Genomic DNA, 216251 nt, shown 5'->3' on the forward strand with positions numbered 1-216251 from the left:
TTTGACATTATAGCTTCTTTTTGCAGGACAGCAGATAAATCAGTGCTTGAGAGAGGCAGATTTTTACTGTTAAGCAGTTCCAGCACACCAGGACTCCTGAGGCTGGTAAAGGGCTGGCCACCCTTTGGTTGTCTCAAACTGCCTGCCCCACTGACTCACTTCATGAACCTCTCACAGGGAAAGTGCTAATTCTTCAAAATTCCTGAATGCTGAAAAAAACCGTTTGATGCATTATGATTGTTAAGTGGCTGAGAAATTCCATTTAATTCAATCCCATCTGACAGCAAAAACCACTGTTATCAATGATACTGGGTTTCACTGATTTCTATCCTATTGTTAGTATTTATTTCCTTTCCTAGACAGGGACCCTTGTACCATGCTGTAGTTGTTGTGGAAAAGTGTAGCATTTGATCCAGTGCTGCCATAGACCCGTGGCATGCAGTGAGAGCAGTGCCCACCCACCCCCACCCCCACTCCGTGAGTTTTGTTTTTATCTCCATGGCTCTCCAGCATGCACTTTCCTGGCAAAGCCGTTTCATTAATACCAGTCAGCAGGAACTGCTGAGTGTGCAACACTTCAGAAGAGCTGTTTGCTTACTTGAGAAACTAAATGCAGATGTAGAAGCCTTGCCTTACCTTTAGAATTGTCAATAAGATGAAAGACCAGAGGATAGCATTTTTATGTAGTCAGTCATGGGGGATTTTGCATGTTTTCACATGTTGATCTGGTCAACACTGCAAGGATGAAGATCAGTTTCTTTAAAGATAGACAAGTATTTCTATAGAAGTAAGATTTCTATAAATTTTTAGAAGATATTTTCTTTTACTTACAGGATTAGGATGAGATTCTCATAGGCATCAAAAGCTCTCTACACCCATCAGTGTTAATGAAGTTAAACTCCAAATGCCACTTTCAAAAATGCTTGGGCACTTGTTGGCTTATCTCTCTGTTCACCTCTCAGCTTAGCCACAAGGACATATAATGCATAGCCATATGTTGATTAAACACATATTTTCCACTGCACACTATCTGGACATCATCCAGTTTCATCATAGAGACTATGTCCAGTTCAATCTGGTCTGCTATGTGACTAGCATTTCTTGAAGGTTAGCGTTAACTCTTACGAATTGCATTGTTGCAGGACTGCTGCCAGCCTGGCACTGGGGCTCACAGAGTAATCCAAGCAGGTGCACAAACATGTCACCCCGACCTTGCAGGCTGCACTGAGACTTTCAGGGTCAACAGCCAGGAAGGGACTTAAAGTTTGTCATGTATTAACTGCGTAACAACTGCATGTCCTCTTGCCAACCACACTTCTCAACCTCAACCGAGGCGTCTAGGATCCTCACAGGATATGTGGAGTGGCTCATGGAAATCATGTGAGCCACAACTCTAAGAATCTGTAAAAGCAGCAAGGGCTAAGGGAAGGGACTGCTGAGCTAAAGCAGTCCTAAGGGACACCCACCTGCCAAATTCTACTTTGCCTGGACATGGACAAGAAAGGAACAAATTTCCAGCCATAAGTAATTCCGTTTCGCATGGGTCTGAGCTGTCCAGGACTCAGGGGAATCTCACTTATCAGTGATAGATAGCTTTCAATGCTGGCAGAAGTAGCCTGAACCTTGTTCCCAGCTCTTCAGAGAGAGCAGGAGCTCTGGAAGGCTCCTTTTGAAAGACTGTGAAAGGATGGGGATCACATCGCTGATGTAGAGTAGATGTGGACCCTGGAGTGGACAAAATATTGATTTTTTCACTATTTCTCTGCAAAGGGAACAACTTGGCTAGAGGCTGAAGCCAGAGTATACTTTACAGGATTGACTGTAAAGTCAGGAGATAAAGACCACTCTGCAAAGCAGGGGAACAAACAAAGCTGACTATATAAGTGTGTCTTCAGTTTCTTCTGATAGCACCATTATACTGCATGTAAACTTTGGAGCAGGACCTTCTACAATTCTTGAAACATTACCCATATGTGGTAGTTTGGGCTAGGCCTTCCTTGGTGACCAGTTTGTAGCCAAGGAAGGGTCCAGATTTACCCAGTATTCCCTACGATTTTTACGTAAGCCAGACTATAAGAAGAAAGGAGGGAAAGCCTTCACTCTCTTTCCTTCCGGCGGCTTGGAGGTGCAGGTTCCCTGCTGTTGAGTCTGCCGTGTTGGGGAGCGAGGCCCGGTAAGGCCTTGTTGACCTTGGGAGACGGAGGTTGCCGGCGATCGTTCCAGGGCGACTCTCAGTTGTCCCAAGGAGAGTAGTGAGATATTTCTTTGCTAACTCTTTTAGTTGCTAGATATTGGACTACTAATTGGGATATATATATATTTTTTTTTTTTTTTATTTATTTTGGTTTTGTTCTTTTTCCCTTCCCCCTTCCCGTTCCCTTGTGAAATTGTATATATATTTCAATTGTATATAACTGTAACATAAGTGTAAGTATATTTTTATATATATATATTACTTTAACTGTCTCTCTCTCATTTTGGGTTTTCTTGGTTGTTTTTATCCCTCTTCTCCCTGAGGTCGGGGGGGGGAGGGGAGGGACTTCTTGTGGTAAGGTTTGGAGACTTGGCAGGGAGCCAGCTTCAAACCATATCACCATATTATCAATTATACAATGCGTATTTTGGTAGTTTCAGGTATGGAACTGAGAGAGAACTGTTACATCTAGGGCAGGAAAGGTGTTTCATCAGATCTTTCTCAGGAGCCAGAAGCTGGGTAACTGCTCTCTTAAACATGTCTGGAGTTTGGCCATGTGACCTCTAAAATGAAAGTACTTACCACGAACTGAAAGTTGGAGACTGTCAAAAATTAACAGCTGCTGTGGATTGGGTGTGCAGGAACATAGATCCAGTACATCAGTCAGTGGATGGCACACCTACCTAGGAAAAAATATCTAGAGTCAAGGGAAAGATGCTGTTAGAGAATTCAGTACATTTGGGCCAGTTTTTGAAAGCTGATCATACTTTAAAGAGGAAGCTTGGTAAAAACCATAACAGAGAGAAAGGAAGGGTTATTTATTGTCCACCTCTGTATTACATACAGTTTGTATTTTTCCTGTAATGGGGATTTTCTAAAACATGTAATTTTTACTAAATTTAGAGTGATCTCTATATCTTGGTGCAGAACAGGTGACTAGTCAATAAAGTCTGAGAAAAACTGAATTATATGGGAAAATTAAATATGACAGGAGTCAAAAAGGCATATAGTACTCTAAATGTACAATTTCACTGTATGTTTCTTTCTACTGTAGCAACCAGGGCACAAGGGCAGTACGAACATGTGGCCCTTTATTTGATCAAGGATAATAATCAACTAAGCCAAAAGGAAAGGAAGTAGATTTTCCTAGTTCAGCTGCTAATATAATCTTTTATGTGTTCCCAGTTGTGTAACCATTGCTCTGTGCAGCATTGTAACATAAACCCATTGTTAAATGGGAAAAAACTGTGTAAATAACAAAGAATCCAAATGTAGAGAAATGGTATTTGGTGTCACTTATTGTGCAATGACCACAATATTTTGCCTCCCCTATTTCAGATCCCAGCCCTGCTTTTGTCCTGTTTTGTCTGGTTGTGCCTTCATTGGCAGGCTCAAGTCCTTGTAAGAAGGGATTCTGCTGAGCCTGGTAGTTGCTGCAAATGTCTAATGACCATGGAAGCAGCATAGTTTTTAGTAGGATCTCCTGCTTTCCCGATCTTTCACCATCCCAGCAATGCTGATTACCTGAGGTCTAATCCTTAGCAATGATGCAGCATCTCTCTAGAGGATACAAATCCAGCAGTCCTTCCATTAAAGATATCTTGTCATCTTTGGTTGTGCAAGATACATCTCTTTTCCATCAGAGAAGTTTCATCTAATGGCTAATTAGACATGCATTGATCCTGGCTGACACAACTACTGACCTAGTCCTAGTCTTTTATTTCAACTCTTAGCTGAAGATAATGACTATATCAGTGAACTCTTATTAATTTCAATAATAAGCATAGATACATTAAGGTCTTAAATCCATAATTAGTTCAGATTCATTGCTTCACATTGGCTTGAACCTCAACCATAACTTCAGATTCCAGAAATGCCAGCATCAGAAGATTGATAATGTGGCCTCCATCACCTAAAACTTTAAATTAGTTTCACTCATTTCTTCTAGACCTGGCTTTAACCTAAATGGCTCATCTTCTTTAATTTTCAAATGTAAATTTCAAATCAATTTGAAGTCTACTCTTAAGACCAGACCTTGAAGGAATCATACCTAGATCATCTGGTCTGACAGTAAGTTTTGTATAAGTTCAACAATCCCTGCTAAATGCAGAAACAACTCACTTTTACCTGCTCCTGCCCAAGTAAATCTTAATTATAATTCTGACTACAATAGTAATCTATATTGTTCTCCCTGCATTCTGTTTTATCTAGAACTAAACATCGTTTGTGGATCCCTCTAAGCAGCAGCAGTAAGTCAAGCTTGATGGCCACTTCTACTTCTACTATTGTCTCATGGTTCCAGCTTCATGTTGACCCAGCTCCTGAAGTTAACCTTAATGCCAAAGCTAACTCAGGTTTAAGCTCCATCTTGAGTACATCACTAAGAAGAAAGCAAAGAACTTCCATGAATTAACTACATTAAGTTAAACACACCGTGCAGACCCTTCTGAAGTTATTTCACTGTGTTTTCACTACACATTTAAAGGTAAAGGCCAACTTTCTCACTAATTTTGAGTTTGGAGTAATATTCCTGTGGTCCTACTTACCTTCAGGGTCAAAGAACTGCACTTCTCTTGCAGCACAGATTCTGTGCTGCTAGGCATGGGCTCAAGGCACACGAGTAATTGTTTTTTCTCCAATATTGCTTCATCTTGGTCGATATAATTTGTATTAGAATCATTTTTACTTTAGAAGTGGAAGCTGATTTGACCCATTCATGCATCTCTTTTACCTTTCCTAGAACCCGTTCAAATTCATTAATATCAATAAATAGATCAAAGGGATTTAATTTTTCATCTTACTTTCTCAGAAAAAAAAGCAAACCACCTTTTTTTTCCCCCTTCGGCAATATTCATTTGACACTGATTGTACTCAACATGTACAATTTTTAATCGTGGATTTTCAGGCATTTACATATTAAAAGCAATGCATTCACGAAAATTGCAACTGAACTGAGTAGTACAAGACCACCAACAGTCAACTCCATTGATTCTGCATATTATTTACTGTAATGCTGTTGCACTACAAAAAGTAAAAATCTTCCCATGGGGTATTCACAAAAGCTATGAGTTATTTCATTTCCCACAGACAAAACTTATTGAATTCTTCAAACCATATATTTGATCAAACTAATGGGTCATAAAATGGAAATTTCTCATTTGGTTTTGCTAGTTACAATTATGATGGGCTTGGTTTGTTCTGCAGCACTGCGAGAGAATTCTCTCAACTGGTTATTTGAATATTAGAATATTTTTTATTGCTCCTTACTATTCATGATAAACTGTGATTTGCAACAGTGTGACACTTTATGCTACTTTCTATTCTGCAGCCTTCAGAAGAATCTGCCCATTTAATGACATATGACTGTTTCTTAATTCAGAAAATGTGCAGATACAGTAATTTATGGGGAAAAAAGAACCATGAAAAAAACCAAAAAGCCCCAATGCAAAATGTCTCACATGAAAAAAGAAAATGACTGGAAATTGTGCATATAAAACCCATATGAGAAATTAGGTATCATGAACAGTTCTTTTTATGTAGTGCCTAACAGACTAAGACCCTGTCTGCTAGTGATTGCCTACCTCCTCTAATTCTACATATTGCTCTCACATACATTCAACAGTCTGGAAGCTTAAAGTGATTATTTGTGCCATGCCACTTGTCAGCAGAGGGAACCAAGCACCTCAGGATAGTGACATACCCCTTATCCTAGTGGCATATTCCTTACCTTTGCACTCCCCTTCCCCATCTTATCTCACTTGGAATGGGAGGGATCTCCTCTCCTTTCAGGGACTATAGGGGTGACCTGCATAGATAGAGGACCTTTTATAGGACTCATTTTAGAAGAAAATATATCATGTTCTGAACAGTCATGAAGAAAGAACTCTTTTGCGCTACTTACTTCACTTGCTACAAAGCCTTGTCTAATAAATATTTTTTTTTAATAGTCTGTGTTACCACTACAAGTCATTGGGAATTTTTATAGAAACCAAAACTTTCTTACACCATTATGGCATTTTTGGTCACAGCATAAGTCTTCATCCTGGACTAGGAAGCAATTGAGTTGAAGCAATTCAGTTGAATTACTGAACAATGGTGTCTCGTTTCTACATAAATTTTTTCATATCAGGAATTATGCATGAGCTAGCCCAGTCAAAGTTTTTTATTATTTTCTGCTGCAGTCAGGCTTCTCATGATAGAAAATACTAAAGGAAGTTATACAGAATTAGAAAGAAAGTATCATCCATTTTCTTCCACCAAAAAATGCCTTACTCTCCAATTCCACAATATTCAGCATATATTCAATGTGCTGAATGGGAATATGGACATCAAATACCCTCAGAAGACTGGATTTAAATCCAAAACTAAATCTGCTGTTTGGACAACCAGATTAAAAAGTCAGACCTGTTATTTCATGAATGTGTAGCAAGTTTGTTTTGTGAGTGCATTCTCTGTCCTCTGTAATACCATTAACGAATATTCTTAACCTGGCTTCTCCAGCCGCATACATAAATGCTTGTTTGTGCACAGATTATCATGGCACTTGTAAAATATTTTTTTATTAAAATAGCTATCTAAAGGGTTGCAATATTTTTTAATAAATTTTATTACTTTTGTTTTCAGTTTATACAGTTGCATTAAACCCATCAAAATTGATGAACATATTTTTGTGGATTTCCATCAGCAGAAATTTTCACCTCATACCACAAGTAGTTCTGAAATCCCATGACATTTAGTGGTGTAGTTTTATTTCCTTCAGTTATTCAACTACAGTAGCAGGCTACTGAAATTAGTTAGCTTATGATATTTGCATGTTTTGTTGGTTTTATTTTAAGAGAAAGAGAAATAAAATACCCATAATAAGTTTTATTTATTTCCTGAGGACTTTCACTTACACAAGTAGGCACTAAACATTTGAAATAGACTTTCCAGAGCACAACAGTAAAAAACTTAAGAATTTGGCTTAGTTTCATTTAAAACTGTAAAAATTGACCTTGTAAACATTTCCATAGGAGGTAGGATACATACATTTGACAGTCTGTCAAATATGAGATAGTAAACAGTTACTCTGTGGTCCTAATAAATAATGAGCAACACAGGCATTAAATAAACCTTTTTATAAAAAAACCAAAACAAACAAACAAAAAAAAAAACAAACAAAAAAAAGAAAGAAAATATATAAGTGAAAGACTAAAATAACATTTTTAATAAATTAGGAATAGATGCAATAATTTCTTTACAACTTAGTTTTGTTTGCAAGAATCAGTGACTCTTTCTGCTTACCCTAAATTTCTGACTGAAAAGCTGTAATGGTGAGAACAATCCTGAGAGATTCACAAGCAGGACCCAATCTAAATATAGCTATTTTTTTATGTGTGGATGTCTGCTAATATCACTAAAATGGCTCCTCTAACACATATATGTAATACTTTTATATTCCACCAACTTGAAAGGCCTTGTCTTCATAGCTTTAATGTCTGGAGTTGGAAATTAGGCTTAAGGCACTGACATGTTTCTCCCAGTTAGGTTCCTCCAGCAGCTGCTCCCATGAAGACAGTGTTGATTGGTGGTAACGATGACACCATGTCTCTGCTTGGTGGGCCATGGACCTCCAGATTTTCCTGAGAAGGGAAGGGACCAGGTGTTCCATACATACATTGTGAAGAAGATGTGGTTTGTAAGTTTGAAGCTGCGGTGAAAAAAAAATTACCATCATTGCAAGTTTTCAGTCTATTGAATTTAACAGAAATTACAATCCATTTTCATTTGATGGAACTTCTTTTCTACCAGGCACATCATCTGAAGGATGGAAATTTCTGATCTTCTGTGCAAGGTTAACAGGTAAGTAGCGGGAAGATATAATCTTGTGGAGAAACAAACAGTGCCCTAGTTTATATCTTCCATGTAACCCTTTTTGGAATGTGAGATCAAACTCAGCTGCCATTTGTATAAGGCATATACCAAAACAAACCCTTTGCAGTCAGGTATTTATGCCTAAAATTCACTGTCAGTGGGAGCTTTGCCTAACACACTCAGTTGTTGAAGCACAGGATGGGGACTATACCACAGGAAGTATATACCTAGACACCTCTGACCCAGGGTTCATTTGATCTGTTTGACAGTGAGGATCCTTAAGAGACCTTAGAAAAGCCCAGTCTGTTATTAGTTCACTTAATAGTTAGAAACTGTTTTCTAAACCAGATTTTTCTGCAATTCAGGCCAGTCATTCCACTCCTCATGGACAGTGGATCATAGACCTCCTTATGGAAGCAAAGAGTTATTAAACCAATTGTCCTGCAATTTTAAGGAAAACACATCTTATGATAAATCTGAAGTAGTGAGCTATTTCATCTCTATATTGCATTTTATATCTTATATATGTGAGCTACAATTTAATACTCAACACTTGCTAGGATGCTATAAAGTTCATAGCTGTTCCTCAGTTGTTGGCTATACTTACGCATAGGAGTCCGGCAGACAATTGATGGTGAGGACTCTGTGTAGTATGAGCCCGTTTGTTTTCTTCCACTGTCATCCAAGATATTCAGTGGATCATGTATATCACTGTATGATGGCAGTGATCGAATGCTGCTTACACTGCTTATTACAGAAACATGCTGATCCACCATTGTTCCAAGTCTATGAGATTCTGGATAATTTATGCTGTTTCCATAATATCCTATTGAAAGAAGATTGAAAAAAAGACAAGTGAAACTACTGAGTAGGTTAGGAGCCTGTGATAACCTTGGACAAAAAGTACTTTAGAATAAGATTATTTATGTACACATACAGCCTAGTAACATTAGAAACATGTGCAATGATTGATTCAAAATAGAGGTGGTAACATGGAAACAAAAAGATGCTAAGGGTTCAGTCATGCCTTCAGCACAGAAAATTGCCCTTCCCTTCTAAATTCAGAATCAAACATAGCCTGCAACTGGTGGCTGTAAGAGACACCATGGGGAGCCCTATCCATAGTTCAGTGCTCCCTTTTGAAGCTCACAGCCAAGGAAGGTATATATGGAAAGAAAATCTGCAGGGTAATACGGACTTACTGCATATACAAATCCATATAAAAGTAACGTTTCCACTGTGTCTTTCCTCCAGCAGAGGGAGATGGAGGGCCAAAGTCCCAAACTATTGCTAATGCACATTTTTATACTTTGTTTCATCATCCTGACCCTGTGACTAGAATGGTCCATTACGCTGATCCCAGAGGTAAACTATCTTATGTCTACTCTGTTTCATAGTAGATGTTTTGGGGGCTTTTCAAGAGATCATTAAACGACAAGGCCATGCTGCTTTTGCGTCCTTTGTGCAAGACGTGGTGATGGTACAAAAAAGGAAGATTAGCATAGGCCAGCAGATGCATTTGAGGTCAAATTAGGATTCAACAGAGGAAAATAAATCCTTAAGTAGATTATTAAGCTGCTTTACACCTCTGTGTGTCATCAGAGAAGTGGAAAACAGGAATGTATAAATAAGAGTTGAACTGCATCTTTCATAGAAAAGTGGAGAAAAAGTATTTTACTCCATCAAGGAAAGAGAAACAGAAGGGAAAAAGAAAATATATATTAATACCATTGGAAGCATTAGCAGGATATGCTGCTCCTGGACATGTAGGCACTGAGTTGTTCAAGAAATTGAAACTCCCAGTATTCAGAAACTGCATATTGTGTGTGTCCTGAGACACGTTTGAGGGACCATAGCTGGAAGGGGATCTGGCATTGTATGGAGACACAGCACAACTGTTGCTGAAGTAGTCTCTGGAGAACTGCTGTTCACTGAAGGCATTGAATCGGCTGTGCTCTGCTCTGTGGTCGTAAGCTCCTGAAGTGGAATGGGCTTGTGTTCTGAACATAGCCTGGTAATTGGAATTGTTTCCGTAGTAATTCTGATTAGTTTGTGACAAAGTCTGATAAAGAGGTTCTGAGTAAGAAGAGCACTGTGAATGTGTCGATAACACGGGACCTACACTTGGAGGTCTCACAGCCATTGGCCCCTGGTTGATAACACTTCCTCGGCTGACCATGGCTGGTGAAATAGGTGGAGTCATGAGGTGGCCAGTGCTTTGAGACAGCTCCATTTGATCTGGAATAAATAAACATTAGCCATGATTAGCACCCATACTGCAGTACTGCTGTTAAGGCACTAACCCTCTAGCGAAGTGTACATTACTATTTGAAACTTTTACAAAAGATATACATTAGCCCCCACCTATACAACTCACAGCTTTTAATCCTTGGCTACAGGCTGTAAAGCTTTCCCCTTTCATTCTCCAGCTTGGAGACGCTACATTCAGTGGGAAACTCCAGCAGTTACAATCCTCTTGTGCTCCAGATGTTACTGTTCATTCTCTCCTCATAAGAAGCTCACCAAGCCAAGAGGTATAAGATAGTTTACCACTTTTCCAAGAGGAACTATTACTGGCAGGGTAATTACAATTGCTGACTTCTGTAAATCACAGAAGGTGAGCTCATGAAATGTTGTTTATAAGAGCTCTTTATAAATGCATGTGGTCATTGCCCCTTCTACAGCAACATGTTATGTGAACTGAAAGACTAACAAGCAAACTGGGAAGGAGAAGCTGGAAGAGTTGATACATACCTGTCAGCTGCATGTTCTCGCTGTCTCCAGTGGTGAAGGAGTTCAGACCGGAAGGTATGCTGCTGGGCTGGCTAGCCGACAAGGACACATAGGTTTGCTCTGCTAGACACTCATTCTTGACTGAAGTGTCACTGGGCAGAGGAGCAGCTTTGTTACGATTTGCTAGGAAGCAAGAGCTTGGTGATGCAGTGAAGGTGGCTTTGCTTGCATCTGAAGGAGTAAATCAAAGCTCCTGTTGGTTGTTATGTATGCTCATTGCACATAAATTTACTGCTAGCATATAGACAGCATATGAGCTGCCCAATTTGTTTGTATCTTTGGTTGATTATTCTAAAACCCTGTGAAGTCTGCATATTTTGCATGTAGGCAATGAATACAAATATTGCTCTAGTCTTGATCTTCCTGGTGAAAGTGTTGGTATCATTTTCCCTGACCATAGATCTATATCGCACAGTGTCAGCTCTTTACTGAAGCTGTCGTAGTGAAGGTATGAATCAGATTTATTCCCTTGAAGTAAATTTCAACAATGAAGCAAAGTAAATTGCACTAAGAGCGAATCAGGCTCAACACTTCATCCTAAAGAATTAACAATGGGAACTTTAGAACGCTCGAACTCTGTTTCATGTTGGTATCTAGAGAAAAGCATTTGTTATACTCAATAATTCTTTGGTTTTCTGCAGATTATTGATAAAGTCAGTTCTGTTATTCTGCAGTGGAAACCATGATTCTACCTTATGGTTTCCAGTATTTCACCTAAATACCCAAGGATAAGGCAACTGGCACATAGGACAGGTTTTTCTCTTGGAAGCTGAACTAAAAGAAGTGCAGCACCTACTGTCAGACAAAGTCTATGCAAGTTTCTTTCAACAAAGTGCAGATTTAGAGTTGATTGCTGGTGCTAATGTTAATAAAGAAAAATTCTGCAGAACTCAGTGAAGTTTCACTGTCTTTTTAAGGATTAACTTGGACCAGAACTTGATCCAAATCCATCTTCATTCTTTTGATAGCAAAGAACTTGGAGCATATAACTTCAAGTTGTCTAACTTGGAAGAAGTCTGATAGATGGAAAATGTTAAGGATACTGTTTTAAAATAATTTTATTTCTCTTTCACATACTAGTACTTCATCCAGATGATAAACAGGGCTCCAAACTTTTGTTCCAACATTGCAGGGATATTTGCATTTTGGTAACATTTCATACATTCCCAGTTCAAGATGTAATTACATATTAAGGCTTTGGAGAAAAACTGGATTAGGAATTCCTGCCCCTTCTGCTGCTTATACCTGTTTTCACATTTCAGCTCATGGCTCTTCGGATGTACCTACAAGTATATGTTGCTTTCAAGCAAATTTCAGTGATCCATTGTATTCACAGGCCCACAAAACACTACAAAGTGAACCATGCTGGGAAGGTGTGAATGAATTGCTGAGTGAATGGTCACAAACTTTTCAGGTGAATTTGACCATGTTGCATATAACTACAACTTCAGGAAAACAGAGTAAACTTGCTTCTGTTTAAAGTTAAACAAATACATCAATTTCTAAAAGTACAGAAGTATATGCAAAAGGACCAAGCTCTAGTTACCTAAATTCTTCATGTATTTGTCCAGTAGATTCTGGAGTTCTTGTTCTTTGTCATTGTTGAACTGTGTCTCCATGGCAAGCAGGATGTACTCATCTAGTAACATGCGGATCAAATGAAAAGAACCTTTTGGAAGAGAAAGAGAGAGAGTAACTGAGTTATCTTTGTGACCATCTCTCTCTATTCTACAAGAAGCCAGGGAAACAAACAAATAATTGTGGACTTTAAATGACCTGGCAAGACCAACAAGGAATAGTGCCTAAATTCTAGCTCTAATCTCTCTTTGCACTGGCCCACCTGGCTCAATTGTTTACTGTCCTGTAGGCTATTTGACCACTAATTACATCAAAGAAAAATACTGATGAAAGTGAGACATGCTTTAGACTTGAAGAGGGCACACAGTGGAGTAGATAAGGCCGAAGTCTGCTAGAATGCCTCTGCTCTATTTCTGTTTGTCTTGTGCTAAATAACCAGACAATAACTGGTGAAGTCTTTGACCTTATTTCAAGGATATATCACATTAAAAAGCGTGTGTCCCTAACAGCCATTTCAAATACCCTCTGAATTTTAAATAACAATGTACCTATGACTAAATTTAGGAAATTATGTACTAGAGTTAGTTTCACTTGTTCTACCATCTACCATTTTATGAAAGATTCTTCCTGAATGTTCCCAAAAATGTAAACATTTCTGAAGATGGATGTGTGAGCCTTAAATTTTAAAAGCCAGAAACGCTGTTGAATTGATAATCTGCTGATCCCGGAATTAAATGTGTGGTGACTGCCAAATTTCTCTTGCTTTTATTAAAACATATCATGCACAAATCTTCTACAAAACAGTAATTTTTTACCAAACTTGATCCACAGGTAAAACTAATGATTTAAATCTTCTGTCTCCTATACTGAGCTATGCAGTTACACTTCCATTGCCATATTAAAGCAAACAAAGCTTTTACCACTTAAATGACAAAGCAATATCAAACAGCAATTAAAAATGTTTTAAAAATGAACATGTGACACAGGTCACCACCAAAATATTGCTATAGCATTTAACATGAAATGTTAGTTTGAAAAACACATTACACAGCATTTGTGGCTTTGATCAAAGCATCTTTAGATTAGGACAGGTTCCTCTGTTCAGGAAAGCTGGTAAATACTGGCATATATGTACAAAATATGATTGTTTTATAATGATCAGGTACCAAAACTTGATGCGTTGTTTAGGGTTAGATTATGCATCACTCGAGCACCAAAAAAGCTCCATTTCAGAAGGAAGTCTTGAGCTCTCTTCTTTAAAGACCTCCCATTTTGCTTGCTTGCCTGAAAGAAAATAGTAAAATACTGTTAAATATGGTAACCTGCTTTCTGCACACAGGAGAGAAGAACTCAATATGTTTGAGAGTTCAAGGAGTCCTTGACTCAGGCTAATGTGGCAGAGTGAATCAAGTTGCTTGATTGACAGTATCTCCTTAATGTGTGTCCTAATGTGGTAAAAAAGAGCAAGATTCTCCCTTTTCAGTGCAGAGCTCGTAGAATGTCAATGTTTGATGAACAAACTGCTTACTGCTTGGGCCTTGATATGCCCTGAAGGTACATAGATTACCTCATATTCTAGTACTAAAGGTGCCAAGTTGTTCTATAAATATAAGGCAGAAAGAAAGAAAGAAACTCCCCCTCCTTTTGGCACTATGTTATTCCACATAAAGAGGGAATAGAAATTAGTCCTTGTACTTCAATTTAATCTGTATAATACTGGCCAGACTTTCTCTTACAGAATGGTATGTTTACTATCATGATGATCAAAGTGATGCTTTTAATATTGCTCATTTCATACTGTCACTTTGCTCTGGCAGTGATTTGTTCGTGTAGTAACATATGCCCTGTTACTTTCTCAAACACCAAGCAGAAAGAAGTTGTTGTGCGAGTTTGACAGTAGCCACATTTTAGCATGAACAGAAGGCAGACAGCAATGGAAGGATTGCATGTTCTGTCAATTATTAGCTTCTGCTTAGTTGACCTAGCTTCATATCAGAACTTGCTGGTATTTCTCCCCTTAACTACAGGAAAGCAATGGTAGGAACCTTACTTGTTAACTTTAATAATACAGAAGCACATAGTAGATGCTGAATGGAAAAGTGCTTCACCTTTTCTGCCTGACTTGTTTTATCAGAAATTTTCTTCTGAAATTGTGGAATGAATTTTAAACCATAATCATTCAGTTCTAAAATAAATTGAGATTGCTCAGCTTCAGTGGGAGTTTTTTGACTAGGGACTTGTGTGTAGATAGGACTTGCTTTGGCTATGCTGCCCTTAATCATCCAGAGCTCCTCATTGTGCTGTTCACATATGTCAGCAAATGTTAGGAAACTCAGAATACTTTAAAAAGAAAGAAACTGTCACTGTCTCCATTGAAATTTGGGAAAACAGGTAATAAAAGGAAAAATGGCATGCCCATGGTTTTCCTGTACATGGCAGTCACTCTTCTGCCAGTCGGTCAATGCTAACTGCACTGTCTCATCCTTTTACATCCACTCATATCAAGATGCCACCTAAAATGATGGATAAATTATTACATTTCCAGATAGAACAAATCTGATGAGGAGACCTGTGTTCAACTATTAGCAAGCAAAGTGTAACATCTTATTCTGCTAGTTTACAGTTATTAGAGTCACAAATTGGTTAGATATCTCATACTTGAGATATAACTCAGAACTCCTTTATTTTGTTCTGAGCTGTAGTATATTAATCCCTGTATAACTACATGCATATAAAATAGTCGTGATGATAATGCATCTTGTAAATTGGAGCCGGGCGGGGGAATCCCATCAAAACCATCAATTACTGTGTTAAGCACCTTACAATGCTACAAAACTGTATCTTTCATCCTGATATGTAGAAATCCTTCTGGAGGTTGGCTACTTCTGAATTCACCTGCTGCAGTAACCTATATCACATACAGTACCAAGCAAATGCCATGAAAGAAATAATTGCTTCTCTAAGGAATAACTTTTGCTCACCTTACTCACTGAGAAATACCTCTGTGATCCTGCATGCACACAGATTCTGGAAGGGTTTCTTTCATGTAAAGTTTATGAAAGTGTTGACTTTACTGTTTTAGTTACAGTATTTCTTAATTGGTCACACATGCAAGATTGTTCAACAGGCTCAACATGATTAATTAGATCTAACAGCACTGGAATCTTTCACACTTCCCTGTTACAGCAAGGAGATGGGGTAGAGATGAGAATCCCATGTGGGAAACCAATAGAACTGCATAAGGGTCTATGTAAGGAGTAAGGGGAGTAGGATTTGTTCTTGGGTCAGGCAGAACATTTGAAAGGTACCTTGATAACCCTTTGCTCAACCACAGTATCCAACCATTCAATAAATGATTCCACAGTGGCATTCTTCTTTAGAAGGTCCTTCAGTTCTTGGAACACTGTAATAGAGTCATCTACCATGTAAAAAGGAGAACATATCATTGCACACTATTCTGAACACAAGAAAAAGCCACTCACCAGCCATATGACAATATTGTAGCATGGAAAGGAAAAGCAAAGAATTAGAGCCATGAAGAAATAAGTAATTCCCCAGCAAAGCAAGCAGACACACATCCATCAGTCATATATATTTTAATTACTTAAGCATTATAATGACACGGGCTGTAAGACAATGAAGTTTTACAAGAAAATAAAACCAAAAGAAGATTATATTTTTCATTCCTTTTAAGATTCAACCTTGAAAACCTTTCTAATACTAAGTTTAATAGTAAAGTTTTATCTGTAATGTGGCAGATTTATAGTGTCTTAAGTTTCCCTTAAATCTTACAAGTTTCTCACTATGTTACGCAAAGTTAACTTCCTCAATTCCCATTTTCAAAAAAGTGCCTGAATGACCAGTTATTTCTCTTCTCCTTTTCTTTTTTAACCAGTGTAAAAGAAGACAAAGAATAAAATAAAAAACAACTACACAAAAAGTAGAGAATGGGCAACTCAAAAATGTGAATAGGATTATGAACCATTAAAGAGAACAAACATTCATTATCAACACATTGCTATTCCTTTCTGCTCTCCAAACTCTGATCAACATCACTCTTATGACAAAAGGTATCTTTTTAATGAAAAGGCTATATCTATTTTTCAACAACTGGTATGTATTTGAAAATTAACACCCTCAGAATTTATACTTCGCTCTGTTCTGTGTATGAAAATAGCTGCTGCACTAAAGAGAAAATAATTTATTTAAGATCAACTTGCATAAAAAAACCCCCTATTCATTAAAAAAAATTAAAATATTCATTACATTAAGCCATAATGACATGGAATTTTTGAGACATCTTTCAGGAATTGATCTGTGCTAATATCCACATTTAATTACATCAAAATTTCAAAAGAGATTTGGTTGCACTTAGCAACTGACATGTAAATTAATTTTTCAGCAACCATTTAAAGTCATCTAGCTGGGATGACTTCCCAGTACAAGCTTTCTTAAGCTACTGAAGTTAACAGTGTACTAGATTACAGAATGCAGTGTCTGTGTGTGCCTTGTCTCAGTCAGTCCAAGTAAAATAGTGTGGCATGGAATGAAATAGTGAATTGTAACGATACAAATGTATCACCATGGACTTACATTCACTGTAGACCTCCCCATCAGAGTCTGTGCTCCCCGAGACTGCAAGGAGTGCCTGAGAACCAATACTATTCAAATCAACTTTTTCAATATCTGACACCATGGAATTCACCACATGCTGATCAAACAGTGCTGGCCGAGCAATCTGCAAGAGAAAGCAAGGTAAAATGTGGCTGTGGTTTAGCCACATCAGGCAGCTAAGCACCACATGGCCACTCAGTCACTCCCCACCCTGTCACGGAATGGGGGAGAGAATTGAAAAAGTAAGAAAACTTGTGGGTTGAGGTAAAAACAGTTTAATAACTTTTAAAAAGAAAAAATAAAACCAATAACAATAATAATAAAAAGTAAACAAACAAACAAAACCAGAGAAAAATACAGTCCAAGACAGACAAGTGATGCAAATGAAGACAACTGCTCATCAACTGACTGATGCCCAGTCAACTGCCCAAGCAGTGGTCCCCTGCCAAACTTCCCCCTAGTTTTATTGCTGATCATGATGCCATATGATGTAGAAAGTCCCTATAGTTAGCTGGGATCAGCTGTCCCAGCTGTGTCCACTCCCACCAACATGTGCACCTCTAACCTACTCTCTGGCAGGGCAGTGTGAGAAGCCAAAAAGGCCTTGACTCTATGTAAACACTGCTCAGCAGTAGCTAAAACATCCCTGAATTATTGACAGTGTCCAGTACAAATCCAACATATAGACCCATACTAGCTACAATGAACAAAATTAACTGTATCCCAGCCAAAACCAGGACAGACTCACACCTGGGGATCACCTTAAGTTTAATTTTACTATCATGATTGGATTTTTTCACAGATCAGATAATGTTTCCCTTTCATCAGATTTCTAATGCTCTTCTAATGTGCCTTCCTATCAGATCATCTTCACAGTATCACCCACGTGCTACTTTTGTCTTAATATTTGTGAAAGAGAAAACCAAGTCAGGATGAATATATGGTGCATTTATAGTCATTCATGAGGACAACCACCTCAAAGCCCAAGCTGTTAGCAGTGAGCAATGCTCAAAAGGCATTGTATCCTTCTGTATAATCTATAAAACCATCACCTGGAGGTGACTCCTAGTTGCAGATACCTGCAGCCAGACAACACAGCCTTGGAGTCCCCAACTCCCTGTCACTCCCATGTTCCCTTTTTGCTCAAAACTCAAACAGAAATAAGCTCACTAAAGAACATCATGGACAAGACAGCAAACCTTTGCTAAGCAAGAAGATCATCTGAAATTTTCCAGTTTGGAACTAAACCAAATACACACGCATTCCACTTCATCATTTGATTGCCAAAAGTTGCAGTGACGGCTGTTCATTATAACCATGGTCTTTGCTCTCTTTTCTACTACAAAAATTGGAAGTTTTGGTCAGATCTATTTATGGTCACTTCCTTCTTTCATGGTTAAAAGTACAAGATGTAAGCCTTCCATGGCTGAAGGTCAACCTTGAAAAAATAATGCATTATATCTCATGGCCAGAAAGCTACACTGAATATAACTAACAAATTTTTGATGTATAGTCTTATTCTGTTTACCTGTGCTAGGTGTAAGAATGACGTCTGTCGTTTCAGGGAGGAAACAAATCTTCTTGCAATAGGCAATTTCTTATCTGTTAGGTTTTCTGGTAGATTTTCTAAAGAGGAAACAACCCATTGTTCCCAGTTTTTCGCAAAATTCCTTATATCTGCCAGTAAACTATAAAAAAAAAACCAAAACATGGTTTAGAGAATCACCAATAAAAATTGTCTTGCATTAGTTTAAATAATTGAGTTTCAATCTATGACTAACTTATCTATTAATTACTCCTCAGGTATTACCGAAAGGAAACAGGAAATGACCAATCATTTAGCTAAAACTGAAAATATATTGATCTGTACCTCCTCAAGAAAAATTGTAAGCCAATTGGGACATTAAAATACTGTGTAATATTTTAAGGTTGTCCTATAGGTGTCCTCAGAGCTGACAGTATTTTGTCATACATACTCTACTGTTCTAAAAATGAGTATAAATACTGTGAGGATATAGAATTACTGCTATTTACTTGGAATATGCCTAAAAGCCAGAATGTATTGTGATTATTGTCAAATACCTACCTTTCTGGCATTTCTTGCATTGTTGCAGGGATGAGTACATCTGTAAGAACCTTCAAAAATTTAACAGAAAATTATGTCAAGCTTCCACTGACCATTTATTCATTCATTCATGTCTGTCGTGCCTACTTAGATTGTAAAGTGATAAGTACAGAATTTTTTTACAGAATAAAGCCATTTAAGCTATTGGCCATATATTTATATACCTAGATTTTTCCAGTCACTATTACATAGGAACATATGAGATATTTATATACTGATAGCTCCCATTCTTAATGTATGTCAGCATACCGGTAAAACAAGAAGAAAAACAAGACATCCTATCTCACATGTCCTCCAGTAGGGAAATCAGCAGAAGTGAGGTGCATATACACTTCGGCTTTTCTAGCATCACCAAGTCTCTGTAAAGTAGATACCCAAGCATCTCCCAAGTCTTTGAGTGCTGTTGACTCTTCTTTCTGCCAAACTGGACATGGCAATGAAAGCATTCAGAGTTCAGCCATAGTACCCTGTAGCTAAGTATGGTGTGGAACTCTTTTTGCAAAAAATGTGCCATCTGGCATGGCCTTTGGGGAATGTTATTGTGGAGGGCAAAGTTGTTAGCCTATATCACAAAAATCTCTTTTCATTGTTAATGTAAATGGTTTGTTAACAATCCAATGTAATTCCTCTTTCCTTTTGTCACTGTGCTGTCAAGAACATCTAACATGATTATTAATAAGAAATAGTGAGAGACAAAGAAGAGGCACAATAGTAAATTTATGAACTTTTGAGAAACTCTGTCTTATTCAATTTATAACATTAAATCTTTATCATGAATAAAGTTAATATTGAATCTATTGAGACAGCACATTTAGAGCAGGAAAAATCTCATAAACTCAAAGTACAATGTAATCACTACAAGTAAATGAGGCTTAATGGCTCATCTCCTGGGTAGTAATTATGATTCTCAATGCTAATTACCTTTACTTCCGTGTGGTAACTAAAACACTACTTCTTACTTCACAGATTGGTATGCTTCTAAGAAATACATATTTTCATCATTTCTGGATTTTCCCCCATATTTTTGGACAGTAAAGAATGACAAATAGATTACAATAGGCATCAGGGCTAAACAGCCCCAAGTCTCTTGCTTTGACAGGTTGGTGTTTACTGTTATGCCAATAGTTATTTCTTCCCATAAATATGTGATATGAAATCTGTTAGAGAGACATCTGTATGACAATCCTTTTCTATTTCTATGACATATCCTATCAGAGGAGCTTAAAGTACTTTGCAGCTATTAAATAATGATCTGATCTGACTTTTGAAACGAAAAACTTAGGAAACTTTGGTGGCATTATTTATTTGTTTATTTTTATTTCCCCCCAGTGCACTATCATCTAATCCAGACCTTACAACACTCGTAAGTTTCACTTTGTTTCAACTATGTTTCAACTTTGTTTCATGTGATCATGCCATGAACTAGATCAAAGAACTCACATGGCTTAAAAGCTCTGCAGACAAGTATTACTTAAAAATTTTTTTTGAACCCAAACCAGTTCACAGGGGAGCAGCTTTTCCGGTACATCTAGCAGCACAGGAACAGATATGAAGTGCAGCAGGCAGGAGAGGCAGGAAGATTTTAACCCAGTATTGTTCCAGCTTCATAATATGAAACCATGGCCTGATATAACCTGTGAGTAGCAGACTGGCATGTGGAATCACCTCATCCATGTGCCACAGCCTCTCTTTGCTGGTAGAAATTACAGTACTCTTTTAAGTGAAAACAAGGCTTCCATTTTCATCCAGGATTACCTTAGTCAGCCTTTTCAGTGAAGCACATGAACATTTCTTTTAGCTACATTCAAGCAAGTAGGTCAGGATTTCATTGTTAGTGTGCTACCTGTGGTTACACAGCGAGTGTGCAGCAGAGCTGAGACTGGAGTTCAGCTCTTACATGTGCCCATTTTATTTCTTTATTTCAATGATTCCCTTGCCAATTTACACAGCAGAGGCAGAAAGCAGTCATGGCATCCTGTTATTGTATGTTTTTACAGATACAAAAGCTGTAATGTGGTTGATATTATCCATGTAGCTAAATGCTTAACTTACCTTATATAGTATTGAGTCACAGACACAGAAGATGTCAATGATGATGGGATTTTCAAGCAGGGGAAGAAGATGATCAGGCATTCCTTGCCAAAAATGTAATAAGAAATGTTGAATCTAAAGGAATAGACAGATTCATAGACATAAATAATGCTTTCTTGTTTCCCTGTGCATATATACCAAGAATATGTGTTCAAACAACCTTACCTCTTCGAAGTTCCCATTAATTGCATTGTCAAGGACACACTGACAGTGTGTTTTGTACATCATAATAAGAGTATCTACCTGTTTTGGAAGGAAGGAAGGAAGATAAAACTGAGTTTCTTAGCTCTCTCCTTTACCGCTATAGTGATCTAGGTTTCTGCTTTCTGTAGCTATTTAAACACACAATATAAACTATATTGCAATGCATATCCACAAGTAGGCAGACTGTATATCCAGAAGTGATGAGGAGGGCACTCATCTCTAGTTTTATCAACATTTTTAAGTCATTATTAGTCAAGCATTATTTAAGTCAAGCATTTATGTTGTTGTCAGAAATGTAGCATTTGAACATGTATACACTGTGAAAATGTAGGTATTAAAGTAAGGCAATAGTCAGATTATCCAGTCAGATGGTAAAGTAAATTCACCTTTCTGAAGCTAAGATTAATCCCAAAGAGCAGTGCAAGTTAATCATTAGGCTACTATAGGCGTCTATGAGTGTTCTGAAACATCATCTACTTGGACAAATGAGAAAATAGCTGCCAGTCATTTGGTCAAAGTTTAATCACTGCCTTACATGAACTGAACTTTAAAAAGCAGAACTCCCTTTCATCTCATCAGGCTACTTTATCTGAGTGGAGTGCTCTCTTATTCAAAAAAAAAAAAAAAGGCAGTATTTTTTAAAATTTGTAGCAAATTCTAAGACAAGAAATACACTAAACTATTTTAAGAAAAGAAAAATGCTATCAAAACAATTTTTTTGGTCCTGAATCACAGAAAAGTTGTCACAGCTTGTGAACTTCTCCAGCAAAACACTATCAGATTTAGCATGAACTTAGTACCATCTAATTGCCACAGATTTAGCATGCAGATTTCTTTGAAAGTAGAATCTTTCTGACTTTCAGATCTGCTACTGTAACTATGTATCTTTGAAAAACAATGGCAAAGTGTGAGATCTAAGAACATTTTAAAGAATTGTTTTTGAAAGGGGTTGATGGAAGTTTGAAGTTTAGGTAAGTTTTCTTCAGAAACATTAAATGCAGAAATTACCCATCTATTTTATTGCAGAATGCTACATTTATGGACTTTTCAGACATTTCAGGTGCAAGAAATTTCTAGGAGTTTAATGCAGGAGTCAAACCTCATGTATGGACTGTCTTCAACAGCGTGCCTAAGTATCTTAGGTTCAATAATCCTTGGTCAGATAAGGTGAAGGAGGGGAAAGATGGTAAGGAAAGAAAGCAGGAAATAAGAGAATTCGAAATGAGGAAAGAGTAGCAAGGAAGGAGAGCACAGGAGATACACTCAAATTCATCTCTCTTCCCAGTCTCCTACAACTCCACAAGTCTGTCCCCAGACAGTCAGGCACAATGCTGCTGATTAAAAAATGAAGGGGAAAAGAGCTGCAAATTTTTCTTCATCGTTGGAGCTGTAAAAATCAGTTTTGTTTACAGTGCTGTGTTGGGTTTGCAAGGAACCTCAAATGTTCTTCAGATTTAAATATTATGAGACTGTTATATATGGGAGAGATGTCAATTCACTGATGGAGGCTATAGCAACAGGTGGTGCACATTGCTGAGTACACCTGGGCTTTCTTTAGAAACTGTAATATTTTCAGCTAAGATGGCTCCTTTTGTTTAGCTTCTCACTACAGGAATCCTAGGCTTCACTACTTTCCTAGAAAAAAGCTTAAGAGGAAGGGCTCAAGACCAAAAAGCTTTAAAGCAACATATCTCAAAACAGTCACCATCATGACCTGCACTGGAGGCTAAATTGGAGAGTTCACAATGTCTATCAAAAGGTTTCTAGAACAGTTCAGGGATGTAGCAGCCTGTAATGTGACCAGAAACAACACAGACATAACACACGGGCAATGAGTCAAAGACATAAAACATGAGAGAGATACTTTTAACTGAAGAGTTATACTTAGGATACGCAATACTAAATATTGATTTGAGGAATGATTTTAGTAATTAAAAAAAGCCCCAGGTGTTCAGATTTTCGGTCTCTTTTCAAACAATGAAAGAGAGTAAAATTCATCTAATTATTTGTTGTGAATTATTTGTTCTGTTCTAATCAGAACAAAAAACTTACCTTAAATCCAAAGGTATTTGGAAAGAATACAACTCTCAGTTATTTGTTTGTTTTGCTCTCCCCGTCTTACATACCATCAGTTTGTAAAATACTGGGTCAGTTAATAGGTAAATAATTCAACCACCTTTCCAGTGGAAAGCCGGTTAATCGGTGTTAGTAAAGGTTTGCCCCCTCTATAAATCAGTCACCTCTATTTGATTATGGACATTTCTGGCTCTTTCATGTCAATACCTCAAAGGTTAAGATACGAAGAAACATTCTGTGGCAAATTTTTGATCTTAAAGTCGGAAAAGAAGCAGCTCACATTTTACCTTGTCTTTAGAAATGCACCCTTGAAGCAAAAGGTGTTGAGCACTTGGAAACTCTGGGAGGAGTGTTCCAGTTTTGGAACTCAGAGAATATTTACGAGTAAAACCACCCTGAAACAGAAAGGAAAAAACAGAAACAGCTAATATCGATACAACTGAAACCAACAAATCATGCTAAACTTGTATATTATCTCGTAAGTCTCTCTACATATCAGAATACTTGCATTCAGATAATCCTTCAAAAATATTGATGCTTATCGAGATCTGGATACCAGCTCAGGAAAGTTATTAAATATTTGTCTAGATTTAAACTCCATCAAACACACTTTTCAGAGTGAAGTAGCATTTGAGACACATTACTTCATGGAATTCTACAAGCTTTGAATTTAATCTATGTTTAAAAGCTAAAGTAAAATGCTACTCTTCTCTTCAGTGTGGACTGTGATCCTATGATTCAAGGAGACCCTAAATTTTATTTAATATGTATCTTTCTAGTGCAAGGATCTAGAGTAGTGGAGATATTACTGTTCTCCTCCGCTCTCTTCCTGCTCTGATAGCAGAGCCTTCATGATTTCAGCTATTTTACTATGCCAACTGTTATTTTAGTTTATCATAAAGTTTGGTAACAGTTTATGGTGTTATGGATGTGATGGTATATATGATCTGTGGATACTTCTGTACCATGTATTTATTATATAGCTTTCTGTGATTGTGGCAGACTTGACATGAAGTCCCAGTTTTACATCGCAGGAAGAATATTCCCATTCTCAGTAAAATATTCCCATTTAGTGTTTTCCACTTTACTGGAACATGGTCAATGTTGACCCGGACACAAGATAAATTCCTCCTGAATTATGCTAAATTCTGCTGATCTGAGAGTTTCTTTCTGTTCTTAGATTTCACATATTAAGTCTCCTTAGCTTGTGATATCTAAAATATTGTAGACGCATCTTGTTCTACTTACAGACTGAGAACAGATCTTGAGTACATCTTGTAGTAATATAGGGTAATTATGTTTATACTTATAATGCACACCTTATTAGGCCTATTAAGATCCTAAATGCTATAAATAAGGTGAAACCCTCATCCTCAAGAGAAGCAATACAATCTGTATTATGATTCTGTCCTTACTGACTGAACTGTACTTATTCTCACAGGATTGCATTCAAATCTAAAGACTGTTTGGCTGAAACCCTTTGTTCCATTTTAGCCTAACCAGTCCTTACATCAAGTCAGTGTACAGAGCCACAAGCTAGCCTTCTGCATATTCCTGTGGTAAATCCATTACCTCTGCTTAGATTCCCTCTGTCCTAATGGAAGAAATTTATGATCATGCAACAGGTTTTTGAATGGAACTTGAAGTGACCATTTCCTACCTCTTGGTCAGATTTTTCTAAAGTGGGAATAGTAGTTACAGAGTGCAACATACAGTGTAAAAGTGTGCCAAGGGGACTATATATCTATAAATGTTGACTCATTAATTGGAGGCCATTTTCAAGTGAAATTCTCTCAAATACTGAATTCAGAAAACTATAGCTGTAACTGACTTATTCAACATACATATAGCCCTATTTTTAGAGGGAGATGTGTCTGCCAAAACAGACAGCAAGAAACAGAAGCATACACTATGTAAATGAATTTTGTCTATGCTATCTACTATGTAAACACATATAAAGCTCTAAGTCAAAGAAACTGTAGAAATTTAGAAACCTTAGTACCTCTCTGTGTCAATACTCTTGGTGTTATAATCGTCTATCAATATAAGGAGGTTCTTTTGGGGTTTCTTTTATAACAGGAGTAGTCTTAGTGATTTTATTATGCAATTACCCATGAAATATATTAAAAGCTTTGATTAAAAGGGATTTGCTTATTTAAAAGAAGTAGTGATTGTGGTGGGAGGTTTAAAAGAAGATAGTATGCAATGTTTTTTACCTTGCTAATGGACTTATATATGACTGTGCCTCAGTTCTAGGCTTAATATTTTAACCTGCTGCCACTTGCCCTTTCAATTTAAGGCCATCTGTTTCTAATGGCCATTTAACATTAAGATAATGACAGTAATATTATCTGCCTAATTAACCATACAGACTCTAATGGTGCACTAACTGGTTTAGATAAAAGAATTTGCTGATATCTCCCCCTACAGAGAGAATACTAGAAAATGCGATAAAACATACCAGAAGTAAACAGTGTCCCTGGCACTCAATAAGTATTCATTCAAATGCCATTTACTCATTATATTTAGACAATCAGTGCTTCAACATCTTTTCAATGTCTTTATGTTCCTACTGGGAATTAGACCTTATGCAATCATTGTAAATCTTTCTGGAATACCTGATTGCATGTACTTTCAAGCAAATGAGTAAGGATATATCTATTACCTGTTCATATTAATGGAAAGTATGATGCCAAATTTTCCATAGGCTGAAATTACTGTAGTTCAGTTTTGACTATGAAAGACCTTTTTCTTTTAAGAACTGTCTGAATAATTTCAGACAACACAGAGATAGACAATCAAAAACTCATACTGATGTGCCTTTTCTCACATATCTCTACCACGTCATCTGTGAACATTTTTTCTGGGAGGACAAGGGAACTTTGGGGTAGAAAGAAGACAAATTTGTGGGACTTTGAATTACAAGGCAAACTGGGAATGCCACATCAGAGATGGAAGTAAATATGCATTCATTTATGCCAAGGGAACTAGATGTATTCCGTCCCAAAACTGAACAAATGAATGCTGCAGTAGTGCTTATGAATTTGTTGGGAATATCCCATGGCATAGCAGTATCTGTATTTGATAAGATAGCTGATTATCTGAACAGGGAAATTGCAGCAAATCTAATCTATCTGAACCTCACTAAAATGCTCGATGTGGTGTCACCATGGGAAATGATTACTTACACTGGTGAGAGTGGGGATTAGTAAAAGAATGTAAAAATGTTTAAGAAGCTGACTCCAGCTGAAAGGCTAACAAGTTGTGTTGACAGGTAAACTACTGGGTTGAAAAGGGATTGAAGGGAAGATTCTCAAAGTTCAAACTTGGGGCTGATCTCACTGAACATTTCATAGATTAAATTGGTTGACATGAGCTAATGAAATCATCAACAGAGGAAGACCAAGAGGTCATGTAGAAAGATCTGGATGGCTTTGAGATAATTGTAATAAAGGGGATGAAAATCAATAGAGCAAAACTACACTCTCAGGGACCAATAAGAATGTCTGCTATTAGCTAGGAGTTGCTTATCTGGAAATGAAAAAGGTGAAAGTCTTGCTGTGTATCAGTTGATCACAGAAGGCATATCTAGTCTAGTAAATTAAATGGTGTCAGGAAACATTCCCAGGCAATACTGGAACACTATTATTCAGAATGGTCTCTGGCATTCTTTTGGCCCATGCCAATTAGCGGCATCCCAAACACTTTCTGGTCATACTTCAACAGGTACTGCATGTTAGGGATGTTTCTCTGTGGCAATGTGGCTGAGATGTGCCTACGTTCTTTTGCAGGTTCAGGAGTTTAATAATATGGATGCAGGATATTCCATGCCAGCTGAACTCAGTGTCAAAGAAAAATACTAGGATCAACCCTTAACCTTTATTGCACAATAATACATAATTTTCTGGTATAAATATGACTGTAATGACAATGACTATACCATGGTATAGAGTTGTGAAAATGTAGACTACTTTGGGAGAACAAAAACCAATGAAATTGGATCCTGTTCTAGGGGTCAGCAGAAGGGATATTTCCAACAGAAATTGTAAATATGCCATTTACAAAGCTTTATGGTTTTTTTTTACTCCAAAGATACTCAAATCAGAACAAGTATGGTGAAAGGCCAAAAGGTTGATCAGAAATTACTAAAAGCTGTTGTTTGTTCCATCCAACAAGCAAAAGCAGCAAAAAGACATATCACAACACAATGCCACGAAGAGCAAAAAGTAAAGACAATCCTGATCAGAAGGCAAAAATTTCAGTTTATGAAAAAAAAAGCTTTCTATTTGGCTTCAAGTCAGACAAATGAGATTCTGAAAAAGTCCTCTGGCAAAGGTAATATATACAAAAAATTAAGTAAGAACTTGATCCTTTACTTAACATGGTCTATTATGAACATCTATGGTTATGGGGAGTTGGATTGCCATGGGAACCCTAGAAGGTGTCTTCCAATCTTATTTTTCTTTGAATATTTAGAGGAACAAATACTCAGCATCATCAAAAAAGATTATGCAGTCTAATGTGTAATGAAAAATACTGGTGCAATTTTAAAAGAAATTAATGTGAAGAAAATCACAGGTCAGTTCATATTTGGATTACAACAGAAGTAAAAGAAAACAGGCTACAGCACTTACCTCATTTTTTAGCTTACTTCCAGAAAACCTTTGAAAATAAACACATTCAGTTATTTTTTTTCCTAAGCAGAACATTTGTAGAGATGAGGTACATATAGGGGTATATATATATATATATATATATATAAAAATAATAGATCTGTTAGAAAAATTATCACATTTTTCCAGATGTAACTCTAGTAAAAGTCATGGTTTTTTCCTTAATTTCTTCCACTGATTTGCAAATGCCTGAGGATATCTGGAAACCTACTGATGCCTTATAAAACATGAAGCTTCAGACCATTGACTAAACAGTAAAGTATAAAACCCAGTTTCAGCTTTTTGTTTGGATCTTTGCAACTTCACAAACAGCAAAAGGATAGCATAGATGCAAGTCCATAAGATTTTTATGAGGAAATAAATACAGGTTTTGATAGATCTAAGTAAATTCAGAGCAGAAAAAGTATATATAGAATTTACAGTTCTTGGGAAAATTAGGAAATCATGGTGATTTCCTATTCTTTCTCACCACAGTACTATTTTGATAAAATTCATTTCTGAGATCAAAGACTTGTTAATGGGTAAAAATATGTTGCAGTATGGTGAATGTCCTACCCAGAGATTCTCAATGAAGTCATTGGACTATCAGACTACCCTTCCGTGCAGAAATCATAAAGCACGTTTTAAATTATAACTACTAAAGTAGAGAGAATGTGTAATAACAGCGATTCTAGTGGATCAGTATAATGATAAATGTTGTTTGACTATTTTTATTTCCTGTACCACTAGCTGCCAAATAATAAGATACTGTGGGCAACATGGAGTCTTATAATTATTAGGGGCAGTATTGTGGTTTCCTGCTGTTAAGATGCTCTGCTGGCAGGACAGAAAACCAGAGGCTGAGTAGTTGTGGAATTCCTCCTGCCTGGGACAAACACAGGTGCCTAACAATTCCCACCCCATGACGATCCAGCATATGTTACCTACAGCATTCCCTTGCCTGTTGATAGATAAGTATAAATGAAAGCACTACTCAGCTGATTTCAACATAGATCTAATTAACTTCCTAGCTAGATATATTTGTTATGGGCTCTGGATTTCTGCATGTTCAGCAAAATGTACACAGAATGTACAGTAAAAATGTGAGGCAGCACCTGCTAGCAGTGCTCTTCCGGAGCCTTAATTGCTAGCTAAAGCTACCCTTCATGCAGTGCTGTGGATACAAACCATTTTTGGTGTTAGGTGTGCTCCTTTCACTGTGCAAGGTTTGATATTTAGGAGAATCAGGAGGTCAAATTTACAATTTAAAGATTCAAGCACTGCAACCTTGCATTTAAGGACTATTGTACTCAGCTCAGTTACCTAAATATTAATACATGAATGTAAATTAAGTTTGAAATTGCAGTGTAGAGGTCTATATTTAGGCAACTAAATTGAAGCCCATTGTCCCATCTAATCTCTGGTCAAGCTGCCAGCTGACATGCAAACCTTGTGGTAAAGGCCTCCATATGTCTGTATTTGTGCATGGGCATGATGTGATCTGACATCATTATCAACCCATATATTTTTCCTGCCTATTTTTGACCCAGGAACCATTTTTATAGCTCACCTAGAAGAGATATCAGACAAAGGACAGATTTTATGGATCACTATATGTAGCAGCCAGCAACGGGGAGTTTCAACTATGAATCCCTGCACTGCCTGACTCTTTCCCTATCCAGAAGCTTGTTGTTAACCCCAGGGTACTGCCTTATTCTGTTCACACAGAAAAATCTAACCACAGTTGTGGTCCAGATGGTACAAAATGAGCATTTGAGCTTCTGTTCTAAATCAGCTAGGGAGGCAATTAGACTGCCAGAACCTGAAAATTCAACATCTCATATAGGGCAGCACAGGTCCTAACGCAAAGAAAATGTTCCTAGGTACTGTATCTCATGAGTATTCCTGAAAATCTTAGAGAGTATCTCTGCCATCTTTATGTGTGTGTATGCTGTCAGAAATCCAGCCATGGGGAACTTTGCACGACCTCGACTTTCTTTGCATTCAGTGCTGCTAGATTGTGCAAAGACAGAGCTTTACATGAACAGGCACTGCCTGACATAAAGCTGAGGAATAAGAGTTATTATATTCCCTTGAATGAAATTAACTGTCTTTTAGTCAATTAGATAAACAGTTTGTTTGAAATAATTCTGTATTATGAAAGAATAATACAGTGTGTACCAGCAACACCTCCGCAGCTCTGGATAAATACTGGATAAGGAAATAGCACATTTGAATCTATTACACCCTAAGTCCTGAAGTGGAGAGAGCCCTCCTTTTAAGCATCATTGGAAACATTACCCTCAATTTTTACAACTGTCCTATTGTTTGGAAAAGGTCTCTTTGAATATAACCTAAATCTGCCACCAGCTGAATTTTCTATGTGTGATTATAAACTCATTTATTCCTTTCCTTTCTTAGAGTCCCACTTATACAGGTATACTGCCACAGACAATGAAAGCCATCATTCAAGCCATATGTGAACAGAGACATTTGTTTTACGAACTATTAATCTTTGGCAAACCAACAGGCAGCTATCGTAAAGTATTGATCCTACTAGCTGTCCCTTAAATAAATATAATTAGAGCTTCCTGGGTTAGGTTTAAACTGATATTAGCCAGTCAAAGGACCTGTAAATATTAATCTATACAGACCCCTCCCTCCTGCCCCACAGGTGCCAGCTTCACACCATTCTCTAGACGTTTCATAATGGAAAGCTGTCCTGGGGAAAGAACTCACAGGGTGACACACAAGCAAACAAAATGAGACAAGTGCCCTGGAAATGGGATTTTTCTGCCTCATACAAACTTGAACAAATGCTCCTCTGTCATAAGTTGATGCAGCTCTACACTGACTGTGGTGGGGTCAGATTGGAAGACACTAGCAAAATATCTAAAACAACATCTTAAAACAAACACTGAGATAAGCAGCAATACTAGTTCTGGTAGAAACAAAAAGTAGAGTCCTACAAGTACCTTCTAAGGGAAGGTTAAAGTTAGACCTTCACTGACTAACTCTCAGAAGTTATGTTATTGTACCTGGTTAAGCCTTTTCCAGAATACACAGAATGGTAGTATGCGCTGCTTTCTTTAATGCCAATTCCATAATAGTGGTACCTGTGGAGAAAAAAAAAAAGAGGAGAGTTTATAAGTGACATGTCAAGTAAAGCAAGTGGTCTAATTGATTTTAAATGCTTTATGAAAACTTTTCTAAACTGTGTCTAACAATTCCTTCCACTGACATGGAATACAATCTGGTCTCATAGAAAACATTATTGTCATGATTTTATCAAAAATTCAAGGATAGGGTCTTCTTTAAATTTAAAATACTTTCTCTCTTACAAAAATGTAGCTGGAACAGAAAATACAGAAACATATTACATCTGTTTTCCCTAATATGCATTCTGTTTCATTTGACTTCATTTGTTGAAAGGGTGCTGGGTTTGATCTACCAGGTTTATTTTATCTGTCTTACCACTGCTTTATTTAGACAGTCTCTCAGAGTACTTCTCAGTTGAAAATAGCTTGTCGGTGTACCCTATAACTTAGTGTTCAGCCTCCTAGACTAAAAATGCTAACATGCTAACATTCACTCTTCTGTCGCGTTGTAGGCCGACTAATTCTGAATTATTTAGCCATTTAAGCAGTTCTTATTCACATTTGTCTCCCTTGCAGCTCTCCTGGAGATTACTGCTCCCAAATAGAGCTTGCAGAAGGAAACATGCCTTTTGCAGTGCTATGCCCAACACCTTAATTGAAGACAGCAAAGGTGCTAAAGAGGGGTGTTGGTGCTGAGAAAACTGGCTGTGCAGTGGATACTTACTGCTTTCCACTGACTCTGCTACAAAATAAGTGACCTTCTGGAGAAGGGCAGGGGAGCAAGCTGGGGGCAGCTCTTTCCTTACTGGTCATAGCAAAGTTTGCTTGAGTTCATCTGTCAAAGGTGATAGCCCCTGTCTTGTAGATTTAAAAACTGATTGTGTTAAATGAAATTTGTCTAAGAATGTTATGGATAGTGTACTCAGGTTCAACTGTTTTTTACTAAAATTAGCTTGAAAATGCTACAGCAGCTGGTTTAACCGAGCTACTTCGAAGTAACACTTGCAATTTGAGTACATTGTGTGTAAATCAAAATTAACTCAGAGGTACACTGCAACACATTGCACTGATTTCACTGAAACTTCTCAAAAGCTTGAAGAAATCATTCTTAAGACACAAAGACCCAGCAAATAGTTCATAAAACACATTAACAAAAGTGTTTATCTCATTTCTGCTGTTCCTGATGATGCTCATTAAAAAAAAAATCACAGTATTTTGTTTCTTCTTGCATGGGACTATCACAGGTAAGAACAAAATCCTCGAGTGCTTTATATTTACAAATCTGATTAAAGGCATTAGATGTAAATTATAGCTAAGAAAATATTCATTAGTATGATATATTTGCCTAGCCTAGGTGGCTTTGAAAATCTCAGCTGAAATATTCTGTTACTGGACAGTCTGTTGTGTGAGTTCAGGATTTTACAGCCAAAAACATGATGAAAAGTGCTGTTGTTAAACATCATCACTTTTAGTGTTTTCCTGAAACTGATGAGTCTACACAACACTGCTATATCACTGTGGCACCTGTCAACCCTTAGGAAAGCCAAAAGTTTCTCCCCTCTTTATTCACTTTTAGTTTTCTTGCCCTCATTTTTCTGAGGGATGATGATGTGATAAACTGACTATTTTTAAATACCTGTTAACATAAAAGCTCAGACATAGGACCATCTACTCATAACAGTTCTCTTTTTCTCTGTTAAAGTCAGGCTGATCAAACTGACACCTCAGCGTAGTTTAGGATGCCAATGGAACCTTTAATTAAATGTTACAGTACTAAATGGTTGTCCTCCAGCTCACATGTTGTGTCACCTATGTTGTGAGCTAAAGTCCTGAAGATTTTCATCCATCATTTTTGGTTTAGGAGTATTAAACTTACAGACTTGGGCTAAAGACCTGGATATGGAAATTCCTAATATTTGACAGAGTTCTGACACAAATGCATTTTTTCTTCTTTCACGAAAATTAAGTAATTTTAGATGTGACACAAGAGGTATTGAAAATATACATGTATGGGTTCTATGAAATAACAGCATTTACTTAGTCTTTACGTTGTAAAGGTTGTCCACTGAACAGAATGAAAAAAAAATAGAGCTGTGACCACTTCTTTAACAATGTTATCTGCACATTTTTCATTGGCAGTGTAAGCAAGCAGTTGCCTACATCTCCTTCCAGTAGCTTAAATCTCCCAGTTTCAATCACATGCCATTTTTTAAATTCTAAAAATAAAACTTTACACTTTCACCACAAATTTAACATTCCCTCCCTGGAGTGGTCCAGAGGCAAGGAAAATCATTACTTCCTTACAAAGTTAGGATTTAATATCTAGATTATTCAACATCTAATTCAATATTAATATATTTGGGTTAGAAACAGGAACTATCATGTGATTTAGATTCTCAGGTTTCCAGTGGGAGGCAATATACTTATTCGTGCTGGATTGCCCCAAAATATCAAAATTTATCACTGAAACATTTTGTTCTGTATAGATATTTTCCGTACATATTCTGTGTGTATTAAAGGCACAACACTTGTCATTCTGACTTTCTTCAGTGATTTCTATAGCTGAATTTTTAGTACTACAAAATACAGTTTTCTGGTCATGACACAGAAACAATTAAAAATAATATAATCTTACTGTTCACTCTCTGTCTGGCATACTTCATAGAGTAATAGGGTATGAAGATTATTATTCTCTTACAAGCCAAAGTCATTAATTGAATAGGTTATTTTGGGCTCGCTATTGAGAGTAGTATATCAAACCCAGACACACCGATAATATCTTTAACCTACATCTTCAAATGCCTTCTGTCTCTTTATGAGCATATTTTTATGTGTATGTACAGTTTATCTGTATTTTATTATTTATATTTCTATTGTATAATTAATAAAATTTAACAAGTCATCAAAAGGAAGTTACTTTCAATTTTTGAAACAAACATTTTATAAAACAAGTTGAACTGCTTTTCTCTTTTTATTTCAGTGGTTTGTTGTAACATATGTTCCTATGCTACTTGTAGTCCTGATTTTAGCATACACTGACACAAATGTAGCTGATAAGGAAATGATAGGCTTAAGCTGTTCAGGGACTTGCAATAACTTGTTATCACAGGGCCAGCTGCCATATCAGTTTTATTAACCCACTAAATCACTCCTAATAAATAAGATAATAGTTTTCAGACATGATGGATAAAAGCTAAGATTCATCATTGATCAAAGTCTACAAAGAAATTAAATTGTAACTTGAGCTCAAACAGTCTTCTGTGCTTATGGATTGAGCAGTTTGTACATTTTCCCAAATAGCTGCTTGTAATTCATGTACCATGAAGGTTATAACTGAGTTCTATCAGTTATCACAGTATGTTCAACATTACCTATGCAAAAAAGTGGATTCAGGACCTGCTGCACAGAGAACTGTTATTCATGAAATACTCATCTAAGAGAGCAGTTTGCAGTATTTATGGTACTGGGCCTTCTTTCACTGAGTGGGAATATAGAAAATTTCCTTTACGTTGAACAGTATAGAGTGATTGGCATAGGTATGAGAGATGAATGAACTTTGTTAACAAAATTGTGTCCAATGTGTTGTACTTCTTGGCCGAATATTTAAATGAGTGTTTTATTATTGACACTAAATGGGTTGTTGGATGTGAACACAGAGGAAAAGAGGCTCTGACTTGAATTCTAGGAATCATTAGACCCAGTTTTAAGTCTGTCCTTTGTCCAGTACTGGAGATGACTAGCGCTGCTTGGGATCACAGGAGGAGCTAACAATTGTGTATCTCACACCTTAAAACAGCAACTGGATTCCACACATTAGAGCAAGAGCTCTTTCTCAAATCCAATTCATGCTCATGAGAATGTTAGAGAGAGTTTGGCCTTGTTTCAGTATGGGAGAAAAACAATTTCTGTCACTTTCAAGATGATGGAAAAGGGAACTGATTTTCTTTGCTTTCTCCTGGTCACAGCCAGGCTCTATCAATAGGTTGCTGTGTATGCATGCAATGTCCAGTAAAGTACCTTTTTCCTGGGGAATTAACTTTTCTTTGCAATATAAGAACAATGATTCCATTGGAGGAGAATTGTCTCTTTCCTTTCATGCTTTTGCAGCATCTGACTCAGTAGAGTCCTGGACAATGATCAGAGTTCCTAGGCAATACCGCCAAATAAAACATCACTGTTAGGAATAGTTAGTACTAATACTGCTCCTACTAGTATTATATGGTAATAATGATAGCAATGATAGAAATAATACAATGTCACTGTACTATCATGCTTTAAAAAATATCATTTAACTGCTAGTAAGAACTCTCTTACCAGTCTCAGTAACCCAGAAACAGCTTATAACATTTAGAGTCTGTGTGACATGAAAACAGGGTGACTAGCAATTTCCCAAAACTGATGATCAGTCCTTTAACTTGCTTATCAATTTAATGGAAATACTTCTGTAAATGATATTTGTGTGACAAACTGCTACCTGGTGAAATTAGAAATTAATTTGCTCCTCAGTAAGTCTGTGGTTCTGAGGGGGATATGGTTCACAACACCAGATGTAGAAAAATAGATAGTCAGAGATCACTGAACTGATAGAGGGTAGGTTTAGATTAGATATTAGGAAGAAATTCTTTACTGTGAGGGTGGTGAAGCACTGGCACAGGTTGCTCAGAGCAGCTGTGGATGCCCCATCCCCGGAAGTGTTCAAAGCCAGTCTGGATGGGGCTTTGAGCAACCTGGTGTAGTGGAAGGTGTCCTGGCCTGTGGAGGAGGGTTGAAACTAGCTGGTATTTAAGGTCCCTTCCAACACAAACCATTCTACTATTCTATGCCTCTATGATTCTATGATTTATACTGCCACTTCTCTATGACTACTTGCTGTTGTATTCAGTTTCTGAACTGGAGATATTGTCATTTACGCCTTTTGTGAGGATCTTTTTAACACAGCAAGATCAATGTAAATGCATCTTAGTGGAAACGAGAATTGCAGGGGAAAAGTCTCTAACAAAAACTCTGATTAAAAAAATAAGGAGAAACAAGTGCCAGATGTTCAAACAAAACCAGCAGATGCCTCACCCCTTTGAGGAAATTGTTCAAGAACAGTTAATCCATATGATTTGGCACATAATACCAACAAGGTAAGTAGGGATATGGAATCTGCCGAAGAAACGTTGGGCATGAGTTATATCTATACTAACATTTTTAAATGTCTTAGAGAAAAGTGGAATATAGTGACACATGTCCCAAAACAATTGATTTTTGTAGCTAGATACCCCTTTTAAACATACTCATTTGCTTAATATAAGTTGAATTACTGTGCTTAAATTATGCAGACACATGATACATTTTGGAAGTTTAGCTACTGATTGGATATATATATAATGTATAATGAGAATGTGGGAGACTTTTTCCTGTATTATCTCATTCATTATAGTTTATAAGTTGTTCTCCAAATGTGTTGGATTATGAACCTGAGCAAAAATTCACCAAGACACTGATGAATTAGTAGGTTGTCAAACAGTACTGTACAGATTAGCAGCAAATGTCTATCTGTAAAGCTCTGTCTACATCATCTTATGCCTGCATCCATAGCTTAAGTTCACCACAGCAGACAATACAGAAATCCCTCTTTTCCCCAATAAAGAAGCTTTCTAATAGTTTCTCTCCTCAAAACCCCTCTATTCAGCACCTATAGTTCATCTACAAAAAAAGAAATTAACTTTAGTTCCAGTTTCCCTCTGTACAATGCAGACTGTGTACCATCTCCTAAAAAAGATCAATGGATTACAAATTTGTAACTCTGTGATAGAAACTATACAAGAACTGTCCTCTGTCAAAAAAAAAAAAAAAAGAAAAAAAAAGAAAAGAAAATAATAATGTTCTATACAGGCTTTGTTTCCTTTGGATTTTACTTTCATTAATGGTTATTTAAAATAAACACTTAAGGCATACTCAAGAAATAGAATGTCTTGGTAAAAATTTGGAATTTATATTCTTCCCCACTTTCCTTTTTTTCTGCAACGAAACCTAAAATCCACAAATGACATCTCACATGCATTCTTCAGCAAAACTAAGGTGGAATCAAGTAGCTATTTCTTATATTTGTAAGGCAGAAGAAAATCAAGTATAACATGTAACAACCCCAAGAATTATGAAAGTAAAAAATGTTTCTTTCAGATAATTCTAGTATATTGCAAAGCACTTAGGAAAACCAGTCTTGTAGGGTTTTTTACTTTTCAGTCTCTATTTGCTTTGAGTTTTGCTTATAAAGTGCTAAAAGACCTGAGTAACTTTGTCTTTCAAGGCTAAGTAGTTCAAAATTAAGAGTTTTCCCAAACATACAATGTCTGAGTTTCCTCTATTACTACTTTTATTCCAGTTTTCTATCTTATTCATTAGCAGAATGGATGTGAGGGAATACGTTTGTTGCCACTGTTCACAACAGTTTTACATAACATTGTTATGGACAAAAGCACAGTGCCAGAACCAGAACTAATAAACATTTCACCATAGGTGATATAGGATCATCTGTGACCTATTTCTACAACCCAATGTTCCACAGATCAAATATACAAATGAATTGGATTTATGAAATGACTGCATTATAGGCTGTGTGCTTAGTAGAGTTTTGTAAGATACCCACAACAAAGAGCAGACATATACCTTCTTCTCAATTTAAAACAACATTTTTTTGTAGTGTATTTAAGTGAATCCATATTGTTACATACAGAACACAATGGAAGTTTTTATGCTTGCAAAATGGAAATAAAATCTATTTATAGAAAGATGAGCAACTGTAAAAAAGATATATGTATTATATAATGCTTTTTATATCTAACATTTTGACATATATTTTCAACAAATGCAAGGATCTATAAATACGATAACAAGATTTAGAAACTTAGTTTGATTTTAGAAATTATACCCACAGCAATGTTTTTAAATTCAAACTTTCGAGTTTGAATTTAAGTGTCAGTTTAATGTACATGAAATTTATCACTTGCAGTGTATGATCTGAATAATTAGTATTTACGCCAATTAATATTTATTAAAGAGACATGGAAATACATGTAATTCCTAAAATGTGTTCTATAAGTGAATACACATAAGTGAATACACATAAGTGAATACACATAAGTGAATATAATTGTGCCTTACTTTGAATGGCCCCTTGTTCCAAGCCGCCTTGTGGTAAGGAGAGGGAATTTCTGGCGAATGGTCTAAAGAGAAAATAACTGTATTAATTTTTAACACTGGTATACTTTCTTAGTAATCTGCTCATAGAAAAATTGTAGTGTAAATATATGATCTAAGGTTGTTCATGAATAAATGTTTGTGACATATACGGTACAACATAAATGATTAAGCATGTTTCACACTTCAGGATTTCTTCCATGCTCATCCATCTTGCTGTGTATCTGCAGTCTTGCCACCTTTTCCCCCTTTCTGTTTTCAGTTTTACATTTTAAAATCTAGGCTTCTTCACCATGATCCTGTTTCGTTCAAGTTCCTAAAATGCAACTTTATCTTTTGCTTCAGAGATGTAAACAAAACCAGGGAAAATTCTGCCCTCTAGCTATTCTGTCTTCAAAGAGAAACAACTAGAAATACATTGATTTTTATTTGAAAAGTGTGGTCTGAAAAATTAATTCAGTACTAAAAGTAGATCCAATAGATACATCTAATAGGTCACTGTCAAAACAATGTTTAAATGAAAAGCTATTTTCTTTCTTATTTGTACTGAAACTGTGTAATGAAAATTAGACATACAATTTCTCAATATATCCAATTCAAGAGGAAAATATACGAAGCGAACATTTTATAAACTGGATTTTAAATCCATTATTATTATTCAATTAAATTAATGCAATTTGCTATGTATAAACCATTACTAGATCAGTAGTGTTTTAAAAAAGATGATCCTTGAAGCATTTTTGGTTTCCTGTTTCACTAAATACTCAGGATTTAATTTGGAGAGTTCATATATCCCTTTCATTAAATTATTTCAGGATTAATTGTAGGGAAGGGCAGAAATTGTGGAATCGACAATTTTTCATTCAGGAGCTCTTTGTGTTATTAATTTTTATTCCCCTTCTAGTATTGCTTCTAGTGTCACATCTCACTTTACATTGCCTTCAGTGTAATTATGTGTCTCCCATGTCCAATTTGTTTTTGCAGAAAGAACCTATCACTGTCATCAACAAAAAGGAAAAAAAAAGGCACTCAGAGAGGAAGCCTTTTTTTTTTTTTAAAGAATAACAATAAATAAAAGGTAATTTCAGCTTCTGTCTCCAAAAGGTGATGTTATGAAACCCCACTGAGACAGTGTATTTGTAGTTAGTCTGATTCCATGTACATTAGCAGTAGAAAACATGTGAATTTCAGAGGAATTTTGACATAAGTGTATTAAATTGTGATTCTGTCAAACGATTAATCTAAAAAATTATGAAGGCATTTACTTGTTACCTTCCCAAAAGTTGCAGCACAAGCAGGTTCCAGCTTCTCTTTTCTGCAGAAGTCCAAATAATGTGCATAAAGGATGCATCTTGGTAAACAAACTCCTTCACAAACAATGTAGTTTTCTTCCAGCCTGTGTAGAGAAAGAAACTGTCAGAGTAAGATGCAACATGCAGTTTCTCCTGATTGTATTTTCCATTTTTTGGTACTGCTGTCATTTTTTTGTTGTTCTTTTTTTAATTTTACTGAAGAATTCCATCACAGCACACAGATAAGTTTCATGGTGAACAACACAGAACTACAGACTGACTCCACACCTGGTGCTTAGGTTAGTTGCAGAATATGAAAAAACCTGGAGCCAGGTCCCTTTTCTTCATGAATGTCTTTCAATGTCTGGACTTTTTTGCTTTATATGAATGATTAAATTATCATCAACTAGGAGCCAGCCTTAGTCTGAAAATAAGAGCACTTACTAGACTATGAAAGACCTAGGTTTAAGTCTGTCCATTGAAAGGACTTAAGAGCAGGGATCTGGACTTGCATTTTCTGTCCCACTGTATCCTTAACACTTGAGCTAATGCCTCTTTTCTTCCTCCTTTTGGTTTCTAATTTCCACTCTGGACCTGAAAACTGCTTCTTGACCAAATCATACTGAAAAATCAGAGAACAGGCTTTTTCGAAGGAGGTGTATTTTTATGTAGTTTTCCAATAATTTACAGAATGCAAGTGTCAAGTAATGGTCATTAAAGTAAACTTCTAAAAACCTAAGTAAAAACCTGGCTGTCTTCACACGAATGGAACCCTTGGGTATTTCACTGCTGTCCTGTTGGCTTCTTTCTTTATCATTTTACATTATTCCCTACTCCTGGGATGATGTGCAAAAAAATTTATTTCTCAAATTACACAAATCTGTAAGAAAATACTGTATAGTAAACACTGCATACTGAATAATTTTGAACTGATTCACCAGACTTAACTCTTTACACATAGAACTCAGATGTAAACTAGACTAAGAAACTGAATAATTTAGATTAGTCTAATTTTTCAGTTAGAAGGAAAAAAAAAATCTTTATAGTCTGCATGTGCTAATTAAGTCCCCATTTAATTCAACAGCACTCCTCCCTAATTTCAAGTGCACTTTAATAGAAATGTTTATCAATTACTGTCTGCAGAATTTGACCTCTTATTTGGTTAACTTTTTTCCCCAGATAAAATGAAGCAAAGTTAGGGCTTCCATGGGTAGTAGAATAACATGTAAAAGAAATACATTAATAAGACAGTGAAAATCTGTCATATAGCCTTAAAGGATAATTAAAACAGCCATTCACATATGTAATCCTTGAATAGTGTTTCATTTCCACGTTTTGTTGATACATTTCATCCGCAGCCATGTACTGTGAGAATCCGACAGAGACTTCTGTTAGCTGACAAACCTCTGATAATTTAAAAAATCAGAAATTTGGGGATGTATGTACTTAGTCGTAGGAAAGGCTGATACGAAAAAAAATATAATTAATCGAAACAAACCCAACCCCCAAGCCAACTAACCAAACACCCCACAAATGACAAATATTTCTAAAATAACTGTGAGATGTCACCCTCTTTGCCGGATCAGCTGTTAGAGAAAGGTCCCTTTGAGTCTGACGGCTCGGTGCTGAAGCCGCGGGGTCCCCGCCGAGCGGCCGGGCCCGGGGCCAGAGCCGGCCCAGGGGCCGGGGCGGGCAGCGGGGGCCGGCCGCCGGGGCCCTACCATTGCAGGGTGAGCTGCGTCTGCTTCTTCTTGTCCTTCATGATCTGCGTGATGCTCTTCTTCGCAGACGGGCTCTGGTCGGCGGCTGTCAGCGCGCCGTCGCGAGGATCCGCATCCTCTTCTTCCGAGGAGAGGGCTTCGCTGCTGAGGTGTGTTTCTGAGAGCCAGGGCCGACAAGAAGAGAAACCCGAGGGCATCGTTACGGTCCGGCCACACGCCACCCCCTCCCGCCCGCCGCCCTGCCCGCCGCTGGCCGAGGGGACGGGCCCGGCAGCGCCCCCCGCCAGACCCCGAGCTCCTCGGCCCGGCTGCCGCACCCGCCCTGCCCGCGGGCTGCGCTGGGGACGCTGCCAGCACCCGCCTCTTACCTGCCTTGATGCCGGCGGGCAGCGCCGGCCCCGACAGCCCCTCCTGGGCGCAGGGCAGCAAGCCGCGCCCCAGCAGCCCCCCGTAGCACTCCTCCTGCCCGTCGGTGGGCACCGCCTGCTCGGCTGGGAGGTGCAGGAAGGCGTCCTCCTGCTCCGGCCCCTTGGCCATGCTCCTCACCGGGCCCTGCTCTGCCCCATGGGCGGCAGGAGGAGACGGGGCAGAGGGCGCGGTGGCGGCAGTGGCCTCAGGGCGCGGGGGGCGTCGGCTGCGGCATGGGCTGGGGCTCTGTCGCCTCGGCGGGACACGGTGTCAGCCGAGAAGCGACGCGAAAGGGAGGAGAGGCGATGCGGGGGCGGCGGCGGGGACAGGTGTGCCCTACGGCGCCTTCCAGGGAGGTTGCATCGCTCCCCTGCGGGCAGAGACGGCCGCGCCCGCAGAGGGGGCTCCGCCTTGGACGGGTTCCCGGAGGTGGCTGTCGGGAGGCAGCGGGGAGTTGTCTCCGTCTCTGCCTCACGCCTCACCTCCCGCCGCGGTGCTCAGTCAGGCCAGAAGGGGACAGGGCACGGCTGAAGGCCCGGGAGATTCAGGGGAGCCGGCTAGGAGCGGATCTGCTGGGGACTTAATGATTAACTCCTGTCGGCAGTGGCTCCTTCTTGTGCCAGGGAGCTCCGCCGCGACGGGGCCAAAGGGGGGCCTCGAGGCTCCCCTCATTCCTTCTGGGCAGAAGGCGGCCGCGGATGCTGTCCTCATCCTCCCCTCTGGAGGAGGGAGAGGGGTGACCGATGGGTGCTTTAGTCTGCGCAGCAGCCTCCCGACGGCCGCAAGACCAAGACGAGGGAAGCTGGTCGTTGGACCCTTCTGGGCTCTGTCTATCACTGTCAGTATTTCCTTAATTCCTAGTGTAGTTTTGTGGGTGATTGAACAAAACATCTTCAGTCTGTACAAAGTCAAATTCATATGGCAGACGTGTCTTTGCTTTGCTCCATTTCAGCATGCTGACTGAGAGATGGCAGGAGACAATCACAGAAAGATGGTCCCTGCTTTTTTCAGAGAGCAAAATTGTCAGTAGTATAGAAAATTAGTCTGATCACTGCAACATCCACTGTTTAAATATGTTCTCATTCAAGCAAAATCTTGAGTGTTGTGCTCCTCCAGATAAGGACTGGGAAATTTAGTACAGCTTGTGGTAGCAAGCAGCCCTGAAATATTGTATAGGATGAATTGAGAGGCATTCTTCTAGCCATCAAGTAGTGTTGGTCTGTCACAGACAAAAAACTTGTGAAGAGCTGTTCTGTCTTCTACTCTCCTCCAGTCTTCTGTTGCACTTCAAGTCATTGATCCCACAAGCACTACAAAGCAGCAGATTATGATCACTTCCACTCCTGCACAGATACATTTTCAGACCAGCTGTCAGCTGTCATCTATTACATCCATATTTAATAAAACCCCAGGTGTGCTCATATCTGCCAAAAGCCCAAAACCTCTTCATAAGTAATAAACAACGGACTTCAGAAATGAGGAAGGCATGTGAGAGGGTCCTAGAGACAAAGATGGCATTTAGCCGGAACTTTCTGCTGTTCTGCTTACACCTCTTCCCTTCACTGTGTAAAACATATTTCTTTCCTTGCTGGTCACTCTATTCAAACATGTCTTCACTGTTCCCATGTCTCTGTCTTACTTCATTAAGTGATGCTACATATGACTTTGTCCATACCTGCCTGTGTCAGTGCATCAATTCTTAGTGTAACTCACTGTAACAGTTCATCTTCTGGTCCCAATGGCTTTGTTTGAGGTTATGGTGAAACAGCATTTGACTCTCTGACTTTTCTGTGACTTTTCGCTGGCCTGAGCACTTCAGCATTTGGTCCACAAGTACCTATATTTCCATGGGATAATAAAACCTCTCAGCTACTAATTGTTGTGTTGAATCTTTTGTGAGCAAATCTCAATGCGATATTATCTTTTTGGTATTATGGAGCTAAATGTAACTTTTTGTTCCTTAAGAGCAGGATTCTCCTTTGCTATGATGCCAGAATACCCTCAGTGTCACTAATGAAGCCTAGCCATCATCACCACAGAGATTAATTGAGTGAGGGGTCCAGCCCAGGGGTCAACTAGGTTCCACCCTGGGACAACAGCTATTTGTAATCCTGCCGAAGGAAAAGAGGGACACCAAAAGCTATGGCAGTGGACAATCCTACCCACGTCTAAGCTCCCTGTTGCTGGAGTTAACAGTCGATCTAAATGTATGATTTCAGCCTTTGGAAGACAGAAAAGAGGGGGCAGGTATAGAATTGGGCTAGCTGGAGCCGTAAGTACTATGGACATTACAGCATTGCCAGTGCCTAGAAATTTTTATTATTATTTTTTGGGGTGTCCATTGAGAATTGTGATCCTAACGCATTGTTCATTACTGAGTAAAATCCAATTATGAAGTAGAATGGTCAAAACATACATCTACATCTCTTTGTTTCTTTATAGTTTTCCTCTTCAAGAATTGCAGAGAGAGAGAGAATGAGTGATTGATAGATAGATAGATAGATAGATAGATAGATAGATAGATAGATAGATAGATAGATAGATAGATTGATTGATTAGATAGATAGAATTGCCCGGAAATGGGGTAGATGCCCAATCCCCATCCCTGGAAACTTTCAAAGTCAGGCTGGATGGGGCAGGATTCTGAGCAACCTGATCTAGTTGAAGGTGTCCCTGCACATTGCAGGTGGGTTGGACTAGGTGAGCATTAAAGGTCCCTTCCAATCCAAACTAATTTATGGTTCAGTGATTTGTCCCTGAAGCATGTGATACCTCTTGCCTAACTCTGTCTCAGAGTAAGTTTTCTGTGTCTAATCTGTTCACCTTAGTCTCCCTTTATAGTCAGCGGAGAAGAAAAGGTATATCCCAGGGATAATTCATACCAGACACATTACCCAGTGGAACAAGCCATTTTCTCAACAAATTTGTTTCTCTTCCTTGTCTGTCCTGAGAGCCTAGAAAGCCTTGCTTAGTTTTAGGTGAATTTTGTAATGGTGTAATCCCACCAAAATTCAACAGATTCTGTTATACAGCCTGGAGTGAATAGACACATGTGCTTTGTAGCACAATAGAATTTTTTTTTCTAAAATATACATCTGAAATATCTTTTATATCAACACTCAAGTATTGCACCATTTCATCTTGTTTTTTCTTGTTGCCAACACAGCACATTAAAACAAAACGTTTTTAAACTTATTTGTATCAGTGTGACTTGCCAGTAACAACAATCTACTTGAGGGGTTCTCTGTTTTGAACCTCAAAATGTTTGGAAGGTAAATGAAGCAATAGAAGTTCAATTTGTTATTGATCTGTTCTCGTGTAACTGCATGATATTTACCTAAGTGTTGGAAACTGTTTCACCTCATATCCTCCCCAGAAAAATGAACTACACAGTGGTTTTTATAGGGTGTTGATGTCAGGACTATTTGGTAGGTTCTAACACCTATTTCTTTCCAAATATGCTGATAGTACAATAACAATAGAGTATGGTACATACCAGTACTCTACAAGGAAATAATAAAGTAATTTCTCATTATTGTCAGTGTTTGTCATTCTCTCTGCTTTGACATAGCATGAACGTATTTAGCTCTTTCTGAAGCTCCATTTCTGGTTTTCTGTAAAATTACAAGAAACAGTTTTAACCACCACCAATTCAAACAAGACAGCCTTCCCACTTATTTTCCACATCTCAGCGTTTACTTTTTGACAGTATTTTGGTTTTGAAAATTAAAAAAAGTTAGTGCATTAGCTAAAATCTCCTGCATTTCACACTGTCACTGGCAACATCTTCTGCAAGGGTATAACCAGGAATAGATATTTTTATCATACAGATTTCTTTAGATTAATATCTACTTATTAATTAAAGGGTCCATAATTTAGATTTGCTGTTTCCAATAGTAATTAAATCATTCTTCTTGATATAATAATTGTAATGATGGTTTCAGGTCATCACTCACTAATAAGGAAAAGTTCTTGGGTTTTGTGTTCTTATTGCAGCTTCTTTCTGAGCCCTTCTCAGTGTGCTTATACCTCAGCAACTTTTTATAAGTAATTTCTCTAAAGAATTTGTTTAGTTCTGGTCTCTCAAGTCACCGGTTTTGTGAATGCGACGAAATGAAACCTTAGAGAAAGCAAAGGGAAAGAAAGAGGAGGGCCCTCCAATTTTACCACTTTTCCATTGGATCTCTCTTCTACCACAGAGGAGGGTACTTGTTTCACCGGCTGCTACCACTCAGTGCTGTGGCTTCTCTGACACTTGTAGTAAAAAGAGATGGAGAGAGAGGTAAAAGTAGGGGGAGGGCATCAGGCATCAGGCAAGGACCCTTAACTGTGTGGCCAGGGATTTCTGCTCTCAGTGGGGAAGGGAAGGAGCATTTTTTGTTGCCCAGCTAGTCCTGTCTAGCAGTTAAAGCAGGGGAGTGCAATCTGCACTGGTGTCTTTTGACTTCAGCAAGCTCTGTGAAACCCCCTCCCAGTCTTGATGCTGTAAATCACAGAGATATGCTTGAACTTTTTCTGTGCAGCCGAGAGAGTAAAATGTTAATATTCAAAACCATGGAGCTACAGTCAGCATGAACTACCCGGGGGGACAACCATGGAGCTCTGTGTGGTACATATGCATGTGTTTATCTACACAAAAATACCACAAGGAAACAAATTGATTATCCAGAAGATGCTATTGCCCTCACATCTGACTACACTCACCTTCTTTCTATCAGTTCCCATTCTGCCTTATTAACAATTTCATAGCCTGCATTATAGCAACCCGAACTTTCTGAGTTTGTTTTCATAATGCTGAAAATCTTTTCCCAGCTTGGTACTGAAAAGGTCCACAAACCTTGGCTTGCCAATAACTTCACAAGCAATGTCAGATCTGTGAAAGCAGAGGCTTGTCTGACAAGTTAATTCAGCGTAGAAGCTTACGGTTTCCTTTGAAAGGAACAGTTACTGGCATCCAGTAGATGGTGATGTTTAATAATATATTTCCTGCTCTGTCTCCAGTTGATAAAGCCAAACATGTCTGTCTCTGCATTTAGGTATTTTGCTCATTGCCTATTCCTATGATCTTTAAATGAAAACCCTTTTTTTTTTTTATAAAGTGGACTGTTCTTTATTTCTTCTCAAAGAACAAACTTCAAAATATATAAACTATGTATTACACTAATCCCTTCACAGTTATCCACTCTATCCCTTACAAATACAGTGAGACTCTACACTCTGTAGGTAGTCTAGGTAAACTGTGTAGTTTGACCTTATGTAGCTACATGTAAGTAAAAATTTTCCACGCTTACTTCTCTTGCAAGTTATCTCAGGTTGCTTGTCTTGATATTGAAATGCCATTTTCCAGTATGTATTCTTTTTTTCTTTACCAAACTGGGAGAAAATGTTTGTATTCATATAAGTACATACTCCTACAAGCTTACAGACTGAATAGGCACTTCACTATTCATGTATTTGCACTGTGCTTTGGTGGGCAGCATCCAGGAAAAGAATAGTAAGGAGGCCTGCCAAGTTTTTCAGTGGGTAGCTATACAAACATCTCGCGTTTCTCTGTGAATGATGCAAGAATAGAGCTGAGCTTAGAGAATATGTTCACCCTTAAAGAAGTGGTTTTGAGAGTTTCTGCAGATACTCCAAGCAGCTCTATTAGCAGCACTTATTCTTGTATACCTAGCCTATCTGCAAACAACTGCTAAATAGGTGTTAACAGAAGCAAACCACTAAAGTCAAGGGACTATTCTCTTTATGCAAAGCTGAGGCCTAAGGGCTCTACCACCAGCTGGGTACAGCTCCCTTAATTGCTTCATTCACAGACAGCTCACCACTGCCAAAACCAGGTTGGTTTTCCCTTCTGTGTCTCTCTGTCCACCCTATTCCTGGCCACACACTCCCACTGCTAACATTGTGTCAGCTTCAGCACTTGTCACACACTTCTGTGTCAGTTTAATTCACTGAAATAACAAAAAACAAGAGTAGAAAAAAAAAATGAAGAGCTTTCTGACATTTTGGTGAATCAAATCACACAAGTGTGATCAGAGATAGAATATGGGTGGGATGGTATAACTGTGACTGAGGGAAAGAGAAGGAGGATGAAGTAGGATAGAGGAGGGAGAGAGTATGTGAGAATGAGACTCAAGTGGAGCAGAGCAAGATTTCCTCGCTTTTGTAGCAATAAAATCTACTGAATTGCCTCGAAAATCTTTTTTTTTTTTTCATTGAGATTGATTAGCCACAGTCTACACAAAGCCTCAGGGACAGACAGTGCCTTTACTTGGAAGTTGCTCAGGCCCTCAATTAACCTGGAAACAAGACCACGGTCCTGCCCCTTTGCATATTCCCATTTGTACCATATGCTCTGTGGTGAGATGAAGGAGTGAGGCTTTGAATGATAAGGGGATGAGGCTGTTTCCTGGATGGAGAGAGATTCCTGCACTTTCTATTCTCTGAGTTACAGTAATTTCAGCAAGAGTTTTCTAAGGTTAGGAACCAAGAGTTTGCTGTCACTGGTCCCTATTGTCACTGATAAAATGGTGCTTCCCAGTAATGGACACGTTATAGCCAATTAGTTTTAAATTTTGGGACAGAAGTAAAAAATTATGATTTTCTTTTGTATTATATATTTGGACAATATTTTAAAAGGCATTTAATAGGTACACTATACTTAATGACAGACAATGTAAAAGCAATTCAGTACCTGATCCAGAGGCAATAGGATCCTTCCCACTGACTTCAATGGGATCTTGATTAGGTCCTTATTTGCTAAGTAAACACTAGCATGTACACAGTCACAGAATACTGTACTCTAACTAAAATCACAAGTTCTTGCTGGTAACAGATTCTGGAGTCTGTTCTGGAGGAAAATGAAGTCGATTATCTGTGTCAGAGAAGTTATGTTGTTTACTGTCAAAGATCTGTCTTCAACCACAGTGTGGTCATGCTATTTCAGAGCTTCTGAGCATAAATACTGGCCAGAGACAAGATCCTTGGGATAGCTGGGATAGAGGACAGAAACCTAGTCATGCCCTGGTGAGGGCACAGTATGAAGCCTTGCATGATGCAGAGAATCTACATTGATAGGGGTTCCTTCATAAAGAGATACTAGATATGGTCAGTAATGGTCAGGTTCCTGGTGGTCAGGGTGCTTCCCAAAACACTGGCATTAAATAAGCAAGCTTGCCCATTTCCTACTCTGTTTAATACACCGAGCCAAAGATGGCTGAGTACCTCCTTAGCTCCAGTGAACCTGAGCTAGTCCTTTCCTTCACCTTGAACACCTTGAACACCACCTGTTCCACCTGCTACATGTTTTGAAAACATCAGAAAGGTCTTTGCTGTGTCTCTTATCAACAGATTAAGTGAACAGAACATTTGTGCAGGAATTAGCAGTACATCCCACTACAATATGAACCAACATGTGCATGGCATAATGAATGTTAATGGCACACTGAAATGATGGGTGGATTATTATGATGGCACTCAGTAAAGGGTGCTCTAAGAGGCAGTTTTTATTGCTTGCTTTTAGCATGTGTGATTTGCCCTTGGAAAAGTCACCTGCTCTGTCTGTAAAACAAAGTTAAGTAGTTCCCTGGGTTCAGTTAGCATTAAAATCTTTGAGGGGAAGAACTGTTTCTTTTTATGCATAGTGTGCTATAGAGGCTTACAGTCTCAAACTTCAGAAGCATTACAAGTGATAATACACTCTTATACATACTGGTGGTAAGACATGGGAACAGATTTCCCAGAGACGTTGTTGTGAATGCCCCATCCCTGGAATAGTTCAAGGCCAGGCTGGATGGTGCTCTAAACAACCTGGTCTTGTAGAAGTTGCCCCTGCCAATGGCAGGAGTTTTGGAACTAGATGATCTCTAAAGATCCCTTCCAACCCAAACAAAATATGGTTCAATGATGGTTCTATGGTATTTATAAAAAGGCCACTACTTAATTATCTTCCACAGAACAAAGAAGCCCTCAGTTTTTTCAGGTACAGTTTTTTCTTTGTAAGGGCTCTTTGTAAGATTCTCTCATAATACTTTTCATAGAATCATGGAACTATAGAACCATTAAGGTCGGAAAAGACCTCTAAGATCCTCAAGTCCAACCACTAACCTAACACTGACAGTTCCATCACTAAACCATGTCCCTAAGCACCACATCTACACATTTTTGAACACTTCTAGGGACAATGATACCACTACTTCCCTGAGCATCCTGTTGAATGCTTGACAACCCTTTCAGTGAAGAAATATTTCCTAATATCCAATCTAAACCTCCACTGGCACAACTTTCCTCGTCCTGTCACTTGTTACTTGAGAGAAAAGATTGATTCTCCCCCATCTACAGCCTCCTTTCCCGGTAGTTGTAGAGAGAGACAGTCTCCCCTGAGACTCCTTTTCTCCAGGCTAAACAACCCCGACTCCCTCAGCCACTCCTCATAAGACGCTTCAGTGCTCCAGAACCTTCACTAGCTTCATTACCCTTCTCTGGATTATTTTCATAGAATTATAGAATCATTAAGTTTGAAAAAGACCTCCAAGATCATCAAGTCCAACCTTTGACCAAATACCAGCACGCCCACTAAACCATATCATATTATTTCAATAGTCAGAGGAATCCACAAAGAAACTTTATTGATCACTTAATACATTCCTTCTATTTGGGCTGAAGAGTGATAGGACATGGTAACAAGGACAAGTCTTTGGTTTTTATCTATCTACCTTTTTAATTTTTCATAGATATATGCATATAAACTTGAAGAAAATAGACATGGATCTGTATGCTCATTTATCTAAATTCCAATTAAATGTCACTGCTACATTTCATTAAAAACAAGACACTTGGAATTACACTGTTTACAAATCAGAAATAACATAAATAAACCAGAATGAGTAACAGTTAGACCTAGAGAGAATAAGAAAGGTCTCATGGGAATGAAATTCCTGATGAGAAACTCTGGAGATTATGTCATTTTCAAAATATTTGTGTTGGATTAATGGGATTAAATAATTCTGACCTTAAAATTTGCTTTACATTTCTTTCATACTTGTATTAACATTTATTTTCTAATAATACAATGAATATGCTACATTGCCATGTATTAAAACTGCTATTAAAACTTCAAAGACCTTGGTACTTTCCAGATTACACTGTGTTTTGAATTTGGAGGTATGATTGGGGCATTTCTAAACGTTATAATCTCACACTGAATCTTGAGATCTGTCATGTTTCAGATCTGGAGGGTACAGATCAGTCTTGTATAGACAAAACATCTCTGCAGAATTAAGCTGTAAATTATTCTTGTGTAATTCAGAAAATAATTTAGTTTTCCGTTTCCTAATTTCTTATTAATGAGATAGGACAAGACATCTCTAGACATGGCATCTCTACAGAGACCTTTCTTACTGCCTCACTTAGAATCATGTTATTATGAATCATCTCTCATTAACCTACAGATATATTCACAGACTCTAATGTGAACCATCATCATCTACACTCATCTACCTACCATCAATATCACTATCACCATCATCATCATCATTATCATTATTATCATCATCATGTTTTTATTGTGCCTGGTTGATGATTTATGAATGCTCATACGTGGAAATAATGAGATTACCTTTTAAAATAAAATATTGTCTCAAGAACAACAAGAAAATATTTGCAACCTTTTAGTACATAAAGGGGACTTACAAGAAGGATGAAGAAAGACTTTAGCCAAGTCCTGTAGTGACAGGTCAAGGGGCAATGACTTTAAATTGAGAGGGTCAATACATTTTGTATATAAGGTAGACATTTTTTAGTATGAGAGAGGTGAGACAGTGAGACAGGTCACCCTGAGAAGTTGTCCCATCCCTGGAAGTGTTCAAGGCCAGGTTGGATGGGGCTCTGAGCAACCTGGTCTAGTGGAAGATGTCCTTGCTCATGGCAGAGGAGTTGAAACCAGATTGAACCATTCCATACCTCCAAGAAACTGCTGCCCACATGTGACTTCTTGGACAAATGAATATCAAAGAATTCTGTATCCACATAAGAACAGTAGTATCTACATTGAAATGCAGTATATATATTTCAAGGTATTTGAGGTAGAGAAAAGATTTGAACAAGATATTAGGTGCCACGCATATATGATTTTTCTTATCACTAGGAATGATGTGAAAACAGAGCTTCTCCAGTGTGTGGTGGGAATTTACATAAAGAAACTATGTGTGAAAAGAAGAAAACCATTCTGATTTAAAAACAAAACAAAAAATCAAGAAAAAATCCAAAGAAACATATGGGAAAACACTATATGCCTTAGACTAAAACTCCTGAAGTTTTTTTTTCTTGCTGCCCCTCTGGATAATAAAGATGATATAAAACACCTCTGCTGTTGAAAGAAGTGAAATCTTTAGACAAATATGTAGTACAAGGTTTTATGCTTATCCTCTCAGACTTCAAAATGGCTCCATCTAACAGAAAACACTGGTAGATATCTCTGTCTTTTAAACATAGGGACATTTAAATATACCTTTAGGAAAATACTAACTTTTTTTCATTTTCCAAATAAAACTTCCTTGCTTTTTCATGAAATCATGAAAATTCTGTCTGGCAGTGTGGCAATAACCATTTCATCTACACAGGTAACGAATTTTTCTCTTGAAAACATTTTCTTGGTTGATGCTCGTAAATTCTTGTTGTCTTTTGGATAGCTGCTGACGTAAATTGTTTCTTCTTCGAATTAATGAAGGTAATCATAGTTTTTCTACCACCCTCAGCATTCAGGGCTGAGAGATTGCAACGACAATCTTGAATCAATAAGTGTAAAACCTGAACTGAGTTAACTAAGGCATAAATTCTCTCTTCAGGAATCTTGTCCCTTACCTGCAGAGCTCCTTACAGCTGCATAAGGAGCTCCCAACAGCTTATAGCCTGTACAAACAAAGAGATTTAGGTTCTCAGAAACAGAGTTTCTCAAGACATGCTGAGCTCAGGACTGCCTACAGTAGTTTGTCCTGAGAGAACCCTCAGATCTCACTTGGGTCTTCTATAGTTTGGCATCCGTGGACACCTATACCTCCCTTATGAAAGAATCACACAATAGTTGAGGTTGGAAGGGAATTCTGGAAATCCTCTAATCCCATCCCAAGATATCTTTTGCTGTGTTAAATAACTCAGTGCTAAGGGAGAACATAAACAGCTATGATATGTGGTTTCAAGACAGTGACAAGATGCAGACTCATATGAAATCAGGGCAAGTGAAGACCAGTTCTTTTCCTGGTGTGCCATTCCAGATACTGTCAACCAGCACATTTGGGAGACACAGACTTGATTTCCTCCTCTATCTGAAGGGTCTTAAATCCATGTTTTCCAGAAGTGTTCTTGATAAAATACGCTGAGGGAGGGAAGCAAATGAATTCTCACTTGTTTTTATTCTGAAATTTGCATAGAGTAATTGAACATCTGGGCAAATATTTTCATGCTATCTTTTAGTGATTCATGCATTCCCTTAAAAGTAGGTTCAACCTGACTTTCAGTCCATGCTTTCAAAACATTTTCCGTATCTCTTATTGAAATTACAGTTTAATACTATCACTTCCGCTTTATCTCCAAAATAACTGAAGGAAAGTGCTCATATTTTTAAAGGAATTTATGTGGGACAAGCACTGCAAGATTTAAAAAAATCACTAAGTGCTATTTGCAAAAGAGATTTAATGAGAATAAACACAAGGTCACCAAGATGGCTGTGGCCATTTCACAAAATGACAGAATATGCTGTTGGAAGGGACTGACAAGGATCACTGAGTCCAACTCTAATCCCTGCACAGAACCATCCCCAAGAGTCAAGACTTGATGCTGTGACCATTTCCCTGGGGAGTCTGTTCCAGCCAACCTCTGGTTGAAGAACGTTCTTCTAATAGCCAGCCTAAACCTCCCCTGACACAACTTCAGGCCATTCCCTCAGGTCCTGTCACTGGTCAACACAGAGAAGAGATCAGTGTCTATCCCTCCTCTTCCCCTCACAAGGAAGTTGTAGACACTGTGAAGAGGTCTCCCCTCAGTCTCGTCTTCTTCAGGCTGAACAGAACAAGTGACCCCAGCTGATTTAGGTAGTTATCTGTCCCTTTAACAGCCTGTATTCAAAACTTACACACTCAGATCCTCCACAATCCATTCCTTTTGAGATGTCTAAAAATCGTAACCACTTATATTTCTAAATCCCTATAAACCAACTTCATACCTGCTTGCCATTAGCATTTTCATGTGAGTTATCTACAGCCTGACTTTCTTGCGTATAGGCATTTCCAAAACATGCCAAATATACTAGCCAATACACCCCCCGGTATTTCTGGTTATATGAGTCTCTGAGAAGGGTTCTTAATGCTCAGGCTAGAAGTACTTTCTCAAAAAAATTGTCAATGGCATTCCAGTGAGTAGAAGGCACTGGGAGAAGAAAGATTTGAGTCCTCTGCCTTATGTAGGAAAGATGTCACAATGGGATAGTCTTTGGCAGAAGGACTCCTGGCCTCCAGTCTCCCAGGAGAAAGCCTGAATACCTAAGCTAGAGGTTTTCTTTCCCTGTGGGTGACTCCTTCACTACAGTCTGAGACCAAATATTTGCACTGTCAACAGATGAATGACATTTTTGCTCTCTTGTTTTTTAATTAAGAAAGAAGGAAATGGAACAAAGGAGAGAAATAAAACCTGGTGAAAAATTCTGAAAACAGCATCTCAATAAGCTGGGTCATGCCTACTATGCTGGTTTTTATGAAAAATTGTCCTGCATCCAACCTATGCAACTGACTATCTTGGTTGGGTGGGAAAGGGGCAACCTTGCTGGATTATTTAAAAAAAAAAACAAACTGTTAATCATAGGTAAGTTCAGTTTTAGAATGGCTAAAAATATTTGTCATCCACATCAGAAAATTCAAATCCCCTTGATTTTTCATGTCAAAATTGTATTCAACCTGAAATTTAATATAAGTATATTAAAATATCGGAGAAAGAAGTTAAGTGAAAAAAATTTCTCTGATGTGAACTAAAAAAAAAATGTAGAAATTTCCCCTTTCACCACTCTGTTTTAATTTCTTTTATTCTACTATAGCATAAATAACAGAGGTACATTGAATACACACAACATAAACTATTAACTACAACACTTTCTGAAAAAAAAATTACTGTGAGGCTGCCCAGGATGGCCCTGACAAGTCCATGGAGCAGGTTGAAGGCACTGTCATAGCCCTCCTCTATGCAGACAATCCAGCATCTCAGTTTTTCACCAGAAGTATTCCAACATGGTCTTTTGCATCAGGGGAAATTCAACTTTCAGGGAACATCAAGAGGCACATTACAATATTGTGACCTGATGAAGAAAAACAGGATTCATCCTTCCCACCACGCAGCTCAGCTGACACCCTCTAGAGGACAAACCCAATGAACTTGAAAATCGAGTTAGTTTGTTTCCAAATTCCATTTCACTGTTGATGTGTTTTTAATTTTTATGTTTGTTTGGTTTTATAACATACCACACTTCAAAATAACAGGTATTTATCTTCCTAATTTTAATATTTAATATTAAGCTATACAGGATCCAAATAAACAGAAGAATTTTTAAAAGGTAATTGAAAATAAGTAATGAGATATCCACTGCTTTTTTCTCATTGTTTGAACTTCCTTAAAAGAAACTCAGTAAATCAAAATCATTGGGTTAAATACAATGGTTCTATTGATCTAGAAAGCTGGCAATGTTAACCAATATTTAATATTCTTAATGCAAATGATAGGATTTTATTTGAATGCTGCTGGGTTCTCCAAACAGGGCAATTGCCATTATGTCAGTGTAGGTCCTGTCTGAGTGAGGAGAGGTTACCTTACTCTTTTGAATAATGGTGAGAATATCCAAATTTCTTCTTTTCTTCCTTAACTATTGTGCATGCCTGGCAGAGGATTTAGCTGTCTGTTGTATGTTCGTTTGGAAACAGCACAATTAAAACCAGTTTAAAATAAAAAGTAATGAAAAATGTCTTTCTCCTTTAACAGTATATGACTGAATGGCCTTCAGAGAAAACGTATGCCTACTGGAATCTAAGCCATTAACTGCTCCATGAAAAACACCAACTATGACAAGAATTTCAGCCAAAATATTGGTGTTTGTTTCCTGCAGAGTATAGTCTCTCTTTGCTTGACCAAGCTATTGACAGTTGCAAAACTTCCCTGTGCACAAAAGCCATAACCTGTCCAAGTCTGTTTTCTAGACATGATGGTACTTCAAGAATCCTATGCTTGATTCTACCTGCCAGGAAATACTCCTATGCAGACAACTGTGAAAGTTTAGTGTTGTGTCAATTATATGTCACTATACTTGAAGCAAGGAACATTTTGTACTATACGTTTATCTCTATTGCATTTAAGTGCCAAAGAAAAAGGATATTTGCAAACAATTCCAGTCAATTCTGCAGTATTAGAGTGGGCTGAGCTATTTCAGTAAGACTTCTAAGTACTTCTCATCAATAGTAGTAATTATGAGATATAGATCTTGAAAACAAACAAAACCAATAAAATCCGAAAAAACTCTACACTATGACATAAACTTTATGTAGTTGAATTGGAAGCATACCTCATTTTGTGGTGTTTTTATAAATAACATGAAATTATGTACCAATTATATGTGATGTTTATTTTGGCAACTTCCACTTTCCAAAGTGACCAAGTAAAGGTTTTTTACTTGTAGGTAAAATCCTCTTCCATAGAAATTAATAGGTTTTTAGGGACCAGCCAGAGTAAAGTTCCTTTTCTGTTTCTAATCATAAATTATAACAAATCTGAATTTTCAAATGACCAGTACTATGTTTTCATTGAATCCTTAATCCTTAGTGTTAAGCCTTTAAAAGTTACATTTTATACAAAGGGCATGTGGCTGAATATTTCTTGCGGCTTGCTTAAGGAAATCGCTAGTTCCAGTCTTATGCTTTAGCTACATCTAAGTATACACAAGTTTTTATATACAAAGTTATATGCAAGGTAAAGGAAACACTAGAATATGTGGAACATGGATGCATTACATGGCTGGTAAAGAACAGGTAAATGAATATTGGCAAGTGAATGTCTCATAACTCAGAGCCAGAGTCTGACTACAGTTAACACTGCTATAAGTCAAGAGGAAAACTTTTGGAATAGCTGGAATTTTTGCAAGTCAGTGTAGAAGCAGCATAAACTAGTATCAACATCTGCCTATAAAAGTATGTGATCAGATACACTAAATAAAATGTAGGCAGCTGTTTACTGTATGCACTGACCCAGCAATGAGAATTCCGCATGGAAAGAAAGAAGGCAGATGAAAAAACCACAAACTTCTATAATAAAGAGGCCAAACGTTCACTTAACTAAGGATTAACATTTGCATTTGCAAGCAATATGTCCATTACATTTGCATTTACAAGAAATATCTCTGTTGCAAATGGATACTCTAACTACAAAGAGACTAGCAAGAAAACAAGCAAAATATAATAAATAATTTATATGGTGTGCATTATGCTTATCAGAAAGAGTACATAACAGACATCCCAGTTCTCTTTTTGCTTGCCAGGAAATAATCGTTGACACAAATTTTCTATGTAAAACCCAGCTTTTATACCATAATAGACAATAAACGCTATGACTGAGCCTGTTCTTTTCAGAGTGTTTTGGCATACTACCAAAAGAAACAAAATCTGAAGAAGCCATTTCAAGAAAACAGAGAAATAAACCAATGTCAAGATCAGAGAGGGATTATTGTCAGATCTGTGTCCCTTAGTGAGTTGGTATTGTTTATTAGCATAAGTCATGTTTCTGTCCTGAAGGGGTTCACTTTGGTGTTTATGGTTGGAGTTTATGAAAGCTGAGAGTCCAGCCTCTGCTTTTTTTTTCCTCAGTTCCCTCCTGGCACAGCGTCTGATTCCTGTGAATCTGAGGGGAATGGCGACAGTGAGAACAGCTACTTCCCATTTCTTGCACAGCACAGGAGCTGCTTTTTGTATGCTGGTGTCCTCAGTCAGAGGGGGAAGAAAGTAAAAACTAGGACTAATATTTCCCACTGTTCTGTGTTTATCACATTAACCAGCAGCAGACTCAGCCTGGCTTGTAAGTACAGAACCTGATCCAAAGCCCACTGAAGTCCCTTACATATGTGTGTGCATCACAACCATGACTATTAACTTAATCAAACAATTTTTACATAAAGATATTAAAACATATAGAAAAGTGTTGAGAGAAAGGCAGTCTTTTGGTAATTTGGGGTTGGGGTTTTCTTTTGGACCAGAGTCTGACCTAAAGCACACTGTGGCAGCAGGGTCTTTCCTCGGTAGTCTTTGGACCAAACCCTTAAAATATTTTCACAGTAGTATCACTACCATATTACATGATTGCTTCTTTGCACCCTGCACTCTGTTGGAAGGTATTCAAAACAAGTCCAGATTTATACCAAAACATTTGCCATGTGTTTCAGATAATGCATAATAAACTTTGAACACAACATAGCAGATTTAATGGCCAACATTTCCTTTTAAACTCTCTTATTTTTCTCCCTCCCACTTCACTCTCACATCCCTGCACCCTCACACTTTTTCTGACAGCATTGCTTTAGTACCTTCAATAAAATAGCCTCAGCCAGTGAAGCAAATACAATCACCTTATGAGGTGTGACTAACTTTGGGTGCAGACTTTGTCCTTTGCTGCTCTTTACAGATGACACAGGAGCCCTTGTTGGCCCTGCAGCTGGGAGTGAGCAAGTGAAACAGAAACATGGCATTTGTCAGCTTTTTGGTCCCCTGCTTTGTGATAGGCATTGATATTGCTTTCTCTTGCCAGAGTGCTGTCGACTTCGTGGGTGCCAGTTCTCCAGGAGACATCGTTATTGGAGGCTTGTTTGCAGTTCATAGCGAAATGCTGCATCCAGAAGATCCCATCAAGCCAGTAATTCAGAACTGTGCCGGGTGAGTAATACTGGGAATTACATATCTAGCAAAGAAGAGGCCACTGAAATTGGGCATGTAACTCTTACATTAAGGTGAACAAATTCTGGCCCTTTTTTACTTTTCTTAGTCCTTAAAAATACCTCGGACATCACACAAATTTCACATAAATTAATACAGGGTGATAAAGCATGGCCAAGTTACAGTAAAAGATACTGTGGCTGCCTGAGGAATGGAATGAGCATTTGATCCTATTTCAGTCTTCATAGATAATCTAGTACCTTGGAGGTTTGTGCTGAACAATCATTTAATTTCCATGGAAATGCTAATTTGCTATAGGAGTGAAGGACTCTGCTGTGCAGCTAACCATTTTTTGTTAAGAAGTTGAACCCACATGATTTGAACACAGGCAGAACACATTTTACCAAAACCCATAGTCAAGTGTGCCTCCCACCTCACAGGGCACCTACGATAGTACCTTGCAGACGGCATTGTAATTATTTTTATAATTACTGTAATTATTACTCTCTGAATTATAATCATGGTATTATGTTACATGATAGACTACATATAAACACCATGTGAGGAAGGTATTCAGGTTCAGAGTGTGCACCAGAATATTTATTTTGTTGGCTCCAAATCCTGCTGTGCTTGAAACATCCATTTTTCTGGAATGCATAAGAAGGAAACCTGGTGAAGAACTTCATTTTAAGTATAACAAAGCTTTCCTAAGCCCAGGAATCCCAAATATGCATTTTGTTTAATTTAAATACAGGTTCATATACTCAAATTTTATTTGAATTTTGCATGCATCTTAATCCCACATCTGAATCTAATAATCAGATAGACATGCAGGCATCCATTTGGATTTACAACAAAATATTGATAAAGTTGATAATTTTGTCAGTCTTCCCTTATTTGTCTACGGAGTCATAAATTGTCTCAGGTCCATCTGAAATTTAAGTTAGTTCACAAAATTTGTAAACTTTAGAAAAGTTTGCCTGGGAGTAGGGTTGGTTATATTACAGACATTTTTTGCTAGCAGAATTCTGATTAAGTATCTGTTCTAACATCCACTGGAGATGAGGGAAATAGCTGTACTAACTTTTGCAGGTCTAGGTAGGATTTTGGAAATATCAATGTAATCACTAGAGACTTCAATCTCTGAAATATTTCCTTCTACTCTGAAATATTTAGTACTTCCTTTTCTTTGCTTGAAGCATTTGGTGAAAGCAAATATGTTTTTTGAAAGGCTTACTGGACAGACGTAATAAATTGGAATTTTTTAACTGACATTGACAGATACTTCTCAAAGATATTACTTGTAAATTTTCATGTAGCATGAAAATTAAATTTTTAGTGCCCTTTTTTTCAGAAAAACACTTTTGTTTTTTCCCAGGTATATATTACGTTTTGTGTTCATTTTCCTTAATCTCCCATTAGGTGAGATAAAAATATATGGTTTCTAATCTTTTGTACACTAAAACCCAAGAAAATCACACAAAACTTACTACCAATAATTTCTTCTCAATAGTTGTCAAATTCTAAGGGACATGCTCAAAACTGACTTTGCTTCAGCCTTGTTTCCAGCAATGTTTTTCTAAAAAATACCTCCTGTGTTTCCTGACAGCTTTGAAATTCAAGTTTTCCTTCAGACACTTGCAATGATACATGCTATTGAAACAATCAACAATTCAACGCTGTTATCTGGAGTTACTCTGGGCTACGAGATATATGACACGTGTGCAGAAGTTACAAAAGCCATGGCATCTGCTCTGAGGTTTCTGTCAAAATTCAATTCTTCTGAGGATGCTGTAGAGTTCAAGTGTAACTACTCAAACTATATCCCGAGAATTAAGGCAGTCGTTGGAGCCAGCTACTCGGAGGTGTCGATGGCAGTTTCAAGGCTGTTGGCTTTGCAACTAATCCCACAGGTAGGTTTTAGGGAATTGAATTTTGAACAGTGGTTCAAATTTACCTGAGAATAAAGCTGCATTTCTGATCATAGGAATTGCAAAAGCCACGTGTTTACTACAGGGCAGGATTTGGCTCAATCTAAGGACATCAGGAGGGGTGGACTTCAGCTCCAAATGGAGGACTTGATTCACTTGCCAAAACAAAAGCAGTAAGGGATATTTTATATGCCTGAGGCACATGCATCCAAGTGCTCTTTCAGGGTGATGTTGGGCTCTTGTCAGCCTGGTGTTGCCATTAGTCAGTCCTGTTTGTGCCAGTTACTCCAATGTACCTTGGATGACATTCTAGGACTTTGGTCAGGCAGCAAAATTACAGCTGCCACGTCTAGTCTGGCAGGTGGTGAATGTGACAATACTCAATCTCAAACTGAAAAAAAAAAAAAAAAGAGGGACTAAGTCAAATCTAGACAGAAATCTGGGAATTCTTTTCTGCCCAAGAGAAATTAATTATTAGAGTCAGACAAAACTATGGATAGATTTACTCCTGTTACTCCTCAAGCAGTAGAAGAGAAAGAACACAACCATTTAGATCCACACAGTCATTCCAGAAGCGTTGTTCTTCATTTCTGACCTCTCTAGGAGTAGTACTGCCCCACACTTGTGCCTTGGCCAGTGCTTATGTTCCTGCTTTCACCATTGTAAAAGAGTAAGGGTCAAAGCTGGGACCAACATGAAAAAAGCAGATAACTTCCACACCATCCTGTCTTGCACTTTGGTTTTGTGAATTGATATAAATTAACTCTGCAAAGTAGCAACATAGTAACCAAACACTTGGAAAAGAGGTAAAATCTGAACCAAAGATAACTTCTAACTGAATCTTCTCCTCTGCAATGGTAGGAAGTAATTCTGACCTTCAACGCCACCACAGGAGCTATAGTAAGTACGAAAACTGAAGTGCCACACTTGAACATAACTAAAAGGCAAGTGGTATGAAACAAACCTGCATTAGGGCACAGATGGAAAACGGGACCCAGCAGATTTTTCTTATCAATAGCACCTGCGATCTTCTGACACCTGTAAGATTTGGTATCACCTCCAGTCAGGTGACTCTTATTTTGGAAAGCTCAGATTTATTTTTTAAGAACCATCAAGCAGTGTAGGGGGGAAAGTTCCATCAAACAAATAGAGAAGGATTAAAACTGGAAAGATTGGAATAGCAATGTTCAATTTATGTTTTTCTAGCTACATTCACCAGAAAAAGATAGTAAACATTTTGTACAAAAGAATTAGAGCATTCTGTACTATTTGTTAGTCTTTGTTTTTCTGGGAGGTTCTTCAAACAGATTTAATGATTCTTTTAAGATATATAATAATTAAATCTTGAAAAGAATATATGTATATGGATAAACCATACTAACACACTCAATGATAGAAAAATACTGCAATATATAAAAGTACTAGGAATTTGAATAGTAACTCAAAAAATAGTTAATGCTTCCAGTGTTTTAACTATTGTTTTGAATAGTATGCTGATAGTATCTGAACAGAGTAAACCAAAATCTTTATACCATCATAACTATATCCATTTTGAAAGGTTTTGTTCTCTGCCTTCACTGAATTATGCTGATAAGGACAAAAAAAAGTGGAACCGGTACTGGACACAAGTCTGAATCCTAAGAGCAGGGAGAGGGAACTTGTCCCATTTGGCTGTAGCTTGTTGATGCTCACTCACAGGAAGAAGGGAGGCTGGGTCAGGCTGGAAAAAAGAGCAATTGTGGCAGCTTTGAATCTCTTGGGGGAGACCAACTCTGTAACTGAATTGTTCGCTCTTCCTAGGTCAGTCCTGCATCATCAGCTGAAATCCTCAGTGACAAAATCAGGTTTCCTTCTTTCTTCAGGACTATCCCCAGTGATTTTCATCAGACAAGAGCAATGACCCGCTTGATCTGTGAATCTGGGTGGAACTGGATTGGAGTAATAGCCACTGATGATGACAATGGGCGGTTCGCTCTGGAGAGCTTTGGGGTCCAGGCCATGGTGAACAACGTTTGCATAGCTTTTAAAGAAATGCTGCCAGCCTATCTCTCTGACAGCACCTTTCACACCAAAGTTGATCATGCAATTGAGAAGATTGTCAAGGAAACAAGAGTAAATGTTATTGTGGTCTTTATGAGACAGTTCCATGTGCTCAAATTATTTAAGAAGGCAATTGAGAGGAACGTTAATAAAATCTGGATTGCAAGTGATAACTGGTCAGCTGCAGTCAAAATCAGTACAATTCCCAATATCAGACAGCTGGGAACCATTGTGGGATTTGGATTTAAAAGTGGAGATATGTCCTCATTCCAAAACTTTCTGAGAAATCTTCAGGAAAAGCCCACTAACAACAACAAGTTTTTACGTGAATATATTATGCTTTTGTCAGTTTGTGCAAACCTGGAATATCATGATTTTCAAACATGCATTTCAAACCAGTCCCAGGATGATCTACTGGAAGATGTTGAGAATAAACACCAGATCTGGAGAGATGATTTTTTGAAAGCTAACATTGAACCAGGATTTATCCAAAGTACTACACTTGCAGTCTATGCCATAGCTCATGCCATTAAAGGACAATGCAAAAACAGAAGCTGCAAGGATCCCTCTGCCTTCACTCCCTGGGAGGTAAGATGTTAATTCTTTCAGGTCTTATAATCTCTGCCTAACTTTCACCTAATTTTTTGCTCCCACATTCATGTATTTTCTAGCTCGGTCCTTTTACTAAATGACATTTTATTCCTCTTCCTACCAGAGCAGAAGTATCTAGCTGCTGCAGTGATAACTACACTCCAGTTTTGTCTCCCTTTTTTTGGCTTATGTGTTCTGCTGTAGATATAGATAGCTACTGGATGGTGGTAACTGCATAACCACCAACTCCTCCTTGATGAGTACAATAACAATGGCTGTAAATATGTGATTCCACAAGTGGAGAAGGGATCTTTAGCTTCTGGGTTTCATTAGCTACCCTAACACTTCCTCCATCACCTTCAAAGAGCACATAGAGTAGGCACCAGCTTGAATGAAGGCTCCATCCTGTAGGCTTCTCGACGGAACATCTTGCTAGCTACTCATGTAGGATAAAATAAAATGTGCAGTCACTCTACAGTTGACTTATCAGCTCTTCAGCTACTAGTAGTTGGTCCTGTTGCTGTAAACCACTATGTGTAATACACATCTATGAGTGCTTTTGAGAGATGGGGATACTGCTGGATAGGAACATTCACCAAAGAGTTCCAATTTTCCTCTCTCTCTCTCACCGTTGTATCTGTTTTGTTTTAATTCAAGTATTTTCCTCTATAATTAATTTCTACTTGAAACTGAAAATGCAACACATTTTCAGTTTCATCTTGATTTATACTGAATTGACTGGTTGGAAAATTAGACATAACCTTTAAGATAGGTGAGGTACTCATTATCACACTCAACTGGGTGGGAAAAGAAGAGGAAAAATCAGACAAGTAAACCTGACCTGACCTTTTACCCAAGAACCCGCTTAGGAGTATTCACTTTTACACACTTTTACTCAGAGGATTAAACAAATGTTAATTTAAAAGTCAAACAACCACTCTGACTTGCTCTGACCTCTTATCCTAGGTCAGGGCAGGTCAAACCAAGATAGGGGATTTGAAAAAAACCAACACCAACAAACCAACCAACCAACAACCCAGTAACAATTGGACTCTCACATGAATTTGTAAATGCAAATGAGACAAATTCAGGACTGTTCTGTAGGAATGCAACTTTATGGAGCTGTATTTACATCATTGTTAAGCCAAATCCCAAACCATCAAAATTAAAAATCCTTTTAAGTTGTTAAACACTTGTGAAGAAAACTGAAAGCAATAATTATTTTCCTTGTGTTGTTTTCATTACATACTTCTTCTACACTACATTTAAACTTTCTAGAAAGGGATATAAATATATAGATAAAGCTTAGGATCCAAATAATCCATATCACACATCTTTATATACAGAGAAACAATAGAGTGATTGGTGTTACAGACTTCACAAAAATAATCATCAGTTACATCAAAATATTGCTAAAAATAGAGCTTCCATCTGAAACTCTAGATATATTCAAAAAGCTCTGGTGTCCTCATATTGCTAGAGAAATTGGAAAAGTAAAGATGAGAAATATTAAAAGACAAGTCTGAGTATATAGTATAAAAAGAAATCCTATTCAGTTCCACACAACTATGCAGCATCCAAATTGAATGCACTACTGGTTAGAAACACACTGGTTCTTCATAAGTTATACGAACTCTCAAAAAAATTAGATTATACATGAAATAATGGCATATTATATACACCAGATGTGTTACACATATTTGACAAAACCTATTGAGGCAGTATACCTTTCAGCATGTTTGTTAAATGCTACGAATGTAACAAATGGATCCATGTAAGAGCATGACTTTCAAAAGCAGTTGAACCCAGCCTTTCACCAAAACATTAAATTTTTTCCTTGTCAGTTAATCCCTGTTGCCAAAAAGTCGTTAGGCCTGCAAAATAATAGAGCCTTTGTTTTGATTAAGAACCACAGTAGCAAATGGAAGTTGTTCGACGATATCCCTATGAATTGAGAGTGGGTTATATCTGCCTTAACCTGCTCTTTTCTATATTCACAGAGACCTTTTTGATCTGGCTGTTTGTGAGTAGGGAGGCAGAAATTTTACCCTGTTGAACAGAATGGATTGCAATATGAAGCTGGACAATTGCCTTATCAAGCATTCTCATTTTGGTATTTCCTATGACCTATCAAATATGGCCTTGCAGTTTATTGCCGTTGTGCCATTGATCTCTTCATCTGAGCAAACTGGCACATATTGTTCATTCAACAGTTCTGAGTCTCCCCTTGCCATACACAAATTCAGTCAGAGTCACATCTGAGAACAATGCTAGATATTTCCAGACATACTGGGGGAATTTACTCTGGAAGAAAGTGTTGCCCGGATTGCCTCTGATGACAGTAAAGTGATAGCAGGAGTACCACTCACCCTTGTTCTTTACAAAAAGGGGAGTGTCAAAGGACCATTAGCTCTTGCAAGCAAAAATATTTTTTCTCCTAACATTATACCAAAATTTCCATGGCTGCAAAAGAATACTAATCTGAGTATTTGTGCACACTGCATAGACTTAGGAAATTATTAATTTTTTATTAATAGATTTTTTAAGGTCAACAGGATTGTCTGTATATGTAATTCTGTAAACAGCTATAAAGATGAATTTAGATTTTAATACTTTTCTTAGTCCTAAAAGCATTTTTAACTTGATTTTACCATACAAATGTTAAATTACTCAGTTTGTCACACTGACATGATACTGATGTATGTTATCATTTCTTATACTTATGTGCAGCTCCTTGAAGAACTTAAAAAAGTTGTATTCATTGATGATGATAAAGAAGTCAAGTTTGACTCCAATGGAGATATGAGCACCAGTTATGATGTACTTCTTTGGAAAGAAATCGATGGCCGCATGGAAATCACCACTGTGGCAGAATATGATGCAGAGAAAGGTGACTTTATCTTTGAGGATGAAGAGAAAAAAAAAGATTTTCTAGATTTAAAGGTAATTTTTAATTTATTGACATAACGTGAAATTTGATTCATATGATTTCTTCTCCCTCTGGCATTTGCAACTGAATGTGTCAGCCAGAAATCTCTCTTGTAGTTTAATGTTCTCCTTTAAGAGTCAAGAATCCTTTTGGAGTATATTTGATCACTTTCATGCATCCTGAGATGCATATTAGCCTGTGAGCATCAATTTGAAATTTATTTATTTCTCTAGAATGCTCCTAGAAGGCTTCCTAAGATGAGAAGTTATGTCTGTCCTAGGGATGCCACTCAAGAATCTTGAAAAGGGATCTTAAAATAAGAAATGACTGTGTACAAAAAAAAACCGCTCTCTAATTAACCACAATTTTTTTTCCCTTTTTTTACATGAAGACTCATATCTATTGAGTTTATTGTTTAAAAAGAAAAGAAGATGCTTTGTTGTTTATTTGATCCTGTTAGAGCTGAGGTCATCACGGCTACATGAGTACGTGGTGCCATACATAGCCCCAGCACTGGTGTACACAGAACTAGTGTGTGGTCCTGGACAGTTCCAACTGGATAATCTGTTATCTGTGCATGGCTGGAGGTCTGAGTTCATGATGCAGCTCCCCACTAATTGGACAAGGAGAGACTGCTTTACCAAGTGGGTTGAATTCTAGTCTCAGCATGTGAACTCAGTTGAGGACAGAAAAAACCCTCAAATCTTGCCCCTCTTTGTGGTGCAAGCAAATGTTCAACGTAATTTTCAGATTCCCTTAAAATATGGATGATGCCAAAAAAACCCCAAAAAACAACAGTACAAATTGCAGCATTACTGGAGGTTTATATTAATGGTTTTTTTAGAGGATTTTATTTGTTTGTTTTTTATTCTTTGCACACTGCAGAAAGTTCAGTCAACATGTTCCCAGCACTGCAGGCCAGGCCAGGTGAAAAAGGTTACAGAAAGTCCACATACATGCTGCTATGAGTGTGTTTACTGCCCAGAAAACCATTACAGCAATCAAACAGGTAAAGAATTGTGATCCAAATAAAAGTTTATTTAGACATCAGTACAATTGTTCTGTTTGTATATAATGTGCCTTGACAACCTTGGGTTTAACTTTGGAAGGGGATTTAAATATTTGTTTATGATCAGTTTCCCATAAAACTTGCTATAAATGCTTCTTAGGAGACCAAACTTAAAGCAGTTAGATTGGCCAGATAACTAGCGTTATCCTTTGCTAGGATGGAAATTCTGGCTGATTTATCAGTGAGACTGACTCTCATTAAAATAGAGTCTTGCCTCCCTGTCTTTCCATAGTACACCCAGTCCAATAAGGAAGAATTTCTTTACTGTGAGGGTGGTGAGGCACTGGAACAGGTTGCCCAGAGAAGTTGTTGTGGATGCCCCCTCTTTGGAAGTGTTCAAGGGCAGGTTGGATGGAGCTACCTGATGTAGTGGAAGGTGTCCCTGCCTCTGGCAGGGGATGTTGTAACTAGATGGTCTTTTAAGGTCCCTTCCAACCCAAATTCTTCTATGAACCTATGCATCTATGAAGTTCAAGCGTTATGTATTTTGCTTACCAGAATTGTACAGTAATATTTTCTAGTATCAAATCTGATGTGTACTTTACCAGTGGTTCATTTATAGGTTTAAGCAAAAATTTTTAAAGGAGAAAATTAAATATGGAGGAGAGAGATGGAATTAAGAAAACTGTGGTACTTTATCCTTTTAATATCCTGAGAGCAGAAGGAAATTAAATTTTACCTTCTTATTCAATTAGCTGTGAAATGTCTCCATATCAGAGGACAAGAATTTCAAAGCAAAAGCACCTTTCAAATCATAAACTAAAGCAATGTTTCTTCTTGTTATTGTATTTCAAAAGCTATCTGTAATGAGCATGTTGGGGTGTTTTCTTGTCAAAATAGACAAACAAAAGAAAAATAGTTCAAATTTTTTGCAAGAGAATTGATTATTTATTGTTCAGGTTTTAGTAAAAGTTTGCCTGTCCAGAGTTCTGGTCGGGTCACATATTGCTAGTCAGTGATGACCAAGACAATTTTAGAACCCTGGTCATTCTCCCTGTCCTCTCCCTGTCCCTGGTTGCAGGAAACCCTTGCTCCCAGCTGGCAGACAGTTCTGTCAGTGCCACCGCAGCCATCGCAGCTCTGCAGCTCCTCCACCTGGACGGCGACAGCAGCAGTCAGATGCAGTCAGACACGTCTTTTCCTCTTAGTAGCCCTTCTTCCCACGTTGCTACTGTATCTCAAGGCCGATAAAACACTTCGCAGTTTATTTACTTTGGGTTCTTAAATTATCTTCCTTTTTTTCTGCTTCCAGATATGGATTACTGCTACCGATGTAACAACAAAACCTACTGGGCTCCCATCAACAGTACCACATGCTACAAAAAGACAGTCTATTTCCTCACCTGGACTGACTGGTTTGCTGTTTTCCTCCTCCTTCTGTCTGCTTTCGGAGTCGTGTTAGTTTTGTCAATTTGTGTAATATTTACTAAAAACTTGAACACACCAGTTGTAAAGGCATCTGGTGGTCTGACTGTCTGCTATATTATTCTCTTCAGTCACTTCTTAATTTTTTTGAGCACCATCTTCTTCATAGATGTACCCACAGAATTCAAATGTAAAACTAGGCAAGCACTCTTTGGCATAAGTTTTACACTCTGCATTTCATGTATTTTAATGAAGTCACTAAAAATTTTACTAGCCTTCAGCTTTGATCCCAAGCTTCAGAATTTCCTGAAATGCATGTATAAACCTATTCCCACTGTGGCCACCTGCACTGGAATTCAAGTTATCATTTGTACCTTCTGGCTAATATTTAGGACACCTTTTGTAACCCAAAATTTCTCAATCCCAAGAGCAATAATTCTGGAGTGCAATGAGGGGTCTATTGTAGCTTTTGGGATTATGCTGGGCTACATCGCCGCTCTAGCCTTTATTTGCTTCATATTTGCCTTTAAAGGTAGGAAATTGCCAGAGAACTACAATGAAGCTAAATTCATCACTTTTGGCATGCTAATTTACTTTATAGCATGGATTGTATTTATCCCTGTCTATGCAACTACATTTGGCAAATACTTGCCAGCAGTGGAAATCATCGTTGTTTTAATATCCAATTACGGAATCCTCTGCTGCACTTTTCTTCCAAAGTGCTATATCATCATTTACAAGCAAGAAACAAACACAAAATCTGCCTTTCTCAAAATGGTTTACACGTATTCCTCTAAAAGTGCAGGTAGCGTTACTGTTAGTCAGGTTTCTTTGGATTCAAAGTCTTCCAGCGTCCGAGCTCCTATCTCAGACTCGTGTAAAACTGACAAAAACTCTGTGAATGGAAACTGCCAGTTCCAAGTGCCAGGGCAGCCACTAATAAAAGGCAAGGTTCTTCCTAAAAATGGTGCCAGGAAAAGAGTCTCCAGCATATGACTGGCCAGTGGTCAAGTAGTGGAAGATAAAAAGCCATGAGAGCTATTTATCTCTCAGATCTCTTTCCTTTTGGCATCCCCAAGGAGAGCAGGACATGTGAAAACTCTTGTTCTCCTGTACTTAAGCAGTTATCCATTACCAGATCTGAAAGGCTTTCCTGGCCCTGAGAGTCCAGTCCTTGCTCCTGCAGGGTCCATGATGCGCAGTCCCCTGCGGGACCTGTGGGAACCTATTCTGCAATCTCCCTTCCTCAAGTGAGACAGAAGAATCACAAAAATATTATTTCTTACAGTCGCATAGGTGGGACCACATGAGTTTACTCCACTTCTTTTGCCTCTGATACACAATTCTTTAAGGAGCTATTCTTCTCATCTGGCCCCATTTCACAGATCAAAGAGAACCTTGTCCCAGCCTTTGTTTGCTAGGCTAAACAAGCCGAGTCCTTTAGTCTCCACTTTTAAGATAGGCTTTCCATTCTTCTGAACTTCCAAATGTAACCTTTTTCAGCTGGTATCAGCGAATCTCTTTTTTTTCCTCCCCAGAATTGCACACCTTATTCCAGATGAGTGCTGCAGTAACCTTTAAAGTTCCTTGTATTTATCAGGATGGTAATGAACTAGAGACAGGTCTATAAAAGAATTAAAGAATTTCTTGGGAGCTCTGTAGTTATACATATGTTCCTCTACATTTTTTCTCCATACTCAGAGGAAATACGCTGATTCATCTCGTGCACCTTCTCTGATGCATGAAGAGGGAGCCTACTGTGTTTGTCCCCAGATGTCCTCTTAGTTGAGAGTGTAAGGACAAAGTGTAATGTCAAAACTTAAAACCACTTATTGATTCCTCTCATTAGGATTAATAGTGTAATTACCAGTATCAGCATGAGTACATCCTGGGAATTTTGGGGGGTTGTATACTAGTTAAAAAAATCTGATTTTCAATAAGAACATGCCAATACACCATTACAGTACATAGAAATAGCACAAGATTGAACTGGTATGATCTGCATTGGATGAGTCTCTGCTCTGTAGCAACATGAGCACAGCTGTGCTGTGCCTTCTGCATGAGAGACAAAAGGCAAATTCAGAGAAGGAGGAACTCTTCTGTCAGGGTAATGGTACCACAGAGCTTTTTCAGATTCTAAACAGCAGAGCTACACTGTCAGTCCGGGACCAGGAAAAATACTTTTCCGTATTCTGGAAGCCTGAAACATATTTTAACTTCTGTGAAATGTTACTGTGAAATAATACTAAATTCCTTGAGTTTTGCCCATGCTTCTGTTTTGATTTAGAATAACTGGATGTTGTAGAAGAGCAAAATAAAAGCAGTAGATTTTGTGTTACGGAGGCATGTTGTACTATGGTTATGTAATTTATATCTATTTTTATAAAATTTTTATTTATATGTTGTAACCCTTATCCATATTTTTCTATTCATATTTTGTTAAAAATAAAAAATAAATCACATTTCAAAAATGGACATGGGCGATGAAATTATGACGCGTAGACTAGGTATGTACTGTGTATCTATGAAGACATTTTAAAGTAATTTGAATGGCAAGAGTGCAATTTACCTTCAGACTTGTGTAATTGCAAACATTCTGTTGCTGATTGGAGGAATGAAGTTTTATGCATATATGTTTACATGATGAATGCTGTTCATACATCAATTGTTGCAAATACTTTTCTGGATATGAAGTTATGTATAATAAGGTTACAATTACTGCAATTTGACTGCCAAAGCAGCAAGAAGTCTGTCCCTAAAAGAGAGAAGCAAAGCTTACATTGCATGACTGTCAGCAATCAGCTGGTTAGAAAAGTTAATTTGGCTCAAATGTCATGCCTGTATTTACTGTTTCCAAAAGCTTTGAGTATAGCATGTCTTGAATCTATATGAAAGGGAATGATTAAAGCCATATTGTTATTTCAAATTGAGTTTGCTTACTTAATTTCCTCACCTCTCCACATGATGATCTGTTTGGCCTTGAACAACAGCAATACACATACCTGTAAGGTGTTTCCACTGTAGATCTCAGTCTGCTTCTTAGAAACTTCCTTTAGGTTGAAAGTTGTGTGCAGTAGGGCATTCTTCCTACAGGACAATGAGGAAAGTGTCTAGAGGAACAGGTTCTGGTGACAGCAATGTGAAGGTCTCTACTGAGGTATCTTTAAGGAAAGACACCATATATGGTGGAATTTCAAAGGAGCCCTACCTACTGCATCTAATTCTTCAGCTACTCGGGTCTTGTGCAAAGCACAGTCAACAGCGGAGCTAAGACCATGTAACAGATTTGCTAGCCTGGCTTGGCAGAAAAAAGAGACACTATAGCAAGCTGTGTTACATGTTTTTAAATGTTTTGTCTGTAAGAAACAATTGATCATATGTAGGTAGAACATAAAGGGATTGTGCTATAGAGGATATGAAAAGGCTTAAAACAGGAGTTCGTTATGCTAAAGAAGCATTTGCGCACTTTCACCTGCCCGGAGCAGTAAGTATTCCACCAATGTAACTATTCCTGTTACCAGTCATGGGGACATGAAATGAGCCTGAAACAGATTTTCATCCCCAGAACACGGAACAGAATCACCTTCCAGAATCATAGCAAAGCCTCAGCATGATGCTCCCAGAGCCACAGCCCATAGGTCAGGTCATGTGGGGCCAAAGGGGTCAGCTCATTTTTTTTTGGCTCACAGCACACTCTCCTTGTTTACTTTGGAAAGATCCTAAAACTATGTCTCAAAACACTAACATCCCATGAGCACATTTTCTGTCTCTGAGAGCAATAGAGAGAACAAATGTCCCCAAATACACTGCTGTTCATAGAAAAATCAAATGTGAAAATGTTGTTAGTTGAAGTCAGCAGGAGGCAGTCCTGGACATAAACACTATTTAAGCTTTTTGGGTCTTATTCATTGTTAGTGATGCTAAATAATGCATTCTGAACCCACTATCATACAACACACAATACCTTCAGGGAGACTGAAGACCATGAAGGCCATTCAGTATTCAAGTCATCTTCTCCAGGGCATAGTTCCCTCAAGATTTCAGTCGCTCTGGATGTGGAAATGCCTTTCAGCTGCCCAGAATCTTTAGAGCGGTTCTTTGGCGAGAGCAGAAAATTACTTATGTGCGTTCCAGGCTTCCTCCCAGCAGCTCTGCTCATGGCCATTGAAACTACAGTGACTCTAAATGTGTGGTTTAACATCACAAGTAGCAGCTGATAGCAGTGTTTGGGATGCTGCTCATAATGTATGACACTGAGTAGCCCAATCCAGATGTGCTGACTCTTCCTGCCCTTGTCAGATGTGTCTCCAGGGACAAGGAGCATTCTTAACCCTATGTCATTCTCTTTGAGCAGGAAGAAGGCAAAGTATCACCCTCTAGGTCATTTCTATCAATGTGTATTCATCTCCTTGACAACATTCTGAAAAAGGGCAGAGCTGCTCAGGGAGTGTATGTGAGTGTGCAAAGAGGTGCATCTCTTCCTATTTGTTATTTTTAGAAGGACATGGGAAAGCTGGCATAGAGCTTTGATTCAGGGAGCTAGATGCTTCCATCTGGAGACTGTCTCATTAGCAAACAGAAATTTTGTTCTGAAATAGAATGTGGGAAGATTGATTTCTGAATTTATTTTTTTTTTAAGTTGGTATGAGTTAAATGGATTGGAATGGCTTTGATGTTTTACCAACAATAAGGATATGTTGTTACTTTAATGGTTTTGGAATAAAAACTGTACATGTATAGATAAGAAAACATCAGCATGGGACTACTTACTGAAAAGAAGGTACTTTTTTGAATATCTTTCCAGAGTGAAATGTTGTTCAAATGGCAGTTTAAAAAAAGTTCTAATATAAAGGATGCTAGAACTCACTTTGGCAAAACCAATTTCTGATTTCTTATACCCAACAATTTGCTTTCAGAAAAAGATGCTTACCTCTGGCTCTGCTGCTTAAAAAAAGATAGCTGGAGGTTTTGGCTGCAAACAGTTCAATACTCCTCATTCGTACTGTCATGCTGAGACAGGACTGTAGCTGTTGCTGGGCAGTGATTCTCCCCGGGGAGCAAGACTTCCTCTGTTCGTCAGCAGTCACTCTGGCTTTGGTTGATGCACATAAAATCTTACACTGTTTGATGCCTCAGACACAATTCTGTTGAGACACTGTCTTATACACTGTCACTGATATCATGATGGCATGGGCTGTTTCTTACTAAATATGTGTTCTATGCTGACAATCTTTTTGTTCAAGGATATGTTCATACTGAAATTTATTTTTTGTGTTTTTTTGTTTTGTTTTGCCTTAGGTTTTTTTTAACAAGGGCTTAATCTGACTAGGACATGAAAGGAAAACAGAAAAAAGGTTTTCAATTGAAGTAAATGGAAAAGTATATGATGAGAATCAGTATGTTCGAACCTTCTGAAAGCAGTAAAATGACAGAAACGGACCTTAAAGATCATAGAGTTCCAACCCTCCCCTGTCATGGGCATAGACACCTTCCACTAGACCAGGTTGCTCAATGCCCCATCCCATCTGACAAGGATGGGTCATCCACAACTTCTCTGGGCAACCTGTACCAGAGTCTCACCAACCTCACAGGAAAGAATTTCTTCCTAATCTAAACCTACTTTGTTTCAACTTAAATATCCCTTGCAATAGGGATATAGGCCCTTGTACAAAGCCTCTCTCCAGCTCTCTTGTAGGCTCCCTTTAGTTACTGGAAGGCTGCTCTAAGGTTTCCTTAGAACTTCTCCAGGCTGAACAACCCCAGCTCTCTCTACCTGTCTTCGTGGGAGAGGTACTCCAGCCCTCTGGTCATCTTTGTGACCCTTCTCTGGACTCACTCCAGCAGGCCCACATCCTAACACGAAGGTGAACTACTGTGGCTGTTTCTTTAGCCGAATTTTGACCTGAAAGCTGACCTTTCCACACTGGAGTTGCAGTGCGGCAGGTGAGCAGGATGACTTCTCCTGAGGACCGATCCCCGCCGTGTCGGCGGCAGTCCCGCCTTGCTTCGCGTCCGGGTGCGGCTGGAAGGGTCCGCGGGGCGGGGCGGGGCCGGGCGGGGCCGGGACCGGGATCGGGACCGGGGCCACTCCCGTCGAGGCAGAGGGGCCCGCCGCGGCAGAGGGTGCCGCTGATCCTCGCCGCCCTGGCCATGCTGCCGGCCCTTCTCCGCCCCGGGAGGCTGCTGTCCGCCGCGCCGCTCCGCCCGCCCTCCCCGCGGGGAGCCGCCGCCGGCGGGGAGCCCGCTCGGAGCCCGGGCACCTCCCGCGGTAAGGGGGGAGAGGAGCTGCGGGGGACCAGCTCCGCAGCAGCGCCCCGGGGCTGGCGGGGAGGTGTGCGGGCGGCTCGGGGCCGGGGCTGAGCGGGGCACAGCTTCCCGGTGGTGCGGCCCGCGAGTGGCACGGCAGGTCGGGTGCTTCCGAGTGTTCTCCTGCTGGCTTGGGTACCCACGCCTGCGGGCGGCGGGGGTTCGAACCAGACCCGCGGGAACACTTATTGTATGTGTGGGTGCTCCAGAAACCCCGTGGAGGTCACTCTGCGTAGGCGAGACCTGAAGGTCTAATACCTGGGATTGCTCTTCCAATGACCAGGACGGTCAGGGTTTTCCCCTTCCACCGTTGCTAGCAGACATCATTCACTCTTAGTGCACGGTTTGACGAAGTGTTTTTTTCCTAATCTTTAAGCTGAGCAGGCTCACAAGGTGGTTGCAAGTTACAAACCCTCCAAGTTTGACAAAAAAATCCTCCTCTGGACTGGTCGTTTCAAGACAGAAGAAGAGATTCCTCTGAGGATCCCGTAAGTACGCTGCCCTTGTCCAAGGGGAACATGGAGCTGAAGGGAAAGCAGTGGCGTGATTCTGATCTAAAGCTTTTCCACAGAGTTTAAAACAGTCGGTTTTTCAACACTGAAGACTTGGAAACAAATTAGAGGGCAAGAGAATTTCCTGTCCTGGTTAGAGGTTAAGATGAGAAAATGTTCCTTGCTGGAGTCCCCAGAGCCTGGGATGAGAACTGGATCCATCTGAGTAGACAGCCTTGGTTACATTTATGTACTGGCTTGTTTGTTTTGCTTATTCTTAATGTGCAATTGGAGAAGGATGTTATTGGTAAACAATAATTTCTGTTTATAGCTCTCATAAACAGTTATGAGGGAGCTGGCTGTTACTGAATGATTACATCCAAAATTATTATTATTATTATTATTATTATTATTATTATTATTATTATTATTATTATTATTATTATTATTATTATTGAATTTCAGGAAACTTACGGAAGTAAATTTCAAGAGAAACATTCCCCACCAAGGAAAACTGAGTACTTAACGTAGCCTTAACCTCCCATTCTTGTTGACCCACTGGACTAGATGATCTTTGAAGGTCCCTTCCCACCCAAGCCTGACTGTACGGTTCTTTGACTTGCTGAAAGTTAGCATCCCCCAAGGGAGTCAGCCACTAAACACATGAAACCCCTCTAATGCCAGTTACTGCCTTTTCTTAGGATGTTAATATGTTAGATGTCTCTCCAGGACACTACTTTTTATCATCACAGCACATCCCTGTCTTTGTTGACTTGTTGAGAATAAGCAGCATGCAGAGCTGTGTAAAACAGTTACATCCTCTGCCTGCTCCTGTTGGTTCCTGACAGTTTCGCTGTTGTTTGCTGAGCTGGACAGTGGCTTTCTGAATGGTCTAACCTCTCTTGCACTGTGTTAGTCTCACCATCTTCCCCTAGAGAAAGGTTCAGACAGGTCTCAGAAGCTGTAAATGCTATTCAAGTCATCAGGAAGTGTTTATAAAGACTCTTTGCATTTGCCAGTCCATAAACATACATGCACACAAATCACTCATTTCTGTGCCGTAGCTGGCCTAGCAAGTTCGTGTTACCACCTTGTGCTTTCTGGGTGAGCAAAGTCTTTTTACAACTGCAAGATCACAAGTATATACTAGAAGTAGCTAAAAGTGATACATTGAAGCTGAACTGTGACACTGTTTAACTGTTGTTTAAAAGAAAAAAGAATTGCAAGATGTTGCTCCCTGTGAACACAATCTAGCTGCTGAAGATAGTTTGTACTAAAGGACAAATCTGCAATCCTTAGTCAAGGTTGTTATGATTTGTTTGGGTTTTTCTAAAAACAGCTGTCACTGACTTCAGCAGAGATTTACCCAGAGTCTTGATTAAGGATTGAGTAGTAAAGGCCGTAATGTGCAATTAGGGAAGAAAATTGTAAGGTCTGTTTTCCTTAAAGCAGAGGAAGTGAAAATCTGCTTCAGAAGAGCTTCAATTAGTGCATTGTGAAATATGATTAGGCTAATATGCCACACTAATAACATTTATGGTTTTGCTTTTGTTGCAAAAAATGGATTATTGGATTAATAATTTTACGTGCTAGGTCTGATGTGTGGTCTGTTTTGAAGATGATTTTTACCATTGTACAAACCAGAAGCAGTTACTTAGAACTGTAGGTATTGTCAGTTATCTGCAAGAAACATAATGTGCTTATGTGTGCCTTGGCAACAAAGGGGGTAGTACAGCATTGCCACTCATAGGATTTGCCCTATTCCATTGCACTAAACCTCAGAGAGAACCACTGCAGCCCTCAGCCTTGGTACAGGCTTTCATGGGCAGAACTTCCACTGTAAAAACTCCGGCTCTGCCCAATCCCACCGCATTAACTTTTAAAGTAAAGCTAAAGGTGCTTTGGGGAAAGAGATCATTACATGATCTTTACTTAAAACAAAAAAATCAATTTGTATTTATATTCTTTATCTTACAAATATCATGGCTGGGCTTCGCGAATTTGGGAGGGGAAGATTTGGGAAGGTCTCTACCCACGTTTGTCACAAGCGCACTGGTGGCTAAAAAGGTCAATACGAGACAGGCACGTCTGGTTGCAAAAGGCACAGCAGAAAGACTCCTTAGGTGGTATATTCTGCAAGGCACAATTCTTTCTGCGTTGTCTTTTCTCCTCAAGAGTGATCCTGCGTGCTTTCTCAAAGGCATCAGCAGCATTATAGATGGTGTGTCTCCAGATCTCCCGATTGGAGGCCAGAGTAGACCAATTATGTTGATCAATATGGTCAAGGCCGAGATGCTGTTTCAGGGAGTCCTTTTATCTTTTCTTCGGGGCTCCTCTCTTGCAGCAGCCAGTGGCAAGTTCACCAAAAAGCAAGATCTTAGGGAGGCGGTGGTCCTTCATCCTTGAGCACAGCTGTGTTCTCAGCAGCATGGCCTCAATATTTGTGACTGCTGCTTGTTCTAGAACAGATGTATTGGTCACATAATCTGACCAGTGGATGCTTAGGATTGTATGAAGGCAGCATTGATGGAAGCGTTCTAGGAGACACAGGTGATGGTGGTAGATGACCCATGATTCAGATCCATATAAGAGAGTAGACAGCACAATGGCTCTGTAAACACTGATCTTTGTACTTTTCTTCAAGTGTTTATTTCACCAAACTCTTTTATGAAGCTTTCCGAAGGCACTGTATGCCTTTGCTAACCTGTTGTCTATCTCTCTGTTAATCTTACCATCTGAGGAGATGAGGCTGCCTAGGTAATTAAACTGCTGGACTGATTTGAGCACTGATTGGCCAATGGTGATATGGGGATGATGGAAGACATCCTGAGGTGCCGGTTGATAGAGAACTTCTGTCTTCTTTAAACTGACTTCCAGCCCAAAGAGCTCAGCAGCGTCTGCAAAGCAGGATGTTAAACGCTGCAGAGCTGCTTCTGTGTGGGTGACAAGGGTGGCATCATCAGCATAAAGCAGCTCCCAGATAAGATGGTTTAAGGTCTTAGTGTGGGCCTTCAGTTGCCTTAGGTTGAATAGGCTTCCATCAGTAGGATATCGAATGTAGATACTGTCCTGATCCTCAAGGTCTGCCATGGCCCTTTGGAGCATCATGCTAAAAAGATTGTGAATAGGGTTGGTGCAAGAACACAGCCTTGTTTCACACCACTAGTTACTAGAAAGGGCTCAGAAAGTGCATTTCCGTATCTGACTTGGCTGTGTTGATCCTCATGGAGTGAGATGATCATTTTGAGGAACTTGGGGGGACAACCTAAACGTTCCAAAATCTGCCATAGATCTTTCCTGCTCACAGTATCGAAAGCCTTGGTGAGATCAACAAAGGTTACATAGAGACCTTTGTTCTGTTCCCTACACATCTCTTGCAGTTGTCTGAGAACAAATACCATGTCTGTGGTACTCCTGTTGGCTCTGAAACCACATTGGCTTTCAGGTAGAATTCCTTCTGCTATAGCAGGTATTAGTCTGTTCAAAAGTATTCTTGCCAGGATTCTGCCAGCAATGGAGAGCAGAGTAATACCACAGTGATTTGAACAGTCTGATTTAATTGCTTTCTTCTTATATAAGGTGATGATGACTGCATCACGAAGGTCTGATGGTAGTTTACCTAGTTCCCAACAGCACACCACAAACTCGTGAAATTTAGCATGGAGTACAAGGACCCCATGTTTCCAGACTTCAGGTGGAATTCCATCAACCCCAGCTGCCTTGCCAATTTTCACCTGCTGTATGACCTTGAGGGTTTCTCCTAAAGTGGGGGCAGTATCCAATTCATACTTCACCAGTTGTTGTGTGATGGACTGAATGGCTGTGTCTTGGACTACACAGTTGGTACTGAAAAGGGTCTGAAAATGTTCAGACTATCAATTCAGAATGGAGGTTTTATCTGTCAGAAGTGTTTATCTGTCAGTGCTGAGTAGAGGACTTTGAGCTTGGTATGTAGGCCCGTATGCTGTTTTCAGGGCTTCATAGAATCCTCTGTGTTCACCTGTATCTGTGCATAATTGTGTTTTTTCAGCTAGATCGATCCACCACTTGTTCTGGATGTCACAGAGTTTCTGTTGGAGCTTGCTGCATGTAAGGCGAAAGGCTGTTTTTCTTACATGACAGGATGGCAGTGCAAGGTGTGCTTGGTGGGTTGTTCTCCCTCAACAATTCCTGGATCTCTTGATTGTTTTCATCGAACCAGTCCTTGTTCTTCTTGAGGGAGAACCCTAAGGTTTCTTCAGAGGATTACAGGATGCTATTTTTAATATGGTGCCAGAGTGTTACAGGAGAGGTATCTGTAGAATCTGTGCAATGGTTATCCAAGCCTACTTTGAAGATTAGCCTGGAATTTGTTTCTCACTGTAGCTGATTGGAGACTGTTAACTTGGAGTCTCCTCCTTGGGATATTGCCCCTTTTTGGTTTGAATTTAAGATTGAGGTTAAGTTTACAGCACACCAGTTGACGGCCTGTTTGGCATTCTGCGCTGGTCATCACGTGGGTGTGGTGGACATCGCGGACGTCTCTCTGTCACACCAAGACATAATCGATGAGGTGCCAATGTTTGGATCTGGGATGCATCCATGTTGTCTTCAGACTATTTTTCTGCTGAAAGATAGCATTAGTGATGGTGAGCTGTTGCTCCGCACAGAATTCTAGCAGAAGTCGACCATTATCGTTGCAGTTTCCAACACCGTGCTTACCTAATATTCCTTTCCAGGCTTCAAAGTTCTTTCCTACTCTGGTGTTGGAATCACCAAGGATAATGATCTTATCATCTGCAGGAACCTTCTGGGTAAGGTAGCGCAGGTCGGTGTAAAATTTATCTTTTTCAGCAGGGTCAGCTTGGAGAGTTGGGGCATACATACTTAAGAGGACAACGTGCTGCTTGTTGTGTAGTGGAAGGCGTAGGGAGATAATTCGGTCAGAATGACCTGTCGGCAGATTTTCAAGTTTAGGAACAATAGAGTTTTTGATCATGAAGCTGACTCCTGAGAAACGCTTTTTGGTTCTGGGCTTACCTGACCAAAAGAGTGTGTAACCAGCACCATGTTCTTTGAGGCTGCCTTCCTTGTGAAGGCAGACTTCGCTGAGAGCAGCAATGTCGATGTTGAGACATGACAGTTCATGGGCAATTAGGACAGAACGACGCTCAGGACGTCCACTATCCGCAGAATCGAGCATGGTTCTAATGTTCCAGCATGATAAAGTTAATTTGGGTACACCTTTGGAGGCAGGTGTATGTGCCTTTGTCTTTTGATCTTTGTGTGACTGCATTTGTAGAAGATGTCGATACAGGGCTTTGCAAATGTGGGTAAGGCCTTCGAGCCTGTGCAATGGATTTTTTAGGTGAGACACAGTATGCCCGCAACTGAACCCACCCTTTAATCCTAAAGTTCATCTGCCAGGGCCAAATGAGCTTGGATGGTGGCAGCAAGGTCCTCAGGATGTAGGTTTAGTTAGAGTGACCTTCTCTTAGATGGATGGCCTTACAGGGCTGATCAAGCTCCATCTGCCTGGGTTTAGAGTTGTCCTTCTCTTCTGTGTGTTCTGGGCTCCCCCTCTCATCTCCCACGATGGCACAGTCCGCACCAGCGAAGCTCCCCCTCTCTCGCTCCTTTCCGCACCTAGGGCTGGGCCCGAGTGCCCGGGGCCATCTGGGGCCGTGCCACGTGCACGTGTTCCGGGGCCGGCCGGGGCCGCGCCACCACACGCCCTTACAAATATGTATATATATAAAAAGAATACCCATGATGATTTATGAAAGGAAAATGGTGCACAGCCAGCATTATTATGAACATCTTAAAAACTCTACTCCCATGCAACTGTACATGTCTGACTTGGAAAAAGACTGAGCTGAAAGTTTTGGGACAATTTTCATGATTTCCTGTACTGCTGGTTCTGAGCAGTCTGCTCAGAGCAGAGGAGGGTGGAAATGGGAGCTGCACCAATGCAGGTTGCTGGGCCGTACATCTCTCTTGCAGCAACTACTGCCAAACAGAGGGCAGAAGTTCTCACTACTTCTGCCTTTGATGACCAGCAAAAATAATCATGTAGCTTGTTCTTGTTTAAGTGTACATTTCTGTGATAGTGATGTGGCTGACATCAGCTGCCCACTTTCTACAAGGCTGCTGCTTTAATAAAGAACTAAAACCTCTAACTCAGAGCAGTACAAACTCTGCTTTAATCCAATCCATGTATTTAATGTCCTTAGCCTACAGGACACCACCTAGACAGCTTAGATATGACAGTAATTGATTTCTAAAGTGAATTTTGAATAAAAGGAACTTGCTTTCATCCCATCAGGTTGACACCACATTTATTTCTGCATCTATTTAAAACAGATTAATCCCCTTAATTTTCACTATGTTTAAACAGAGCTTAAGGTACAATTTCTGGTGTATTCATTTAAATGCAAATATTTATTGCCTGAGCAATTTTTTCAGCTTAAAAATAAATAAATAAATAAATAAACAGCCTAAATCCATTAAATGTTGCTTTTCCATGGGAAATGGATTAGGGTCAGAAAATGAGTGGTGCATAACCAACCACAGCAAGCTGAAGATGCTTGTTTCAGAAGGTAATTATACTTTTATTTTTCAGTTGTGATGTTATGTGTGTGATGCTTTGAAGAACAGATACTTTACTGCTTTGTAATGATTCAATTCAACAATTTTAATTGCAGGCCAGAGATGCTAGACAAGGCAAGAAACAAAGCTCGAGTGAAAGCTTGTTACATCATGATTGGACTCTCAATTGTTGCCTGCTTTGCAGTGATTGCTTCAGCTAAAAAGGTGAGTATGGCCATGTAGCATACTTTCAAATTATGGAATTCTGCGAAAAGCAGACTAACCTAAACCAGGAGCAGCAGCTTACAGCTACCCAAGTTTTAGCTGACCTGGTCTCTGCCAGCTCCCAGTATGTAAGTAGTTGCTGTCCGTTCCTGAGGTTGGGTAGCTTTCCTGTGGGTGCATTGTTACTCCTACCACACTACTCTTCAGATGTTTTACTTCCACAGGCTGCTGCACGTCATGAGTCCTTAACAAGCTGGAACTTGGCAAAGAAAGCCAAGTGGCGGAAGGAGGCTGCGCTAGCCGCGGAGTCAAAAGCAAAGTAACTTCATATGAAATGCCAAATGCCCTTCCAGGAGCAAAATTAACTGTTGCTGAGAGCAATTAGCGAGTTTCATCCATACATGGACAATAGTATGCACACACTGGAGCCAATAAGGGCAGTTACAACATCACAAAAAGAAAGGGAGGGTCTCTTTTATTAGGGAGATATTTGGTGTACGTGTTGCATATAGTTAAAGTTAGTTAGAATGTTTTGCATATGCTTAAAAGCAGTAATTCATTTTAAAGGAGATGAGGTAGTTTTGTAAGAATATCAGGCATCTTTAGATAATGACAAAATACTTAAACCCACAAAGTTTTCTGTCTGGGACAGTGCCTAGTTTTTCAGCACACAAATCAGACAGTTTGAACTCACTTGCATCAATGCTGTATTCAAAACGGTATTTGCATTTCCTAGTTTAAGAAGCCACACTTATTGAACCACTAAATAAATACAATAAACATCTGTAAAATAGGTTTTATTGGTTTCTGCACGGTATTTGGAGATTTAACATTCCATAATATTGCATACTACTCATATGTGTTCTGTTACGGTAATGGGCCTTTGGCCTGGATTTAAAGATGCACTATTACTATCTGAAGTTAATATAGGTAATGTAGTTTCCACACATTATATGAAGACATTGTGTCATAAGTTGCTGAAATTTCTCATTCCAGATTTCAGAGAACTCTTAAGGTCACAGTTGAAGTTCACATATCCATTTTCACACTTATTACAAAAATCTTCAGTTGTACAATTTAATAAATTTAAACCAACTGAGAATTAACCACAGAGAAAAGACAATAGTGCATCTTTACTATTTTCTTAAAGATAGGTCCAACAATAAATAGTTTCCAGTTGCAAACTTGTTCTACAGCTAACATTTCTGTGCCAACATTACCACTATTTTCTGATTGCTGCTAGCAACAGTGTTCAAAGCAAATACTAGAAAATTAAAAAGCTGTATGAACCAGTCCTTGGACAAAAGTGCAATAATGAAAAAATTAGATATGATTCAGTGTAACAAGAGAAGGGAACTAATAAAAAAATCTTATGCTCTGCATAGTTGCATAGATTAGCTAGTTAGTATTCACATTTAAACGGAACAAATGGTACCCTTTTAATAAAACCAAAACCCTTTATTTTTAAATAGACTTTGTAAGTGATGGGGGACTTCAGATTCTGTATTAGATTGCAAACTTTAAGACACTTTCATATCACAATTTTATTTTGTTTTTCTCTCCATATCGGTTTCATCTGTTTAGGCAACATCATCACAATCATGCCCCTTCCTGCAAATGAGTAAAACAGAGTTGACTTTAAGTCATAATCTCTGATTTTATATTGTTCATTTATGTGCTTTTAACAAAGTATGAAGTAAACCCAGTGATAATATAGAAGAGGCCATCCTGTATATTTATCCTTTAAAGGATTTTCAGCATTATTTTTTAACAATTTTAGGGTAAACCAAATGTTGAGTTTAAATAATGACTTTCATTATCCAAAGTTCACCAATTTTAGTTCCCTTTTAAACTGTTCCATTTAAATGTATCAGAGGTATGAAATACAGTTTATCTAAATGTGTAAAGTGCAGTCACTAACTGTTCACACATATAGAATAATATATTCACACAACTGAAGACATTCCTTCAAAACAAATAGAATACTTTAAATGTCCCCTCTTTTCTTCATTTTCAAGTCTTTCAACCAAGACTTTCAGAGCTCAGATTTGGTTTAAATAAGAGAGGCTTATAAGAGAGGCTTTTTACAGGGTTCTTCAAATAAAAAGCAGGCACAGCTGGTTGTGATCAAAACAAGGTTGTGAGAAACAAAGAAATACCCTGTTACCTGAATAATTTTCTTACATTAGAACAATATTGAAATTCAGCATTTGCTACTAATCTTGGTAGATTTCCATGATTGTTACCCTGTACTTTGATAGATGGGGGATGAATGGGGAAGCATGTGAATGAAGGAAGGTTGGTGTATGAAAATCTAAAACTATGAGAGTAAAAAGGGCATAAGTACAATCACCTAACATTGTACGAAAATTTGGCAGCTGTACTCAGTATTATCACACTACTCAAAACTGTTGTATGCTGTACAAATCTAGGTTTAAAGTGTCATTTGCTAAAATATCTCATTATTCAGAGTTCATAAAGTAACAGCACTCCTATATACACTTCTTATACTTCTATCTTCCACTAAAAAGACTTCAAAGGGAGGTTTCTTCCCTCCCAGTTACATCTTAGTCAAAACTGACCATTAGTCTTAGAAAATCCACTTTAAGTCCCACATTCAATTACAATATAGAATATATTGCTGTAACAGCAAAGTGAAACATCTTAGAATCTTAACTTGCATGTAAAAAAAATTCTAAATATAAAATGGTACTGTAAATGATACCACCTTTAACCTGTATTTTTTCAGTGCATTAAAATATTGTTTAGTGATAAGCACAGTGCCATGGGTGAGTGATTTGAAGTTTAAACTGCAGCTTTTTATGAAGCATGAAATGCTCTCATATGTCAAGGATTTCACTTAACCCAGGAGTTTGATGTTAATACATTAATTACAGGTAACAAAAAATAGCAATACTTCAGAGATAACTCAAAGTATTAATTTCTCCAAACAATATATAGTACTAATACACCAGAAACACTACTTATATGCAAGTTGAAGCAGAGTATACATTTTTCTGTATTCAAAACTGTTAACATAAAATATCAGAATTCTATTTCTTTTAGTGTTTAACAGCAAACATGGTATATTGTAGAGCCTAAATATTTAGATGACAATAACTTCTAGTTAGTTTTGGTGTCCACATACTTAATGCTATTTACAGTACAACAAAAACTTTTCCTTCAATTGGAAAGGAGTGATTCACTATTCATTCTTCACTGCAGTATTTCTATTGTCTTAGCAAAAGAAAACTGAATTCGTTAACTTAACGAACAATTCAAGTGGCGGTAGCATATTTGGTCAAAAAACAACACCTACTGTCTAAACTTTTAAGAAGCTACTGTACTAGAAAGGCAAACAATGTTTCTCAAACTAAAGTGGTGTTACCACATTTTGACAGAAGACAGCTGTAAACCATCTGCTTGGTGACTTGTGCAAATCACCATCTCTGTCATTCATAATTGCAGCATTCTCGTGGTAACTACAGCAACTGCTTCCACTGCAAAGTACTGCAGTTGTGGCTGACTTGTAATGTCATTTAGCAGCTTTCATTACAGAGCCAACATCAAATGACCAGCAAGCTCTCTGCTGATTCCAATTTGAAAACTTCTGAAATAGTCTTCTTCCCACATAATTCAGAAAAAACTTTTTCATATATTCAGTATTATATCAGGTAATTAGCATTATATACGTATATCTATTATGTCTTTAAATACATTTTATAAATAAACTTCAACAGTGTGTTGTAAAGTAAGTAATGCATAAAAGTTTCACAATTTAAATAAATATTTTTCACATTCCAATTCAGCTTCTTACAAGCTCTTCTTTATTTCATGCCTTGGTTTTGAAGCAATGTTTCTGCTTCAATACAAGAGGTAGATTTGATAGAGACTGGGCAAGTCAAGCTTACTGCCAAAAATGCAACTGTCAGTAACTGTATTGCTGATATGAAGTTTGAGACTATATGAAAAATTCAGAACCACTACCTAAAATTCTACCAAGTCTTAGCTTAACAGTTCTTGTTAAATCACATTTAATGCTTTTAGACATGATTACTCACAGTTGTTTTCTGTACATAGGAGATAATGAAAAACACAAATACAAAACAGAGAACAGTTGTCTCTAACACAATATATGAAAGTGCATGAGCTGCTTCTTCATCTATTTCTGCAAAACATATTCAGCTTTTCCTCTAACTTTGGCCAGGAAGAAAAGACCTCTGAGAAAAAAAAAAAACCAACCAAAACCCAAACCGTACAAGTGTTTAGATTTTATGCTTGTATTCACTTCAGTAGTTTAGAGCTGGAAACCCTCCATCGGAGCCTCCTGCTGTTGAAACACAAACTGCTGCTGACTTTCATCCACCTGAGGTGCAATACTAGAGTCCTCTTCTTCAACACCGAAATAATGTTCTATAAGTTCGAAAGCCTTTTGGTAGATCTCTTGGTTTTCATGCCTCTGAAGAAATTCAATTTTATCAAGTCCTAAATTCAAAATAAAACATTTTCAAAAATCTAGTAGCTTAAATGAATGATGAATTCAAAGAGAAACAGCTTACAGCACGGTAGTTCTTAAAAAAAAAATGCAATCCCAAATCACCTCAATTAATTCAGTATCATTGATTGTTAATTTCCTAACCCATGTATTTCTACTTCAGTTTCTGCTGTCCAAATCAATTTTAAAACTATGCTAAAAGCATATCGGTTAAACTGGGGAGCAGGCTGTAGTATCTCCAAAGAAACATGCCATGCCTATAAAGAAATTGAATCTGTTTAGAATTAAGATAGCATAAAAATGTTTGCTATAACAATTTCTCATATGCCAGTTTCTTTTCTTTACTCTTTCAGTCTTCCCCAACTCTAAATTCTATCTCCAATCATGTAGTTGTCACTGGCACAGTCTGGTATATTTTTTCAAATGTAACTGGGAGATTTGAAGATATTATCTTTCCAAAGGTTTATCATATGCAAGCTAGAGGACGTAACCTCTCCTCTGTTGGCTGAATTAAATCTTTGGCCGTCAGTTAGGTTGATACAAAATTGCTGGTTAGCTATTTTAAATAATTCAGTTTTCACTTAAGTTGGATTAAGGCCAAGATAAAGGCCTAAGTTAAGAGGCTAAAGCAGTGAGGGTGATATAATAAACTGTTTTCCCTTCTTGAACTTATACTCTGCAGCTTCAGCAGCCTATGCCTAAGTGGTAAGGGAAAAAAGAGAACCCAGATATTCAACAGTTAAAATTATGAATGGACTCAAAATCTGGAACAGAAAAAATTCAATATAGTATTCAGTACTTATTCCTCTTAAACATTAAATTGCAAAGTTCTTCAACTATGCACTTGATTTTAGAAATAAAACTCTGTAACAGGCAATTCAGATTCAAAGACTGCTTTACAGAAAAGTCAGTACCATCTAATCAGATATAATGTGGTCAACTAGAACTGTTACTAGCAGTTTCTGAAATACAGATGTCTGCCAGTTTTGTTGGGTCAGAGCTACAAAAAAGATAACTCTCCATAAATAATGCCAATTTCATTATAAGCCAATTTTAACACTGATTTTGTTAAATCAAAAGCCTCCAGTCTTGGAATTCCACAAATTAGTTTTGATAGTCTGCCTTTAAAACATGGTTCAATTCAATAACTTTTAGAAGAAGAAGAAAATACTATCACAAGGAAAAACTTGCTCAGTTTTATGGTCTGAAGTTGATTTTGCTGTTACCGATATTTACTATGCTAAAAAGTGATCCAACTTTGGGAATCAGTAAAACAAACCCTGATCTTGCACCCCTGTTGGTAATGAAACTGTACTAGTCGGGACTATGTATTGACGCCTAAACAGAATAGGCCTACCTTGACAAGAGACTAAACATTTTCTAATGGAATTCAAGGGATAACTGATATGGGGAGCATGGAATGGGGTCATAGGGTTGGGGAATGTGTATAGTTACCATGCTTAGGGTAAGGGGTAAGGGTAAAGGAATACATGTTGCTGTTTTTTAAAATCTACTTCTGCTATATAACTACTTATAAAACTTATAAAAATTAGAAAAATCAAAAAACTAAAAGGACCTTAAGGCATCAGTATTAAAGTTATAAAAATTATATTTAGGAATGGCTGATAAACTTATGGAAAGAATGACTCCAATAGACTAGGACACCTGTGTTAAAATACTTCTGAGAATGTTTCTCTAGGGGGACATTTCATAAACTGACCACAGATAAAACACCCAGATGTTTTCTGTATTTAACCACTTTTCCCACCATGTTACATTACTTCATTTATGATATCTTATGTCTGCTTATGCTTGAAGTAATTCTTGTAATAAACTTACCTACAAATTTCAAAATTACTCACAATGGTTTTATTTTTACAGTTTGGAATAAAGAAGTTCAGGTATGTAGTTTTATAATAAGTATTTTCTTACCATATGCTTCCTCTATAAGAGCACAATAAGGATTAATGCCCATTCCATTTTGTTTAGACTCCTGTTCTCCAAGACGCAGAATGTTTTCAAGTCCATTTAAAGCCACCTGTACTATTTTTGAATCCATCACGGTGAGGAGGTCACAAAGAGGCTTGGTACAACCTAGTGCTACCAAATACCTTTGTAACAGAAGAAAAACAGAGGGAAAGGGAAAGAAGAACCGATAATCCAGCACGTTTATTCTGACATGCCAGTCTATTACTACTGGTACTTACTTTTGCTATAAAAAGTGGTTGAAACAAAAAAATTTCTAAAACATGCAACAACACAAAGATAAACTTAGCCTGAAATGGAATAAATATTACAATTTATCTTAATAAGAAAATTTAATGTGTGTATTCCTAACTGGAGTGTGGAATCCGCAGCCTTTTCAACTTCTTTTCACTTATGATCTTCAAATGGGTTTAACTGAATATAAAAGTTTTAGCTAAAAGTTCTTTTCTCAGGCAGTCAAAATTTTGTAGTAGTAAAAATATCAAGTAAACGTCTTAGATACACATAAGAACATTGGACAGTGCTCTGTGCTAACACAGTCCACACTAGAAGTCCATGAAAATCTCAGCATCACTTACAATAAAGGGAAGGACATAATTATAAAGAAAAAATAGTGGGATTCTGAGTATCTCATTCCCTTTTCCAATTTTGAACAAAATTGTGTATAAATTTCAGGAAGTCATAACCTGTGTCCCTGTTTCCAGTGTGTAAGTAAAATGAAGACAGCAATGTTTGCCTAAATACAGTTTATTTAGTAGTTTTAAATTTTCTGCAGTTAGACAGTAGTACCTTGAGGACATTAGAAGGGCTAAAAACTCACGACACTGATAATATAACTATTTTTGATGAGAAACTACTGTTATGGTATTTCATGTACATTTACTATGTGCAGAACAGTAAATGTTTGAAGATCCTGAATTAAAATTTTTAAAATGCTAAATATTAAGATTATAGAAGTGATCAAACTAAAAAACAAACAAAAAATACCAACACGCTTTCCTTACCTCTGATAATACTTAGTGGTTTATTTACATTTTAAACAAATGAACATGCACTTACTGCAACAGATCTCCCAAATATGCTGGAAGAGTTATCACACCACTTTCAGCTCTGGTTTCCAAATAATACAGTAATTTTGAATCAGTAATTGATAAGTTGATTTATAAGTGATGATTATGCTGACAGTATTCAGAGAAACCAGAGAGTATTTTATTCTGGCAATTCAAGTCCTATTTTTGCAGCATATAATACCTACTGACAGTAAAATTTTAACCAAACTCAGTTCTGAAAAAGGAGTTTAGATATCTGCTTTAAAATAATACTTATAGTGAGTTTAAAATACATGAAGAAGCCATTAAAATTCCTGAAGTCTCTCCACAAATACACAATCCCACTGCACAAGTTTTCTAAACGACCCACCCAAAGTTTTCCATTTCCAATCACTGAAACTGTTCATCAGCTGTTCCAGTTGTGTTTGGCAATGTAATATCAGCTCTGGAAGATAACCCTGTGAAAGCCTTAGGTTTAATAACACTGACACAAAGCAGTATTTGTCAATTTATTAAGTCTGCTGCATGTATTTCTCTCACTTTTCTGAATTTCTATGTTTAGTCCCTGCACAGCTTCAAGAATCAAGGCTATGGTTTTCTTGCTGTGATTGTCAAAATTCAAATCCAGAAATCCAAATGCCCTAGAGAAGATACTTAGGCAGAGAAAATAGTAACATGCACAAACTTACCTGATCTGTTCAGGGGTTCCTCCTGATGTTGCATTAGTTATGGCCCACGCTGCTTCTTTTCTGGTGCGAAATTCAGCTTTTTGAAGAATTTCAATCAGTATTGGAAAAATATTTGCATCTATAACAGCCTAAGAGATGAAATTGCAGTATTTTATGATAATTAAAAGAGATTGCAAAACACTAATAACCTTAAGTACAAGAGTTAGTGATGGTTGCTGATATAAAAGCAAAGAATATTTTGTTTGAAGGTGCCATACGAACTAGAAATGCTGAACTGAAATTCAGAACTATTCTGACATTGCACTGCAGCAGCCATCACAATATGTTCTTTTTCCATTTCTCTGTTTCTGGTGGACAGGACACTGCTTACTGGATTGGTTCATTTAAAAATCATAAAACACATCCTCGATTTTTGAACTGAAGATCAAGCCTTGGAACAAACTTTCATTTTAGCTTTGAGGTCTCCACAGAGAGACTATGTCTGTAATCAGAGACTTCATTACATATTTTAAGTTACATCAAGAAGTAACATTTTCATCTCTGATTGATGTAGAAGAGAAAAAAAATCATATTGAAATATGTCCCCCGATCCAGAATTCTCATTTGTATCCATTAGAACCTTTTTTTAGGTAGCTCCAGACACCTGGAACAATAGTCAGGATTTTAGTAATTTCCACAAAAATACAACTCAGCATTGATAAAATTACACAGGTTTTTTATCCAAAAAAAATGACCAACATTCCAAATCGGCCCACTTTTCACTGGACAAATTTATGCGAGATGTTTTGTTTCAACTTTTTAAAAATGTTTCTTATTACTTTAATACATATATTACAATGCAGAATAAAATTATAGAGAATGTAGCAGTAGACGATGCTCCCACAAGGAAAAATATAACTCTTCATATCAGATCTAAGAGAAGTATCTTTTCATTTGTTCTATAAGCATAAGTCAAATCCCTTTGAGAGAAATTTATCAGCTTCACTAGTACAAATCATGACAGCTATTTTTCTTTAAAACAGTATTTCAAAATTTAGAAGAAAATATTTAAGTTAGGTAAAATTATAGACACAACTAAAATAATGCAGAGTCAATGCAGTATCTACATAACTGTCCTCGTGAAGGAAAACAGGCGAAGTAGTAAAATGCAAACAAAACCAACCAACACATTCACATGCTTTACCTGAATCTGAGCTCTGTTTCCTGCAGTTATATTAGAAACGGTCCAGCACGCTTCTTTTCTGATGGATTCCTTGGGACTACTAAGCAAGTGCAAGAGACAGGGTAATGCAGAGCAGTTTAGAATCACCTAAAATAATTTGAGAATTGAAAATTGGGTTGCACAATATACATATATATATGAAAAAAAGAGTATTTCAGGGATGACTTCAAAAGATTTTGCAACATGTTTATATTATACAAAGTATGATAGACAACATCCTGCAAAATTTATGTGTTCAATGCTCAAGTGTGTGAACTGACAATCCAGCAATTTCAAAGAATCTGCTTTCTGTTAAGTTCAGACCAAAAGACTTAATAAGGTTGCTTAAGGCTAAAATATGAGTAACTCAAAATAACTGAGAAGTGTACTAGTAATTTGTAGTTATTTGTTGGTGGTCTTTTTAAGAGACAAAGGTTTTCTGTGTAATTTCTTAACTCTAGAAGAGAGGATTTTGCTCACAACTTATGTAATTAACTCTTTTCCTTATTTTGCTTTTACACTAATTCTGTCAGCATCTTGGACACCACTCTTTTTAAAGCATGACCTGATATTTTCTGCCTTGCTTCAAACTCAATTACTTTGCCTAAAATTAAAAAAAATAAATCTTTAGAACAAATTACATCAGTAAGACTACCGCATACAAATACATAGACAAATCGTGTATCACAATTGCTTACAAGTGAAAACTCTGACTGCCTTCAAAGACTGAAAAAAGGGGAACCATAATAACTAACTGAACCCCCAGTAAAGAGGGGAAAAAAAATGGGAAGCAACAGTCAAAGTACCATACAGGAACAAAGCAATCCACTATCTACAATGCTGTAAAAAAACCCCGTTCATTCTCGCATTAATTTAATGTTTAAAATAGTAGCCTAAATTGTCAAATTAACGATAGATTTCTACAGAGCCTCTTTCAGTGATGTATGCAGATATCTGTACTGGACATCTATTTTGTCACAATTTTTACAAAATTCTGTCTTGCCAAATAATTTTTTTTAATCAACTAATCTTACCTGTGTTTGGATATCATCCCCAGTAACAATATTTCCAACTGCTCTTAATGCAGGGGATACCACCTTGTAATCATTATGCCTGGAGACAAATATTAAATTACTTAATATTACCAAGTGTTAAAGTATAATTTTGCATTTTCAGTGAACTACGGTTTCCTTCAGGTGCTAAATTTTTAGTTATAGAAAATACTGCATTACTTATTACACCTCCCCTCTGTTTAGCCAACTTTGACTACTGCAAGTCCACAACTGCACTGCTGACTCAAAGAAAGGACACCTCTGTGGAACAACACAACTTAGAGTAATCTATCAGCTCAGCAGATCCATTTCACCAAGCTCAAGGGTTACTAAACACAAGACTGGAACATACATCATTCCACATCCACATAAACAAAAGGGGCGTTATTTCGTGTATACTAAAACTTAATAGCCTCCCTTTGTTAAGTGAACTCCCCCCTTTTGTAGGTCAATAATCCTAGAAGCCAGTACACATGAAGTCCATGTTCAGTTGCCTGAGGTGTGGGGGAAGGAAATTACTCACTTGTCCTGGAGCTTCCATGGAAGAGAAGCTCACCTCTTCTGACAGCTATACAAATGAGCTTTTTGCAGGGAACTGTGCTGAGCTGTCAATGCTGGGAACTACTATCCCTGACCCACTCTGCAGTCTCATGTGAACACAGGGATTTAGTCTTCCTTTCAAGGAAAATAATGAACAATAAACCAAATATATTGGAACAGTTCAGAAGTGGCTCAAGCCTGCCTCTGGACTTTGTTGAGTCCAAGAACTGTCTATATTGCAATTATATCTCCTAGAAAGGAAAATACAACAGTGACATTAAAACAAAAATAAGATATGAAATTAATTTCCAATTCAAGTTTGGTCTTCAGTCTTCACCCTTTTATTCCTATATGTATATGAAATCCTGCATTAAATTTTAAAGAATACAAAGGAATACTGTGAAGAAAACTTTTTTTCACTGTCAGTCTCAGGAATAATCCCAGGAGCCAAGCAACCTAGCAAGCAGCTTAAAAGGTTTCGGGCTGGATTCACGCTCATTGACTCTCACAAATATAAAGACTTAGGGTGAGAAAACAGAACTCAATTTTAATATTAACAGTAAGAGATCTATTTGGTGAAGAGAATACTTACATAAGCAGCTCTACCAATCTTCGACACACTCCAGAATCAATAACAGCTTGAATTTTATCATTGGGACCATCTGAAAGGTAGGAGAGGGCCCAGCAAGCATCTGCTAACACATCTGGGTCACTGCTGAACAACAATCTTGATAAAACATTTAAACAAGGAGCAACCTAGGTTAAAGAAAATATTGCATAAAATTAGGTGTTCCGTATTTTTCAAGTTTCAGAGAACACTCTGCAAAGGTATAAATGTGCAAAACTATTTACTGCCAAAGTACACGAGCTCTTTAATGAATCAGGACCTAGGTGGAACACTTTCTGATTGAACTAGATATTCAATTCGAACTGGCAAATTGGATCAATTCTGATTCACAGCCTATTTATTTACAGATATTATATTAAGTATATAATTGCTCATCTTAAACAAAACACATCTGCTTTTACAGGTAAACAGGTGATCAGGAATTACTAATGCTTTTTTTAATCACTTAGAGAACAGAATTCCAAAGAAATAAAATTAGGTTTTTTTATTGCTGTCTTTGTAGGAGTACTGGCAGTTACTTGCAATAACCAACTTAGAGTAGTTCACAGAGGACCCAACACTCACCAAACCAATCAAACAAGCAATGTCTGATTTCGGTTCTCCCTGCAGCTGTACCCTCTGCTCTTATCTCCAGTAATGTACACACAGACATAAAGCCAAATAAACTAGACCATCTTAACACCAGTTGGAACCTGACAGGTTTCTGCTGTACCGCTTGGGAATTTCATATTCTTTGCACAACTTAACTTTTTACCATACGTGGCTTATGCAAATTCAGCCTCCATTACGTGTCCAACTGGTGCTATTGCAAAGGCCAAAAAGCAAAGGACCTGTTCTTATCAGCAGTTGCCTACAGGGCATCTTTTTCCTCTGAAGTTTTGTGTTCAAGCCGCAAGAAATCTTGTTGGTTTTTCTCTACCAGAACAAAACACTACTAAAAAATTTAACTTAGGCAGAGCAATTGTGAAGTAATTGATTAACTGACATCAGAAATCCCCCCTTTCTGTTATTATCCATTCAAGAATTATTAAGTACCATTACTAACTCATGAGGTAAACTTGTTCCAGATCAATGATTAATTAACCTCTCTTTTACCAGCTTATCCAATGTTCAGTTTTTTCATGTCATTAACCTTACCAGGAATTAATTTCATATTGAAAATAAGAATCTAAAACTCCTACTATCCTCTACAGTGATCCTGTCTTTATAAGCACATAATAGTGAGAAGAGATAAAAAGAGGAGAGCATACAGGCAAATCACTCCTGTCGTCATACTCTGATTTAACTGCATCTGACAGAGAGTAGAAAACTCAAAATTTTAATCATGAAGCGTGTACTCACAATCATAAAATAAACAAAAAAAAAATTACAGAAGCTTCAATCATAACTCATATCCTCTACAACAGTTCTGAAGAAAATACAGCCCCAAAGGGTTTGGTGCTGAATGTATAATTTGTCCATCATTTCACACTAGTGAATGACTATTTGCATTTGACTAACTATAGTCTCAAGTTTTTAGGTGATGGGATTTTATTGTTGATAGGTATCAAAGTAGATGACTTTTCCCAGATACAACAGACGGACAAAACTGTGTGAGGACATTAAAAACATAAAACGGAGTCTATATCCAGATTCAAAGATTCTGTTTGTTATAAAATATTACAAACATAAGTATTCTTTAGCTTTCTGATTTCTCAAAATTACTACTTTATTATACCTTACTGAAGTCTGGAGGTGGGTTCTTTCCTCTACAAAGATTTGAGAGAGCCCAGACTGCATTTCTAGTTGTTGTAAGACGATTCGAATTTGTCAACAGTCTGTGAAAGAGAGACAATAATAAAAATAATAATTTCTTATTAAAAAGTTAAGTAATTTCATGTCTATTATTACCAACACTACCTCAAATCTGGAAGAGAAGTCCTATTACTGGGAACTAGTTTAAATTTATTTCTCTTCATAGCTTACGGGCTGCAGTCTTACATTTACAGTCCTAAAATCAACTGAATTTCAACAGATTATTTTGTGGGGACATCTCATTGTATATGCACATCGAGCATACGCATATAAAATAAACCATTGCTTATATGCAAAATCATTCAACTAATTTTTCTGAGAGTCTTTAGAAGGGGCACAGAGGATCACTCCTGAGGAGAAAAGACAACACAGAAAGAATCGTGTCTTGCAGAATATACCACCTAAGGAGTCTTTCTGCTGTGCCTTTTGCAATCAGACATGTCTATCTTGTATTGGCCTCACCACCAGTGCGCTTGTAACGAATGTGGATAGAGCCTTCCTAAATCTTCGTCTGCGAAGCCTAGCCATGATGATGATGATTGATGATGATTAGAAGGGGCTAGGAGATGCGGCCCTCCCTTGAATGAAATTTGATAGTTTCACTCAGAGAATGCAATTAATAATAATAAAAATAATTCCATAAGAAAGTTAGACAGAACTTCAAAGACCTTCTAAAAAAATTAACACTTTACTGTTTTTGCCAAACAGAACATGAAAGACTGAATATCTGAAAAATCAGGTTCACTTCCAGATGTGGACCAAAACGTCTAAAACAGTTAATCCTTTAAACCCTTTATGAAGGTAATCACACTCTTCTCTGCTATTTTAAGCTATTTTACAATTTCATTACTTTAAGAGGTAATAAACTGGACAAAATTCGTGTTGTGCAATTTTTTTCCCTGTGATGAAGCTACCTTTCATACAATCGTAAGCCTGTGTAAATGCTGGAATGATACTCCTAATGAAGAGAAATCTTCTAGTGGAACACAGCTCATGTAACAACTACTCTCTCAGCTCATCTCAACAAGCAAATGGATAAATAGGAAGACTGGAGCTTGGAGCTACCAGACAAAGGTGGGGAAACCACCCTATTGCCCAGCCAGCTGGAAATACACAAGTGTGAATTAAATCATGTCTTCCAGCCTATATATCCATAAATCTGGCAACACAGAGTTCTGCACAACACAGACATTTCACACCTGTGAAATAACACTCCTCTCCTTTTGCAAACATTGGAAAGCTTCCAGTCATGGACTAATTAATTAAAACTATGCATGAATCTCCCACAATCCAAAACACTAGATTCATAGTGATATAGTAAAAAAAGCAGCATTCTCAATTTAGAAAAAAGCTTATATTCTTTTCAAGTATATTTTAAGTTGAATTTGACAGTTATCTATACATGTATGTTATAGTTACAGTATTAGTTTACAATACTTACTCCAAGAGGGGTGGTAATATTCCACAGTTCAAAACAAAGTCTCTGCATTCTGCATTATCACCAGCAATGTTCCCAAGAGCCCACACTGCCTTAAAAAGCAAAGCATTCAAGTGAATTTACACATGCTTGCAAATCAACTTTTACAGATAATCTATACTTTCTACAGCAGACGTTATAGAATAGAAAAAAATCCATGAGGGAAAAAATACACTGACAGTACATTTTTATCTTTCTAGAGACAGATCAACTGATAGCACCCTCTCTAACCCCACGTACCCCAAAAAAGACATTCATAAAGGAATTATAAAACCCCTCAAGAAAACACTTACTTGCTCCTGTACATCTTCATGTTCTGAACTAAGCAACTTAATAAAAATGGGAACAGCTCCAGTTTCAATTACAACTTTGGTGTGTAAGAAAGTTCCAGATGCTATGTTTGTCAAGGCCCAAGCTGCTTCAAACTGTTGAGGCGCACAAAGACGACCATGTTAAAACACTCGGCAGTAAAATTTAAATTCATGAAATACAGTTTGACATTAGAGCTACAGAGGCTAATTTTCCAATTTTTTTCCTATGACACTGAAATGCAGTTACTTTTAGAGTACTTTCTATTCAGTAAAATACTTGGTATTGACAAAATCTCTATTTAGTAAGAACCTTCTGTAGCTCCATTATTTTTATGTTTTGGCTTACAGCACTAACTGTAAGAAAGACTTCAAATCACTATTAACTAGTAAAAATCCCTTTTGTTTACTCTATATTAAGTTAATTCTTCTGGTACGAATGTTCACAAGGCCTAACTGCCATTCCCATGGGCAAGTAGACACAACTAGTTACTCCTACTGCTAATTAGATATTTCGCAAAAATTTTCTATTTCAAAGTCTTTCAGTTTTCTGTATTTTTTATTATTTTCTAAGATTTCATCTGAAAAGTACTAAAAAATATTCTACACAAGCAAAACATCAGTGCTGATGCTTAATATACAACTCTGCAAATCCTCTTGAACACCTGTTTTCAACACCCAACTATTTGTGCAGCTGAACAAACACATCACTCTAAAGACTACTGCAAAATTCACAAGAGTCAAGTCACAATTTTAGGAGCAATAACTAAAATGTATGGCTTTAGCTGTTAAAAATAATCAAATGTGGTTATTAAAAAAACCCACCAGAACAACATGCGCTTTCCAAAGCTCTTTTGCAAGGTTTCTAAATCCCATTCCAAACCCCCAATCAGTACCAGCCAAACTCACTTGCAGAGTGTAATTCTCACTCCTCTCTAGAAACTTCACAAATCTCTGTACTACTCCTGGTTTTTGTATGACTTCATCTATAGGTGGATTAGGCTCTAGGGAATAAAAACAAACTTATCTGTGTAAAAAGACCAAATAAATTACTTTTTCAGTATAACACGAAACATATATGATCTGCAGTCCTTATCATAATTTCATTCAACCATTTTATTTTCAAATGAAGGAGTTACTTCTTTTGACTTGAGAAGACTGCAGGATCATCACTACAGAGTGCTACAACTTAGTAAACACCCTATTATGTATAATAATGGTAACACATACTACTATCCATTCACATGTTAGTAACACAAAACACTGTTCCTTCAACCAATAGCTCAGGCCAGTGGAAGAGCAATTATGACTAGATACTATTTTAAATGACCAAGCACACCTTTGCCTGTCATGCTACACAAATACCAGTTTAAATTGAGACCAGCATGTCTTACAGTCCCAACAAAAACAAGTTGCAAGTGTTCTTTGGCAGCCACGTAATTTTTCTCCCCTTGATTACAGAATGAGAATCAGCAACTGAATCACTGCAACAATTACACAGCTAGTTACTGCCCTGGACACCTCAATCAAAACATCCTTGTTTTTGTTATTTTGTCTGAAAGACTTAGCATTAGAATAATGAAGCTTTCTGTATTTAGCCACTAGGTTGGAACAGATTTGGCACAGTTTCTCTATAAACAGAACTAGAAGTTTCTGAAAGCTCTATTTTAAAGTTAAACATAACTAAAGGTTAACTGACTGGAAGCACAATTCATAATAAGACAGAAAGAAGCAAATAGAAAAATCAGCCAATATTTCCCTACCTTTAGATAGCAATTTTCTGAATTTCTGAGTTGCTGTGAGTTGTTGATCAGGATCATCTGAAAAAATCATCTGTACCATATCTACTGTAATAACTTCTTCCTAAAAACGCAAGGAAGATTTCTTATGTCTAGTACTATGTACATTAATAGACAATATTCCAAACACACTCTAAAGTATTTACCTCTGGAATAGGCACAGTAGAGCTGACATCAGGATCCTGAATAGGACTTTCTACCATAGATTCTTCATTTCCCGGTAGAGAAACATTTCGGCGTTTAAACAGCTAAACGAAGGAAAAATTTTGGGGAGATGTTAGAACTTACCACAGAGTGGTAAGGTGACATACACCTGAAGAAATGCTTTCACCAATACCAGTCAAAGAATTCTAACTACTCACTATTCACTACCCATCCATGCAAAGGGAATCCTACACAAAAGTTTAAACAGCATAAAGGAGAAAAAAACTACTATATCTGTATCTTGACAAACTGCACAGGAACATTTCAGATAGACATTTGAAAACTGAAGTTCTTATTAGTTATCAAAGACCCATAAATTTTTCCACATGTAAGAAAAAGATGATATAGATCTTTTTACTTTGATTCTTTTATCCCTTATAATTAGCATTCATTTTTAAGCAGGAAACTACTCTACAAGCTACTTTCCCCTTTTTTAGTTTATGGGCTAAAATCATCAACACATAGCCAATGTTTCTATTTCAGCACATTCCATTCCTCCCCTCAACTGCATTTCACACACAGTTGCAGAAACATTAAACTAGAAACATTATTTTAATATAGCTGGAGAAAAATAGCATAGCTTCAAAGGTGAACTTTCAAACTATGTAACATTAAACATTCTCTGCATCCAAAAATTCCTTTACAATTGGCTGCACACACTGCCTGTGCTCAAAATACATACCTGCACTGTAGTATTTAATATGCTATGTTTAATGAGCTCCTCTTCATTTTCTGGCATACAAGTAAAACCTTCACATTGGCCTGTTCTCTTCTAAGAAGCCAAACCTAAATTTTTATCTTTATTCCAGTACTACACTTACAGCTACTGTAATTAACAATTCTAAGCATATTATGTTGGTACCTTTAACTACAAATGATAGAATCTCAGTCCATCGACTAAGATTTCACCTGTAAGCATAAGAATGAAACCACCTACTAAATCCTGATGGTTTTGTCCACAGACCTAGTTTTCTGCTGCTGTACATCTCCAAAACTGCAGAAACAACTCCATGTTTACACCTAGCTCTATTTCAAACACGAACCTAAAACAAGGCATTCTCTCCCTTGTTCAACACACTTCTGATTGGGCATAATCCTGGACACAAAACAACTGCAGAATCTGAATGTAAATAAGGTTTAACTCCATTTAAACCCACAAAGGAAGAAGAAACAACATTCCTCTTCTGGAAGAGAAGACATTCTTTCTAGCACTTAACAAGGATGCAGAAGTTCTTGATGTATAAACTGTTATTGTCTATCTACCACTCATAATTTCTCCTTGAACCAAAGCAGTCTCATCTCCCTCCATAAACTTGTTCTCCCCACTTCAGGAAGAGCTTCAAAACACCAGTCCAACAAACTAGGATCAACGAGAACATAACAGTAGTCTCATTGTTACAACAGTCAGCATAGGAGAGGAAACACACATTATTTTCATAATTTACCTATAGAGTGTGTAGTACAAAATACACAAACAAAACTTTCAGCAGGAACTATTATCCATTCACAGGTAAATGCTCCAGTATCACACCACTTCTGACTCTTACTTTTCTGGCCCAAATAACTTAAATTCTTTTTCCATGCAGTAGCACCACTTTCCCACTAGATGTGTAAGCATTCCTACCTCAGAGTAGACTGCAGATAAGTGCCTGGGACACACTTTAGGTCTTGGGAGACAATTTCAGCTACTTTAGACCGACCAGAAAAACATACTACATTCCTTACCTTCCTGGCAAGAATCTACTAAACATTTTGGGATCAGGAGCTACTACAAACTATTAAATTATACAATGTTCCACATAGTCTGATCACTAAGCGAGGACAACTGCACATGTTTATATAAAATTTCAGGGACATTAACTGGTAGCCACTTTATTAAGTTACTGTAGAAGAGCTCTTGGGCAATTTGCAGTATGTTATCAAAGATGAAAATAATCCTCCTCCTTCAAACAGCAAAACTTTGACCCACACTCTGGAAGAGAATGCAAGGTTTCAAATCCTTACTGGAAACAAGAGTATTCTTTCAGTCCAGTCTCACATGTGTAAACCTAGACTAAGGATTAAAGTCACAGGTCTCTCCTCTGTGTGTCCTAGTGACTTAAAAGGGCTTCTGTTCACTATTTTATGATGCTATTGAGATGTGCCTGGTGCTTCCCAAGACTGCAAAGAAAACAGAGATTCAACTTGGAGCTCTGGATTCTACTCCACGGGATGAATCTGCTCAAGTCCTTTCACATATCTGAATACAGCTTCACAAGCACTGAACAACTAACAGCTCATCAAGATACTTACCTGCTCCTCTCTTTTCTGTTTCCGAAGCTGGATTCCTTCCTCCTCTCTTCGCCTGCGCATTTCTTGGGGATTATGTGCATTATTCTTGTAGCTTTTCATTCTGAAGTTATCTTTCCCTGGGCTTGCCATGTTGTCTATTAAAAAAAAAAAAAAAAATTACTCCAAAAGGCCAAACCACGCAAGACAAACCTGCCATCTCTTGTACTACAAGAGCAGCAGCTATATATTCCTGCGTCTGCTTGCAATACTCAGTTCATCAATAAAAATCTTTAAGGTAGAAATCACAGAAAAATCTTTACCTAGATAGGCATTTCTAAACTGCAGATTAAAGTCCATCTCAAGGACCAGATACATCATTAAAGGGCATAAGCTACTGTAAAAAGATATTATGGGTCTTACAAGCAAACTGCAAAACAAAAAGCAAAGATATTATGTTGTTAAATTTTTATTCTGTCAGCAAGTAAAGAAATTTGCATTTCTCCTCTCATAAAGATGACATTAAATGTATTACTGATAAGGACAAAACCAAGAAGAAAACCTACAGTAATTATTGCTTCATTTAATATCTTATGGAATTGTTTCTTTACTTTCACTACCTCGTAAACACAACAGCATCTAAAGGTTATGCTACATTTCCTTCTAAACTGTACACAGAAAAATATTTTAAGGGTCAGTAGCACCCAGATAGGCATACTCTCACATTCTCCACCAACTTCCACGCTGAGATAATTTTTTTTCAGTTCTGGGTTTTTTGTTTGTTTGGTCTGGGGTCTTTTTTATATCAGCAGCACCAAGGACTGCTGAGCAATAAACACAAGCTACGAGAGGAAAACAGACTGCAGACTTAGGCTGACATCAACTAGATACCCCAAAGACTCAGCTGCCTGTTTCACCAAACATATTTGCTTCGCAAGAACCTAAGTAAACTACTGCCATCTCTGGACCACAATGCTAAGTGTGCCACTGTCTAAAGCTAATTTCTAGCAACAGTCACATAACTTTGAGGTATAATTTAAAAAGATAACTTTTCCAACAATGCTACTGGGCTTAACTAGTCCTAGAACGCAATCCCTTTCTCAATCATTCACACCTTGCTAATTCAGTTGTGCCGATAAAACTGTCAGGCCAAGCAAAGTGTACATTCAAAGAAACACAGTAACCAGCTCTAAAAAGAGTTACAGAAGGTCAACGGGAATGAAGGTCTCATAAAAACTGTTTTCAAAAAGAAAAACTTACGAATTTATAGCTTCTTTCCTCCCCCCAGGGGTTTTGGTATAGACATCATAAGGGCAAGAAGACTGGCAGCCCCTGGTTTCATACCTTCGACATCCAGATTCAAGAGAGCCTGCACTTCTGTGCTGCAAAACTACACCCGTTTTATCACCAAATTCCTCCACCCACCATATCCTGCATCTCGCCCACCTGCTGTGCCTAGACTAAGACCTATCGTGCTACTTTTTTTTCCCCCTCCTGCCTCCACAAGGCTGCCGGAACACCGCGCCTCGCTGCACCGCCACCCCCTCCCCGGTCGGACGCTGCCCACGGGCTTCGCACCGGCCCAGATCGCCAGGACTGACCAGTCCGAGACCACCAGGGCTGACCTGTCAGTCTGAGGGGACGGACACCCCCCCCACACACACCTCGGCCACACACAGCGAGTAGCGAGTCTCTTCACCCGCGTCCCCAGAAGGGGTGGGAAAGTCCCCTCCATCAGCAGCAGGGCGGGGAAGCGGGATGACGGCAGAGCCCTCTTGACTGAACAAGCGGAGAACAGCGCGTGACGACCCCATCCCAGTCCTGGCCGAGCTGCCGTGCGGGCAATGCCCAGCCAGAGCCAGAAAGAGACCGGCCTCCGCCGGGGAGCCCGGCTGCACCGGGCATGCCACGCCACGCCACGCCACGCAACGCAACGCCGCCCCGCCCCGCAAGCGGTGCAGCCTCTCCTGCCCCTGCCCGCCGGCTCTTAGCGCTGTTCCGCCCTTACCCATCGTAGCGGAGCCGCCAGGCGCCCACCGCCCTCCAAGTGAGAGCTCCCCGTCCCGGAACGCTCGGCGCCGGCAGCGTACCCCAGCCCAAGATGGCGGCCGCCGCCCCGCCGCGCGCCGCACTGGCTTGGGGGCGGGGCCCGCGGCTCCCGGCAGGCTCTGCGCGGGACGCGCCCGCCCCGGCTCGGGAAACGGAACTTCCTAGCGGGAAGAGCGCGGGCAGGGCAGGGCAGGGCAGAGTTGGGTAGGGCAAGGCAAGGCGGGGCGGGGCGGGGCGGAGCTGGACTGGACTAGATTAGGCTGGACACACTGGGAGGCAGCCGGCGCGCGGTGTTCGCGGTGCCTGTGTAGGCGCGATGGTGCTGTGCGATGTGTGCGGGCAGGCGCTGCCCGCGGAGGCGGCGGCGCGGCGGCGCCTACCCTTATGCCAGCCCCGCTGCCCGCTCTGCCTCGCCGCCGCCGCCCCGGGCTGCGACGAGCTCCGCCGGCATTTGGAGAAGGCCCACCCGGAGTCGGGGCCTCCGGGCTCCTCCCGCCCTGGGGCACCGCTCGAGTGTCCGCTCTGCGGGGAGGCGGCGGGGCGGGAGCTGGAAGAGCACGTCCGGGAGCGGCACGGGCACCTGCTGGGCGCCCCAGGCACGGGTGAGCGGCGGTGAGGGAGGGGCGTTCTCCCCGTGGGGGTTGGGGAGCGGGGAACCGGCCCGGGATGAGCGCGTCGCACTAGGATGCTCCCTGAGTGCCTCCTCCTCTGTGGTCCCATCCCAGAGAGCTCCGAGGCCGCCTCTGGGTGCAAACACGGGGCAGCGACTGAGGGCGGTGGGGAAAAGTCCCTTGGAAAGGAGAAGTGAGTAACGGAAGGCGGGAGGGGCGTCACTTGAGAGATCTGCTCCGGAGCTGAACTTCAAACGCCAGTGCAGGCGAGCCCGCAGGGTGTTGTGTGATCCCAGTATGCCGTGTCAGTGAAAGGAAATCGTAAACCTCTTGTGTGGTGGGGAGGGGGTTTTTTATCTATTTGGCATATATTTGGTTGTAAAGGTTTGGCTTTGCCTCTTTAAGAGTCGTCTTTGACGGGATCCCATAAAGTGGTTGCATTAGGTGTTAGGGAAAGGAAGTTTTTGACTTTGAAGTAGAGGCTTGGAAAAGATCCAGCACCGAAGTATTCTGAAGTGCTAAATATTGGTTTAGACAGAGATATTCTCGAGGATAAAGTTGGATTAAGGGAAATAGTTGCATATTTAAATACTGTTATTTTATTTTAGTCATGATCAGAATTTTATTTGACTAATTGTCTAAGTTGCTGGTAGCTATTTCAGAAACTTACTGATGGCATCTTTGCTAGTGGGTAATTCCCTTAGAAGACTAATATTCATGATGAAATGAACTGTATATACTAAAAAGATTTAAAAAATGATGATGTAGGAGCTTGACCCTGGCTGGACACCAGGTACTCACTACAGCTGCTCTCTCACTGCCCTCTGCCACTGGACAGAGGAGAGGAAAAAAACCCACGAAGGATTCATGAGTCGAGATAAGAGCGGGGAGAGGTCACTTACTGATCACTGTCATGGGCAAAACAGACTCAGAGTGGGGATATTAATTGAATTTATTGCTAACAGGGTCAGAGCAAAAGAATGAGAAGTAAAATAATCTTAAAAACGCCTTCCCCGCACCCCTCCTTCTTTCCATGTTCTCTTCCTTCCCCACAGCAGTGCAGGGGGATGGAGAATGGGGGTTATGGTCAGTTTTTGTGCCTACTGCTGCTCAGAGGAGTCCTTCCCCTGCTCCTGTAGGGTCCCTCCCATAGGAGATAGTCCTTGATGGACCTCTCCAGCATGAGTTCATCCCACAGGCAAGAGTTCTTCCCAAACTGCTGTCCTGTAGGTCACTTCTCCATAGGGTGCAGTCCTTCAAGAATGAGCTGTACTGGTGTGGGTCCCCCACAGAGGCCACAAGTCCTACCCAGGAAAAACCTACTCCAACGTGAGCTTCCCTCTCCTCTCAGGTTTCTGGCAGGACCCTACTCCATCTTGGGCCTCCCACGGGGTCACAGCCTCCTTTGGATATCCACCTGCTCCAGCATGGGCTTCTCCATGGGCTGCAGGTGGGTCTCTGCACCCCGATGGTCCTCCACGGGCTGCAGGGGCCTCAGCTCCAGCACCTGGAGCTCTCCTCCTCCTCCTTCTGCATTGACCTTGGTGTCTGCACTGTTGTTCCCATGTTCTCACTCTGCTCTTCCCTGCCTGGAATTCTTGCTGTGCAATACCTTTCTGTTCTTAAATATGTTATAACGGAGGCGTTACTATCACTCTTAGTTGGCTTGGCCTTGGCCAGGAGGAGGAAGCCTGTTCTGGAGCTGGCTGGCATTGGATCCGTAAGACAGGGGAAGCTTCTAGCAACTTCTAACAGAAGCCACCCCTGTAGCTCTCCCCACTAGCAAAACCTAGCCACAGAAACCCATTACAGATGATTAGGATGCAGAATGTGGCAATATAATCAACCTCACTGCACAATCTGTGATTAAAATGTTATTTTTAACCAAAAAAACCCCCAGGTCTTAGCATTGAAGAACATCTTTCTTCTGTGCAAATAATGTGAAACTTAAATAAATAACTAAGTTGCCTGAGTGGTAATTTCCGCTTTAAAGTGGTTTTATTATGGATGTTTTGTTTTTTTATGTACATAGTACGTTTAAGAAAACTCTATGTTTGCAGGGTTATGTAAAATGCTCCTGGTGAATTTAGGTTACTATACCACCAAGTTTCCTTCCAGCCCATCATGAATATTTAGCCTGGACAAATGCTTTCCAGAAACAGCTACCACAGAATATTAATTCTTGTGTTTTGTGAGCCTAGGAAGGTGCAAGTAAAATCTAGGGACTCAAAAGGAGAGCAGTAAAGATGGAGTCGGGCATTCGAATGTGGATCTTGGTAATAGGACAACAGGCAGTGGCCACAAATCAAAAAGTCAAAAGAATGCCATTTAAATGCAAGAACACTTATTTTTCTACTGTGAGAGTGGTCAAACACTGGAATATGTTGCTTGGGAAATGTGTGGAGTATCCATCCTTGAAATTTAAAAACTGACTGGAAAAGACCCATGTAACTTAACCTGTTTAAATTTGACTCTGCAATGAGGGACTAGATGATCTCCAGAAATCCATTTGAACTTTACTTATCCTATGTGGTACTCTCAGTAATACTACTAAAACTGCAGAAAGAATATTTATTTAAGGAGATGCAGGAAGACCAACAAAGTAAGAATGACAGCACATTTTATTTTATTCTTTCAGCCCATCAAATGTTATCACGTGAATATTAAGTTTTTGTAAGCAAGTGTTCTGTTAGCAGAACAGATCTTTTTATTAGGGGTTTGATATTTAAGACTAAGCATTTTTTAATACAAATATCATAGCAAATTATGATCTGTAAGTTAAATGGGGTAAAATGTAATGGAAAGAAGGAAAAAATGTCTTCAAATTTTTGTGTACTTAGATACAAATTCTTAAGTGGTTAAGAGAGTAACAGCTGTTTAGAATTTGCTGCCTTTCACTGGAGAATTTCAATGGTAATGTGTAGACTATATATCAGTTAGGGGGGTGATTCTCACAAAAAACCCCAGGAATTGCATTAATCAAGGAACTGCATTTTTTTTCAGACACTGGAAATGATGAACAGCTATATGAATGTCCTATGTGTGGTCTTACCTGTACAGACATTCAGATTCTTGAAGAACATGTGAATTTGCACTTAGAGGAACACAGCTTTTCAGAAGGTACCTGAAAGGATACGGGCTTGATAATACTTGAAAGCATTTACAAGTATTTGTATGTTGGAGAATAGAATCTCATGCAAAATTTAATATAAATATTTCTGTATTTAAAAAGAGAATGAGACACATATATTATGAAGTTAACATAGTTAACAGCAGGTCCTATCACTTGCCCAAGTGCTCTACTTAATTGCACATGCTAAAAGAAATCTTTGTCTATACATGTTTGTTGAGTAAATGAACTGCATGTTAGCCAAAAGTAAAACTTAAAGCAAAAATATTTTAAAGACAGCAGTATTATATATTTCTTTTTCTAGCTCTGTAGAAGGTTTTTATAAATCAAATTTACAGTGGTACGTTCTGCTGAAAATTTATAGCTTATGAAAACTTTTTTCCTCGATTCTTTTCTGTAAATGCTCGTGCTGATTCACTAGTCATATTGTTAAAGTAAAGGAATCAAAATGAATTTTATTTATTAACATGGCTAACATAATCCTAGAGATTCCCTGTCCAGTTCTCTGATCCTAAGTTTGGTTTTGTCACTTCCTTATAAGACTGCTGGCAATGGTTCTAGAAGCTAAATAAGTGTGTGGTATTCAAGAAACTGGGACTTCTTGCTAACAATGAAGTGAAACATAATAAACAAAAGCTGTCTTCTTAGTGGTAGAGGTACATACATTATTTGCCAAGTAATTGCTCCAGTAACCACATAAACTCTGTCCAAGTCAAGAGTCTAAGTCTTAGCAGACTGAATGCAGTCATTGCTGTTCAGTGTTTGTTGCTAATAGGTCAAAATAATTTAGGATGCATTTCCTGAAATTAATGCCTAGTTCCGTTTACATATGTCTGCTTAGAAATGAATCTTTAAAACTTAAATAAGTGATCCATCAAAGCATTATTAACCTTCTGATCAAGTCACCTCTCTTTGGAATGTTATTCTGGGATAGGTGGATGTATAAGAGATTTAGAACTGGCTCAGCAGCTCCAGACTGAAGAAGACAAATGGCAGAGATCAGAAGAAGAGAAGCGAGAGAGGGAAGAATTTAAAAAGCTGCAGGTACGCTATTGTTTCTAAATGGGAAACTTAACAGTTGTGCCATTAGAAACTGAGTATCTTGGAATTGTAATGTCCTGAAATGGCCAAACCAAGTCAGACCTGTGCAAGTCACCAGTCTGTGTTGAGGTGATGGTCCTGGAGTGGGTTGGAAGCAAATGCATGCTTTTGGAAACCCTGATTATGGCACAGGTGCTGGACTTTAGCTTTACTGCTTTGAGTGGTGCTGGCTTAAGATGGGGCTGGGTGCTCCCTGTGCATGCCACAGTGCTCTCACCAGCGCACCTGCTGCCTATGCTCCACCCAGCTCTAGTGCTCTGCCTTGCTGTGCAGCATGGAGCATGTTCCCTGTCAGATTGCAAAGACCCTGAGCATCCTGGCTGTCCTCTTCCAGAATATCATCACCTGCTCTAGGTCCTGCTTCCCTCTGCCTCCCACCTCACAGCCCTGGTAACTCATTTCCCACTCTCACTACCTCCTTGCCAGACTGCCTCTGTGTCAGTGGCTCTGCCAAGAGGGAGCAGCGGAATGTGCATGCTCTTCCAGGTGTGGCTTTCGTAGACCCATGCTCATATTCAGGAATGAAGCTTGGCCTTCAGCTCTAAAATTATAATTCTGAAGTTTTTATGTCTGTTTTTCAAAGTTAGTGACAGTGATTTTGAAAAGCTGTGTGCACAACAGGTGAATTTTAAAATTGTGATTTAAATCATGCACATTCCATCCCTAACAGAGACAGTATGGCTTGGATAATTCTGGTGGCTACAAGCAGCAATTTCTAAAGAATATGGAAAGAGAAGTTGATAGAGGAAGGATGCAACCCTTTGAATATCACAAGAGAAAAGCTGACATGATGGAAAGTTTGGCTTTTGGTATAGATGACGGGAAAACAAAGACCTCAGGTAAAAACGCTGAAATTATACAACTAAGACTTTATTTTCTAGACTTAAGTTGTAGTGACCAAAGTGGCCTTCAACAAAACATGTAATTGGTTGTTTAGTATTGGTTGCATCCTAGTTCTAATTCTTATTTTCTAGATCAACCTATACCATTGGAGTCCTGGTGAGGACTAAATAAATACATTAAGTTTTAATTTCCTTATTAGTTTAGTTTATTTCTAATTTGTATTCTGAACTGTAGGCTTTTTTGCCTCCTTTTTTTTCTTTTTTTTTTTTTCCCGTGGAACCTTGGGACCAAGCTGTCTGGTTAAGGCCACAAATACAGTATGTATCAAAAGATGTGACTGTTTTATTACAAGTTGGTTGCCCCTGACTGTATGCTTGTTTGCTACTTAGTACTCATTGGTTCCTAATCTAGTGTAGCATTTCAAAGTTACAGTAGCTTTTTATCTTGTGTTTCAATTAGTTGTAATTTCATGTAAGCTTGTTGCAGGTAAGCATAGTGTCCTGATTACACATCTGATTACAAAGTCCGGGAAAGGACTGGGAGGAATAGATACCTACTTGATACGTCCTCTTTTAGATGTTTTGTAGTTGGTAAAAAAATACAATGCAGGTGGATTTCTGTGTCCTTTTTAAAAGAGTCCATTGTCTTTCCTTTCCAAGACCACAGTTCAAAGGTCTTTTAGCTTATTGCTAATGGCAATAGCTCACAAAATATCCATTTGGTTCTTGACAGGTGAAATAAAATTTCTTCTATTAAATATATTGCATGGAAGTAACACATTTAAAGTTTTCATTCTTGGTACTGATATGGATTTCAGAGAGGTATTCAGAAAATAATCTGTGATGACTATGGAATAATTGTCTTCACAATAGCGTGGCAAAAAAGGGCTTTTGAGAATTTACATGCACAGATTGAAGAGAGCATTCCCAAGTATGTTCCTTCATGTAACAAAGGAGGATTTGGAATATCCTGCAAGTGGATTATTTTAAAATATTTACAGTAATTCTCGAGTTCTGTGCCATTCCCTTTTTTTTCCCTCTTTGTTTCTCCTGGAAAAATAAGTTGTGGGGAATAAAAAGTGTTGCCATGTTTTTAGGAGGATGTTGTACTGGGGGTGGCAGGGGCATAGGAATACTTTATTGGTGACATGCTTTTTCTATATCATTGTAATAGTTCCTGTGGCTATCACAGTTTATAATGTAGTCCAAGCTGTTTAATTTAAAATTGTGTAGCAACAATGAAAAAATAGATTTCATTTTGAAAGCTTCATAGTACATAAATTCATCAAAATAAAGACCATTGAAATTAAGTAGGTGCAATGTCCACTGGTTTTGTGATTTGGGTTCCAAGTGTAACATAGGGTCATTTAGAAGTTTTAAAATAAATTGTATTAATATGTATATTTTCCAAGTTGGACAAAGAATCTTCTGGCAAATTTCATAGTTCATTTTACAGATAAACTTTATCTTTTATCTTCTTTTAGGAGTCATTGAAGCATTGTGCAAGTACTATCAGAATGAGAACAAAGATGTGAGGCATGTATGGCTTTCAGCAGGAGTAGATCACTTCCACTCATCCTTGGGCGACAGAGGCTGGGGTTGTGGGTACAGGAACTTCCAAATGCTCCTCTCCTCACTGTTACAGAACAGTTTGTATAGAGACTGCTTGACAGGTATTAAACAAAATGCAGTTTGTTTCACATACCTGGGATGACAACCTGCTGACTGATGTTTTGCAAGTCGTGCAATGTAAATGAGTCTTTGTAACATCAACTGCCTCTTATAAAAGAAGCTGAATATTTTTAATTAATAGACTATTTCAATAACTGTAACAACAATTCAAAAGCTTTTCTGTTCCAGATACTACACTAATTCCTAGTATACCAAAGATTCAGTCCATGATTGAAGATGCCTGGAGAGAAGGTTTTGATCCTCATGGGGCATCTCACTTCAACAACAGATTACATGGCTCCAAAGCATGGATAGGAGCATGTGAAATTTATTCACTGTTAACCAGTCTCAGGATGAAGTAAATATTGGTTTTTGTTATTATTTTTAAGTGCTAGACCTTTAAAGGTTAGAATTCATGTGCATAATGACAAAGCTACCCTAGTGACTTTAACCAGTCTGTAAACAGATCTGATTTAGTGCAGCATGAAACTGTATAACTACTTACGGAGGTACATAAACCCACTAACTGCTTATATCATTGAGACTTGGTGCAAAATTATGCCACATATGCATAAATTCAAACAGTGTTTGAAAGCTTAATTTCTCTAAAAGTCTCTTCTCAAGAAGAATCTGAATTTCAGCTGCTTTCTGTATCTTTTAATTGGATTCTCTATGTGTATCACATACAAAAAATCAAACATTAATTTTTGCAAGCTTCACAACTTCTTGTTGGACAGAACAGAGTAGAACACTTCTTTGTTATGTAGTAAATTTTCTAGTTTGGAACAGTATATATTGCATTGCCTTGTAATTATGTGTCCCCTACTCCTGTATTAAAAAAAAGGTGGTAAGGACCACTTGATGCCTTGAATTGCTGTATTTATAAAACATTCTTGGTGCCAGAGGAAGGGAGGAGAGGTGAATTTTTATTTTTTTTTTTTAACAAACAACCTGCTTGAAATTTTATTGTTGTTTTCATTCTCTGTGTTTTGTAGATGCCAAATCATTGACTTTCACAAACCAACTGGTCCTATGGGTACACACCCTCGTTTATTTGAGTGGATTTTGCATTACTATTCTACAGATAATGGAGGTGGCGCAAAGGTGGTGTGTACTTCCAAACCACCCATCTACTTGCAGCATCAAGGTCAGTATCTCTATATGCTGGTTTCTTACTGTTCTCTATCTCTCTTGATATCTGCTGTAATTCAGAGCAGCATTTTGTAATCCTTCCTCATTGAATTGAAGGCATGGCTTTATTTTGTATTTAGCGAGAGCAACATTAAAGTTTGTATTTTTATTGAATGGAAGAACTGAATGTGATTGGGATCTCAACTTTTTGACATGTACTCTTTACTTATAACTATTATTAAATTTAATTAAAAAGTAATGCCTTCCGTGATCTGAAAATCAGTAGTGTGCTACAAGGAAGTAAATGGGATTTATATGTTTTTAAAATACTGAAACTCTATTTTGATATTAGGTCATAGTCGTACTGTTGTTGGAATAGAAGAGAAGAAAAACAAAAGCTTATGTTTGCTACTGTTTGACCCAGGATGTTCTTCCCAAGAAATGCAGAAACTGCTGAAACAGAACAGTGATGGAACTAATCTCAAACTACTTCGGAAATTTATGGGTAGCCTAAAAGAAAAGCAGTACCAGATAGTGGCTGTAGATGGGGTGCTATCTTTGGAAGAGAAAGCTGTATGTATTTCAGAAAATAGTTTCAGTCTAAGAACATTTAAGACAATGTGCAGTTCTTCTTTAACACTCAAATGCACATTCACATATGGTTGCATGATGGATTTTTTTCATTTCTTCACTTTCCCTGTTCTTGTTCTCTGCTACTTTCTGCTTATATAATCCCAGGATATTAAAACCAAAAAGGTTTTACATATATATGAATGCCACCTTGCTGCAACTGACAACTTCTAAATCTTGTATGAAGCTTGCAGCTGTTTGTGGATGTAAATTAGGTGCTTTTTTAACTTTTCATTTTCTTATAATGTTTTCTCCTAAATAACTAATTGTGACCATTAAAGTTACTTACAAAGATTCATAGTGCAAAATGTGTTCAGAGGTTTTTATTGCAATTTTGTAAAGCTATGTGGTGTCTATCAGCCTTTGATAGTTGAAGAACAAGGTGCACAGAGACTGAGACCTAACCATCCAATGTCTCCTCAGCTTGGACACTACAACTAGTGCATTCTACAAGTATTTAGAACTTCATATATTTAAAACACACGTCTGAGAAACTTAAAAGTTTGAGTTGTTGAAATTTTTATAAACCCTTTCCATGTGTTTGGCTTTGGGCATTTTAGCTTTTTTAAGACCTTAGAAGTTTTCAGCTGATTGTCAGATGTAGTTTTTGTTTCTTAAGCTTTCTCTTCCCTATACTAACAAATTGATTCTGAGGACCCCTGTTCCAATTCTGTGGTGCCTTACATTCAAACTTCAGGACAGACTTTCATTTAAGCTGTTAAATAACTGGTGACTGAATTACTTGCTCAACTGCATTTAACATATGTATGTTGAAATGACTTATTATCTTAAGAGTTTTCTGGCCCTGAACATGTCAGAAATACTAGTGAAATGTGGCTGTCCTCTCCTGCTACTGACAAAAGCTTTAAAAAGATTGGGAAGGGGTGGGTTTGTTGTCTTTAGTATGGTACTTTTTTTTTTTTCTTCTTTTCAAAGATTTGATTTATATTTAAAAATATCAGTTGTTTAAAATGTTATCTTGAAACCTCCCATTTAATTAAAATGAAATATAACCCCTTATACTCATTAAGCTTACTACACTACTAATTTGGAAAAAGCTGTCTAAAGTGGTTTTGTTCATTAAATTATTCTCTTTCCCTCTCTCCTCACCTATTTTTAGGCTCGCTGCCGTGCTTCTCAGGTCTTAACATCACAGAAGATTCCTTAAAGGATACTTTTATTGCCTGTTTATGGAATTTATTGGATGCAAATCATTAAACTTGTGGACTGTGACCCTAACTCAACAATGTCTCTATAATGCTTGGGGGCTCTGGAGAAGCACAACACTGGAGTAAACCTGTAGTTTTGGTGTTCAGTCAAAACTCTGCCGTCCTGATATAACTAACTCTGAAGTATTAGAGTCTTTGTTGTACTAGAAAATGTGTTATTTTCTTAGTTGCTTAAATGAGCAACACCTACTGTCTTGTATCGAACTATGCACTGTTAATAAGCAGTGGGTAAAGATACTATGGAACTAGTTTATTGGAGTTCCTGGTCATGGTTTATGTCTGTAAATGTAATTATGCGTCCTCTGTGACCAGTCCTCTGTTTCTCCACAGTACAGTCTGTTACACCAGGGATTAGTTTACTACTGAACTTCTTTTCAGTTAGCTGGTTTCTCTAGAGGTATCACCTGTAAACATGAACACAGAGGTGGATCAGTGTTGGCATTGGCTGTGAGGTCTAAGAAAGCGCTGTCCAGAGTAGAGTGCTCGTGCTTTAGATGCCACACAAGACAATCTTTGGGATGCAGGAAGATAATATTTCTTTTGTACCATGAATAAATAAAATAAATATGTTTTTAAAAGTGTTTCTTTAATTTCATCCTTTTTTTAATTTCTATTTTTGTGTATATTTTATAATGTATATCCCCTAGGACTCAAAGGCATCTCAAAAGGACATGAACTGCACAGGGTTAATGCTGTTAACCCTGTGCAGTTAAAGAGACTGTGGAGCTATCTGCTGAAACAAGTATCTTGGGTGTTAGGGGCACCTTAGTGTATCTAAGACATGCTGCTCTGGTTGAAAGAGCCAAGCCTCTCCAAGAGGGCAGCTGGAGGCTGGGAGGGATGGTTGAGTGTGTTGCAGATAGCACTGTGTATCTTTGCTTAAGCAACTGAATCATGCTGTAGCATCCAGTTGTTGGAACTGGACCTTAGATACATCCCTTTCATTTAGACTCTTTTCTCTGTTAACCCTTAGAGATGTAAGAGCCTTTCCATTAACCTGTTTCTCTCATGTACTCTCATGTACTCTGGCAATTTTTGGAAGTAGTGAAACATGTGAGCATGTAAAGATATTACAACCCATAAATCACTGATTTTTCTGAAATATGCATGAAGGTAAAAAAAATTCATGAAAATGCATTCATTTGAGTAGGTATGTAGAAGTGGCCTATAAGCTGTAAAAGGTTTAAATACTTAGGACAGGACAGGGGCTGACACTAGGGACATCAGCTCCCATATCAGCCCTGGTCTATGTGGCATGTGTCCTTATGTCATGTGAAGTTTTGCAGCCACACAATCATTTAACCTCTTGTAGATGTGCTTCAATCTCTTCTGCACTGTTCCTGCACCTGCCTGGAATTGGGACTGAGTTTGTTCCTCGCTCAGGCTCTGCTAATTCCAGCCCAGGCTTGCTCTTTACCAGTGTGACACTGTGCCCAGATGTGTAAGCTGAAGAAGCAAGAATTGTAGTACCCGCTCTTGGCTTTTGCAGTTGAGCTGGTGTTTCAGTGGAAAGCTGTAATGTGCCAAATTCAAAATACTTCCTTGTTCTGCCTTGTATGTGCCATTTTATTCCTACGTTATCACCATGGGGCAGCCAGGTGATAGGTGAGCAGAAGAGTGGGGGCCTTACTTGATGGAGCCAAAGGTACCTCTGTAAGGGCTCTTGTAGCAATGATTCCTGGCACCACCTGGACACCAACCAACCATTTGAGATATTTGATTCCTTTTGTAAATATGACCTTATGCCAAGATCTCAATAGATTTTGGGTTTGGTTTTTGTTTTGTTGTGGGGTTTTTTGTTTGATTGTTTTTTTGGTTTCTTTTTAACAAGCACTCCGGGAGTGTCAGAGCAACACAAGGCTAATTAGATTTATTAAGGTCAAGTTCTTGGTGTCTTACTTGTTTCAGCTTGACCTCAGGAATGCCATGTAAAGGTCTGACCAACCAAGACAATCACGGTGTAACAAACAACAGCCTTTTCAGAGAATTGCAGCTGGAACAGGGTAATGGGGCAAAGTTCAAACATGAACTGACCATCATGGGAAAGAAAGCAGTGTGGTAACCATGTATCACGTATCATCATGGCTGGGCTTCGCGAACTAAGATTTGGGAAGGGCTCTACCCACATTTGCTACAAGCGCGCTGGTGGCTAAAAAGGCCAATGACAGATAGACACGTCCGGTTGCAAAAGGCACAGCAGAAAGACTCCTTAGGTGGTATTGGCAAGACACAATTCTTTCTGCATTGTCTTTTCTCCTTGAGAGTGATCCTTCATATGTTCTCAAAGGAAGCAGCAGCATTATAGATGGTGTGTCTCCAGACCTCCCGATTGGAGGCCAGAGTAGACCAGTGTGGTAACAAAACATTAAAATAACCCTACTGAGACACAGAACTTAACCTGAATCACTACTAAAGTTTGCCCTGTGTCGTGGTTTGAATCTTGTTTTCCCCCAGAGGCTAAATTAAGTGGTAGACCCCAAGGGGTGGAAACCCCTGGAAGTTTTGAAGTTCTGCCCAATGGGCGCTCCTGCAGAAATGTAAACATATCACAAGCTCACCGGAAGAGATGAGTTGTAGTTTTGGTTGTTGCTGGAGAGGTGGCCATGTTGTAGAGCCACGAGGAAGGGGCTCTGAGCCCCTTGGGCCCTTTGGGGCCTCCCAGCCCCTGGCTGGGGGGGGGCTGCAGGGACCTGGAACAGCATGAAGCTGGGCTAGGTGCCTGTAGTTATGCCGGGAGATGTTTTCTCCATGGGCACAGAGCAGCAGCCGGCACTGACCAGAGAAACGGTGGCAGAGAGCCAGAGATAAGAACCTGAACTGAAGGAGCAGCAGAAGCAACATGCAGCACCAGAGAAAGGACTCCTGGAAGGAGAGCCGGGAGAAAGAGAACCAGCAGCTGAGAGACAGAGTTCTGGGGGTAAGACTGTACCAACCCCCCCCAAAACTCCTTTGAGACCTCCGAAAAAGGAGGAGTAGATGGACTCCTATTTTAGAGGAGCCTTGGAGTACAGCAGCACCAGAGAGAGAGAGGAGCTGAGAAGCTCAGAGCGTCCCGGAGCTGGACCGGGACGGCCAGAGGAATGTGGGGGGAGTTGACCTTGGCTCCCCCCCTTGCACTGCTACCACGGTGGCAGCCTGAGAGACAGGGCACAGAGGCCCTGCAAGGAGCTGAGTCTCCTGGAGATACCAGACCGTCACGAAGACCCCCCTGTGTCTTCGTGATATGACATGGTGATACGACCTTGTCTGGGGTTACGAAGCCCACGGAAGACCCCTCGGTTGGAGGCGATGGGGCCGAGGGGGCTTGAATACCTCCCTCGTGGATGCTGGCAGAAAGCCAGCTATCAGCTGCTGCATGCAAGTGAAGAAGACAGACTGCTGCCTCAGAAGATGCTGCTGCTTAAAGACTGGAAGGGATCTGTCCTTCTTTCCCTCCTGGACTTTTATTTGGAGGGGAGAAGAGATCTGATCATTGTAAATACTATATGTCATGGTAGAGATAGTTTGTGATCATGTGTATAATGTGATATGGTATTTATTTGTACAGTCATTGTAATATATTTCCCTTTCCCCCACTTTGAGTCTGGTGTGTTTTGTCTGGAAAAACCCATCTCACATTAGGTTGAGATGTGGGAGGGGGGAATGGAGTTAGGGGATTGGATTTTGGGACTATCTCAAACCATGACACCCTGAGAGAGAGAATGAATCTGCTTGGGCTCAATGCTAAATAAAATAACTGCTCGTATTGTCAGACTCCCCTGAGTTTTCAGAATCTGAACTTTTTATCTTCTTTGCAAATAGTTGCCTCATAGAAACAACAAAATCCTGTTTGGATCTATTTGCAAGACCCTAACATTTGGTTAAATGCTTTTGTGCAGAAAGTGACAGAAGGACTTTGATCTGCTTTTCTCTTCCAAGAATAGCACACTTTTGTAAACAGCTGTCAATGAGTATGTCCTTCCTTATATATTAATTGACTCACTACCATGACTTAACCTGTTCATGGCTCAGCTCCATAGAATGGCTTGCCCATGGATTTCCCTGAGGAGATATGTAGACATATCTCAATATTTTTTCCTATCAACAATTCAAAACTATTTGCAAATTCAACAACTCTACTCATCACATACATTTGATCTAGGATATATTCACCATTGTAGACAGTAATGACTTACACGTTAGTTACAAAGGGGAGTCCTGAGTATTCCTCAGCTCTATTCATTGAAACCACTCACAAACTAGAGCTGTAGTTTCTCTTCTCCCCATATATGCACCTGTTAAATCTCTGATACATCTCTAGCATTTTTCCCCCTCCAACAGCCTTCCATCTGTTTAAGCACAGCCTCAGCCAGAAGGGCACAGGATGCGATCTGAGGAGGGAACATTTTGTTTCAACTTTTTTTTCAGACATCAACTGTACTTTCCTGGTGGGGAAGACAAGTTTTGAACCCTGACCCCTGCTTCCTGCTACGATGTCTACATGTTCAAGCTATGGTGACTTCTTTTGATTGCTAATAAATCAATGCCCTAACAACCAGCCACAGCAGGTTGCAGCTTCTATTTAAAAAGATCCCCAAACTACTCCAAATAATCATTTTGATTTGACAAAGAGCATCTAACCTTGGCCTTTCCATGAATTATTTAGAAATGTAAAATAACCTCGCAGTTCACAAAATTGCTTGTTTGCTTCTTTCATGAGTCTGAAGGGACCAGCTTTTTCTTCTCACTTTCAGTCCACCTATTTTAGCCTTCTGGTACTTTTTTCCTGCTTTTACCTGTACACAATTACTTGATGCAAGGCACAGTTAACTGTTTCCACTAAGCAAAGGTGACCTCATGTAATTAGCCTACAAGAAGTTCCTCCTGGAACTTTATATTCCTGATACAAAGAAAATAAGTTACAAACAAACCCACTCCACCCCCTCCAAAAAACCCCACAAAACAAAACAAAAACACCAAAAAAGCAGAATGAAACAAACAAAACCAAAACCAACCAACCAAAAATACCAAACCCCCAAACACCTTTATGTGACTTATGTAACCACTGCATCCCCTGACCTCTGACTTAGAACTTCCAACAAGAGAATCAGTGATCTTTTCAATCAGATGGAAGGAAGGAAAGTGAAAAAGAGATACCAATAATGCAACCATAATTTGGATGCAAAATCCTAGGCTCTGCAGCTAGATATTGTAGCTCAAGATTGTACTCCTACAGCATCTTGATGTGGTAGGTACCATCCTCTGAATTTTAATAGAGCTCAGGCACCAACTATTCAAGACATTCAGCATCTTCACAACTATATTAGCTCTGGTCATAGTTTAGTGTTGCATCTCAATATTAGCTCCCTACGTGCATCACAGTGTATGCTTTGGAATTGGGCAGTTCAGAGCAAGATACAAGAAGGGTTGACAGTGCCATGATTTTGAATTACTGTAATTCTGTCAAAGTTTATCAATGGGATTTTATTAAATTAGTAAAAATACTTCAATCTAATCCCAAGTGTGTAAGCAAATTTAAATATCCCACCTGAACTTTTGCTGCCAAAAAACCCTTATCTCAGTCCACTTCAGGAAACTAAGACACACACACATAGACAAGCTTACTCTCAGTCAAATTCCCTTTTATTTCACAGATGTTAATTGCTAACAAAGCTAAACAAATCTGCAGTTCAGATTGAGTCACTGAAACTTGTTCCAAAGACCTGGAGGAACAGACTTTATGCAATTTGTTTGTCACTTCAACCCTTATTATTTCCTCTGCTTTGAAATACAACAGTGAAAACATATTTTCATGTTTTGTTCTATATAATTTTAACATTTTTTAAGCTCTACATCCTCTGCATGAAAACCAATAAATATGTTAGTGTGAAAACAGACTAGAAAATTTCACTAATCTACAAATATCATTAATGAGAAACTTTCTTTCATATGTAGATTATTCTTTTCAGTGACGCACTTGGAAAATTTTCTGATTGCCACATTTTGCACAGACTACAGCATTCTTGGATTAGGTCCAAATTTAAAGAGAACTAATTTTCTCCTTTTATGAAAAAAATGCCAGTTATAAACATACAGAGCTGAAAATGGAAAGCAGCCTTAGGAATTAAATAGGTTTTTTATGCAGCTCAATTGAGACATACCAGAAGTAAATTAGGTTCAATACTGAAGAGCATTTTAAAGTATCCTAGTAATTACACAGGAAGCTGGATGTAGTAACTATCAAGTTTTCAATCCAACCATATCTTTGGAAAAGTCAGATTTAATATCACATTAGCTCACAATTTTTAATGTATTTGGTAACTCTGCTGGAACAGAGATCCTGCTTATTGCTTTGAAACATAAAACATTATCATTGAAACCTAGATGCTTATCTAGAGTTCTTAGTCGCCAAAATTAAAAAGATCAAGGAGAAGACTAGGAACAAAGGCACATGGTTAATTTATAAAAGTATTTACAGGGTACTCGAACATTTATTTCTATCTACTAGAAATTCATCTTGAATACAAAAAGAAACCAAAAAAACCTCTACTGAAACATGTTAAAGGAGATCATCCTAAACAGATATTCTCAAGCGATATGAGCAGAGAATCTTACACCCCATTAAATTATTTCTGGAACTAAATTTGTCATTTTGAATATGGAATTTTCAAATATTAAAATTCATACATTTATTATTCCTCTAAGCAATGTGGTATTTTAGTGCAACCCTCTTCAAAGACTGAAGCTGGCACAGTTAAGGCAGTCTACTAACAGTATTTAAAATTCAGCACATAGTGTTTAATCATTGAGGTGCCTGTATCTCTATTTGGAGAGCTCTCTTTTGAAACCTTCACCCATACCATCATCCTTCTAGTAATGCAGTTTCAAACATACCATGTTTAAACACCACAGTTCTTGCAGTGCTTGGAGTTTTTTGAAGATGATAAGGGAGGAGTCTAACATCTGTTAGCTCCAGAAGCAACTCTGCAGGATGGGTAACATCCCCAAGTTGATGTGTAGCTTCTACTGCGTGCTGTCCTAAACTTCAGAGGCTGCCAACAAGATGCTTCTAAAACTACACCCATTACATTCAAGCCTAAAAGCACTCTATAAGTGTAATCTGCACTCACTGATACTGTTTTGACACAGTCTGTTGCTAAAAGCAAACTAATTTTTCTAGGGTGGGTTTTCACTTTTCATGGAAGTTCACTGATGCACTCATTCAAAAAAAAAATCCAAACCCTCTCTGAACAAATCAACCAAACTTTAAGAGGACTTGATCACATTCTGATTTTTTGCCTACTGACTTGAACTAGTCATTTTGAAAATATTATTCATGATGATGGCAAAAAAATTTACTCTAATTGTATGGAAATGGTTTCCATTAAAGTTTAATAAGGCTATACAACAAAGGTGACTAGTGCTGTCTATCTACAAGTGATAGGTTGGGGCATCAGAACTGACCTGAAGTATTAAAAAACTTCACAGGAGGGAAAAAAACCAAAAAATAAATAACTGCATAGTATGTGATCCCTTTTATTCACTGAAGCTGCCCATGTATATTCCAGGTGGAAGACAGCAGAACAGCTGCTCAGCCTTTAGACGCAGGTGTGTTTCGTGCTTGCTGTAACATCTTTCCATCTTGCTTTGTTGCCACATCTCTTCAAAGGACAATTACAGAAGTGGGAAGAAAAAAAAATAAGAGAAAGTAGACACGCATTTCCAGACACATCAATATTTCTCAAATTTTCCATTTGAAATATTAAAGTAAATTTATTTATAGTGAAAGCCATCAGAAGACCATTCCCCTGGATTTAAAATATTTTTGTTTTTTTCTTTGGAAAAATAATTAAAAAAAAAAGAAGAAAGAAAACTAATACGCATTACAAAAACCACAGATGCTGTGGCTTTCCTGCCTGCCCCTCTTTCCTCACATATGTCCATACTGATGACAGAATCAGTTCAAATAAGTCTAATCACTATCTAAATTAACAGGGTTGTAGTCAGGGTCATCCTCTTCATCCTCCAACTCTAAATCATCCATCTCTTGGAATAAAGATTCATCAACCTCCACATTGTTTCCAGCTGTAAAGAACAGAAAAATAATTTATTTTCATGCAACTAGGAAACAGTAACTGAACAACAAAATGCACAAGACTTTTTCATATTAATTCTTCAACGTAGGTAGCTGCTAACTTACTTTTTATATATCAAATAGATACCGAAAAGTAAACATGACATTTTATCTTTTTACAGCTAAAGTGTTGCTATTTTCCCCCTCATAACAAAACGCATTCAAAAGAAACGTAACACAGGACCTCAGAATTCATTGGGAGAATGAAATTAAAATTTATAGTTGCCAGAAGCAGAGATCCTTTCTCCCCAGCACTGCCAGAGTAGGAGCTCAGGACCTCACAGCTGGAATAGTTACAACTATCATAATCACATAAACACGTTGGGTTTATAAAATATTCCTTACACACCATATGCCTACATACATATATTTGCCTTCAGATTTAAATTTGACAAGCAAGATGAAGCTTTGCATAGTTTCACATTGTCTTCTGAAAGAGGTGCTGCTGATCTGCAGATAAAACTTGAGGACTGCTGCTATTTTATTTGCATGCACCAACAGTGACATCTTCTGGTCACCAAATAAGTTTCTATTATTTCACTGGATTTGAAAGAGCCTTTATAACCATTTCTATCTAAAGATAATGCCATTATGCTCTGAAAATTAGCATTAAACACTGTTATAATGTTACAATACAGTTAGTAACCTCTTGCATTTACGACAGAATGCAAACAGCAATAAAACCGGGAGTTTTTAATCACCAATAGCAACAGGATTAAAAGTTAATACATTAACCGCAAATCATTTGGGCACAGAGCCCAGAGGTCTGGTCCTCCCTTGAGGCAGCCAAATGTGCCATCAACAAACCATCTTCATTTTACGCATTTTGGAGGAAGACAAGGTTAAATTATTCCTTCTAAAAGAAACTAAACTCCCTCGTTACTGCCATTTCAAGTTTATGCTCGCTGACATTCATAAATAGTTTGTTTAACTGTTACTTGCAGAGAAGATATTTGATTCTCTTCTGACTGTGTTTTACCAGTACACAATGTGGCTGCACGAAAGAATTGCCTTAACTCAAAAATCATGTATTTCAAACTAGGACACTAAAAGGTGGTACAGCAAGTTAAATAGGTATGTGACTATGAGTGGATTTATTTGCTTTACTTCCAACAGATTTTCCAAGTTTAAAATTTTTTTGGCACAGTCCTACAAAACTTTCAATTGGCACTAGGTCGATATTTTAGGCAAGATAACAGGCAAATGTGCAGAAGCCATGAAGAACTGGATTGCACAGAGGCAAAAAGCATTTATTTTGACCTGTAAGATATTTACTATTGGTGTTGAGGTTCAGAGAGGAGACAGAACTTCAAGATCTGTGCTTTAAATCAGGGGTAAGAAGGCTGGCTATTAGGAAAAAAAAACAAACCTAAAAGTAGGGTTTGGTTGGGTTTCTTTTTTTTGTTTGTTTTGCTTCCAGTCCAATCATTTGAATAGAAGCAATGGAAATAAGATCAACTCAAGCTCAAAGCTACAAATGAATATGCTTTATAATTCTGAAAAGATTTCCTTTGTGTTTATAAAGACTTAAAATCACTTCACTTTGAAAAACAGTACTTCTCAGAAAGTTCTTCCAATGTAAAAGTGATACTGAGGAAAGATGTTAAGTCAGAAATATAACACAGATTTTGCTTAGAAATTTTGATCTACATTAAGCCATTGTCTTTCAGTTGTGGAAACAAACAGAAATTTACCATCCTCCAAGAACTGGATGTCAGAAGTGTCAAGGTTGTGATCCATTTCAAACAGCTGTTTACCTAGAAATAAAATAAAAAATAATATATAAGCAAGTAGAATTCTGAAACAACCTAAGGCAACAATAGTTACCACATGTATTTCAGTCTTTTCATATTAACTCATTCTAGGAGACTTTTTTTTAACTGCTTGTTTCTCTAAGCTCCCCATTGTGGTTTTATGACTATTCATCCAGGATTCATCCATGCCAACAAGCTTCCTCCTCTTACATGTGAAATGGGTCAGTGTTTCTTAAAGTCACTTTAATGTTATTAAGGCTTTAATAATGGGGGGGGCAGAAAAAATTTACACCACACTGCCCCACAGCCTGTGTTCAGTCCTTATTGCTATAGTCGTCATCTTGCATTCCACAAGAAATTCTCTGTGGGAACTGGAAAAGAAATTAACTGACTCCTCCATCTGTTTCCATATATCCTCCCACTTGAAAAGGAACTTGCATCTACACACAAATCACCAGCTCCAACACAAACACACATCTGTGAAGGAAAGCAAATCCTTCCTCCAAATCCCTTCCATGATTTACATGGAAAGCTCTGGACTCTTTCCATGTAAATCACCCATCTTCCATGTACATTTGCATTGCTTATGCAAGCTTCTACAAACAAGACTGGTTGGTAATACTGGGGTTACACTACTGGCATCCAAGAATAAGCCTTGTTTTGGTTTTGTAAAGGGGAGCTTTTACAAACTACATTTGTATAGAGGAAAACAGAAAAAACTTACTAACAATACTTTTAAGAACAGAAAAACTAGAAGCCTCATTTCTGTTATCTCATCTTCGCAGATTCCCAAATGCATTCCTGTCAGAATGTCCCCTGCCCTGCACAGCTTTTTATGAAACTTACTACCATTAACATTTCCATCTTTGTCAAATTTCATCAAAACTAGCCAAAAGTTTCCAAAGCCTCCAGAAATGAGGAGAAAACAGAACAGTGATACAGCACAATCACATAGGTCATGCTTTCTCAGGTAATCGGGTTAGAAAGCAGATCCAACATCACCAGTTCAAAGCTAAGCCATGTAGACTGTAGAGGAGGATGCCCAAGATCTAATTCTTGCCTAGAGGTTCTCATAAGAAAAATAATTTCCTCCACATTTTTCTCACTGGATACAGTTTGCTTTCTACTGAACAAACTGCGATCTGCAAAACAAAGAGCCCCAAACCACTGCCAGGACAAGCTCTTCCCCAAAGTATCAGAGCCATTCTCACTAGTCATTGTAAGTTTGTCATATGCAGCAGCCACTGCGTTCCTTCAGTCCAGCAACAGCATCCCAAACTCCTAGATGTGCTTAGATAATCTGAAGTCACTGTACAATCCAGTGTAATAAAGGCCAAATCAATAAACTGTTGATGTAGATTTGTCCTGTTGCTTAACAAACCCCAACTATTTCTGTCTGATAGCAGCAGCTCCAAGTGGTATACTGGCTTAAACACATAGTTTGGAAATCTTAATGATTTCAACAGAAATCTTGTATCTATCAGCTTTCTATTTAGCTCAAAATCAGCACTCAGAAAGACTTCATGCGACATGGAGGGCAATAATCAGATACTGCATTAAGAGTTTATTTATTACCATCATCTTTCATAGCAAAAATTACTTTTAGACTTATCATTATAGTCTGGTAACATTGCAGAAATTTCATAACCAGAATTAAAACATACCACTTAATTTATTTTTGCCTGCTTGTTCTTCTTCTTTCATCTTTTTCCTTTTTATTTCTAGGAGTTCTGCATCGAACTTGGCTTTCCAATTCAGGAAATTCTCAATGGTAACAGGAGTGCCATGAAAACGTTGCTGAAAGAACAGAAAACAAGGCTGCAAACACAACTTGCAAAGCTATAGGTGAAGATGAGCATTCTCTTATTTATTTAAACTTCAACATTCCAAAAGCATTGCTTACTGTCAAATATTCTGAGAAATTAATCCTAACTCTGAGAACAGACAAAAACCACACTTTTTTTCTGTCATGAGACTCCCTTCAGAGAACTATACTGAGGTGGAAACTCTCATGGAAAAACCCTGCATACTACTTTTGGACCTTAGAGTGCAATAGTTCAAAATGCATCACTAATACAAGTTATCGATAAGTAGGCAGCACTTCTTATCAACCCTTAAGTGCAATCTACACTTAAATATTTACCACTAAAATACACTAACTCTTTTATGTTGTTGAAACAGAAAAAAAGGATCATTGTTTCTCAGCCATTTTCAGAAATACTAAACCTTCCAAGTCCCATCACCCTCTAGCTATTTCTCAGGAAGTAAGTGAAGACTCATTAGTTGGACTTACAATGAATGGAAAAACAATTATACAGTGGTTTATTGAATGGACACGTACAAGGAGGACAAACTAGTGTTGAAGACTGGTCCCACTGCTTCCACCCTATCCACTCAGTTTACCAAGGAAGAGAGCCCTCCTCAAACCATAGAGTCGGTGCGCAGCATGACATATTCTGGCCTTTCTTGCCTCCCATCCCCTCTTACTTCTTCAGGCAAAAACCTGTTTACAGCAACTTTGACTTCATTTGGGAAAAATCTCTACCACTTCCTTAGGAAGTAATGCTACCACACTGCTCCTGCTTCAAACCCACACATTCTAAGAAAGTAGGGAGTCTTTTTATTTGAAAACATTATTTTACATACTTTCTCTTCTTCTTCTGCTTCTCTTTCTTTCTGTTTCTTCTCCTCTTCTCTTCGTGTTTTTATTTGATCCACTATTTCATTTAATTTCTCCTGTACTGCTGAGACTAGAGTGAAGATCATTACCATTCCTAAATTTTCTTCTGCCTACAACACAAAGAAGGCAACTTCAAACAGAAGAACCCCGAACCTTCAGCAGATGAATGCGTTAAGTGCATTTAGAAAGCAGGATGCTGTGCAAATGCAGACAGAGCAGCTGATGCATTCTGCACCAGTCTCAAAAGCTTGCTGTAAAATCCAAATCAATTGGCCATTTAATTCAGTTAGTAATCCCCACATGGGTGTGCAGCAAAACACAAAGCTGAACACCTTTGTTCAGGTTGTCAACACATTATAGACATGTGGAAAGCTTTTTCATGAACAAAATAAAATATGTAGTAGAAATACAACTCTAAAATTTGAGTATTATAAGTCATAAGAGATGAGAGTCACTCAGAACCTCTCCTGTAGGTTTATTCCTTAATCCTATTACATGCTCCTTTGAAGTGAGACAGTTTCCCAGGAAAACCAAAAAACATCAGTTGATGGAAGGTTATACGAAGTAAAGTGAAATGAAAGAAAGCCTACTGAACGTATTATGTCAATTTTAGGGCAAGGAGGACTTGTCAGGAGTTCCTGAAACCAAAGAAGGGTTTCCTTCTCATTCCTTCATGATGCACTCTCACTGGTCCCAAAGGCTGAAGAGATCCACCCCCACCACCCAAACAGTTACATTATTAAAGAGAATCAAGCATCAATGTGGCATTTTTCAATATTTCCAAATAAAACTGAAATGGTTTATTTTCGTAAATACTACATGTACAGTTAAACAAATTCACCTTAAGATAGAACTGCAAATGAGGGGAGGCTCTAGTGCACTTCCATTTCATTATCATACACACTGAATTAGCCCTATATTTTACCTCATTACCACAGTTTACCTCAATACTGTCATTTACCAAACTCAAACATCACAGTCAGTCCCTATAGTATGGAATAGGCTTCAGATCAGTAGCACATACCTCAGAAAACAACTGATTTGAGAGAGAAGTTCTGGCTAAAGTGCGAAGTGATATCAAGCTGTATCAAGATATTCCATTTTCCTTACCTGCTGCTCTAGCAGTTTTATAATGTCTGTGACATCATTATCATCAAGATTCTCCTGTGAGACAATTTCATAAAGTGGAGTTTCATCAGGGTATTTTTCTCTATAGGTAAATTTAAGGGTTGTCTGGACAGCTACAAGATAAAAAACATACATTGTTATGGTGGTAACTCTATATAAATTTATTGTATATTTTTCTATTGTATCGACAGTCTAAAGATTATAAAATATAAAATATTCTTGCCTTAAAAGCAGTCTTCTTACACAGATGTTAAAATAATATGAACAGATTGAAACATAAACCACAAGTTCTGAGAAATTAAGATTATGAAAAAGTTTACACTTGCACAAACTATTATAACCTATTCATGTCTGAAAGGTCTTTAGGACCTTTCATGTCTGAAAGGTCTTTAGGAAGACTGGAAAACCTTCTGTGGTATGGCATATACCAGAGCACTAATCTCTTCTCCCTCATATTCTACTTAAAGCTGGAAAATGGTGAAGAGTCCTAACAATAGACCTAAAGAGAGTCTCAACATATTAGTACTTTAAATTCTGTGTGCCTGGTTGGAGTATCAATCTCTGTGTTGGGTTCCAAAGTTCCTATAAATCTTATGACAAAAACACTATGTCCAGTAGGAGGTATTAAGCAAAGAACCACCTAAGGAAAACACATTCAAGCTGAAGCTGCCCAGAGCCAGGATAACATGGAAACAAGTAGAAGAAAACCAAGGTCCTTTTACACATCCTCCCAGAATACCAAGGAGAAGCCTTCCTTTAGTTCCAGACTCACAGTTCTTGGCAGCCCAGCAGTCTCTTCAACACAGACACCTGCTCCAAGCAGGACTTACTCCTTTAAAACTTAATAAGACAGCACCAGTTTATTCCTTCTGTTACAGTAACCCAGAATAGCAGTTTCCAAACTTGCTTGGAGCAAGGCTTGCTTACATCATGCCCATGCAATTGTGGACACCCAACAAATACACAGTGACTTGGGACCCACAGCCCTCTGCTCTGGAACTGTTCCTTAAGGGTTGCACATTCAAAGCCCACAAACTCAACTTTCCCTTGTGGCTGGCATACATAGACTTGCTAGGAAAAAAATCCCCTCACATGGCTGCTACAAGGATGATGATAACCCATACTTTTTGAAGATACGCTACAAAGCCTTTGAGATTCAGCAGAAAGCAGACTTAGCAGTCACATTTCTGTAAACTAAACAAGGACCACCAAAATCCCTGAACTTCATTTGCTGAGGAGTGTTTGCTGCATCAGGCCCTTAAGAGGACTTAAATGGAGATACACATAGTTTTTGGTGATAGAATTAGGCCTACAAAGAAACTCCTATAAATGTTTAAGACATGACCAACTTACTTTCATCATTTTCTCCAGCTTCAGATGTCACAGTGATCGTGAAAGTTGTTGGCTTTTCTGACAATACTGTTCAAAGGAAAAAAAAAAAGTCAGTGAGAGAGTCCTTAAATCAGACAACCACTTCTTCACATCACTAAAACTTGTTAAGGACTGATGAAGAAAGGAAGCTCTTGATACAGTGTTAAGGGCCTTTTTACCTTATTAATAAATACTTTTCCATTAACAGCTACTTTCCATATGATGTGATGCCTGGAGTACTCTTTGAATGAGCGCATATAACACCAAAAATATCAAGAAATTTCTCCTTTGGAAAACTTTCTCTTCTGGCAGTTTCACTTTTCCAGAAAGTACAAATCTACCTACCATCAAATGACTTCCGTTAGTGCCTGGAATGTGTTCAGAAAGCTCCCAAAGCTAATTTGCTTTACTGCGCCAGATATATGTGATGAGCACCCAGTGTACTCTTGACCCTGGACTATTTTTAGGACAGCTTAATGTAAGAAACATTTTTTAAAACAAAAAAAAGAAGGGTTTTCCTTCAAGACTGTACTACCCCAGTAATGTACTAGAATGTGTAAATTAGGCAGCTAGAAGACAGACAAAAAGCGGCTCCTGTGGAGACGCACAGAATGCAAGCGCTATGATCTGTGTGAGGCTGAAAACCTCATTGCACAATTGTGGGTTGCACATCATATCCTCACATAAGGATTGCTCTGTATCACTGTTACAACCTATGCCCAAACTAGTATACATTCTCTCAAAGTATTATGTGAATTTTGCTTAATTGCTAATGTACTACTACTATCTTTATTTCCTCTTCTTCTCTTGGGTATAGAAGCATTACATGAATGAACAATAACTGTGGAGTAAGCATAGATCAATTTACATATCTTTAACTAATCTTTAACGTAAAACTGAAGAACCAAAAAGATTTTCAGATTGAAGCAATGGACAAACAGCTGTGTGATGAAGTTGCTTTCAAATAAGATACTGTGGGACTTCGGGCAGAGTAGATACTGTGCAGGAAGGGAACTGAAAATGCCCTGTTAAATGTCCACTGTTAAAATTCTTTGGATACTGAGCAACATAAACCATGTTGGAATAGCTAACATGGTAGATACTCTTAATTGTTTGATGGTAACTTGGAAGTCCTGGAAAACTGATGAACCAACGTATCCACCCTACAAAAGTTTCAGTAATACAACATACTCCACCAAGGAACTAAAGCTTTCCTTTTTTCCACCACAAGACAGCAACAGGATAAGGCAAGTACTGGCTGAGGACATTTACGGAGAAAACAGCATCTTTACGTGCCCCAAAACACCCCGTGCTACCCGGTCGTGACAAGCTATTACCGAAAAGGAAAACCAGTCGGCACACGAGCCAATTCCCCAACTGCCATCTAGGGTCGCATCTTTTGAAAGGTTTCTCCAAAGGGCATCCTTCCGCCCGCCGCAGCCCGGGCTGGGATAGAGGAGCGGGTCCCCACGCTGGGCAGCTGTGCCAAACGCGGCGGAGGCAGTGCCGCGCACCGCACCGGCACCTACCTGGCGACGGGAGCCATCGAGTGCTTTGCTTTTCCTCCCCAGGGAAAGCAAACAAAAAGCCCGAAAAAGCCACCCAGGCTGGGGGGCTCGGGAGCCCCGGGGCAGCCTCGGCGCGGCCTCCCGCCCGTCCCGCCGGCACGGCGCGGCCCCGCCGCGGCTCACCCGTGAACGAGTCCGGGTAGATGGACTCCAGAGCCTCCAGCTCGTTGCGCTGCTCCTCGCTGTAGTCCGTCATCGTCGCCCGCCGCCCACGGCCATGGGCCGCCGGCCCCGCAGCGACCCCGACCCGCAGCCGCTCCCGCCCGCCCGCGCCTGCGTCCTGCCCGCCCGCTGCCTTCCCTTCCTAGCATGCCTAGCGCTCGCGCTCGGCGCTGGATGCCTTTGGGCTGCAGGGGAGAGAGGGAGGGAGGCGGGGCGGCGGGTGCTGCTGCCATCGCTGGGCCGGGCGAAAGGCGGCGGTGAAGGCGCGGGGAGCCGGCCTGGATCCTCTTCATCATCAGGGGAGGCGTAAGGTGCGGTGCCCTCTGCTCAGCAAATTCCAGCAGTTGCTGCTTGGCGTTCAGCTCCGGGCTGAGCGTGTTTGCCCGCCTGTACCTGACGTGCAGGAGGAATCCTTCTGCCATGCTCCGCTCCACACGTGCGCTGCTTCCCCGCAGCTTCAGGGTCGCTATAAAGAGCACACTGCTGTTAGGCAGGTGTTCACTCTTGGACCTTCTTCCATTGAAAACTGACAGGGATCAGCAAACTGAAGAGGATTCAAAACCTATGCTCTAGGTATCACAGAAGGGTACCGTGAAGGCAGCTGAATGCCATTTCTGCCAGAAATTGGAAGGTGCTGGTGGAGGACTCTCTCCATGGGGAGGTATCACACGCTGGAGCAGGGGAAGAATGTGAGAAGCCCTCCCCTGAGGAGGAAGGAACAGCAGAGACATGTGATGAACTGCCCGCAACCCTCCTTCACCCTGCACCTGTATTGCTGGGAGGAGGAGGAGGTAGAAAATTTGTGAGTGAAGGTGAGCCCAGGAAGAAGGCAGGCAGGGGGCAAATGTACTGTAATTTTTATTTCTCATTGTCTTACTCTGAGTTGATTGGTAATAAAATAATTTCTCCAAGTGGAATGTATTTTGCCTGTGACAGTAAACGGTGAGTGATCCCTCCCTGTCCTTATCACAAACCATGAGAATTTCTTTATATTCCCTCTCCCCTATCCAGCTGAGGAGGGGAGTGACAGAGGAGCTTTGGTAGGCACCTGTTGTCCAGTCAGGGTCAACCCACTACCTATGCAAAAGCTTCGGGTTCAAATGAATGATATAAAGTGATGTAAAATATGCCTAGTTTCCAGTTATTCAACAAATACATTGTTTACATTTGCTAAAATGCTTGCTTTTGTTTAGAAGTTTAAATCTCCAGGAACATACATATTTACCCAGATCTGCAATTTAACTTACTTCTGGCTCTTACATTTTCTAGTAAAACATACCAAATAATTATATTTCTCCTCCTCAACCACCAGGGGTCATTTATTAATAACAGATAGCATCCCATAGTTTAGCATATAGCTTTGGAGCATACAAAATGTGTATATGGACATTACAAGGCAATACAGGAAGCATTAAGAAAAATTATGGTATGCATTTCCCCCCAACCCCTTTTAGAGTTAGAAACATTTGCACAAGGAGTTAGAGAGGAGATGAGTAACATCACATCATACCACACTGAATTAACACAAAAACATCATTAATCCTTCTTTCACTAAATTCAGTAATTTTTAATCACAATAACATTCATGGGCCCAGTGGAATGTCTAAATTACAAGATCTTTGCAGGCAAAGCAAACCTTACTGCACAAAGGGAGATTTTTTTTCCTATCCTGATTTGCTATTTGTACAGTGGGCAAGCACATAAACACCTTAGAGATTTTGAAGTGTTTCTAAAAATGAGACTGATCTTGCTACTGCTTTCAGCCAGAACACCTTTCAACTCAGTCTACCAAATGCCAAGTGTTTGCTGCTCCATGTTAGACACCTCCATCCTCTGCCTCAGTGGGAATTTTCTCTCCTTACCAGAATTGAAAGTTCTCTCATCATTGTATCTAGACTCAGCCTTTGACAATAAGATTTCCCCTATGTTTCTTCTGTGCTCCTGTAGCCACAGACTTAGCTTGTAGTTAGTTAGCTCAGTGTAGTTTATTCATACAATACAAAAAAAAATGGAAGAGGAGACATAAGTTATTTCTGCTAGGGCTCACTAAGAAAAAAGCTGAATTGCTGCTTTTGCTCTATACAGAATGCACTAACTCAGAGGATCCAGTCAAAGCTATTAAAAATCTTTTTAATGGGAAGAAAAAAATTTTTAAAAAAGCATTTGCAAATAACTTTCCCAGTACATATTTATCTGTTTAGCATAACTATTAGAAAGCAGAGAGCTGCAGCTTGAAACAGCCCACCCTAATCTAGACATAAATCACATCCCATAGGAGTCAGATGCCATCAGTAAAGGCATCTGTAAGTGTGTGCTGAAGGACCACATTAACAAGATGTACTTGCTCACATACTTTATATATCAATGTAATAATGCATTGGAAAGTTCCAGAGCAGCTCAGGTCTGATACAGAGCTAGACAGGGTCCTGCATTTCTGCAAGGTGGTGTGGTGGCTTGGATCCTCAGAGCTGTGTTTTGATCAAAGGGTCCTCATCAGTCTTCAAGTATTTTCCATTTGCACGTTCCTTGAGTGCCCAGTCATGGAGGAGACTATAATCATAGTGCTCCTCATCCACTTGTTTTAGAAAGGCCAGTCCAGAAATGGCTTGCCACTCTCTGAGAGATGGGATGCGAATTTCCTTTACATTTTCACTTCCTGGGACAAAGCCAAAAAACTTCCTTACATGCTGCATGGCGTAGAGCCTGGAGTGCTGCTCCGTTGCCTCATCAAAGAGCTCCTGCTCATTGTGGACATAGCTGCTCCAGTATCTGAGATGTAGAAAGCTGAGCGGGGAGAAACAGCTTGCCAGGCAGTAAGACAGGAAGACAGTGATGACTACCACAGCAATCAGAAGCCAGCCAGCCACCTTACAAAGAAAAAGAAAAGAACTGTTACAGCTGAAAATACAGTGGTAACTTCTGAGCACCAGAAAATCCATGTGATCTTTACTTGCTTTTCCTAAATAATAATGTCAACAAGGTATAAGCCTGGAAGAAGTCTGTTGCCACCAAACACAGTCTTTGCCTACTGGAGGCAGCTGTGTAGTAAAGTCACTTGTTCTTGTGAAGTTTAAGGAAGTTCTGTTATATAACTTTAAGTGTATTGCTCTAACAGCTGTTGTTGTTAGAAGAGAAGCCACATAACTTCTAGACTGTATTACCTTATGGCCTGTTTAAAACCAGTTTTCTCTGAAGTGTCAACTTTATGTTCACCCCATTATTTACCCAGTATGTAAACTTTTAGAATCGAGTCTGATCTTGGTTCCCATGAAACTCCCATAGCCTGAGCCCCTTAGCCACACATTTCTTATGCTTTAATGAAGAAACTTCATACCCTCCCTGGCTCTTTGACTTTCATTTGTTTTACTTGATAGTACTTTTCAGGATACTACACAAGGAAGAATATATCCTCTCATAGCAGGTAACAAGTGGGACAATGAGACACAGTAATTTATATACCTAAAATTCAGTTCCACTTAGAAGAAAAAAAAGGAGGCGTCAAAACACACAGAGATTTCGCACTCAGGACACAAGGCACTGATCTTTTTCTATCCTAACACTTTGCCTGCTGAATTAACTCTACCTCTCATCATTAGGTTCAGAGGCAACAGAAACAAGATGAGTTACTCACTTGCGACTGGTATCGGAGTAGGAGAATCACTTCATCTCTTGCCCGGGTCATCTCTGGTGGAACTAACTGACTGCATGGAAATGTAGCCAGTATCCTTCTGTGTTCACTAGCAGTAACATTAGGATTAGCTCCATAATAATACGTGGGGACATACTCACTCACAGCACAGACATAATAGGAGCCATTTATCAGGGTGACTGCTAGCCATGTTACTGGAGCAACCAGTGCTCTCCCAGTGATGCTACACAGGACAAAGCAGATCAATTTGCATTTCAGGAACCGGTTTGACATAGTCACCTTCTCAAAATGAGATCTTTTGCCTGTAACCAGCCTCCAAGTCTGGTTATTCAGGGCATAGCCAACAATCAGAAGGATCAGTGCAGGAACTCCTAGGAAAGCCAGCCCATAAATAAGGTTCTGTCCAACGTGACAGGGACAGCTGAACGTGAAAAAAGAGAAAAGCTGCTGCCCACCAATTGTCAGTATTGCAATTATAGCATTAGCAATAACAACTTCTTTGCCTTTCAGAAAAGTTAACCACTTTGGAAGGAAAGCCATTTTAGTTCTTACTCTTTACCAGATTATTTTGCTTTAAGTCAACACCAACTTTTAGCTATATTTAACTAATGTTAATGGCAGAACAGAACAAGCTCCAACAGCTTAAGAAAAACACCACCAAACACAACACCAAAAAAACCTCCTGCTAGTCTTTCTCCTCCCACTAATTCTCAGTAGCTTGTTTGCTAGCTTTAAATATGCTTGCAGACATCCACTGATGTGATTTAATTGATTCAGTAATTTATCTCAGCAGTTCTGGAACACTGAGCTTTTAGGCAGTTGTGAGCTCTGCCAGCCCCTTGCTAATTGACTGAAACTAACAATAAATTCCCCCTACCTTTTGGATGACCTGCAGTGCTATCAAACTGATGACTAACTTGCCAGGATTAATTGCCAAGCTGTTTGCTAATCAACAGTAATTAGCAGGAACATGGCATGAGACTAGGACACAAAAGAAAAAGGAAAAAAGGAGACCTTTCAGCTGTTCTCCCTAAAAGAACAAACAAAGAAAGACTTGACAACTGGACTGATAATAAAAAAATGAAGTATTTAAAATTTAAAATGCTTCCACTTTAAAATAAACCCATAAAATATTCCATAAGTGGCACAACATTTGGAATCCCTGTGCTGTTTGTATTTAATGTCAGTTCTGGGGCAATTTGCTCTCCAAACTGGAGTCTGAGACATAATTATCTGCTGAACTACGAGGATTTTAGTGTTTCACCTGTAGGTGGCAAGAAGTGGGCATATGTCTTTTCCAGATAGTGTTGGTTTCCTTTGGAAAGGTGGGTTTTTTGGGTTTTGGGTTTTTTTGGTAATGTATAATCTGCTATTCACTTCACACAGTGTCAAGCCAGCTGGCATTTATATAGTATACTTGTGATTACAAGTTTTAAGATTTTTTGTAAGTATGGTCAGTCCCATTCTGTGGGCTGAGAGAGATAGAAATTTTTCAATTAAGCATTTCCAGAACTGGTTTCTGGATATTCAGATATATAGTCTGGGCTCTGGGCATTGGTCACAAATCAAGCCTTAAGTAGAGGCCTGAAAAATTTAGAACATTTTACTCCGTATGATTTCCTCTGGATTGCACTTTTTCTATGGTCATGCTATCCAGTAATTCTATACGTGGCATAACCTAGGCTGATCTGACTATGCAAATACTTCTGTTTAAGTACTGAGAAGTCAACTGTCTGTAATATAAACATTTTTACCAAGAACAGAAAACAAAATTCAGCCAGAAAGTCTATGGGGAAAATTGTCTTCCCATTACAGATCTCTGTCTCCAGCATGTGCGGACTTGATTGTATGATATAATAGTGTCTGCACAGCCTCTTCCCTCCCCTTACATAGCGGGTTGCTAATGATAAGTTTTATCTGAAACAGTAGTTTTAGCACCCATGGTATCTGCTTGGATAGCAGAGACACTCTCTCAGCTGTTATACAAATGGATGTCATATTATAAGTGCCTTGCTGGTTCTCTAGGCAAGACCTTGTTCCTCCAGTTCTCTGCTAGGGCAGACACCTGCTTGTGTCATCCCCACTCACCATCTGTGAAAGAGGTCTTTGCCAGTAACTGGTTCTCAAACAATGTGGCACCATTGCACAAAATTAAAAACAGTAGCGAAACATGCTGAAACATCCAGCAGCACTTTGCCACAGCTTTTCTGGAGCTTGTTGTTTAAGTGTTTAGGTGTTTGGACAACGCAGTAGCACAACAAAATCCCCGTGCTGTGTAATCATTGCCATTTTGAACCTTAATTTTCTTTCAGTATGACAGGGTTTTCAACTATTTTTTTGTACTAGTGGCATTGTATTTTGAAAAAAAAAAATCAGTGAAATAAACCCATTAGGCTATTACAGAATTATTTTGAAGATATGTTTAACGAGTCTTCCATTATGCCTCAGTTTGTTTTAAAATCTCTGATTGACTGCTTCTGACTTTTCTTTGGGAACCCTTGTCTTATCTTGTTTATAAGGAAGGAAGGCTTTCCCAGGCATCACTTGTTTACTCCAGAAACACATTAGATGTGAAACTGAAATGGTGTACAATACTGAAATATTCATAGTCAGCCTAAGGCTGTTGAATGCGGTAATTTAAACAATCAATACTACAACTTTGCACTTCTGCATTTTCACTTCTTTGGCACTTGCTTTCGTGCTCTGCTGTAAGTGATCCTGCTGGGTCATCCCATTATGGAAGAAATTATAGGGTTGAATCCAATTAAGAGCTTGGGCGGCACATCAGACTTTTAAGTACTTGCGTTTGCAGAGGAACCCAGAGTCCTGGAGTAGACATTTAGGCTCTTTATTTGATTCCCAAGAAGAGTTAGGACTGAATGCAATCTGAAACAGCACTACCTGAGGTGCCAGCCAGCTGGCCTCTGAGGCAAAGAGATGCTTACATCTGACATCTGAGACAAATAGGATGCATGAGTAAACCTTAGCCATGGTTTTGCTTGTCATATTGCAGGGCTCTGTCAGCTTGAACTCACTGCCAGTAATCTCGCTTATGAGAAAAATTGATTTTTTTTTTTAAGAACTGAGAATGATTTGTCTTTTTTGTTTTAAACATGGTTATTGGAAGACATATTACGCCTTCCTATCCTCCCATACACAGCAAACAAGTTTTATTCTCTTGTTTTCTTTTTATTGAAATAAAGCAACCATGGCAGAAGGTAGAGATTGATTTCAGCCCCCTTCTCCACCTGATCTACTAAAAACTCACTCATCTCTTTCTTCCAAAATCTCAGTTATTATTAGTAATGTGATGTGACTGTGGTGCAAAGAAGCTGTGTTTTCCAGCTTTCCCGTTCTTCCAGTTGCACTTAGTTTCCCCACAGAGAGGATTTTGATACTTATTGGATCAGAAAAAGATTAGGATTTTGTAATCTACTGGCCAGGAAAACGTAGGGAGAAAGTGAAGTGTTCTTCTGTTTTCCGTCTGAAGGTTGCTTCTTGTGAAGTTTGGAGGAGGAGGAGACTGAACCCTGGTCTCTCTGGTCCTGTTCATGTGTTTTCATTGTTAAATTAGCAGCCTAAAGGCTGATGTTCTGTGGCCCCTCTAGGTGCATTTTGAGTTCTCTTTTGCATGGATGTCAAGCCTGCCTGTGCATGTTAGAAAGCATGCTGTGAAAGTGCCTGCCTGACAGATTTCCTCTGGGAGCTGAGGGGAGCACTGTCCATGTCCTATGTTCTGCCAATTCACAGGTGGGATTCAGGCTGCCAAGTCATTTTCATGGTCTCTTTGGCTTGGTTAAGGAAGAAGGTCCTCTCCCTTTAATTAGGACAAGCACCGATGAGAAAAATAATAAGCTTTAAGGGAAGAATAGAAACCAGTTAATGATTTTTTTGTTTAGCTTTCATATTTTGCTTCGGAATTTACCTGTGCTTTATAGGCAAATTTATATGACATTTCTGGTTCCTGCAGAGAGTTTCAGCAGAAAGTAGGCACTAAAATCCCAAAAGACCCTCTTGAAAACAGTTCCTGAGAGGCGTAACCTATAACCAAAGAAGTTTCAGCAGGTCACACTGAAAATGCTTCTGCAGGCAAGGAAGCAGCAACAGCATTGCTTTGTTCAGAAACATTGACAAAGCAGCAGCCAAACTGGGATTTGAGTATAAGAACTCGTGTGGGAATTTACATGTGTGCACATATGTATTTTCAAAGAATAATGACGTGTCCTTATGATACATTGCACTGTCTGGTTCACAGTGTTCCTTCATTATTATAGTATTAATAATGCAGGCTGAAGTAATTCATCCACATATTCAGAACCATATAAATAAAATGGTGGTCATTTATGGGTAGCCTTAAGTGCTTTTCAATGGCCTCACTGAAGTTAAATTATGGCAATAATAATCTTTTACAATTTTTTTAAAATACAGTGCAGTACACTTTCTTGTGGAATATGGGATGACTTGCAATGTGAGACATATTTGATGCTTTTTGCCAGCTGGGGACAATTGGAGAAACCAACCCATTGCAGACTCAATTTAGAAATGCAAGTAACTATCTAGATACTTGCAATGACTGGCTTTTAAAATTTATTTAAATTTAGATGTTGGAAGTACCTACAATAGTTTCACCTATAAAATGGAGTAGGATTTTACAGGGCCAGAAAAACACCTGCAAAAAAAAAAATCACATCTGAATGCTTTCCATATATCTGGAGTAGTAAATATATGTATTTTTACTCTAACATTGAATCTATTAATTAATATAAATTTAGTAACAGCATGACATTCAGACGAGGCCATATATTATTCCTTCCTTTCCTGAGAGGGACTACATGTGCAAGTAAGTCCTATAAGGAATGACAGCTATCTGATTAATTTCTAAATTCACCTGTGAGAATAGTTGAAATTTATCACAAATCTAAGCTAACCATATAGGCCAAATTTACTACAAAGGAAAACAGGCAAAATAAGCCTGGATGTTCATAGCAAGGATATTTACAAATAGGGGCTATAACAGGCTAAGAATGATAGAACACCCCCAAGGAACATTGTTAATGAAAGTGCCATTTGCACAAGCTGTTAGTTGTGCCAGGTACACAGTTCATTACTCTGGGAAGCTGGAAGTTCTCTATATCTGTCCTGCCAGCTTTGCAGAATCATGGTGGTAGCAGTGCCTTATAACACACACTGCCCCTGCTTAGGCAGACATCAACTCACCAGACTAAAGCAGTCAGAGCTGACATGAGACTATAGCTCCTTTAAGTTGAAAATTGTCAATTTTTAATTACCTTCTGCAGCAGTGTCTTGCAATTGTGTGTTTATTCTTCAGAAAGGAAGCTTTCATTAGCTCTTCAAACACCAAAGTCTGATAGAAACAACAGAATTAATTTATTGTCTCTAAAAACCTGTGAATGTCTTGGGGCTGCCTGATTTGACTTCTCATGAATGTTCACTGTGTATCATTCTCATGGATGAAGTGGTTATTTATGTTGTGGACAGAGGCAGATCTGTTGCTGGTCAAATTCCTCCCAAAGGGCTCAGTACACATAGAGGATAGGAGGAGCATCAATAGCATTACAGACTGCAGCAAACACATCTCATGCAAAAGGCAGAAGAGCAGAGAGGAGAAAACTTTAGAGAAGAGAAAGAGGAAATACAGTGATTGAGAGAAAACTATGCTGCTTGAGGAAGAACAGACATAAACTGACAATCGAATACATCAGGAATTACATAAGCAACATGTCTCGGTCACCGGGAAGAAAGCCGGAGAACCACAAAATAGTAAGATATTTTTGTAATGTGTGATTAAAATTGTGCATGGAGTAAGAATAAGCTGTATTGATGTATATTATGCAGTCATATTTCTGAACAGTCTGAAAGTAGTGAAAGGATGGGGATGAGTCTGTCAGTACAAGAGCAGAGGGGCTGGCAGCATTCATGGCTACTATCCCTACTGCTGAGATTCTGAACAGGCTTAGGAAAGAGGGGCACAAATTTTCTGAGGTTGCAATCTGTTCAGAAACAGAGGTTTAAGTGCTTTGGGTGATTTATGGTCAAAGATAGGAATGCCAGGTAAGTTTATTTGCCTCCTTGGTTAGACAGTTGTAAATGAAACACAGAGAGAAGATCTCTGTTAGTGCTTGAGTGGTTCAAATCCACACAAATCTTTCTTCGGAAACTTAGAGCCTTAGGGCTCTCTGTATGGTGAATGGCAATTTCTGACAGGAGTTCAGGCAGTGAAGAAGGTCCAGAAGGCATTACAGCAATGTTGTGGTAATTTCTGAAAAGGGGACAGAGGTCTCCACTGACAAAGAAACAGAAGAATATAAGATAATTTAGGTTCATGTATGTAAGTTTATGGGCAAAAAGTATTCCAATGGATGATAAATACAATTATGTTGATATAATATGCTTGGGTTTCTCTAAAGTATTGTTCTTATTACAACACAGACTTTTTGCTGAACAATAATAATACAACAATACAGAACTTGTATGACATCCATTTACTCCATTAAAAACTCGTTAATGAGAATTTGGCCAAGTGTCCAATGTTTTTGTAAACAGAAGTTATCACTAAGGTGAATTTAGGAAATGGCTGCATATTAAACTCCAAGCTTTTGATGCAAGGAAAGCAGGAATAGGTCTTTCCACCAAGCTGTTCTTCCTTTCTTCATGTGATTTGTTCTGTTGTTTTCATTGTTATTCACTAATTTCTCCACAGGCTATAAACAAAAAGTCCCTCTAGTCTAATCATATGCCACAGGGCTAGAGTACTTCCTTTAATTAATTCCTCCACAGCTTAAGATCCCAGTCTAGCACTTTAGACAGAATCTCTGCAAAGTTAGGCCTTTGGCATGTTCAGTTGCTCTCCATGCTCCTTGGGCTGTAATCCTCACCCGTCCCTTTCATCCTGTCACTATTTGTTACAATGGTGTTGAATTATAGTATTTTTCCACTATTTTGCATTAAATTTTTTATCTGCTTTTTAGTTTTTTTATTTTTGGAGAAATCAGCTGAGGAATTGAATCAGATCAACCCTACCTTTGTAAACTATTGTACCTATTGCAAAAGAATTAATAGCTCATTGCCTCTATTATTCTTCCTGCAACTAAATGTTTGTCATTATTCTTCGATGGCATTTGACAGCATTTATCAATCCAGCATACATACATGAAGTTATAGGATGCAAGAATGCACTTGATGAAAGTAACTGCAAGCATCCCAAGAAATGGTATTTCTGACAAGCAAAATCCTTGTACAGACTCAAGTGACAATCAATTCAGGTTCTGTCACACATGAATTGTGGATTTCAGCGATTATGCATCCATAGACAATAGTTTCTTTATTAATGCAAATGTTATTCTTCCTTACTGTTAATCCAGTAGCAGTTAAAAATTTGGAAAAGTTTAATTCTAGTTTGCTTCACTTTTGATTTCCTGGCAGAGCAGAGAACTTTTTGTACTGACATATGGGGCTTTGGTAGCCCAGCTGTGCAAGGACTATGAAAATGATGAAGATGTCAACACCTGTTTAGATAGAATGTAAGTACTGCTTGAAATGTTCAGCTCTATCCATAATGCTGTTTGTCCAGCTATATGTTACCTCTCAGCTTTCTGTTTGTTATCTTATGAGTTCCAGCATTCTGTCTAGGATTACACAGATGACAGGGATGCAGTCTGATATTCTGTCAACAGAAATAATGCTAATTTGTGAATTAAGATCGACAATTAGCTTTTGAATTCTCTGAAGAATGGTGTCAGGATCGTTTTCATAGCTTACACTTGTTCCTTGTTGATCTTTTTGTTATACTAATTAACAATATAAACTTCTAAATTTCATCTCCTACATCCATGTATTTCATTTCAGCTTCCCCCCTCATTGGGTTAAGAGCAGATGGGCCTCTCACCTTTAAGAGACCATATAGCAATGGTCTCTTAATAGTGAGATAGCACAAAAAGTCAATGAGAATGGATTTTTAAGTGGATAATCTCTTTGGAAAATGAAGATCCTGTGATTACAAGATCCTGTCATCCTGACTGAGATTCCTGGGCATTACTGCCATAAAAATAAAGATATCATGGAAAATCAGCAAGAAACAGTTTTTGAGCTAGTTAACATGATATACTAAGATCTTTGGCAGAACAGTAAGGCTTGTGCTTTCAGCCAAAATGGACATGCAAAATGGATTTGCAGCAATCACAGTGGACAGAATAACTGACCACTTTACTATTAACCTGAAAGTTTGCAAATGAGCTATAGTCCAATAACTATCCACGAGAGTGAGTTAAAAAATCATTATTTGGAAAAAAGAAAACTAATTTATTAACAAACTTAGGAGGGACAACATCCCTCAGATATTTATTTTGTAGTCCTCTCTCATTCAGCTGTGATGAAAATCATACATCTAAAGAGTGCACAGACTTCTGGAAGAATGTGTGGAGACAGATTTTGCTGCCTGTGTTTTCATTATTATAGCTGATTCTATAAAATCTTTTTGTTTTGAGGAGGACTTGATGATATAATTACAGGTTTCATTAAAATAATATGTCTGTTCTTTTCTACTGTGATTATGAAAACAACCTAATTTCAGGAAGAAACCTTGTAGATCAGCAGACTTGTGACAGGTGGGGATGGTATTCTTGTCTCTCTCTGTACATATATAGTCCATAATGAGAAGGGTGTTTTTCACTGTGCAGTTGCCAAACAACTGCTTGTCAATTTATTATTAATTTGACTTTGCAAATCTGAGGCATAAAAGTTGAAAAGTATCTAAGTAGTCTTGTACATCACCAATACATACCTTGCTGATTGCTCATGACATACTTGCCAATGTTATTGATACTTAGGCAATAGATAAATATTTCATTGTTTCTAGATGCATGATCTACTGCAATTTTAATCTTCACACTGCCAAAACCACTTTGTGGTCATCACATTAGACATCAGATTTCTTTTTGGCTTCTTGACAAAGATGTGGTACAGAAACTTGTAAGAGACTCCATTTAGTTCGGACTGCTTCACTGAGGATGTAGGGCCTCTGACAAACAGACAGAGGCTGCCAACATCCACAAAAAATGGAAATGAAAAACTCCCTAACAGCACTTCTGAGCTGAGTGTGCATTCTTTCACAAGATATGTGTCAAACTCTTTCCTTTTATTGGAAATGCTTGGGAGCACAGCTGTTTCGCACATTGTGGAGTTACTGACCTTTGTTAATGTGTAAGAACTAGGAATGAGTATTTTTTTTATTAACAAAATCCATTATCTTCCATCCTTTTTTATTTCATTTTTTAAAAAAATTTTAGTATTTTAAATACAAAATGAAGATGGTGGTGTACTGAAACTCCATGTTAACTAGCAGCTTTTGGATTTTTTCCTGATTTTTTCCTAGTTAGATGAAGGGAGAGAACATGTTAGAAAAACAGATGAAGAGGGAATTGTGGAGGAAGAGAGAAAAATGAGGTGAAGAGATAAGAGGAGAAAGTGAAAGAGATCAGGTGTGAGTCCATTTCCTATGGGTTCTCCTGGCACCTGAATGCTGCAATGAGTGTGCCCAGGATTTGCTGAACTCCATACCAGCCTAGAGATGAAGGCTGTGACCCAAAGGGACAGTTGCTTTGTTCTCCTTACAGAGACAGTGTGAGAAGAACACCGGGTATCCCAGAAGAATAGTGGAAACTGTGCTATTTTATCCTATCCTCTTTTTAGTGACAAAGCAGTATTAATCAGGTATATTGTGGATGTTAGTTATATATTAAGCTTATGTATCTACTATCTAAAATTTATTCATACATGTAAATGTAAGTATATATATATGTATATACAATGTAAAGACAAATTGTATAGACAATTCATATCATCCTTGCCAGGAGTATCATGCTTAAAGAAGTATGATTCCTTAAATGACTACAGGAACAGCAATCCCACTGTGTTGCAAAATGTGGTAGAAAAAAGAATGTAGACCAGAAAAATCTGTCATCATCAAAGCCACCCAATACGGAACATGCATCTGTTTTTTCAAGAAAGCACAAGAGACACATTAGAGAAATGGTAAGAAGCTTCCAATTTTGAATGTTAACTTTCTTTGTTTCCTCTCTAGGGGATACGGCATTGGTGTAAGGCTGATTGATGACTTTTTAGCTCGTTCAGCTGTTAAAAAATGCCGCAGTTATTCGGAAACTGCAGACATGATTGCACAGGTAAATGAGATTTACATTTTCTAAAGCTTCATCAGATTCAGTGGTCTTAGTTTTATCCTCCTCTATCAGTTTACTCCAGAACAGTTGCCTACATTTTCTGCTGTATCGTGATTGTCATAACAAAAACCACTCCACAGCCACATCCATGCTTCCACTGGATGAAATACAGCCTTTTCCTTATCTACAACTCCATAACACATAACACAAAATGGGATGCCAGCTGTAAGAGGCTGCCAGACCCTGACATAAACTGACCTTAAAGTCAGTTACTAAGCTGAAATTAAAGTTCTTCTATTTCTAGCAGCCAATGAGGCGTTTTGCCATTAGAATAAATAAAGAGGTGGGGGTTTGTTTTGTTTGTTTTGTTTGTCACAGCTTAAGCTATTAACAAACCATATATTTCCTCACTGTTTTCTCTTCCTAGGAGCATAAACCTTAACCATCTCATACAGATCTTAAACTTCAATATTCTTAGTTCTACCATTTGACTCTCCTCATCATCTCCATAATTATCTTAGGTGTTTTTTTAACTTTAAAATGGTAATTAATATTAAGAATAAGCCACAGGCTTTTCTGCAAAAAGAAAATCTCAGTGGTAGGAAAGAAGAACTGTAAGAAAGGAAAATGAGAGGAACATTTTCCTGACTACCCACAAATCTAATAATAAAATTAAAAACATAAAATCAGTGTGTATTTTCACCTTCTTTGATGGAAATTTCCCTTTTATTGAGTAGTTGTTCACACTTCTGTCAGAAAAGAAATATCTAGGAGGAAATTTAGTGGCAATATATGGGTTTCTAAAGATCTACTTTTGCCCCATGGGCAAGTCAGAATTCCTGGGGAAGCTCAAAGAGAAATTCGTAAGACATCTAGCCTCATTAGACTGCTGAGTCACTGTAAAGAAGGTGGTAGTTCATAGATACTGAGTTAGCTCAGTCTAACACCTGCTCAGGTCATGATGAATGATCCCTTCTATCTTCTATGGTTCCCACCTATGAAGTGTTGCCAGTGAAGATATGCCTGGCCTTTTCCAATGGCAAAAATTAACCACACTTTATGCCAGAGAAATTTACAACGTGGTCATTTATTCTAAGAGGAGAGATCAGGGCATCAGTTAATTGAACAGAGATTTATTTCCATTGGCTCATTTTAGGAGGCAAAAGTATGCCTGCCATACTTTTGGATTGCTTGAGAATTATCAGCAGCGTGTGATCTCATTATGTGATCATTATGTGTAACCCACAGAACTGGGAAGCAGCAGACTTTCTATGTAGTGAACTAAGGCACCAGGATGTGCTAGTTATACAGGAGTATCTTAGTTCAAAGTGTGTGTGGATATTGCCAGATGGTGTGTGGTCCTGCTCACATTAACTCCGTGAGAAATACCTACATTGCATCGGACTCAGATGGAGAGACAGAAGTTACATTATTATTCCAAGATGCTTATCATAGAGAAACTGATGGCTGTGACAGAAATGGAGAAAGAAACTCTTTTTCCTGTTGCTGGTACGGCTATAAGGTGCACATGTGCAAAACACACATGTACACCATGACCTGCCAAAGTTTAGAGGAGAAGCAGGTGACAGTGCTAAAAGCCAGCCAGAGCCCATTAGCTCATAAAAGAGTCGAAACTAAATTTCTTACTTCAGTAAAGTCTATTTTGGAGTCTCAAATCAGGATGATATATAACAAAGCTTGTCCTGTGGATCAGCTGAGCTGGGGTAGAGGATCCATTGGAGACAATAAGGGCAGCTGAATGAAACCCATGAGACAAGCAGCATTTCAATCACTGTTTTAAAATACACTGTCTCATTAAAAGAAGGATACCAGGCTGCAAAATCACATTTTTGTTCACTTTTACATTCTACTTTAGGAGATATTGGTACTTTATTTTCATGTATATGCGAGATATCTGGTTTTCTGGTCTTATTCTTCATGTTTCTATTTACAAATGCCCTATTACAGTTGAACCACCATTCTTAAGTACAGGGGATTCAACAGCACAATACAGTGCAAAATTAATGATCTAAGTAAGGAAAAAGACACTATTCCTCTGCAGGTTGTACTTCAAAAGATACTTACTAAGAGAAATAAAAGATTACTTGGAATGATTGGAACTAACTTTAAAGTACACACAGTCTCTTGAAAGGACTATTTTTAGCAAACTAAAAGAGGAGTTTTGTAGTAGGAGTATAGCATTTCTGAGGCAAAATGTGATATGGAAAGCATTTTCACATTTCTTTGGCAAAACATTTTTAAATGCTCTTCAAGCACGTTTGTCTGAGGCACATACCAACAAAACATATGTAAAGTGATCCAGCAAGTAACTGCAAATACACTCTTAAATTTTTCTGTTCAGAATCACTCAGCTGTTTACATAATGCCTTTAACTCCTCAGCAGTAGGTTCTCAGCCAGGAGACAGTGCATAAATACTCAGGTGTACTAAGTCCTCTGAGGTATAAATCTGTTTGAGGATGAGTAGAACCAGTTCAAAGTTAAAGTAAATAAAGACAGTTAAGTACTTCAAGCACTTAGAGCCAAATGTCCTGTAAGCATAGTTGTTATCCAGCAGTCTTTTGCAAAATAAAGGAAAAGTCTGGAAGGTCAGGCTGTGGGTGTTCCCTGAGGAAATGGAAAGAGATAAAGCAAACAAAACAAAACAAAAAAACATAAAATGAGGACTACAAAGCCACCTTCCCATATTAAGGAATAAAGATGGAGGAAAGGTGCACCCAAGGCAATGACTGAGGGCTTAAAACTTCAATCACTGTTTCAGACTGCAAAGCCTGGGATTTACTGCTGCCTTATACTGGACTGGAGAAGAGCCCTTCTACACTAAGTTCTCATGGTGCTGACTGACTTCTCATGTTGGTCCTGTGACTTGGCATGGTTACAGTTGGGGACTGAATAAAGAAAAGATAAAATAGGCCGTATAAAGTTGGCTCTCACTGGCAAACTGGGGTGAGAAAATGGAAACCAACTGAGGAATGGTATTAAGAACAAAGCTCAGCTGAAGAAGTAATGTCCAAGACTGGATTCAGAATTTGGGTCTGAGTATAACTAAGTAGATACTTTTGGGATAAAGGTGATAATTTTGGTCTATAATCCTACAAAGTCAAATTTTTACTTCAATTCCTCCTCACAGAACCTCGACATCATTCAAATAACGTGCAAAAAATATACAGCTTCTGGTTTTAGATCTAATCCTAGTGTTACCTTCTCCAGCACCAGGAGGTGTTTGTGCATGCCAGAGATGGAAGCAGCCAGACCACACCCTCTGGTTCACATTGAGCTAGTGCTGGCTCACAGCCTCCATTGCTCTACTAAGCAGCGCTGTACCTAAGGATACATCTGTTGCTGAAAAGCAGTGACTGCAGAGATGGGCTTTATTGTCGATGCTCAGTACCCCATGAATGCAGAAAATGTAAGTCTCTGCAGCTCTTTGAAGAGAGGTCCCTAAGGACAACAAGGGATGGGGTAATCCAATCATGTCACCCCCAAGCCCAGAGCTGTAGGACAAGAGATGTAATTCCCCTTGTCATGGAAGGTGCTGCCACACAAGGTCCCTTGGCCAGTCTGAAAGTCTGACAGAAGCTAGCAGAATTTACAAAGTGGTTGAATGTTCTTTTCCAGACCTTAGTGGTAAGAGAGAAATGCATACAGCAGGTTGCTGTGCTAAGTGGTAGACAGTAAACTGAAAAATGAAGTGCTGTACTGTAAAGAATAAAGAAAAGTTTATGAGAAAAGTTTGGAATCAGCTGCTGTAAAGCAACTTGCCTTACCAAACACTGACTGAAAAATACTAATAATGAAATGTGTGCTAGGAGAAATATTATTTTGGCTGCTTTTCCCCTCTAAGCAGATTAATTCTGGTCCTTCATTAATCTTGTTATGATGCCATTTGAAATTATGGTTTTCACTTATTTAACAGTCTGTACTTACTTTCTGTCATTACTTATGAGTGCAATGTTTTGTAGTGAAAAGTCCTCAGTAGTATGTAAAGGGACTGATAAGTTAGTGGCTTCCTAAGTATTTCGGTAATTCTAGACTCTGTTTGAGCATCATCAAAATGTTAATGAATTTTATTCTTGCTGCTTGAGAGAGAGGGAATGCTGGTTGAGACTTTGGAAAAGGTCAGTGGTACGTATTTAATTCTGACTGCATAGATTTCTTGTTTGACATTAAACAATATATAATTTCATAGAGCTGCTAGTATCATTTTCAAAAGAGAGATTTTGCTTTATATGGGCATAATTTCGACGGCAAGCCTGTGTACATGTCTAAATAAATATTCTTTTTTCTTTCATTTCATAAACAGAAATGAAACAGATTTATGGCTATGACTTTTAAAACAGCTCATTCATTTTTCTTTCCAGTCTTTTGGAGTCACAAAGACTGAAAAGACCTTTGTTTTACTCTCTGAGAAGCTGTAAATGGTAGTTTTGAAGTAATTAACATCCAGTCATAGCCTGTGTTTTTTTGTAAATATTCATATCTGTTCATTGAATTACTTATCTATGTGCTTCAATTATTTTTCCTGATGAGATGTTTTCACAATTTTCACTTTATAGCTTTGTGATTTTGCCCTAATTTGGTGCTCCATTGCAAGCCAGCTACTTCTTTTATGTATGCAAGTTCTCATTTACACAGGAAATTTTAAACAATAGAATTAGGTCAGATATATCATACCGTAATGCCAAGTATAGCTGAAACTAAACTGAAAGCATATGATGGCTTAGCACAGTTAAAACGTCTTTATTCTTATAACAAATACTTTAGTTTGAGGGAGCAGCAGATGTGTAGTGGAAGAAGAGTTAAGAGAATTGAAATAAATAAACTGAGGGACAGAGCACAGAGAACTGAGCAGAAGTTTCCTGTGTACTCATATTTTGATGGACGTAAGACTTAATGAAAAATCTAAGTTTTGCAGCAGAAAATGTTGATTCTGCTGTTTGGTTTTGTTTGTTAGGGTTTTTTTCTCTCTCTTCAGTTTGTTTTGGGCAGTGTTGACAGTAGTCTTTGTCTCATCCTGAGCTACCATGGTAGCTGCTGAATTTAGGGACAATGTTGATAGAAAACAGCTTTTGCGATAGCAACTTGAAGGACAGGGTTAAATTTGCCAAAAACAGATTCCAGTTGAAAATGTAGGGTCAAACTTGCTTTTATTTTTGTCTGGTTTTATGGAAATATTCCAGCATCCACATGGAAATTGCATTAGGTCATAGGCATTTTTGTAAGATAAAACAGTCACACGGCCCTGGGAATGAGGATCAGTGAGGGCTTCTACCAGGCACACACTGCAGCATGAATTGTTCAGCAGCTGTCTTGGAGGTGGAGACACTCTCAATAGGAATTACCTGCAAACATGAAGCAGGGTAAGGATAAGGAGAGGAGAATGCACCTTGGTTTTGTTCCTCCACAGTAGAAGATTAGGCTGGGAAGCACAGCTGTTTCATATGGCCCTGACTTCTCAAGTGCAGAGCTTTGAGCTTTTTTCCAAAGGAAAAGAGTATGCCAAAAGCCTTGAGTGGGATCACTCTGTCCTTCCACCCTTCCCTCTACCAGCTATGCTTTTGACTCGGTGTCCCAGATATTATATCACAATGGAGGCCTTATCTTTACATCAATCCATGTTTCCCATATTCCTTGATTAACTTATTAACCTACTTGATGTCCTCCCCTTTGCGTCTCTATTTTCTTTGGTTTTCTGTGGTACCACTGAGGAAGGAGGTGGAAAGACAGTTTTGGAAAAGAAAGGTTGGCCCAGGCAGCAGGATGTGTCTCCTCTCCTCTTGCATGTAGGGAGGAGGTGAAATGGGGCTGAACAGAAGATGTTGGAGCAGCTCTCATAAAGAAAGATAAAACCAGACAAACGGGAAGGGTCATATACCCTGAAAGTAGGTAGATGCTATACCAGGAGAGGAACCCAGTGTATATGCCAGGCATAGTGTCAGACATGTCTGCTGTTGTGACTTTCATTTTGACAGTGTTGCATCTGTGCTTTCAGCTGCAGCATTTGAGTGTATGACATGTTCTAAGTCTGTTGCTAAGTGAATCACCTGGGATAAAAGTAGTTTAAACATTGTCTGAAAGGTCACAGGTTATTCAAAACATACAGAAAAAATTCTGAGCAGGCAGTGGAATTAGCTCTTGGATTTTATTTCATAAAGAGTAATTGTATATGCCTGTAGATACTTTTACCTGCTGAAAGAAGCACAGTGAGTATGAGAACAGCTGGGCAGAGTACCCTGGTTTGTAGATAAGAGCTTGACTCAAGCACAGCAAAAATATGATTCTTTGCAGACTCGGAGAGACTGGCAGTAAAATGCTGCGTAAAAGCCTGCCCAGACACCCCAGGGAAAGTAACTTTTTTCTCCTTTTATACAATGTTTGAGAATACTCTGGATGGATATCCTGTGTGAGAGCCACATGGTGAATTCCTAGTGGGTGAGGTAAAGCATAGGGCTCTGGGGTGAAACGCATTTGTCAGAGGCACTGATTATGCAGTTGCCTCACCTGCCAGTTCTTCTTGCTCCCGACACTAAGTTTTCTAAGATATTCAGAAAAATGAAAATCAGTCTTCTGCAAAAATATTTTCTTGTCTTGAAAAGTGGAATTTTCATTCCAGGCCCTCCGTTGTACACTAGCTGTAGGCCCAGTACAAACAGTGTTACATAGCACTACAGGCCGCACCTAGTGCCTGAAACCCACTCAATACTAGAACTTGATACCCATACAAACAGAAATTCTCAGTTGGAGAAGATAATATGGAGAAGATGTTTGGCAAAATATCCAAAGAGAGAAGTCTTGAGGGATTGCTGGTGCCTTAAAACAAGGCTGTACCTGCAATTCGCCTGGAAATGACTTGGAAGGAAAACCTTTACTTTCTGTGGGCTGTCAGAAAGCCACACACATCTTCTATTATCATATTCACACACTTTAAATGATGTTACTTAGTGGTGGTCTCTTGATTTACATAGAGAATGCTATAACACCTTTTACATGGGATATTGTTAAAACCCACTTGTAGAAGTCATTATTCATCTCTTTTTGCTGTCAGCTCTTGCTGTCAGCCAGTGACATTAGTAAAGCATGAACCCTGGGTGACATGGAGGACCACAGCCTTTTCACTGACATAGGGAAATAATTTCATTCCATTCTTTCAGAGCAAGTGTATTACTGGAAGGGAATATGATGAAGAAGAAAGAGACTGTTGTGGGAAAAAAAATAGAGATGAAACCAGCTAGAAGTATGCTATTTTAGCAAGATATAAAAAAGCTGAAAATTGATTTATGGTATTTCCCTTCTTTCCACAAAGTCCAGCGTTGTCTCCCTTTCCTCACTGGTTCCTTTCTGGCCTTCTTCGACTAGCTTGTGAATTGTGCTATAATGCTGTTTGCTGCTGCTGAAAGAGTAAAGCTGGGAAGCATCCTCCCATGCCTGAAAAGCTGGCAGGGAAATCGGTTCTGGTTCCTTGTTTTCAAAAAAGCACTTGAGGTTTCGCTCACTCAGCTTGGTGGCATACAGCTGGAAAATATGCTCCAGTTGCTCCTTCTCTGTCCCCTCATACACTCTCCCGAACATCTGCTGGAGGTGACTGACTTTTGACTGGCAGCTGGCACAGCAAGTGGCTAGTAGGGAGAGAAGGGCTGTGGTAACTATCACACACCAGCCTAAAATCTGGGAAAGCAAAAGAAATGAGTTTCAGGTTAAAAAGACGCAAGTGAAAATGCTACTTAAATCACGAATGTCTGACTGAGTGACCACACTTTGTAGGGAGGACCTGCTACTCCTTTTGGAACCCTGCTGCAGGCATCTCATTCCAGTTTGCATTTGGTGCTGGCATTGATGTTAATGGGGCATCCATACGGGGACTGAAGGGAAGGAGAAATCCATCAGATTGAGACTTCTCAAAAGTGCTCATTTTAGTGTCTTTTTCTCAGGAAGGCAAAAGCTGGTTGATTTTTACAGTGTAAGGTGAAACAGTCTAGAAGAGTTGGCTCATACTAGAGTCTTACTGCCTCCCTAGACCATATTATAACAAAAGGAACTTGGATAACAGTTCCCTGAAGAGATATGACCAGTGCAATGGCAGTGGCATGTTCAGAGACAGATGATTTCAAATCAGACCTCAACTAGAAGACTGTATGTGAAGAAAAATCTACGAGAGGTCTAAATGATCTATCAAATAATGTAATGGCTGAATAGAGCTATACAGAGAAGAGAGCAGACCTGAGAGCAGGAGTAGTATCTGAGTAATTTAGAGAGAATATTTATCAGAGTTTATTGCAAAACCGTAACCATCTGGCATGTAGCGTACTGGAATTGCTCTCTGTATTCTGCCACACAAAGAGAAAAGTGCATCTGGAGAATAAAATATCAGTCACTAGGTGGTAAAAAGTTTTCTATCTCCTGAAAGCGTTAAATAAAATTACCCAACAAAAATTAGTATTAAGACACAATTTTAAATCATGATGAACTACAAAACCAAAAGGGGTGACCTTTCGTCCCAGATCAATCAACTTTTTAATTGTGAGCTCACTTAGATGTATTGTTTTCTGACTTCTTTTTAATTAAAAAACCCCTCAAACGCAACAGTTGCATTAACTAACAGGAATATAGAAGATGCTCTCAAATTTAAAGTGTTCCCCAATTTGAAATGTTCCCCAATTCTTTCAGCAGAATATTCAGTGGAATCTATGCTATTATTGTGAACCTTTCTTGACTTTGATGAATCAATCCTTTATAATGGAAAGTTATTTTTATGCTAAAACCAGTTAAAAATTATCTTTTTGCCCAGTTCTGTGAGAATGCCAGGAGGGCATGACGAAGAAGAAATATTATGTGCATTGGTAGGTCTGCGTTAGCACTGGAATTAAACCCTATTCATCTACACACTTATTAGAAACAATTTCTGTATTTTCAGAGAACTTAATTTTTGCTGAAATATGCCTTTGCACCATCACTTAGCTTTTTTCCTGTAGGAGCTTCAGAGTTTGACAAAATTCTGTTAAGAACATTTTAAAAGAAGGAGCTACCCCAGCAAGGGATGACGGTGGAAAAATCTGCTTGAAATTGTTATTATGGGATGTTCTCCTCTAAGGAGAGCAGAGATGTGAAGACAATTTTTTCATGCCTTGTTCCACTGGCCTAGCCAATAGTTTTACTCATCTACTCTACTGCAATGTGTAACATTTGCAAAAAAATGTAATACTTGTTTAGAAACAGTGGAAAATATTCCACTGTGGAAAAATTATTCTAGGTTTCAGAGACCCATATGAACTGGAACTTGTTTCCCATGCTCTAATGGTGATGAAATGGAGAGCTGCAACCTTTCTCATGTGAACTCTTGCACTGATGTTAAAAAAATAACCACCAGTAAAATCTGTATTTAGCTGAGGGAATATAGAAAGTTTCCTCAAGGAAAGCTGTGAAATGGAGAAGCTTGACAAACAACTCTTGTTAGGAACTGGTAGGGAAGAATAGTTTAGCTTTCTTTTATTTTTCCCAATCACTTTGTAGTGACTGATGATTTCTATGGGTGTTTGAGAAATTGCTCTTTTTAGCAGATTTTCACTTTCTTGCAGGTTGGAAAATGAAGTCATGTATTCTCATGCTATAAACCCATTCACCGGTCTTTCACTATTTCCTATTCATACAACTTAAATTCTGAAGCACTGTTTATTATTTCCTTCTAAAACTCCCAAATAAATTGCTTTGTCTACAGTGCAGGCTTTGTCTGCATTCCACTCCTATTTGCATGAGGACTTGAAAATAAAACTGGCTCTTGGGGAGGAAATTGTTCCAGATGGATACAATTGCTTGACAAAAACTTCCTGGCTCCACAGTGTTTTTTCCTTTTCTGTGGCTTTTTTTTCATCCACTGCTTTGTTTCTTTGTCTCAGAATTTATTTGTGTTACAAAGCAGTGAGCAGAACTGTATTACACAAATATTGTAAAATGTAATAAAATCTCAGCTTTGCGTGTTCTGCTTCCTTTATGTTAGTATTTCTTCTTTCCTTTAAGCAGGACAAAAATGTGCTCACATCTGGCATTACAAATATGAGGAACACAAACATAAACACATTATGTAGGCAGTCACAAGTCTGTCAAAAATCTTATTTTCCAGTATCTTTCTACTGTTAGTGACCTAAGATTTCAACGTGGTTATCACACTCTTCTATATTGTACAATGTGCATTCATTACAATAGTTTAAAATAAGAGAGTATAGCATGAATTTTTTATTGGAACAGACCTCTTTAATGAAATGACATCTGTTAAATCAGCCTCCTAAACAATTCAGTAATTTTTATCTCTTTAGAGCTCTCTCCGTTCAGGAAGAAAGCTTAAAGTTTTCTGGTTTTATTGACACTGCCCCTGAGGAAGTATGTGGGGCCCCTCAGGAAGTATGCAACAGCTCAAACTGAACTGAAAGATGGATTGTATTTTGCAAGGCTGCACTTTGCCAAAACACTGTTTACATGAAACCAATGGTTTTAACATATCTGACATTAGGATCTTTCACAGATAAATCATAGCAGCAATACAATTTGCATAATGCTCTTTATTTATATTTTTTCTTACCTGGGACTGTGCTTGAAGTGTTCGTCTTAGTTCATCACTCTCTGAAAAGGGCATGGAGCTTTTGCCACAGGCTACCATGTGTAGCTCTCCAAAGCACTTTTCAGATTTTCTGTTGCAAACCACCTTTAAGTAGGCAGGAGTGTCCAAGCCACTCATGGCACATTCGTAAAAAGTCCCATTGAGCAAAGCCACAGAAAGCCACATCACTGGGGCGACCAGGGCATTTAAAGTGATTTGTCCAAAGACGTAAAAGAAATGGCAGACATTCCCTCTCGGGAATATTTTCCTGGGATTCACCCAGCAGCCTGTAAAGAGTTTCCAGGTCTTGTTGTTCAAGAAGTATCCAATAACTAGCAAAACAAGAGCTGGGGAGAAGAGAAATACCAAACCGTACCTGAGGTTTTCACCGCTGCAAGGGCATCTGAAAGCAACAAGAGAAAACACACGTTCACCTCCCATTGTCAGCAGTGCCATAAAACTGTAACCTATAGCAGTTTTCCGGTCGATGAAGAACTTTAGGACTGTTTGGAAACCATCCATGTCTGATACTCACTAAGGAGGTAAAAACCAAGACAGTTTATCTTCGCAGCAGTTTGCAGCAGGGGAGAGCTCTGCCGAGGACGAGCTGCTGGCCCGCCTGCCCACGCACTGCCGAGATAACAACATGATGTCACTGCCTGCAGAACGGACCCCGCCGCCAACAGAGCAGATGTTGCACATTTACAGTAACATTCAGCGGTAGTAGAAAGCAAGCAAGTAATGCTCTAAGTAATCAAATAAGTTTGCAGTCTTGACAGCCGTGTTCTTGCTGGGTTATTGTTATTTTTGTGACTGCAGGTGGAGATCAGATTGAAAACACACACCAGTTGCAGGAGATCTTGAACTGTGATGGTAAAAGTTGTGGCAATGTAGTGAAGGACCTAATACAAAGGCTAATGGTCCCAGGGGAGTATAACATGTCTGAAAGCAGACTAAAAGCAAACGAGTGATAATGGTAAAACCACTTTGTATGGGTTTGTAAATGTAGGAACATCAAAGACAGAACAGACAGCCTTCTGTTGTGTTTCCCTGGAGCATCACATAACTCTGGTTTTGCATTGCTGGCTCAAGCTGAACACAGAAAAGGCAAATCTAGTTTGATTTCTAGCCCGTCTGGCCCTTCCCCCTATTTTCCTGGGGCAAAACTAGTGTACAGGATGTTGCATTCTAAAGTTTCACCTCTGGTTTGTATATAGCAGATTCAGGCAACAGAGTTTCATCCTTTTGCAGGTTGCTTTCAAGACATACCTTGGGATCACCCCTAGTGTGAGTTGCAGTAGTGCTGCAGGAAATGAATTCTCCTTAATCCTGGACAAAAACCCACTAGTGGACTTTGTGGAGGAGCTGCCAGCAGAACGAGCATCACTTTGCTACTGTAACCTCCTCTGTGGGGTGATTAGAGGTGCCTTGGAAATGGTAAGGAAGTGCATATCTGTTTTCACCATTCTTTGTTAATTCACAGAGGCACAGGAAAGCAAACCCACCTGCTCAGATAAATGAAAATACAGTATTGTTTAAGCTCTCAGATTAAATGTCTATATCTAAATAAAAGAGGGTCAAACTGACCCTGGATCCTGAGGCAGAGAAACACACAGATTGGCTCACCTCCACACTGTCTCTGCCCGGCTCTTCAGTGACTGACTTGGGTGCAAAAGCCAGGAGGGATTGGGGAGCCAGCTGACATGTAATATGCAGAGCCATGGGGGCATGCTGGGTTCCTTCACTGCTTCTTGAGCCTATAGCACTTTCCTCCACAGCTGTAGCCAGTAATACTCACCCCAGGTTCAAATATGTGCAGATAGGTAATATTCTCAGGTAACTGCAGCACCTGCTGAAAGGGAGAACAAAATGTGGATAAATATAATGTTAAAATCAAAGCATCAGAAGTGTGTCAGATGGCATTCCAAATTTTTTTCTTAAATTTAAAACTTTTACAAAATAATAAATAGAGGGCATAATTTTAAAGTTACTAAGCAGTAGAGCTTCTGCTTTATGTTACTGCCAATAACTAATTTGGCATGTATTTTATATTTCAAGAGAAAATAAACCTGAGCAAGTATTACGCATATAAATCAGACTCAGAGTTACGGTATCTGATACAAGACTAATTAACAAAAGTATTATATCTTAAATTTTAGTATGTGACCAGGAAATTCTATGATCACAAAATCATGAAGTATACAATTTAGGTTCTCAGAAGAAAGCAAAGCACTGGAATGAAGAGTAATGTATTATACAAATCCCAGTGCATATAAATTTCCTTTTTATTAACTGAGTTGGGAAAGACAATTTAAAACAATCTAGAAATCTGTTTCTTATGAAACCTGAAAAAGGGAGTCCTCTTGTGGTAAGAGGGAGAGAGAGAAAAAAAAGCTCTTATACTGGAGGAGGGTGGAAAACTGGGGATTTCTTCGCTTAACTGATCAGACTTGATTCTTTTTAGGTTCACCTAGAAGCAGAAGTCACCTTCCTCCAGGACAGGCTGAAGGGTGATGCTGTGACAGAAATAGGAATTACATTTTTAAGGAAGCCTGAAGGCAGAAAGCACAAAAGGAATAAATAAAAGAAATATTGGGAGAAACCCTTGCTGAGGGATATTTTGCAGCTTTTGTTTCAGAAGACATGCAGGGTAAAAATTGTTTCACTGATCCAGCTGCACCAGCCACTTGGTTGAAAGGTGAAGACAGCTGGACCGTAAAAAGGAAGGGCAGGGCAGGGAAGAGCAATATTAATTGTCATGACACAGATATTAAAATGATCAAAATGACCTGCCCTTCCTTCTCACATAACCATGCTCTTGAGCTTAATGCAAGTTTCGTCTCAGTATTTAGTGCATGCTGGATGCAAAATATTCATTTGGACATCAAATGTTCTCAGACAAAGATGATGACCTTTTCCCATTTTGTTTTTCAGTAATATTTCAAAGCATGGCTGCTAAGAGGTGCTCTATTTCCCTGGCTGTGCATGCTTAGGTATAAAGAATTCATCTGCTCTGGCTGCTGTATGCCATGTGTCGCTCACAGGTACATGTTTCGATGTGTAGTGGTTTACCATTCACTGTCCTCCATGCTGGACATCCTGCTGCTTTGATTCCACAGAGAGATGCAGCTTCACTGATGGCAAGAGCTGGTTGGGTTCCTTACTGCTCTTCCAGGCCCCATATGCAGTTTTGCTGGCATATTCAGTCCTGTGCGCACAGCAGGCTGCAGCCTTCTGACAACTGCAGCAACGCTTGTGTTGCTCCAAGCCTTTTCATGTCAGCCCTCTCTTCAAGAGCACTCATGATCAAACTGAACAAAGCATGATGTATCTCATGTGTAGTCACTTTAGATCTGTACTTGCCTAAGGAAGCTTGAATGAAAATTCTAAGATTGCCACACAACTGGTTTGGTGGTCATTGTGTCTGGTCTTACCTGACCTTCACCATCAGCTGTTGAACATCTTCCCCTTGGCATTGGACTTTTTACCGCAACATGACTGGGAAACAGAGAAGGAGCAGCCTCACAAAGACCTGAGTTACAGGAAAGGTTTAATGTTTTTCCATGTAACACAAGATATCTAGATGAGGGTTGGACAAAACCCCTGGTCCTAGCATGATACCCTACCCACTAAGCCAGCTCACCTTCTCCTCACCAAAGCACTTGTTTTAAACTGAAGTACAAACAATTAAGTTCATTGAAGCCCAGAGTTAACCCTGATTTTATCACTGTGATTTTAACCCTCTTCTCCTATTTTTCCCTCAGTCTGTTTACCTCTTAATCCTGCTAAGTGAGGGGCATCTCTTACCTTGGGGTCTGCAGGGTTCATTCCCACTAGATCTGTGTAATCTTCATGATAGTCCTTTTCCCTTCATATATCTTAACAGTGTCTTACAGTGGTGGCAAAGCGTAATGGAGCTTTGTACAGAACAAAAACTAAGCTATTCATTACCCAGCCTTGGTCTCAACCCAACTGCTGTTATCTGCTACCAGTAAGAAGTTACAGCATGTAACAAGGTCATGTAACAATGTATTATAGCCAGTAACAAGTTTCCGTACTTTTTGTTTGCTTTGGGTTTTTTTTTGGAGGGGGGGGAGTTGTTGTTGTTGTTGTTTTAAATCAGGGCTAAAAGGTCTTGTGGAATTTGTCTGATTTCACTGCCAGTACAGGAGCCCTCGGTGCAGTTTTTGCTGGTTATATCTAGCTGGCTGAGACGGACACGTGGCTGACCACAAAAAATGTTCTTTATAAGGCCATTTTTACTTTTTCCAGCAACATCCTACTAGCCAAAAGTTACCTTTTACGTCTTCAATATGAGAGGTAAAAGGTAACATTTTGAACTGAACTGTGCTTCATGAAGACACAAGTAACAAATTTGGACACTTGGTACTCTATTATCATTAAGTTTCTTGGAAGGAAAAGAGCACTGAGCAAGTCAGTGCTTGTGACAAAATGAGTGATTTTTAAAATTCTTTTCTACATATATAATTAAATCTTGTTTTCCCTTTATGTGTTATACTTTCAGTTTCTAGAGAGAAAGAATCTTCCAACTTCATTATATTCAGCTAGTTAAAATAGGCTCTTCCCTTCCTTCTTCCTCGGAAAATGAGTATAACAAATAACTTCTTGGGATTCCTTTCTGTCTGTCTGAATAGTTTCCAAGTTTACTGTGCAGAAAGAGAGGATTTCTGAGAGTAATAGGACAGCCCAAACCAAACGATCTGACTCACCTCTCCTAAATGCTGTCTTAGGAAAAAGCTTTTCAGATGAAAACTGAACTTTGCTATTCTTCACTCAAAATTGATATATTTGTTCTTATAACTTGATGTTCTTTGATAAGGATATTATTATTTGCTAATATGGATTACAGATTTATAATATCCTTAAGTATGTGGTTGTGCTATAAATGTTTGTTAATATATAAGCTTCACTTACACTGCCATGTTATGCATAAACCTAATCCCTCAAGACAAGTTAATTTACACTTTGATAGACTCCATTCTGGATGAAGTTAAATAGTGTATTTGGCAGGGACAAGCAAATGTAGCTTGGGTGTAGCTTAAATAGCTTAGGTACTGATGCCAGGGCCAAAACACTGTACGTATGATTATATCTTTTAAAAATCCCATAGGAATTAAGTCCTTTTGAGAAAAATAAAAGGTAGAATGTAAATGGTAAGTTTAATGTTAGTGTATTTTCCCTGCAGCATTCATTCAAATGCCTATTTTTTTTCATTAGAGAGCTTTACAATTACAGGAAATTAGCAGTAGAGATAATTAGGAAGGACTCCTGCAAAAGGTGACCAAGATCAGGCAGAGGTAATGAAAATTCACTGCTATGGGAGCTTTTAGCTTCATGGGTACTTCCCAAAGCTGCTGAGCACATAGAGGTAAAATGACTGGAAGCTATTTGGTCAGCAATTCAAACTGATATGTAGCTGAAATCATTCTATGGACCCCTTTGTTATGCACAGGTAGCTCCAAAATGGTAATTGCTTCCCAGATTTTCAAAGAGGTTGTCCTTGCCTTGAGCAACTAATTGACTGAAAGTAAATATCTTTCTGCTGCACTGAAAGCTCATCAAGTGAGAGCTAATAAACTAAGTTGAATTTCTGATCAAATCTTCCATTCCTTTTGTCTCTTTGATAAGTTTTGGTATTGTCACTCGAGCTGCCAAGTGCTCTTAAGCTGTTTGGTAATAATCTGACATAGTATGCGCTGACACCTTTTCAAATGCTGATAATTTTAAACATATGGCTCTTCTTAATGAACAACAACATATGAAAAGTCCCATTGTGACAGATGTATTTATTTAAATGTATTTAAGCAAAAGTAATAAAGTCTATTTAAAACCAAATCTGCTGAGGGTTACAACTATCATCTTTTACATAACGTTTGCATAGATTTCAGCACAGAGGAACACAGAATAAGACTCTTCTGGTTAAAAGACTGCCAGCAAGGATTTGTTTCACTAAAACCCTGAATCAATTACATCTGTTTCATCAACAAATCCTAAAACAGTGGGATTTTGACCGCCTTCCTCAAAGCTGGCGCTGTTGCCTCTGTTTGTGTTCACATACTTGTGTATCATGCTGTAATACTGCTCTTGTGGATTGAATGTATACAAGAATGAAATCTTCTTCCAGTCTTCATTGTTGGGAGTATGAAATGGCGCTGGGTCAGTGCCTTCAAAAAAGCAATTTGTATTTCTTTCTGCCAGCTTGGTTGCATGCTCCTTGGCTTTGATCTCAAAGAGTTTCTGTTCTTCTTTTGAGTAAATTTTCCAGAACTTGAGCTGAAGATAGCTGACCGGGGAGCAACAGCGGCTGACACATGTTGAAACCAGTGCCACAGTCACGATGATGGCTATCAGGAACCACCCTATCAGCTTGAAAGAAGAGAGATAGGTTAATGGTGGTTTTGCGTGGTCATATGAAGGAGTATAGAAAATAGCATTGAAGAAGATATGAAAACTGTAAACAAAGACACTCCCTGGAGTGCATGTAACTGTCTGCTTGCTGCCAAAAGAGGGGATTCCATGCAAACAATTCAGCCAGCCATACAAAGCTTCTGTGCCCCTGAGCTGATCTTGTTGGATTAAGGATGAATATCAAGGAAAGAGAAGGTGGTCTGAAGTTATTTTCTCAGTTATATCCAGCTTTCTTAACTTTTAAGACAAAATATTGACCATGAGTTTCTCCAGTTGTGGTCAGATTTATGGTACAGGGAATGCAAAATCACCCTGTGTGCCTCATGCTTGAAATCAGACCTCCTGCTGACTGTGCTCTATCTGATTGTGGACAGTAACTGCTCTCCCTGATGCCTGAGCATGCAAAAACAAACAGGGGTCACAACACACAGGAAAAGTTGTGTCCCATACATTTTGTAGGCAGGACACAGTGTTGGCTATTGAATATGGGAATTCATTTTTGTTTTATAGACGATTTAAATATCCTTAGATAAGTCTCAGAGGTCCCATCAAAACCAGGTGTCCTAGTAGATGCTGATCTGTCCTTTAAGTGGTACTTAGCTGGAAGCTCCAGGCAGAGATCCTGCAACATCCCCTTTTACTCCAGGATGACTTTTTTTTCAAATGAAAAATTATCGAGTGCTAAAGAAAGAGGAGTTGGTGTTCTTTTTGGTTCTTAATTTTGTAGACAGTAGATTAGATATTAAAAAGTGGTCAGTAAGAAAAATGCTCTCATACTTTTTCTGTTTTTGTTTGACTGGATGTTTCTTTTAGATTTCATTGCAATATCAGTAACAGTCATTCTTCCTTGATTTTTCTCCTTTCTTACCCTCTCTGAATTCAATGGTATAGAGTTTGCTCCTTGTCAGCCTCTTTCTTGGAGAAGGAGCATGCTAAATATTTAGCAAATGTAAACATTTTTTAATTTTAATAAGCATTTGTACTAAACAGGAACTTAAAAAAATCTGAGTAATTATAAACTCTTATAAACTTAATTCCCTTAACCAGCCTTAATGTTTTCCTGAGGAAAAGTTACAAATTCTGATTTTTCTACTGGAATTAAGATGAGATCCATACAAACCTAGAAACAAAATTGAAATGCTGCCAAAATTTGGAGGTTTCATTTCACTCCAAAGAGAGAAATCCACACACAAGTGCTATTTTTTGATCATGCAGTTTGTCTTCAGCACAAGAAACTTTAACAAGACAGATATATATTTTAACTACTCTGGTAGAATACATGTGTAAAATTATTAATAGGTTCAAGCGTTGAGATTCATAGTCAAAGAAACTGTCCTTATTTTTCACTTGCCAGTTCCCTGTTGCAATCAGACATCAGCTTCCCCTTTAGTAGTGATCTCAGGTTCCCCTCAACTAATGCCTTTTTACAGAAGTTTGAGATATTTAGAGATTTAAAATGTGGAAAAGGAGAAGAATTTGCACCATGCCTAAGTTGACTGAAAAGAAAACTTGTGTAAAGTCCTGGTCTCTAGGCTGGTTTCCTGCCCAACTCTGAATGAGGTTTTGTAATTGACAGTGCAAACACGCAAATCCAGAAAGTAGCATAAATATACACCTATTGCTTTTCTGTTGCTGTTTTTTTGCTAATGAAATTTTGCTAGTCATATACCTGTGGTACATGATATTATACAGTGTAAGAGAGAAGGACTGTTTACAGTCCCCAGCAGGCACTAGTATACATTGAGGAGCCAGGGTCAAAACCCAGAGTGTGAGGAGAAGAGAGGTGAGGCTTTACCTGGGACTGTGCCTGAAGGCTAAGAAGTTCACTTGATATATTTGTTGATAACTTCTCATCACAGGGTATTTTGAACAGCAGGTTTTGGCACTCTTGTCCTTGATCTTTACAGATGAGATCCTTTATCAGGCTGTTCCCGCTGGCTGCACACGGGTAGAAGCTGGCGTTGAGCAGGGCCACGGCTATCCAGGTGAGTGGAGCCACCAAGGCTCTGGCTGTCACTGGCACCAACACCTGGCAGTAGTGGGCACAGGTTCCCCTGGGGCTGCAGTCACGGCACTTCTCCGGAGGGCAGGTGCCTGTCAACAGGCGCCATGTCCTGGCATTCACCATGTAGCCGAGCAGCAAGAGGATGAAGGCAGGCACCATGAGGAAGACAGAGCCATACAGCATGTTCCTAGAATTGCAGGGACACTTGAACACCACAGAAGAGAAGATGTGCTCACTGGCAGCTGTCAGCAGGGACACAATGCTGTAACCCAGAACAGTTTGGTGGCGGATGCAGAAATCCAGTGCCCCACGTAATCTATCCATTTTCTCCCTCCTCTTACTTTGATGAGAGCAAAATCTCTATCAGAAAAGGATGAGAGAGAATTGAATGTCCTGGAGCTCTGGCTTACAGAGGCTTGCAGAGCTTTCACTTTCTGTTCTTGGTGGTGATGCAGTGAAGCACAGAAACAGCCCTCCTCAGAGGAAACAAAAGAGCACGTGCCCACTGCACAGCATCAAGGTCAAACAGAAACCACAGTGGAAACCCACTCCAGTTTCAACATCATCATGGCTAGGCTTCGTGAATGAAGATTTGGGAAGGGCTCTACCCACATTTGCTACAAGCGCGCTGGTGGCTGAAAAGGCCAATGACAGATAGACAGGTCGGGTTGCAAAAGGCACAGCAGAAAGACTCCTTAGGTGGTATCGGCAAGATACAGTTCTTTCTGCGTTGTCTTTTCTCCTCGAGAGTGATCCTGCGTGCATTCTCAAAAGAAGCAGCAGCATTATAGATAGTGTGTTTCAACAGCAAAACAACAAAGAGCTTTATTTCTATAAAAATAATTTGTGTTTGTCCATACATGCATAGTAGCTAGTAATGTCTTATATCTCATCATCTTTTCAGTGAAGCTTTTCAGTGAGGCACTAGATTCAAAGTGGGAATAAAATGTGAGAAAACCACCCAGAACTATATAGAGATTTTTATCCTGCCTCACTATTAGCAATACAATATGCCTTGTTCTCTTATGGAAGAAAATTCAGCAATAATCATATTAATTTTTCAAGATAATCAATCAATCTTTTTTAAGTTGTTAGAGCAGTGCACATGCAGCAATGACCAAGCAAATGACCCACTGAAGTTCCAGCTACCAGAATATTATTTGCCAGGAATCAGATTTTGGACTCCCTCCTCCATACCAGGTAGTGGCAGCTTTGCAGCCCAGAAAAGAACAAAACAAGAACGCTCCTAAACCAGCAGAAACTTAGCAGATGGTATGAAGTGGAAAAATGATGGAAAAGGCTTGCACAATGAAGAAGAACATCTGGAAGGGATTCCTGGGCATGGAAGACTCAGCTACCTGTGAAAATACTTGCTCAGAGTCTGTAAGTTTCATTCACTCCCTGAGGGAGATCAACCAGGCCCCTAAGGTTTGTCTTGTCTAAATCTAGACAAGTTGAGCTCAGAATTAAGGAAGTTGAAGCTTTGTTTATTGCTTGTAGTCATGCAGCTGAAGCTCCCTGAGGCGATGTAGGTAGGTAGTTTGCTTTTGTCACACCCACATGTGCAGGTAGCTGGGAAGCTGGTGGTCACTGTCTTCTCTGCCACAACCACTTATATGGGATTTTAGAGTAAAAACTCACCTGCTTCTTGCATAAACTGGGAGCTCTCTGGCTTCACTGGATGCATCAGCAATATGAATTCATCCTGGTCAGAATCCAAATGCTGTCATTTATAACGTGCTGATTCTTTTTGGGCATTATCACGGCACAGAGACTAACCACAAAGCCAGAGCTTCACCCCACTCTCAGGCAAACATTGCCTCCAGCTGGACCAGACTGATTATGATACTGGCTGCTTCAGGCAAGACAGTCAGGTATGATGCTGCCTGTATCACTCAATGCATCACCTAGAGCTGCAGAAACCAAGCCTGGTGGAAACACAATGGCTTGTCAAAGCTCTGTCAATGAACTTTGTGAGTCATTTAAACATTCCAAAGGGGCCTTTTAGCTCTTTGGGCAGCTGAGTAGGTGGCACAGAGGTGGTAGAACAGGCAGCACCACTTCAAGTGGCTGCCAGGCTCACACCAGATGTGCTGTGCCAAGCTGCTGCTGCAGAGGAAAACATGCCAGTAACGGAAATGCTTGCCTTGGTCTAGAGGATCCTTTGTTATTGTGCAGCAGTATCATAAAAACACATACAACTAAAAAGTATATAAAACTGAGTGAATCAGACTGAAGCTTAGCCTGACCTCATCTTGGTTACAGCCAATAGCTGAGACGGACCACAGGGAACAGGGGAAGGAAGCTTGGGAATGCACTCATACTCTGTGAATCTGCATTTCAGGGATTTCCTTTGCATCTGAAACCTGTTGAGGTATTTCTTCTGTAAATTTGTCCAGATTCTGTTTTAACCCATGCAGACTTACTGACATTCAAAAATATTGTACTGCAGGTGTGCTCAACCTTCTTTCAAACCTGACACCATACCATTTGATGTCCCCAAGATCTGGAAGGGAAAAACATAAAACACTGGATCCTTGGTGTCTCCCTCAACTTATGACCTTGTACATCTTCATCATAGTCCTCTGTTCCCCAGGCTGAGGAGCCCTTAATATAGTCAGATGAGGAGCCCCTAATATAGTCATTCCTCATCTGATGTATTCCTTTGTATAATTTTTTATCCATGTTGCTACCTGAACTGTTGTCTAGGATTCAGGTATCATTTTTTGCATGAGGGGAAATGGGAAGTATACCAGATTTCCAGTGCATTGAAGGTGTAGCTGAACCACAGTTTGCAACAAAGTCATACTGATGTTATTTGTTTTCTATTTCCTTGCAATAATTCCAGCATTTCAATTGCTTTGTAATAATCCGTGAAGCACTGAGGCGATATTTTAGCACACTACGTGTTATAATTACAAATCTCTTTTCTGAGGGGTAGTCTCAGTAAGCTGAGAGTCTTTCAGTGTATATATGAAGGTAGGATTTTGTTTCACTTTGAACACCACTTCTTCTACAATTAGACCTGCCATTTTGCTTTCTGGTCAGGCAGCTAAGAAAGTATATCTCCAATTCTTTAAAGCAGATGTTCATTTTTAAAGATTGAGGATAACTTTGTATTATTGGCCACTATTGTTGCCTTGATTTTTACTTAGAGGCAACTAGAGACAATCATTAGCATGCCTTGAAACCAGAATTCAGCATATCTGAAGAAGTCTTAGCAAATGCCACATCCCTGGAAGTGTTGCAGAATGGGTTAGGTGGGGCTTTGAGCAGCCTGGTCTAGTGGAAGGTGTCCCTGCCCATGGCAGGAGGGTTGGAACTAGATGATCTTTAAGGTCCCTTCAAGCCCAATTCAAAATTTGATGATTCTATGATTCTGCATCAGAAATAACAAATGCTAGTTGAAATAGCTGCAAAGGTGCCTCCTGGCAGAAACAGGGATCTGAGCTGCCTCCAAGAACCACTAGTTTAACAAGGGAACTGAAGGACCAGTGACAGCTCTCTGGAACAGATTACGACCTCACAGGGGAAAAAAATAGAGCCAAGAAATGCTGCTATTTCTCTTTCTGAGCCTAATTTTAGCAGTGTTTTATTTATCTGTAATAAAATATGATTTCAGGAACAAGCTTCCTGTGACAAGGGAGTGGAGCTCTGCATGAAAAAGGATTAACCCTCCTCCAAGCAAACATGTTTCCAGTAAATATTCACAGAAAGCGGTGGGTGAGGGAAGAGAGACCACCCGAGTTGGGAAGTGGGGGAGTAGCTATGCTGGGAGCCAAGTGGGGTGCAGGTGTGGCCAGGATGAGCCCAGTGGCAGCTTTGGGAGCTGGAGGGGGGTGGATCAAGGGAGCTCTGGGATATGAGGAGCCATGGGACTGGGGAGTTACAGAGCCCCTGTTCACTCAGAGCACTCTTCTCCCAAGGCAGCTCTTTCTTTCCCTCTAAATTAACACTTGTCTGGCCACAACAGCTGCAAAGTATTATATGGAAAGTGTTCAGAAAAACAGTTTTCTGTTAAAGAACCCAGGATTCCAATTTAATCCTTGGTTTTGCATTGATTTGCATGAAATTTTATGCCTTCCAAGGGGGATGGGAACAATGCTGGAATGAAAAAGATGAACATTTTTAGAACAAAATGCTTATTTTTGTTATTTGAAACACCTCTTTTTTTTAATACTATTTATTAAAATGAAGGGGTCAGAGGAAAACAAATGGACTTGTTTAATATTTTATCAAGTTTCTCCTTGATGTTTTTAATTTCTATGCTTTCATTTGCAGATGGATGAATCTCAGGCATCTTCTAGGCGGAAAAAGCTGTAGTCTGACTAATTCTGTCGTTCCCTCAAGTGCATAATACTGGTCCTAAAAGCAGCATGTCTGCGTGCATGTGCGCTCAGGGGTTTTACCAGTACGTATGGTGTAGGTCTTGTTTTCATTACCTTAGTAAGTCCTTACAATAGGTTATTTATTTTTTTGCTGGGACATTTGCTACTTGTTCAGAATAGTGAAAGACTGGTTTTGTTTTTCTGCAAATCATTATCTTTCTAGCTGCTCCATCCATGGCCCATCCTGTCCTAAATTCCTGTCATTGGTCTTATCAAGTTCTACTTCATCTTCACATTATTACTCTAAAATCTTGTACATCCACAGGTGCAATGGAAAAGAGCACCTCCACACTGGTTTTCTGTTTATAACGACTGGACTTTCTTCTCCAAGTGAAAGAGCTGTAAGCTGCATTTCTCAGTGCCCAGTTCAGAAGGACACATGGAAAAGTCTTTTTATTCCAGGAAAATTTTTGTAATGCCTTTTGTCTCAGTCCAGGTGAAATTAATGCTTAACATGTTGGAGGTCCTGTCCACAAGCAGATCTGCACCTACCCTCCAGGTGGACTGACCACCCCCAGAGGCCCATTGCCTCAGTTTGTGAAACCAAGGAAGTTATTCTGACTTTATGGCTGAACCAGCCTTCTTACAAGTTTGTGAAGCGTCACACAGCTCAGCAGCACCACATAAATCATTAATAGTACTAATACTTAGTAGACCAGCAGCCTGAGAAGTAGCACTGTGCCTGGGCCTGCACAGCTTACAAGCATTTGTGTACCTTATACTGCTATTTTAAGGCATTACATTTATTAGCAGTTTTTGGCTGAAAACAAATTTTTAGGGGGTAGGAAGGAAATAGGTCTGTAAAACCAAGCGTGGCTCTGAAGCAGGCTCTGACGGGTGAGCTCTGGTACAGAGTCACATAAGCCATGGCACTTTCCCTTGCTGTTATTTAGTGCTGCTCTTTTAACACTATAGATTCACTAAAAGTCTAATTTCTGTATGGGGAGGGTCCTGTGACCCAGTCCAAATGTCCTACAGCAACCAGCTGTGTGAGGATTTTACTGTTCAATCTACAATGTATATGAGCCATAAATAAGTGTGTGTGATTCTTTAATGTTGGCTGTGGATGAAGTGACAATTATTTGTTGAGTTTATAAGAAAATATGATAGAAACATGGGATTAGAAGGACAGAAGTTGTCATGTTTTATGATGAAATTAAAGAGTCTTGGTGAGGCATAGTTGTCTCTTGTAATCAGGTATATTACCCTGGGCAGTCACCTAGTTGGTTCTAAGAAGGAAAAGCTCAGTCTTTTCCATTTACTATGGAAAATGAAACGCCCTAGAGTTACTTTGCAAATTTAAGTGCATTAAGCTCTAAATATTTCTATATTTTTATTATGTATGTCACACCTTGCTGCCTTGGAATTGCCGAATAGCTGAGATTTCATAGCGTCATAGAATCATAGAACGGTTTGGGTTGAAAGGGACCTTAAAGATCATCTAGTTCCAATTCTCCCTGCTATGTGCAGGGAACCTTCCACTAGACCAGGTTACTCAAAGCCCTGTCCCATCTGGTCTTGAACACCTTCAGGGAGTCCAGAACCTCTCTGGGTAACCTGTTCAAGTGCCTCACCACCCTCACAGCAAAGAATTTCTTCCTAATATCTAATTTAAATCTGCCCTCCTTCATCTCGGGATGATTGTCCCCTTGTCCTATTAAATAGATTCGATTCTGTTCCACTCTATGTGTGCGTATGTGTGTGGCCTAATAGTGGCTGATCACATTCTACAAAACATGTTCTGTACTTTTCTACTCAATTAATCCTTCTTCCTCTTTTCAAACTTTAGGAAATAAACCACTTCTTCTGTTCATGGTAGTACACTCCTCTCTCCAGTTTCCCATCCCAGGTTCCTTTGCTGCTCATATCTTATTGCTTTTATTTTCTAACAGTAAGGCAGCACAAGGGTCAAGACCCTATCCCTTTCAAAGCTGTCAAAGGATTGAAAAGTTTCTCACTTCTGACCCTCAACCTCCCTTACTCATATTGCTTATATTTTTTTAATCAATCTAATCCTGAGCTGCAGAATGCCCAAGCTGTTTCAGTTTACCACAAATGTGCAAACTGTGTCAGGCTCTATGGTAACTATGTCTGGCTTGTATTAAAGGCTGAACTCTATTACGCTCAACAGCACTTTTGTGTGCACTTTCAATTTTTTTTTTAACAGGAAGATATGATTCAAAAGGAAAGAATGATATATGGGACATAAGGAGAAAGCATTCCCAGTTGCCTATATTTTATGTTAGCAGTAACTTTCCAAGGCTCTGGGTCTGCCTTCATTTATTCAAATACTCCATCATCATTGCCATTTTTATTTCCATGGCATTTGCAGCTGTAGGTATGTCATAGCATTATTGAACATCTTCTATATTCCTCTAGCTTACATAAAGGTGGAGTTACTTAAGTGCCCTCCCAGGGACTCTGCTCCTTTGTCCATTTTCCCATTGCTAGCAACCTGCAGTTGGGTTCACCAGAGGAAACTCCACGAGGCATACAAGATTGTGTTTTACCAGTGTACCACTTCAGCTGTCAGAGCCAGATCCTCCACACAGCTTACTGGAAGAATGTCCTACGGAGCCTTGGGTCCTCTGAGGTGGAATAAGATAGATATAGGATGCTTTAAGGCAAATTGCTTGCATACTGTTCACCACTCACTGGGGAAATAGGATATCATAACTGCCAATGGGTCAATTGCTTCATTACCTGACAATAAGTGAAAGAATACAACTATTTTACTTGATCAAAATAAGAGTTATGCCATATAGAAAAAAAGATAAGCATGAGAGAAGTGAATATAGTTCTAGACTATAATTAATAGCAAAGACCTACTATAACTACTTCAGTATCTTTACTAAGCCGTGGAGCAGCTTGGCCTTCCTTAGCACATCCCAAATAGTTTAATTCTTTATCCCAAGGACAGTCCTGTTCTTTAGGGAGGAAAAGAAATATACATGTGCTGATCACCTATTCCCTTTTGCCGCAGGGCGAATTCATCAAGCTTACTCTCACAGCAGTGTCACAATGTAGGGAAGTTTCCATGCCTCAATCCTCCTCAAGTTTTCTTTACGGCCATTTCCTGTAGGCAGATCCAATGGGCCCATCTTTCCTGGCATTCCTATCTTACTGTGTTATAGTTTTTATGAAGACAAAGTGGGATACTAGGTTTTTTATACTCATGATTTTAGAATCATTCCACCTCCTTGAAGAATGCCTTCCAATGCAGGTATGAAGCTAGATTGAGTATGTAATGTTTGGTAAAAAAATATATGTAAATATTTTGGGGACAGTCATAAATTTATATATTGTTTTGTCATGGATTATTGTTTGTGGTAGCACAGCCCTGGGGGTTGGAGTGGGGAAGTTTTCCTCTTGATTGTCCCAGGGTCAGTTAGGAGTGAAACCAATGAAATCATTGGTGGTACTGGGCACAAGTCAAAGGGGAGAAAAGTCACAATATCATGCTAAATATCTTATACAACAATGCATTTCAAACACTAGCAATTTTTCTCCAAGTCTCTAAACTTCTGGAAAATAATCATAAATGCTATGAATGCTGTTTTCCTTTATCAACCTGAGAAACCTGGCAGGAAAGGTAGCATCTGGGGGAAATGCCACATGTGCTTTTAGCTGAAGGAAAGGCTGGATACATGGGGATAAAATGGCAGACAAGGTAAGAAGATTGGGAGCTTCTTTCCTCATAGAGGCATATGCCTATGCCACAGCTCATTGCCTACAGCAGGCTCATGCACGAGTAAAAGGCAAGTTTTTCTTATATAAGTGGCATTGTCCAACTTCACTGTTGCAGTGGGATACACCCATGTGTGTCATGGAGAACATATGTACTGAACCATATGTACTGTCAAATGACTGAATGTGATACAGCTCATGTTCAATAGGTTTGACACATGTTGGCCTTTCTGTGTGTGCACTGTGTTCGTGAACATCAGTACGCTGCTGTCTGCCCATATGCCAGAGGTCTTCAGAAAAGAGGGAAGCTGCAAAAGGGCTTTCACCACCATGACAAGTCACAGAGTCCCTGCCAGACTGATGTCTTCCCCAAGGGTCTCTCACACAGAGTAGGCTACCAGACAGATAAATGGTGGTTACATTTCACTCCTCATCACTATCTTTCCTAGGGGATCCCACAGTGCTCTTTGTTTCTGTGACTGGTGAGAATCTGCAGCTCAGATGGATGGGACCCTGAGTTACACGCTGATATAAAGAGCTCTGAAGTCCCAGCTCACCTCATGACTTCAAGCTAAAGCTTACCCGAGAACAGACAAGAAGAACAGAGGTTTCACAGCATGACCAAGGCCCAGAGGGACTATTAGGATCCCACCATTTGTCTTTCAGGATAATGAGGATTCCCACACTAATTCTGGTACTGCTGCAGGCATTCTTGCAGAAAGCATGGACATATAAAGTCATACCAAGAGCATCTTTCCTCCTGCTTTCTTTTTTGTCTTTTTAAATTTGAAAACAAATCTGTGGGATTTAACTGCATAATTCTATCACCACAAGAACACCGCTACAAAAATACATGATTTTTGTTGTTCTCTTGCTATTTTTATTAATATGAATTAAAGCAGAGAAGATATGGCCTTGTACATATGGATTCATGTGCTCCTTAGTAGTTCATGGCCATGGCAGTCATGTTCATTTTCACTGAAAACTGAAGATAAAACCTAAAGTCTCACAAAATTATTAGTTTTCCTAAATTAAATGGCTGCAGCTGCTATGCAGAGTAGAGTAGCAACCAAGGCAAGCACGAATTTAAATTAGTCATCCGTCTGTATTAGTTATTAGCAGGAGAAAGACTGATGGTGTGTTTGAGGAAGACCCATTGATAATCCTGTTTTTCAAAATATCTTTTAGAATGCACTTGTGTAGTTGCACTTATTGTGTAGGTGGGTCCAGCTCTCCTCCCTGCCTCAAGCAGACAATAGTTTTGTTCCTTCCTTGAGAGGCTCCAGGGCTCTTTCTTTGAAGTGCTTTGGCATTATTTGTTTCAAGGTTGAACTCATTTAGAAAACAGTCCCTATACTGATGACAGTACAGATATATCCAGCACTGGATTGCATAGGCCTTCTGCTGCAGAGAACTCCTGGAGTCAGCTGCCAAGAAAGGACAGAAAACAACATCTTGGCTTCATTAGCTGTCTGACTTACCAGCCTGAACTTATCCTACTGATTTTAACAGACTAGCCAGAGCAAAGGGATGAAAGTTAGACAAACATATGTTTGATCCCAACTCAGGCTTTTGCAAACCAAATAAATGCAAATTTAATGTCCCAGTGCAGAAATACAGCTATTTTTCAAACACTATATGCTTTCAAACAGTAAGAGAAAACTATTCATCACTGGAAAACATATAGGCCAACAGAAGAATGTGATGTATTTCAGACATATAACTCTTCAGATTAAGCTTTGATCTTACGAATTTTACGAAATGAAGTAACGTGCTCCATTCCCTTTGCCTCCTTGACTCACAATGATGTATATAATGTAGCCATTTTTTAGCTGGACTCAAAAAAATAATTAAAAAAAAAATCTAAGAACCAGATTCCACCCTCAAACATCTACACCACTAACTGTGGGTTCAATTGCCATTCACTTTGCTCAAAATACAGTCAATTAACTTTAGACTAAATTAGACTACAGCTCTGAAATGAAGCATGCATGACTGAACAGCAGCTATTAAAGAGAAATTGAGTGAAGTCAGCAGGGTCTCCGATGAATACAGGAACCCATCTGTATATACCCAGTTGTAGGATAGCCAGTTTTTCCTGCAGCCAGAGAGGCAGAAAATTAACACTTTTAGACAGGAAAAAGAAGCAGAATAGGAATGTGAGCAGAGGCATCTGCCAGAAACATTTCAGTCTTGTGACTCAATTTAAAATAGGGAGTGAAAAATACCTTTGCTACTGGGTACCATACAGTGACATTTCAAAACCTGTTTAGTATACCCAGCCAGATAAAACTAGTGCTAAGTGCTTCTGCCATCAACACAGAACTCACTGAGACTGCTTCTCTCCTGCATTTCAGATGAAGGATGCAAAGGCAAGGACAGCATTCTCTCCAGTATAAGCAGGTGTTGAGCAACACCAACTTTCTCCAGCCTCCCCACAAGCCAGTAGAGCTACCTGGGCTGATCTCATTTACCTGCTCTTCCTCACCACACTTCCTAGTGAAGCATGGGCAGCTTGGATTTTTCAATGTACAGTGTCATCTGATGCTCTGAGGCTTTGAACTGCTGCTTTACTGTGACCCAACAGTCCAAGTTGCTGACGGCATGGAACCATCTGTTCTTCTATTTGTTTCAAATTTTATTAAAAGGTTACAATCCTTGGTAATGAATGAGAGGGACAAGAATGGAAATGAATGGAAACAAAACTTACATAACCACTGCAGAGGGACTTTTTAAAGGTTCCAGCCTGGAAAAGAATAAGAAAGTACCCAGGATACTTTTTGTATCCAAAATACACTCAGCACAATTAAGGCTTAATTTGCAGTTACATCTCTGCAAATGGAGTTCAGAGCTGCAAGCAATGACAGTTATATACACATAACTCCTAAATCCTCAACAGAAAGGTATTAGATGCAAACCAGGCAGAGACTGGAAAACCCCTGAATGCACACTTTATGCTGAAATGGGTCTAGTCTCTCATTCAGGAGGACAGACCAGTGCACTTGATTTCCCTTCACTGTATCACTGAACTTACACCATTCATTTGAATGCTGGTCCACTTTAAAAGCTGCTTTAACATCTGGCTGTGAGCATTGGCAGCTCTTGCAACCACTTCTTCCCCTTTGCACTGCTGGAACAGTGCAGAGAAATGTAGTGTAAATGAGAGCTAATGGGTATGACCATTATGACTACTTTCTAGTCTCTGCAGTTTCATTTGACAGCTGTAATTTTGACTGTGATTCTGCAGTTTCATTTGACAGCTACACAAATCCCATACTAGAATTCAAATGCCGCACTACAAAGCAAAGAAATGCAGGTATTTCTCAAAAGTCTTCTGGACTACAGGATGGCTTTCTATAGCTGATTGTTCAAAGCAATAGCAAACTGACACAGCATAAATGTGAAATGAAATCTTGACATGAAATAAATACATGAAATAAAATCCTGACTTTTCACTGTTTCGTGGTCAATAATATTGAGAAACTAACAGGGTCTTTGAAATTGAACATAAGAACATCTATTTTTGCATGTCTTCATGTCATCACAGTGCAAAGGCAGAATTAACATTTCCAGCAATCCACAGCCTGTCATAGGTTAGTTGTTTCAGCAAGCACCACTACAGACGTGGAGCTATACTGGGTAGTGCTCCCAGGCTCAGCTCCCTTTGCCTTAAGCAATTAAGTGGGTGAGTTGGAATAGACAATTAACCACCTTATATGCCTTTTGCACTTAGGGAAAAGGGGAAGGTATGTCTCCAAGGTGTTTCAAGGTCCTAGATGGACCAAGTTACTATCTGTAGGCTTTCATACTCCAATGACTGCATGGATCAGAAATTAACTGGCGTCCTAAATCTTTGCTCAGACCAAAGGTACCAAATTTCATTGAATAAATCCAGGCATTGAAGACTGCAGTATGTGCACATGTATGAATACACTGCTCAGAAATGGCTCAGTAGCTGGAACCTCTTCACTGAAGCTGTTTAGACAAGGAAAGCTTATCACATTTCAAAACAGACTTGCAGAAGGCTTAACAGGAGTAAAGTAGGTAATATATATCTAAATGGTGTAAAGAAGAGGAAACATGTTTGTGATTTGAACCAAGTGCTGATGAACATCATTACTGTAACTACCAGGAAAATTAGTTTAATCAAACAACTTTTCCATAGACATAATCATAAAGCTTTTATTTAGCAAATGTACTGGAAGAATTGTTTTTCTGTAAAGACATACAGGTATGTCCCAATTCCATAGACCTTCCATTCTCTCAAATAGCTAAGAATTCTTGAAATCAGTTTAATGAACAGAAGGGGATATATGTGGAGATGTCAAACTTATTTTTGTCATAAACTGCATGATTCCATTTACTACTAATCCCCAAATAATTGACCTGGACCCACCAAGAGCTTGCAGAACCCTTGCTGGTGTTTTATAGAGAACAGGTTGTACACAAAATTTTAACTGTCCTCTTTCTAGCCATGTGAACAGAAAAAAGACATTAAATACTTCCATAATACACTTTTTTCCCCTTACTGACAGTTGCTGAGGTTATCACAGGATTGCTTTGGTTCTTTGTTTGTATTTTTACAATTGCATATGGAAGGGCAGTGATCTAGGACATTATTTCCCTACTAAGACATGCTTCAAACTATAGAAAACTTTCGTGAAACCCTACTTTGTAAAATGGAGAACAGATCCTACAGCATTCAGCTTTCTACAGTCTAGACTTGGCTAAAACATAAAGGTTTTTTTTTCCTGAGAATTGTGTTCCTTTCTACTTTGAGTTAACCCCGTATTTACCTTCTGCTACTGCTTGCTAGGTGTTGTGCCTCTCACTTGGCAAGTACTGGCATGATTGTCATTTCCCACTGTGCCAGACTGTAAAGCATGGAAGAAATAACATGATATAAGGGTCTGCAATAATTATACAGGAGTGAATAATTATACCATATTGAACCATTGTTTGGTTTGGCAGAGAGAAATGAAGTCTAATGCTAAGATCCAACTTGTACACTTATGTTTGAATGTCCTTGTCTTAAGAGAATGTCCAGAGACATCCCTAGCAGCCTGAAATGAAAACTCACTACATGCAAACCAAATTCTGTATAAAAAAGAAAGTCCTTAGAAACAAATCTATTAAGAGGGCTCTTCTCACCAAAAAAATTAATTATGACTTACATTACTGAACTCTGATGAACAAAGTCCAACATTCTCTCAGAAGTGAGGCCCAACTGAAAACCCAAAGGAGGAGTACTTATTAAGTACTTAGTTTTCTGAGATATTCATTGCTTGCCCTATTCTTTCATCCCTTCTGCTCTGAAAGCAATCTTTGCCCAGCTGTTTTTGGAATGTTTCAGAAAAAAAAAGAAGATAAACTTTGGCCCTATTAGGGTTAATGCTTTTGCATAGACATATATGACCATAAACTGGTCAACTAGTAGAGGTCTTCTGCTAACATTGTGACTGAGAACAGGAAGAATACAGCCACAATAATATACAGCTGTCTACTAAAAGTATTGCATACAGACACCTTTGGCCATGCAGTCTCTTGGCCTTCTGAAAATATGTGAGCTGCATTGCTAACATGACAAAAAAAATAGCAATGTTGAGAATTAGAAATAGGCGGGTATAAGAAGCTGATATTGATGGAGCACTACTTCGAGCAGTCGTCACCATCTGTGCCAGCCCTGATCGGCCTTTGATTGACAACCCAGTTTTGTGCTTCACATAAGTGATATCTGCAAAATCCAGAAGATCTTTCATTTCCTCGTCTTCATCTACAGGCATCTCTTTTTGTGCTTGAGTCTGTGCCTTTTGTCGCACTTTTCTTTCATTTACCTCAATTTGTGCAAAAATGTCAGGAACGGCATCAACAAATTTGTAGCCTTTGGCTACCTTTCTGTTTTTCTTTGCTTTGCCACGCTGCTGCTGCTGCTGCCTCTGTGAGATTGCAAATATCCTGTCAATGGCCTCCTCTGTCTGTCTCTTATCTGAAAACCTCAGCAGGCGCTCAGCAGTCTTCCTAAAGCTAGCCGTGTTGCGCACACGAGACAGGATCTGCTTCTCAAGCTGCTGGAAAACAGGCTTAAAATGCTGCAGGTTCCTCTCCACGATCCCCATGTAGTCCTTCACTTCTGGCACCGCGGAGCTCCTAATGGCAGAGGTTCGGTCAAAGACAATTTTCTGGCGGTCTGCAATAACCTGTGCAAAGGCAGAGCGGGACCCATCCTCGGCAGGCCATAGGTACACCGCATAGGCATGCTCACCAGTGGTAACAAAAACATCCAGCTGTGGAGAATCCCCACGGACGGTGAAGCTCTGCACATCCACAGAGGGCCCAATGAAAAGGTAAATGGCCCTCGTGACCGGGTGCCGCAAGAGGGTCGTTACATTCACATAGTTTGTTCCATTGTAGGGGTAGCCCCGGGGATACATCCTTGAGGCAATGGTGGCTTTCTCACTGTGGCCAGTGTCATCCATCCAGTACATCTTATATATCCCATCACGGTGCCTAATAAAGGCCCCGTGGACATCATCAACAACCGTTTCTTCAAAAGGCACATCCACGTTGTGGAAGAAACTGGTCGCTGCCTCCAGAGGGCTGTCATCTTCTAGGTGGATTTGGTCCACTAGCAAGAGGAGCTGGGGATGGAGAAGTATGAGGTTTCGTTGCAATTTTCTCAGCTTCAATTTCGGATTGTATGCACCCACTCCTTCTCCCCTGATAAAAACCACCCCACTTCTCTCCATGGCAGCAACCACTCGTCCCTGACAGTCGCCAGCCAAGTCATGTTTATATTTAAGCCACTTTGAGGAACAGTCTTCTGTAATCTGCCCTTCCCATGGGGAGAAGCAGCTCTTAGACACAGCAGGGGAAAACATCAACACATTATTAAAGAAAGTATATTTTGGCCCATACAGAGCTTCAGTTATGAAAGGTACACCATTGGGAGCGAAAGTAAAGGAGTTCTGGTCCGGGTGCTCATGGCCAGCGTTAAAGTTCCTCCACCCCTTGATCCACTCTTTGTACTTGTTCTTATGAACAATATCATATATTGCACGTCCTCCCAGCTTTCCTGACTTGAAGGAAAGGAAAGGCCTGTTGATTTCAGCCGGCAAAGCACTTCCATAGGTTACTACTCCCCAGTCCTCAAAATAATGCAGCTTAGGAACCCCATAGTCTGGTGGAGGTACGGAGCGCAAACTTGCATCATACCTGCCAAAAAGATGAGAAAAATGGGTTTAAAAACCACTTGACCAGTTCCATTAGCAGAACCTGTACAAAACTCAAAAAATGATTCAATAGTTATATCAAGGAGCAAGCCAACAATATAAAGCCCTCATTATGCTTCCTAATCATATAGTTGTAATGATATTTATCATACTAATCCCTGCACAAATTTGTTGTACACTTTTTACAGAATAACAGCTGAAAGCATCTGCTCTGCATTTAAAGCAAGCAGTTTCTCTGCAGTTCAAAAATAAGAGTACCACTAATTTCAAACTAGCCATGTTTGGTCTTATATATTCATAAAACTACTGAATGCAATACAGATCTTTTAAAAAGGCAAATTAGAAGCAGGCTGTAGACACTGTCTATTCTCCGCTAGACATCAACATTTGCATCTATTTATCGACTACTTAACGAAGAGAAGCACAGTATCTGTTTCCCCAAAATGATGATTACAGAAGTCTGTAGTCTTCAAGCAGAATTAGCAGTAAATTAAAAATTAATGAAAAGGATACATGTTTATTATTTATGTCAGTTAGTTATGTTAGTTGCTTTCTCTAAACTAGGCTGAAGCAAAATTTACATAGTTTTCTTGTATAAGTTGGAAGATGTAAGACATTTGGTGTAAAGAGAGGTCTTAACTCCAGAAAAGGCTACAATGCTTAAAATTTTTGCTTTATTTCATCTATGGGAGTTAAAACAGCAAAAAACCAAAACAAATCAGAACAATCATGGAAAAGAAAACCTAACCTTCTGGCATTGTTTTTTAGCAATCAAAATAAACAAACTCATCATTAAGCCCAGTAATATTTCTGTTAGACGGTTCCTCATCAGATTTATTCTCTACATCTAACCAGGAGCTTCTGTCAGGCCCTAGACCATCACAGCTCAGGTCCTGCATATGGCTTGGGGTAATTCCAACCAGCACTGTGAGCCTGCTCTGTATGTACCAGTCCTTGGTGGAGATTCCTCTAAAAGCAGGTGTCTTCCCTGAAACTCTAATGCAAATGGACACGCTCATCACAAGAGCAACACTGCAGCACAGGGCAAAGGCAACTGTTGGCATACTCAGATAATTTTTTTTTTTACTCAGGTGCTCTTAAAAATTGCTTTCCTTTTTACATCAAAATGAATTTTTTAAGCATAAATTCCCAGGATTTCCATGAAGACGCAGGAGAAAACAATTATGGAATGAGGTTGCAGAGAAGAGACTCTGTATTTTGAAAATAACAAGATGAAGGCTGCTTGAAGCCTAACAAACACATTCTAATGTGCATATCATAAATGCAGAACAACGGATATTCAACAATATTTTTCTTGCAAGAGAGAGAAATAGAGCTACACTAACTCCTCAAAAATGTACTTATCTCCACAAACTGTGAGAATTCATATGTGTATCTAAGGCCTTTTGGATCTTTTAATTTCTTACCTTTAGAAGATTGACATAGAAGTTAGCAGAGCTGTAAATTACATGGAAAAATACGGATCTAGTCATCTATCATGGCATTTTTTTTCAAGCATAACTTGCAAGTAAGTGTGCAAAACCAGCTAACAGTAGCCTTACTGTTTACATTACTTTAGCTTTTAAAAGAAAGTTCATAGTATTTCTTAAGGCTTTTGAAAGAAAACTATGCTTTAAATATTCACCTAATTAATTATAAAAGAACACGACAGGATTAAAAAACATAAGAACAGGCCAAATAAAAAAAAAAAAAGACTACATATAGGCAAATTTTCAGTTCCTTTGGAACTGCCTGTATTCAATACAAGCAATTCTATAAAAGCACTAGACAATGGAAAGAAACCATAAAAGCAGACGTAGGACAAGACCAAGGTGTTCCCTGTAGCAACCCATACAGTGCATCTGTGCTAAGTGAAGAAGTTCTTCTGTGCCTAATGACTCTGGGTGGCACATGGACAGCCTGATCTCAGCTTCTACAGTACAAATCTAAAGATAATGAATTATCACTAACAGCAAACAGCTGTCAGGTTCCTTTTGAGCCCACTCATTCCCTTTCATACCAGAGAAATTCAGTGTGGAGAGTGCACCACCTCTGCCCTTTGGATGGTGTCCCTGGGCCCTCCACCACTCGGTTCCTTCTGATCTGCTCTGCCAACCAGTTTCCACTGCCATTGCGCATGACAAATTTGTCGAGAAACACCAGCTGGCTCTCTGGCCCATAGAACCAGTTATAGTTGGAATCCGCGATGGCCACAGTTCTCTGAAACCCTGGGGAAAAAGCGAAAAGGAATGTAATAAAGAACAAATAAACAAAAAATATGCGATTGTAAAGCATGACAGTAAAGCCAAGTGGTACAAACAGAAGCACCCTTTTCAGATGTTTATAGACTTGCTTGTAAATGAACCTTAAATAGGTTACACAGCAGCTGTTTCCTTCTGCTGCAGCTGACTTGCATATTTACCTTTCTTCTTTGGCTTTGGGCTAGTCACTACACAAAATGTACTACACTAAATGTAAGATACAATGTCCCATATACTTCTTCTCCTCACTCAAATCTGGCAAAGGTAACTTCCTCTTTGTCTTTACAGCTTTCACTTTTCTTATGTGAACCTATACCCTCTAAAGCAAAAAACCAGAGGTGCCCTCAAGGAAAAAAAATCAGCTTCACTTTGAAACAGTCAGCATGAGCTCATTTTGCTCTTTGGAACCTCTCCCCAGTGGATGCCTGAGGTCTCACAAGGAGTCAGCACAATTCCTTATGTGCCTATACTGTTATGCCAAAGCTGCACTCAGCCCCCCCCCACATGGATAGATCTGAAATTCCAAGAAAGTTATCACAGTTTTTTAACCAGGAATTTGAGCAACATAAGTTCCTAATGAATTGTCCTGAAAATAAACAACACAAGGGGTAACAGCTTTAAAATGAAAGAGGGTAGACCTAGCTTAGATATAAGGAAGAAGCTCTTTCCTGTGAGGATGGTGAGGAACTGGAACAGGTTGCCCAGAGAAGTTCTGGATGCCCTGTCCCTGGAAGTGTTCGGGTCAGGCTGGACCGGGTTTTGAACAACCTGGGCTAGTGGAAGGTGTCCCTGACTACAGTAGGGGACTTGGAATTAGATGATCTTTAAGGTCCTCTCCAACCCAAACCATCCTATGATTATATGATAAAACCATCATCAAAAACTTGCAAGACTTCCTGAAACTAAATCTCTTCTGAAAGAAGAAACCAGCAATCTAGATGGTTTTGTATTTGCATATCTTCATCTTTCGGTCACAACTCGGACTTCAAATCAGAGATGCTGAAACACATTGCAAGACAGTGGAGAGATACAGCAAGAGAAATACTAAAAAGTCTTCAAAATTTACCCATCAGTGATTGTCAGATATTTATGTTAAACTCTCACACTGACAAATGAAAATGGTTCATGTACCCCTGGACTGAGCACAAAAATTTATCATTTGAGTAAATAACTTTTTCAAAGTATAATAAAAATATTTTAATAAATGTGACATAAAAATCTATTTTACTGTTTAGTGGAAAACTGGTTATCATGTAAAAAATTTTTATACTTTACTAGTACTTTTACATTGGCATAATCATTTACTATTTCTTTCAACTAATCTTTCAGTGTAATAATTTTTGGCAAAGGAAAAAATCAAGAAGAATCTCAAAGAATATTATTTTTCAAACAGAAAACCCCAGCAAACTTTGAAAACCAGAAATCAAATTCTGAAGGATTGCTTTTTCTCCCAACTGATGTTTTGATATTTCCACCAATTTTAAAAGCCAGAATTGATCTCTAATAAGCAGTGATAAACAAGGATGTCACTGTTTTGATGAACAATAAAGGTAAAATCCAAGGAAATGTTTATTTTAAAAAATCCAAGTACAGTGGTTGTTTTAAAATGGCCTATTTCAAGTATGAAATATATTGATGCTTCAAAAATTAGAAGATTCATCTTCATTTACCCAAAGGACCTACCTGGCAGGACAGTCCTGTACATAAATGCAAAGTGCTGCTTGAGCCAAGGGTGGCTGAAGTGATTGATGTCAAAATGCCTTTGGACAAGAAACATGTACTGAAAGAGCGATCTGGTTGTGTAGCTGCCATAAGCCACCCCTTCATAGAGGGAGCCATCTGTGACCTCCTGCAGCAGGACTACTGACTTCTCCATGATTGCCAACACCTGCTTGGTCCACAAGTAAGCTTCCTGAAGGTAACCTGAAAGAAAAAGACGTTGGCAAAACTAATTAGAACGCAACGGGTCATAGAAGGTGCCATTTGTACTTCCACAGTGTCCTTTACAGCAAGGAATCTGCAATCTAGAGCTCTATAATACAACCTACTGCTGCAGCATCCCTGTAGTTCTAGGGTGAAACAGTACTTAAACACAGTAAAGCAAGGTCACATGAGTAGGGTAAAATCTACCACACATCTTTTGCTAATAATGTAGGATTATGCTTTACAACTTAAAATGAAAATTTCTTTAATGAATTCAGGACATGAAAAAAGGAAGAGCCAAGCCAAGACTATTGCATTTCAAATTAAAGCCCTATGAAAACAAACCCATAGCCCCACTAGAGGGCTCCAGTAATGCAACAATTCTAATCAGTCATTTTTACTGGCAGGATTGACAGTGTGGTAAGGAGATCCCTAGAGTTTAAAAATGCAAAAAAGTTCACACTTGAGCTACAGTTAACTGATATTCTACTAACTCATGCTCTATTTTAAGACCTTCTCTGTTCTAGTTACATTTTCAGTTTGCTGTACAATCCAAAGGGTTATCCAAATATAATTTATTTTGGAAGAGTTTTACATGATTACTTCCAAAAGCAGATTCCTCAATTCCAGAATAAAATAAATCTTCCAACTAGGTAAATTCTCAGCCTTCAAATATACAAGTTCTAAGCAGTTACAGTTTCTCTAAAGAAAAGCATTTCATAGATTTTACAATTTTGGTCTGCTCTACACAAATCAAAAGATAGGAAGAGGTCACGAGAAACCTTCTCAGGCCCTGTCTGCCTTCACTAAGCACAAGCACAACAGCCTCAGTACTGCATTTATGTATTGCAGAAGTCAGCACATGGAACCCAGCAGAGGAAAGGCTACGTGCCTTCTCTTATTTTCTTTTGGATTGAGTAGCAAGAAAAGTAGGACTAAACAGAGATCATTTGCCTTGTGCTTCTATGTGGCAACTTAGTGTTCTCCCAACTCAGTGTCTGAACACAGATTTAGCCAGACTTAATTCCATCCTATAGCAAAGCCCAGCTGGCAAACATTCTACCCCATGGTGTGGTGAAGCGGTGCCTGCTGAATGAAGCCCATGTGCCAGGCTACAGGAGTAGGACCTACATTCAATCCTGTTACAAAGTGTTTCCTCTCATTGGCACAAATACTGTATTTTTGCTCAGCAGAGTGATGAGCAATTCTGACATCCTGCTAGTCAAGGCTGCCAAATCCTGCTCAGTCAACAGAGTAAAAAAAAAATAGCACTATCTAAACAAAACAGACAACCTGAGTCCAACATGGTAATTTTATTGGCTGGCTAAAAAGAAAACTATGATGGGGAAGGCCTGAGTAACAGGGACAGGTGATACTACTTATTTCCGCTTACTTTACTTACAGATATCATGACACTACTTCATTACTCTGATGGAGTTGGCAGCACATCAGTCTACTGGAATAAAATCCTGAATGTTCTCGCTCTTGTTTTCCCTTATGACATAACAGCCATAAAAGCTGGTTTTTGACTGCTGCAAGAATGTTATTTGCCAGGGTTCAGCACGGTGCATTTACCACTGCAATGTATTAATGTTCTGTTTACTTAGTGTACATCTATGCTGTAGTGCTATACTCGTAGTATACTAAAAGAACACCCTGAAACGAAAAAAAGTAAAAGACTCAACGCTCTGTCAGGCTACACAACAAACCACAACTAATCTCACCTAAACTTAGCAGGATATAAACCATGTATCTACTAGATATATCAAGGCCTAACTCAAGTTTCTATTTTGAATATCTGAGTGTCTGAGTATAAAGTCTTCAATACATGCATGTGCTAGGAGTCATTCAAATTCTTTTTTTTCAGTCTTATGGCAATGTTTACAGGCTTATAAGTCTATCTATTTAGTCTATCTATTAAGTCTGGCTATTTGTCTCTGGAAGCTTCAATAGCTTAATTGTGTTTAAAGTTATTAACTGGAATTTAAACTTTTTGTAAGAAAGGTCAACACTGGGATACATTATTTGCAATTGCTATGTACCTGATACAGGAAGTATATTATGTTCATTCTCTTTCTCCCATTCCTTTTTTTTAATTTCTTCAGATTAAGCCTTTCATATTGGAATGATAGTTTTTAAAAAAAATCTTCCTTTTGTCTTAGACCAATAGAAAAACTTCATTTATGTTTCCATTTTTTAAAAAATAAAGTTGCTCTATATTGAAAACAATAGAACTTTAGTTTAGAAATATACAGTCTGTATTGACCTATTTTCATTTGAAATATTACCACTATTTTCCAAATTGCTCAAGAATTCATAAATTTGCTGCTTTTTTCCTTTCTATTTTCCCCCCAAATAACCCTCACCAATCTTTAGCAAAAGAAATATTGCCCAACTTTGTGATGTTACTATTGTTTGGCACAAAGCATACTTATGGTCTATATTCTAATGAAAAGCAAAGTCATCTTGCAAACTGCCAGCTTTCTGTACTAATGAAGGCTTGGGGAAGGATGGAATTTTATGAAATTTAGCAAAACCCAATGAATCAACATGGCCTGAGTCTTCAATCTGTAGACAGCAAGACAGGAGGATAGGGAATAACTTCCACACATGCTCTTGATGCTTCTCAGCATATACATATCAGTCAATGTGCTTGTTCCCACAAGCACTTGACAAGAAGATGACCCTGCAAATACAGTCGGTGCCACAATTTTTTGTCACACTTCTTTGGGCATTTGAAAGCTCCAACGATGTGCAGATGTGCCTTTGCCTGGCAGAGCTGAACAGCCTGGCAACATCATCAGTATCCAGAAACTACAATTTCCTTGATTTGCAGCAAGTAAGTAGTTCCACTGGGAATCATGTTTTCAAAATACTTGTAGCACATATTAAACAACCACCTGATAAAATACTAATTCATTCTTATAAAAGCAGGAGCTGACTTCCACCTCTCAGCCGAAGTACCTATGGGGTTTAAAGTCAGGATCACTTACGTGCTCTCTCTCACTGACTCTGTGACTTGCATTCTCATTTACACTGTGTATCACTTAGACAGGAGGAGAGGGATAGCCCCTATGAAGAGCATTCAAATCAACTGGTCAGGGTCTTCAAGTTGGAAGCGGGAAGGATGGTTTTAAGTCCCCAAAGAAAAGAAAAGGACACCTGGAACAGACACCTCTTGGATGATGGTTGTGGAATGCAAAGGTAGAATTCAGAGGAAAAAAAGTAAAGTCCTGCTTATCTCCATAGAAAAGACTGATGGAAAGAAAGGTCCTGAGCTGTGGCCTTTGTGTTGGTAAAGTTACACTTTTGCAGCTCTCGCAGGAGACAGAAGTCTTGGACAAAATTCCAGGTTATCCTGTTTTCTAGCTCCCAGCTCAAAGTGTGGGGTGTTTCTGACCGCTGACCTTTCAATGCATTGTGTTAGGAGACCAAGTGCATCCCTTTTTACTGATAATCTACCCTTAAAGATGCTGTCTATAAATCTGGACTGGACAGACTGTACACAAGGGGATTTTTAATTCTTATAAAATGTGAGATAAGAATTTCAAAATCACTTAGATATCTGAATTTATATACACACATATTAGGCCTTGTACATCTGCCCACAAACTTTTGTTCTATTCAGTAAATTAAATTTTACTAAGCAGTGAAAGAGCAAACCCAATACTGCTGTACACTCAGAAGCACTTTTATCAAATCCTGACCTTTGCTGCATAACTGACTGATTTGAGTTGATACACTTCAGAAAAAACATTCCTATGGTTTAGCACATACCTTGATTCATCAGAACCAGGCTTCCAGCTAGCAGGGCCACACAGTTGGTAGGCTGGTGGTTGTGAAGGTACTGGAAGCCCCATCCACGTCTGTAGGATGTTTCATACATATATCCCGAGGCATTGGCAATTACTTCAAGAAATCTCTCCTGTTGAATCTTGCTAAGATAGCTGTACAAGAAGTCATATGCAGTGGCAAAACCAACCAAGGAGTGAGCAAGAGGGACCTCATCCCACGGGGCATCCTTCACTAGCCTGTCAAGAAAGAAAGACACCTGTTCATTGAGTTTCACCTACTTAGTTTTCTCCCTTACTGTACTGAGATATGTATACGATTTAATGTCTCTGAAGTAGACCATTCATGTTGAACTTTAGCACCCTAGTAAACTACTTACCAAGTCTCTAAGATAATTTCTTTCTATCCTAAGTATGGACAACATTAACCTTCATAGGTCATTAATTTTATTAGAAAGATTAAGTTACTAAAAATTAAACATTTTTTAAAAAATTAAAGATTAAAAAAATATACTGGGTTTTGCTAGGAAAAAGATAGGTAGAATACTGAACGTATAGCAATGGAATCTATTCATCTGGAGTAAGATTCACATAATTTTTGTGATAAAGTAATATCCCATAGTTTATACTCCTACAACCTCCTGTAACAAACCTGTTTTCTTTTCCAGACGAGACAATTGTTAATAAATGGTGCCTCTGGGATTAAAGCTGTCTTTAAAGCAAGTATAATAAAATAACTGATTATACTGTTTCCTCATTTCCCAAATGCATTCAAGGTAAAAGCAGAGAAGATGAAATTTACTTTCGTAACTACAGTTCGAATTAGCATATTTAATAAACACTGTGGGTTTTTTAATGCTAAGATAAAGACAAAATGCTGTCACTACTCAAAATTATTTTCTAGGAACTACTGGCTTGTATCCAATGATTACACTGAACTTCATAAAACAGTAAATTTATACCAAGAAAATTCATAATGGAGGTAGTGTAGAAGAAATATTTGTCTTAAATCAAGCATATATTGTGTGTCAAAGACTTTAGTTTTACAGTACTTCCAGTACTTCCAGGCCGTGGTTTGACAGAGAAGGAAATGTGAAGGAATACATAGTAAAAATAAACTTTGATAAACTGAACAATCATCAGTTGCTTTTATGCTTGTTCTCCTCTTTCACTTTCTTTGCAATATATTTTTTATTACAGAAATTAATTTTAAATAGTTGAGATGAGAGAGTGTCCTCCTGTAATCAGTGGATATTGTGGTGTGCTCCTGAAGGCACACACATTCCAGTTTTGACTATTCTATGACTCTGTAAATATGATTTCATCTTAGTTCGTGTAAGCAGCAGTATGAGCAGATGAGAAAAAACATCAAAAGATTAAAAAAAAAATCGTAATATCATCATTCTGCTACGGAAGCATTTATTTGCATTCAAAATGCATTAATAAACCATGTAGAAATTACAATCATCAGTCTAGGACACTGCAGCAATAGTAAAACACATGTGGAAGTGGGAAAAAATTACATTTAATTTTTATTTCAGTATATTTAACATCATTGGAAGAACTCAAATAAACTTGGCACATTTATACTTGTATGTAAGGAAAACCTCTGTATGCTTTTTGATTTGCTAAATTTCCAGAGTTTTAACTGTTCACTTTCTCAGCTTTGATCCCATCTTCTGGTAAGTGAAGTTAAATATTCTTTTTTTCTTTTTTAAAATGAGATATTTGTCTCACAGATCTTCAATTAGACACATGAATGCACTCAGGATTGTGCAGAAGGATTTGACTTTTTTTTTTTGAACTATGGTTTTTACTGGACTAGATTATTTTGTTTGCATAATTTTCTTGGCTAACAGGCACTGACAGAAAATGGTTATGAACAGTATTAAGACAGACAGCTGTAAGTGTGGTAAAAAATAACTGTCAAAGCATCTGTAAAATTTCCTACTTATGCTTTCTCTGGATTGTTGTGCAAAAAACCTGCAAACCTGTAAACCAAAATATTTACACGCTTTTTTAAGATGTTCATTCTTTTTGTATTTCCAGATACACTGGAAAAAAGCATAGCTGAACTGGGCAGGCAACTTTTCTGACTCTTTAGATTTTTTTATCACAGAATGAACTAGGTTGGAAGAGGCCTCTGAGATCACTGAGCCCAACCTTTGACCTAATGCCATCTTGTAAACTACACCATGGCAGTAAGCATGCCACCCCGTCACTGAGGCACAAACATTGAAAATCTGAGTTAACTGGTTATTTGTCAATCTCAGTTAATTCTCTGCATCTCTATTTCTATTTTCATCTTTCCTTATAATTAAAAAAGCTCTTAAAATGTTGTTGGTCTTGTACGTAAAAGTAAAATTGCATTCTATGCCAATTATATGCCACATCGGTACCATGATTCCTGTCAGTAATCCGTTGACACAGGAACATTCCTTTGATCATCTATATCATGAATCTTAATTTCCAAAGTATTTTCAGTTTTCCTTTTCACTAAACCTTTGCATACTCAGAAATCAGAGTTCAAATGGGTACAGGAAATTTCACTTTAAAGGCCTCTGCTTGGAACATTAAAGATGATGATTTTAAGATGCTCATTTCTAAACATACAAACCCACAGTTAACATCCATTCTTAAAATGAAGCCCTTTTGAAGTTACAACTCTAGCTGCTATAAACCAGTGCACCCCCCCTTAACCTAATTTCAAGGGAATCGGGCAATGTACACCAAACATGAGGAATATTATTCACAAGAAGCGTGGTCAAGTAGCAAGCACTAAACGGTTTTCGTATCTAAATTATGCCCTCATTTTTCAAATGCATCTCTTAGTGTCAGATCTGGTAAACAGCCTGGCTGATAAACTGTGGGAAAGCATGGAGCCACAGGCGTGCACTGAACAGAGGTGAAAAAAAGAGTTCTCAGGGCTAACTACTAAGAAAAGCTGGGTGTATTTGTACAAATAAAGATAGGTAAAAACATGCCAACACTTTGCACTGTAAAATGGTTATTTTCTAAGCCCCTCAGGAGTAAAATTTAACATCAGAAAGTATAAACCTCGGCTTGGCAATTGTGTCTGAAGAGAGCAAGTAATCTTTACTGCAAAGCTGCATTAGCCTCTTCAGTCTTTTAAAGCAATTAGATGTTAAAAAAAATCCACAGTAAATAAAAACATCTCTAACAGATTCCTTAATATAGAGTAACTACTTAGTTGCAACCAGAAACCATTTGAGCAAAGGCAACTGTTCCAAAAATTCTAAAATGTATTTTAAAATAACAGCTAAAATATAAAGGCATCCCTACGATAGCTTTTTACACTTATATACCTACATCCGTATTTGGAAGAGGTGCCTATATGGAAATTTGAGAAGGTTTATAAAAGAGCAAAAAGTGCTGAATGGGTTTGGGATATAATGATCCAACTCTGCAAACACCTAAAGCCATATGCATTGTTCTGCACAAAAACCTGCTGTTTGGATGAATTCTGTGAATGGCACAGGATAAATACATGCCTGGGGTGTTTTTTTAAGTTCTGCTCGTCTTTGTCATATAAAATATTTTTTTTACTTTATTTTAAACACTTAGAGTTTGATCTAAGTCCTCCATGAAGAAACTGGAGAAAGAAAGAGATTATGGGTAAGGTTGGAATTATGGGTAAGTATATGGTTTTTAGCATGGTGCAATGTGGTTTATCTGTTTTAGATTTGCCACCTTCTACAATGAACGACAAATCTGAAGGGGGAGCTAAGACCCAGTTCTCCAGTGATCAATTTATGGCATCAGGACACATCCTGCATGCACTGTGTTTGTTCTGTGTATACATACCACCTTCATTAAATGTGATTCCATGCTCTAAATAAGTATACCATTTGTATAAAATTTTGGATGGGAAGTAAAAATCACTATCAGCCAAGATTACCACAACCTCTCAACTTCTTGATAACATTACTAATGCTACTAATACCTTTTCTCTCAGTAGAAACAGTTTTCTGTATTTCCCCCCCATTACTCACTACTAATTCCTTACTGAACTAGGGTCACCTGGGTCAGGGCGACCCTAGACATGAATACAGAATGGGAGAAGAATTCACTGGGAGCAGTCCTCCAGAGATGGAATTTGGGGTTCCGGTGGATGAAAAGCTGGACATGTCCCAGTGATGTGCCCTCACAGCCCAAAAATCCAAGTGTGTCCTGGGCTGCATCAAAAGCAGCGTGGCCAGCAGGTTGAGGGAGGTGATTCTCCCCCTCCTCACTCCAGTGAGATGCCACCTGGACTGCATCCAGCTCTGCAGCCCCCAACAAAAGAAGGACGTGGACCTGTTGGAGCAAGCCCAGAGAAGGCCACAAAGATGCTCAGAGGGCTGAAGCACCTTTCCTCTGAACACAGGGAGAGAAAGCTGGCGTTGCTCAGACTAGAGATGACAAGGCTCGAGGGGGACCTTCCAGAAGCCTACTAGTACCTAAAGGAGGGCTTACAAGAAAGATGGGTTTTGCATGGGCAGATAATGATAAGACAAGGAGGAATGGTTTTAAACTAAAAGACGAGAGATTTAGATTTGGTGTTAGGAAGAAACTCTTGACTGTGAGGGTGGTGAGGCACTGGCACAGGTTGCTCAAGAAGTTGTGGATGCCCCACCCTTGGAAGTGTTCAAGGTTAGGCTGGGGCTTTCAGCAACCTTGTCTAGTGTAAGATGTCCATGTCCCGTGTAGGGGGGGTGGAACTAGATGATCTTTAAGGTCCCTTCCAACCCAAACCATTTGATGTTTCTGCGATTCTATTAGCATTTCTCTCAGAAATATAAGTGAAGAGGGAAAAAACAGTCTGCCCAGCTCAAGGCAGGATTTAAATCAAACTTTACTGACTGAGTTCACTGATCACGGCTCCTGGGATGTCTAGAATTGCCCTTGCCTCACTTTGTATCCATTTCTTATAAACAAATTGAAGTAAATAGGAAAATAACACTCGTTAACCTGAGACACAGAATACCCTTCCAATCAGTGTGAGATCTGATTTTTGGCCTCTAGGTCAACAATTAGCATGGCATCACTGCATGCAAAATGAAGAATTAAGCACATTCTGACACATGCATTACACAAGTAATCCGCATCCTGAATTTTAATGCTCTGAACTTTCCCATGAAAAATTACTGTATAATAACTCTAGGAGGTGGAGAGTGAAGGACTGAAACTCTCAATCTCACTATATGGATGCAAAGGAAATGAGTCAAGGCTCTTTTCTAATGGCTTACAGGTGAAAATTAGTTGAAAGACAGCCCTCTAGTGCATTTTGATGCCTTCTATCTCAGACATGGTAGCCAGTGAAGAGCCTGGTTAAGTGCACATTAAAAATCAAGTGTGGAGGCAAATGAGGCATGTAATAGGGCCAACTGACCTCTTGATCCTGAAATCACTTGTGTAATTGTACAGTCTTCCCAATACCAAGGGCAGTGCCTTAGTACTCTTACTATTTTTCTGACTCACTTCTGGGGGAACCTCCCATCAGGCAAAGGAGAAATATTCTTCCATGGTTAGACAAAGTATACATACCAAGAGGGAATATACCTGCCAAGGGGAATGTGACCACCAACATTTATTTTATAAACTAGACCAGATTTTAGGTATTTTTCTTACAAAGTCTTCAAAACAAAGTATTTTAATGTTCTTAAATGGACTATTTTCTTCACTAATGGAACAGTATTTTACACTTGTTGTTTTGGGAACTAAAAAGAAAAATCTTTGAAAAAATCTGTTTCATTCAAAACAACCTCTCAGCTTTCACCCTTTCCACATTTTTCTGATTGGCTGCCAAAACAAAAGGCCATTATCTGCACAACCTTAGTGCTCTGTCATTTGCAACAACAAAAATGTTAAAAATAAAAAACATGCTTGAAAAATTGATGATTTATATTTCCAGTGTCTAAGGTAAAACATGACAAGTTTTATCCTATCTCTTTACCAGTCATTTTTCAGCAGCAGCTGACATGCTCATGTTTATTGAAGTTCAGTTGACAGGAAGATAAACAAAGGAGTAGTTAAATGTAAAGGGCTACCTTCATATCAGCATGGAAAAAAAAGGCAACATATAGACAGAAAATTTAAGAGCTTACTATTAAAGTAGTGTTTTACTACTTTACATCTAGGTTTAGGTATTGAGGAGGCAACTTAAACTATAGTCCCTTAAAAACCTTCATCTCTCTTTCATCCCCATTGGTCTATAATCACCATTCTAATGCTTCTAAAGCTTCTTTTAGATCCTCTGCTCATTTTTGGTTTTGATTACAAGAGAGTCCTTTTCACACGGTGCTCCCTTTTATTATCTGTCATGATGCTTCTGTGTTGACACATTAATAAACTAAGTCTGTTTTAGTTGTTCTCAGTGTCATATTAAGCAGACACAGAAATCTTGTTATTATTTCAATGGATGACCTCTAACTCTTGTTTTAGCAAAGTTTTATACCAGGCATGCCACAAAGTGAGCTCCCCTTAGCTACCACAGAACTTCAGCACCAATTTATCTGCTGTACCAATTAAAAAAACCCCAAGATATAAAAGAAGCTCTTCAAAATCCAGTTACCTATTTAATTGCCGGGGTACACAAAATTTTTATTTTTAAATGCTACACACCTGAAAGATAAAAACAGCATAGGGGTTTGATATTTCACTTACTAACGTAATACATATTCCAGACACCAAATTCATCCCCCTACCCTCCCTTTTCTTTTTCTTCCTCCCCATAGGAGACAGCATATCAGCATCCCCCAAGTTTATTTTATACTAACTTCTATGCCACAGTCTTATAAAGTTCCCCTAAGTTTTCTTTGAATGTAACTGCTGGTTGACTATTGGGAATCAAACAGATGTTATAAATTTCTGGTGTCAGCACAGAGACCCGCTTTATTTCAACTTGGCACGTGTGAATTAATTTTAGTTAAATGATTATTTACATATTTAATTATTTATATGTATATATTTTTACTTTGCAATCTGTACTGTTCAACATTTAGCACTATCTGGACACTAACAGCAATGGTCTATAGGATGCTCCAACACTTTTTGGTAAACAGTGACTAGCAAAAGGCTACAGGATTTCTAGTTTATAAGAAAATAGCAGAAAGGTCACAGATTGGTTATGCTGAAGCCTCCTGTGAGCTTCTCCTTAGTCACTGTTATTTCCTTGGAATGTCTGCATGTGCTTGACAGTAATTATCTCCCCTATGAAACCCACAGAGCCGGCTAACTGTCAAATCCCACACCTTACTGCACATTGGTAACATACTTGTCTTTAAAAATGGGGCATCAACTGAAAAAAAAAAAAAGGCAAAAAAAATAAAAACCCCAACGACCCACAGACATCTCTCCTGCTGCAAGAAGGGTGCAGAATTTCTGAATGTCTAAGGCATTTGTTTGTAAGGCTGTCTTAGTAAAGAAGAGTTTTTCACTACTTTGTACAAAACACAGAATCTGAGTGGACTCTTATTTCTGCACGATGTGTGACTCTGATTACATCATTCCGCTCAGTACGGGAATGGGACAAGGCGGCATATGGAAAGAATCACGAGTACAGATCCCCTCGGCCAAAACGCCCTTCTGGTGGGGAGGGCTCTAGAGACCAGTCAGAGATAAAATGCCAGAAAACGCATCAATATCCTCTGTTGTCTCTAAAAGAAGATAACACGGTTCAAATATAAGGACAAATTCCCTAAAATTTTAGACAGCATCTAGATATCGCATCCATGGAAAATCAAGGGGGTTATTTAATACCAGCTTTTAATTTTTACCAGTAAAACTATTAAATTTTATCTATTTTAACTGAAATATTAATGCACTATATTCTGCTGTTGCTAGACTCCAAAACACTGTCATTCCCATATTATTTTGGGTGATTGTTATAGTTAGCTATTAGCAATTGCCCCTCTGTTTATTTTAAAATGTAAACCTACTCCAGGATGTAGCCATTAGGGATGCTCTGCTAATGAGCAGCATGCCTATCAACATGGGTTGTTATGACAAACAGCTCAAGCTCTGTTAGTTGACATGAATGGGAACCCATTTAAGGGTGTACTTTATTATGTGATATAAAATGACTATTTTAATAGATGAGAAAGGATAAATGTGCTTAATTACATGCCTCTTCCACGTACCATGTGTACATGGTATCGATTATCAGCAGACTTTCTCGTAATTGTATCCTGAGATGTTGAACCATATCAGGGCTATCGAAGGTAACAATTTTTACAAATGTAAAGATGAATTTTAAAATATTAGTCTCCTTAGTCTCCTAGAATTCTGGAACAAATAACCAGTGACATTTTAAACTGTATTTCTTTTATCCAACTACTGCACATGCTACCAAAGTATTGTTTCTTGGTAAGGCTTAAATTTTACTTAATATTGCCACAAAAAATTAGAGGAAACTCATTAAGATTGATTTTTTTTTTTTTTTTTTTAATTCTAGAACTATTTTTAGAGTCAATGCCATGACAGCAGAAGTTAAAAGAAATCCAGATTATACTGCTGAAAGAATCAAGCTGCCAACACCAGCTCCTTCAGCTTCTGGACGTGCTAACCTATTTAAGCAAAGCCAGACAGCGCAGTACATGCTTCAGAGATGTCACATTCCTGCTTTCCTGAAAACCACTGTTGGACAAGGGAAAGAGGTTTATATTATTGCCATAACTGATGGAGCTATAGTGTAAACTCCATGTTGACAGCATTCAGCCATAAGATCTCAGAGGCAAAACCAGAATGGAAACCAGACTAGTGTTTCTGTCACAGCATTTGAACAGCTGGCCAACTGGAGGTTATACAAAGGTCAGCTTACCCCAGCCCTATTGCCTATGTTTCTGATTTCCTCCTTCTGCAAATCCACTACTAAGCACTTTACACCTACTTCTTTTGCAAAGCAGAGAACCTTGATTAAACCTTTATTGATTGCTGGATGGGTTCTCTACAACAGAAGGAAAAGATGGCTTCTTTTTCACCAAGGTAATACAAGACACTTGCTTGAGGAAAACAGTAGTTTGGGGGAGGTAAATAACATCAAAGCCAAGTGGAAATAAGATATCTGATTGGTTTTGATTGGTATCTGGTCAGCTGGGTCAAGAGAGAGCATTTTAGCAAGGGACAGAAGAACCCAAATTAATCCAAGGCAGGAATCACAGAACACAAGGAACTTAAATAAGGTTGAAACAGTGAGTGAGATGTAGGAAACAGAGAAGAACAGACACAAATAAGTTCTCCTACTCTAATACTTGCTCTTCTTTCTTTTTTCAATAAAACAGATAACCATGTAACTATGTGCTTACAGTGAAAAGAGTGTAGAGTGTTGACTTTGGAGCAGTTTGTAGGTCCTATTGAAGATGGTCACACATCCTTGGATTCATCTCTGTAAGCTATATCCCTGTCAATGTGCCAGGAGAAACACAAACTGTCTCTGGAGCTAAGACTGAAGCTTTGTATTGCTATGCTTCAGTGGAAGATTTTGGAAATGACCACCATCCTGTTGTGACAATACTTTTCTTCCCAACTCCCATGTATCCTCTCTTCTGTGACACACAGACAGCATATGGCTAGAGTGTCCCTTCTCTCTCCCATCACTTCTTTTGTTCTAGCCCATGTATTTCTGTGGCATTCACCACTTTAATATTTAGTGTATGGGAAGCTGAACACTGTAATGCCTTTCCAATTATGCCCATCAAGAGAATACAGATCCCAAGTTATGCTAGCTCAAATCCAGCACAATTCCAATGATGGTTCATGGATGGATGCCATTTCTAGGAACACTACTAGTTGGTTTTAACACAAAGAAGGTAAGGAATAGTAGATTGAATAATGAATACTGCTTGAACAGTTAATGTTTCTTCCTGTGCTGACTTGAAATTTGACTCAGACTTCTGCTGTCACAGAGCTGTAGAACAGCAGCTGCGAGAGTGCCCCATCCAGCTCCAGCTCAAGTCCCTGAGTAGAAGCCACTGTCCTGGCAAAGCCCACGTTCCCATCCTCTAACCTACTCACAGTGACCGCAATCCTGGGTCACAGTCTGCAAAGTGCACCTTTTTCATAGGTCCCCCTCTACTGAATTCTTCCTAAGGAAGAACTATCCAAAAGATATGTATGAGTCTGGAAAAAAAAAAACCCAACACTTTTAGCACTTCTTGCCACAAAACAGTGTGAACTTCTGCCTTCTGACTGAGAGTGGGTTTGGATTACTTTTTTTTTTTTTTTCAGTAATTAGGCTGGTGCACAAAGGGTGCACCTTCTTTCAGCGTTAACTTGCAAGAGGGTAAGTCCAGTGAAGATGTAAAGCTGTGTGTCACTGATGGTCCAGATGAGGGTAAATGCATTCAGTAGGTTAGTCACTGTTATAGTGAATGTTAGAACAACTGAAATAATTTAAGCAACCCACTCATCCACTCACTCCTCCAACTGTAAGCAGTTTATACAGAAAGAACAACTTAAAAAAAACAAAAAGACAAAAATCTACCAACTAGGCTGAGCCGCCATCCTCTCCATGTAATCCTTGGCCATATTGACGGCCTCGATGTTTTCAGGGTAGAGTACACAGAACATCGCCAGGGCCCCAAGGTTGTTGCCATAAATTTCATTCCACCGAGCACTGAACTCCTTTGGGTCCCAGGGAGGAAGGTACTCCAGGGGATTCGACAGCATTGTTTGTACTGCCTCAATCAGACGAGCTGCAATGTGCTGGTGCGTGGTGGTGGCCTGGAGACGCAGACTCTCCACGTCCCCTTTGGAGAAGTAGAGCATGGGGTAGCTGTCATAGTTGGCATTGACAAAAGGAACCATTACGTCTCGGTCCTCCCTGGCGCCGTAGGCAAAAGCAAAGCAAACCGCGTGTATGAAAAACACACTTGGGGCTCCCCGTGTGTGAGTCCTCATTGTGGCATCAGATCTCCAGGTCTCAATGGCAGCCAAACCATCTTTGAAATGTCCTATGGCAGATGGATGTGAAAGAAAGAGTTAGAAAATGAAGCTGTGAGACACTATAATTCAGAAGTCTCTAGAAAATACAATTCCATTTAGACTTAATGAACTCCATGTATTGTCCATGTAACGTCCAAATCATTTCTATATGAATACTTCAGACAAAACAATTCATCCAAGAGAAAAAAGTTGTACACTTTGAAGAAAGCCCCTGCCTCCTACATAGTAGCTGACACAAGGTGAAAGAACAACAGCTCTTGTACTTGAGATTTCAAATAGTTGCAATGGTGTCTAATATGAAGCAGCTCTGACTGTACTGGCAAGCAGAGAAGGGTGGGAGGGGAGGAGGAAGGGGGAGAGCCAGGGAGCTTGTGCTGGTGGCAGCCAAGCCTGCGTGCTGCCTTGGCTGATGTTAGCAGCTGGAAGGATGAGGAACGCTGGAGATTTGTGCCGGGGTCATTTTATACTGTGCTTAAAGGCCTCTGGTTCTGACACGTCCTCATTTAAAAAAAAAAAAAAAAGAACAAATCAGAAAGAAAAAAGGGGAAGAGAAAGTGGCAGTCTTAGAAAAACAGCTGAAACACCTTACCTTCCAGGCATTTAGGATTTTGCATTACTAGTACTTTTTTCCAAGGGGCTCTCCATTTTACATGTGGAGATTTACTGCCAGCTACCAAGAAGGCTGAACACTGAATTAAAGTGAATATTCTCCTAAGTACCTGACTTCTTGAAATGGGCTCAGATGGCAAATCTATGCAGAGGTTATATGTAACTATTTAAACATAGTAAATTACTTTTAGAAATTACCAACTATCTGGCCTAAAGTCTCAGCTAAAACATGGCCAGGATCCCCCTGAGGAAAGCCAGCAAATTCCTAGAATTCTTCTGAGGGGAAAGGTTATGGAAAGCAGGCCCAAGTGAGACAGTTTTATGTAAATAATGAACAGTAGTTTTCAATTATTAAAAGGAGAAATAGAAAGAAAGAAAACCTAAAAACAGACACATTTTTTTTTCCCATGGAAAACCTGTTTCATAGGATTCAGTCATAAAACTCACAGGAAGTTGAAGTACAAAGCAACCTTTTACTTCTCCCCACAGGTCCCTATTCCACAGCCAAAATTTTCTAACAGAAACTTAGGTTCCTAAAACCTTATTTAGAGACCCATATCCTGATTCAACAAAGTCATTAATATGAGACAACCTTTACAGACCAGGACCCTTCACGACTACTGGCTACTCAGATCCTTTAGGTGCTTGTGCTCAGCTCCTTAAAATTAATTTGGAGGCAAACATCTTTGGCCAAGAAATACATATTTTCTTGTGCATTCCTGCCTGGGACAAAAATAATATTGCACCCTGTAACTGCTTGAATTTATATATTACAGCATGCAGCATAATTGCTTTAACAGAGCGTAATTGAAGATGACATTTTCATAGTATTTTAATGCATTTTTCAAGTATATTTTGCCCTTTTTTGGATGGAAACCAATCATTACAGGACATATTATGCAAATCACAGGCTGGTTTATTACCACATACACAATATAGTCTATATTGTGTAGACTATATCTACACAGTCTCTCACCACATACACACATACAAAAAGAAACATGCACCATAATTTATCCAAACATAATCAAATCTAATCGTATTCTCACCAATACATAAGGAAACTAATCAACAGTATATTTTGAGAGGAAGGAGACAAAAACCAGCCAAATCAGTACATTAATTCTGACACGTCATTTTTTTAATTGATAAAACCTCTGCTTTTTCATAATAATAATTAAAAAAACCCTACAGTTTTTTTTAAAGCCTCTATGATCCTTTAGAACTGCGGGCAGAGGAAAGAACCTAAAAAATATCTGAAAAAAGGCTAAAAATGCTTGTAAGTTTTTCTGTGTTAATCATACATTGAAAAAGTTTCCTGGGTGACATAATCAGAAAAAAATCTCAGCTAGCAGTAAGGACTTCATGCATTTTTTATCTTGGTTTGATTTCTGTAAGTACTTCTGCACATAAGTGAGAATTAAGAACATGCATAAATTTAGGGTTGGTTTTAAGATTTTGCTGAATTAGGGTATTTCTCACCAAAGATTAAGAAACGTACAATAAGGTTTCCCAGAACTTCTCCTCTGTAAATCTGAACACACATTTCCCAGCATTACACCATCATCAAACACATCTAGTGTTGCCAAAAAAGTCCTAGTCCATACTCTAACTATTCAATAACCTCTTTTTCACCCTTCCTTCATGTGTGCATTTCAAAGAGAAGGTAAACCCTTTTTTCTACCTTTACATGAGGAGGAACCACCATACCACGTTGTCTAGGCTAAGAACAGCACAACTGGAAAACCAATCTATAGTATATTCATAAGCAGCATATTCAGAGTCAAGATCTGGAAGAAAGTCAATAGGCATTAACAAAATTAGGAGTACAAAGTCATTTATTCTTGGTTAAATCATACTGATTTTCTATGATATGAAGACAATGACTCATTACCACAGCTTGGTGAGGACAGCAAGCCCTGTCCTGTAACTTTGTAGGGCTCAGTCTGCTGTGACTGATGGATGGGAGAAGGCAGCTACAAAGGAGTACACCTTCCCTTCCATGCAAACCTCTGTGGAGGCTCCAGCCGCAACCACATGGAGACAACTGCCCATGAGAGGCCCCAGGATGGCACGACTACAGCTCAAAACACGCTACAGAGAGTAAGGAGAGAGACAGATGTTCCACGTTTTCTCAGGTCTGTGATGTCCTTAAGAGCAGGACCAGCAGAAGAAGTAATGAAGACAATCACAAAGCTCCAAATAGAATAAACGTGTGGATTTGCAATAAGAACTATCACCCAGATAGTGAGGAAATACAGACTGGATAGTTCTGGATAAAGCCATGACAAACCATCCTCACAGCAATTTCCAGTGGCAGAATTCAACCACACATACCATCCAGCACTTCGCTGACTAGGACCAAACCTGACCACACACTTTATTGCTTTATTGACTCTCCCAGGTAACTTCACAAGGGCTAACAGGAATGATCACCATTCCTCAGTTTGGCAGCTCTTTAGAAACCACACTGACAGTTAAGATATATATAAAACTACTTCAAAAATCATCAGGTGGTTGCAGAAGAACCAAAGCACCTTCAGCAGAAGAATGTGGCCAAACCCTGTAACATTTAGGGACTATGAAGAGTTCGTTACAATAGTATAAATGTGTCTGGTGGGGGGAGGAACCACCAACCCAAAAGCACTGAAGCAGATTGCAAATTCAACTGTATTGAAATCTATACCTTGAGGTTTCCTTAGTTAACTCGCACTGCAAGCTAAAGAACTGTTCCAGGACACACATATGAACCTTAATTATCTGCATAGCTGTGAAGCCAGACCTATGTAGCTAACTGTCTGCAAAATCTCCAACCTAGCAGTTGTGAGTGAATCTGCTACAAGTTTGCTTGATACACAGGGCTCGAAAGAATAAAGGTTTAGGCCTTCTGCACTCAAAATATCAGTTTTTAAAGTTAAAAGAATTTCTTACTCTCATATTACACTACATCATTACAAGCTACATCTTCCAAGAAAAACTTTACCAAGCAACTCAGCCTCTTCTGAAAATGAGGGGGTTTTATTCAGGTGGGAAATCATGACCTGATAAAGTATTAAAAATTAAAAGGAGAGTGATGGATGCTTGCCCATGGAAGAAAATGCTAATATATAATGTGCTTTGAAAAGCTTGTCACTTAGTCCTAGATTGAAAGAGCATTTCTCATGATTTCCAATATCAGCAGAATCGAACAGTAAAGAACACTAATTATTCCAGGGAAAAAAACAAAACAAAACAAAATTGATTAAATCCTAACTATTTTAGTTCTTCCCATCTGCATCAATTAGTGGATGTTCAACTGCAGAAAAAAAAAAAATTGTGACATTGCAGCCACTAACTGAACCGGACATTGGTTTATATTGATAACTTCACCAAATAAACTACTTAAAAGAGAAGAGAGGTCTATTTACTCCTGTCACATGTGCACAGAAAGATCATTCCAGCAATGAGAGCAGAGGAGCGGGTGAGGAGCAGAGGAGGTGGGTTAGGAAAGGATGGCACTGTTAGGACCACGAGCTTGCCCAGCTGTCCTTGAAGTTATCTGATCTTCTTGTGGATCATTAAAAACTAAAAACAGGCAAAGAATTGTGTCTTTATGTAGTATCAGTTCTGAACAGCCACTCTGCTTTGTGGATGCTTTTTCCTAGGACACTTCTACCACTTCTTAAGAAGCAGAAATTGCAGGTGTCTCCGCTAGCATCTCCCACACTAGTTCATGACTCACCTCTGACATGGGTATCTTGTTAACATTTACAGTCAGGAACAAAGAAGGTGGAATTTCTGGTGACTAAAACTTCCACAAACTGGAGGCATTGCAACACCACAAATTATCAGGTTTCTGAATGAAAGATCTTCCCAGAGCATAAGGGTTTGGACATGATCTGCCCATGGGCATGTCAGACCTGCCCATTCAGTCACCACAGCTCTTGACCACACTTGCTGAGGTCAGGGGCTCTCCTCCACATCACTGTGTGACCCCCCCAAGGTCATGGGCCCTCTTCCACTTCACTGTATTACCCACACTGAAGTCATAGCCTTCCTCTACTTCCCTAGCAGCTATCCTGGAAAGGTTAATGCTCAAACAGGTACAGGAGACTGCAACCAGAAGAAGGCAGATGCAGTTACACCCTCAGTGAGAGCTGGGTTTCCCATTCCCAAGCTGACTTCTCCTTGTAAATTACTCAGGAGATGCTGCAGGCAAAAACCCTGGTATCTGCTGTGGATGTCCTGGCTTTCCTCTGAATCCCTCTGTAACATGCCTCACTGCCATCTCTCTGATGGCAAGAGAAGGTAAGAGAAGTCCTGACACTCTGCTTGACCATCCAACCTCTATGCCTGTTAGAAAAGAAAAACATATACATATATGTATATATAAACATAAATATATTTAACTAATGTAAAACTCAAAAGTACAATTTAAAGACTTCTCTCCACATATTTTACAGCTTTTTGTCTTCTTTTGGGAAGCTACTATTTTCCACAAAGGCTACAGTTCTCATTATCACTATTTGAGCTACCTGAGAAACAAGTGTTTGTATAAGAAATGCGTTCAAATATTTAAAGGAAAATCTATTCCACCATACTGACAAAAAGCAAACCTTCAGGTTCAGTGTGCAAACTTTTACCTTAGACAATGATCTCTGAGTCAGCATGGACTTAAATTTCATAATTTTTTTGCATCACTTCTTCATAAATTATTGACACTAAACCCAAACTTTTCTATGTATTTTTTGCAATGCTTGTAATTGTAATCTGCATTTTCATTTTGAACACTATAATTTTGTCACAAATTACATTAGAAGATCACGTTATTAAGCCATTCAAAAGTACTTGTACTAAACTAGAATAAGCAATTTTAGCAACCAATGCCAAAACAGGTAAGAGAGTCATAGATGTTTTAAAAAGAAATGATCATTCACAAGAAACAGACACTGACCTACCAAAACTGCAAAACTAACAGGTAACATTGCAATGAGATGTGCATGGAATCTTGTCCCATTAAATGGAGATAGGTGTGCAACTTTTTGTCCCAACGCTGACAGCTGCCAAAATATAACTTCTTGTCACGAGGAGTGGTAGGTTAGATCATGGTGGAAAAAAGCAAACTTCTGTAGGAACTCCTCTTGCATTTTGTCTGAATACCTCAAATAATTAGCATGTGTTTTCACACACGTTGCAATTGACTTTATTGCTGATGAGAAGAGCAGCATCTATAAAATCAAATTAATCCGTTGGAAATAGTAACATGCTAAAATCATGACAGTTATGTCAACTGAAGAGCTATTTTGTTCAACCATGTCAGTTTTACCACTAATCTAAATATTTTGCAAAGTTTTTTAAAAATGGGAGAACAATTAAGTCTTCTAACTGAATTCAATGACATTTTAGTACTAAAAAATGCAGGGTAAGTCCATGAAAACAGAGAGGTGAAAAGGTCAATAGAAACTAATTCTCATATATATGTTGTCACTTGGTTACAGAGAAACATATCCAAATACAGTAAAATTAAGTGGTAGATAGAGCAGAACCAAGAAAACTATAAGCTTATCTTTGTGCTGTAACAATCACAGTAAATCTACTGACCAAATTCCCAAGCTGTATAGCTCCCACATCAGCAAGTAGTACTACTGAGTCCCTTGCAAAGCTGTGGGGCTGGACACCAGGGCAGGAAACTCCCATGTCTCAAGATAAGAGCAGTCAGAAGTACTTCACCCATCTTTTGGTCAGTGAGCTAAAGCCGGTGACCATCTGTCTCTCCAACAAAAATGCTGGAAAGGTGTAAAAATCACTGCTTACAACTTGAAAAATACCTATTATGACCTTAACCACCAGGGGACATTACTTCATTTCTTCCTCTGATTTTTTCACTATGAAAAATATGCTACATCATAATTATATAATGTACAAGGTATTTCAAAGCTTAAATACTGAACACCCAAACATAATTCAGAATTACATCTGCAATAAATAAAGACTAGCTCAGGTACCCAGGTGTTAGTATTGCACTTGTTATGAAGTGATCTGAAAGACCTTGAAAGAAGCTTTGTATCAACTTATATTTCTGAATAACAGCTGTGCTATGAAAATCCTAACAGCAACCAGAAACAACCAGTTCCTATAGGGATTATCAGTATATGACATCATGTCAGCAGTCAAGATTTAAACTTGTGTCTGTCCTTTGATCTACACACGAAACTCAACAGATCCAGGCAGAGCAGTACACAGTCATGTGAGATGACAACTCCAGGAGAGTGGAGGGTTGCATCCATTCTCCATCATGCTACAGATAAGACAGCAACAGCAAAGTATTTTTATAAGTTTACAGTAAGATGTGTAAAATAGCTGTGATGGAAGTTTCATCTGTTAATTCCTTTCATTGAAAAGTTTATTTGTCTATTTTACCTCTGTTTATATAAAGTAACAGGGCATATGCACAGTGAAGGCATAACTTTCTCTCTGCCTCAAGTAAAACCAGGATTTAAATTTTCTGCATATCCAAACCATATCTGTGAATTTGGAATTTCCTTCTATTTTATAATATATCCTCCTATATAAATGCTTTCTTGATAATTTTTGGTTGCACTAACATGACTATTCTTAATCCTTATTGTGATCTTTTATTCCATACTTCACACTACAGAATGAATAAGGAAGTAATGTTGATATCCAGAATCCTGCAGATGATCATTCCCAACCAGTACAGACATGCCTGTTAAGGCATCCACATTCAATGAATGAAGCCCAATCATTTTTACCATCAAAGGCATAAAACTATAGGCTACCACAGAAAGACTTCTGCTAGAGCAACAGCACTTTATCCTGCACTTTATCATACTTTGAAAAGGCCACTTTAATTATTAAAAATAGGGTTTTTTCCTTGCAGAAATGTTTTCATGAACGCTAACACTAATGGAAGGGCAAAAGGATACACGTTTGTCTGCGCCATTAATGATCCAGAAGGCAATCAAGCCCCTCAACCATGAGTTACACTGTTACAGCACATAGGACACTTCTGGGGCCTAGGACTATGACAGTAACAGCACTGCAGAAACGCAGAACAAAAGCGCTTCTACAATCTGGGTGGTGAAACAATACACCTTTGGCAGCTGCTGAAAAGTAAGTCATCTTCCTGGCCCTTGCATGGAGACCCACTCCAAGTCAGTAAGGCTGTAAACCCTTCAGTGTGGGGTATTGGGAACATCACTTAGGGTTTCCTCTGACAGCAACCCATGGCCCTGAAGCACAACCAACCCTCACAAGAAGAGAGAAATGGAACGGAATGCCTGGGGCAGACAGGAGAGTGGCCTCTGCGTAGATCCAGTGGTACAAGCATGGAGCACAAAAAAACTGGAAAAACTTCAGAGGGTGATTGCAATGCCCAGGAGGCACAAATAAAGGACAGGGAAAAAAATGATTATATGTGCAAAAGGGGAAAGCCAATTTTACTGCTGTCAGAATTCTTTCTTGTGCCTAACCCAGTCATCTCAGACAGCTGCATGCCATCCAGCTTCCCTCACTTCTGAGGAGGCCGATTACAACATCAGAAATATCTGATACCAAAACAAGTGTTTCCATTTCAGACTTTAACTTCTATCCTCTTTCCAACTAACTCTTCTTTGCTAGCCTTTACTCTTCCAAATATTTGTAAATGTTTTAAGTTTGTTGTTGTTGTTGTTGTTGTTCTCCTCTAGGACATGTAATTAACAGTTTTAATCTTCCCTGCTTATTGTTTTAATTGTCCTTCACTCAATTGACTTCAAGATGTTGTAACTGAATGTTGTGCTTCTGCTGGAGTTTTACAAAACTAGTTCTCACTCTCTGTATATCTATATCTATCTACAGACTCCAATAACTGAAGATATCAAACATTTTTATTTTTAAAGAAGGTCCACAGGTCATCATACTAACAGAGAGGAATTCTAAAATGCATCACATCCTTCAGCTGCTATGTGATCAAAACTATGCTTCCATATCCTGTTTATAACTCAGTGTTGCACACAGAACTATATTAAAATTTTATTTTTATTGTGATGGTTTTGGCTGGGACAGAGTTAATCTTCACAGTAGGTGGTATGGGGCTATGTTTTGGATTTGTGCTGCAAACAGTGTTGATAATTTAGGGATGTTTTAGTTACTGCTGAGCAACATTTATACAGTCAAGGACTTTTCTGCCTCTCCCCCCCATTCCACCAGCAAAGGGGCTGGAGGCGCACAAGGAGTTGGCAGAGACAGCTGATGCCAACTGACCAAAGGGATCTTTGCTAACTGACCAAAGGGATATTGCATACCATAAGGTGTCATGCTCAGCGTATAATACTGGGGAAGAAAGAAGAGGGGCATGTTCAGAGTTATAGCATTTGACTTCCCAGGTAACCATTACATGTGACACCTTGTTTTCCTGAGGATGGTTGAACAACTGCCTGCCCATGGGAAGTGGTGAATGAATTCCTTGTTTTGCCTTGCCTGCGTGTGCAGTTTTTACTTTACCTGTTAGACTGACTGTATCTCAACGCACAAAGTGTTCTCATTTTTCCAATTCTTTTCCCTATCCCACTGGGGAGGGTGAGCAAATGGCTGAATGGGGCTGAGTTGCCAGCTGGGATTAAACCATGACAATTATATAAGTTAAATTATTGTGACAGCATATAGGAGCACCAGCAAAGTCCAAAGGTGCTGATGCTAGTCAATTTATGAACCTAAGGACCTTGCAATCTAAGCAATTTAAATCAACACTTACTTTTATATTATCTACATATCATCTTATAATGTGAGTATGCAGACGCCAAATGTGTACTCACTTAGAGGAACTTCTGTTTCACTTGTTACAGGATAAATTTCACTGTGTTTGTAGACTAAATTGCACCACCCTACCTGGTAGTTAAATCTCTCTGTAGATCACTATGTTCATTGTTATCGGTACAAATCACTGCTGCTTTCAGCAGCAGTTATCTCATTACCTAGGGTTTCTCTAGATATAGATATAGCATGTAGTTCCTCTCTCTCCTCACAGATATAGTATACACGTACCCAGATGCAACTGATTTTTTCAAGGTACAAATTTGGAGAGACAATAAAATGTATTGTCGTGTAGTTCCTTCAGGGCTATTACTGTCCTCACCACTCCCTAGAATACCCTTAACAAAAACAGAATACCCTTGGTAAAAGTGACAACTACATTTTCAAGGACAGAAGCCTCAACTGCGGATGGAGTTAAAAGGCTATGTTATTCCTGCAAAATGTAGTTGTTCACAGTGTGCATGAACAAGTTGTGAGCAGGTGTCAAGACAACCATTAAATTATGGGTTAATTTTGAAATTTAGAATCTTATGATCTCATTTCTGACTGTAAGTTGTGCAGGTATGGCTCTCATAGCAGAACTGAAACCAGACAGATAGTTTGGGCAAAAAGTGTAATGCGCCATGGGTGCAATGATACAATTAAAAGGCTTGAAAGGGACACGATATCCCCAGAAATGCCTGTAAATAACTTTTCAAAATACTTCAACAACTCTAGATAGCCACTTGCTTAGAAAGCTTACCAGGTTTATACAAAATGTTCAGCATTTTTAATATTTCTGATAAAAAACCCCACAAACAAAATAGAAACATAAACTAGGACAACCAAGGTGAAAGAACTTATATGTTAAAATTATCTTTCTCTTGTAGTGATTTACAATACCTGCCTGAGTGACCAGGGTCCCTACAATCCTTTACCTGCTCTAAACAATGCTATTGCCAATTCCTACTGTATACTCCATGAGTCTAAGAGGAAAAACAGAAAGAAAGACCAAATAATTTCAGACTGTGTACATAATGGCTGCATTGTGCCTATGCTTTCACACCTGACTGTGTCCCAAGAGCGGAGGAAAGTGTGATGCCAGCACCTGATGTGAGAAACTATTTCCAGTGCTCTGTCCTTCATGTGATCCCCAAAATGACCAAACTTCTTCAGTCAGTTCTTCACTAACACTTTACTTCTGCTAAATTTCTACTGACAAAGCATTCATGAGAGAGATCCCTGCTGCCATCAACTAAATTTCCTTTTTTCTAGAAGGCTTTAGTCCCCTCCTCTGCCCTGTCTCCATCCTGAGCAGATAACCAAGTCTACTCAAAGTGCAGTGCATAAGTGTTTTGGATTTTACTAATGCAGCACTGTCACACCTCCCCATATCCTAGTTGAGCTTAGGGGGGGTAACAGACATCAGTATAAAGTTTACCCATCTAAACAAAAAACTAGCTCAAAGGAAGCCAAATGCAGAATCTATTAAATCATTTATATTAAGTATGTAGCTGCAGTCTCGAACACAAACTGGCACCATGCTTTAACAGCTTTAGGGGCTACACTACTGTAACTAAGCTCTTTAATCTACCGTATCTGAAGGGAGACAGCAAGGAAGGTATGAACAGCCAGGACAAACTTGCTGCTGAGATATCATATTTACCAATTAAATACAACTTGCTAAGCAAAAGTCATATTCTCTTTCATTCACCAGACACTTGGATTACTGAGTCTAAATGACGAAACAATGGTTACAGAAAGTTGTTATTTTCTTTATTTTTTTTTAATTCCTTCAAGAAGAAAAAACAAAATAAAATTCAAAAAACCAGCAAAAAACCCCACAAACAAACCAAAGAAGGGGGCTTTATTTCTTGCAACATATCCAGGAACAATAGCAGTAGCAACTAAGTTTCTTTCTGCTCATTGCTATAGTATGCTGTGAGTGCCAGATGTGCAAGTTTCCACACACAAGCCTAAGAATGTGACTGAGTTTTGGTTAAATGCAATCACTTCTGAGAGAAGGGACACTTCAGTTTTCCAAACGGATTTACAGCCTCATTTAACACTAGTTTTCACTGGTCAGACTACTGGGTACTGATGGATGTGACCATTTCCCTAGTAGTATATAAACTCCCTATGTCCATTCACAACCCAACAGCTCCCTGGTGAATGTGAATGACTTTCTACCATCACTGATCTAGGCTTTATTTGAATTTAGTTTTAAAAAAGCTTATGTACCTGGTGTCATTGTCCTTGAGAAAAAGGAATCGTACATACAGACCTTATGAGCTTTTAAAAAGTACCAAGACGTCACTCTAAAACTAGCTTTCAGCTACTCCTTTTTACTTATAACTGTATGCAACCTGTGAAAATCACATCTAACATCTGACCAGGTAATTAAACACATTTTTCTCTCCCCTGTAGTGCAGATATTTACTAAATATTTAGTTCTTGATAACTAATACACAGTGTAATTAAAACTGAGCTTCCTTAGGGAACCAAAATCAATCAGTTTTTAACATGGGCAACCAATGGTTCAGTTCATGTATTTCTTTCTCTCAAACCATATTCTCTATGACCAAAGAATAGGTTGTAAAAGAGACTGTATGTAAATATGCACTGGAAAATCAGGACCAACTGTCTCCTGAGGTTAGTCTTCACTGTAGAGGATACAGATACGCTTATAAACTATTCTCATCTCTTGCTCCCTTATTATTTTAAGAGCACTCAGATTTTTCTCATAGCAACTCAGAATTATGAAAAACATCACAATGCTTCAAACAAAACAACAAAAGCATGCTCTTACTTTGAATAACGAGAAAATGACGTTTTCTTAAAGGACCAGTAGCTCTGTCCCAGTAAAATACTCTGATTAGTATTTTTTGGTTTCATGTCCCAGTGAAGTTTACAGATAGCCAAGATAGTTCATCCAGATACAGTTTACAGATAGTTTACAGATAGTACAGATAGCTCGTCCAGAACTGCTACTTGGTTGCCTTCCCCTGAAAACTTTGTTTATATGTCTTACTTTCAATAACCCAAATTAGCCATGACACACAGCAAAAAACTCATAGTTGAAATAATATTTAGCGCTTCTGTAGAGAGATGCACCCAAGGATCTACAAGTAGTTATGAAACAAATTAATTAATTAAACTTCTCAACACCCCAGTGAAGCAAGCAAGCACATTTATCTGTTTTATGGGGAAGGAAACAGAGCCATGGAGAGGTGGAGTGACTTGCCCAAGGTTACACAGCAAGAGTCTTTCAGAGTAATAAAGAGCATCTGAATTATTGATTTCCACTGCTGCCCTTCAGCTTAATTGTTCCTTTTTTGAAATACTGCAGCGAGTTATAATAATTGCTGGCATGATAAACATAATGGCAATATTTAGGCTGAGATTTTCTTTGGTTTTGTTTAGACTATATTAAAATTTTAGTGTTATTTAAATTGCAGTTGATCTTCTTAGAGTGACCAAAAGTCTCCAAGTAGTTGAGCAATATTTCTTGTACTTCATTCACAGTTGTCTCTATTTGTTATGTTGCCATTGCTTATGACTGAAAAACAAGCCACTCCAGCTTGAAAACAGAGGAAAATATCACACCTTTATACTGATTCAAGAGGGAACAACAGAAGAGCAGCGAAGGTGGCTATCATCATTCACACCAAACTGAATCTTAAGAGTTGGTATGAGATGCACCAGATGATGATGTACTGCTTCATGCAATACTAGCTACAGGAATTGCAACTCGCTGCTTGGAGCTGAGGAGACTGAGCTTTCCCAGTTAACAGTTCTGGTCCCAGGTCACTTAGGCTTTTACAATTTAAAAAAAAAAGAAGAAAAAAAAAAAAGAGAAGTGGCAGGAAGTTGCATAGGGCTAATCCGTCTGTTCCCGTCTCTCAGCTTGCCTAGGTGCAACACAAGGATGCTTACCTTTCACACACGCATGTTTGGTAGGCTGAACTCAGTAGCAAAAGGTTCGGATGCTCCTGCGGTCACGGTGCTGCGGAGGAGTAGAGCCTGTTACACACGCTGCCCACAGGTAAAGCTTTATACAGCAAGCGCCACGTTCCCCTGCGCGTATCCACCTCCCCCGGACCCGCGGGGCCCATCCTGCGGGCTGCCCTGCACCCCACGCCGGGTGCGGATGTCCCGACAGCAGCCCCGCACCGCCGGGGCAGCCCGGAAAAACCCATGCCTGGAGGCTGCTCCCAGCGGGACGCCCCAGCCACCACCCCGCGCCCACCCCGCACCTGGCCCGCCCGGTCCCGCCGCCCGGCCCCGCCGACACTCGGTGCCCACCACGGCCGACGGCGCCCTCAGCGCGCCCCACGGCCTGGGGACGCGTGTGCCGGGGACGGGGGGAGCGCTGGGACCGACCAAATCCGCAGGCACCCGGCGCCCCCAGCCCCGCGCCAAGCCCGCCCCGCCGCCACCCGCGCCGCGACCCGCCGCGGAGCGCAGGGACAGCCTGGAGGGGCCGGGAGCGCTGCCCGGCACCGCGCGGGCACTCACCGCGGCGCCGACCCGCCTCTCGCCTGCCAGAAAGTTTCTCCTCCGCAGCCTCAGGGGACGGAGCCGGGACGGGGCGGGGTGCGCTTTTCAACGCAGGAAGAAAGTGACTCCCCCCTCCCGCTCCACCTCCCGCTTCCCCGCCCTCCTTCCGTACCTCTCCACGTCCTCCTCCTCCACCTCCCTCCGCGGCCCCGTCGGCCCCTCGCCATGGCGGCATTAGGCAGCGGAGCCCGCCGGGCTCTCACGGTCCCGCCGCCGCGGGCAGCGCCCGGTCCGGCCCGGGGCGCTCCGCTCGCTCGTGTCTGTTTATTCCTGGCTCATACATGGTTTTTCCTTTCCCGACCGCTCCTCCCCGGCTCGAACTTCGCGGAAATACCCTACTTCTCCCTTTTAGCGGGAGGACTCGTTTCTCTGCGCGGAATGTGTTTGTCCCAACACCAGAGTGTCGGCAATTTGATTCCCTGCTGCACCGAGTACGGCAGCGGTACCACGGTTCGGGCAAGGGTGGCTCTGGGGGTGACCAGCATCCCGGGTGACCCATTCATATTCAATGTCCATCCCTTGTGCTGTCATCATACTTCATGAGAGTAATAAGACCTCCCATCCAAAAGTTCCCTCAAGCCAGCAAAGAAACAAAAGCCGATTTGTCAATCTACTCTTTTAAGTATGGTGTGACTACTAACATAAACATAAAAAAACCCCAAACTAAAACAAAAACCAAACAAGAGGAAACACCAAAAACCAACCAAAAAACCACCCCCAAAAACCAGCAAAATGCCGTGACTGTTCAAGTCAATCATCATATTTTGCAGTCACACAACTGAAAATACTTCAGAAGGTAATATAAAAGAGGATAAAATAAATGATCCTTTTGAACATTCTCTTTTCTTTCTCAGTCACTATAACCAAGACAAAGTTTGAAGTGAAGAATTCCAAATGTTTGTTGAGTTTCAAAAGCTGAGTGTTTTTTATTGACTTCAGACTACCTTACATAAATGAAATTAAAAATATTTTTATGTGGTTGATCACGATGATGTCAAACTACCTGAAGTTTACATCTCGCAGAGCTTATTCCTCATTTTAGTAATGTGTTTACTGATGTCGCTGAAGCAGTCAGCAGGGTCATAAGTGCTCAGTTTCCCAGTTTTATAATGCAAAATCTATGTTTTCTGAAGGTGGTTTTAAACAGTTTCACTGTGATTTAAAATGTGTTCTCCTACTGTTCTATCAAGATTAATAAACTTCTGGAAACTAGACAAAATTAGAAACTTTAAATTTCCTTTCACCTTTGCACTTCTGTTGTATTTCCCAGCAATATCTCGTGACAGTCTCAGTCCTAAAGAGTAGGGTTCCACAAGCTGTTGCTGCGAACTCTAAGAGCAATGCCAGAACCTGGAATGAAGCCTTGCTTTTTTTACCAGTAATGACATGCCTAAAACCCCTAAGTGCTTCAGTTTCAGTCATACAAACACTAGGTTAATCATTAGAAGATATGTTTCTAGACACCTATTTGAATGGTATTAGGCTATACTGCATTGATAGTAGAGTTGTAAAATATTGATGTCGTGACACAAATGAGCATGTGAAGAGCTACAGACTCTCACAATCAGAGCAGATGTGGCTAAAAGGATGATTCCACTGGAATTTCTAAAATCATCAGGATGCCTAAAATGATAGGAGGAAGGCATCTAAGTACTTGTCACGTGTCCGCATCATTAGGTATGTAAATACATTAGCTATCCAACTCTAAGCTATATGGAATTAGTGCTTACAGTTCTGAAAAGCATAATGCCTGAAAAGCTTTTGAAATCCTGTCCTTAGTCAGAGTTTGCATCTCTCTGTATTGTAGAAAAACCGCACTGTGCTGCCTTATCATGACTGAACACCTGGGCAAAGCACATCATGGCTCCTCTATAGCACATGCTCTTTGGTTTCTGACTCATAGAGGATGAAGTTAGATGTGCTGCTTGGATCTTGCTCTGGTGTGCATCTAGAATGTGGTGAAGACACCTACAGAGTGAAGAGCCACTACTCCTCTCTGACATATGTCGCCTTTTGTAAAATGGAGCTCATTTTACTTCCTAGTAACTCAGAGTGCCTGTCAGGTTAAATAAATAAGTTAAAATTTATAAGATGATTCAGAGATCTCTAAGAGGGGCCAGATCTGTCCATGCTAGATTAGTTTCATCATTGCCACTAGTAATTTTGAAATGAAAATGACCCTGGCTTCAGCAAGCATCATGAATACTGAAAGACTGAAAAAATTAGCCCAAGGGATAGATATTGGAGGAAGATTGCCTTAAGCTATGTAAAAGCTGCTAAAAAGAAGATAATAATCTCTTATCCTCTGAAAACAGCATGTAAATTGCAGCAAGAGAAATTTAGGCTAGCTGGATAAAAAAAGTATTTGATAGGGTAAACACAGTGGGTGTGAATGGCACCTCTGTCCCTGGAGGCTTTTAAAGTACAAGTTGGACATATATTTGACACAAATGGTTCAGGTCTAGAAAGTCTGATGAATGCTGCCTTAGAGCAAGGGGTGGACCAGATGACCTGTCAAGATCCTTTCCAGTCCTGTTTTGTGTGATTATGTTCAAAATGCTACTTGCACAGGCAAGATTATGGATCCTCTTTGATCTCCCTATACCTTTCACCTCTTTAGCAATGAGTATAACCCCTCTTGCTGAGGCTGAGATTCTCTCAGTGGTTTGCTAGCCTTGCTGCATGCCAGTGAATTCGTTGCTGATGACAGCAAGAAGAAAACAATTAAACAATGAAACAATGTCACTCTGGAGCAGCAGTTTTGGGTGGGATCCATCTAACCTCTGAATATGTTATGCATTTTTGTTGTATACTTGACTGGTAACTACCTCTGACCTAGTCACGTTATACCTTGTTTGTATCTGCAGAGAAAAATAAATTTTTTTTACAGCAGAATTCATCTGACTTGTTTTAGGCATCTTCATTAGTGTGTGATGAATCATGTCCCCAGGCTATCTATTCTTGCCACACCATAAGGTTGGTTTAAATGACTGACACAGTAAGACACCATCATACAATTTCCACTCCCTTGGTGCTTCTGTCCCTCAAATCTCTCACTCCCTCTCTGCTTCCAAGTATCAGAACCCTAGTTTATTTGCTCCTCTTTATTTATTTATCTATTTATTTATTTATTTTATTTTTTTTGAAAAGTCCCACTGAGATTAATAGTTTTTGTAGCTGTCATTTCCTTAAATTGCATTATGCGACACTGAAACACACAGCAATATGACCTTTTGGATAGCATGGCTCCAGAACATATTTAGGAAAGGAGCTAAATTAACCTATCAGAGCTAAACACCACTGACTTGGCCAGTTGTACAGAGGATGTTGCATGGAAATTGTTTGAAAACTGTTCAGGTCAGACACTGTTGTACTCCTACAACACAAGCTCATTATTCTTCCTTGGCCTTTATGGCAAGCCACATTACTCGGAACATGAAATGTCTGGTGCCTGTGTGATTGAGCCAAACACATGTGGGAAATGCTGCTCTTTTCCAGTAATGGCAAGTGTTTTAGGTCACACCCATAGAACTCGCTGTACACCTAAGTACAGCTCACGTCTTGAAAACATCTGCGGCATCAGAGACACTATGAGCAGCCACCTCTTAGTTACAAGGTCTTAGTAACATCTATCCTTTCTTCTCCCTTACAGTAAATGATGTTTGAGAAGTGAAAAATTTCAAGAGGCCCTGTAGTTATCTGGCTTGCAGGGAAGGGAAATGCACTTTATTTTCCTGTTGCATTGACAAGCTGGGTCATGAAGATGTAAAGAGGGAGCAAGCCCCTGTTGCTGCACTAGGGCGCTAGAGAAAGGAAGGCAGGAGGGCTGCATGAAGCCAGTGATGTAGGGCTCATCCATTCTGAAAGAGACACCAGGTGTCTGCTGATGCTTCATTTATTTAAAAACCTTTGGTTCTCACTTTCTTGTAAAAATGGATGTTTCGTTTTTCTTTCTCCATGACTGAAGATGTTCACCTAAAGAGAAAAGCTGTACGTCATTCAGTCTGTTCCACATATGCAGCTTTGGCCATCCATTTCTTTCTTTCTGCCCAGCCTATGCAACAACATTTTTTTCTTCTTTGATTTTTCCTCTGTGTGCCTTTTTTTTGTGTGTGTGTGTTTCTTTGTTTGTTTGTTTTGTTTTGTTGTTGTTGTTGTTTTTTCTCTTTTACTAACTACCTTCCTCTCACTAAAGAC

The 216251-nt window shown here is 39.0% G+C and overlaps 10 protein-coding genes across 24 annotated transcripts; 4 read left to right on the top strand and 6 right to left on the bottom strand.

Annotated features, from left to right (window-relative positions):
• Positions 1 to 7090: 7090 nt before the first annotated feature.
• Positions 7091 to 42376, bottom strand: RFX6 (regulatory factor X6). Its single transcript, XM_051792156.1, has 19 exons — positions 41845 to 42376; positions 41477 to 41633; positions 39736 to 39859; positions 38428 to 38489; positions 31219 to 31296; positions 28163 to 28190; positions 23816 to 23923; positions 21414 to 21491; positions 21210 to 21323; positions 19119 to 19168; positions 18561 to 18720; positions 17012 to 17156; positions 15727 to 15836; positions 13585 to 13702; positions 12387 to 12509; positions 10802 to 11011; positions 9776 to 10285; positions 8655 to 8873; positions 7091 to 7883 (listed from the first exon to the last, which is right to left on the bottom strand). The coding sequence occupies exons 1-19, from the start codon at positions 42011 to 42013 to the stop codon at positions 7717 to 7719; spliced, it is 2730 nt and encodes a 909-aa protein (XP_051648116.1). The 5' UTR covers positions 42014 to 42376; the 3' UTR covers positions 7091 to 7716.
• Positions 42377 to 58410: 16034 nt separating this feature from the next.
• GPRC6A (G protein-coupled receptor class C group 6 member A) lies at positions 58411 to 71758 on the top strand. 3 transcript variants are annotated; one of them, XM_051792155.1, is made up of 8 exons: positions 58418 to 58534; positions 58706 to 58830; positions 60440 to 60743; positions 61623 to 61661; positions 62562 to 63389; positions 66123 to 66335; positions 67207 to 67330; positions 68643 to 71758. In XM_051792155.1, exons 2-8 carry the CDS (start codon positions 58781 to 58783, stop codon positions 69749 to 69751), a joined length of 2667 nt encoding a protein of 888 aa, XP_051648115.1. In that variant the 5' UTR covers positions 58418 to 58534; positions 58706 to 58780; the 3' UTR covers positions 69752 to 71758. The 3 variants fall into 3 exon arrangements, with proteins under 3 accessions (XP_051648114.1, XP_051648113.1, XP_051648115.1); XM_051792154.1 differs by having other exon boundaries at positions 58411 to 58830; positions 68643 to 71757; XM_051792153.1 differs by lacking the exon at positions 61623 to 61661 and having other exon boundaries at positions 58411 to 58830.
• Positions 71759 to 74707: 2949 nt separating this feature from the next.
• Positions 74708 to 83447, top strand: FAM162B (family with sequence similarity 162 member B). Its single transcript, XM_051792329.1, has 4 exons — positions 74708 to 75023; positions 75438 to 75549; positions 82236 to 82344; positions 82569 to 83447. Exons 1-4 carry the CDS (start codon positions 74708 to 74710, stop codon positions 82665 to 82667), a joined length of 636 nt encoding a protein of 211 aa, XP_051648289.1. The 3' UTR covers positions 82668 to 83447.
• On the bottom strand, positions 83127 to 104003 carry KPNA5 (karyopherin subunit alpha 5). The gene is made up of 14 exons (XM_051792199.1): positions 103843 to 104003; positions 101859 to 101992; positions 99509 to 99610; positions 99327 to 99426; positions 98473 to 98567; positions 97549 to 97680; positions 97220 to 97308; positions 95702 to 95801; positions 93949 to 94112; positions 92799 to 92877; positions 91747 to 91872; positions 90564 to 90691; positions 88772 to 88950; positions 83127 to 86829 (listed from the first exon to the last, which is right to left on the bottom strand). The coding sequence occupies exons 1-14, from the start codon at positions 103844 to 103846 to the stop codon at positions 86642 to 86644; spliced, it is 1620 nt and encodes a 539-aa protein (XP_051648159.1). The 5' UTR covers positions 103847 to 104003; the 3' UTR covers positions 83127 to 86641.
• Positions 104004 to 104096: 93 nt separating this feature from the next.
• ZUP1 (zinc finger containing ubiquitin peptidase 1) lies at positions 104097 to 114787 on the top strand. 2 transcript variants are annotated; one of them, XM_051792208.1, is made up of 9 exons: positions 104097 to 104485; positions 107498 to 107614; positions 108559 to 108668; positions 109396 to 109564; positions 111052 to 111240; positions 111428 to 111596; positions 112234 to 112385; positions 112722 to 112942; positions 114120 to 114787. In XM_051792208.1, the coding sequence occupies exons 1-9, from the start codon at positions 104200 to 104202 to the stop codon at positions 114165 to 114167; spliced, it is 1461 nt and encodes a 486-aa protein (XP_051648168.1). In that variant the 5' UTR covers positions 104097 to 104199; the 3' UTR covers positions 114168 to 114787. The 2 variants fall into 2 exon arrangements, with proteins under 2 accessions (XP_051648168.1, XP_051648169.1); XM_051792209.1 differs by lacking the exon at positions 112722 to 112942.
• Positions 114788 to 119832: 5045 nt separating this feature from the next.
• RWDD1 (RWD domain containing 1) lies at positions 119833 to 131128 on the bottom strand. Its single transcript, XM_051792300.1, has 7 exons — positions 130966 to 131128; positions 129257 to 129322; positions 127886 to 128016; positions 126742 to 126885; positions 125760 to 125892; positions 124036 to 124098; positions 119833 to 122292 (listed from the first exon to the last, which is right to left on the bottom strand). Exons 1-7 carry the CDS (start codon positions 131036 to 131038, stop codon positions 122180 to 122182), a joined length of 723 nt encoding a protein of 240 aa, XP_051648260.1. The 5' UTR covers positions 131039 to 131128; the 3' UTR covers positions 119833 to 122179.
• Positions 131129 to 132418: 1290 nt separating this feature from the next.
• LOC127473066 (calcium homeostasis modulator protein 5-like) lies at positions 132419 to 156069 on the bottom strand. Of its 4 annotated transcripts, none has more exons than XM_051792270.1 (2): positions 134636 to 135619; positions 132419 to 133871 (listed from the first exon to the last, which is right to left on the bottom strand). In XM_051792270.1, the coding sequence occupies exons 1-2, from the start codon at positions 135191 to 135193 to the stop codon at positions 133467 to 133469; spliced, it is 963 nt and encodes a 320-aa protein (XP_051648230.1). In that variant the 5' UTR covers positions 135194 to 135619; the 3' UTR covers positions 132419 to 133466. The 4 variants fall into 4 exon arrangements, 3 of the variants coding, with proteins under 3 accessions (XP_051648230.1, XP_051648231.1, XP_051648232.1); XM_051792271.1 differs by lacking the exon at positions 134636 to 135619 and adding an exon at positions 155439 to 156069 and having other exon boundaries at positions 132439 to 133871; XM_051792272.1 differs by lacking the exons at positions 132419 to 133871; positions 134636 to 135619 and adding exons at positions 146501 to 152533; positions 155439 to 156069.
• TRAPPC3L (trafficking protein particle complex subunit 3L) lies at positions 140114 to 161205 on the top strand. Of its 2 annotated transcripts, none has more exons than XM_051792308.1 (5): positions 140114 to 140434; positions 142097 to 142194; positions 144753 to 144852; positions 156708 to 156893; positions 157921 to 161205. In XM_051792308.1, the coding sequence occupies exons 1-5, from the start codon at positions 140393 to 140395 to the stop codon at positions 158038 to 158040; spliced, it is 546 nt and encodes a 181-aa protein (XP_051648268.1). In that variant the 5' UTR covers positions 140114 to 140392; the 3' UTR covers positions 158041 to 161205. The 2 variants fall into 2 exon arrangements, with proteins under 2 accessions (XP_051648268.1, XP_051648269.1); XM_051792309.1 differs by having other exon boundaries at positions 140374 to 140434; positions 142102 to 142194.
• A 221-nt stretch (positions 161206 to 161426) lies between these two features.
• CALHM6 (calcium homeostasis modulator family member 6) lies at positions 161427 to 166356 on the bottom strand. 2 transcript variants are annotated; one of them, XM_051792255.1, is made up of 4 exons: positions 166215 to 166356; positions 165532 to 165595; positions 163681 to 164132; positions 161427 to 161843 (listed from the first exon to the last, which is right to left on the bottom strand). In XM_051792255.1, the coding sequence occupies exons 1-4, from the start codon at positions 166320 to 166322 to the stop codon at positions 161427 to 161429; spliced, it is 1041 nt and encodes a 346-aa protein (XP_051648215.1). In that variant the 5' UTR covers positions 166323 to 166356. The 2 variants fall into 2 exon arrangements, with proteins under 2 accessions (XP_051648215.1, XP_051648216.1); XM_051792256.1 differs by having other exon boundaries at positions 165532 to 165818; positions 166215 to 166295.
• DSE (dermatan sulfate epimerase) lies at positions 166331 to 212172 on the bottom strand. Of its 7 annotated transcripts, none has more exons than XM_051792135.1 (9): positions 212013 to 212172; positions 211431 to 211500; positions 197653 to 198121; positions 187156 to 187409; positions 183139 to 183378; positions 181215 to 181422; positions 174440 to 179177; positions 170934 to 170981; positions 166331 to 166396 (listed from the first exon to the last, which is right to left on the bottom strand). In XM_051792135.1, the coding sequence occupies exons 3-7, from the start codon at positions 198066 to 198068 to the stop codon at positions 177413 to 177415; spliced, it is 2883 nt and encodes a 960-aa protein (XP_051648095.1). In that variant the 5' UTR covers positions 198069 to 198121; positions 211431 to 211500; positions 212013 to 212172; the 3' UTR covers positions 166331 to 166396; positions 170934 to 170981; positions 174440 to 177412. The 7 variants fall into 7 exon arrangements, with proteins under 7 accessions (XP_051648095.1, XP_051648096.1, XP_051648094.1 ...); XM_051792136.1 differs by lacking the exon at positions 170934 to 170981 and adding an exon at positions 170836 to 170895 and having other exon boundaries at positions 166332 to 166396; XM_051792134.1 differs by lacking the exon at positions 170934 to 170981 and adding an exon at positions 170789 to 170866 and having other exon boundaries at positions 166350 to 166396.
• Between the last annotated feature and the right edge of the window lie 4079 nt (positions 212173 to 216251).

This window comes from Manacus candei, unplaced genomic scaffold (assembly GCF_025592945.1).
Source record: "Manacus candei isolate 608988 ecotype Guabito, Panama unplaced genomic scaffold, ASM2559294v1 h1tg000034l, whole genome shotgun sequence".
Lineage (NCBI taxonomy): Eukaryota > Metazoa > Chordata > Aves > Passeriformes > Pipridae > Manacus > Manacus candei.

Excerpts from the sequence above, each read along its gene's own strand:
- RFX6 (XM_051792156.1), bottom strand. The coding sequence starts at position 42,013 with ATGGCCAAGGGGCCGGAGCAGGAGGACGCCTTCCTGCACCTCCCAGCC. Across the intron at positions 15,837-17,011 it reads TGGGGAGGTCTACAGTGAAT|ATGACTCTATTACAGTGTTC; the intron begins GTAAGTCCATGG and ends TTTACATGGTAG. Across the intron at positions 13,703-15,726 it reads TTGAGCAAAGGGTTATCAAG|GCAAGCAAGCAAAATGGGAG; the intron begins GTACCTTTCAAA and ends ATTTTCTTTCAG.
- GPRC6A (XM_051792154.1), top strand. The coding sequence starts at position 58,640 with ATGGCATTTGTCAGCTTTTTGGTCCCCTGCTTTGTGATAGGCATTGAT. Across the intron at positions 60,744-61,622 it reads CTTTGCAACTAATCCCACAG|GAAGTAATTCTGACCTTCAA; the intron begins GTAGGTTTTAGG and ends CTGCAATGGTAG. Across the intron at positions 61,662-62,561 it reads ACGCCACCACAGGAGCTATA|GTCAGTCCTGCATCATCAGC; the intron begins GTAAGTACGAAA and ends CGCTCTTCCTAG.
- FAM162B (XM_051792329.1), top strand. The coding sequence starts at position 74,708 with ATGACTTCTCCTGAGGACCGATCCCCGCCGTGTCGGCGGCAGTCCCGC. Across the intron at positions 75,024-75,437 it reads GAGCCCGGGCACCTCCCGCG|CTGAGCAGGCTCACAAGGTG; the intron begins GTAAGGGGGGAG and ends CTAATCTTTAAG. Across the intron at positions 82,345-82,568 it reads TGATTGCTTCAGCTAAAAAG|GCTGCTGCACGTCATGAGTC; the intron begins GTGAGTATGGCC and ends TTACTTCCACAG.
- KPNA5 (XM_051792199.1), bottom strand. Across the intron at positions 97,309-97,548 it reads ATGAAGATGTACAGGAGCAA|GCAGTGTGGGCTCTTGGGAA; the intron begins GTAAGTGTTTTC and ends TTGCTTTTTAAG. Across the intron at positions 94,113-95,701 it reads CACCTCCAGACTTCAGTAAG|GTTGCTCCTTGTTTAAATGT; the intron begins GTATAATAAAGT and ends TCTTTAACCTAG.
- ZUP1 (XM_051792208.1), top strand. The coding sequence starts at position 104,200 with ATGGTGCTGTGCGATGTGTGCGGGCAGGCGCTGCCCGCGGAGGCGGCG. Across the intron at positions 104,486-107,497 it reads GCTGGGCGCCCCAGGCACGG|ACACTGGAAATGATGAACAG; the intron begins GTGAGCGGCGGT and ends ATTTTTTTTCAG. Across the intron at positions 109,565-111,051 it reads CGGGAAAACAAAGACCTCAG|GAGTCATTGAAGCATTGTGC; the intron begins GTAAAAACGCTG and ends ATCTTCTTTTAG.
- RWDD1 (XM_051792300.1), bottom strand. The coding sequence starts at position 131,038 with ATGACGGACTACAGCGAGGAGCAGCGCAACGAGCTGGAGGCTCTGGAG. Across the intron at positions 128,017-129,256 it reads AGCTGGAGAAAATGATGAAA|CTGTCCAGACAACCCTTAAA; the intron begins GTAAGTTGGTCA and ends TTTATCTTGTAG. Across the intron at positions 126,886-127,885 it reads TAAAACTGCTAGAGCAGCAG|GCAGAAGAAAATTTAGGAAT; the intron begins GTAAGGAAAATG and ends TTTGTGTTGTAG.
- LOC127473066 (XM_051792270.1), bottom strand. The coding sequence starts at position 135,193 with ATGGCTTTCCTTCCAAAGTGGTTAACTTTTCTGAAAGGCAAAGAAGTT. Across the intron at positions 133,872-134,635 it reads TACTCCGATACCAGTCGCAA|GTGGCTGGCTGGCTTCTGAT; the intron begins GTGAGTAACTCA and ends TTTCTTTGTAAG.
- TRAPPC3L (XM_051792308.1), top strand. The coding sequence starts at position 140,393 with ATGTCTCGGTCACCGGGAAGAAAGCCGGAGAACCACAAAATA. Across the intron at positions 142,195-144,752 it reads AACACCTGTTTAGATAGAAT|GGGATACGGCATTGGTGTAA; the intron begins GTAAGTACTGCT and ends TTTCCTCTCTAG. Across the intron at positions 144,853-156,707 it reads CTGCAGACATGATTGCACAG|GTTGCTTTCAAGACATACCT; the intron begins GTAAATGAGATT and ends ATCCTTTTGCAG.
- CALHM6 (XM_051792255.1), bottom strand. The coding sequence starts at position 166,322 with ATGTCAGTAAGTCTGCATGGGTTAAAACAGAATCTGGACAAATTTACA. Across the intron at positions 165,596-166,214 it reads CTGAAATGCAGATTCACAGA|GATGAATTCATATTGCTGAT; the intron begins GTATGAGTGCAT and ends GATTCTGACCAG. Across the intron at positions 164,133-165,531 it reads CCAGTTTATGCAAGAAGCAG|CTGCCAGTGAGCACATCTTC; the intron begins GTGAGTTTTTAC and ends CCCTGCTGACAG.
- DSE (XM_051792135.1), bottom strand. The coding sequence starts at position 198,068 with ATGAGGACTCACACACGGGGAGCCCCAAGTGTGTTTTTCATACACGCG. Across the intron at positions 181,423-183,138 it reads GTACAGGACTGTCCTGCCAG|GGTTTCAGAGAACTGTGGCC; the intron begins GTAGGTCCTTTG and ends CTTTTTCCCCAG. Across the intron at positions 179,178-181,214 it reads CTCCACACTGAATTTCTCTG|GTATGATGCAAGTTTGCGCT; the intron begins GTATGAAAGGGA and ends TCTTTTTGGCAG.